The sequence below is a fragment of the Vipera ursinii genome, assembly GCF_947247035.1.
Source record: "Vipera ursinii genome assembly, chromosome: 1".
In the NCBI taxonomy this organism is placed as follows: domain Eukaryota; kingdom Metazoa; phylum Chordata; class Lepidosauria; order Squamata; family Viperidae; genus Vipera; species Vipera ursinii.
Genome location: NC_139512.1, coordinates 336,430,690 through 336,709,518, shown reverse-complemented (window position 1 = coordinate 336,709,518; position 278,829 = coordinate 336,430,690). Strand labels below are relative to the sequence as shown.

Here is a 278,829-nt window from a genome sequence, read left to right as displayed (position 1 = left end):
GAGCGCCAAAGAATTGAGGCCTTTGAACTCTGGTGCTGGAGAAGACTCCTGCGAGTCCCTTGGACTGCAAGGCGATCAAACCGGTCAGTCCTAGAGGAGATCAACCCTGACTGCTCTTTAGAAGGCCAGATCCTGAAGCTAAAACTCAAATAGTTTGGCCACCTATGAGAAGGAAGGACTCACTGGAGAAGAGCCTAATGCTGGGAAAGATTGAGGGCAATAGAAGAAGGGGACGACAGAGAATGAGGTGGCTGGATGGAGTCACTGAAGCAGTAGGCGTGAGCTTAAATAGATGGTAGAGGACAGGAAGGCCTGGAGGAACGTTGTCCATAGGGTCGCGATGAGTTGGACACGACTTCGCAGCTAACAACTAGTTTATTCCCAGAATGGCTATCCAAATGCCAAGAATAACAGCACCTACCACTTATATTCTCCAGAAACTAGTACTGAGCTACATTGCCTCTGGATATATCCATCATGATTAGTAGCCCTTGATAGCCTTATCCTGTATGCCAGACATGTCAAACACAAGGCCCGGGGGCCGGATCCGGCCCGCAAAGTGGTTTCATGCGGCCCACGAAGCCATCCTGGAAACAGTGAGGGAACGGCCCCCACTGCCTTGGCCCTGGCCCAGAGACCCTCCTTCTGCCAGAGACCCTCAGATCTGTCCCACTCCTGCCCAGGCCCCCATAGGCACCCTTGAGGCGAACGATGTAGAGCTGGCCACACCCACCCAGTAGGCCATACACATTTTAGCCATGCCCACCCAGTAGGTCACGCCCACCCAGGCCACACCCACCCGGCCCTCTGAGGGCAACCGCAATGCTTATGCAGCCCTCAATGAAATTGAGTTTGACACCCCTGCTGTATGCAGTTCCGATTCTTTTGAAACCATCAAAACAGATATAAAAATGTACCACTGCATCTTGTGGCAGTGATTTACATGTAGTCAGAATTCTATATTCTAGTTGAGCTTTTGGTGATCATAATGGCTCATGAAACCCTCCAAATCACATATACCCTCCATGTAGTAAGCTATGACTCCCATATTTTTATAATCCAGGTTGGAATTCGAGGCACCATAAACCAAGACATGGTGGGGGGCTAGTTTGGAAAATGAAGCTCAGCTCACCATGGAAGTGTTCCCAGCCCCATTTATCTTGATTCATTAAATTCTTTTCAGTTCTACATCCTCCTTCCTAAAAGATGGTAACTAGAGTTGTAGCAAGAATCTTGTCTGCAACTGTATGATGAAGTCGTATTCAGATTTGTATTTTTATTTCAACCTTTCAAAACTTTCAGTGCGTTACACTTCGCCTACATTTTCACTGATTTATCAGTCATCTACTAACATGTCTTTCCTGTCTGGCCAACATGTTCAATGTAGCCTGTTATCTATAATAAAGCTGGGATCTCTTTCCTGGTGCAATCACTTTATTCAGTACATTTGGATTCATATTTTGGGAGACTGTTAGAATCCAAGTGGATTTCTTCACCAGCAAGAATAATCTGCTGTTGAATGAGGACTTTTGCTTTGAAACTAAATAGCTTTGTGTTAAAAAGCCCGAGACAGGATGTGCTATACATCCATGATGAAGTGGAGCTCAGAGTCAGACACCTTGTGGCTAGATGGGATGCTGTGATGAAGCTTTAGCTAATTCAACACTTCATCTCAAATTTACATATCTTCATGGACAAGGTTAACAACTTTTGATTTTTTAAATTTTATTTTGGTTGACAGCTGTAAATCCAGATGCATAAGAGACCTAGAAAAAAATGCATGTTATTAGAAGGACCAAAAATAGTCAGGCAAACAATATATACATAAAAATATACACAGAAATACGATGTATGCTCATTGACACAGACACACACCCATTTGTTCCAATAAAAATGCACAACGTATTTATTTTTTATTTGTTTGTTCAGTTTCTATGTCCCCCCATTTCAGTCAATGACTCTGTGCAGCTTATAATTCAGAAAATATATTACAATTATACTTTTAAAAAGCATTTTAAAACAAGAAAAAGAAGAAAACCAGTAAAAAAACAACATTAAAAACATCCAATTCAACATATACATATAATGTATTTGGCCAGTTAGCAATATAGCCAGGAAATGGGGCCCTTGGCACATTCAGCATCCCAGGCTTGGAAACCCAGCCAGGTTTTTATGAAAGGCTAACAGTGTTGGGGCTAACACTGGGAGAATGTTCCACAGACATCTCAACAAAGGAAATTCGCTGCAGGGACACCTCACTGCAGGCACCAGATGGTTTTGAGACCATGTGCCCTGCTCTTAATCTGGTGCTGTCCCACCGACCACTGCTGCCCTCTGACAGCCCACTTGCCCACCCACCCGGCTCTCCATCCAGCACCCACAGCAAGTTTCATACAACAATAGAATCTAAGAAGCTGACAAAGAGATCAAGGCAGCCCTCCTCTCCTATTGTTGCTTCTGTCCATTTATCGTTTTTCCCTGAAAGTAAGCCCCCCCCCAGAAAATCAAGCCCCAGCTTGATTTTCGGGGGTGGGCCTAATATGAGCCCCACCAAAAGTAAGGCCTAGTTTGGGGGTGAGGGTGGGGGTAGGGGAGGGCGAACTTGCCCCATGTGCCCTGCACCCACTTACCTTATCGGTAGGACCACCACCACAAGACCTCCCATGCCCAGACACTTGGCAAGCCATGTGGCTCATCACGCCAGTGCTGCCGCTCATGGCAGGAGGTTGCACAGTGCTTCGGGCCATTGTTGCTCACGGCAAGAAGCTGAGTGGTGAAAACGGCCCAAAGCACCAGGCAGCGTCCTGCCACAAGCGACGGCAATGGCCCGAAGAGCCGCTCAGCTGCGCAGCGGAAATGGCCCGAAGCACCATGTGGCATCCACTTGGCTTCTTGCTTTGAGCAGCAGCAACGGCCCAAAGCACTGTGCTACCTCCTGCCGTGAGCGGCGGCACTGGTGTGATGAGCCACACAGCTTGACAAGTGTCAGGGTGTGGGAGGCCTGGCTGCAGCAGTCCTACCAGTAAGGTAAGTGGATGCGGGGCACATGGGGTAGCTTCACACACCCCCATGCCCCTTAGAGCAGCAATGGCGCAATGCGCCACATGGTGTCCAGCCACAAGGGGCAGCAAGCATCTGCTAAAGAAGTCAAGCAGTGGCGTGACAGGTGTTGGGGTGTGGGAGGCCTGGCTGTGGTGGTCCTAAGGTAAGACACCCCCAAAAGTAAGACCCGGTGCCTCTTTTGGAGGCAAAAAAAAAATGTAAGACTGGGTCTAATTTTCAGGGAAACATGGTAGTATGCAGAAGCAGACTGCCCATGCCACCATGCCTGCATGCAGGACCCAATCATTAAAGCCACTGATCAACTTGCCCACTAGGAACTTTTCTAGCCCTCTTCTAAAGCCATTCAAACTAGCAGCACCACCATAGCATATGCCACCTGTTGAAATTACAGGTTGATTATCCACTAGGTGAAGAAATGTTTCCTCCTATTGGCTTCAAATCTTCTACTGGTCAGTTTCATTGGGTGACTTCTAGTTCTAGTATTATGGGAGATGAGGAAACTCTTATCCATGCTTACACTTTTTTTACTTTGCTTAATATTATGAACGTCAGTCTTTCCTTACAAACAACTTTTCTCTAAGCTAAACAGTTTCAACTGCTGCATGTTGACCTTGTAAAGAAGTTGGTCAAGTTCCTGCTCATCTTGCTTGCCTACTTCTACAAGCCCTCCAGCTCCATTACATTCTTGCGATGTGGTAACCAGAAGAATACACAATATTCTAAAGATGACCACCCCATGGACAACTGAAAGGCTTATCAAAGAATTTCTCAAATACTTGAAAGGGGGTCACCACCCACCCCAAAGACTATTATCTCTGTTGTCCCAGAATGCAAGTTACAGGAAAGCACATTATAGTTGACTGCTAAAGAAACATCTGATTAGGCAGAGCAGCTCAATTATGGAATTGGTTATCAAGGGAAGTAATGGTATCTCTTTTCACTATTCACTATACTGGACAATTAAATTCTTACAATGAGTAGTAAGTTGGACTTAGTGGCTCTTCCAATCTTTAGAATTTCTACTAATCTTACTACTAAACAGAGTAGCAAATTGGGATACCAATCAATTAAATAAATTAGACTTAACCGCCTTTTTAACATGGCACTCAGGCTGTCACCTCTGATTTAGTGCAATGGAGTCCTGTATTCCATCATGACCAACCGGGAGATACAGAAGTCACAAATTTTTATATTATATAAAAACTGAGGCTGAGGGGTTTTAATTTTTATTGGGTTTTAGTTTTAAATTTCAGGGACTTCATTTAATTAATTGTCTTAATCTGATTTTAATTTTTGTATGTTTGTTTTAATCTTCCCTGTACACCGCCCTGAGTCCTCCGGGAATAGGGTGGTATATAAATTTAATTAAATAAATAAATAAATAAATAACTTGTCATAAATTATACAATAGAAAAAAGGAAGAAATGTAGAGAGGACAAAAGGGGGGTGGGGGTGGAAAGTATGTGAATTGATTTAATATACATATACGTATATGCAGTGCTTTTTTTGTAAAAGAAAAAGGTGCCGGAACTCACACGTCATATAACCCGCCTTGACTACCCTACAAGGTTCCATTCAAAAAAGGTGCCAGAACTCCGTTCTGAGCGTTCTATGAGAAAAAAAGCCCTGCGTATATGAAATTTTACCTTTAGGTTATAATGGAATAAGAGGAATACTGCCCAGCCACTAAGCAAACTGCTTCTGAATATGAGGGCCTCACTTTTGGCTAAGCCCCCTTTAAACTGATATCTTCATATTTTTGCATAAAAAGTGAATTAACTTCTGCAATAGCTTCACCTTCCCGCCAATCAAGTTGGAAAAATTTCAGCTTCTACAAAAACATTTTCCTGAATCTTGTACCCACCTTAACCATGTAGGGAGGGTGATGTGCTGGCAGGGATGCAAGCTTCATGCTGGAGAATAGTTGAAGAAATAATAACCTCCATAGGCCACAATTCCAAACCACAGCATTGCTCCAAAAAATTGCATCACATTTTTGTTCAACTGCACTAAATGGGGTTTAGGGAAAGAGAAAAATCATTTATTCATCATATCAAATGAAATAACAGAAGCCACATCGCTGCTCTCTAATAAAACTTGTGCCAAAGGAAACAAAAGAGAATGAAGAAGGAGACAGGGTCAGATGAGGAGGAAAGAATAAAAGAAGGTACATGTATTTCATATATATGTGGTAAGATTTATAAATTGGATAAATAAATAAAATAAATATGGGCAAGATTTGGGTTTAAATTGGCAGGAGAAATACAGGTAGTCCTCAACTTTTAACAACAATTGGGAATTTCAGTTGTAAGTTAGTGTGGTCATAAGTTGAGTCATCATGTGACTGGACCTGATTTTATAACCATTTGTATGTCAGTCATAAGGTGAATTGAGCTTCCCCAATGGGTGTTTAAAAGGTCACCTTAAAAAAAGCGAGTTGCTTGTCCAGCCTCAGAATTATAATTGTGTGACCATGGGATATTGCAATGGTTTAAGTACAGGTTATAAAGCACTTTTTTTTTGAGGCTGTCGTAACTTTGAACTGTTAATCAAGCATAAGTTGAGCACTACTTATATACACTAATGGCTCAATTCACATTGTCAGCCTTTCCCAATTAACTGGGTGTGTCTGGACTACAATTTCCGGATTTCCACATCAGGAAGGAATTCCAGGAGTTGCTCTGATCAGTACCCCCTGCAGATTAGGAAAGGGTGCTGCATATAACAAGTGATTTTGAAGGAAATTTTTTACGATAGGTCTGAGAAGGAGAAAAGAGTTTCTAAATTCTCTGTGAATTTGGCATCATTTTGTCAAAAAGTTCCAATCTCTGTGCATCTGCACAATACTCAGCTGCCAGGGTCCACTTCTGGAAATATAGATTTGAGTTGGGGGGGGTTGGAGGGGCGCGAAGACCACCAGGTCAAAAGTGTCAAGATGTGGACTACATCTTTATGATGAATGCTCTTCCCTTTTGTAATATGGTCATGTCCATGCAAAATGGGGGTTTCCATCCCATAGTTGGGTTTGCTGTTGACTATTAGAAAACACTGTTGGTGAATCTTCTTTTCGATGATGGACTGATCTGGCATTGTGAAGGGTGGCATATGGGGCCCAAACTTGTTTAACAGGGGAACAGATAAGGACACTGGCCCCATTGCAATCGATAATAAAATAAGGCTCAGATAATAAAATAAGGCTCTCTGGGTGATATAATCTTTCCTCCCTCACACACAGCCACCATAGTGTGGCAGTGTGACTAAAACATGGGACTAAGACTGAGGAAGCCCTCAGTGGGTGTGGTGCTGTCTTTGGCTGAACTGGTTATTATTGTTGTCTGAAGGCAGCTGGGTTTCCTGCAAGGGTTGATACTGTAAGCCAGGGGTCTTCAAACTTGGCCCTTTTATGACTTGTGGACTTCAACTCCCAGAATTCCTCAGCCAGCTGGCTGAGGAATTCTGGGAGTTGAAGTCCACAAGTCATAAAAGGGCCAAGTTTGAAGACCCCTGCTGTAAGCCTTACGAAGTCCCTTTGTATGGAATATGGTCAGCACGAAGAGGGAGGGCCTCTGAACATGTGCATGCCCCTCTTTTGCTTAACCATCTTCGCACAACCCTCACCCGATGCCCCGTGCTTGACACGCTTGACCTCCAGGGCACCGTCGGGTCGCCCGGGTGAGAAGACGGCGGTGTGCACCTCCATGGATCCGGCGCCATCGGACTGGAAGATCTCACGGAGCAATTTCTCGAGTTGCACGAGAGCTGGCTTTTCTTCGTCGGGCCGCGGCTGCACAATCACACCCACCAGGGCAGCCGGGGAGTCACCGCCTTGATCCCGCACGCCCTGCAACACCTCCCGCATCCGCTCGGGCCGCTCCCGCAGCGACGACGGCCGGCATAGGAAGAAGATCAACTGGCCCGACGGCGTGGACGGCAGGGCGTGGGGCGCCGGCAGCGGAGCAACAGGGCAGCAGGGATCAGCGGAGCCGGGCGGGCTGCCGGCGGAGGCGCCGCCCGTCGGGGGCAGCACGTGGTGCGCGAAGGAGCTGAGTACAGTTTGCCCTCCGTCTGACCCCCACGACTCGCCGGCCAGCAGCACCACCTGCGTGCGCTGCACCACCGTCCCGTCCTCGCACGGGCCGGGTTCGCTCTCGCCAGCCACGCCGCGACCGCCGGTCCGCCGGCCGCCCCCCGAGCTCCCGCCCCGCTGCTCTTTGCGCTCCATGCCGCCCGGATCCAGCCGCTCGGCGCGCCGGCGTCGCTCCCCGCGCGCCTCTCCTGCGTCTTGCGCAGGTGTCACAATCGTCAGCCGGCCCCTTCTGGGCGTAAGGAGCAGCGTGGAGGCCTGGCCTGTGACCCCGCGGCTCTCCTGGGGGTTGGCGGAGCCAGGCTGAGCGAGCTGGCTTTCGTGGCCAGGGCGCCCCCGACGCGAGCGCGCCTCCCTCCCGGGCGCTTTGGAAGGAAAAACGGTCTTCCGCTTCATTCTCCGGTCCCAAGACCCACAAGCCGTGTGGTTGATGCAGCCTCTGGCCACGATCCTTAGGGGGCCAGAAAGGAGTCCTTGGAGAATGTAGAAGAAGCAAGAGGGGCTTCCTTGGGTCTATAGAACTCAGCTCGGACAAGGCATTTTGCGTGCATTTCTGAAGTTCAGCCATTTCCTTTTCCCTGTCCTCCGTAGCCTACTAACCTATTTAGTTGGTTAAAAACCCTGCTATATTCACTGGGATTTGTCCACCTTAAATCCACAATCCTATGGATCGGAGATGTTCAGATTCTACTGACTGTGCGCCATATCGAATACAATCTTAAATGCACGAGCACATTCAGCTCAGTCCCTGTTGTAAGCAAGAGATTATTGAAATAAAAGTCTAGAAGGCCAGCTATCTGTTTGCCAGTTGCCTGCTAATTTATTTAGCAATAAGCTAGCAATATCAGGAGGACACTAGTAAGCAACATTTAGGAGGTGCTCCTCATGCTCTGCCAAATAGTCTTTATCAGCTGGAAACTAGGAAGTCTTTTGAGTCCAAGAGCAGCTGGTAACTGATGAATCTTCTTATAATCTACAAATTTCTAAAAATGTTTTCTGTCTGGCTTCTATCTGTCATTTGGGGCTTAGATTTCTGTGCTTGTGACTCACTCTAGAAGTCTAATAATTGTTTAAACCAAAAAGATGTGACCAGATCAACTATTCCCCCCCCAAAAAAGAAACTTTCAATTTAACGTGCATCTGGAAAGCATGGGGGATATTATTGTGAAGTTTTAAGATTTTAATTCCCTTGTAAAACACTCTAGGCTCCTTGGGGAGGAAAAACAGTAGAGAAATAAATATGTATTATTATTACTAATAAATAAGAAGGGAAGAAGTTTAAAGAACAAAAGAGAAGGATGTTTTACAAGCAGAGAAAAGTATGCACAATACACAACTAAATTTCCTCGGATTTCATTTACTTTTCTCCTATCTTCTGCCTCCAACTTCTTTTTCTTACTTTTTCTCTGCACTTTTTATGTAAATTTCTTATCTACAAAGAGAATAGTATTCCCCTCCAAATGGTGAAAGGGACTGTCTAGGAAGGAAGGGATAATCAGATTGTCTCCCATCATTGTGCATTGGCCGCAGGTATTTGTGGGAAATCTGGACAGGGTTGTTCAAAGACATACTAACCTGGCTAGTATGGACAACCTGATTGGGATCTGATCATGTATTTTTATCTGCAAACATTTCTGCTCAGTTCTTGAAACAAAAGTCGCAGGGCTCTGCTTGGTTTCTTGTTGCCATAAATGTAAATACAGGTAGTCCTTGACTTACAACTGGCCACATAGTGACTGTTTGAAGTTGTAGCTGACCTCCCTGTGGGTACTTATGACCCAGATTCAAACTTCCAATCTTCACATGATGACATTTCAAGCATTTAGCAACCAGCCCGCATTTGTGGCTGTAGCATCCTGCAGTCACATGACCATGTTTTACTGTTTTTGCTGCATTTACTCCATAGCAAACCACTGGTTTGCTTTACTACCATGGCATTTGTTTAATGCCTGCCTCAAAAAAGGCCATAAAATCAGGTCAGCCATGTGGATGACCTGGTTTGCGACCATCACAAGTTATGATTGTGATGGGCAAGCTCCTTTATGGTCATTACTTAAGAACTATTATGTTGTCCTGCTCACACACATGTAACTCTGGTTTAGTGGATTTATTAATATCCCTGCCCCCGCCGCAACTCCCTTCACCAAAACTCAGAACTGTCCCAATTAAGTCCAGCCACAAGCAGACCACCAATGCTAGTCCACAGAGCAATGGCCAATGTGTTCCCAATCAAAATAAAATTAAATCCACAATACAAGAGGGTCCATGTGGCAAGAAAAATCCAGAGTTTATAAGGCACAATCCAAGTCAAGTTACAGTGTCAATCCAAAGCAAGACAAGAATCGCAACAATCAGAAAACAGCTAGGAAATGAATGTGTTGTTCCAAGCATCGCCTCCATCTGTCTGCTGTGCTAAATAGCCAGCTTCCGGTGCAGTCCATCAAGAAGGGCGAGACTTCCTCCTCATAAGTAATCTGGCTGACCTTCTCTGCTCTTGCCTTTTCTCTGCCCTACATGTTCTTGGATCAGGTGCAGCAGGCAGTTTCTCTTCCTCATCACTGACTGACTCCAGCTGCATGCTTTCTCCACCTGAAGCCTCTGGGCTGTCCTGTTGCAGCTGTGTTTGAGCCAAATCTCTCTCAGAGAGCTGCTTGGAGCCATTACAACTCCCCTCCAGATGTGCCTGAAACTGGTTCATCTTCCTCTGAGCTGACATCTGGAGAAATAACTGGGGAAGCATCTGGGGGAGTCATCACAACTATTCATAATGCACAGATATAGTTATTTGGAATCCAGCACTATATCTGCAGAACGAAAAGTATCACTGTAGATTGCTAGTGAGAATTTTTGCATATGTCCCCATATGGGGTGAAAGTTTTCTATAGAAAACAGGTCCATTAAAGAGAAGACAAATATGAATTATCACTTCTTAAAATACTGGTTTTCTGTCTGCAGAGTTTTACACAGTGATGGACAAAGAGCATGTAGAATCCTATTTTCTGTGTTGAGTGTTGCCGTTCACATTTGATTTTTGTGACTGAGTCTTCAAAATTCAAAATGAAATTGAGATTCATTAACATTTTCTTGTTGGTATATCAAGCTGAGGGCTTCAGAGAAAAGTGTTAAAGATGGGTTTTTTTTTACTATTTGAGGCTAAGTATGAAACACCCTGACTGCTCTTTAGAAGGCCAGATCCTGAAGTTGAAACTCAAATAGTTTGGCCGCTTAATGAGAAGGAAGGAGTCACTGGAGAAGAGTCTAATGTTGGGAAAGGTTGAGGGCAAGAGAAGAAGGGGATGACAGAATGAGGTGGCTGGATGGAGTCACTGAAACAGTAGGTATGAGCCTAAATGGACTCCAGAAGATGGTAGAGGGCAGGAAGGCCTGGAGGAACGTTGTCCATGGGGTCCACAGTGGAGCAAAATCAAATGTGGAAGATGGAACCCCGTTGAGTCAACATTCTATGTTGAAATCAATCCAAGAGACAATTGTTTTATTTCATGATGAGACTAAAAATAATGCAAATGAGATAAAAGAACAATTTTCTAACCTAAACTTACAAATTCAGACAATAACTACAAAGAAGGAACTAGTAACCCAGAAAACAGAAAGAAAATTAGAAGCAATGGATCCAAAGATGGAGGACCTAAAGCAGGGGTAGGCAACTTTGGCTCTTTTATGACTCGTGGACTTCAACTCCAAGAATTTCTGAGCCAGCATGGCTCAGCTTGGAAACCTCTCCCTTTCCCCTCAGCATGGCTGGCTCAGGAATTCTGGGAATTGAAGTCCGCAAGTCATAAAAGAGCCAAGGTTGCCTACCCCTGACCTAAAGGAAGGAATTAACAGACAGATACAGACAAATGAAAAATTAGAAGATGCAGTGATAACACCGGAAATGGAAAAGATATCTTACTTGTCAAGATCTCAGAACACATTTGAGGATAAGGAAGAAGAGCTGATCGAATGGATGATAAAGCTGTTAGGAAAAATGCTGAATATTGACAAACAAGAAATGGAAAAAAAACTGAAGGAGAAGGATGGAGGCTGTTTAATGAATATAAATAGTTTGAGCGTTCTTCCAAAAATACTTCAATCAAATTTTCTTCCTCATTCCAAACAATATATACAAAAAAAGGGGAAGAATTACTTGATGATTCAAATGCAGTGACTTGGAAAGTTATTTGGCAAAGGAAGAAAGCTAGAGTAAGACTGAAGAAAATAGAGGTTTTGACCTATTAGATGGGATATTATACTATGAAACAGATGTTTGAATATGGTTAAGAAAATAGATAACTGTTAGAAATAAAAGTATTATAATTAGAAGGATAGGATTATAGTTTGTTATCAATATTATACTTCGTTATGAGATAGGAAATGTGAAAATTCTAAAAGATTTTGAATAAGGGAAGGTTTTGGTTATCCAAATATAATTTATTAAGAGAAAATTATAAGTGTTAGATATATTTTGAACTTTGATTGGAAATTTAAAAAATTTAAAAAGCGGGAAAAACAGGATATTGATTGAACAAACGGATTTTAAGTGCAAATGCAATTGAGGTATGTTCTGGCTAGAAAAGATATTAGAAACTGACTCTATTGATATTATTATAATACCAGAAAAATGTGATGAAGATGTCTATATTTAGTTGTATTAACAGTAACAAGAATTGTATTTTCCCAGTGTGGAAAAATGCATGCTACTAGAAGAAGAGAGGATCAAAGAAGCACTGGATGGTGTAGTATCGGAACTAGACTGAGAATGTTAATATGTACTACTGAATTATCAATGGACCCAGACAACACATTGTTTATTAAGTACTCATGATTGCAAAATTAGAAAATTAATAAAATATGTATTTAAAAAATTCAAAAAGAAACTGCAAGATGACTCTCACTAGATTCATCAGCAAATTTGATGCTGTTTCCTTAAAAGAGAGGAAAAGTAGAATTTAAATCTACTAAAGAATAATAAATAGTAAAGAATAATAATAATTGTATGGATTTCTCTCCCATTCCAGGTGTTATTCTTTATAGCTTTCTTATAGTGGCTGTTATAATTCTTTTTTATTCCTAATGTGTTCATCCTTACATAGAATTATCAAAGATTTTGGACTCTTGCCTTCTCTGCTCACTTGCTTTTACATTTTCCTTTACATTTTCTGGAGATCCATTTAGGCAATATCTAAAAGTTCAACACATTGACAAAGTGGTTCCTCACAGTAGATTTTTGTTGCAAGACTTTGGGATTTGCTATGTTTGCCTGACTTGGCTGCAGCCTATCTCAGCCCTGATAGTAACAGCTAGTTCTAACTGTGATGCTCTGTCCAGAAAGAAATCATCTATGGTCCACTAGCTAGATAATAATTTGTCTTCAATTCCATGCTAAATAATTAATTTTGCTATCAGTGGTCTTTGGGACAGGCTGATCCAGGTTTACAAGCTGAGCTTGGGCATTGTGACATCACCTGGGGGGTTTGCCTAGAGGCCTTTAAAGGATAGTCAAGGGCAGCTGGACACAGACTCCATGAAAGCAGGACATGACCAAGGAGGGGCAGGGCTCGGAGCAGCTTCCTGCACCAACATGCATCCCAGGTCCTGGGGAAAAGATCTTACAGGATTTTCAGATCCTGGTGCAGAAGGTGGGGGGGAGGCCTGAGGTTCTTCTTATTGGGGAAACCCTGGAAGGCAAGGACATTCATAAGATGATGTCCACTTTTGTTAAGGACTTGTTTTCTGCCCCTTGTCACCCAGTCCACCCTGCCGAAGCTTTGAAGGAGCCTTGTGTCACCTGCCCTTTTGGTGGCAAGCAATGCCAGCTTATCTTCTTTCTATGCCGTGCCTCCTGCATGAAGGGCAAGGAGACTGAGCTGAGGAAAGTTTTGCAGCAGGTGAAGAAGTATGTCCAGAAATCCCCCTGTGCCTTAGTAGGAATCATTATGGAACCCAAGAAAGGGGAGGCCGAGGAAGCCCGGGTCCACCTGCTTCGACTGTTGCGCGGCATCTTCCCAAAGGCCTCACCACAGAAACGGGGCAAACAGCCAGCTACCAAACGAGATCAGGACCAGGCAGGGTCATTGGAATTGGAAGAAGTGGAGGTGGAAGCAGAGGTCTACATCCCAGGCTATCCTCGGGGTAACTTGGCCATCATGAAGGCAGCCTGTCGTGCTTCGGAAGCCCTGAGCAGAGGTGGGAGACTACACTAAGAATAGGCTACTTTTTTCCCAGTGGGTGGGTATATTTATTTTTGGTCTTGTGCAGGGGTCCCCCATACCTGGTCCTTAGACCATCACTGGTCTGCGGAATGCCCAGAAACTGGGCAGTGCAAATAAGTGAAGCCCCATCCATGGGAGGCAGGCAGCCTGCAAAACCACGCCTCCTCCGGTACATGGGAAAAACTCTTTTCATGGAACTGGTCCTTGATGCCCAAAAGGTTGGGGGCTGCTGTCCTAGTGCTTCAAGAAATAGGACAGTAAGACCATGATGTCCCTAGAAAAGGCAGAGGAGCTTGTATTTTTGTCTCCTTGATTATCAGCAACCTAACCCATATATATGCTAAGGTAAAGGTAAAGTTTCCCCCGCACATGCGTGCTAGTCGTTTCCGACTCTAGGGGCCGGTGCTCATCTCCGTTTCAAAGCCGAAGAGCCAGCGCTTGTCCAAGGACGTCTCCATGGTCATGTGACTGGCATGACTAGACTCCAAAGGCGCATGGAACGCTGTTACCTTCCCACCGTAGTGGTCCCTATTTTTCTACTTGCATTTTTACGTGCTTTCGAACTGCTAGAAGCTGGGACGAGTAACAGGCGCCCACTCTTTTATGCGGCACTCGGGATTCGACCTGCCAAACTGCTGACCTTCTGATCAACAAGCTCAGCGTCCTAACCCACTGAGCCACTTGTTACTATTTTTAAAGTAGGCATAATTTTCAGTGGTTAGCCACAAAATATGGATGATGTGGTCTGGGATGTTCCTAGGGATCACAGCCATCCCTGGCCATAGCATTGGCAGCAGGTAGGGTTTTTAAACTGTCATCTCAATTGTATGAGGCCTGGCAAGAATTGTTTGCAGTCTTCTTTTAGTTTGGAAATGCTGTTTACAGCTTTGGCAACTCTTTTGGACTAAAAGTAATGGGGATATAAGACATAATGCAGTTTCTTTGGTTTGTCTTAGCAAGATATGTGAATCCAGCATATGTAGCTTGTAAAATATGATTTATGGCTCCATCTTACATGTGAACCAGACTGCTAAGTCTTGTCAAACAAACCCTAGTGTGATATGAACCATATTTGTGTATGTGTGCACGCACACTTAAAAAGTGAACTTCCTGATCCTTATGGCTTTACGGATGAACTTATAAACATCTTGGTGGTGTTTGTTAAAAATCTCCAAAATCAAAAAAAGGTTTGGAAGGAGTTTCAGCATCTGTACTCTATGATTAGCCAAGTCTATAGAAATAGATGCAACATTCCCTTCATTTGCAAAATTTATACATTGCCTAATCTGGATTAACGATTTTTTAAAAAACAAAAATTGCAAAAGGTCCAAACAACATCTGATCTCTGAGGCTATTATCATCTTTATTGGAAACCAAATGAAACCAGCTACAATAGAAGACCTATTCAATGCAGCATGCAGCAAGCATAACTTGTGTGCATAACAGCGTTCCCGGGATTACATTCTAGTCCACTTTTGGCAAACCTATGACAGATGTATCAAAGGTGATACCTCATGTTTTGGGTGACATGTCAGCATTCACCAACACCCAACAACAACTCTTCTTGTTGTTGGGAGGAGAAATGTTTCTCTTGTGTGGGGGGGTGTATTGTGTGTGAATGACACACCAGCAGAGTCAAGTTAGGTATCTTCTGAATTTTTAACATGCTGAGCCCGAAAAGGTTCACCATCAGTGGTCTAGTGTTTTTCCTCCTGCTTTTCCAATGTGCAATAATTGATAGGTGGCTAATTCCATCAAAGCAGATGAGATTTGTTAACGTAAGAGTCACCTTGTAGGGGACAGGAATAAATAAACAAGCGCTCTCACTAATCTGGGAACCACTGTTTCCATCTAAGCCAGCTTCATTCCTAGCATGTCAATTTGTATCTTTTGGCATTCGGCCTACCCCACCTCCCAATTGGGACTTCATTCTCCAATATGCCTTTTCTTTAAATGTTGTAAAGTTAGAACCATCCACTCAATTCAGTTAACCAGAGAATTCCTGTGCAGGTTTTCCGGAGGAGGTCACTAAGGATCCCCTACCCGTTGCAGGTTCTTCCTGGGCTGTCATTGTCATGAGAGGTATTTTGGGGACCTTGTGCATCATCGGCGTGGCATCTGTTGCAGGATGGTACCTCTACCAGCAAGGCATGATCCCACCTGACATGATCCCTGCAGGTCTGCTTGCTTTCATTTGAGGTGAGTGTGCGTAGTTTTAGACCTTATGGTCAAGAAAAACATAAGTGTAGCTTCAAGGGAGGGTATTTATTTGGATTGTCTTTGTTAACCCTTTGGATAGTCCAGACAAGAAGCAGCGTAACAATGAATACTAGTTCTACCTTTATTGTAATGTTACATTAACAGAATCTTGCAAGTCAGATAATATTTCTTCCATCCTTTACTTTTTCTCCCTGGAAAACCAGAGAAGGCTCCTTCTGAAACACTTCCCACATCCTTTCTGCTTCTGTGAGTTCAGATATCTTTTGCATAATAGTTGTCTACTCTGTGGCTCTTTCTTCTGTCTCCCAATGTCATTCCCACATACCTTTACAGTCAACTACTGTACCCTTTTCATGCATTATATATAGTTGTCGAGAATATATTCATCACATTTGTGAGTTTAGTAGGGGGTCCCTTGTGTGCAGAATATTAGCACAAATGGTTGCTTTTTATGTTTCTGAGACTTAAGACCATGTATTTTAAATAAGGATGTAGAAAAGTGATTTGCATTGATGTTCCAGTTTTTGATGGGGGAAGAGGATCTCTGGGGAGAAGGGAACATAGTGAGATTTGTTCCCAAGATTGTTTTGTTTTGTTCATTGTTAATACTGAGTTAGGGGAAAAGGAATTAAGGAAAGTCTATAAAGAGGGGAGATGTTTCTAGCGAGGAAATGTTCCTTGACAGAAACACTAGTTGCAAATCCAGTGACGGTTGCCATGAAACCTTTTGAAACTATGAACCTGGTCTTTCTGGGAGCATATTCCCATCTCCAGTTTAATTCACCATAAACCTGAGTAGTTTTCTCCTTTCTGGTATTCGCCTGCATCTTTGTTTGGATTTGTTTGTCCACATCCAGCCTGTAACCCAGTTTAGACAAGAATCAACAGAACTAAAGCTTCCTTGGAATTAGATAGTAAGGGGCAGTAGAGCTGTGGGTCATCAGCCTCCTGATGTCCCCGTCCCCAAGCATCTAATGATTTCCTCCAGTGCTTTTAGGTTAATGTAACAGTATTAATACAATGTTGGATACCACAGGTAACAAGGTAGAACTCTTGACGATCATTATAGGTTAATATCCTAGATACCAAACAATAGTTTCCCTGCATTATCTCCTGGACACATCTTGAATGGAGGACTGAAGCCACTGCAAAATAATCTCCCCAAGGCCCTTTCCCACTACTTAGTCTAGGTCAGGGGTAGGCAACCTTGGCTCTTTTATGACTCGTGGACTTCAACTCCCAGAATTCCTGAGCCAGTGCTGGCTCAGGAATTCTGGGAGTTGAAGTCCACGAGTCATAAAAGAGCCAAGGTTGCCTACCCCTGGTCTAGGTGTTGGAAAAAATAATAAACAAAAATTATGCTTGCATTTTTATTCATTGTTGAAATGGTGCAATATACCAGCATTTTAACATATTCCATAAATCGCAAAAATGCTTTTTCATGAGGCAACTGGACTGTCTTGCTTTTCTTTGAAGACATTTTGCTTCTCATCCAAGAAGCTTCTTCAGCTCTGACTGGATGGTGGGGAATGGAAAGATTTATATCCCTTGCAGACAGCTAGTTATTTGCATTCTTTTAGCACTCTTATTCCATAAATCTAAAACTAGTATCTATTGTTCAATGCAGTCTATATAAAAAAGTTGTCCTAGTTTTAAACAAGACAGAAAAACATGTACATTGTCAGACTTTCCTCCCTGCAGTCTTTGCTGAAAACAGTTAAATCAAAGAACGAGTATTTAAGAGTTTTTATTAATGTTTATTAGAAACAAAGATTTAGATAGACTTCAACCTACGAATCCCAGCAAGTAGTGTACCCTGCTTTCGGCTGATATTCCTTTATATAGAGAGGATTTGGGCCAGGTGTGTGCGTATTTTTGAGTTGACTAGTCCCTGCAGTTTTCTTGGCAAGGCTTCAGAAATGGTTTGCCATTGTCTCCATTTTGGGGCTAAGAGAGAGTGACTGTCCCAGAGTCACCTTTGTGCCTAAGACGGGACAGGAACTTGCAGTCTCCCACTTTCTAATCAGTTGCTTAACTACCACACAGTGGCGTAGCGTGGGTTGTCAGCACCCGGGGCAAGGCAACCGGAAGCGGAAATAGAGGGGCGGACGGGCGGTGACGTCACGGCACCGCCGAAAAGACGCGCCCCACAGCGGCGTAGACTTTCAAAGAAGAGTTGCGCGCAATGCGGGATGCTTCCGGGTCCCTCTCGAGGGTGGCTGGGCGGGGCTCTGACCTGCAAGAGCTGCTGCATTCAAGCTCGCACATGAGCCCCGCTAAATAAAGCCACGCATGCGCATGAAGCTAGGCCGGCCGGCCGGCGGGTCCGTCTTCGCTCGGCCAAGCCTGCCGGGGCGCCTGCGGGGTGCTTGCGGTTGGCCTGAGCTTGGGCGGAGAGTTGGGCGCTTCTATTTATTTTATTCAGTTTATGTGGCCGCCCATCTCACCTGCCAGACTCATTTCGCTTTGCAAGAAAGAGCAGCTCAAGAGCGGAGCCAAGCCAACTCTGTGCAGCCCTTGGGGCTCCCTGAGCAGCTCAGTGTGAGCGCGCCCCCCCAGATGTTGCGCCCGGTGTGGCCGGCCCCCCCTGCACCCCCCACGCTACGCCACTGCTACCACACCAAATTTAGACAATTTAGAACAGTAGAATTCTCGTCTGTTTCTTTTCACACTTCCCATACAAAGGTCTGGAAGGTTGCCTCTTTTAAAACAAAGTCTACATCAGTTCACTGTTCTGATACCTCATTCCTCACAGTGTGAGAAGTGATTCTAACAAATGACTTTATTAGAGATTTTTTCCCCCAATCTGCTATTGACCTATAAAAAGGTTTCAGGTGAACCATGGTTGGTTAGTTCCTGTTTGAAACTTTGGGATAATATGGACCTATTATAGTGCTGTAACATCATTGCGGTTATTATTGAAAAAATGAAACAAAAACATTTTTACAACATGCCAATTGCAAATATTTTCTAAATTTTTGCAAGAAAACTATTGAAATTTTAATGAATGACCAGCATTTTTGAACTGGGAAATCTTTTGCAGTGTATGATACACACGTTGAAGTCTGACTGAATTAAATATGAAGAACATCAATGTGTTTTTGGCTAATGCTTTTATTATATTTGTGAAAATATAACGCTATTGTCTGTTTTTTTTTTCCTTCAGATCTTGAATTCATCTGGATTTTAGCTGTCCTGCAAAATAAAACAACTGCAAGTCACACTGTGTGTGCAAATATCAGTTGTTTTATTACTCTTTACTGGGAAGGTTATCCTATCAGTCCCCAAAGACACCTAAAAACTACTATTACATATATTAGGATGGTGGACACTTTTAAAATAATTTGGGTGAATTGATCGTGCTTTGAATTTTGCGCACAGTCAACCACACCACTACTTAAAGCAACCTGATTTTTTAAAATTTCCTTCTGATCACCCATCTACTGCTGAGGCAGCCTGGTCAACTTTAGACATTCTGATACTGAAGTGATGTTTTCCCTCTCATCCTGGCTCCTGAATAGCAAAATTAAAAGTTAAAAACCAAGATGATGGGGGCCTCTGGGGGTGGTGGTGAGAATCTTCTCTGATCATTCAGCCACCCTCAAAATAGCAGGCCCCTGCTTTTTGCTGCCATCTCGTGGTCGGCACCTAGGTATTTCTAATTCTTTGTTTAAAAAAAGGTTCAAAATAATTTTGATGAAACAATATTGGAACTATAATACAAGCACTGCCTCAATACACATTTTGTATGGCAATTGATGGGAGCTTTTCCTAGGAAAACAAGAAGGGTGGAACTGGATTTTCAATTTGGGAAATCACCAAGAACTAATTGTACAGGGTGGTGTGAAAGCTATCTGGACAATAGCATACAAATATTTCTCCACTTATGATTACAACCAGAATTTCAGTTGCTAAGTCATGCAGTTGTTAAATGAGTCATCACGTGACAAGAAACATACAACCATTTTTACTGTGGTCGTTAAGCAAATCATCACCGTTATTAAGCAAATCTGGCTTTCCCAAATGACTTTGCTTGTCAGAAGCCGTAGAGGTTGCAAATTTTGATCACATGACTGCAAGACAAGTTGTAAGTCACTTTTTCCAAGTCAGGCAGCATACAAATTTGATGATGATGATAGTAATGAATTCCTAGTTAAACTTATTTTCTCCATATTTAAACTTTTATCACTGGCTTCTTTGGAAGAAATCAGCGAAAATGGCTTTTAATATGAGATTTTGTTTTCATTTTTTCAGTGCATGGGTGATTTGTATTTTGATGTAAGTTAAGACTTTTATGGTTCTTGTGTAAGCTACTCAGGGCACTTCTAGTGAGAAAATGTGGCATATAAAATAAATATATCCATATTTAAATTGTTATTGTTACCTATGCAGATAGATGGGGATGAATGAGAGTGAATGAATGAATAAATGATATATTTAGTTGCCATATCTATAGTTTTCAAGCTGGAGTTAAGAGGTCACTGGTGGTGTCTGAGTTACTAGAAATATGAATACATTCTAAATAGGCTGCCACATAATTAAATGTGTGAAGAATTTGACTCTCTTACTCAAAACTTTGTGAAATTTGACAATACGAAAACATATTTGCTTGTATATGTATTTTTAAAATATATTTTGAATTTTCAGACTGTTTTCTCTCCATCAAGGAAATCATGTATGCAATGCTCTGACAATTACGACTGATTTACCAATTGTTAAAGTCATCATCCTGGAAATCCTGCAGAAATGATATAATATTGTGCATAATGGAAAGTATTAGGAAATTCTGATGTGCAGATTTGCATTGCCTTTTTCCCCAGATAAATTAAGTTGCTGTGGCATGTGTTTGTCATCTGATGTGATCCCAAAATATCAATGATTTTGGCACAGTCCCCAATTTGTGGGGCAAAGTAGGTAAAATGGGAATTTTGAAAGCATGTTGCAAATACTTACACTAAATGGTTCCCACTGTTTTTGACTGTAGCACGGCTTTTGACAACTATGGAATTAAACTACTTGCAAAATACTTGCAAAATATATTTTAAAAGGCAAACAGGAGGCTACTTTTTGCATCTCCTCCCCTTCATCCTCTATGCCTACCCCAACCCAGTTTACTTCATCCTGAGATGGGATCTTTTGCATACACAAAACACTGGTTTACAAACATCCTGTTTTATTTTCTAAAAAAAAATCTGAGTGCTACATGAGTTTTAGAAGCAGTCTGGTAAAAATGTTTTACATTAGAGAAAGACTGCTGTCCTTTGTTAAAAAAATTAAAGTATAAAACAGTTTTTCTCACCTTGGCAACTTTTAAAATGTGTGTACTTCAACTCCCAGAATTCCCCAGTCAGCATAGTTGGTTGGAGAAGGATCACTATTGTTATGTACGGGGATGAATGAACACAAGCAGCGGCTCACTGACACCATCAGGTGGCGCTGTACTGTGACAGGATTGGCTGACTAGCGCTCGGCGGGAAAACCAGATAAAGGGGATTGGCTGCGAGCGTACCTGGCCAGGTATATAAGGGGCACAGGTAACCCCTATTGTTCAGTTCAGTACTTCCACTAATAAAGAGCTGCCATGCTGAACCCTTTGTCTGTCGTATTTGCATGCGGTCGAGAACCCACTACACAATAGTGGCGACGAAGGTGGGATCCTGTTTTTCCTGAGGAGCTGAATTGCAAGCTTTCCTGGGGTTAATTTTTATCATGCTTTCTTGCCCCACAAAGCAGCAATTGCTGAGCCTTTACACAGGCTCTTAGACAAGAAAACTCCTTGGAATTGGACCAAGGTCCACGAGCATAGTTTCTGAAATCTAAAAGGCCTATTGTCCTGTAATTCAACTGTCACACACTTTATAGAAAATAAACCCATCTGCATCGCATGTGATGCATCCCCCTATGGGGTGGGTGCTGTCCTAAGTCACATGGAGGACAACAGGGAGCAGAGACCCATTGCTTATTACTCCCGAACACTGTCAACGGCAGAGAGGAACTATGCCCAAATAGATAAGGAGGCCCTGGCAATAGTGACGGGAGTAAAAAAATTTCATGACTACGTATATGCAGGGAATTCACTATTTTCACGGGTCACTACACGATAACTATTGTACTGTAATGCAGCTACACAGTTACTTTGTATTTTTACAATTAACATTAGGCTAAAAACCAGGGAGCAAAAATAACAGAATAACAGAGTTGGAAAGGGACCTCGAAGGCCTTCTAGACCAACCCCCTGCTCAAGCAGGAGACCCTACCATTTCAGGCAAATGGTTGTCTAATCTCTTCTTATGGGTGGACGGAGCACCCACAACTTCTGAAGGGAACCCTGAATGGTATCCTAAACAAAGGGAGTGCTGTGAAAACATTGCAAGCACTTGGAAGTCAGGGCTTTTTTTGTCATAGAACGCTCAGAACGGAGTTCCGGCACCTTTTTTGGATGGAACCTTGTAGGGTAGGCAAGGCGGGTTGTATGACATGTGTGAGTTCCGGCACCTTTTTCTTTTACAAAAAAAAGCACTGGGAAGAGTCATTGCATTCATTGCGCTATGCAAATAAAACATGGAAGATCGGGAATGACCAAGGCCTGGGCTAGCAGAGACATAAGAGTGGATTAGCCGCTTCTTGAAACGTGGAGGGGAGAAAGCCACATATTCTAAATAAAGCGTGAAAATGGGACTTAAAATTAAGCACCAGTAGGCTCTGCCCCGCCCCCTCCCATAAAGCCTAACACAACCTCACCATGGTGGTGGTGGGGTGGACGGTATAAGCCTGCTACGTTGGCCAACACGACTCTGGCCTGGAAAAATACTGCCTACTCCAGTTCATGCTGGAAATGATCGGCGGAAAAAGGAGGAGCCGCCCTCGTACCCGTTGGCTGGACGCTATAAAGGATGACAGCGGGATGACCACGGTGGATCTGAAGGGAGTATGGAAAGTGCTGATCCAGAGTGACCGAGGGTGGCGCACGTCTGAATAGTTGACCACGACGAGGTTCTGGGGTTGAATTGCTCTGCACAATCTTTTCAAATATTGTATGTTTTAATTAACGTTTGCGATCTGGGGCTTCAACCAATAAAAACAAGCCAAACTGCGTTTGCATCGAAGAATCCACCCAGCGGGCGGAAAACAATATAGTAATTGGATCTATTCCCCATGATTCCTAGGGAAGACTTCTAAGGACGCTGTTCCTTTAAGGCAGGGGTCTTCAAACTTGGCCCTTTTGTGACTTGTGGACTTCAACTCCCAGAATTCCTCAGCCAGCCATGCTGGCTGAGGAATTCTGGGAGTTGAAGTCCACAAGTCACAAAAGGGCCAAGTTTGAAGACCCCTGCTTTAAGGCGAGGCTGTGTTTCAGGCATCCAGACAAAAGCCTTCGAAGAGGGCTTTCCCCCTCCCCCTCTCTCTCTCTCGCCAATTCCCCGGACGAAGCGATAAGCTCCTATTGGCCAAGCAAGGCGGGACATAATAACGGCGACCAAAGATGGCGGCGGGACTGATGCTTAACGCCGCGCTCCTTTCTTGCGCTTACATAACGCGACCTTTCTATTTCTTGCCCGCGCGCGGCGCAACCTACCTGAAAAAAAAAAAACAACCTAATTTGAATGTCGCCCTTTCTAGCCAATGAGGCTGTGCGATGTTCAGCATTGAACCAATCACCGCGCGCGGAAAAAAACACAGGGACCGAAAAAGTGGGCAGTGTTAAAAATATACATATATATCGGAGGTGGGGGGGGGTGATTTGCGCGCGCACAGAGAGCGTGAAGAAGGGAGGGGGGGGCTGAGCGAAAGAGGCTGAGGGGTTTGCCGGCTTCGCCCTCCCGCGAGGAAGCAAGAAGGGGATTTCTCCCGCCATTTTTTCCAGCGCTGCTCCTGGACCGACTTCTCCCTCGTCTCGGTTATGGCGCCGCTGCTGGGCCGCAAGCCTTTCCCGCTGGCTAAGCCGCTGCCGCCGGGGGAGCCGCCGGGGGAGCGCTTCGTCATTACCCACACGCAGGAGGCCTTCCGCTCCAGCGAGTATCCGATCTGGACGGTGGCGAGAACTATGCGCGGAGGGTTGGGGGGGGGAGGGGGAGGGGACTTTTGTTTTCCAGTCAGTGCAGTGGGGGATGGGCGAGAGGCAGCGAAGGAGTGTCGCTCTCTTTTCTTCTCTGCCTTGGCGACTTAACTCGAATCGGAAACCTTAAGGCAGTTGAAGGCCTTCGTTTGCTTTCTTGACTCCCGGTCTCTTTGTTCCCCTTTTTCTCTTTATTTCCCCCTCCCCCTTCTTGGCATCTTTTTCTTCTCGGACGCAAGATGGAGCAGGGCAGGACGACTTCGCTCCCTAGGCTTGAGAGTGCAGCGGGGCCGGCAGAGGAGTTAACTGGGAATGTCAATAATAACTGTCGAATTGGGAAGAAAGAGGGAAGATCTTTTTTTTTTTTTGTCTGAAAAAGTTCTAAGTTATGCTCACTAGCTGCCTAAGTTTGGACTGGATGCTGCTGTCCAGGAGCAGTTAACTTTGGAGGCAAGCTTGAGAGGGTGGATACCGGAGGAAGATTTTCACTTTCGGGTAGAGCTCGGGCTGGCCCCTGCAGGAAACAAATTAGGTAGGCGTGTGGCTCTTCAGCAGGGCAAGACTGTTTTGTTAGATGCCTCTTAATGGTTGCTAAAAGTAGGATGTTACTCTAGACAGGATCTGTCTCTGAATCATTCGAGTAAAGGCTCAAGTCAGCAACGGTTCATCGTTACAGTGCCCCTTTTGACAACTTTCTACTATGTTAACATTAAATTGACCAACTGGGCCAAATAGGACAGAAACCTTTTACCATGTTTATTGCCAACCTGTCTTACTTGTGGGCTTAGCAGAAAATTATCTTTCCATAATTAAAACCTAGAAATTTTAAGTAGTAAGCTTGATTGAAAGACATTTCAAGAATGATTATAGTGCTTGTTAATATTTTGTGATGAGTTATCTGCGTAAATTAACTTACCATCACAGCAGGAATTGATGTCCCTGTCTGGCCCTACACAGCAATTTAACCCGGATGATAAAATAGTCTCCTTGCACCCAATTTCCAAAGGTTTGCACTTCTATATTTTAGAAGTTGTGGATGATAAGGGAAGGTTAGTGTTGCTTTCCTATTCCGTGTTCATTGTGGCATGTGATTAAAGGTTAAATAGAAGTTTGTTTATAACTAAATGAAGTGATATTGTAGTATTTTTTTCTAAGCAATGTTGTTATATATGGTCACTTCATCTGTTAGTATAACTTTGCTGCATTTTGTGATGCCTAGGGAAGACCTGTGTTGTTGATGTTCCATTGTATTTTTCAACCCTGTATTCAAGTACCTACCTGGCTGAAGGAGAATGAAGAAGTAACTGGGCGTTGCTTAGTCCAGTTTACAAAGTTTGCAAAGAGTTTGTTTACAGTGTTTGTTTGCAGAAACCTGACGTACTTACTTGAATAAGTACCTTTCTGACAATTTTTTGCAATGACTGCATGCTTTTAAAATAGGTTTACCCTGAATACTCAAGACTTAATGGTTAGACAGTTTGCATCAAAGCACATCATTTAGCAACTTTTCTGGAGAAAAAAATGATTACCAAGGAAGCATTTTAATGTTTATTTATTTATTTATTTTATTGCATTTATATACCGCCCTTTCCCTGAGGACTCAGGGCGGTTTACAGGGAGTTAAAAATCAAGCATACAAAAGTTAAAAACCAATTTAAAAATATTAAATCAACCCTGTATTATTAAATACCCCAATTAAAATAATTTACTCCTCAGCCTGGGCCCGAGAGCTCAAAGAGCCAGGTCTTCAGGCCCCGGCAGAATGATCGGAGGTCAGGGGCAGTCCTCAGCTCCACCGGCAGCTGGTTCCAGAGGGCAGGCGCTCCCACCGAGAAGGCCCTATCCCTGGGTGTCACCCGCCGGCAATCTCTTACCGGCGGAACCCTGAGCAGACCCTCCCTGTGGGAGCGCACTGGGCGAAGGGCGTTTGATGCCGGCAGCAGGTGTTCCCTCAATATGTGATTGGGGATGATAGTACTTTTGGTATTTACCTCATTTTGTACATGGTAGACTGGTGAAGATATTCATGTTCTTTAAGCAAGTGACATAGTTAAAGAGTTGGGCTGCACTTGAAATATCTCTTTTATTAGGTCTAGTGCAGAGGTCGCCAATCTTGGTTGGCAGACCAGAGGGAAAGAGAGGGGGAAGCATTTTGCATGCACGCACAAACGGGGCTGCGAGCATGCGTGACACAGACGGGTGGTGTTAGCGTCTGCATGACACTTGCTAGAGCCACCCCGTTTTCACTGCACGGAGCCCCGTTTTGTAGTGGCAGCGCTAGCACAAATGGGTGTGCACCTTTGCCAGCCTGTCCTGTGGGTTGGTGGCCAGTAGGCCACAGCCCAGTAGTGGGCTGAAGCCCACAGGTTGGGGACCCCTAGTCTAGTGGATACTAGTTTCTTTCCTCCTAAAATTTATCTCAGGCTGCTTTATTTTAAGGACTGAGACTGCTGGTATTTCTGTGCAAATTAATTTATATTTTATTGTTTAAAAAATCCAAAGAGCTAGTTTTTATGTAGGCCTAAGCAATTACACTTAGTGTCCTCAAAGGATAATGCTTTGTTTTTCTCTTCAGCATTTCCTCTTTGTCTTGTACCCAAGAGAGCCCCTTCCTCTTACAAAACCTTTTCTCCCTCTACCCCATCTGTTAGAACAGCCTTGACTCATTTCTGATCACCAGGCGGTTTTTAAAGTGAATCTACTTATAATATTGTGATAAATATGTTACCCTTAGAGATTCAGTGGTATAGAAAATGGACTTGCATAATTTATCTGATTTTCTGTTTGCAATCTAGTTAATAGATATTGTATGGTATTGGATACAGCACAGATGCTACTCTGAAATATGTTTAAATTCCACCTGCCTGAAAAAGGTAGAAAGTAAGCTTGAGAACAAGAGAAACCTCTTGACACTTTGCTTAAATATGAGTTCACAATTTATCATAATCCAGTTTTGGGTAATGACTTCTGTTATATCTTCAACGCCCTCAATTGTAACTGTCCATAATTTAGTTAGGTGTCAGGATTTACTCCTCATGACTACAAAGGCAAAAGATGACAGTATTTGGTCATTTATTTATTATTTTATTATTTATTAATTCGGTTTATATACCGCCCTACTCCCAAAGGACTCAGTGCGGTTTACAAGGCAAAATTTAAAAACAATACAATTTAAAATTAAGTCTAGCCCAGGTGTCAGCAACCTGAAACAGTGAAAGAGCCACTCAGAACCAGTTCCCTCACAAAAGGAAAAACTGGGAGCCGCAAAAAATGTGTGCGCATGCGCGTACATGTGCGCATGTGCAGAACAGGGTTTGACTGAAGAGTGGAGCCAAGGTGAGATATGCACCTACCCTGCATATTTGAATTGATTGGTTGAACTTTTTTAGTCCCACTTTTTTTTTTGGACTGCACATGGCAGAGGACTGGGAGCCGCAGGAGACAGCTGAAAGAGCCGCATGTGGCTCCGGAGCCGCGGGTTGCAGACCTGTGGTCTAGCTGCAAAAATTAAAATCACAATTTAAAAACATTAAACCCCTCAGTCCAGACCAGATAACTCAAAGAGCCAGGTTTTTAGGTCTCGGCGAAATGAATGATGGTTGGGAGCAGTCCGGAGTTCCGTTGGCAGTTGATTCCATAGGGTAGGCACGCCCACAGAGAACGCCCTCCCCCTGGGGATCGCCCATCGGCAATCCTTGACCGGTGGTACCCTGAGGAGGCCCTCCCTGTGGGAGCGCACAGGACGATGGGAAATTGACGCTGGCAGCAGGTGCTCCCTTAGATAATCCGGGCCCATGCCATTTAGGGCTTTATAGGTCATCACCAGCACCTTGAATCTCACCCGGAGGGCAACTGGAAGCCAATGCAGCTCGCGGAGAAGAGGTGTTACATGGGAGTATCAGGAGACTCCCATCACAACTCGTGTGGCTGCATTCTGCACCAGCTGAAGCCTCCGAGTAGTCCTCAGGGGCAGCCCCATGTAGAGAGCATTGCAGTAGTCTAGCCGGGAGGTCACGAGCGCATGGGTGACTGTGCGTAGGGCATCTCGGTCCAGATAGGGCCGTAACTGGCGCACCAGGCGAACCTGGGCAAAAGCCCAGATTAGAAATCTTATTCCACTGGTTAATTGTTCTAACTGTGAGGAAATTTCTTCTTATTTTTAGGTTAATAAAACTCAGTTATACAACTGCTTCAGGCCAACCAAGCAGTGCTAATATCGTTCCTCGGCATCTGGAGGCTGTAGCACTATCCCATGTAGAATCAGTGTACAATTGGGATTGTCCTTGACTTGAAGTTCTGGTTTGAAGAGCAGGTGGCAGCCATAGGTAGGAGGGCTTTTGCTCATTTGTAGTTTATGCAAAAGTTACATCCTTTTTTGGATTGGAAGACACTGTTCATGGTCAGTCATGTCTTGGTCATTTCCCAAGTGGATTATTGCAACAGATTATTGCAAAGGAGCTGCCTTTGAATGGTATTCAGAAGGATCAGGTGGTCTAGAATGCAGAGGTACTGTATTAGCAGCTGTGGGCGCACCTTGGTTCACCTGTGCTACTTTGCTTCCAGGACTGATTGTTATCTATAAAGCCATTCACTGCACAGGGCTGTGTTATTTGTAAGACTGTCCCTATACCAGCATCAGGAAAATTTAGATGTCTAGTAATGAAAAGTTGATTAAAGATTGATATTTTGCAGATAGGTGAAGAGTTATCTTGCTTAGTGATAGAAATTTTGGGGTTATTTTGGTTATATGTTGAGGACTACCTCAGCGTATATTAGCTTTATTAACTGTCCAGAGCTGCCTGAGGCCTTTGAGCTGTGGGTTGGGCACGCCTGCTTTAAGGGGAACAATAATTTGTCAGGTGAACCATATTGCTAAGCACATTGATTTGTGCTTTAGATTGTAAGCCGCCCTGAGTCTTTGGAGAAGGGCGGGATATAAATGGGATTAAAAAATAATAATCAAATTCATAGAATGGAAAACCTGGGCTATTTGTGCCAACTTCTCTCTCTCTCTCTCTCTCTCTCTCTCTCTCTCTCTCTCTCTCTCTCTCTCTCTCATATTCTCTAGCAAATCACAGTAGAGGTGTTTGCTTATAGAATTGAGTAGGAAATACAGCTAAGGATGGACTAATCTGCTTATTTGATAGGAATACAACTACGTATGCTGTATATTTTGATAATTTGGCTGGTGCTTAGTACATAGTAAAATTTTAATTAAATTTAACCCAAAATAGTTCGTATTAAATACATTTTTCAGTAACTACTGAATTCTGTGACTGTTTATATGTATATTGTTGCTCCAACGCGACAATAAAAACATAGCTTCATAGTATTCCTTATTTCAGTTTTTATTATGTATTAAGATTTTTCATTTCCAAATTTAAGGTAATCATAGTTTTTTGTGATGCCCAAGTTGGAATTACTGTGGCTACTACTGTTTAATTTCAAAGTACAGTTGGAAATATCTACTAAAATATGGTTTCAATTTTATTTGATGGCCAACAACGATTTAAATACCTTTATGATTAAATGACCAAATAATTAAAAGCTAGGAAGAAAATAAGTAATTGAAAGACAGAACATTCTGGTGTGAACTGGATGGGAAGCAACCTGCTAGCTGTGACTGCGTTTTTCCCCCCACTTTTTTATCTGCATATCAGTGTTGAATCCCAGCAACTGCTTGGATTAGTCCCTATTGTTTTCTTGGCAAGATTTGGGAAGTGGTTTGCTATTGCCTGCTTCCTGAGGCTGAAAGAGAGTGATTGGCCCAGGATCACCTAGTTGGCTTTGTACCTAAGGTGGGACTAGAATGCAGTCTCCCAGTTTTTTGCCTGATGATTTAGCCAATATACTCTCAATTATGTGTTATTTAGTGTTCCCAAATCATATTGCCAGTGATGGTGGGTGATTATCATAAGTGTACTTTACCTAGGCAACTTTAAAATTCTGTGTGATGCAGGGAGGAGATGAGGCAAAAATTGCTTTCCTCTGTCATATCATTATGCTAGTACTGGACAAAGTGTAGCTGTTTGCAACTAATAATATGGTTCTATTTTCTGAAAAGTTGATCACTTCTAATTTAAAAAGTTGTTTGACTATGGTATCTGATTTGAGACAGTGTTTTATTAGAATATGAAATGTATTTTAAAATGTATTAGAAAATATCTAGGTAAATACATATTAAAATACACAATTCATGCTACTGAGGCTGTGTTTTCTCATGATGATAAAATCCTGCTTTCATAAACTTGAATATGAATAAGATGAAAAGTAGTACTATATATGCAGCACTTTTTATATTATGAAGCAAAAAATAGTACTAAGGAGAGAACTAGGCATGATGCCAGATCCAAGGACTATAGTTAAAATATTCAGATGTTAAAATATCATTGTCAAACCTTGATTTAGTAATGTGTTCACGGGTGTAGGTGTAAATGACAAAAAATGCTGATTTAATCCAATAGTTTAAAAACTAAGGGCACCTTATTTTCCTGAGCTGTTGCTCCTTCAGAGAGTATGAAGCACGGCTAGAGAAATATAACCAACGAATATGGACCTGCAAAAGTACCGGGAGTAGTCAGCTGACACACAAAGAAGCCTGGGAAGAGGAACAGGAAGTTGCTGAGCTGTAAGTAGCCATACGCTTTTAGAGACAGATTGGAGGGGGGCGGGATATTTGACAAATAGTGTGCTTCCTGTGAAAAATACTTGTCTCAAGAAAAAACATTTCTTCAGCTACATAAGCATTATATCTAAACTAAAGAAAATATTTCTGATTGGGTATTGCCTGACTCTCTGACATTTCCCCCCCCCCCCTCATTACACAGTGTATGTTGCAGTTCTCACTGGCCTTTCTCAAAAAATTCTGATCTACTTAAATAGCACAATTGACAGCAAATGTAGATGTCCTGCATAAAAATACAGAATGTAATCTATTATATGTATATAACTCCAAAAGCTTTCTGACAGTGAATCACGCATTCATGCATTTTTAGTATACTATAGTTGTATATTTGTTTAAGGCATTTTTCCATTAGGAATCAGGGTTTCAGGCAAAAATTATTAGTGTGTTTTGATAACATGTTGAATACAAGTCATATTGCTGGTTTGTAGTAGGAATGTTGTCCCTCTCAATAATTATGTAAAAAAAATCAAACACGGGACGACCTTATTATCTGTAGTTTCACATATTTGCAGTTGTAAAGATGGATCAGAAATTCAATACAGAAGTAATTCAAAGTGGTGACCATATCTTATACCTCCTCCTCCTGTTTATCCTAAAACAGCAACCCTGTGAGGTGATTGCACTGAGAGAAAGTGACTGACCTAAAGTCATCCATCCAGTTGACTTACATGTCTAACTAGAACTTATGATGTTCTGGTTTCTAATCTAGTGCCTTAACCACTAGATCAAACTGGCTCTCACTGATAGTAAACAGAATTTGTTTCACCATTCTGATTTGTCTATCATTTTACCAATGTGCAGAAAGATCCAACCTCCATACTTGCTTAATTAAGTTCAGTAATACACAATTTCCTAAGGGCTATTAACTCAAATTAGAGATATGGCTAAATACTAACTAACCACTTTTAAGTAAAGGGGGATTAAGATAAGGTTATTGATAGAATTATATTGGTAGGCAAGTCATAGTAGCAGTTTCTGTTGTCTCTTGAATGTTGCTATTTTTCTAGTTGAAGTTGATTCTTTAAGTTGCTATTTTATCATAAGTATGCTACATCCATTTTCTTTTTATCTTTTCAGTTTAAAAGAGGAATTTCCAGTCTGGTATGAAAAGCTTGTTCTGGAAATGGTTCACCATAATACAATCTCTTTAGAAAAACTGGTGGACACTTCCTGGCTGGAGATTATGACAAAATTTGCTGTTGATGAAGAGTGTGATTTTGAGGTAAGGATCAGGTATAAATTCATCTCTCAGAAACAGTTGTGGAGATAACAATACCACATCAGAAACGTGATAGTGGCTCTATCTCTAACATAGCTGATTTCCAGAAATGGTTGAAAGTATTAGACATGATGGTCTTGATTTTTTTTTAAAAAAAGAGGGTGTAGTGAGTTCCGAATGGGATAAGTATTAGATGAACCTGTGAGTAATCTTGCCTTAGAACTGTAAGCATCCTTTTGTGGCCTATAGAGTCTCTTAGAATCCTGAGGCAAACATCTTAGCACGTTTTACAGGTGATGCATTTAAGGGTTAAAATGGATGCCTTAAGCTTGCAGAGGTTTAATCCCCTTAAAATTGCCACTTTCTTCCAATTATTACTACTTTTCTCATTTTTCAGGGAGGGTTATGTTTAGGTATTGGTTTTATCATTCTTTCCAGCTTCATAATCATCATGGGATTATTTTATGAGACACATACAGATCTCTTGATGAAAAAGATGTTTCACTTCATTAAACTGTCATTACAGGCAGGCTTCATTGGTGACAATCGATATTGAAGACCCATCAAATTGACATCTGATTTTCATTGGATTAAACTTATCCTAGGAATTCATTTTTTTCCCAATAAAGATGGTTAATACTGACAGTGTGGGGACATACCTAGCACACTCTTTTGTGTATTGCTTACCAGGATTTCTTTGAAATCTATGAATATAACCTAGATGAACCTGTGAACACATTGAAAGTCAAAATACTGAAGGATTAGGAATATTTATTTATTTATTTATTTTAATTCCATTTATATCCCGCCCTTCTCCGAAGACTCAGGGCGGCTTACAAGCTTAGCAGTAGCCTTCATTCTATGTATATGCCTGCTTATTAGGGCTTTCATACACCCCCCAAGCGGCATTATTACAAAGTCAGCTTAATTGCCCCCAACAATCTGGGTCCTCATTTTACCTACCTCGGGAGGATGGAAGGCTGAGTCAACCTTGAGCCTGGTGGGATGCGAACCTGCACCAATTGCAGGCAGCTGGTGTTACTTAAGGAGGCATTAGGCCACTGCTCCACCAAGTTCAAAGGGTTTCTCTTATTACTGTACATAATCAGTTACATCACCTAAGGCACAGGTGTCAAACTCGCCACGTCACATGTCGCGATGTATTGCGACTCTTTTTGCATTGGCAGCAATGGGGTGGGCGTGGCTTTGGTATGATGAAACCGGCCCATGGGCCGGCAGTTTGACACCCCTGTCCTAAGGTCTCTGTAAGCCCGAAAGTGCAGCTATGTCTTAATAGGTTGCCAGGTGCAAAGCTTGGTGTTGCTACCTTCAGACATGACACTTCCACTTCTCAGTAATCGTTTCATAAATTATTACTGAATGTGGGAAATAATTTTCTACCTAGTTCTAATTTGCTTCTTAAGGGACGCGGTGGCTCAGTGGGTTAGGACGCTGAGCTTGTCGATCAGAAGGTCGGCAGTTTGGCGGGTCGAATCCCGAGGGACGCGTAACAGAGTGAGCGCCTGTTACTCGTCCCAGCTTCTGCCAACCTAGCAGTTCGAAAGCACGTAAAAATGCAAGTAGAAAAATAGGGACCACTAAAGTGGGAAGGTAACAGCGTTCCGTGCACCTTTGGCGTCTAGTCATGCTGGCCACATGACCACGGAGTCGTCCTCGGACAAACACTGGCTCTTCGGCTTTGAAACAGAGATGAGCACCGGCCCCTAGAGTCGGAAACGACTAGCACGCATGTGCGGGGGAACCTTTACCTTTACCTAATTTGCTTCTTTCTTTTTCAGGTTGGAAAAGAGAAAGTACTACGTGTCAAGGTGGTAAAAATACATCCATTGGAGAAAGTAGCAGAAGAGGAGAGTACTGAGAAGAAAACAGATGGAGCCTGTGATTCCCCATCCAGTGACAAAGAGAATACCAGCCAGGTTGTACAAGAAAATCAAAAGGAGCCAGCATTGAAAGAAGATGACAACAGAAGAGAGAGTCTGAGTAAGTAAGCCATGGACTGAAATGAAAGAACCAGCTTTAAGTCTTATTTAGGAGTAAACTGCCAAATTGCATGCATGGCCAATTGATGACTGCTAAAAGCAATCTTGATTGTCACAATAGATATGTTCTCTGCCTTGGGTTACTTATAAAATAATAGCAGGACAAAAATCTGATAAATAATTTTAAAGTGTGCTGATCAAGCAGTATTACATACTTGTTACTTACTACTTGGTATTAAGCATGTGCTTTTTATGGTCAACTGTTTATGATAAGCCATACATTTATCTGTTATGCATGAAACAGAAAAAGTGCTTGGTTTGAATTCTGAACATAAAAGACAATGTTTTATCCAGCACTCTTATCTGAACTCAAAATTTGAATTGTTCGTCCTGTAGAAAAGAATTTTAAATTTACAGTATCTCAGAGCTAAGTGTCAGTATCACTTAAGGGCATACACAGAATACACTTTCACAACAGAGTTTAATGATCTAACGCAGAGTTCCCCAAATTTTCTGGCTTTTTAGACTGGTGGGTGGGAGGGGATGGTTCTGTGCAAATGGCTGACAAGCGCGCGCAGCTCCATTTGGGGAGCTGCGTGCTTGCCTACCATTTCAGTGGGCCAGTTGCAAATCACTCACGGTCCACTAGTGGGCCATAGCCCAGAGTTTGGGGACTCCTGATCTAATGTATTAATAATATTTGTATTTACAGCAGCATTATTGAAAGTTTTTTCTAAAACACAGTGGTGTAGGCATACATATAAAACTGTTATACAGAACTAATATTTTTGCTTTTTTTTGTTCATTGGGCAGGTGACCGGGCACGGCGATCTCCTCGGAAGCTTCCTACTTCTCTGAAAAAAGAAGAAAGGAAATGGGTTCCACCAAAATTCTTACCACACAAATATGATGTCAAGTTGCAGAATGAAGATAAGGTGAGTAGATTTGCCTGTTAACCAATACTGTCTTAACGTTTTAAGAAGCAGTTAACCATTATAAACAACTATATTTAAATACAGTTTTGTGTTTGTGTGTACATACACATATATACATATAGCTAGTATATTTATATGCTTATAAACTTTCTAGTTACAATATATGTATCATTTAAGACAAGTGTTAAACTTTCAGCGATTTAACTGTGTCCTCTCTAAACTACTTATTGTTTCTGTACCATCAGTTAAAAACCCTGTCTGAAACATTTGTTTTTTATCTTTCAAGATTATTAACAATGTGCCAGCAGACAACCTGATTCGAACAGAACGGCCACCAAACAAAGAGATTCTGCGTTATTTCATTCGTCATAATGCACTTCGTGCTGGAACAGGCGAGAATGCTCCCTGGGTAGTTGAAGATGAGTTGGTGAAGAAGTATTCCCTTCCCAGCAAGTTCAGTGACTTCTTGCTTGACCCACATAAAGTGAGAAATGAGACAAGATCTGTCTGAGTTGTGTGATGATGAAAAATAGGAGTCATTTTCACATGGGTACTTATTCTTAGGCCTGTATTGAAAATAAGGCAAAAGTGAAATTTGGCTCCTTCTGCCTTTTTTCAGAGGAGCAAGCCCTTGTTTGTCATCAGGCACTGAAATAATGTTTTTGAAATATATATTCATTGTTTTATCCTGGGATGCTTAACCTTGTTGATGAACACATTTAGAATTTAAAGAATATGTTATGCCAGAATTGCTTAAGATGCAGGGTTAGGCACTTGTCCATTGTCTAATGCACGGGTCGGCAATCCGCGGCTCCGGAGCCACATGCGGCTCTTTGAGCCGTCTCCTGCGGCTCCCAGCCGCCTGGTGCGCGCGCACCTCTTCGAACGGGCAGTGGTGCGCGCGCACCTCTCCAAATGGAGAGTGGCACCGCCCGTTTGGAGAGGTGCGCGCGCACCTCCCCGAATGGGTGGAGGTGCGCGCGCACCTCCCCAAACCTTTGGAGAGGTGCGCGCGTACCTCCGCGCGAACGGGCAGAGGTGCCGCTCTTTGAGGAAGGTGCCGCGGCCCGTCTCCGAAGCTGCCGCTTTCGGCAGCTTTGCAGATGGGCCGCGGCAGCTTCCTCAAAGAGCGGCGCGCACCTCTCAGAATGGGCAGGGGCGCCGCTCTTTGAGGAAGCTGCCGCGGCCCGTCTGCAAAGCTGCCTAAAGCGGCAGCTTTGCAGACGGGCCGTCGCCGTCGGGCAACCGGGAACCGGTTCCATCTCACTTTAAAAAAAATGGCAACCGCGTGCGTCCGCGCATGCGCAAAAAACCATTTTGCGCATGCGCGTGCATGGACACGCGCATGCGCGTGCATGGACACGCGCACGCGGCTCCCACTTTTTTTAATTTGTGATGGAACCGGTTCCCAGTGGCTCTTTTCCTTTTTTAGGTTGCCGACCCCTGGTCTAATGACTCCTATATAGATACAGGTAGTCCTCGACTTAACAGTCATAACTTGGGCTGCAATTTGCATTGCTAAGCAATCCAATCATTAAATGAATTTATGACCTTTTTGCTGAGATCGTTAAATGAATCTGGCATCCCCCATTGACTTGTTTGTTGAAAGCCCCCTGGGAAAGTTGCAAACAGTGATCACATGACACTGGAATGCTGCAACTGTTGTACCAGAAGTGGTGAATGCTCCAACACTGGAAGTTTTTAAAAAAAGACTGGACAGCCATTTGTCCGAAATGGTATAGGGTTTCCTGCCTGAGCAGGGAGTTGGGCTAGATGACCTTCAAGGTCCCTTCCAACTTATTTATTTAGTTTTTGTTGTTGTTGTTGTTGTTGTTATTATTATTATTATTATTATTATTATTATTATTATTATTATTATAAAACTTTTATTCATAAGACATGAAACACAGTCAACTGAACACTCAAATTGACTGGCACTAATGTTTGACATGGGTTGCTGCCAGTATCCTAGGTGGTGGTGTTGTTGTTGTTACATGAATGTTGGTTGCCAAACACCTGAATTTTGATTGTATAGTATTGTAACTTTGAACAGTCATTAATTGAATGGTCGTAGGTTGAGGACGCGGTGACTCAGTGGGTTAGGACGCTCAGCTTATCGATCAGATGGTCGGCAGTTTGGCGGGTCGAATCCCAAGTGCCGCGTAACAGAGTGAGCGCCTGTTACTAGTCCCAGCTTCTGCCAACCTAGCAGTTCGAAAGCACGTAAAAATGCAAGTAGAAAAATAGGGACCACTACGGTGGGAAGGTGACAGTGTTCTGTGCGCCTCTGGTGTCTAGTCATGCCGGCCACATGACCACGGAAGACATCCTCGGACAAGCACTGGCTCTTGGGCTTTGAAACGGAGATGAGCACCAGCCCCTAGAGTCGGAAATGACTAGCACGCATGTGCGGGGGAACCTTTACCTTTAAGTTGAGGACTACCTATATATCCAATAGTTGAAACAGGGAAGACAAAGTTAACTTGTTCAAGAAAGCTTAAATTCAACATAGAGATGGAAATCAAAGCTTCAGCTATTTTGCTGAGCTTATATTTTGAAAATTCACATCTCTCTGACATTGATTTTAATCTTCAAACCATTATTGAATATCCCAGTTTCCTGAACCACAAACCAAAGCAGGAAAAGGGAAAAAGTTAAAGTATTCTGAGAATTCAAAATATTGCTGGTACCTGATATATTTTGCAATATGTATATTTCCCACATAATTTTAAAGTAAAAGTTTTAAGACGGGAAGGTAGGGAGCTTGGGTACATTATGTCTGATGAGCTCCATGTTTGAAGTTTTTGTGTTGCCATGTTCTTGCAGGACAGAAATCAAGCTCATAATTCAGAAATCTTAATTTTCCTGTTGGTATAGAGATGCCCTCTAAATGATCTGATTCAACAGCAAACCCTGTCTGAATTTTGCAGCAACCCACAAGCCTTGAGCTACTGCCTGGATGTCTTGCTGTAGAATGGACCGTTCTCCGTAGTATTTAAAATAAGTGGGACGCCCAACTCCTTTGGCAAGATCGAATGATCCTTTCATTCACTCTAGTCACCTTTGGGGCTTTTTCCCCCCAATTGACATCAAACATTGTATAGCAGGGCTTTTCAACCTTTTCACTCATTGTACCACTTTTAGGATATGGCAACATCCGAGTAGCACTAGTCGCCTAGCAAGGTGTCAAAAATTTGATAGGAAAAAAGTAAAAAAGTGATGAAGTGCAGGTAGTCCTCGAGTTACAACAATTCACTTGGTGACTGTTCGAAGTTACAATGGCACTGAAAAAAGTGCCCCCCAAGCCACAGCTGAGCAAGACGCCTGCCCGCCCGACGGCGCTCTTTCTGCTGTCCGAGGTTTTCATTGTGAGCATTCCTGTTGAGGATTGGCAGCGGGGGTGGCGTGGGGGGTGTTTGTTCTTTTATTCCCCCCGTCTGCTGGGTGGTTGCATCAGGTTTTGGTCACTTCACATGACCCTGGGACACTGTGATCGTCATAAATATGAATCAGTTGCCAAGCATCTGAATGTAAATCACAGGACCCTGGAGATGCTACAACATTCCAGCTGATTGGTCCTTCTTCTGGGCTCAGAATCACCAGGATCAGCACCAAGCTCCAGCTGGAGACTGGCACTGATCCTGTCGCTTTCACTGAGCCCTGACAGCCCCAAAGAAGCGCTGATCCTGGAGCTTCCGCTGAGCTCTGACAGCCCTGCACCTCCAGCCATCTCTCGTTCAGGCTTGTGGTGCTGCCACCGGTTCAGCTCATTCCCCTCCCCTACTACTTTTCTAGGATGGTCACGTACCACCTGCCAGGTGCCAATGTAATTTAATTTAATTTTAATTTAATAATATTTCTATACCGCCCTTCTCCCTGAGGACTCAGGGCGGTTCACAGGGCAAGAATAAAATACAAAGTTACAAATATTAAAAGGAAATTAAATAATTGCCCGATTTTAAAACAATTAATATATTGCAATTATAAAACCCCAAAGATAATATTAAGAATACAAGAATAAAAAACCCCACCAATCCCCCATCACGCTAGGCCGGCTTGTACAAACAAAAACGTCTTGAGATCGCGACGAAAGGAGCGAAGATCGGGCGCCATCCGGAGCTCTACTGGTAACTGATTCCATAGTTCTGGAGCGCCCACAGAGAAGGATCTCCCCCTGGGGGCCACCAATCGACATTCTCTGATCGGTGGCACCCTGAGGAGACCCTCTGTGGGAACGCACAGGGCGAAGGGAGATTGATGCCGGCAGCAGGTGTTCCCTGAGGACCACAGGTACTGGTTGAAAGGCCCTGCTCTATAGCTAATAAACATGTTTAGTTTTGTTTGCTTTTTGGGAAGCGCAGTTTGATACCTGGCCTTCTCAATATTTTATCAAAGATGGCAGTATTGCTGGGTTGCCTCAGATTGTAGAAATTTCTTAAAATGTCATTTAACAATTCATAGTTAAATTTTGTAAGAATAGATATTAGGATGTACAAACATTTAACGGACTTTTGATAAAACATTTCAAAGGGCCTTCCATCTGAAACAGTTGGAGCACTACTAGATTTTCTTTGCTATTGAATGTTTATAGAGAAGGTATATACTGTAGTCAGTTAAGAGCTCTCTGTTTATTTTGTATTTTGGCTTACGCACATTTGGGGTAGATTCTCCCTAGTGCAAGCAAAATCCACGTACAGTTTTAAATGCAGGTAATTTACCTTTTGCATTGCTTTGATTCCAGTATTTGACACTCAATCCTTCGACAAAGAGGAAGAGCACTTCATCGCCTGACAGGAAACCTAAGAAGCCCAAATCAGATGGCTCTTCCACAGCACAGGGGCTGAATCCTTCACTTTGGTGCAGTGTGCACTTAAATAAATCAATTGTGGACGGCCCGCTGAAAATCAAGAACTCCAAACCCCACAAACTGTCTACCGAGGAGCTGGAGGAGATGATGAATATTATGGCGCCTGGAAAACTTGGCACTTTCAACAAGAAGAAGCTTGGGAAATCACTGGATCCAAAACAGAAAAATAAAAAAGTGCTGAATGGGCAGAAATCTGGAAAATCTAGATCTCCCAAAAAAGATTCCAAGATGAAAATGAAACAGATGACACTTCTAGACATGACAAAAGGTACTTCTAAAGTGCCAAGAGCACCAAGAAACTCAACTGGAAGCCCCAAGTCTTCCAATAAACCTCCGAAACATCTTCCACCTGCTGCACTTCACCTGATTGCTTATTATAGAGAAAACAAAGACCGCGAGGACAAGAAGAGCGCCCTGTCCTGCATCATTTCAAAAACTGCTCGATTGCTGTCCAGTGAGGATCGTGCTCGTCTTCCTGAGGAGCTGCGAGGCATAGTGCAAAAGCGTTACGAACTACTAGAGCACCGGAAAAACTGGGCTTCCATGACAGAGGATCAACGCAAAGAATACATGAAGAAGAAACGTGAGAAGCTGAAGGAGAAGCTGAAGGAGAAAGCCAAAGAACGTCGGGAAAAGGAAATGATGGAGAGGCTAGAGAAACAGAAGCGATACGAGGACCAGGATATCAAAGACAACAACTTGCCCACTTTTAAGCTGGTGGATACTCCAGAAGGACTCCCTAATACCCTCTTTGGGGATGTGGCTATGGTTGTGGAATTTCTGAGTTGTTACTCAGGGCTGCTGCTTCCAGATGCTCAGTATCCCATCACTGCTGTTTCTCTTATGGAAGCTCTTTGTGCTGAAAAAGGGGGTTTTCTGTACTTGAACAGAATTTTGGTCATTCTTCTCCAGACTTTGCTGCAAGATGAAATTGCAGAAGACTACTTGGAGCTGGGGATGAAACTGTCTGAGATTCCCCTCACTTTGCACTCTGCTTCTGAATTAGTTCGTCTTTGTCTGCGCAAGTCAGATATACAGGAGGAAAGTGAAGCTTCCGAAAATGCAGAAGAGAACAAAGACTTGGCAGCTTTTGAAGACAATGAAGTACAGGATGAATTCCTGGAGAAGCTGGAGGTATCAGAGTTCTTTGAGCTGACCCCCGAGGAGAAACTGCAAATCCTCACAGCTCTTTGCCATCGGATTTTGATGACATATTCAGTACAGGATCACGTGGAAGCAAAGCAGCAGATGTCAGCTGAATTGTGGAAGGAGCGGCTGGCAATGCTGAAAGAGGAGAATGATAAGAAGAGGGCAGAAAAGCAAAAACGGAAAGAGATGGTGGCCAAAAACAGAGAGACTGGCAAAGAGGAAAATGGTTTGGGGAAGGGAGAAAAAAAGAAAGGGGAACCAGAGAAAACAGCCAAATCAGAGCAACGTGTGGATATGGAAGCAGAAGACATGATCAGCACAGTCAAAAGCAGGAGGCTTATGGCAATTCAGGCCAAGAAAGAGAAAGAGCAGCAGGAAATGGAAATGCGAGGTAATTAAAAGAGCAGGTTTTTTTTACTGTGATTAGAGAGTTTAAAGTTTCCATTGGGCTACTGGCATCTATCACTGCCAGTTGTAGGACTCAAATCTCCAACCTGCTGTTGAGAAAGGATGCTTGCTAACAGATAAACATACCTGCTGCTTTTTTGCCTTTGTCCATACCTTTGCTGAATTTGATAGAGGAACAGGAACATCTGAACTATTTATTCAGATATTCATCTTGGTCCATAAAAGCTATCTGGGCCAGGAATAACGTACAGTTAACAATTAGTTTGGCTATCAGTGTTATGCGGGCTGTCAATCCATTTCAATTCAGAAGAGTAGTCTCTCTGAAAATATTGAAAGAATGGAGTAGTCTGATGCTATCTTTTGCCAATTTCTTGAGCAGTTGCTAAACTCAAATCCTGAGCAGATTGGAACTGCTAGCTAGATGGGGGGCTACCTGGAAATCCCTAGCTAGAGTAGCCTGTGAAAACTCAAGGTACTGGCAGGTCTGCATTTTTGCCAGGAGCTTCTATTTAAACACTGGGAATCAGTAGCAATTTGAGGGAGCCTTTGGGGTTTTTTGTCTTCAGTATAAACCTCTGTTTGGTTATCAATGACAGACACTCGCAGATACAGAACTTTTATTATACACATTAGAAAACTACAACATTACATTTCTTTTGGACATAATCACCATTCAAATTGAGGCACTTGTCATAAGGTCTTACAAGGTTTGAAATTCCTTAGTAGTAGTCGCTCAGCGCCAAATCTGGGCGATGGGTGGGGGGTGATCAACATCCCAACGGAACTGCTTCAAAAGTTCTTGGGTGCGTCTAGCGGTGTGCGGGTTAACATTATCATGAACCAACACCACACCAGAAGTCAGCATGCCCCGACGCTTGTTATGGATGGCTCGTCTTGAGTTTTCGTAATGTTTCACAGTAGGCTTCTGAATTGATGGTCGAACCACACTCCATGAACTTCACTAGCAGCACTCCTTTGGCATCTTCACATTTGGCGGGATTTTCTATGGCACCACTTCTGGTGTGCTGGTTCATGATAATATTCACCTGCACACTGCTAGACGCACCCAAGAACTTTTGAAGCAGTTCCATTGGGATGTTTTTGATCCCCCCCCCCCTTTAGACCAGGTTTGGTGCTGAGTGACTCCTACTAAGGAATTTCGAACCTTGTAAGATGTTATGACAAGTGCCTCAATTTGAATGGCGATTATGTCGAAAAGTAATGTAGGTTTCTAATGTCTATAATACAAGTTCTGTATCTGCGAGTGTCTGTCATTGATAACCAAATGGAGGTTTATTTCTGAATTTCCCTTGTATAACAGCTACTCATCTGGGGAAAATTTGCACTTGCAGTTGCATTGGTTGGTATCTTAGTGGATATCTGCCAAATAAATGTGTAAATGAATTCCTAGGAAAAATAGTATGTTTTTAATACCTGAATATGAGAATATTTGCCCTGCTTACAGATAGTCCTTAGCTTACAGTGGCAACTGGAACCAGAATTGGTCACAGGACTGCACCAAATTATGACAACAGTTCTGGCAGTCCCCAGTTACCATTGTTAAGTGAGGACCTCACTTGTCCCCAACTTCTGACTTCCATTGATTCCAGTAAGGAATGTCATAAATGATAATCATGTGACGGCAGGGACACTGCAACAGCGGGAACTTAAGTACCCAGTTTAAAAAAAGAATTAAACCAGTTTAATGCTGTGGGGAATTAATACATTCTTTTCTGCTGCTGTGCTAGTAAAACTTGAAAAAGAAGCAGAGGAGGAAAGAATTCGCAAGCATAAAGCTGCAGCAGAAAAAGCCTTTCAAGATGGTATTGCCAAAGCAAAGCTGGTCATGCGCAGGACACCAATAGGCACAGACCGTAATCACAACAGGTAGGAAAGAAGGAATATCTTTGTGGGTGATGAGGACTGTGGAAAAGTGCCCTATATCAGGACTTAACTGAAGATGCTGGTTTTAAATGAGTCCTTCCTCTTAAGTGTTGGTTACTGGCCTTGTATCACTTTTCTTAACACTAGGCGAGGGCCTGATTTACTCAAATGTAATCATAATTATAGGGCACAAATTGCTGCATCTTAATGCACAGAGCCTGTCTGCTCGGATATCTCCACCATACTGTATCATTCTCTGTAATTGTGTTTCTTTCTTACCTTACTGTTCAGGAAGTCTCAGGGAATCTTATTCCCTCCCAACTATCAAGGCCACATTTTATTACTGCCTAATTACTTCACTTCCCTATTGCCCCATTTCCCTCGTGCTTCTACTTTTTCTCACATTTCCTGCTTATTTTATTCCTGAGTCACTACTGCAAACTCTCTTGTTACGTTTCAGCTATTACTTATTGCTACACATGAATATGGTAGACTTATACCCCACTTTTCCTCGAGAGCACAAAGTAGCACTTGCACCACCATTTTACCCTTCAATAAGGACCCTCTAGCATACCTTGATGTGAGAGCAGAGTTTGTATGGTTGAAGCGAGGCTTTGATTTTTGTCCCGTTGCCTTCTTCCCCCTGAACTAGCTCATCGTCTTAGTCGCTGCACCACATTGGCTTTCTAGGACATTTTAAGTACTCCTGTTTTTCCTCATTAAGAGCTTTACGTAGTTAAACCTTGCTTTCTGCTTTTATCTGAGCAGCCAGGAATGTTTACTGGCATAGCAATTGATCCAGTTTCTGGGGGTTGGATGTAGAAAGCTGAACTGCTTTGCTCCCTCATATCTAATACGATCACTTTATTTTAGGTATTGGCTCTTTTCTGATGAAGTTCCTGGCTTATTCATAGAGAAAGGGTGGGTACATGATGGTATAGATTATAGTTTTACACCTCCAGGTGAGGAGGAGGAAGAGGAGGAGGAGGAGGAGGAAGATTACCAGCAAGGTAAGCTTGATTACTTCTCATCTCTCATAGGTGAAACAAGTGAAATGTGTGAACTGTTGTTGTGAATATCAAATATAAAATCTCTTTATTAGACTGGTGACACTGACTCAGAATTGTCTTTCTTTTGGATTAGTAGATTCCAAATTTGATGGAACAATGTTTATATCATTGGAAAACTAAACCTTTTCCTTCAGCTACATAGACTATACATTGTATTTATGTTACGAATATTAAATATTTATATTTAGCATCAATATGTAATATCAAGTGCTATGTTCTTTAAAGTAATCACTCACTGATCATTTTTCTCTAGATAATGCTTTTCATTAGGATCTTTTTGTTCAGTCAGTTTATATTCACAGTAGGATTTATATGAAAAAGAGTGCTATAATCCAGGGACTTCAGATAAAATAGTGAAATACATCATTTTGCAGTCTGTTATCTCCTGCCCAAAGAAGCAAGCCACATTGCTCTGTAGAAATCACAGTACAGTATCTTGTGAAATGCAGTTATGCTGTGTTTTCCCGAAAATAAGCCCTAGCTTGATTTTTACATGTGCGCCCAATATAAGCCCTACCCCAAAAATAAGCCCTATTTTGTGGGGGGAGAGGCACATGCATAAAAATCAAGCTGGGATGGGGGGGGTGGATCTGCCCCATGCACCTGCACCGGCTTACCTTAGGATTGCTGCAGCCAGGCCACCCACGCCCTGACACCTGATGCGCCACACTGCCTGAGTTCTTCTGTGGCCACTTGCAGCACCAGTGTGATCGGCACAATGTGCTGCACGGCCTCCTGCCACGAATGGCAGCACCGATGTGATCAGCACAATGCACCATGCGGCCTTCTGCAAGTGGCGGCATCAGCATGACGATCCACACAGCTTGCCACGAGTGGCAGCAGCGGGACGACGTGTCACATTGTGCAACTGCAAGTGGCCACAGAAGAACTTGGACAGTGGCACAATAGGTGTTGGGTCATGGGAGGCCTGGCTGCAGCAGTCCTAATGTGAACGGGTAAGACATCCACCCCAAATAAGACGTGGTACCTCTTTTGATGAGATCAGGTCTTATCTTTGGGATAATACCGACTTCCAATTTTGCACTACTGTCTTACATTTTGCTTAGCATTATGCATTTTCTTAAGGAAAATATTAATTTACATATTTTCCACACAAGTACATGGACACACTTCCAGTATTTTTACTTTACATGAATTACCTGTTTAGCCATTGGTATAATGATGTGGGTTTTCTGGATAAAATTGCAGTAATTGGTATTTGATTTACATTTAGTAAACAAATTGAAGAACCATATCGTCTTAATTTTACACACACTATAGATAGCCAAAATATATTTTTTACTGGCCAGAAGTAGTAAAATTTGAAAAAAATGAAGTACGTGATGTAATTTTTAATGTCTTATTCTTATAAAGTCATTTGTTAAGATAATATTAAATGTAGCTTGCTTCCTATAATTCCAATTAAACGTTGAAAAATGCACTAATATAATAAAATTGTGCATGTAAACATTTATGCTTTCCATGGATGGTTACAAAATAGTTTAATGAGGTGTTGTGAGGCTTTGCTTTATTGTATGCTAAAGTAGCACTGGAAACTGCAAATGAAACTGTTCTGTTAATGCTTATAATATTTACAGATGCACAGGAAAACTTGGTGGAAGGCAGTATTTTGAACACCCCACAAGGGATCCTGCATATTCCAGAAGTACCTGTTGAGACATCAGTACCAAAACAGGGACAGAATCTGTGGTAAGATAGACTTTTCCCCATACCTATCAACAAAAAAATTGGGTGGGGAATAATATTTGATGTATTTCTATCCTCGTACCATCTATTTGTGATTGAAATTTAGGTATTTAGACCTTTGGAGAAGTATTCAGAATGTTCTGGATGCTTATATACATGTTTACATTATTCCCTTTGGGGTAAGGATCATTATGCAGAATAGAAAAGAATAAAAATTAATAATCCAAAGGAATTAAGCAACAAAAAGGACCATTCACCGTATTTTCCCCATACTGTTTTGTTCTTCTAAACCATCCTCAATTCCACACACCCATCAATATAGTGTATTTTCTGAATGGCTATTTTTTTTGAGGAAACGGGCAAAAAAAAAGTCACATATTGTGGTCACATAATCACAGAGCACTGCAACTGTTTGTAAAGGCACGGTCACATGGCCTGGGGATCTGTGGCACAACATTTTATAATGGACAGAAATGGTTTACAGGCTGTAAAGCACCCATTCTGGGCCTGTTGCAATTTTGAATGTTAAGTGATCGGTTGTAAATCAAGGGCTACCTGTAGTTTCATTGCCATTAACATTTAATTATTTTAGAAACATATATTTTGAAAACAGTTTATCTTGCATTGAATTTATAACGGAAACTTAACAAAGGTTTAATCTAGAATTAAGGATGTGAGTGAGAACAATTAATCAGTGGAACGGCTTTCCTCCAGAGGTTGTGGGTGCTCCATCACTGGAGGCTTTAAACAAGAAACTGGACAGCCATTTGTCCAGAATGGTTTGGGATCTGCTGCTTCAGCAGGGCGTTAAACTAGAAGATCTCCAATGTCCCTTACAACTCTGTTATTCTATATTCTGATTGGGAAGTGTTGTGTCATAGAACTGAAATATATAAATCTTTAATTAGAATGTTTGGTTTAAACAGCTGTTGATTCAGAATTTTGTCAAAATATAGACCACAAGATCTTTCTTTTGAAGGGTGCCAAGATCTACTTCCTGCTTGCAGAACATTTTGTTGCCTGCTTCTTTTAAGTCCTCATTTTTCCAGAGCGATGTATTTGTTTACCAGTAGAGGGCAGAAAGAGCGGTATAATTTGTCCAGTGAAATAGGTGTCGAAATATTGAGTTATATGATTCTTCTTTTACTTCCAAGTCATTAAAATGCTAAACTACATATCTGAAATAGTCCAGGCAGCCCTCAATTTACGATCACAATTGGGCCTGCAATTTTGATTACTAAATGATCAGTTATAAAGTGACTGAAACCCAGGCAATTCCTGTTGCTATCATTAAGTGAATTTTATGGCTAGCAGTGCAGCACAAAGGGAAATTTTGGTGCACTTTAGCCCCTTTCAGCGGCTTTGTGCATTTATTTGGGGGGTTTTGTTGTGTGAAGCCAGCCTCATATGACCCAGTAGCCTGGCCTGCTTTGTCAATAGTGGGAGCAATAAGTTAGCTGGGGCAAAAGGGCATAGATGGGGGAGAGATAATGGAGTGGGGGAGTTCTAGTACTTCTGTGGTCATAAGAGCGAACAGGCTGCCAAGTGCCAGGATTTTGATCCCATGACCATGGGGTCATGGGTGTAAACATGCACAGGTATAACATTGGGCATGGGTTGTAAATCCCTTCACTTAGCACTGTCATAACTTCAGTCACTGAATGAATAGTCGTAAGTCAAGGACTACCTGTAACCCAACACAGCTAAATTCACTGCAGTATTTTGTAAAACTTCAGTATTATAAAACTTTACATGCATGTAAGCCATCGTATCCTTGAAACCAATAGAGATTTTTTAATATAATATAGGAAATGTCACGTACTGCACAAGTACCTAAATTAATAGATGGTCTGCAATAGTGAGATGGCTTAATAATTTATCTGGCACGATTGAAATATACTTTTTGTTGTATTACTGTCAGAGTATTGAAGAAGTTATCCTCTCTTCCAGGTTTCTCTGTGACAGTCAGAAAGAGTTGGACGAACTGCTAGCCTGCTTGCATTCCCAGGGGATAAGAGAGAGCCAATTGAAAGATCGGTTACAGATTAGGTGAGGCTTCCTCTTCACTTGCTGCAAAACTATATGGCACTCGTATACGGCTACTGAAGATAGAATGGATTTCTGAAATTGATGATTTTTAACTTATCTGTTTTGTGAAATTTTGTGGTTTTGTCACTTTAATGCCAGCAGCCTACATGACAGTTTGAAAAAAGAAATAGTTTACCGGAGGGCTGATTGTTATTGTTTGGGGCTAATTTTTGCCTATGGATAAAAGATTTGAGAAGTTCTGTAATGTTGCTTCAAGTATAGATTAGGTCTTTCCAGAACTTTTTAACAGCCATACCTGTACAAAAGGATTAGCTTTGCTTTCCAAAGGACATTTCGTACTTTTTAGCAAGCTTGTATAAACAATTTAACTGAAGCACTAGTATAAAATAACCTTTTGCAGGGCTGCAAAAACATTAAGAATTCCTAAGCATCAGCATTTGATTTCTGGACCAAGCAGTACTTTGGTTACTCTGTGCTTGCAGTTTGAATCAGCTATAATTTTTCAGCTTATAGAATTGTACAGAGCTTACAACCTACATCTCTTAATAGTTTCCACCGTGGCTCACAAGGGTGGACGTTATCCACTATGTTATCTTCTCCTCTCAGGTATCAAGATATCATACATTCCATTCATTTGGCTCGGAAGCAGAACTTAGGTCTGAAGTCGTGTGATGGCAGCCAGGAATTGCTAAACTTCTTGCGCAGTGATCTTATTGAAGTTGCCACGCGGTTGCAGAAAGGAGGTCTGGGATACATCAGTGAGGGAGAATTTGAAGCCAGGGTGAGTAATAATACTGATATAGACACATGGGGAATATATGAACCGAGTTTCCAGTTCTAAAGTATAGAGAACGCCTTATTAACTCCAGATCTGGAATTCTGAACATTCATTATGTGCCACTTTCCCCCGAAGCTGTTCTGGAAGTGTTTTGTTTTAAATACAGGTAGTTCTTATCTTACAAGCATTCATTTAATGACTGTTCAAGGAAGTAGAAGATTTGAAATAGCACTTGAAATAGAGAATATAGACATGCTCTGTGGAAACTTAACATGTTATTTGCAGTAGCAAAATTGGGTTTAAAATTGATAAAACACTGTAGTGTGTTCTAAAGCGCTGGTTTTTTAGTCAACATATTTTACTGTTAGTTTTGCCTAGAATGCCTGTAGGCATGTTTGCTTCTGTGGTGGTTTTCTCACCTGTCGAATGGAAGCAGAAGTATTCAGATAAGAAATAGAAAATCCTGCCCACGCTACAAATCACTAACAGCAATGTTTTTCTAATTAGGTTTGTTCCTTGGAGAGCCTAAAAGATTTTGGGGAGTGTGTGATTGCTCTGCAGGCCAGTGTCATCAAGAAGTTTTTGCAAGGCTTCATGGCTCCCAAACAGAAGAGGAGAAAACCTCAAGGGGAGGATGCTGTTGCCAAGGCTGAAGAAGTGGATGAAGAGAAGAGAGTAGCAGAAGAAGCCAAGGTCTTGATTAATGTAGATATAAGCTAAACATCTCTGGACTGAAAAGGCGACAAAAGCTGAGCTGATTGCAAGAAGTTGTTGCTGCATATGTGGGCTGTTTGAGCCTGACGAGTTCAAGTTATTGGTGTACTTCATGGCATGGTCTTCCTTTCTACAGTGAGGTTTAAGAGAGGCTGCATCTTCTCCCCTCCCACTTAAAAAAAGTCAAATGGAGCTGCTGTCCTTTGAGTCTGCTACAAAAAAACTCAAAGCCTAGAATTTATGAACGGTTGTCATTCTTGTCTAAGATCAGTGTTTCCAAGTAGACATGAGTATCATCTAACATCACGAGATGTTAATTCTTTGTGGTCATTTTCATTATATTTTTTAATAGAGAGACTTTCTTAAGAAATGGTCACCATTTTCAACATATGAAAAGTACAATCTTTATGTTTCAAATTTACAAACTTTTGGTTTGCCTTTCAAAATGACTCCTGTTTATTTTTATTCTTCTAGAAGTCTCCATTGAGAACACCTGCTTCTCTTTGGCTGTTTTTTGCTACTGTGTAGTTGTCTGGCTTGTATGTTGTCATCTGTTTCTCCTCTTCCCTACTTGGCCAGTGTTGTGACTGATGTTTATATGACCAAATGCATTGTCTTACTGCCAAGAGAATGGAGGCTATACTATAGATTAGAAAGAATCAATGCAGCCAGGCCCGAGGGACAAAATGTTACCAACTTAACTGCTCTTTTCATTGTAGTTCCTCGGCTGCAAATGTTTTTTTCCTTTAATGTCTGATGCATATGGTAGATTACAGGACATTATAAATTGCTTCATTATGGGCTGGTGAATTTAGACTGCACTACTATGTGGTCCCTTACCTTTGAATGTGGTTGCCTTTGGGCTATTCATCCAAGTCCTGTTTTCCTTGTCCCCCTCTCATCTAAGGTACTGAAATCTTAAGATTTTTGACATTGATATCCTAGGGCGGGGGTGTCAAACTCCCGGCCCATGGGCCGGATGCGTCATCCGGAAGCCATGCCCGCCCCATTGCCGGGTGCATTGCGCAATGTCACGTGACATTGCAAGTTTGACATGTCTGTCCTAGGGGGTTACCACTGACTCTTACTTTGGGGGGAAGATATGCTGAGTGTTTGATTCTTTTTCCAGTATGGGGAAGCAAAAGCCGCCAAGAGCTTCAAGTTTATTTTGGCCCGGTCTGATAGCAGCAAATCTGTAGGAGTAGGTCTTTGGAAAGCTAATGTGTCCGAGAAGCTAGCATTCTGAGCATTCCGGGAGGAAAAAAAGACTTAACTAGTGAGCTCTCACAATTTTCCACAATCCTGGCTACTTCTCAATCTAGGTCTGTCCCAATGAGCAATGAGGAGAGAATTCTAGACTGGTGTGAAATTTTGTTTTCTTAGCCGTCCGGTTTACTCGGCATTTCCTTGAATTCAGTGGGAGGGGAATGTGCAACTCTGCAGAAATAGATGGTTTTATTTGGCTCCTGAACTGCTATTAACAGCAGAGCTCAGCCATTTCTTCTGTCATTCAGTTGCCTTTACTAGGAGAATATTAACTCAGGCATGCTAAGATTTGCCCATGTTACCTTTTCTATTTAATGCAGTAACAGGTTTATATCTATAGAGAAGGCTGCATATCCTCTAACTAGCATTAACAGCAAGTTTATTTGAATTTGCTTGTTTTTATGATCTTTGCTTGTGTTAAAACTGTAAATCTATTAGCACCTGAGTATAGTTATTCAGAAGGTTCTTGTGTTTGAGCATCTTCGTGGTCCCCACTGGTGCTGCTTGTCCACCGTTTTACCTCTGCTATTGTACTGCTGTTACGTATGTTGTCAGAGGTCTCGACTAGGGGGCAGCCTAGCAAATCCTTTGGATTTATATCCTAACCCTTGCCTCCCCAGCTGTCCCTAGAGTTAACAGCTAAAGTTCTACTATTTGTTTCTCTTTGATGAGCAAGAATTTAGTTCAGATTTCAAAGTCAAGAATGCAGCTAGTTTCAGGCTGGCCATGCGAAGTTGAATGAGAGTTATGAACCTCTGAGGCTGTGGGGAAGAAGAATTTTCAGTAGTGCCTAAAAGATAGCTGCTGTGAATCCTAGGGAATGAGCACAAAGTGCCTTCCAGTTGCTGGGAATTTTGGCCTAAGGTCCTTGTTCTGCCCCTAGGTTGCTTCAGCTGTGGAGAAATGGAAAGTGGCAATCCGTGAGGCACAAACTTTCTCACGTGTGCACGTGCTGCTTGGTATGTTGGATGCCTGCATCAAGTGGGACATGTCTGCAGAAAATGCCAGATGCAAAGTATGTCGCAAGAAAGGTGGGTATTCCAGGCTTTGAATCAACTGCTAGATTTCCAGTGCTGTCAAAACCTTGAAAGGAGACATCCTGTGAATACATAAAGCAGTTGCCCTTCCATTCCCCCAGAGAAAGATATGGGTCCCCACTGTTTTATTTTTTTGGATTTTCATTATGTTTTTTGTCCCATGCTTACTCTCAAGGAGCCTAGTGTACAGTATACTTTGGGATAGGAACCCCTTTTGATTGCTAGATCCAACATTGTATCTGGAATTTAGAAAACATGTTCTGTGTGATTGTGCAATACAAAGTGCCCCCTCTAGTGAGTAATCTGGTGAGTTTCTACCTGCCATCACCTGGCTCCCCAGCATACATTTTAATTATCTCAGCTTTTTTCTTTTCTTAGTAGATGGGCAGATTTCCAAAGAACTGAACTACAGCCACCTGCCAAGGTCAATCCTGTCAAAGGCTGTTCTCCAACATGCCTGGTTGTTTATGTCCCTTCTTTGTTCTTTGGATTACCAAATTGTTTTTTGCCCTGTTCCCCCAGGTGAGGATGACAAACTCATCCTGTGTGATGAATGCAACAAAGCTTTCCACCTGTTTTGCCTGAGACCAGCCCTCTATGACATCCCAGAAAGAGAATGGCAGTGCCCTGCTTGCCAGCCCTCAGTGGCCAGGCGGAGCTCTAGGGTCAGGTAAGACTTCTTTGGTTGGCAGATGCCTTTAACAGAAAGGTAGTTTATCTGAACATATTTGCCCATATCCTCTTACTCTACATTAGGTTCACTGAACTGGGTGCAGTAGGATTTGTAGTGCCATTCCTAGCTATTTTGGACATGACATTATAGCTTTTGTTTTTAAAATAATGCCTATCATTTAAGTGCATTTGTTGTTTTGGCTGCTGCTTGTCCAGACTGTCTTCACTAGATATAACATGGAATGCAAACATGAAGCCTGGTGGGGTACAATCCTATAGAATGGCTATGTGGGGAAAGCAGGATTTTGAATATCAAATCTTTCCTCTAGAAACTATGCTGAAGATTCAGTTGAAGAGGAGAGTGAAACTGAGGAAGATGAATCTGAGGAAGATGATGATGATGGGGAGGAAGAAGAGGAAGAAGGCTATGAGGTTGCTGGATTAAAATGTACGTTATACTGAAATCAAAGGGCAACAAGTCTTCCCTGAGGGACTGAGCAGTTCCTTTCCTATTAGTTTAATACAAAGGATCTTTTCTGTTTCCCAGTTCTAAACTGCAGGCAGTGAATGTCTTACTAACAGTCCTGAGCTAGGAAGGCGCTGCTGACTGTTTCTGGATCAATTTCCTGATTTGTGATAGTTCTGCATTGCTTGAAAAGTAACCAAAAATAGGTATTGCTTCCAGGGAGGAGAATGAGAAGTGAACAGTGGGCACTTTGTCTTTTAAGGCAGTATGTAATTGCAATAAATCTATTGCAACAAATTATTGAAACTCTTTTTAGGGATTAAATTGTAGAACTTCTTCACTTTTAGATGGCGGCACCTAAAACAAGAATATCTTTAAAAGCAAGGTTCAAATTTCTAGGTTCATGTGATCAGCATTTTGTTACTACCAAATTTTGAAAACTATGGATTGTTGCAGAGTGTCCTTATTTATTCTGTGGATCCAGAAACATTCCAGATTTTGGTAGACAGACAGACAGAGCGTGCGGTAATTTTCAGGTCAGTGGTACACAAAACAGAATCCTGTGATAACATGCAGGTTTATAAAAAGTTCAGAAACGCCACCTCTGTAAAGTTCATACCACTATATTATGGCATTGCAGTAATTATCAAGGCAGATCAGGTCTTTGTAACATTCCTTGTTGGGATGGAACTCTGAAAGTCAAAAAGAATATGTTTCATATCAAAATTTAGCTTTTACTACGTATGCCTGAACTATGCCTCGTGCAAAAAATAAAACACTACCGCATCCAAGTGCTTGTGAAAAAAGCTTTTGCACTGGAGAAAATGTTCCCTTTGAGAAGAAATAAAGTTCTTTGTTATTTTTATAGTTGAAAGGTTTTGCTGATGATATACATCCATCTAGTTCCCCAGTAAACTGTCATCACTTGGATTCTGATGATCCAGTTGAACTGACCAGTTGCAAATGTGGTCAGCTTTTTGAGAATCTTTCACTGACATTTCAAATGTCAGTTCTCCACCCCTGGGTACTCATCTTGATGTGGTTTGAAAACCATTTAAGTCTTAATACTCTAGTACTAATCACTTGTACTCTGGGGTTCAATCCTTACTGTTTCCTGTAACAGTTTCATAGGTAGATCATAATTATTTCCTTGTTGGGAAATAAATTCCAGGGGAGAGAGAGACCCAAAGAAACAGACTCTGTTGATGTCTGAGGGATAGGGTGAATCCAGCTTTCGGAGTGGTCCCTACTCTGGTGGCACCTGGTTCCCATTCAGAGCTGTCAGCATGTGAGCTTCTGTTTATAATTGCTGTCTAGATTTTTGTGGAGCCTTTTCCAATCTTGAAAGAATGCTCATCCATTATAAGTATTTATGTCTGCTTTTGAAGTTTGTTCAGGCTCCTTCCTGCCGGCCTGGCCAGGCCCAGGTGAGTGCCGCTGTCACTAAAAATAAAGCCTGCGCCACAGCCACAGCTTTATGAAGCATTTAATTTGGAAAGGTCATGATGGAGAAATCTTTCATTTTGGCAGAGTCCTGTTTAATCCTTGGTACAGCGTTGATCCAAAGTATTCTCATGGAGAATGTTGGACTGCCAGATATTTAGCACATTTGCTCTCTCAACATAAGGGGAAGGAACCCTTAAACAGATGGTGTCCCTAACAGAAATAACTGCTGTATTGGACAGTGATGAATGAAATTTGTACCCTATTAAGTGTCTTTTCTGTTGTGGGTTGAAAACTTGCTATGAAGGTTGATTCTCCTTCATTACTGGGGGGGGGGAACGGCATCCACCGCTTGACATAAAATAGTCAGCAAGAGTATTTGCTGCAGTGAAGTTCTATTGTTCGAACTGTCTCCTTGTCAGCTGGCAGGAGAAATTCAATACTCAATGCATGCTGCTGAGGGGGCTTAGCAGCTGCCTTAACCCACTGTGTGGGCCAATTATGAATGCTTGGAATGATACTTAGCCCAGCCAATCACTCTTTTCTGGTGAACATCTGATCAGCAGAGAAATGGAAGCAAAGAGTCTCTGGGGCATCGTGCAAACCTGTTCTTGACTTCTTGCATTGAGATCTGATAATGAGAGCCAGCTGAATGAGAGAGCTGCTTTTGCATCATCAACAGCGTAGCCTTTTGAGTCGAGTCAGGATGAGCAGGAATGGAGGATTGGGAGGGAAGCAGAAGGATAGCCCTTTGACAGAACAGTTGAATGCTTTAGACAGTGTACTAATTTTAATTGAATTGTGTGTAAAAATAAATATTGATATAGAGCTCTCAAGTTCGTTTTTGGATCAAGAATGAAGAAACTTAAATTGATTACATGTGATTCTATCTTGGGAGAATGAGAGAGAAAAACGACCTACCGGTGCTCAAATAGCTTTTATAATGGTTGTTTTTTTTACTGGTCATTTGTTTCCTATTAATAAGGATCAGTTATTAGGAATATCTGGAAATAGAATGAGTGCCTTAGGAGTAGCTTGGAATCTTTCCTGGACACAATGACTGGTTGCATCCTATTACCTTTCTGCCACTCCTCCAGTATTAAATCATTGCACCCTCTCTCTGATTTACAGTGAGACCCAGGAAAGCAGCCAAGGGGAAGCAAGGTGGCATTGCAGCAGATCCTCCAAAGCGGGGCAGGCATCAAGGCAAGAAGCGAACCCTCCATGCTACTCGAGGGTCCCGACAGCAGACTGCACCTGTCACTGAAACTGACATTGATGAGCTGGTAAGAGCTACGGATCTCCATATAACCGTTTTAGTAGTTAAAAGTGGAACAGGGGACTCTGTATCCATTCTGCCTGCCTGCCTTTACCAAAGAAGCTCTTCCCTGTGTGCAGAGTTAAGCATCTACCTGATATGTATGTGTGTGTGTTTTTTTTGTCTTTCTCTCTCAAGATTACCTGCTTTCTTCCCCCCCCCCCCTTTTTCACTTGATTAGTGCTTAAAGGTTTTTAAATAGCTGTGAGTCTCTATTAAGTGATGAGGCACGGAAGCTCATTGGTATGCTGGAAATGCAAAACACCACCATCACTTCCAAAGCGGCTCTTAAGGACATTTGTTGCCTGTGCAGCCTGCCTGCCAAAAAAGTAATTCAGCTATCTTACATTTCACTTGACATTTAAAAGAAGAAAGCTTTGGGCCTTCATTTGAGAATTATTCTCTTCCTTACCCCTGTCTCCTGAAGTCTTGGATGACTGAAACTGCAGCCAGAGAACTTAGCCCCAGAAAAATGGAGGAGTTTGCAGCTTCCACTTAGGAGACGCTATGCCGTACAGAGTGGTTTGTGGTATCTAGAACGGGTCATGTTTGCGTCCTTTTTTATTTGAAATCTAAAAAAGCACATTTATCAGTTCTTGCCATGGTACAGTTTAGCATAATCCCCTGTCTCTTACTTTCTCTCTCTTGTGCATATTTCCCTTGCATTGATGCCAAGGAGGTAATTTTTGTCCCATCAGTTGTATCATTTGAGAGAGGCCTTCTGTGTCTGGAGAGCAAGGAGCTTGCCAGGGCCCTTTTGTCCTTCCTATACTGGTATCTGGTGTCAGGAACGTTGCTATCCCGATTCTTCAGGTTGCTTCCCTGTCGCGCTGCATGCTGTGCGCTGCAAGTGAGCTGTGGCTCCCACCCAGCGGTGCTTGTTGGCTGGTGCCCTGCCTTGATGACCTAAAAGCCTTTTGAAGAAGCTTGCTGCCCCAAAGAGTCACTGGGCTGCCTCAAAGGTATCCTGCTGCTTTTCTGACTAGGGCTCAAAACTGAAACTCAAGCTAGGATGGAGGCATTCTTTGGCTGCCCCATCAAAGCTGCAGCAGCTGCCTGGTTTGTTTCATGCTTATTGCTGGTAGGATAGCAAGTCTTGAAAGTCTTTGTGGAATGGTTTCTCCTCTGTTTGCCCCCTCCCCTTGCTTTTTAATAGAAAGCATTGCCAAGCTTCCTAGAGGAGATCAACCCTGACTGCTCTTTAGAAGGCCAGATCCTGAAGCTAAAACTCAAATACTTTGGCCACCTAATGAGAAGGAAAGACTCACTGGAGAAGCGCCTAATGCTGGGAAAGATTGAGGGCAATAGAAGAAGGGGACGACAGAGAATGAGGTGGCTGGATGGAGTCACTGAAGCAGGAGGCGTGAGCTTAAATGGACTCCAGGAGATGGTAGAGGACAGGAAGGCCTGGAGGAACGTTGTCCATAGGGTCGCGATGGGTCGGACACAACTTCGCAGCTAACAACAACAACATTGCCAAGCTTCCCATAGACAGACTGCTCTCCCCAGCTAGGAGCTCCTGGGCACATTGCCAGTAATATGTACTGGTCACCAGACACATTTTGTTTCACTGGGGTTCTGCCGAACATCGTGAAGAGGTTGATTCTTGTATGGTTTGGATCTGTGCTGTTCTGTTCTTCCTTTCTGACTGTCTTTGTAATACAGGTGCTTCAGACAAAGAAGATGTCTCGCAGGCAGGCCCTGGAGCTGCAAAAATGCGAGGAAATCCTAAATAAACTTGTCAAGTACCGGTTTAGCTGGCCTTTCAGGTGAGGTATCAGGAACCAATGGCAGATCTCCACCCCTGCCCACGTATGCACAAACGTGACTAAATAGAATCAGAAAGCCCCCAGCTTGTGGTCTATGTCTTCTGCATATTTTATGCTGGTGGACAGTTGAAAGCAACATGGATCATTCTTAACAACCCCCCTCCAACTCGAGAAAGTGAACCCTGTGTTTTCACACTTGGCAACTTTAAAATGCGTACACTTTAATTCCTAAAATACCCCAACCAGCATCCACGTATCTTTAAATGGCCAATGTAAAACGCTCTGCTCTGAATCATAGCATCCTGACTTGATACTTGCTCTAGAATAATCAGTCGTGTGGGTAACACAGGCAGACAGGAAGGACCTTTTTGCATCCGTGCAACTTGAGTGGGAATAATGGATTAAAGGAAGTGCTTTGTCACATAACTAACACCACCAAGGAAAAGTTCTTCATATGCCAAATATAGGTAACTCCTTTTTCGGAGATGGGGTATACTCTCTTTTAATCACACTAGGTAGACAGTATGGCTTACCTCCCATTCTTTCTTTTTTTATTGAAAAGTTTTACAATACATTTTATCTTTAACAATCCCTCCCCCCTCCCTCCGCCCACCCCTTCCTAGTCCTCCCTAACCCTCCCCCCCTCCCCCCTCCCCGACTTCCCAGAGCTAAATACAAGGTATAAAAGCAAAAAACAATCATAAACAACCATATGCTAACAACAATAAGCTATTGTCTATCGCACTCTAGCTCATATGAAATGACTACAAGCAATACTAATATTACGTTTAAAAAAAAGAAAAAAACTTATTCAAATGCTAAGTGAAACTTTTTAGTCCCATATTTGTTCTGGATATAATCAATCCACTTTTTCCACTCCATAATGTAACGTTGCGAATGATCTTTCAAATAAGCCGAAATCTTTGCCAAATATAGGTAACTCCTTTTTCGGAGATGGGGTATACTCTCTTTTAATCACACTAGGTAGACAGTATGGCTTACCTCCCATTCTTTTAACTCTTGAGTTTGGGATTATATTTTGGCTTGATGGTAATAGCTTTTTCTTAGTACATAGGGTGTTAAACCTTGTCAGTGCGATACGATGGGGATATGCATAGTATGCCACTGTCAGAAGCAAGCAAGGAACTAAAAACAGAAGCCTAGCACTTGGTTACAGTAAATGATGCCCTAATTAACATTTAGCATTATTTTGTCAGGGAGCCAGTAACCACAGAAGAGGCAGAAGATTATTTTGAAGTGATCAGCAGCCCCATGGACTTCCAGACAATGCAGAGCAAGTGCTCATGTGGCAGCTACCGTTCTGTGCAGGATTTTCTCTCCGACATGAAGCAGGTCTTTGCCAATGCCGAGCAATACAACCAGAATGGCAGCCATGTCCTTACCTGCCTGGAGAAGACGGAACAATGTTTGATAGACATGTTGCACAAACATCTGCCTGGCCACACGTACGTGCGCCGGAAACGCAAGCGATCCTTGGTCCAGCCTGGTCAGGAACTCGGGGAAGCTGATGGGGACAGCGATCCTGAGGCATTGGAGTACACGAGGGGGCGCAAGAGGAAGAAATGAAGGGTCCGGGATGGGACACGGTTGGAGCAGGTCTCAGCAGGATCCACTGCCCTGATGGGAGTTCAGAGGTGGAAGCTGCTCAGCTTCACACTTTCCTCCCCCACCCCATTCCTCTCACCAGCTTTTCCGTGGGCTTGTTCTAATTGCTGTCAGCAACTAATCAACCGGCTGTCAACAGAAAAGATGGATTTCTGATTCCTCAACTGTGCACATAGTTTGTGCAAATTAAGGAGACACAACGGACACCGGGATGAGTGGATGGAGCCATTTTCAGCTGGGAGATGGTGCAGGTTTTCTCTAAACCAGAGCTGCCATCTTCCTCCTCTCAGTTTGTCCTAATGGCAAGTGAGAGAAATGAGCGGCCACGTGTGAATTTATAATCTACTACCCCACAAGCCCTCTCCACCGACCCTTGAGGAAGCCACCTTTTAAAATGGGCAAGCACTTACCTTTCTTAGGCAGTCACCTTTCACCAGCATCTTTATGCAGGCCAGCTTTTGGGGTGCTTATCATTCTCCAGCCTCCTGACGTGGGCAGCAGGGAGAGTTGTTTCCTCCTCCCAGCACTTCCTGGCGCCAGGCGCGCGAGAACAGTGTCGTGAAACCCAGAGTTTTTGGGGAAATGGGACACTGGTTCTAACTTTATAGATCTTTTTTTGTAGTTAAGGAAAGAATCTCCTGTCCAGCAGTGATCTTGTATAAAAACACCGTGTAAGATAAAGTCGCCTTGACTTTGATGTGCATTGTACAGTTTATACGAGGATGTGTTCGCTTTATATTCCTCCCCCTCTATAAGCCACTTGGTTTTTTGTTTTTGTTTTTTTCTTAAAGTAGTTGGAGCTGACCCAGGAAATCTTGTCAGGGTTGTACCCTTTTGTAGACTTGCTCTTGTCTCCTTTTATAGTCATGTCGCCTCTGACCTGTCTCCATCTTTGCCTTCCATTGCTGGGTTCCAGATCAGGCCGAAAGAGAGTCTGACCTTGCACACTAATGGCCCAGCCCAGAGACAGGGATCTGTTAAAGGGGGTCCCTTGGAAGCCTGGGCTACCTTGTGAAGATTTCATTCAGTTGAGGATTTCTGTTCATCTTTCTGTCATTTCAAGAAACATATATATATATATATATATATTTAGCTTTGTATTGGAAGCTGTGGGGCTGAGAAGATGGAGTTTTCATTCTTTGAAATGAATCCTCTCTCTCCAGCTTCTCTTTGCTGGAGCAGGAAGTATGTGATACCTAATAATCATAGCCTGGCATTATATCCTTATCTCTTGGATTAACGCTTCTGAATTATTCCTGCCACAAGAGCGTCATCAGGTCTTCAAGGTCCCTTTTTGCTACCAAACATCCATCAGTGCGATCTGCCCCTCCTATTCCCTCTCCCATGTTTTATTTTCCCAACTTCTACACAATGGGGCTTTTTTGGACTATTTTTTTTTTAAAAAAAAAGTTGTTTGGGGGAGGGGGATCTGCTAAGGGCTGTACTTGTAATAAATTGGAAATACAAAAACTGAATTTGTTTTTCTGCCTGCTTGAGGATTCAGATCCTTCTGGTATACTTGCTAGCCCGAAGATTTAAACGCCGAGGGTCTGGTTCTAGAACTTTTTTTTTACTTATTTTCCATTTCTGGATAGGAGAATTCTAAACCTGGCAAAGCTGAAGCTTCCAGTATTTAGGTAAATGCATTTTAGTTATTGGGACACCTAACTTGAAATTGACAGCAGCTACCTTGGGATGTCACTGCTAGCGTGTATGTTAAGTGAGGGAGGTTCTCCTAAACCAGGGGTGGGGGACCTTGGCTCTTTTGGACTTGTGGACTTCCTTGCTGGCTCAGGAATTCTGGGAGTTGAAGTCCACAAGTCATAAAAGAGCCAAGGTTCCCCACCCCTGTCCTAAATGTATAGCGGGCCATAGTAGCTCTTTAGAGCTTGCTGCACTAGAAGAATAACTTTTAGCTTAGCTGCCATTATGTGTATGTACAAGAGCACTCCATGCAGCAAAACCCTAATTCTAAGAAGAGCTGAGATACGGTATCTCCTGTCTCAGATGAACCACCAGCAATAAAGCAATAGATACATTGATCCCACAAGCACCAGCTTCAAACACATCATTAAGCATGTAGTGTATGTAGGCCAAGGATAAAGCAGACTGTTGGTCCTGTGGGAGAATTGACAGCATTTTGACTCTTAATGGTACAAAATTAGAAAACCTGCGTAAGGAGAAGTATTCTTAGATATTTCTTTTGACCAGGATTTTGCTGAGCATTCTGGCTCTTTTAGCCTCCACTTAGCTGCACCTAACCTTTGGACCACCTTAATCAGGATTAGAAACATTTAATAACTGCTTTAAGTCTTGGGTTGCCTTTGTTTTGGCAACTGAATTTAGAGGTCCAGCAGGGGGCAGCACAACCAAGGGTTTTTGCCACTTGATGCCTTATGTAAATATTTCCCCAATTTATATTAGCATTCTCCTTTTATTCTACTGTGTTGGTATCTTGGATATCTTTATTGTGTGATTTCTTTCCCTGACCCAGATGCAGGACCATCTATATATACTTATTTAGAAATAAGCTGCCTTCTGATCGTTACATTTTTGACACACACCCCCAGGGCAAGAGGTGTAATGTGGTAATATAACATTTATTGTCATTTACCTATATGCACAATAGCATACTTTAAAATGAAATTACAATGCCCAGCTCTTGAAAGAAGAAATGAAGGAAATGTGACTCAATATGCTCAGGGCAGTTCTACAAGATGCCAAATTATTTGCAAGCAGCCACTTGGATTGCTCCTGGAAATGTAGTGTTTTTCTCATTAAAAGAGTTTTAATTTTCTGATTCTGTCTCAGGAGACTAACTGACAGCTATCAGAATGAATTCATCTACCTTCTGATTTTGACTTGATCCAGAAGGTAAATACAGGATATTTTAATGTGCCACAAGTGGAAAGCAATGTAAGAGTTTGGATGAAGAGTTGTATAAATTCAAAGATATAGAAATGCAGACAAAGCATACAGTAAATGTAAGGAGTGCCTGTGAGTGTTTGCATGCTCTGAAACTGCTTTTTGCTTCCTTTGGCAGGTTTTGACCTTTGTCCTTGAGTTGAATGGCCTTGATCTCTACAGCCAGGCTTTCTGTCTATTCACTGCCCTAGAATAGGTGGCTAAGAACCCCTCTCATGCCACAATGCAGTTCCTTTGCTGGAGCCTATTTGGTCTTCCTCCATGCTTGTTTCTACATCCCGAGCAACAGAATTACAGTCTCGAACGCTGGGTTAAATTATTACCTGTTCCTCTGCAAAGGCAGGCCTAGACAGGCATGATAGAAATAAATAGAAAGGCTATGTGTTCATTTATCAGCTCAGTTTTGCAAAGCATTACTAAAATTGCTAGATTAAAAGAAAAAAAAGTGGGGACACAGCAAACCCTATAAAAGGCTGAGCTATAGCAAAACACTTGGTTTGAGGCTAGACAGCATGTGTAGAAGCATAAAAGATTTCTGGATGAAGTGGCCATTTAATTTAGTGTAAACATGCAAATTATACACATGGCTTTAAAAATCCAGATTTTTATATGTGAGTTTTGGGCTGGCAGCAATTGGACAGAAAGAAACCTTCAAGTTGGGGTCAACACCGTAGCTGAAAGAAAATACCCCACGTGTGGCTTGAGTATAAAAGTCAAATTCCAGGCTTAAAGTCATTACAACAGGAATTAAAAATAAAGCTTTGATATAAGATCCTAATACATCTATGGAAATGCTGTGAATATTGAATATAATTCCAGTCCTCTTACCTAAAATGGATATTGTGGAGCTGAAAAATATTTTTTAAAAAAATCAAAATCGTATGTTAAGGGAAATATTGTGGGAATTGGGGCTTTTAAGGGATATTTTAGAGGTACATAAACTTATGGAAATAGCAATTATTTTCTAACTCGAGTATATTAAAAGAGTGGTTCATTAATCAAATGCAGGGTGACAAACTCAATAAAAGGTGGTGGCCATCAAAATCTGATGATGGTCCTTGTCCGAAATAATTTTAAAAGGAACTCAGCAATTTGGGGGACAGGAGGGGAAGCTATAGGTGACTGCTAATCATATCTATATGTAATCTCATGAATTATGGGAATCATCCCTTAAATCACTACCGGAGGACTGGTATCTTTCTGTCAGTGCTTTTGAGAGTTTCTTGTAGGTCTCCGTGTGTTGCTGGGTTGCATTAAAAACTAGACTACATAGGTCCTTAGCAGATCCAGTAGTAGTTACCTTGTGTTATTAGCAGGGGCTCTCCAAGAATTTAAATTGAGGACTATTAAGCCTGAAGCTAGGAGATTTTACATGCAAAAGCAGATGCTTTCAACAAAGTCTTTTTCATATAAAGTAACATTTCCCTAAAACTTTGCCTTGGAAAATGGAGACCATCACAGGGCTCTGTCTGGCTGTATGGTTTAGAGTTGCTTGGGACTTTGCCCTTTTCCTGATGAGATGGAGCAGCTGAGGTTTTCAAATATTCACCCAATTTTCTTAGCTCTCTTTGGGAACTAATATTTTGAAAGACGCAAAAAAAGCAAGAAACAGTCCCAGAAATACAAGTGCATTAGGCTCTAATCTCAGATGCTTTCTGAGGCTTGCTGTGCTAGGGGTGAGGAGGGTACACACTTCTGACTTCTGTAGCACAAATATACTGCAAACACTGGCAACAGATAACAGTTGAGGCCACCCCAGCCAGCACCATCAACACCCATTGCTTATGTGGTCTGCCAAGTGAAATTTAGGGGTGTTTGGGTTCTGCCTTTTTCAGTGGGGCTTGTCTTGTCCTGAAAGAATTATAATAGGAATGATATTTATGTGCCAGGGATGCCAATATAAAGACCTGGATCTTAGCATATCATTCACTTGCTATAAAGTAGAAACTTTGAAATCAAGTCTAGGTAAAGTTAACATTCATGGAACTGTATTATCACTCAAAAGTGCTTTGTTGATTGGAGAGTAATATATATGCCTAAAGTGGGCACTGAGACCACAACAGTTCCACAACATCTTGGTTATGCTTATGCAACATATTTAACCTGGTTATTGAATTAACTATTTTTCTGGGTTTGCAAAATATGCTATAATATACAGGAGTTGAAAATTGTGACCAGGTGATTTTTCTGGGGTAGAAGGAAATGGATAACTAGATTATTATTAATTGGATAAAGTGAGACCTCCCTATAGTTCATCTGTTATTAAATCATTCAGTTGCTTCCAACCTTTTCTGATGCAATGGACATAATTTTGCAAGGATTGTCCACCAGCTACTGCTTCTTGTAGGCACACAGATATCCTACTTAAATCTTTTTTCCTTATGACACCTGAGTATTCAAGCTTGCTACATTACCAGAGGTGAGTCACTTCCTCCCAGGTTCATTTCTGTAAACCAGCATTTTTCAACCTTGGCAGCTTGAAGAGAATTCTGGGAATTGAAGTCCACCCATCTTCAAGTTGCCAAGGTTGGTAAATACTGCTGTAAACTCTGAAATGTGGATTAATATACCATGGCTGATCTAGAATGCTGAACAAGGTTGGTATGGTGTAGCATTTGGATAGGGAACTGCAACTGGACTGTTGACTGAAGTGGGATATCAAGGGAACATCCCAGAAACAAAAATACCTATTTAGGCCTGCCTGCCTCCAACTCTAGATAGCTCACAATAAAAATAACAATACGGATCAAAACAAGATGGGTTTTGGTCACTATACAGAAAAGATATCCAATAAGGAGCTCCAATTTAAGCCAAGGCCGAGAAGAACAAACAGGCCTTCAAGGCCTTGTGGAATGCCAACGAAGTGCCAGCCACATTAATTTCAAAGGAAGCTCATTCCAGAAGGCAGGGAAGACCCGCTCCCTGAATCCTGATAGATGCTTTATTAAATATCACTGCTTAACTGACGGAACCTGGAGCACACCAACTCTTCCGGCATATACCAGCTGGTCAAGAAGCATGGGAGATAAATGGTGCTACAAGTAACAGGCCTTATGCCATATAGGGCTTTATAGGTGATAACTCTCAACTTGGATTGTGTATGAAAGTGTGCTGGCAACCAGCATAGTTTATGAAGCAGAGGTGTCACATAAGCATTTCAAAGCATGCCCATCACTGAGTATGGCACCGTGAGGTAACTAGGGCTTGAATGACCATCTGAAAAGCCTCATGATCCTGGAAGGGGTACAAATGTGCACCCAATGAAGCTGTACTTTTTGAAGAAGAGCGGTGAATCCAAGAGGGCTATTCCATCCTAGAGTATAGACAGAAAATCCCTGAGGTTAGGAGGCCCTAATATCTACAATCCTTTAGTAAGATTGAGTCTGCTCCTTCCCACCCAGGCCTGCACAGCCTCCAGGCATAGGGACAGAAGGTAAACAGCCTTACTTGAGCAATCACGAGTGGATGAACTCAGTCAATAACATAATATAGATGTTAAACCAGAAGATCAAGCCCTGTGGCACCTCACATAAGAATGGACTAGGGCAGGGGTGTCAAACTCGCCGCATCATGACTTTTTTCCCCTTGCTGGAGCTGGGGTGGGTGTGGCTTCCGTAGGTGACACCCCTGGACTAGGGGATGACCTCTCTTCCCTTCCATCAGCAATGAAGGGGAAAGGGAAAGGAGAGGAGGGGAGGGGTGGGGTGGGGTGGCAGGCCTCCCAATCCTCAACCCCCACTGTATTCCAAAAGTATGCTGGGGGCCAATGATATTGAAGGCCACTGTGGAGCAAAAGGATGGATATACCACCACAGGTCATCAATAATTGCAACCAAAGCTGTCTGAGTCTCGAGTCCTGGATTGAGACTCAACTGGGTCTGGGTAATTCGTGTTTTCCAGGGTTTCTCTGCAATGGCAGGCTAGCAAGGATAGCAATTGTCTAAAATTGTTGGGTCCAAGACAAGCCTTTTGAGGAGAGGGCACCCCACTGCCTCCTTCATGACTGAAGTCCATATACACCCTCTCAATGAGGGTGATACGTCAGCATGGATCCAATTACAGGTCACCTCCCTGACTGCTTTAACAACCTAGGAGAGAGACAGATCCAATAAACAAGTGGCTAAACTTAACAATGCAGAGAATCCTGTCCACTTCTTCAGGAGTCACCAATTCAAACTCGTTCTAGATCACACCACAAGACTTGAGATCCAAGAATCTCATAGTGATGTTATACAAACGAACAAAAGTCCTTTTTATACTGAAATATAAGATTAATACCGGAGGAAAAGGAGGAAACTCATAGCTTTTCCAAAACAGAAAACCACTGCAGGATCAAGCGGGCACAATTACGTGGCTGCCACTTCAGATGAGGAAAAGTTACTCCATTGTTCAAGCCAGGATGATTATATGAGCACTCCGTGAGTGGACACTCAAAGGTGGCCAAATTCCACCTTCCGAATCTGCAGAAAGGCCATTTTTGCAGCCAAAGTTCCTGGTGTGTTTACGTTATGCTTGGTGATTTGTTCCTGGATACAAAGAAGGAGGGAGAAAAAACTGTCACAAAGGCAGTCCTTGCTTGCATTGATTTATTACTTCTCCCAATCATTGGTTTTGGCACTTCTGCTTCTTTTTTTTCTTCTTCTTCAAAGGCTTTGTTCTGAGGTCATCCTCTAAATCAGTCAAGATTTATAGAGGCAGCATTAGGACATACTCAGAGGTTTCTGCACGTAATGGTGACATTACCTAGAAAAATTAAGGCACTGACCACAGTGATTATAACCTTCCTGGTTATAACTACTTCGCCTTAGAGACTGTGTCAACTTGCCAAAAAGCAAAGGAGAAGAGCTTTCCAAATGTGCCCTGTTTGGGGGCTCATTTCTTCTGCGTCTCTCTCTCTCTCTCTGCTCTGGTTTCAAACAGAAGGCTGCACTTAGGGCAGTTGTGACTAGGGCCCGACCTGTCACACAAAATCAGAATTCAGATGGTACAGTTCTGTTACTCATTAACAATTATCCAAGATGACAGCATTATACATGTCTCGCTTTCCAAACATTGTAACTTCCCATGCTCTGCCTTTCCAGAGAATCTGCTTAACTAGAAATACCCTCTACAGTAATTCCTCTTCCTTCTCATGGGCAATTGCCTACCCAAGCCCCCTATTTTAGATAAGGATCTTCTCAGGGATGACTCACACCCTGGACGGTATCTCTTTACTCTCCTACCATCCGGTAGGAGATATAGGAATATAGCCAGCCGTACCAACAGGCTGAAAAATAGCTTTTATCCGTGGGCTGTTAGGCTTTTAAATGGGACATAATCTTATGCAGAATTGACTTGGGAGGCCGGTGTGTGGTGTAGTTGGTTCACATGGTGTGGTGGGATGGAGGGTTTGTTGTCACTGTGTGTTGGGGGGAGAGAGCACGGGGGAGGCTCAGCTAATCTCAATGTACACATGTTGTACTTTGACAATAAAGGTTTATTATTATTATTGTTGTTCTGTGTGGTGTGTTGACCAAATGGAGTGGGTTAAAGCTCATGACCTTCCAATGGTCTCTCTGTGTGTGTGTGTGCGCGCACATGCGCGCATGCGCATTTCTTCTCCCTGCATTTTCTCCATAATTTTCCAGGTCCTTTAGGTAGCAGCAGCCAGCATCTGTTCTCACAAAATGTCTGGCTTCATGCAACTCCCTTAATCTGCACAGTCAAGAGACCAGCAGCTGCATTTGCAAAGCCTGCTAAGCTGGGCTCATGACAACCTTACTTTCACTGGTTGTGGCTTAAGCACATTGTGCAAACCCACATGTTTATACTTCAGTGAATTATGTGAACCCAGTGAATGAGCTTGCTTCCTGAATTAACTGTTTTGACGCTTTGTGTGAACCCATCTGTTTGTTCTCCTCCAGTCTGTTTGCTAAGTCATGTGTCTTGCCACAGGTATGCACATTTCAATGCTTGTGAATTGGCCACAGTGATGTCCTTTTGCAAAATGCAGCACTTTGCTCCTAACAGAACTCAGAGTAGAAAAGTTGTGTCATTTTCTTTCACCAAATGCAGGTTTGTCATGCAGTAGGTTACCCCATTTGAACATTTTGACTCTCAATCTGAACCTGTTTCCCTTGCAAACGGCTAATTCTTCCCCAATTCCAGATTTGGAGCTTCCTTTTTTTTTAATTGAAAAGTTTTACAATACATTTTTAACAAAGCAAAACCCCTCCCCACTCCCTCCCCTCTCCCCAACCCTCCCCAACACCTCCCTCCCTTCCCCCTCCCCCCTCCCCGACTTCCCAGAGCTCAATACAGGGTATAAAAATACAAACAATCATAGTCTACCTTATGCAAACAACAATAAACTATTAAATCTATCACACTTTAACTCTTATAAAGTAACTACAAGCAATATAAATATCACATCAATACTTATTCAAATGCTAGGTGAAACATTTTAGTCCCATATTTATTCTGGATATAATCAATCCATCTTCTCCACTCCACAATATATATCTGTTGCGACTGGTCTTTCAAATATGCTGAAATCTTTGCCATTTCCGCCAGGTTGGAAACTTTTAAATTTAATTTATATACCGCCCTTCTCCCTGGGGACTCAGGGCGGTTCACAGGGCATATAAATAAAAATACAATACTATACAAAAGTTAAAACAAAGATTAAATCAGTGCCCAATTAAAAAACAATAATGCAATCTAAAATGACAATTTAAAACCCAGCTCCCCCATCAGGCCAGACCGGCCAATTCAAACAAATGGGTCTTCAGACCACGACGGAAAGTTCGGAGGTCCGATGCCATCCGGAGCTCCACCGGCAGTTGGTTCCACAAAGCCGGGGCACCCACAGAGAAGGCTCTCCCCCTGGGGGCCGCCTGTCGGCATTCCCTGACCGGAGGCACCCTGAGGAGGCCCTCTCTGTGGGAACGCACAGGGCGGAGGGGAGTTGAAGCCGGCAGCAGGTGGTCCCCGAGGTACCCCGGACCCATGCCATGTAGGGACTTAAAGATCATAACCAAGACCTTGAACCTCACCCGGAAGACAACTGGTTTCTCACCCAAATCTTTTCCCAGGTATCCATTGTAATGACTTCTTGAAAATTGGTGGTGCAGTGGGCTAATGCCTCCTTAAGTAACACCAGCTGCCTGCAATTAGTGCAGGTTCGCATCCCACCAGGCTCAAGGTTGACTCAGCCTTCCATCCTTCCGAGGTAGGTAAAATGAGGACCCAGATTGTTGGGGGCAATTAAGCTGACTTTGTAATAATGCCGCTTGGGGGGTGTATGAAAGCCCTAATAAGCAGGCATATACATAGAATGAAGGCTACTGCTAAGCTTGTAAGCCGCCCTGAGTCTTCGGAGAAGGGCGGGATATAAATGGGATTAAAAAAATAAAAAAAATTCTGAGCCCACTTTATCATACAATCTTTAACAAGTTCTGTCTCTGAGTCAATTTCTATCAATGCAAGATATATCCTTTTAATATGTGCTTGGCCTTGATCTCTAATTTGCTTTACCAGATTTTCATCAGTCATTGAAAAACCAATTTTCTGGTCTTCTTTCCACCTGGCCTATAATTGCTCGTACTGAAACCAAGTTTGTACAATCTTTTCTTCTCTTAAAATATTATACGGCTTTAAATGCCATACATTCCTTTCCAAACTTAAAATTTCCTTGTATGTAGTCACATCATGTTTAAACCCAACACTTATATTTTCTATTGCGTGTTTCGGTATTGCCCAGATAGGTATCTTATAATTTAACTTATGTCTATACTTTTTCCAAACTCACAACAGAGCATGTCTTAAAATATGTACCTTGAACACATTATCCACCTTCTTGTCATACAATAAATATGCATGCTTCCTTTTCTCATGATAATATATGTCTCCCTCTGAGTTGTTTCAAGTCCTGGTTTTGGCCCTTAGATCACCAGGGGACTAAATTGCTTTATCCCTTATCCTCTGATGCAGTGTTTCTCAACCTTAGCAACGTTTAAGATGGGTGGACTTCAATTCCCAGGATTGCTCGGGAATTCTGGGTGTTAAAAGTCCACCCATTTTAAAGCTGCTGAGATTGAGAAACACTGCTCTGGTATGTTTATCAGTAGCGTGTGGAAGAACCAATGACAGCTTCCTCTCTTTGGCCAGACTGCTAGCTGCTACTTGGAATGAAGAGCAAGGGTTGGGGGTGAGCAGCTCAAGCTTGTCCCTCTGATACGGCCCCAGGGATGGCAGGCAGATTTTCTTAGGGTCATTTTCACATGAAAACACTTAGGACAAAGGTGGGCTGGAGGTCAAGCAGGGCCTTCTCTGGAAAGAGGCAGGATAGCTGCTGCCTCACTGTGTAACTGCACCTTTCCTCCAACTTCTAGTACCAGTTCCAGGAACCTTTATATACTGCACATTTTGGGGGGAGGGGGAGGGACTCAGGGAGGGGCCTTTGTGCTTGGGTCCTTTTGATTGTGTTTGATGGCTTTCCTGGGCTCCGTGAAATCACCTTTGGCTTGAAGGGTGGCACAGAACATAGTTCATAGAAAGATGGTTTTGATGTCATCCCATTTTCTGACTGAGCTCTGTGTTTACTTTGTTTTATTCACCAGGAAAGGCCTGTACTGCATTTAGACCGATTCAGGTTTTGATCAACTGGGAAACAGTTCTGGAATAGTATCAAGATGGGAGCCAGTCTTACCTCCAGGGGAATGATGTTCCATAGAGAAGGGGCCACCACGGACCATTTTTCTTGGTCCCATTAGATGTACTTCCTAATAGCCAGGACCCACAACATGTCCTGCTTTCTCATTTTGGTGGGCCAGATAGATGTAACGGGAGAGGTGGTCTTTCAGATAACTGGCCCCAAGCCAGGGAGTCTTTTTTCACAATCAGCTATAATTCTAAGATCCTTGTTTAATCTGCAGCAATAGAGCCAGATATTTCTTTTTGTTTTTGTAAATATTTTATTGAATTTTTTTTAACATAACATAAATCATTATAAAACAGAATGTTGCCTGGGTAACATTTATAAGACAGTCCTTAACAATTAATTTATATAATCTATATTCCATATGTTAATTTCATTTAATTTCTGAAACTATATATTTAACTGTTGTTAAGCAAAAAAAAACATTAATCTAATGTTTTGCAAAGAAAGATACATTGGAGAGCCAGATATTTCTTATCCTTTACCAGGGATGTCTACAGGGCATGATCCAAAAAGTTAAAATGATGGCTACAACTGTGCAATTGAAGTTCAGCCCATTTTTCATGTTCGTTGCAACCCATTTTTTTTTTAAAAAAACCAAGCTTTGTTAGTACCAGCGTTTTGATTGCATCGTCAGGGCTGGGCTTTTTTTGACCATACCAAGCCAACAGCTGTGTCCTATTCCTTTGCATTTGATGTTGTTTCCTTTCCTTAGATGTATGAGATCCAAACCACTAAGGAGTTAATTATAACCACCAGCAGTGCCAAACGCACCAACAGAAACCTACACAAGTGCTGAATTTGGCATCAGTTTAAAGTGCAGCCTAAAAAAAAAGCTGACCTTTAACAGCAAATAAATAAATAAATAAAAATTGGTTCCTTTTAATGCTGACCGTTAGAAGCTTCAAACTGTACTCAGGATGACCTCTCAGTGCATATGGAATGGGCAGAGCTGCCTGTCTGGTGCCTCTGGGTGGAAACCTTTATTAAATCAAGGAAAGTTGTCCTGGGCAAAAGACTTTTGGGCATAATGTTTCTGCTGCAGAGAATGGATTTTCCTTGATACAAAAGGAAGCCCAACTTAATGCAGAGGGTGATATAAGAACTGCTGAACAAAATGCAAGCCAGAGCTCCCAAAGAGTAATACAGTAGCCATCAAGATATGGATGGTGCTGAATTTATAAGTTTTTAAGCTTTCAAGAATGCTTCTCCCCTGGAATTTCCCTGTCACCATGATGTGGACAGCAGAGGGAGAAGGTCAGAATGGGTACAAACCCAACAGCATGTCTTTGGTCCACCATCTTCCACATCACCTCCATCTCTCAGCTCCAGAAGGCTGCCTCTAACTGCCTCCCAGGTGTGTTCGCAGGTTTTGGTTAAAAAAAAGAGGTCAGTATGGCACCACAACAGTGTGATCAATGATCCACCCAGCGCAGCATGTAAAAATTGGGTGAAATTGGCCACCATCTTTACTTTGGGGGGTTTGCCCTATGTTATCTTCTCATAACAAACTCAAGCAATTCAATAAAAATGCAATAGCTGCTAAAACACACTAAATTCTTAGTGTTGACCTTGATTCTTTTTTCGTTTGTTTGTTTTGTTTTGTTGGGTGTTTATGGACTATTGTGGTATATAAGTTCAAACTGTTTATAAACTGTTGATTAGAGTAGAATTCAGTGTGCTGTGTGAACCTGGAACATGGGTAATTCACTGCCCAGGTTTCACAACTTGTCCAAACTTAGCCACTGAGTTGTTGTCACCTTTTCTTTGCCACACTTTCGAAGTGAGGCCCTCCCTGAGTAGGAGAGCAACACTGGTGGGCTGGATTAGTTGTAAAGGAAGAAAGGTTTCTGCCACAGCAGGCTTGAGCATGTCAGTTCCCCAGGGGGAAAGCAAGAGACAGATGTTACTGCAAACCCACCCTCTCCTTTTCTGAAAACACCATAAAAACATTAAAAAAGCAGATGGAAGTAGCTGGTAAGACTGGTGGCTAGAGCAAGGTGTGCAAAAGTACAAGCTGGACTTAGATCCTGAAGTGAAAAGGGTGGTGTGGGCATAGAGGATTAACCAGAAGATGTTAGATTCAGCATCCACTGGAATTTAGGCTCAATGTTAAAGTTTAGAAGAGAGTATTTGAGAATCCAGGCTCCCATCTCTCAGGGGTAGGCAACCTTGGCTCTTTTATGATTGGTGGATTTCAACTCCCAGAATTCCTGAACCAGCTGGCTGAGGAATTCTGGGAGTTGAAGTCCACCAGTATAAAAGAGCCAAGGTTGCCTATCCCCAGTGTTTCTCAATCTCACTTTTTAAGATATGTGAACTTCAACTCCCAGAATTCCCCAGCCAGTCTACACATCTTGACTAAGAAACATTGCACTACTAGGCCACTGATGGTGAAACTTTTAGAGACCAAGTGCCCAAACTGCAAACCAAAACCCACATGTATCGTTGGGTGCCGGGTGGGCATGGCCCTTTGGGTGGGTGTGGCCAATTGGGTGAGCATGGCCCATTGGGTGGGCATGGCTGCAGTGGTAACGGCAGACTGGATGGGACTAAAAAGTTCAATCAATCAATTCCAACTTTGCGAGATCTTTTTTTTCCCTGCTAGAAGTTGAAATTGATTGATTGGACCTCTTTTTTTTTGCACATGGCGCTGGAGTCCTAAAGCGAAAAGGTTTTATAAAACCCAACTGAAGGCCTAGGACTGGGGCAATGGCGCGCGTGCCCACAGAAAGGGCTCTGCGTGCCACCTGTGTCACGCGTGCCATAGGTTCGCCACCACGGCAGTAGGCAGTATTGATCTCTCATCTTTTCTGGAGTTCTGTAAGTTGCAGGCCCTGGAGAGTTTGGAAACTGCAATAGCAATAGGGATGAAAAAGCATGGCATTTGGAGGTTGTGCAGAGGCATTTCCCTGTCAAAGAACTACAGTGTGATAGGCTGCTTCTGGTGGCTGTGGTGAAGGAAGGGGGCTCTCTAACTATAATCAAAGTAATGCTAGCCTCATCCTAGTGGAGATGTTTTGCAGCATCTAACTTTTGATCACTTAGAGGAGTCTCTTGAAAGCTCATATCTGAGCTCGCGTGGACTCCTCTAGAGAGCTGGGAAAAGCAACAATTGTGCTTCATTTTCACCCACTTGAGGTCTAGATCAGCATTTCTCAACCTCGGCAACTTTAGGATGTGTGGGCTTCTACTCCCAGAATTTCCCAGACATATTGACAAAGTTTAGAAACACTGAAAGGGACAAAAGGCAGGGAAGCCCATCCACAACCTTATTGGCCCTCAAAGCAAGGGCAAAACCAGAGGGCTGGAGGCATCGCATAGCCTTTGCATGAGGCAACCCTCACAGCTGTTTTCAGAACTCCCCCTCTCCCCCCGCCGCCATCCTCTGGTCCCATAAATGCACAAATACACTGACTGCCTCTTTTGCAACCTGCTGCTCCCCTGGTGCATGAAAACCTCTCCTCCCACCCACACACCTATTGGCAGTGTTGCCAAGGAAAGTAGAGGACAAAAGACCCCAGGCCAGGCTCGCTTGGTTGGGAACATCTTTGCACCTCGCAATATCTGCATTGTTATAGCCCCAAGCGAATAAGCAAAGGGGCAAAAATATCATCCTAAAGTAGGGTGGCAAAAAATCCAGACTACCACTTTTTGGCAGAGTGCAGATATCAGCCCAGATCTGGGAGGCAGCCCTCAGGGAGCTAAGCCTGCATCACGCACAAAAGTGGGTTTTTGTCACAGTCATCTTCATCGTCATCAATAGAGTACTGGTTTGCTTATCCTCATGTTGCAACTGATCTCCCAGTACTGGGTGGGCAATCAGAGGGGCAGAAGTATAATTTTTTTTAGGGAAAGGGGGAATATTAAATTAGCTTGCCCAGCTTCTCACTTAAGCCTGCCAAGAAAGCCCGGGAAAACTGGGACTGAGTTCACTCATTGTGCCAGACCATGGTTTGTTTAGCCATGATTTACTGAATAATCCCATGTCTTGGGTTCATACAACACACATCCATTAAACACCCTGAGTCAATACAATGTGTAAGACTCACGCAACAGACTAAGCCATGATCTGCAAAACACAATGGCTGGTTTTATGACATCATGTGTTTGGTAACTCAGGCCTGCATTTATCTGTTGGAAGCAGGTGGAATCTTTTTTTGACCCTCACAGGAAGGATTCCCTCAATCTTTATATAGTGAAGGATCTGGATGTATCTCCAGTTCACCATAATGTTTGAAAATCCTGGGTAGTCAAGTAGGCTTTGAGAACTCAGACCTATCGCACAGCCTTCTCTGCTATACAGAGAAAGCGTAAGTATTGAAATCACTCCGATGGGAAACTCGGCATTGGCAGTGACTGGAACGGCATGCAATTCCAATTAAATAAATAAACCCCAGCCCAGAGTCTCTAGGGACGGCCTTGCCCATGTTTGCATCCTCGCTATTGCAATGTACACATTTCTTAGGCAAGGCCAAGGAAGAGAGAATGAATATGCCATGCTCTATAACACCTTGCCCTCACACACATAGAACATAGAATAATAGAGTTGGAAGGGATCTTGGAGGTCTTCTAGTCCAACCCCTAGCTCAAACAGGAGACCCTACATGATTTTAAAGTATTTAATTAAATTATTTGAAATTAATTTTAAAATTTTAATTTTTATTGTTATTAGGAATTGTGGGCTGTATTAATTTAATTCTATTTTATTCTTTTTTGTATGGTTTTAATTGCCCTGTGAACCGCCCTGAGTCCTTCGGGAATGGGAATAGGGCAGTATATAAATTCAACAAATAAATAAAATAGATAAATAAATTTCAGACAAATGGTTGTCCAGTCTCTTTTTGAAAGCCTCCAGTGATGGAGCACCCACAACTTCTGAAGACAAGCCATTCATTCCACTGGTTTATTGTTCTCACCGTTAGGATTTTTTCCCTTTGTTCTAGGTTGGTTCTCTCCTCGGTTAGTTTCCATCCATTGTTTCTTGTCTTGCCTTTTGGTACTCTGGAAAATAGGTTGACCCCTTCTTTGCAGGAGCCCTTGCTATCATGTCTCTCCTAGTCCTTCTTTTTTACTAGACTAAGCATACCCAATTCCTGTATCTGTTCTTCGTAAACATCCTGCACTAATCTGCAGCCTACTTTATTGCCACTGCCAGTGAGGCACGCTATCTTACAGATGCATAGGTGGGAATCTTTTTCTGGTACTTTCCAGAAAGGCCCCATCCCAGGAGAAGCCTCTTAATCTTTCCTATCACTAGAGGACTTTTGATCTTGAAAAGGTAGCCAAGATCAGACCTCTTTAGTGTCCGGATGGGGAGCGACTAGACATCCAAAAGCTGTAGGTGACACTGGAGTTTTTAAAAAATCAGGTGATTATAGTACCAAACCTCTATACGGTTATTAAGAAAATAACAGAATGTGTCCAGGTGGTCATTAGTAGGTGATCTTGACTCAAAGGATATTGAACTAATCAAAATGACAGCCCTTTGCCTTCAACTTCATCTTTGCTGGGTGATGAGGAGGCACCTTCAGCAGTCCATCTGACTGGCAAAGTGGCCACTGGAACAGCTGGCCAAAGGCAGGTTCTGCTGGCAACCGAAGTTCTTCCCAATTGGACTGCTAATCAACACACACACAATTTAATGTATTTTGCGAGCTTCCTCACTCTCAGACTCATCTGCAGGCTTGTGGCCTAGCAAAAAGGGTTGGTGGGAAGCTAAATGGGATAAAGGACACCACACAAGGTGCCCAATTCAAAAGTATCCAAATATTGACTATTTTACTTACCTCAGATCAGAAACTAAATCTAGAATTAGGGCTGGAAACAAAGATGATGCTAGACATTGATGTGTTGCTTTATTGCATTCCAGTCTTTTTTTTTAAAGAAAAGAATGATAAAATAATATCAGGTGGAAAGGACCTTGGAGGTCTTCTAGTCCAACCCTCTGCTCAGGTAGGAAACCCTATACCATTTCAGACAAAAGGTTGTCCAGTCTCTTTTTGAAAGCTCCCAGTGATGGAGCACCCACAACTTCTGAAGGCAAGGCATTCATTCCGCTGGTTTATTGTTCTCCCCATTAGGATTTTTCTCCTTAGTTCTAGATTGGTTCTCTCCTTGGTGTAGGGAACTGGCAGATGGCAACAGAAGTGTCTGAAGTTACACTGGAACTCATTAGTGCCCTGTTGCTCACCCCTGCTTCTATAAAGCGTGATATAAATAATGCTTTCAGTTATGGATTACAGTGGACAAACTGCACAAACCCTCAGTCCACTCACTGGCAGGTTTTGTGCAAACAGCTAAACCAGGGCTTTTTTTGTCATAGAACGCTCAGAACGGAGTTCCGGCACCTTTTTTGGATGGAATCTTGTAGGATAGGCAAGGCGGGTTGTATGACATGTGTGAGTTCCGGCACCTTTTTTCTTTTATAAAAAAAGCACTGGGCTAAACCATAAAGGCCTTAAGTAAAGTGAACACGTTGTGCCTCTAGAACAGGGGTTCCCAACCAGGGGTGCGAGATGATATTCCAGGGGGTGCAAAAACTTGGCTTTTCAACATTATAGTGTATATTCATAATTTGTTGCCATTATTTTGAACTTTTGCAAGGGGTGCGAGAATATATCAGAAGCGTTCTAGGGGTGTGGGGTACAGAAAAGGTTGGGAACCACTGATCTAGAATCTTTACTCGCTCTATTTTGCGTGAACATAGCCATACCAGCATTGTTTGTGCTGGAGGCTCTGGAATAATGTATTTCCTTTGGAAATTTTTAGACTTTTAAACATCTGCATATATGGACTGGAATCTGCCTTTCTGTGCTCCTGAATAGGTGCAATAAATAAATTCTTCAGTGTCTTCTCTCTCCTCCAATTGAACACTGAGATCTGCTCCAGATGACCATATGAAGGGTGGGACTCTTGGGTTATATAAATAAACATATTTTGACAAAAATATGAAATATTTGACATTATTTGAGGTCCATTGCCCATCCCTCCGTCCCCCACAGGGGAAAAATGCCACTGCAGTCTCTTCCCCACAAAATGGGGGGTGGGGGTGGGAGGGAGCATCAAAAGCCCTGCAGAGTTGGTGACTGAGGGATCCATGTCACCAGATGCCAAATGTTGCTTGCCTCCCACTGAACCTCAGGCCATTGGGGCTTTGGGTGTCAGTGCGTGAGGCACCAGTTCAAATCACCTGGAAGGGGGTGGGGGAGCCTGGAAAGGATTATTCATTCCAGGAAGGCTGGCTCCTGGCAGGCCCAGAGGGGGAGGCAGGCGTGCCAAAATCAGCAGCTGCCCGCCAGAGGCCTGCTTCCAGTCTGCCTCGTGTCCCGCATGGCTGGCAAACAGTGCCCCCCCTTCAGCAACTGGCTGCATCTTGGCAAGTGGCCAACTGCTCTCCAGGGAAGGGTGTGTGTCCATATCTGTGCTATTTACTGGTCCTGCTTTGGGGTGGGGGGGTCAGTTTGGCGAAAGTGGTCCAGGCAGCTGTGGCCTCGGGGTGGGATGTTCTTTCCTGGCAATCAGAGAGGGAAAGACGCCTCTCTCTGGACAGGGACTCTGTCAACTCAGAGTAGAAGGGAGCCAGGAACCTCTCAAGGCCAACACTCTGCTCAAGGCAGGGATCCAAATGGAAGCATTTTGACCAACGTGTATCTACCTTCTGCTTAAATAAATCCAGTGAAGGGGAGTCTACTGCTGTTCCACAAACGGATTATTTAAAAATAAAAGTCAGTCAAAAATGACCTTCCTTCAACAGGCAATTATTATTTTGTGACCTACCCCCTAAAACAAAAGATAGATCTTCCTTTTCAATGACCTTCAGGTGTTGGAAAAGTACAGGTGGTCCTCGGCTTACAACCACAATCAAGCCCAAAATTTCTGTTGCTAAGCGAGACATTTGTTAAGCGAATTTTGCCCGAATTTGCAACCTTTCTTGCCTGTGGTTGTTAAGTGAATCACTGCAGTTGTTAGGTTACTAATGCGGTCGTTAATCTGGCTTCCCTATTGACTTTGCTTGTCAGAATGCTGCAAAAGGTGATTCCCAAGACCCTGGGACACGGCAACCGTCATAAATATGAATCAGCTGCCAAGTGTATGGATTTTGTTCATGTGAGCATGCTGCAAAAGTTGTCAGTGTGAAAAACAGTCATAAATCGTCTTTTTTTTCCAGTGCCCTTGTAACTTTGGATGGTCACTAAGTGAACTGTTGTAAGTCGAGGACTACTTGTACTAGCTTATCCTCAATTCCCCAGGCTAAGCACACCCAGCTTCTTCCATCAGAGGCTTCATTCTTGGAGCTAGATTAGAGGATGAACGGGAGAGTAAGGGGCTAGAATAGTGCCTTCCTCCCCCAGGACGGCTGTGAGATTTAATCTCATCTGTCTTTTGGATGGCACTTGCTGCTGGAGTGCCTGAAGGACCGACCTCAGACAACCCAGGTTGGCTCAGGCGAGTTCCCTGCTTCTCTTTCCTACAAGGGTCCCTCAGCCAACTCTGGAAAACTTGTCAACAGGCTCCAAGAGCAGCCACGTCATTCTAAGCATCCCTCTCAGCAAAGGAGATTCACAAGCACGACCCCATCACTCCCAGAGATGGCCCAAAGCCACTCCGAGCGGTAGCTTTGCCGTGGTAGCTGCAACACCGCACTCGTGAGATACTCTGCTGCCCGCCCAACCCCAACCCCACAGCCTCCGGTTACCTTTGGGTTCTTGCCCGTCCCCAAGGGGAAGAACTTAGTGATAGCACCCAGAGCTCTGCACGTGGAAAGCATTTTCAGGTAGAGCTGGGAGAGATTACGGCTGTTTGGATGGATGCTTTTCACTGCCTTCCTAATCCATAAATAATAATTCCCAGCCTTCAAGACCCTGGAAAAAGTCAGGGCATCTGTACCCAGGTCTCCAGCAGGGAAAAGAGACGCTTGATTGGTTAAACCCTTAGCCCAGAATGAGGAATGTCACCACACAAGAGGCTCGCAAGCCCCAAGCAGCTGCCTGCCTGGATTTCAACTGCAGAATGAGCTGAAGGTCAGCATATTGGCAGTGAGTGGGGGTGTGGAGAGGGGGCTGGTTGTGCGATGCCTTGTATAGCCTTGGCACGGCCAGCTCTGCTTTGTCACTCTCCAGCTGGACTAAAAATATGTCGAGAGCCTCCTGCCTCTTTGCTGCATCTGCTTGAAACCACTTTTCCCCACGAGGGCAGGGCAGGGCACTTTCAGAAGACCAAAAGACCAGTTGCCTTTTAGCCCTAGTAGTCTTGTGGCCCAACTCATGCTGGTGGATATCAGCAAAGGGGGGGAGGGGGCTCGCCCCTTCCTTCCTTTTCTCCCCCTCCCGCCTGCCTAGACTTTCAGATGAGAACGGCTGTGCCTGAATGTTTCTCCCTTCCCTGGCTCCCCTTCTTTTGCAACAGCTGTTTCCAAAGCCTCTTGAATTTCTGCAAACGGCACCAACCTGGATTGAAATAACACAGCCAGAGTTTATTGGGTCTCTCTTTCCTCTTCCATTACTTTCAGCTAATGAATTTACTTTAAAAAAAACTAAAATAAATTACAGAATTAAATAACTTTGGACAAATCCTCTTCCAACCCATCTCCCAAAATAAAACGTTAAAGTAGTTGCTGGACTTTGGCAAACAGAGACAGCTAAACCATAACACTAGGGGGGAAAAACATTACTTGAGAAAGAGGCAGAGAGGAGTGAGCAAATCTTTTTGCTCTTCCCAAGCAAGTACGGTAAAGGTGCCCTCAAAATCTGCTGATGCCTCTCTCCAGCCACAATTGCCATCTTTCTTGCTCTTCCAGCCCCCACCAACCCACACGTTAGCTCCATGCTATCTGCTGAAACCTGCTAGGCATTGGGCAGATCCATGACACTACGGTGTTCCCTGATGCTTCTGCTCTCCAGAGGTGCCTCTCTGGGGCCGGTCCAACTTCAGACATGTGTTGGGTTGTCCAGATAAGGGTCTGTTTTGGTCATGTGCAGCATAACAGCAGGAGCTTTGTAATGGCAGTGCGCTCCAGTGCAGGTCACCCCACTACATGGTTTCCCCCTAGTCCTCATTCCCAGTTTCCTGTTGCACAGGCTCTGCCAGGTCTGCAGAGTCTTGGAGCTCCACACCCAAACGCTGCTGGTGATGCCTACCACCAAGGACATGAAAATCTTCAGCATGAAGATAGCCATCGTGGGCACCGAGGCATCCAAGGAACAGTCCACACTTCGGTGGCCTGGAAAAGGCAAGCAGCTGTGCTCCAAGGCCTGGAGGTTCCAGTAATCCATATTGAGACGTTCATAGAAATAACAGACAATGACACATGTGGCTGGGACAGTATAGAGGATGGAAAAAACCCCGATCTTCACCATGAGTTTCTCTAGTTTTTCGGTATTAGTACCACCGGTCTTCATGATTTTGCGAATGTGGAAGAGAGCCACAAAGCCGGTCAGGATGAAGGAGGTGCCAATGACCAAGTAGCAGGAGAGTGGGATGAGGATGAACCCTGTCAGGGCATTGACGTCCATGCTCCCTACGTAGCAGAGCCCAGTCAGCTCATCCCCCGCCACCTTCCGCATGGTGAGGATAACAATGGTCTTCATAGCGGGGATTCCCCAGGCTGCCATGTGGAAGTAGCTGCTATGGGCCTCAATGGCCTCGTGCCCCCACTTCTTGCCAGCAGCCAGGAACCAGGTCAAAGTCAAGATGACCCACCAGAGGGAGCTGGCCATGCCAAAATAGTACAGGATGAGGAACACAATAGTGCAGCCAGTACTTTCCAGCCCCTCTTGGATGATATACAGCTCCCCATTCTCCCGGTCACAGGCAATGTTCTCCGCACCAGCCACCGAGCGGATGATGAAGGCCACTGAATAGACATTGTAGCACATAGAGAGGAAGATGATGGGCCGCTCAGGGTATTGGAAGCGGTGGGGCTCCAGGAGGAAGGTAAGGACGGTGAAGGCAGTGGAGACGAAGCAGAGCGTGGCCCAGACGGCCATCCAGATGAAAGCAAAGTCTTTGTCTCGCCGTGACCAGAAGACATCAACTCCAGGGGAGCAGCGGGGTGCACATGACAGGCTCTTGGCGACGTACTGGAACTTGTCGGAGTTCTCACACGAAGCACTGCTGCCTGGTCGGCTCTCACTGGGGCCATCCCCAGGAGGTCGGGCAGGGCGTGGTGCCACAGGTAGCATGCCCTGACCCCGGTGAGGCTCAGCCGTGGTGGCGTTTTCGGGTGCCTCCATGCACAGGGAGTGCGGGTCATTCTTGGTAGGCAAGCGAGAGCAGTCCAGGGCGTCAGGCCAACCGAAGTGGAAGTGCTCCATGATGGGTGCGCAGCGCTGACGTGCCTGTTCGCACATTGGCCGGCAGGCAGGGATGCTGCTGGATACCTGGTCGGTGCACATGGGCGCATACAGCGAGCAGAGGAAGAAGCGCAGGTGGCCGTGGCAGCCATAGGCCACCAACGGGGCAAACTCTTCCAACTTGAGCGCGGCCTCGCGCTGGTGCTCGTGGCCCAACAGGTTGGGCATGCGGGTCAGGTTGTAGCCGATGCCCTGGCACATGGGGATCTCGATGGCCTGGCACCGCCCGCCCCGGCCACGCTCCGCCTCGTACACACCGCTGCCGCCCAGCAGTTCCAGCGTCGAGCCGGCCACCACCAGCTGGCAGAGCAGCGCCGCGATCGCCCGCCACAGCAGCAGCAGCAGCGGCCCGGCGCGGAGGACAGGCGCGGCCATGCTCACTGCGCTCCTCGGCCCGGATCGCTGCCGCTAGCTGCGCCTCCTGCGCCGCATGGCGCGCGAGCGGTAGCCGAAGCGGCGGCGGCAGCTCCCCACGCGTCTTTGCCGAGGCCGGCGCTTAGCTCGCGGGCGCCGCTGTTGCAGCCCCCTTACACCCCCGAGAGGCGGACCCGGCGCCGGCGGGACACACCCCGCACAGGGCGGGGCAGAGCGGGGGGGGGGAAGGGCGCGGAGCCGGCCGGTTGGGCGAGGGAAGTTTGAGCGCGCCGCCCTCGCAGCTCTGCGCTTTCCAGCCCAGGCGCCGCGCTCCGCTGCGCTTTGCTGGATGGACTCCGCCGATGCTCCGAGGGGCCCTCCTGGCGCCGAGTGGTAATCGCCCAACTGCTGCCGGGGAGCCACAGAGAGGCGCGGAAGGGCGCGATAGATGCCCGTAGCCCGGCAGCCTCGCCTTGTCCCCGCATCCGTTCCCAGCTGGATTGAGGCGGCGGCGGGACTCGCTCTGAGGAGGAGACCGCCGGAACTCCAAGCGAGGGGCGAAGAGACGGGTTGTTCTTTCGGGAGCCGGGGAGGCGGCCTCTCGGCGATCTACCGGAGGTTTGCGCTCGGCAGGACTTTTACCTGCCGAGACTGGACGGGCGGAGGCTCCGGAGAGGCGGGGCAGCGCTGGTTTTCTCGGCGCAAAGGCGGCCCCGTCGGAAGCCTTTGGCCGCCTGGCCTTGGGAAGCTCAAGTTGCCAGGTGATGTTTCCCAGTCCGCCTTCGTGAAAATCCTCTCCCTACCTCGCCTTTTCCTTTTATCGCGCTGGTCAAGGCTGCAATAGCCCCGCTGAGTTTGGTTTGCCCTCCTGCTGCGGTACTAATAGTTGGCAGAAAATGAGGTAGTCTAAACCCGCGTTTCTCAACTTCAGCAGCTTTTAAAGATGTATGGACTTCGACGACGTTCAGATTTCCCCAGTCAGCGTGGCTGGTTGGGGGAATTTTGGGAGTTGAAGTCCATGCGTCTTAAAATTGGCAGAAGTAAACTACTGGAGAAATGGAAAACTTAGCGAGTAAAGGGAAAGGAGCCTTGGTGGAGCAGTGGGCTAATGCCTCCTTAAGTAACACCAGCTGCAGCTGCCTGCCATTAGTGCAGGTTCGAGTCCCACCAGGCTCAAGGTTGACTCAGCCTTCCATTCTTCTGAGGTAGGTAAAATGAGGACCCAGCCCTACTAAGCAGGCGTATACATAGAATGAAGGCTATTGCTAAGCACATTGATTTGTGCTTCTTAGATTGTAAGCCGCCCTGAGTCTTCGGAGAAGGGTGGGATATAAATGAGATTTTTTTTAAAAAAAAATCTCCCTGAAAAAGTTCTACATGGAGAGCCAGGTTCTTGTAGTGGTTAAGACATTGGGCTAAAACCAGGAGTGCACTTAGGCATAAAGCCAACTGGGTGATCTTGGTCCTGCCATTCCCTCTGCTCCCTAGGAAACAGGCAGTGGCAAACTGCTTCTGAAATCTTGCCAAGAAAATTGAAGGCCCCTAGTCCCAGCAATCTCCAGGAGTCAACTCTGATTCAAAGGCACCAAACAAACAAACCACCATAATATGCTCCCTAGGAAGTTGTTCCTACCCTTATAAAATCTCTAATGACAGATGTCCCCTACCAAAGAAATTATAATACCCTTCCATTTAATATAATTCACACTCAGGAACCTTCAATTTCTCATCCCACATTATGCCACTACACATTGGTGTCACTCTTATTTTCCGCAAGTCACATTCAGTCAGTCTGAATTAAACTAATGGTGGCTGCAGCCTGCAACAGATCTGTTAAAAAAACTGGAGCAGAATGGCAGCCCAAAGCCACTTTAAAGCTTGTTCTATTAATGGGAAGGAGTCTGTGCCCATCTACTAGAGTCAAACTTGAGCAGTTGGTCCTGCCCAGATGTCTCAGAAGAAGCCCAGTGGGAATGAAGGACTGGGACATGGTTATCGAGGGCAGAAAGCAAGAAAGATCTGGTCTGTGGGGCCTTCTCCCATCCCAATGAAGGAAAGCAATTGGCCTTAGGTGAATTAATGGGAGGAAACACAATATCATGCAGATAAGGTAAATTATGTAATTTGCACCAGCCAAATGGTGTACAATATGTCATTTACATCACTGGTACAATGATTTAACGTGGGGTATCACTTGCCCCCTCCCCTTCCCAGAACATGCCTATAGAGGAAAGTCATTCTAAAAAGGTAAAGGTTCCCCCGCACACGCGTGCTAGTCGTTTCCAACTCTAGGGGCCGGTGCTCATCTCCGTTTCAAAGCCAAAGAGCCAGCGCTTGTCCGAGGACGTCTCCGTGGTCATGTGGCCGGCATGACTAGATGCCAAAGGCGCACAGAACACTGTTACCTTCCCACCGTAGTGGTCCCTATTCTTCTACTTGCATTTTTACGTGCTTTTGAACTGCTAGGTTGGCAGAAGCTGGGACAAATAACAGGCGCTCACTCTGTTACGCGGCACTCGGGATTCGACCCGCCAAACTGCCGACCTTCTGATCGACAAGCTCAGCGTCCTCACCCACTGAGCCACCGCCTCCCTTAAAGTCATTCTAATTTGATCTTAATCTGAGCACCAATGTTTAAGCTGTTTCTGAATTAATCCATTGCCTTGACTTGTGTGATCCAACCATAAATTAATAAATTTAATTAATCAACTGGCCTGAATTTATAGAATATGTTAAGCACAAATAAAATAAAATAAAACTAGCTGAGCTGTACTGTTATAGCTGCTTTTTGTTACCATGGTGAGTAACTCTGGCAGCCTTATAAATGACTCTTGCATGAGCCTTTTTGGTTTTTGTTTTTGGTATGGATGGAAAAGCGTCCTTCCACACAGCGCTTTCTATCCCAAGACTTTGCTTCTGCATATTAACATTAACATATTCTTCCAATGACGGCAGGATTCTCCTGGGAACTTTTGAAGCTCAAGATGCAGTCAAAGGGGTACCTTTCCCCCCCCTTCATCCAGACCTTTCTAAAAAAGAGACAGAAAAAAGAAACCTGTCAATTTTCTGGATGCAAAAGGTTGATCTGAGACCTGCAGCTCAAAATCTGAAGCAGAGCTACCTTCCGTCTTTAAATGAGAGGGACATGGTGGGCATGTTTAATGCATTAGGGAATCTTTAGAAACAGCTTTGAAAATGAAATGTTCTCTCTTAAGTGCCCAGAATGATTATGGATGCAGCACGTGTAGACAAGGAATGGGGATGTGCAGATCTGCTCAGGAAAAAAAAAGATAATAAACAGAATATTTAATACCAGCCTGCCACTAGCCGGTCTCCTCCTCTTTAATGCAAATATTCTTACTAAAAAGGGGGACTTCTCCCATCTCTAGGCGGTTGCCTTGATCAATTGCCCGCCAACTGTTCTCAGCAACTTGTCTTTCAATGGTAGAGGGGGGAGGGGGCGACACATTGGAAAAATCTGGGCAGTGTTATTTGACAGGATCCCTGATGTCAGACGCTGCTTTCCACAACTGCAAAGGCTCCACCTGCTTTATGGCTTTCTGTTCTTTCATCAAAGACCCCTGTGGCTGATCTACAGCCCATGCAGATGAAAATATATTAATTTCAGGGATCTGTATTGCAGTTCCCTCCTTTCAGACTTTTCTGGCAAGAGATGTTGCAAGAATGTTAAGGCTGAATTCTTGCATCACATTAAATCCTGAACCTAGGTTTAGTACCTTGTTTGTCTCCTCGTAATGGGTGTGTTTAAAAAGATACACAAACAAATAAAGTCTCTTATGCCTTAACATAATGGCCTGATTTTCACAACATGCTGAATCACAGATACTCAACTCTGTTTTAGCCTAGTCTACTATACTGTTCAAATCAAAAACAGATTAAAGCATAATCTACCTATGGAACTCATTGCCTCTTGACATAGAAATATTAAGCGCACAGATCAACATAATAATACAAGTCTGCCTCACTCGTAAGTTACTGGTAATGTTTCTTCTGAGGTCATAATTGTCAGCGAGTGCTTCAGGTTAGCTTTAAAAGAATAGTTCAGTGCCCAAATGTGAGAGACTATCTAAGCAATTCCAGCCACATTCTGGCATTATGCCTTATCTGCATCTTTTCCTGGAGGGATACTTGTCAGTCCAATCTGACTGTCAGGCTGCATTTACAAGCAGAGAGCAGAGAGCAAATGCAAAGAAAGAAAAGGGTGTTTAGCATAATCAGGATGGTAACTGTTCCTTTCCTGACCTTCTTTTAAGTACCCAGTGTTTTTTTGTAAAAGAAAAAGGTGCCGGAACTCACATATGTCATACAACCCGCCTTGCCTACCCTACAAGGTTCCATCCAAAAAAGGTGCCGGAACTCCGTTCTGAGCGTTCTATGAGAAAAAAAGCCCTGACTGTAGCTATGATCACAGGCTTTCCAACAAGAAACATGAAACCCAAAAGGGCAGGGAAAAAGAACCACACAGCCATAGCTTGACCAGAGCTGACCTTTCCTCCACTCACAATTTAGATTTGATAATTCAATAAATGTATGGTCTATTTAGTTCAAGCTGGTTCCTTCAGATGATTTTCTTTTTCAAAAATTCCATGGAGAAATTAATGACAGCCTCTGTAGCACAACAATTTTATAGCGCCATTCTTAGAATTAAATAATTATACTTAAAATCCAAAAGTAAGCAAGCTCCATTGTGTCATGTCTTGAGCCCCTTTTTGCTGGTTAACCATTTCAGAAATCTCTGGAACAAGGTATCTCTAGCTGGCCAGCATAAAGGACTTGATAATTATATCAACTCAGCCTGATACACTCCAGAAGTGCTGGGATGCCAACTCCCAAAATTTGCAGCCAGGTTGGTTAGGGTGCAGACAACCTGACACATCTTGAGAGCACCATGTTAGGGAACATTGGTTCTCTAATGGGCAGCAAATAAAATAAGACCATTGTTTACCATTCTGGGCTGTTGCTCTAATGTGTATACCAGCCAGTCACTGTGTGTGATGGGTGGCTAGATAAATGTGGTTTAATAATTAATGCATTGTGGGTGGGTCACGGATATAGTCAGAGAATTCCCTGTTCCATAATGTTAGAACTTGGAGAACTTGCCCAAATAAAACCGAATGGTCATTTGCTCATAAGTCTGAAAGAAAACCACCTAACAACCACAGCTGTATATGCAGATTTGTGTTTCCACTTGCAACCCTAAATTGCCCCCATTACTGCTCTGAAATGCTTCTCATATTCATCAGTCAGGATAACAAATTGGTACTTTCATGAAAGCTGTTTGGCCTCAGCATAACTTTACAAATGTACCCTTTCCTTGTCCTAAAGAAAAGCTATACAAACTAGGGCATCCAAAGCACGTTTAAAGGTTTCCTTACAAGCAGCTGCCATCTGGAACTTAAAGAATAGTTTCCCCCATTGAAACTGGCTGTTGTGAAAATAGCTGAATCTTATCAGCTGCCCTTTAAAGCTTTAGAGCAGAGGGAGAATTCTGGGAGTTGAGTCCACACATCTTAAAAGTTGACAAGTTTTAAAAAAATATGGTGCAAGCTATAGTTTAGTAATTAAAACAGTACATTTCAGTAAACAGGTCACATTCTGGCTTAGTGAAACCTGTGAACTCAGCTACTATTTTGTTGCTGAAGTGGGGCAGCCTTCAGACTGCATTCTGTAGGTTTAGGAGCTGGAAGCTGAATAACAAGTTTACTGGTTTCCCATTTCTGCCACAGTAAAGTTGACTTAGAAAGCATGTGATGGAAACAAGTGCGCTTTTTGAAATAAACAATTTGAGCTGAAAGGAAGAGAAGAGCCAGTCAATAGACATGATTGAAGATGGAATCAATCATCAAACAGATGTAGGTGAATTCTTGCAAATGAACCTGAGCACTGAATTAAAGTATTTTTGGAGCTTGCAGAATCCTTTGAACCAGACAGTAACTTGTCAGGCTAGATTCACACGTCCCTAATCCACAACAAAACAAAGTTAACAGTCATCAAATTTAGCATGATGTGTAATTCATCTCTCAGATCTTTACTTGATACAATTAAGCATACTAGCAATCTTTTGCTCAGATGGAAAGTTACCACTCTATCAGTGCTCGGGATTGGCCAATGGCATTTTGCCACCTGAGGGTATGTATGTATGTATGTATGTATGTATGTATGTATGTATGTATGTATAAGGGACATGGTGGCTCAGTGGGTTAGGACGCTGAGCTTGTTGATCAGAAGGTCGGCAGTTTGGCGGGTCGAATCCCGAGTGCTGCGTAGCAGAGTGAGCGCCTGTTATTCGTCCCCGCTTCTGCTAACCTAGCAGTTCGAAAGCACGTAAAACTGCAAGTAGAAAAATAGGGACCACTACGGTGGGAAGGTAACAGCGTTCCGTGTGCCTTTGGCGTCTAGTCATGCCGGCCACATGACCACGGAGACATCCTCGGACAAGCGCTGGCTCTTCGGCTTTGAAACGGAGATGAGCACTGGCCCCTAGGGTTGGAAACGACTAGCACGCATGTGTGGGGGAACCTTTACCTTTGTATGTATGTATGTATGTATGTATGTATGTATGTATGTATGAAATTTATTTGCCCATCTCATTTCAAAAGTCTAGGTACTAAAATAGGCTGGGCTGGCAGAAAATCATGTCTTGCAAGAATGGGCTTTGCTTACTACCACTACACTCAGTGCATAGAAGTCACAGGGTATACAGCTCTGTCCTCCAATATCTTGTAGTTTGCTCTCCTTTCAAATGATCCTTGCTCATTTCTTGCTGAATCCAATCAAGCCATGCAAGGTTATTGTCACCCCTATGCCACTTATGTTTACACCATATACGCTCTATGAGCAAAGAAACTTGATTAATACCGGTTTGTGTATGTGGTGAGATTTATTGTGTTGTGCCTATTGGACTAGTTTATGATGCATTGTATTTTTGTGATCCCAAAAAATGGGTTAATTCAGGGATGAAGTTAAACATTTGGGTCAACACATTTGTGGAAACAAAATTGGGCCATTGGCATGTTGGAAGAAGGTAGCTACCAAGCTATGGGATGCAGCACCCATGCTTGTTTTAAAAAAGCCCTGAGACAGGCTTCTCAGTCTGAATTAGTTTATAGTCATTTAATTTAAAATGAACTCAAACCCACTGACTCTGGTTAAGTGTGCTAAGGTAAAGGCAAAGTTTCCCCCGCACATGTGTGCTAGTCGTTTCCAACTCTAGGGGCTGGTGCTCATCTCCATTTCAAAACCGAAGCGCTTGTCCAAGAATATCTCCGTGGTCATGGTGGCCGGCATGACTAGACACCAAAGGCGGACAGAACTCTGTTACCTTCCCACCGTAGTGGTCCCTATTTTTCTACTTGCATTTTTATGTGCTTTCGAACTGCTAGGTTGGCAGAAGCTGGGACGAGTAACAGGCGCTCACTCTGTTACGTGGCACTCGGGATTCGACCCGCCAAACTGCCAACCTTCTGATCGACAAGCTCAGCGTCCTAACCCACTGAGCCACCGCGTCCCATATTAAGTGTGCTAGTTTAGCTAATATTAACCTGGTTAAATTTGGAGTTTTTGTTCTTTTATTTTGTGGTTTAGCATGTCACATGAATTCTGGATCTTTGATTATTGTATAGTTGTGTATTGTGCAAATATGGAGAATGATTAATTCATTAAGGTTAAAGTATTTTGTAATAATAATTTATTTAATTTATATGCCATTCAGTCCCCAGAGACTTTGGGTGGTTGTTGTCTGAACACTATCAAAATATCATTTTCTTATTACTTTTAACTCTGTCTTGAGTACTCCCTGGATAGAAAGATGACTATTGATCAAGTAATAATAATAAAAACACTAGCTGTCCAGCTCAGGATGGATGGGCAGGAGAAGAAAGAGGGGCTCAGTAGAAATGGCTTTGGGGGGGGGAAACAAAGGCTCTGTTACCATTTCCCAGGATTAAACTGGCTTGAGACGGGCACTTCGCATTGTTATGTAGTTGTTCCGTTTATAAATATTGATGCAAATGAACTGGCACATCAGCACCTCTAAAGTAGAGCGGGGAGATGGGGGAAAAAAAACAATTGTTCTCAAGGATACGGAGATATTTTCTGGTGGATTTTTCATCTTCTTTTTCAAGCTTGAATAAATATTTCCATCAAAACATTCCAGGTACTTCATATTTTAAAAGAAAGAAAACATCATATAAAAGGAATCTAATAGAAGCAACTCAGAAGAAAAGGCACGAATTCCATGGTCACGTCACTAGGCTCTATTTCTGCATTTCCTGACAGGAAATGTTTTTTCTTCCCCCCCCCCCCCGCCCCCTGTTTGTTTAGCACAGTATTGTGTAATAATTCAAGTGCTGGAATCGAATTTGGGTGAACCAAATTAAAGTTTGTTTATTTATTTATTAAGTTTACAGGTGGCCTGTCTCATATATATTATTCTGGGCAGATTACAGTTAGACAGAATAGAAACAATAAGAAGCAACCAAAATTAAAACCAACAAAAATATTAAAACTGCAGCTGAGAAAACTCACAAACACTCAAATAAGCCTCCATGCGATCAGGGGCCAAAGCTCAATAGCACAGTCTGGTTTTCAGTGCCTTGTGAAAGGCCAGCAGGGTTGGGGCCAATCTAATTTCTGGGGGAATTAAGCTCACCACAGGGCAGAAAAAGTTGTCCTCCTGGGTCCCAACAGATGACACCCCCACAATGACAGGACCCAGAGCATATCTGTCTTGCCAGTTCTAGTAGGTTGATGCTGCTGGGTAAGGTGGCCTTGTAAGTAACTCAGTCCCAAGTCATGAATGGTTTTAAAGATAAGCCACCAGCACCTTGAATTGCACCCAGAGACATACTTATAGCCAACGTAGCTCATGGAGGTGTGACATGTGCTGAATGACCAGCACCCATAACACCCAGTGCCATCACATTTTGCTGTAGCTAAAGCCTCAGAGTACTCTTCAAGGGAGACCCATGTAGAGTTTATTGCAGGAAGTGACAAAAACATAAATGACTGTGTGCTGGGTTTTAAAGTGGAATCACTGGGTGTCCCTGAGACAGTTCTTCTTGATCAACCCAACTACTCTACAATATAGTTGTTACTATGGGAATAAAGTAATGGTAGACACCCCCACCCCACCCCCATACATTGCCTTGAGCTCTTAGAGAAAATGGTAGGAAATATATGTAACAAACCCAATATTTTTTACAAGCTGAAAATCTTCACATAATTTTGTAAACCTAAGTTGGCCGGATAAATATATTGCCTTAATATAGATTTTGGATTTATTCCCTCTCTTGCAGCCAGCCGAGATGAAGTTGCTTTTATATGTGTCTGTAGAATGTCTATCCAAAACATCTTGATAATCTGACAAATAAAGCAAGCCCAGCTCCAACCCGCCCAGTGTCCAAACACATTGCCGCCATCTCTTGTCAAAATGAATCTTGAGTCAATGGGATGGAGAGATTACTTGTCATGAGATCTTGAGATCCACTGCCAGTTATAGTAGCCAGGGCTAGGCTGGATGGATTCTGGACATGGGGCTCTCTTGTTTCCAATTCAAACTGGAAGGGACACCTTCCAGCTGTATTATGCAGTCCCCCCAAAACACTCACTGCTGAAAACTGGCCATGTGATTCGGCAGTGAAATTTGACAGTGCAGTTTGCTATCAAAATTAGGAAGTCATTCTCCCTCTTCCCCCAGTCCTTTACCTATGTCAGTTTGGATTTATTCTATTTGGGAGTGAAGGGAGTGGCTGGCCTTCGGTGTTCTCCCTACTTTTTGGTCTCTCTGTCCAGCTGACTTGATGCAACCGGTCCAGATTTTCTTGCACGGCTCCTGGTGTACCACCTATGGCCAAAGGACAGTCCACAGCTGGAAAACGGTTCTGCGGGGTTAAGAAAAGGATGCAGCCCATTCTTTGGAGTTCATCTTTAGTTTACGCCTTTGCCTTTTCTTGTTGCAGCTCCATTTTGTAACGAACCAAACCTATATATCGTTATCTTACTATTATAATATGACAATAAAAAACACATTCATTGTAGAGAAAGTCTGAAAACAAACCAATTTGTCTAATTGAACTGTTGTAGCTCCTTCAACAACCAACCAGGGAGACATGAAAGGAACCTCTCTGAAGACTTAATTACTTTGGCAAACAAGCGTCCCCCTGGGCCAGGGGTAGGCAACCTCGGCTCTTTTATGACTCGTGGACTTCAACTCCCAGAATTCCTGAGCCAGCATAGCATAGCTTGGAAACCTCTCCCTTTCCCCTCAGCATGGCTGGCTCAGGAATTCTGGGAGTTGAAGTCCACGAGTCATAAAAGAGCCAAGGTTGCCTATCCCTGCCCTGGGCAAAGGTGTTTTCACAGGCAAATCCTTTCAATCCAGAAGCACCTTCGGTCGTCTCTGTAGGTACTTCCGACATGAATGCAGACAGAAACAACCATCTAACACAGCCACCCCACTGGGGATGCTCCCTCTTTTCAGAGAAAGCCAGAAAGGAAAGAGTTAGCAGCAAAGAAGGGCCAAAGACTTGCACGGAGGGAGAACTGGATGGGACACAGATCTAAAAAAAAATACATGTCTTTTAATTTAATTTTACTTAAATATGTAAAACTGTTGCTGTTGGCTGGCAACATCAAGTCTTTGCCAAGAGTAATATGTGGCTTTCAGAGTCAAGGGCTGCATTTAAACACACCCCCAGGGTATCGGGCAGGAAACCCAGGGCCTGGGGCTTCATTCACAGGCAACCCCTTTGGTTTGATCTCCTTCACAAATAATATACAGTAGAAGAAGGAAGCCGGGATAGAAAGTTTGTCTTACTTATAGGCCCAGCTCCAGGTATTGTTTCTGCTATCTGTAGCCGCCTAAACCTGCCAGTGGTGTTGGAAGAAGCCATCAAGAGCTCTGTTTCTGCCTACTTTTTTCAGTGAGAGGGAACTGAGACTAGGGTAATTATCAGAAGGATTGATGGAAAGCTGCACGAAGGGGCACAAATTGGCTAGAAGGACAGCAAGAGGGGTAAGGGGAAAGTTGGCTTCTTGATCCAAATTGGGAGGACACTGTTGTCCAGGACAAAAGATCCTGAAAGATGCTTGTCTATCACTACCAATCCCTTCTCCCTGGCATTTCAGGTGTTTCTGTTTATGTAGCCTTCAAAGAAACTTTTCTGCTTCAACTTTACTGTTAGCTGCTGTGAACCTCTCAGGCTGTTAATATTTTTACTTTGTGGTAGAACCTACTAGCAGTGTTCCAATATCTCAGGGGCTGCCACAAAGAAGAGGGAGTCAAGCTATTCTCCAAAGCACCTGAAAGTAGGACAAGAAGCAACGGATGGAAACTAGTCAAGGAGAGAAGCAACCTAGAACTAAGGAGAAACTTCCTGACAGTTAGAACAATTAACCAGTGGAACAACCTGCCTCCAGAGGTGGTGAATGCTCCAACACTGGAGGTTTTTAAGAAGAGACTGGACAGCCATTTGCCTGAAATGGTATAGGGTTTCCTGCCTGAGCAGGGGGTTGGACTAGATGACCTCCAAGGTCCCTTCCAACTTCTTCTTCTTCTTCTTCTTCTTCTTCTTCTTCTTCTTCTTCTTCTTCTTCTTCTTCTTCTTCTTCTTCTTCTTCTTCTTCTTATTATTATTATTATTATTATTATTATTATTATTATTATTATTATTATTATTATTCTTATTCTTATTCTTATTATTATTATTACAGACACTGGCCCAAGGAGGGCTTATCTATTTAGCACCCTATTACCAAAAGCAATCAGTCAGGTCCTGGCATTAAACACAGATCCTTGTGCATTTATTTATTTATTTTATTGCATTTATATACCGCCCTTTCCCTGAGGACTTTAGGTTTTATGCATACTGTAACTTTGAAAGTCAAGCAAGTAAGAGATATATACTTCCTGCAATTTGAAAGTGTTTTCTTTTCCTTTGGATTCATTCGTTCTTGGCTGAAATTGTTCGAGGGTCTTGGTTCAGAGACTTTTAAGGCACGATCTCCTTTGTTCGGTCCAGGTGACCAGCCATCAGGATTGTCTAATTCATCCTTATGCCACATTAGCACCTTCCGTAACATGTGGGAGAAGTAGAAAAAGTTTCCTCAGAGTTAATACCATCGCCCTAAAAGAGCATTCCCCAACCCGGCTGCTCTCTAGACATATAGATTTCAATATCCAGAATTCTTGCACATCAGCAATCTTTGCCTGAAAGCTTTTTCTGGAAACAAAAACATGTTTTCTTGGTGAAAGGCTGAATTGCCTTTCTTTATAGTCCTCAAAGGAGATCCAGTATCAATAGCCAGAAGAAAGAGGCATACAACTCCAGTGGAAAGCCTGCCCAGAACTTGTTCGGGACAGAAGGAGCAAACACAGGAAAAGTTGTATCTTGGGAAGCGGGGAGACTGTGGTTCCTGGCATCCTTGCAGCTATTGGTTTCCTCCATTTCTCAAGCTTGGAAACGTGGGATGAGAAGAAGGAGGGAGGAAGAAGCTTGGGGCTTTTCACGCAGAGCAGTCCTAAGGTGTTTGACTCTGGTGCCTAAGTCAAAGCTAGTCTAGTGAAAAGAAGAACTGGGGCTGACATGACAGTAGTGTTCCAACATTTGAGGGGCTGCCAAGAAGAAGAGGGGGGTCAACATATTCTCCAAAGCACCTGAAGGCAGGACAAGGAGCAATGGAGGAAACTAACGGAGGAGAAGACCAACCTAGAACTAAGGAGAAATTTCCTGACAGTGAGAACAATAAGCCAGTGTAATGTCTTGAGGGTGCTCCATCACTGGAGGCTTGTAAAAAGAGACTAGAGCAGACATGTCAAACACAAGGCCCGGGGGCCGCATCTGGCCCGCGAAGTGGTTTCATGCGGCCCGCGAAGCCATCCTGGAAACAGTGAGGGAATGGCCCCCGCTGCCTTGGCCCTGGCCCAGAGACCCTCCTTTGGCCAGAGACCCTCAGATCTGTCCCACTCCTGCCCAGGCCCCCACAGGCACCCTTGATGCGAACGATGTAGAGCTGGCCACGCCCACCCAGTAGGCCATACGCACTCTAGCCACACCCACCCAGTAGGCCAGGCCATACCCACCCGGCCCCCTGAGGGCAACCGCAATGCTGATGCGGCCCTCAATGAAGTTGAGTTTGACACTCCTGGACTAGAGAGTCACTTGTCTGAAATGGTATAGGGTCTCCTGCTTGAGCAGGACGTTGGACTAGAACAGGGCTTTTCAACCTTTTCACCCATTGTACCACTTTTAGGATATGGCAACATCCGAGTACCACCAGTCTAGCAAGGTGTCAAAAACTTGATGACCAAAAAAAAAGGAAAAAAGTGATGAAGTACAGGTAGTCCTCGACTTACAACACTTCACTTAGTGACTGTTCAATGGCACTGGAAAAAGTTAGTCACTGAACGTAATGAAGTTACAATGGCACTGAAAAAAGTGCCCCCCAAGCCACAGCCCAGCAAGACGCCTGCCTGCCCGCCCGGCGGCGCTCTTCCTCCTGTCCAAGTTTTTCATTGTTGTGAGCATTTCTGTTGAGGATTGGCAACGGGGGTGGGGTGGGGGCAGTGTTTGGTTTTTATTCCCCCCCCCTTCTGCTGGGTGGTTGCAGCAGGTTTTGGTCCCTTCACATGACCCTGGGACACTGTGACTATCATAAATATGAATCAGTTGCCAAGCATCTGAATGTAAATCACAAGACCCTGGAGATGCTGCAACATTCCAGTTGATCATTGCTTCTTCTGGGCTCAGCAGAAGCTCCAGGATCAGCGCCAAGCTCCAGCTGGAGCCTGGCACTGATCCTGGCACTTCCAATGAGCCCTGATAGCCCCGAAGAAGCATTGATCCTGGTGCTTTCACTGAGTCCTGACAGCCCTGCAGCTCCAGTCGTCTCTCGCTCAGGCTTGTGTGGTGCTGCCACCGGTACATCTCATTCCCCTCCCCTGCTACTTTTCTAGGATGGCAGGCGTACCACCTGCCAGGTGCCAATGTACCACAGGTTGAAAAGCCCTGGACTACAAGACTGCCAAGGTCCTTTCTAACCCTGTTATTCTACATTCTAAATACTCTTTCCTCCAATGGGACCCTACAGATGGTCTAAAAGCTTTGTCCAGACTGAATTTCCCAGGGCTCTGCTCGGTAAATTTTCCTGGTATTGCTGGGAAAGGAAGCACCAATTGGTTTCTTGTCCTTGGAGTGTCTTTAGGGTTGTGTGGTTTCCACTAATAGGCCTTTATGTTGATTCCCCCTTGTACTAAATACTTTCCTACTTGGTGCATAGTACAGTGGACCAATGCAGTAAAAAGTAAAAAAGACACCAAAATGGCAAAGACAAAAAAAAAGAGTTGTAACCTTGTCACTTGGGCTAGAAGGAAAATTGAAAAGAAGTCTTGTCAATTTTGCATACAGCTAGTCCTCGGTTAAAAACTGCCCTGTTTAGTGACCATTCAAACTTACAATACCACTGAAAAACCACTTTTACCATTGGTTCTCAAACTAATGACAGTCACAGAATCACTATTCGCAATGTTCACACTTGGCTTTCAACAAGCAAAATCCATGGAGAAGCCAGCAGTAGTCGCAATCATGTAACATTGCTTTTAACAACTTGCGGTGAGTTGCTTAATGACTATAGTAAAAGGTAAAGGTAAAGGTTCCCCCGCACATGCGTGCTAGTCGTTTCCGACTCTAGGGGCCGGTGCTCATCTCCGTTTCAAAGCCGAAGAGCCAGCGCTTGTCCGAGGACGTCTCCGTGGTCATGTGGCCGGCATGACTAGACGCCAAAGGCGCACGGAACGCTGTTACCTTCCCACCATAGTGGTCCCTATTTTTCTACTTGCATTTTTTACGTGCTTTCGAACTGCTAGGTTGGCAGAAGCTGGGACGAGTAACAGGCGCTCACTCTGTTACGTGGCACTCGGGATTCGACCCGCCAAACTGCCGACCTTCTGATCGACAAGCTCAGCGTCCTAACCCACTGAGCCACCGCGTCCCTTTTAATGACTATAGTGGAACTCATATTGTAAATCCAACACAGTCATGTGATGTTTCACTCAACAATCATGACAGAGTTGCAGATCCCAATTGCAATTAAAAAGTGAAGACAAAAGGCACTCACCTTTCACCTTTCACCTTCAGTGAACTTGTAAAACAGTCTTTACTGAGATCTAGAACAATGAGAGGATATGAGAGGATGTTCCCACTACAGTGTATATAGCCAACCAGTCAGCACAACTTGAGTTTTCATAAGTGGGAAAACGCTAGTTATAACATGGAGGAGGAGATGACAGCCTTTCCACGATAGCGCAGTAGTTAGAATGCAATATTGCAGGCTATCTAGGCCACAGCCAGGAGTTTGATCCTGGTTGACTCAGCTCAGCCTTCCACCCTCCCGAGGTTGGTAAAATGAGGACCCAGATCATTGGGGGCAATACGCTGACGCTGTAAACCGCTTAGAGAGGGCTGTAAAGCACTATAGAGCGGTATATAAGTCTAAGTGCTATTGCTGTTGCTTCAGCAGGCTGGGAATGATCCTGTGCCTTCAAGAAATTGTTCACGCCCCACAGTTCAACTGAGTCAATTGTGCATTTATTTATTGTATGGCACATTTACAAGACACAAGAGATAAAAATATGAAAGATAAAATCTATTATAAATTTACATATGGATTATAGATATAATTTTTATAACTTTTTGAGGCAATTTCATTATACAAATCAACCCTCAGACGCACTGAGACAAACCCTACATTGGAGTGAAAAAAAAAAGAGCAAAGGATGATATTCCCGCCTTCTTCCACCACAACAGCCGTATCGGGTTCTCATGGAGATATCCTGGCTTTTTCAGCAGGCAGGAACTCTGTAACCTGCTTCTCACTGATTGCTTTCTATGGGTTGTAAGTGGTCATGCTGTTTTCCCAACATTAGGGTTATTTGTTCCGATTTGCTTTTTTAAAAATATTATTATTATTTAAACATATTGGCTGCCCAACTCCAGTAGACTTTTTTCCCTTTGTTGTTGAATTTAATTACTTTTATTTTGTAAGACATGCAGAGGTGCCATTTCGCTTGAGGCAACCTAGCAGTCAGTTAAATAAATAGACAAGACAAAACCATCCTCCATCACCGGAGTGAGGCTCTGAGGCAGCCGTGTACATTGGTCTGCCTCTCATTTAGCTGAAGGAATGGGAAGCTGAGCTGGTTAGCAAAAGAATGCCAGTCTCAAGCAGAGTGATTGTTTTAGGAGAAAGGTGGACCATCTGAAAAGCTGGAGCAGAAGGAAAATGCATTCTGCTACCATTTTGGGGTCCAGATAGGAAATAGAGGGCTATAAGAGCTATTAAATTACACAAGAGTAGTCCTTTTGTTCACCAACAATCCTGTTTCCCCCCTCCCCCCCGAAGGCAAAAATATTGTTTCTGCCTGCTGAAGGTGCAAAGAAGGGTAGTTATGTTCAAACACAAAGGAGGACGATTGAAAGATGATATGAAATGTGAACTCCTGAAGTTCAGCTGCTATGGGTGACCTTCCCAAGCTGTTGTGTTCTCTGGTGCCCTGTAAGGCTTGAAAATATGTCAGACTCTCAAACAGCAGAAAATTGTTTTGCAGGGGTTTTTTTTGTCCCCTGCCCTTCCTTGCCATGTCATTAGCCAACCCAGGATTAAATATATTGCCAGGCCAATGGGGAGAAATCAAAAGATCGGACGTTTCGGTAACCCCCTGACCTTCCAATACGGAGGCTGGGAACAAAAAACAAAGGTTTAAACTAACAAAGTTCAGCCTTTAATTCCTTGGTTAGAAGTGTTCTATAGATATACTCCAAGTGGAATTTTTCACCTTTCATTTTTCAGTCCGCTTCTCACTTCTGATTTTCTAACATTTCCCCCCTGCTCAGTGGCAATTTTCTTATTAGCAATTTAAAGATCTTATAGAATAGCATTACCTAACCATTGATGAGACCATCAGTGTACAAGTGAGGAAATGGCATTTTTCATTCAAGTCCACTCAAGGCTTTTATTCAGATCTCTGTTGCAAGTTAGGGAATAGAAAGATTTTTTAGTTAGTTGGCATGGTGAAAGTTTGAAAAAATATCAATAGCATTAATGTCATGGGTCATAGTTTTTGATACTAAAACTATTTTATCTGATCATATGACATCATTTTTCTAACATTTTTCTAAGTTTTTGCAGGTTAAAAATCAACTCTCTAAATTTCACCTTGGTATAACGTCCCTTCAGTTTTGCTCTAACAGTTTTTGCTCATCTTTTCTGTGTCAGAAAAAAACTGACCATATTCTTTTTCTGTTTTCCATTTTTAGTACCTTGTTCAAATATGAAAGTATGTTATCCAATCTGCAGTTATCTCCTTTTGCTTACCGAGCAAACAACGCCAATTGATAAGGTGCATCTGGAAAAGAGAGCTTGGAACAAAAAGCTTTCAAGATTGCTGTCAACCTTTTGAGGTTGGCCGAAACAGTCACAGAATATAGTAGTGAGGTAGACTAATAGAATCTTGAAAGCCTGCCTAAGTTTCTCACTGTCCCATATTATAATCAAAGTGGAGTTATTTTGGGTTTGTTTATCATGTTTCCTTCTGTCTCCAAACTAAAATCTCTGTCCACTTTTAACAGCTCGCTTCTTCTTTTCTGGTTCTCTCATACCTTTCCCAAGATCAGTTTTAAATTATTTTACAATTTCTACACTAAGGTGATGTTCTCAAGAAGTATGTTAGGAGTGAAGAAAATGTGTGCCACTGGCTATTTACCAGTCACTTAGCATCTTAAAATATTCCCATCCACCAATTCTGACAATAAGTTTGGTTCCTCAACCAAAATGAGATTCAGGACAATGTATCATGATACGACAAGTATCCCAACGACTGAGTAATAATAAGGATTGCTAGTGGAGATATGAACAAAAAGCACCCGCTTTCCAGCTGTCCTGCCATGTCTGACAACTTTTATGGCTATTGACCTAACATTAAATGAGTAAGCTAAGGCTTTGCTGAAACCACTCCCTCTTAAATAAATTCCATCATAGTGAGCTTTTGAGAGAAGTTCTCACATGGAAGACTATACTGAACCATCATGGAGAGAGATAGCAGGGAAGAGTGTCCTGCTTAAGCCATCTCCAGTCTAAGACTCTATAGTGATCTTTATGCTAGCCAAACCCCAAAATTGAAGGTATGGAGCCCACCTTGCCATATTTGCCAGCTCCTGTTCCAGCCTGTGCTCCATGCATCAGCTCACCATTCAGACAGAGCTCCACAGCCAAGGATAAAGAGCTCATTCAAACTGATCCTTAGGAGATAAATTTATCTTCTTCTGGAATTTTACAGATATAGATGGAGCAAAAGGCCTAAGGCAGGGCTAGGCAACCTTGGCTCTTTTGTGACTCATGGACTTCAACTCCCAGAATTCCTGAGTCAGCTATGCTGACTCAGGAATTCTGGGAGTTGAAGTCCATGAGTCATAAAAGAGCCGAGGTTGCCTACCCCTGGCCTAAGGCATCAAGTTTCAAAGGGATACTAGAGAAAACAGGGCACATGGAGCCAACAAGCCTTTAGAAGGAAGGTAGATGAGAAAGGAGGGAGAAGGTGAGCAAATATCCCAATCCCTAAAGGTTTAGAGTCATGTTATTATCATTATGGTCAACTACATATCCTTTTCTGAACTGAGGTCTGCAAACATGCTGGACTTCAATTTCCATAAATCACAGCATCATAGTTTGTTAGGATGAACAATGGAGAAGGGTAGCTGAATACATGAAGAATAGTATCATTTCTGACAGTTGACTGGATAATATAATACATCCTATCTCTACATAGAATTGGTACAAGGGTTCAGAATTCCGGGTTAAAATCTGTTTCCTAATGTATTAAGTTTATTTAACTGTAGGGAAGAGTTTTGTTTGTTAAAACCAAGGGGGAGGGAAGGGGAGGAGAACATTATCAGGGAACATTAAAGAAAAAAGAAAAACTCAACACTCCTTTTATGTAATTGCAGCCTTTACCTATCCTGTGCAGCTGCATATTGTAAAATAAAACTTTGATCAACTTAATTCCAAATTCAATGCAGAGCTTTGATTTACTGGATCATGGACTTCTTTTTGTAGCCACAGGAAAAACAAGATGTGATTTTTTTCCCCACTATGATAATCCAGAAGCCCTGCTCCTAGATTTTAGCACTTGTCTATATAGTATTGCTGAGATGGAGCATGTAAGTGACTCTTCAGATCTAACTATTAGGAAAGAAAGCTTCACAATCTATGATTAGTTAGGGAGAGATGGCAGTGGCTGGGTTTCTATAATATGCTTAACCAGATTCAGGTAAGACCTAGCAGATGCATTTGCCCAATGTGCTAAACTCAGATGAAATTCCTCCCTATTTCCAAACAGGGAAATTTTTCCTGGTTTTGAGAGGAGAACTGGAATTTTGAAGGGATGAAATGCTATCATTAACTATTGTAAACCATAAAATACAAACACAAAATTTAAAAATATATTCCCCACCCCTGGAATCTGCAAAGAGAGGCAGGAGACTGGATACAACTCAAAAGTAGCTATTGCTTATTGCTGGTTGCTCACCCTGCCTGTGAGTTTTCGAAACACCATCAGGAACCTCACTGGAACCTGTGAGAAGGTGAGTTGCCAATCATTCTCTTATTCCAGGTGCATAGCACTGGGTTGTTCAAGGCCAACTTTGGAGTTCAAGGCTCAGATTTTCTGTGTTCTTCCTCTGTTGAGATCCTTTCAACTTTCATATCACTTTAGTGATATCTGAAGATTCTGGAAGGATAAAGCAAGCAGACTAAAGAAGGAAGGGGGAAGGCTTAATTCCACCCCTAACCAGAAAATTGGCTCTGAGTGACACCCCAGCCACACCTTAGCTCAGGGGTCTTCAAACTTGGCCCTTTTATGACTTGTGGACTTCAACTCCCAGAATTCCTCAGCCAGGTACACTGACTGAGTAATTCTGGGAGTTGAAGTCCACAAGTCATAAAAGGGCCAAGTTTGGAGACCCCTGCCTTAGCTTCAGGAGCTTAAGGTAAGGCCAACACAGCTCCACCTGCTGTGAATAATAGAGACTTAGCAGAGTTGGGTGGCTATAGAAATCAAATACGAATAAATAAGAGCTGCCATTATTAGGGGCCAGTTCAAGCTTTGTGCTCTTTCTGCACTGTGCAGGTATTGAGAAGGAAATCTAATCCCAGGAGGATAGAATTTGAAACTTGGCAATGTTTTTCTTCTCAGAAACCAGGCAGGCAGCACAGCTAAAGGACATGAAGAAAGAGCTCTCCAACCCTTCAGATCAAGGCTGGAGCAAAACAAGAGAAAGCTGTGGGGTGATATGATGGGGTGTTTTGAAAAGAAGTTGGAGGAGGAAATAAGAGGTACAAGATTCCTATTTCCATTTGAGCCCTAGTTCTCTGAGTGACCTGGAAAGCCCTTTTTAGCCCATACTTTCTCTCTCTTGAACTTCTATCTCAACATTGAGATGTGACCATTCTTTAATTGGGGTCTATCAAGTTATCTCCTGGAATTGCTTCCTCGTTTTTCTTGGAACCCTTCAAAGCAACCATCTCTGGAATTTCGTCAAGGCAGTACAAAGGGTCCAAATTTGGGCCATCACCATCCCTTTCATGGTTCTTTAAACAGGCCCAGAAACTGGTGCCCTTGTCGCATCTTTTTCAGTGTGAAATTCCAGGCTGGAAAAAGGAAACCCACCCTTTTGGATTCACAATCCCAGCCTCCTTATTTGCCACCTCTAGAGATTACAGCAGGGATAGGAACTATGGCCCTTTTATGACTTGTGGACTTCAACTCCCAGAATTCCTGCGAGGGCGCAGGAATTCTGGGAGTTGAAGTCCACAAGTCATAAAAGGGCCATAGTTTCTCACCTTTGGATTACAGGATGGTCGTTTTCTCTCCCCTCTCTTACACAAAAGCACCATTTGTCCTTAAACCTGACCCTTGGCTGATATCACAGGATCTCTCCCCTTGGAATGTCCTCCGCCTTGCACCTTGCTGATTCACACCCACTCTGAGGGTTGTGTTGTAAGGTTCTTCTGTGTTTCCTTGTGGCTTTGAGCATTCCAGCAGCTGTGAGAACTAAATTGGGCAGGAAGATGAATGTGTGCCATTTCTGTGCAAAGCTCTCTCCCTCCCCTCCCCCCCCCGCGCCCAACACCCGCCATATGCTGGAAAACTTTGTGGAAGGAGTGAACCAAACCAAGAGCACACAATCCTGAGGTCACCTGAATTTCACTGTGGGGAACTCTATGTGGGTTGGACAGGAGACCCACTTCTTTGCCTTTTGCAGCATGGCTTAGGCTCCTCCCTTGTTTCTCTCTCCAGCTTTCTGGAAAGTGTGGTATTATGTCCCCCCCCCCCCCCCGCTGCTCACGCTTCACCTGAAAGGTCGATTGTGCTATGTGGCCAGGAGGGGGGAAAAAACAACGCTGGATTTCATATTGCCATACATTTTCCAAGGCAAGTTCAACTGAAAAGATTCCTCTATGAAGGAAGGTGTTCCTCCCTGCTGCTTATAGAGCAATTCACTCAACGATAACAGGCATATGTTAATTTCATTCCCCTCCCATTAGCGGAGACCAAAAAATAGACAGTGGTTGCAACCATGCAAAATCCTGCCGTTTTCACAGGCATGCACATTTTACACCCAGGCCATCTTAACTCTTTGCATCTCCCTGAAGATGTCCCTGCCTGCTATGCTGATATGGAGACACCCTCACTCTTCTTATAAAGCGTTCTCCAGACTGATACCAGTTTTATCTGGAGTTCTCCTACCACAACTTACCCTTGCCTGGTTTAATCCTTAAAATTCTCCATTAAAAATCTTATTTTACGGAATGACAATTGGAATGTTTCTTGGTGTGGTGTAGTGAAGATGTGGCACATTTTATGCAGTACAGGTAGTCTTTGCTTGGTAACTGCCTCATTTAGCAATAATTAGTAGTTATAACAGTGATGAAAAAGTCACTTTGCAGGTCTGTAAGGCAAAGGAAAGCTGAAGTACAGGTAGCCCTCCACGTATGATGACAGTTGGGCCCAGAATCCCAATCTTTGGGAAAAAAAACAGTCATTAAATGAGACACTTAACTGCTTCATTCAGTGACCACATTTCTGGCTCTCCCAGTTGTCAACTGTGCAAGGAGTAGAGTGTTGGGCTTCCTGTGTGTATTGCTGCTGGGAGATGGCCTGGGCCCTCTTTCAGCCCCATTGGGGAAAACAATTGTGAGATGCTGGCCTTCGCTAGCATTTTTGCCAGATTTGAGGTCTGTTCCTCCAGCACACAGAAGGATTTCCCCTCCCTGCATGGAGGGGAGGGGAAATCTCTTGTCACACAAATCCAACATTCCCCTCCCCCAGTTAACAATCTTCCTGCTGGCATCTCTATTGACTTTCTGAGTAAGCTGGCAGAGAAGTTTGGAAATGGCAATCACATGACTATAGGGGACTTGGTAACTGATTGTAAATGTGAGCATGTTGCCAAGCCCTCAAAACTGCAGTCCTGTGACTGGGGGCCAGTGCCATCTTTTACGTTTACAGGTTGTAAAGCACCCAGTGTTATGACTGTGAATGATTGCTAAATTATTGGTTGTAAGTCAAGGACAATCTGTAAGATGTAAACACAGTTGTGGTTTCACTTGTCAACTGCTTTGCTTAATGCCTAAGTTGCCAGTTTCAATTATAGTTGCTAAACAAGGACTACCTCTATGTTGAATAGTTGAGGCGTAGAGTATCATAGTATTATTCTCCACTGTTGAGTTGGTGCTCTTCAGTCTTCTGTGAATCAGAAAACTGCCAGCTTGAAACTTTCTGTTCCCATGGCTCAATACAATTTTATTTCCATTGCTTCTGATAAAATTCACTGGAGTCACCTAACTTCCCATTAAGACAGTGTTTCTTCACCTCAGCAACTTTAAGATGTGTGGACTGGGGAATTCTTGGAATTGAAATCATATCTTAAAGTTGCTGAGGTTGAGAAAAAGCATTGCATTAAGGTAATAGATGACAGGCTAAAAGATTTTACCTATCTTGAGGCTGCCTTTAGACAATATTCTCCAAAGCACCTGAAAGCAGGACAAGAAGCAACGGATGGAAACTAGTCAAGGAGAGAAGCAACCTAGAACTAAGGAGAAACTTCCTGACAGTTAGAACAATTAACCAGTGGAACAACCTGCCTCCAGAAGTGGTGAATGCTCCAACACTGGAAGTTTTTAAGAAGAGACTGGACAGCCATTTGTCTGAAATGGTATAGGGTTTCCTGCCTTAGCAGGGGGTTAGACTAGATGACCTCCAAGGTCCCTTCCAACTTATTATTATTATTATTATTATTATTATTATTATTATTATTATTATTATTATTATTATTATTATTAAACTTATTTAAACACAGATGCACCTAAGGATACGTCAAGTCTGTCTTCTTCATTGGCTGGAGACAAATTGAATGGAAAGACATGGGAACATGACAGAGAAAGATAGTCTCATGGCATGTTGATGTCATGGTTAGGTGCAAGTATAGAACTGTCCATGGGGCAGAAAATTGCCTTTTAGTCCAACCAACTTTATTAGGAAACTCAATAAGATTTCTTGGCATGAGGAAAAACAACATGATTCTTGGGTTGTTGGCCTGGTCCTGAGTTCTAAGGTCAAAGTGAAGAGCTAGGAGTAAAAACTAACATGGTCAGAAATATACTCTGGGAATTCAAAGACTGGTGAGTAAAACTAAGCCATGTTTGGAAGATCCAAAGACCACAAGCAGAAAAATCATGAACATAATTCAAGAAGTTTAATCAAGTCACATGATGCTGGCTTAGTAGAGAAAAGGGAATGTGAGAAATACAGGTCAGAATCAACATCTCTTATTGTGGTTATCTCAAGAGCGGTAGAAGAAATAACATGTTTCTGCCTCTGTGTTAAGCAGGATTTATATGCTCCTCTCCATTGCCTTTCCTTGGGACGCTTCAGTTGGGCCCCTCTCCTATAGTATTAGGATAAACCTAAGGACAATCAACTGTTTGGTTCCACTCCTAGCCAAACCTGATAAGCATTAGAGTCAAATATCTGAAAGATTGCCTATCTTTTGCTTTAGACAACTGCTGAAGGCATTCTGTATTCAATCTTCTGCTTTGATTTACTTTGTCAACTTAGAGTACTTTTGTACCTTTACAATTTTCAAGGTAGGTGCTCTTCATTTGTACTGCATCCTGACTTGAGATGCCTTCAGACCCTCATAGGCCAAAAGCTAGCCGACTGCACTGTATTCACTTTATCCCTAAAAAAAGGACTGCAGGATTCCCTCTTACTTATGTATGAGTTCTATTTGCCTCTTGTAGGGCAACTGTTTGCTAAATTTCCATGGGATGCTATACAGCAGATACTTGTAATCTCCCAAGGCCAGATTCTAGAGCCGAATGTTTGCATTTTTTTAATCTCAGGATGAGAGAGGTAGGTAGGAATGTGTGTCTGTGAGACTGAAAAAAGAAAGTAAAGGCAACTGAGTCTGGAGTGGAATTCAGCACAGATTCTTCTTTCTTTGCGTACCCTCACATTGCCAATCCCCCAGCTGTCCAGAGGCTGGCCCTGGCAGCAAACTCTCTTCTCACACAAGTGCCTCCTTGTTCAGTTTTCCTAGCAGCAGGCTGCAGAGAATTTCATGGAATCAGATCCATTTCCTGAAAGAGTTTTATTACATTCCCAACAAAAGTAAATAAATAAAAAGAGAAACACAGGACATTTTGGAGCCTCCTCTGCATAGAAAGCTAAGACCTTGCGACTGAACCTTCTTATAAAATAGCCTGGTTGGGATAATGGATGGGAAGACTGGAGGATTTCAGCATGGACAAGTCGACCAGTTATAGTCAAGAAGCCTCTTAGCCCAGCTGAACCCCTGACAGTTCCACTTTCAGTAGCATACGCACAAACTTTGTCTGCCCAGCCTGTCCACCATAGATTCACACTGGTTGTGAAATTGTTTCTTTTTTATTCAGTACTCTTCCAATAGGCTTAGCCACTCTAGTTACTGCTCATGGACAATTTAATTTTATTCATTCGTTTTGCATGTTTTTAAAATAATTTACTGTACTGGTGTTTTATATTGTGATATGCATTTTATATGCTGTATTTGTGAATTTTATGCACTAATGCTGTATTCTGTTACACCATATGAGATAAATAAAAAAAATACTCCTCCTTGGCCATATTTTGGCCACTGAATTAAGTTAAGCCAGGTTCTAGGTTCACAAAATACACTAGACAGTTAACTAACAAAAACCCCTGAGACACAGAAAAGGCCAAGCCAGAAAAAAAATTAAGCAAAATTGAAACTAAACAAGTTTATCATAGAGTGCACAAATTTTGCAGTTATTATATATTTAACCAGGTTAAATCTTTTACTTTCATTAAGAACAGGGAATTTGATTCCCTAGAGCTGCATTCAACCCCCGGACCCAATCTTTATGGCAGAGTGTTCTCCCCCATCTTCCAAGTCTATAACCGCCAAAATTAATGACAGTTTCTTGACACTTTGAGTGTTAAACAGGGTGTAGTTCAAATACATTTAACAGAGTCCAAAATTCAGAGTGGGGAAGGGGAAAAATCCTCCTACATGTGACATACATCTGCCCACTATGTATCACAGCTATCTTTGTGCCCTTGGCTATTCCCAAATGTTATGCAGTATGTAATGATCAAAACGTGATCCACTGGAGAAGGAAATGGCAAACCACTCCAGTATCTCTGCCATGAAAACCCTATGGACAGTACCAAAAGGCAAAACGATATGACGCTGGAAGATGAGCCCCTCAGGTCGGAAGGTGTCCAATATGCTACTGGGGAAGAGCAGAGGGCTAGTACTAGTAGCGCCAGAAAGAATGAAGCGACTGGGCCAAAGCCGAAAGGACGCTCAGCTGTGGATATGTCTGGTGGTGAAAGGAAAGTCCGATGCTGTAAAGATTCTTTCTCCATAGGAACCTGGAATGTAAGATCCATGAATCAAGGAAAGCTGGACGTGGTCAAACAAGAGATGACAAGACTAAACATCGACATCTTAGGTATCTGCGAACTAAAATGGACAGGAATGGGTGAATTTAATTCAGATGACCATCAGGTATACTACTGCAGGCAAGAATCCCTCAGAAGAAATGGAGTAGCCTTCATAGTCAATAAAAAAGTAGGAAAAGCAATACTGGGATACAACCCTCAAAATGACAGAATGATCTCAGTTCGAATCCAAGGCAAACCATTCAATATCACAGTAGTCCAAGTCTATGCCCCAACCACCAGTGCTGAAGAGGATGAAATTGACCGGTTCTATGAAGTCCTACAGCACCTTATAGAACTAACACCCAAAAATGATGTCCTTATCATCATGGGAGATTGGAATCCTAAAGTAGGAAGCCAAAAGATAACTGGAATAACAGGCAAGTTTGGCCTTGGAGTACAAAATGAAGCAGGGCACAGGCTGATAGAATTTTGTCAAGAGAATACGATGGTCATTATTGTGTAGTGGGTCCGACGCAAGAGAGACGCCAGCCGGTGTGTGAGTTCAGCTCTTTATTGGAAGGGGAAGTGAACTGAGGAATGAGGGCTACCTGGCCTCCTTATATACCTGGCCAGGTAAGCTAACAGCCAATGGGGTTGGCCCTAGGTTTCCCGCCGAAACTGTCCAGGCCAACGCCCCCTGAGGACTGTTGCTATGCAGATGCCTGCATACATAACACCCCTCCCCCCTTAGAGAAGACCCACATAACAACAACAACATGCAACTACTATAACTATGAGTATATATATATAAAAAAAAACAGTGGTGTCCTTGTGTGAGGATCACTTGCACACATAGTCCGACAGGTAGGCTGGTGTCCTGTGTGGACGGGTGGATCGTCTGGGTGTGCTTGGCCCCTGGGCTTGGACCGTGGGTTCCTGAGGCCTTTGTGCAGGGCTGCAAGGAGCCGGCATCAGGAAGTCCTCCTCCTCTGGTCCCTGCCCTGTGACATCCTCAGCTGGGTTGACCCCTCCTGGAGTGTGGTCCTCCTGTTGATCGTGTGCGTTGAGTTCAGGGACGTGTGTGACGCGCTCAGGGGCTTTAGAAGGCCAGATCCTGAAGCTAAAACTCAAATACTTTGGCCACCTAATGAGAAGGAAGGACTCACTGGAGAAGAGCCTAATGCTGGGAAAGATTGAGGGCAATAGAAGAAGGGGACGACAGAGAATGAGGTGGCTGGATGGAGTCACTGAAGCAGTAGGCGTGAGCTTAAATGGACTCCAGAAGATGGTAGAGGACAGGAAGGCCTGGAGGAACGTTGTCCATAGGGTCGCGATGGGTCGGACACGACTTCGCAACTAACAACAACAACAACAATGATCAAAATATTGCTTTCTTATTAAATATACAGTATGTTAGTATCTTCAATGGAGAATACGTTTTTTTTCTATTCTACTACATTGTCAACTATAGAAGGCTTTCTGTTCTCATTGTTGAAGCTCTCCTATGTCCTTATTAAATCTCTTCTTTCACTTGCCCGAGAAAGCTTGTTCACTTGCTCATTTCATTATATCCCTTTGGATTTTAAAACCAAGTGACATGCCCTTTCATTTTAAGATCTCAGGATCACATTTTTTTTAAACCAGCCCTCTTTCTATAAAGATTTTTAAAGCACTCCTCCAAGACTATTAACGAAAGGAAAGAGATGAAATATTCCACAGACAGTTAATCTCCTTGTCAATCTGTAAAGGAACTAGGTGGTATTCATAAAGATATTGCTATAATGCAGCTAGCCCTTATGGGCCTTGCAAATATCAAAGAAGAAAGCTTTGTTAAACCATAACTGACTTGCAAATAAATTGTGACATACTCTGCTAAAATCTCAGCTGTCATCCAACCCAGAATTAAACAGGGTAATTTTTTAAAATTAATTTTCAGGACAAATGCATACTTATCAGTTTGTCTACTACTGAGCAATCCATCTGATTTCAATTCTCTGTATTCCAAATCCTATCTGAATAGTCCCTGGTTCAGATTGTTACATTATTTTGAGAGTGGACACAGTTAAGAATCTAGGATGGCTATTTTCCTATTTATCTTCTTTGAAAGTGAGCAAATACCGTATTGTGAAAGTTCTGAGCTAATTTCTCTTTATTAACTCATTCCATTTTCAGCACTGACCAATTATGTCACACTCAGGATAAGCTTACAGAAACTCATGCACTTTTGAAAGCAAGCTCTTCTTGTTTTAAGGACCAAAGTTTAGAAATCATTGATTCAATGCTGGCTAAGAACAAGGCACAATTCTCTGGCAAATTGTCTGCACTGTAGGAAGAAGACCCAAAATGAGGAAGCAATAATCCCAACAACCTAAGTAAGAATGTACAAGCTAACTCTGGTCTCTTCCAAAACCACATACAGGAAATGCACATTAGGATGCAGATTTTGCCCGAGCTTCCTTCTGCTCAGACATAAGTCAGGATGATGGAAAGGAGAATGGTCACAGACCATACTACAAATGTTCAGCATTTGGTGTGATCTTCTGAGTGGAATTGTGTTGCAATGTAGTCTGGAGTCCCAGAAAGGAGAGGCTTCTTCCCAGAAGGCAAAAAGGCAGGGGAGCTTGAAAGTTTGGTAGGCTGGAAGAGTGTTAAGATGGCTCCTCTCTAACAGTTCACAGAATATATGTATAGTTCTGTAGACATATGCTTTAGTCTGGTGTGTTTCGGTCTATAAGCAAACAGCAATAAAAGAATTATTCAGACTACTGTTAGCCCCAAAACCAACTCCACGTGTCATTTTTGGGGTTGACAGAAACTCCTACCTGCTTTTAAGATATCAACCTCTATAGATAGACATCCCCTTGAAAGGTTTTGATACACTCTGAGCTTGCTTGTTTTCTTGCAGACGTTTCATTACCCGAACTAGATAACATCATCAATGCAAGTAAGGAGTGTGGTTTTCTCTCAGTTTATATTCTAGTCGATTGCCCTGCCAGTGTTGGTGGGGATGGCTTTAGAGGTCCTTTGGTTGGGCTGTCTACTGTTGTCTTGCTTGGCATTTCCTCAGTTGGGTTATTGTTTATTTGATTACTGGTCTGATGTTAATCTTGGAGTTAATCTATCCTCATCTTGGGAAGGAGGTGTTTTAGTTTTTTTGTTCCTTTTTTGGCTTGTTGATATTTTTTTACACAGTATGTAGATATTGCTTGTGTCTAAGTGTCTATTACACAAGGGACACGGTGGCTCAGTGGGTTAGGACGCTGAGCTTGTTGATCAGAAGATCGGCAGCTTGGCGGGTCGAATCCCAAGTGCCGCATAACAGAGTGAGCGCCTGTTACTCGTCCCAGCTTCTGTCAACCTAGCAGTTCGAAAGCATGTAAAAATGCTGTTAGGCATATGGTGATAGCCTACAATGTTGGGTTGAAAATATATTAACCATGGTGTTGTGACTTTAAGATGTTAATTGGCCAATGGGTGTGTAAGTGTTCTCATGGCCATAAGAGGGAGCTAGGAACATACCTTCTCTCTCTCTCTGAATTCACTGCTCTCTCTACTGTTACTGTTTTTGCTCTGTTTTGCTGTACTATTGGTTTACTGCTATGATAAACCTGTACAACTGTGTATTGACCTCTGGACCGGTAAGAAGACTTTGTATTTTGGAATACTCCTTGGACTGTTGCTATTGTGTATGACTTGGACTGTTTATTTTTGACCGTGCATTTTTGTTTTTACACCACCTAAAAGTAAAATACTTTTTGTTTTCACAACTCAGTGTATTCTTGTGATTACTGTGTGACTCTTACTGCTCTCAGTACCCTTCCTTGTCTGTGCAACTCCTTGGTAGCACAAGGAGACCTCTGCACAACAATTCCTTAACAAATACAAGTAGAAAAATAGGGACCACTACGGTGGGAAGGTAACAGCGTTCCATGCGCCTTTGGAGTCTAGTCATGCCGGCCATGACCACGGAGACGTCCTCGGACAAGTGCTGGCTCTTCGGCTTTGAAACGGAGATGAGCACCGGCCCCTAGAGTCGGAAACGACTAGCATGCATGTGCGGGGGAACCTTTACCTTTACCTTAAGTGTCTACTGGTGCCTAATTTGTCAGAGTGCCAGGGTTCTAGAAATTTCCTAGCATCTTTGGACTTGGTTTGGTCTAAGATGGTCACAGTTTCTCAGTTGATACTATGGTTAAGCCCGTCTCTGTGTTGTGAAATTGAAGAGTTTTCATCATGTCTTCTGATTTCTAGTCTGTGTTCATGGGTGCATTTTGCCAGTCTTCTGCTTTTTTTCCCTACAAAATGCCAGCTGCAGTCATTACACTATATGTTGTAAATGACACCTGTTGTTTTTTTCTCCTGGGGCTGCTGGGTCTTTTGGTTTACTTAGGATGTTTCAGAGAGCTTTAGTAGGGTCATGTGCTACGCTGATTCCATGTGGCTTTAGTCTATTGCTGGTTTTTGAGAGGTTGTGATGTATGGCATCGTTGTGTGGCTTGTATTGGTTGTGCTATATTGGGTTGAACGGTCAGGCACTTTTTGATAAGGTTGTGTGGATATCCATTTTATTGGGAGATGTTGTATAGATGCTCTGCTTCCTTTTTCTGCTGTTCGAGATTACTGCAGTGAGCTAATTCTGCCTTGGTTCTAAGTGGGGATTTGATTTTAACTGCATATTCCTACTATGCCATTTACTAATAGGACGCAGAACAGAAATGAGTAATATGGTTTTTCTCTTTAATGAGTTCATTTTAGTTGTTTAAATCATGCTTGTTTGGGGCATGATTTTACTGTTTGGGGCATTGCAGTTACATTTTTGTATGTTTAAGAAATTGCACATTACCTCAAGAATTGTATTTTTGAAATATGAAAAATTATTAAGTGAAATAAAGATCTTTAGGTATATTGGGGGCATTGGCCCTTTCAAAGTGTGGTCTGTGGAGAGTGGCAGGCTTCACTGGCATCGGGGTCCTTGAGTTTCCCATCCCTGTCAAGCATGAACCATCATCTTGGAGAGACTTAAGCTATGAGAGCAACTTTTGCTTCCTCACAAACCAGAGACAAATGGAAAGTCTCAGTTTATACAAGGTAAGAAGCAAATTTCAGAGAGATCATTTTCTGTTTTATTTAAAGTCCTAAAAATTCAGAGAATTTCCCCTCTTCAGCCATCGCCATGACCACCCCCAAATTAATTCACCAATGTGGGTCACAAATGAATTCACAGTGATTTTTTTTTTGATACGCTAAATCAAAATATAATTGCCTGTTTAGTTGGTAATCCTGCTCTCTACCTTGCAAGGAAAAAAACTATGTTCTTAAAGAAAACGTGACAATTCTGGGGGTTCAGCTAGTGGCATCAGAAAAAGAAATTGAAAAAAAGAAAGCCTCATTAAAAAATAGATTTTGTGACAGGGAAAGGGAAGACATGTGTACAACACCTCCAATTATATTCTGTGCAAAATATGCATGAGTTCCACCCCTCAGTCCAAGTTAAGTAGTATTTGGATGTACTGTGTTTGATCTTTAGTTGACAAGAGAAACTCGCCCTGTCCCTCCCCAATGTGAAACATAATTGCAACTGAGCAAGAAGGTGGGTGTAATTGCTTGTAGACAATATGACTTAGGTTTGCAAGAATCTGGCTTTCTGCCATGTTCATCTCCCCTTTGCCAAAGTTTGAGCAAAGCAGCAGAGCAAAGCTATGAAGACAACAAGCTGCTGGAGAAGAAGTGAAATGCTGGGAATGAAGGGAGCTAGTACAGCCACAGGAGATTTATTATGGGCCATGCTTTCCTGGACCACAGAGTTCTGCCAAAGTAAATTTCTTAGTCTTTTAAGGTGCCACAAGCCTCTTGATTTCACTGCAAAACACTAATCCAGCTACCCCTCTGGAAAATGTCCATGAGATGGAGAGCAGCCTGACCGTCTTCACTGTGGTTTGTTTACTCTCCTTTAGGTTCAAAGTTCCAAGCTCTGGTGGGCTGCCAGAACAGGCCGTCACACACAGAGAAGGTAATAACAATGTAGCTTTTGCTTTGTAAAGGACTGGGTCTGCGCATGTCTCTTTATCTTATGGGAAAGACAAAGATGGGCTTCATTTATTTATTTACTATTTCATCTGGGGGAGAGGGGCTGCCTGTTGCCGTAGTGATTGTGTGGGCGGCTTACAGATAAAAATGAGAGAAATCAAAATGTATCAAGAGGACCAAGGCAAAGGCTAACTGGAGATGACCAAGCAAAGTGGTTTGTAGACCAGGGTCTGAAAGAACAACCAGGTCTTAAGCAGTTTATGAAAGGTTAGGAGTCTTCAAACTTGGCCCTTTTATGACTTATGGACTTCAACTCCCAGAATTCCTCAGCCAGCGTGCCTGGCTGAGGAATTCTGGGAATTGAAGTCCACAAGTCATAAAAGGGCCAAGTTTGAAGACCCCTGGGTTAGAAGAACAGGATGGTATGAATCTATCCGGAGATATCATTCCACAAGGTGAAAACAATTGTAGAGAAGTCATGCCTCCTAGGTCTTGTAAGATGACAGTGTTCAGGAGGCAGGGCCTGGAGCCTGCTCACTCTTAGCTGACCTGACTGGACAGGTGGAACCAAATGGAGATGGGTGGTCCACCAAGTGAAATGAACCTTTATTGTCAAAGTACAACATGTGTACATTGAGATTAGCTGAGCCTCCCTTTGTGCTCCCACCCCCCAACACACAGTGACAACAAACCCTCCATCTTACTACACCATGTGAACCAACTACACCACACACCGGCCTCCCAAGTCAATTCTGCATAAAATTCACAAAAGTTATTTCTCATTCAAAAGCCTAACAGCCCATGGATAAAAGCTGTTTTTCAGCCTGTTGGTGCGGCTGGCTATACTCCTATATCTCCCACCCGATGGTAGGAGTGTTGCAGAATTAAGAGACTCAGACCTCGGAATCAAAAGAAGTTTGTTTTATTTTGCGCGCAAAAGGTTCAGATTAGAAAGCAAAGGCAATGTCTGAACAACTTTCCAGGAAACAAGCAGGTACATTTATAGTCTTCAAAAGTCACAGAACACGGAAATGTAAATTATTAATTCTGATTGGTTACATAAATTACAGGCCCCCTTCTAGCTCATTTCTAGCCCCCCTTTGCATTGCTAAATTGTTTTGCAAACTTGTCTCTTTCCTAGCATCTAGGTTTCCTGTACCATGTATGTGGTTAGCTACAAGTGAGACATATGTGGTTAGCTGAAACTGAACTGTGTGCTAGCTTATTAGATGTGACCCACAGGTGAACTTGTGGTTTGACATTTTCCATTTCCTTGTTCTTCTTCTAACTAATACACACATTATTCTCTATGCCTCATTGTTGTGTCCTACCTCACATTTATGACATACAGCATCCATATGTATTATTTATATTTTTCCTTATGGCCTGCCTCATTCCCCCCTGTTGAGACTCAATTTCCATTTGGACAAGGAGTCTCACCTTCCATGATATTCCTTTATTTCAGCAAGCAATTCCAGTTTCCCCAGCAAGCAAAGATCAAAACCATAGTATATTAGGATAGGTGAACAGTATAGCAGACCAACACTTGAACTGACACTTATCAAGATAGAGATAAATAGCGACAAGCAAAGAGAGAAAGAAGTATTCCATGAGTTAGACTTCATCCTCCTCAGGCACTCTCTCTAAGCCCCACGGTCCAAACCGCACATATCCTGATCCCTTCTTTCCCTTGGAATCCCAGGTGTGTATCCATTCTCCAAAAATCCCTCGAGCATAATCAGTTCCTTTTCAATCCTTATCTCTTTCATTGATCTCACAGCCAATTGCCTCATTAAGGGAATTACACACGGGATGAAGGCTAACCCCGCTACTCCACGGAGCAATAGGAACAGCACTTGCTTGACCCATGCGGTTCCTGGTAACCATGAGAACCATTGGTCAGTGCCCTGGAGTCTCTGGCTAATCTTGGACGCTCTGTCTTGCAGATCCTTTGCCACTTCTCTGACCATTCCTGATTTATTCATGTAAAAGCAGCATTCTTCTCCTAAAAAGAGACACAAGCCACCTTTTTCAGCTGTCAGGAGGTCTAGGGCCCGCCTGTTCTGCAAGACTACTGCTGCCAAGGAATCTATTTGGTCTTGTACTTCGACCAAGGTCCCAGCAATCTGAGTTAGACTTTGTTGAAATTCCTCAGAAAGCTGTTTAAACTCGGTTGTAGAATGGGCTAAGCCTCCCACACCTGTTCCAACTGCAGTGCCTATTCCTCAGATAGGTAACAAGGGTATCACTAGAGGTACTCTTTTTTGCACATGTCCTATGAGAGGAACAGGGAGGGCTTGTTCCCCATTAACAACACCCATCTTTGGGAAGAGGTGTACCAGAGTACAAGTTCCAGTCTAAGTAGTAGGCAAACATACATACACATTTTCTCCACACAAGAAAAAGACTCCATCCAAAGTTCTCCATCCAAACACACTGCCATACTCATGGAAAAGGCATGAAATCTATGATTATACTCATTGCTCCAAACCTGGTTTTAGTCTAGGAATAACACGCTTAGGTTTAGGAGCTGGGGTTGGCCTGGGGTGCACTCCCCACTGGGAAATAAGACCAGGAGTGGGTTTGCTCCGGTCCCTCTTTGCCGAGTATCTCCAGTGGACCCAAAGCCTGGGCTTTACTTGTCCCTTCAGGTTCTTCAACAGCCCCTGAGGCTTCCTCTAGGGTGAAAGGAACTGTCTGACCATTCTCACAACATTTGGGACTACCATCCATGGCTTTCTTACCCAATAGGCCACTTGTAAATAGTATCCATAGCCATAGGAGATTCATGGTTGACAACCTGAAATAGGTCAATGTCTTTTTCTGTTATTTCTATTCCACACTCACAGTCACAACAAGGGGAATAATTACAATTACAAGGTTACCACGCCCGGAGGATGGAGGGGATTAGGTGGAATTTGGGAAAGGACAATATCAGTATTGGATGAATCACAAAGCCTAGTCTTATTTGCTAAATTTAGTATCCACAATCCCAAGACTCCCAACAGACTCCAAAGAACCCACTCCCAGGGTGTTTCAAACATAAGTGTCCACAGAAGATACACACTTTCCTTGGTCACACTTAGTGATTTTAGGTGCAACACTTGTTACTTTGGGTGTGGGGTGATTCCAGAAGAAAAGGTTTCCAATGCAGCAGGTTACAATCAAAATAATTAAGATCACTAATGCCAGACACATTACACCTATGACTATATATTGTCGGACTACCATTTCTCGAGATAGGTCCAACCTACACCACACAAACCATCCCTAACACATTAACAATTGTTTTTCTCCTTCTTGTTTTCAGCCGTACGTAGAGGGTCAGCTTCCGGAGTGACACCAGTAGGGCCTCTTCTGCCCCGTATGTTGCCTGCCCATTGCCGGTAGGGCAGTTATAGGGGGGCGCTTCTTCAAGTGTAGCACTAGAGGACGGGTCTCGTCCTGCTCTGCCTCCCAACAGTCATCAGCTGCGGGCTTAACTCCAGTGAATCCAAGACTTGGATTCTAACACTTTTACTTCTAGGGGAGAACACATGACCACAATATACGGGCCTTTCCATCTAGGTTTCAAGTTTTCCCCTTTCCAGTGTTTTACCCATGCTTTGTCTCCCACTTGGATATTATGACTGGGAGTACTCAGAAATGGTGGGCTTAGGGACACACAATAGTGTTGGATTTCTTGTATTTGCTTATTTAACTCTCCCACCATTTGACTCACCCATGAAGTCCCTATTTGACTTAAGTTCCCTACATGATTTTTCAAATTAGTACTCATGAGGGGGAGGTCTTCCAAACATCATTTCATAAGGATATAGCCTAATTCCCTTTTGAAGGGTGCATCTCACAGACCAAAGTGCTAGTGGCAATGCATCCACCCATTTAAGGCAAGTTTCAAGGCACACCTTAGTCACCTTTTCCTCTATTCTGCCTTGAGTAAGATTCTAGCCACTTCTCATGCATGCTTTGTCTTGGTAAGGAAACATTCAGGCCACCCAGTATAATTACACACCATAACTAGCATTGCTTTATATAGTCCACATTTTGGCATTTCTGTAAAATCAACAACTAAAGAATCCATGGGGTGATATCCCTTAGGCTGGCTTCCTGGCGGAAGAGTAGGTCCTTGTTTTAGATTAACCTGGGCACAGGTATTACATCTCTTGGTTGCATGGGCACACAGCAAGTGAAGGCGATTAATGTACACAATACGACGGAGGGCTTCAGTTAGTGCACTCTTCCCCATGTAAGTAGTTAGCTGAGCTTCTTTTACTACTGGCCAGGTTAAATTCTCAGGGACAAAAATCCTTCCATCTGGGAGCATGTACCACTCTCCCTGTTTGTGTCCTTGCAAGTCTACACATTCCTCAGCTTTGGAATATTTAGGGCTCAGTCCTCTTGGCATTTCTAATGCTATACAAGCTGTCATGTCCGGGTAGGGTTGGCTATCTCGAGTTGCTGATAACCTTGCTTCTTTGTCAGCTGCTGTATTTCCTCGGGCTACATCATCTTGTCCCTTTTGATGTCCTTTACAGTGCATGACGCTACTCTTTTAGGTCCCCGCACAGCTTTGATGAGTCTTTCAATCAAAAGAGGATGTTTAATTTCTCTTCCTGCTCCTGTCAAGAGTCCTCTCTCTCTATAGAGTGCAGCATGTACATGTAATGTGAGGAATGCATATTCAGAATCTGTCCAAAGTCAATTTATTAGCTTCCTCTATCAGGAGAGCTGTGGCTGCCAGAATTTTTAGACATTGTGGCCACCCTTTTGAAACTGCATCAAGTTGTGTTGACAAATAAGCTATGGGCTGTTGCCAACTTCCCTTTTCTTGAGTCAGGACTCCAATAGCCACATTACTCTTTGAGTCCACATACAAATTAAAAGGTTTCTCCAGATTGGGAAGTCCTGTGACAGGAGCTTGAGATAAAGCTGATTTTTAAAAACAAAAGGCTCCTTTTCTCCCCCCTTTGTGGACTCATAGAGTAGTTTGGCTAGCAGGGCAAAATTCAGTATGCAATGGGGCGAGGGTAGCTTCTCTGTCGAAGGCGAACAGGCACTACTAGAGGCTTCACTTGGATGACTAATGGTACATGGTGGGCTGCAAAGCCTGGCATGTTATCTTCTGCCCATAACTGAGGCACTCCAAAGTCCTGCCAGTTATCAGATATTGGAGTCTCGTGGGCCACCATGATTCGCCACATTTCATCTGGAGGGTGTTTCATTACAAGTGCCATTCTGTCTTCTTCAAATGACAATGTCTCTCCCATTTTTCATAGCAGGTCTCACCCCAGCAAAGGAATGGGACACTCAGGCATATATAAGAATTGATGTTCAATGTCCCATCCATTTAGGGAACATATCAGGGGCTTCAAAAAAGAATGACGATGAACGGAGCCATCAACTCCTTGTACATTTATGACATCAGTAGAAAAGGGAGCCAATAACTTAGTAACTGCAGATCTAGATGCCCCTGTATCTACTAGAAAGGTCACATTATTGTCCCCTATCTTCATTCGGACCAAGGGTTCAGGGGGGGGGGGCTTGACTTAACTCTGGTCCCCTTCAGTTTTCAGTCCATTGTTCAGCTGCTGCCAACCCTATGGCCTCAACTTTTTCTTGAAATTGGCCTCAGCCTCTATTTTCTCTTTTTTCCTTTTCTTTTCCCCACTTCTGGGTAAAGAACCTCTTCCTGTAGCCATTCCTTTGTCTGTATTCACAAACAAATTGCTTAGTAAAGAGCAACAAAGGAATCCTCACCAAACTCTGGTTGAGTTTGTTTGCACATAAATCTTCACTCAAAACAATATACAGTAACTCATTTATAATCCCAAACTTTTTCTCAACTTCTTCGTTTTAAACAAGGGTTGAATTACAATTCCTTCAATTCTCTTAGGTATTGTTTTCTATCAGTGTGTCCCACACACAGGCATAAAAACATTAAAAAAATAAAAATAAAATGACAACAAAACGCAACTCCAGCAAAATAAATAAAATAAACAAGATTAATAAGATATTGTGAGTTACTGAAATAGTTTTGTATCAAACTGTAATATCAACTCTTCGCTCTTAATATAAATTTAGTCAAATTCCAATTTAATCAGATTCCATTCAGATGGAAACAAATTTCCATTAAGTAGGTTAAAACATTAAATTTCACATCCATCCCAGCTTCCTCAAACCAGAATTCTAAACCGAAAAAAATAGTTTAAAAGATTAGACCCCCCTTTTCCTTTCTGTCTCTCTCGCTCTTAAAGCAACACAACCAGCAAAGGTGAGAAGACAGAAAAAGAAGAATTACAGAAAAATCTCACCACTAACAAAATAGTTTTCTCTTCTTCACATGTATTTCCATGAATTCTCTCACACATCTTCCATGAGACTTTTCATACAAATGCTTATATTGCTTTTTCATTTCACTTTTTAATAAACAAACAAAAGAAATTCTGCAGTTTACTGCTTCTTTCACAGTCTGTGGTGGGGGACAAACTCTCTCTCACACACACAGAGGATTATCATATCCATACATTCATTTCCATTCAAACTGCTTGCATAAACAATTTCACATACAGATATTTCATTTCATACTTTCTTCTGACAAATCAATAACTAATATAATTACAAGGAGCTGTTCAGAAGCCAATGAGCTCCCTTGTTTGTTGGTTGTTTTTTTAATAAGGCCTTTTTATTAATTATTATTATTAGACACAACACAGACACTTAATTATTATTATTAGACACAACACAAACACACAAACACTGCCTCCACACTCCTCTAACAAAAATGGACTATATACTGCCTGGGATCCATCAGGCACATAAATTTCTTTTATTAACCTATATGTTTAGTGCTTGACATAGCCAATTTTTAAAACTTCCATATTTTGAGCAAAATGCACTAGTGCTTTTAATAGGATTTCTTGGTGAGTTCCTTGGGCTCCTATCCCTTGAACTTGATTAGTGTTATTATCAACATCTGCGGGTTGAACTGGACTCACCACTGGCTGCTGGACTGGAACCACTGGTGGTGGGACTTGAGGCACAGGGTGATACACAGGGACATGGGGGAGGGGCGCATCTTCTCCATAGGGATCAGTTTTTGAAACAGGTATGGTTTCAATCTGACCCTTTTTTTTCCCTTGACATCTAGGATTTCTATTCATTCGTGCCACACAGACCCGCAGGAATTCTACTCAGCATTTGTGGAGCCATTCAGGATTCTCCTTTACTACTATTTGCCACTATTGATATTGATCTGGGTGACCATAATCTCCACTAAATCCTTTCTTGAAATTCTTCAGCATACATTGAAGAGGTGTCCGAGGGACACTTCCTCTACCACCCATTTTCTAAGACACTGCCACTGACCTGTGGTGCCGGACGTTCCAACGGTCACCAACAGGAACTGCAATGGCTTAACCACCCACACAACACTATCTCTAGGGTCACATTAGGACGCGCTGATCCTGGACCCAGGGGGGTGATCAGGCCCCCTCTTCCACTCTTAGTGGGTCTATAGTCCCTAGGTTTTACAACGAATGGGACTATTTCATCCACTTTTTTTTTTAAACGAGTGGGACTACCCTTTTTTCAATATACTTGCCTGCAGGCGTCTTCTCCCTCAGACGTCAAGTTCTGGTTGTGGATGACTTATTTTGATTCCGTGCGGGTTCTTGGATCGGTCGGGTGTCCACCAGGCGCCCCCACAGAGTCCTCCACCTCCTTTCGGAGAAATCGTCCGTGCCGGCTAAAGGAAGACAGGACGACCCCGGCTGGGCCCCAGGTGGTCCGTGCCGTCCTCAGCGAAATATCGCTCCAAGTCCCATCTCTGGGTGCCAGAAAATGTTGCAGAATTAAGAGACTCAGACCTCGGAATCAAAAGAAGTTTGTTTTATTTTGCGCGCAAAAGGTTCAGATTAGAAAGCAAAGGCAATGTCTGAACAACTTTCCAGGAAACAAGCAGGTACATTTATAGTCTTCAAAAGTCACAGAACACGGAAATGTAAATTATTAATTCTGATTGGTTACATAAATTACAGGCCCCCTTCTAGCTCATTTCTAGCCCCCCTTTGCATTGCTAAATTGTTTTGCAAACTTGTCTCTTTCCTAGCATCTAGGTTTCCTGTACCATGTATGTGGTTAGCTACAAGTGAGACATATGTGGTTAGCTGAAACTGAACTGTGTGCTAGCTTATTAGATGTGACCCACAGGTGAACTTGTGGTTTGACATTTTCCATTTCCTTGTTCTTCTTCTAACTAATACACACATTATTCTCTATGCCTCATTGTTGTGTCCTACCTCACATTTATGACATACAGCATCCATATGTATTATTTATATTTTTCCTTATGGCCTGCCTCAGGAGAGTCCAGGGTGTGAGTCATCCCTGAGAATTTTCCTCACTCTTCCAAGGCAACGAGCCCTGGCGATGTCATCCAGTGGTGTAGCCAGCTTTATGCCATGCAGGGCTTCATAAGTGATAATTGGCATCTTAAAATGCACCCAGAAGTCAACTGACAACCAGTGCAGCTAATAAGGGCATGTGCACATATCACAACACACCCATCACTGTCCACCTCTCTGCTATGTTCTTGACCAACTGTAGATTCTTAATGATCTTCAAAGGAAGCCTATGTAGACTGCATTACAAGGTATGAGTGCCTGAAGAGTTGCCCAACTCAGGAATGGACGGAACTGGCACACAAGCTGAACCTGCACAAAAGCTCTCTTGGCCGCAGTTGCCACCTGCTCTTTGAGCAGGTGCTGTGAGTCCAAGAAAGCCCACAGGTTGCACATCGGTGTTGGATGGAGAATAGCAACTCCATTAAAGACTAAAGATACCTCTACATAACAGAAAGATGACTCAGGGGGAATCATACAAACAAATAAAAAATCCTTGAATCCATTAAAGAGAAAAGTCATAAAAATATGGCCTTTCAGTCAAGAAACATCATACAGTACAGATGATAAGCAAGTAAAAGTATAGGCACAGAGCAGATAAGGTCAGGCAAATAAGAAAATGACCCACACCACAAGATGTAGAAGATGATAAATTATTCCACCATCTTTCTAATTTCTATAAAGTGTCTCTTAAAGTTCCATTTTGGAAAGAGACTAAAAGGTTGTTGTTGTTTTTTGCTATATACACACTTTTACAAAGATTGTCTATCATAAGTATGAAAGGAGAAAAAAAACACACTAAAGGTCTCTGTAACCTACGATATTCTGGAAGTTGAAGTCTTAAGGGCACCAAGGTTGAGAAAGACTAACCTAGGACAACCAATGTCAACTACGTTCTCAAGAGCCTCAATTCAACATAGAGGGCATACCATCAGAGGCACAACCTTCGTAGCATCTCAGACCCAGTGGTGTTAAAATAGAGCCAAACTTACATATAGGACAGCTCAGAGCAAAACCAAAACCAAGTGCCAAGCTGTGCAACTGATCAATTGCCAAGAAAGTGAATCATAAAACACCCCACTGTTTCCTGAGAAAGGGTTGTTTTTGCAAACCCTTGCAAAAGTATTGAACTAAACTAGCTTGAAAATGTTTTAGGCTTGCTTATCTGACTAGCTTGTTTGTAAACGATGAGTGGAATCATCTACACTTGCTTGTCTGCAGGCTGTATCATCAGTAACAGTTAGATGCCACTACTAACACAGAGACACAAGTCTGATCTGTGGATCATTCTTTAATTTTTGAACAGAGATTACATGGCAGAAGGGAACATGATATTGGCTTTTTGTTCTTTTTCAGGTACTCTCTGTGGGAGGATTGCTGTATTTACATTCCTCTCCAAGAGGATGCAATCACAGAGCTACCATGATTGCAGAGGTTTTTTTCTGGGGAATCTTTGGGAACTTACCATGCTGGAGTTATGCATATTCCATATCTTCAGAAGACTGGCTTTGAGATGTGACTTTGGAAATTAAAACCTGGTCTTTAGGCCGTTTCTTCCTTAACCTTTTTTGAGAGTATGTGACTAGCACTCTGAAATCTTAAGAGGTCAGGGCAGAAGCTAAGTAGGGGTTCTTATGGTGATGATTAGTCGCAAAAATGGTAGTGGGATTTCTGATTGCAGAAATATGAAGCTAAGACTCTTTTTTCCTTGTTGAACTTCAACTCATGACCGGTCAGCTTACAAACTCGGTCAGATGGGAATTACTGCAGCAGTATTTGATGGACAAATACTGTATTTGTCCACATATATCCTATGAGTGAGACTATTTGACTGGCCAACTTTTGTAGAAATAAAAACAGAAAGACAAGATCAGAATGTAGGATAAGCCTGGAAGAACAGCCTGGGGTTTTATGGCTTCTCAGGTGTCTCCTTTAAGAAAACGTTTCTGAAAATACTAGTCAAATAAGCTGATCAAGGAGTCAGAGGGACACTAATTCACATATATATGGGTGCCCCATTTCCTACTGGACTTGAGCCTATGAATGCTTATCTCAGACTTTTCCAACCTCAGTGATTCTCCAAGGATTTTGAGAAACGTCTTGTGAGACATATTGGCTCAGTTTATGCCAAGTGGAGAGCTGAATTGTGGATTCCCTGTAGGCAACTAATGCGTTCTATCATTTTTCCCCCATCATCTGAGATTCATAATTTCTTTCTCTCAATAAGGTTAACAAGAAAGAATTTCAGGACATTTGTTTCCTCCTAAATACTGCTGAGGCAGGGGGGAAAAGGGCTCTGACAAAGACAGAAAGACCCGGGTGAGTAATTCCTGCAAAGAATAAGAACTTCTTGAAGATGTGTTTGATCAGCAGAAGTAGCAAGGGAGAAAAGCTGTGCCAAAGAAAGTCAAGACAGCGACAGTAACACAACCACACACCACTGTTTTGCGGGTCAAGAGAAGAGAAGCGATCCCCTTGGGTGCAAAAACAGGGGAAGGCTCCGAAACATGAGACCAGAATAAGGTGGCCATACTATTAAAGCTACTTCAAGACTCTTGTCTGAATTCCTTGCTCAAAGAACACCTCCTTTGAAACCAATTTGAAACCAAAGTGGCTTCCTTGCTAGACTGGACAAAAGGAGCAACAATAGATGGAGTTTGCAGCCAGCCAGCCACAAACTGACACATTGGCCCTCTGTTCCAGCTCACTGAGGAATAAAAGAATGTCTGTATAAATCACACCAACCATCAGGTTTCTCACTTCCTGTCCACAGGACTTCCCGGCTCCCAGAATTATGAAGGGACTTTTATATATTTTTGGAGAATTGGGAGAAGGGGGAAAAAAAGGAGTTCTTTTTTTTAAAAAAAAAGCTTAAAAAAGAGTTTCTTTCAGCTAATAATGAACTGAACAGTATATTAAGAAGAAAAACATTCAGCATTAACCTAGAAGAGACAGAAACCCTTTTCATAATGCCTGGCCACAGAACAACTGCCAGTTAAATCAGCATTCATTCCTCAAGCTTTGCCAACACAAACTCAAAGGCCGGCACAGAAGACCATTTGAACCAGCCTCACATCTTCCTTTCTTCCTCACATGCCCCCTCCAGAAAAGAAAAAAACCCAGGAAGGCTAAAAGGTGCCAACCGGCATCTTCATAGAAGTACTTCAGTGGGAACCCCGGCAGAAAGCAGAATTCCAGAGAAAGTTGCCCTCTTCCTTCTTCTTCATTTGCCTTAATTTTGGGTTGCCTATAACACCAAAAGGGACGCGGTGGCTCAGTGGGTTAGGACGCTGAGCTTGTCGATCAGAAGGTCGGCAGTTTGGCGAGTCGAATCCCGAGTGCCGCGTAGCAGAGTGAGCGCCTGTTACTCGTCCCAGCTTCTGCCAACCTAGCAGTTCGGAAGCACGTGAAAAATGCAAGTAGAAAAATAGGGACCACTCCGGTGGGAAGGTAACAGCGTTCTGTGTGCCTTTGGCGTCTAGTCATGCCGGCCACATGACCACGGAGATATCCTCGAACAAGCGCTGGCTCTTCGGCTTTGAAACAAAGATGAGCACCGGCCCCTAGAGTCGGAAACGACTAGCACACCTGTGCGGGGGGAACCTTTACCTTTATAACACCAAAGCAGCAGCCTTGCAGAGAAAATGTACCCAAGTCTTTTTGTTCGGAAGCAGCAAAGGCGGAAAGGTTGAAACAGCTGGAAGAGTTGGCTTTTGCTAGAAGCTAAAGGCCACCTCTTTGGTTTCAATTCAGGAGTTATGTTGCTATAGAGAATCGTGCTTTTGTAAGAATTTAGCCATTGGGCAGGATCCGAACAGAACCATCTTTATTGATCCCTATTACCAACTCAATGAAAAGCGAAGATAGAAAGTTACAATCACAACAGAGGTGCCCTTTGTTACCCAAGGTGATCATATAGCCAAGATAATTAAAATACACTTTGTAAAAAATGAGCCCTTCCCCCTTGAAATCTTTGCCAGCTGGTGGCTAGCCTATGTTGACCACCAGGAAGTAAATCTAACTGAAAACATCACATAGAATATGTTTTCCTTCCGTTCAATCATATTTGATTCTTAAGAGACTGCCTGCAGTTTTCTTGTCAAAGTTTCTTTAGAAAGTTTGCCACGGCCTCCTTCCTAGAGCTGAGAGTAAGTGATTGGTCCAAAGTCACCCAGCTGGCTTTGTGCTTAAGGCAGGACTAGAACTCACAATCTCCCAGTTTTTAGCCTGATACCTTAACCAATTGGCTTTTATGCAGAATATTTGTTGTTGTTAGTTGCAAAGTCGTGTCCGACCCATCGTGACCCCATGGACAACATTCCTCCAGGCCTTCCTGTCCTCTACCATCTTCTGGAGTCCATTTAGGCTCACGCCTACTGCTTCTGTGACTCCATCCAGCCACCTCATTCTCTGTTGTCCCTTTCTTCTCTTGCCCTCAATCTTTCCCAGCTTTAGGCTCTTCTCCAGTGAGTCCTTCCTTCTCATTAGGAGGCCAAAGTATTTGAGTTTCAACTTCAGGATCTGGCCTTCTAAAGAGCAGTCAGGGTTGATCTCCTCTAGGACTGACTGGCTTGAATGCCTTGCAGTCCAAGGGACTCGCAGGAGTCTTCTCCAGCACCATAGTTCAAAGGCCTCAATTCTTTGGCGCTCAGCCTTTCTTATGGTCCAACTTTCACAGTCATGCATTGCAACTGGGAAGACCATAGCCTTGACTATACGCACTTTTGTTGGCAGGGTGATGTCTCTGCTTTTTAGTATGCTGTCTAGATTTGCCATGGCTTTCTTCCCCAGGAGCAAGCATCTTTTAATTTCTTGGCTACATTGTTTTAAAAATTGAGACATTTTCCCTCTCCTCCAATGTAGCATCTGTATCTATGAGCACTTAAGGAAGGTGGACTATACATACCATTTGGATAGTATGACTCTTAATAGCATCTTGACAGGTGAAAGACACCTTAGAAAGCAACTCAGTGCAAATTCCATTCCAGCACAACCATCTTGAGGACCTCCAGTGCAAGGGAGCATACCATTTCCTGAGGAAACGTGTTCCATTGCTTAACAGCTGTCAGGAAATTCCCCCTGATACTTACCTTGAATCTATTTCCCTGTAGTTCACCTAGCCCTGCTCTTTGGGACAATAGAACATAAATCCATTCCTTCTTCTATGTGAACCCAGACTTGAGGACTGCTATCCTATTTCCTCTCAATCATCTCTTCTGAAGATTAAGCATATCACTTTCTTTAGTAATTTCATTAATAAATTATTTAATTTCTAGAGCCTTCACCACTTTACTGTAGTAGCTCTCCTCTAGATCACAGATGCATAAGGCTGAAAGGGACCTTGGGGGCCTTCTAATCCAATCCCCTCCCTGCTCAAGGCAGTAGAACTTATATCAAGGCTAGGCAATGTTGGCTCTTTTATGACTCATGGACTTCAACTCCCAGAATTCCTGAGCCAGCTGGCTCAGGAATTCTGGGAGTTGAAGTCCACGAGTCATAAAAGAGCCAAGGTTGACTACCTCTGCATTATATGATCCCAGTCAAATGGCCGTCCAGTCTATTTTTGAAAACCTCCAGTGATGAAACACCCACAACTCTGGGTGGCAAGCCATTTCATTAACTGTCCTGTCAGAAAAAAAACAATTCCTTACTTCCAGGTTTGTTCTCTCTTTAACAAGAGAGACCTGCTTTCTGGTGCTTTGGCGAATAAGTCAATCCTCTCTTCTCTGGGACAATCCCACAAGTACTGGAAAGACAGATACCCCCTCCAATCTTTCTCTGATAGGCCAGACATACTTAACTACGTCAACCAATTGTCGTATGAGTCAGATGTCAACGCTGCAAACATTGGTCGTTTTTGCTTTGACAATATAAGAGGCAGCCTTTCCCTTTAAACTGTTTTGCTTTTGAATTAAATGAAGCTGGGGGGGAGGAGAATGCTACCCCGGTTGTTTTCTTAATAAGATAAGGCATGGCGCAAAATAGAATGGAAGTGAAGCTTTGCGTGTTAAACTAATTGGAGAATGTGATTTACGACGTTTAAATTAAGGGAGGGAATTGTGTTTGACAGATGTGTTCAGGGGAGGAAACTCAGATTTTGGCATCCATCCATGAGTGCCGATGCTTCATTCTCCTTATTATAGACTTTTTAGAATAAACAATGCCTGAATGTTCTTTGAAGTGTCTCGTCGGAACCATGACATCGGTGTCCAGATCTTTTATCATCTTTGTTGCTCTTCTCTGCATTCTAAACTCACTCATTTGAGGGTGAGGAGTTGTTCTCCGAGCTTGGTTTCCAAACGTTTCGTTACCAGGCTATAACATCTTCAGCAGAGTTTAGGGGATGTCAGTGTCAGTGTTCTTCTGTTATAAGGGTTTCGTGTAGTTAGTAGGTCTTCTGATGTGTCAGGTATGGGTGTGTCAAGTGAGGGTCACTCCCTATTTCTCAATGTCATTTCTGAACAACAGTGCCCAGAACTGCTGACAATATTTCAAGTGGAGACTAAAAAAAAAACCCAGAATGGGGCCATTATTTTCTATGATCAGGATTTTATGTCTGTTAAGTGTGACAAAATATATAGGATTTTAGATACAAAGTCAAAAGACGTCAAGATTACACAAAGAAGGCAGCAGCATGTATACACGCATGCCTATTCATATACACACAGTTCGTTCCATAAAGAAAAGTAGAGAGAAAATAAAGGGAGATCACCCCTTCTTAGCTGGCCAAGTAGATGAAAGGGAGGCTGAAATTTCCAAAAGCTGCTTTCTGGAAGAATCTCAGAATTTTCACAGCACAATCTATTTTTTATAAAGTATAGAGGTCATGCTATCTCTGCTGAATCTCATGAGCGTTCCCTTTGTTCTGGTCTTGTACTTTTTCTTACTTTGTTGTGTTAGTTCCTTTTGAAGGAAATAAAGACTTGTTTATTAGTACCAGCCTTGAATTGTGATAGACGTTTCCTTTCTTGTCCCTTCTTTCCCCTTCCCCCCCCCCACCTTTCCTCCTCACCCAGTAATAGGATACACATCAAATATAGTTGGATTCAGGGAAAATAGCACACATATTGAGGGGGGGAAAACACTTGCTTCTAAAATCTGCACCACACTGCTAGCAGATGTTTACCTTGTGGTCAACCACTCAGATCTCTTTTACATGTTCCCCATTCTATGTTTTCACCTGTTTTTATTCCCAGATGCAGAACTTTACCTTGCTGTGAAATTTCATCCTTTTCATTGCAGCTCACTGCTCTCAATATTTTCCTCCAAGCTGAAGTTGAGACATTAATGAATGCTTTGAGTAGTCCTACTGCCAATTGTGAGTCCCTTTAACAATAATATCTTTTAATCTATATTTACCTTCTTGTTAAGAATAGGAGATATTCTGTCAAAGCTCTGTTGAGATATATTATGTCTGCAGCATTCCCTTGATCTCCCAAAAGCTAATAACCCTATCAAAGGAGCTAAGTTAAATCTGGCACGATTTGTTTGCAACAAGCCCGCACTAACTCCTGTAACAGGATGCTTTCCCAAGGGCTCACAATTCTGTTGCCTTTATATTCTGTTTAAGGACTTTGCCCAGTATAGAGATCAAGGCAACAGCTCTGTAGTTTCTTGGATAATACTTCCCCCCACCACCACCTTTTGTAGATGAAATATTTGCTTTCTAGTGGCAGCACACTCTCAATCTTCTAGGATTATTTTGTGGGGAAAATAGAAGAAAGGTGCATTGGATATGTTCACCACCTTGTGAAAATAAAGGCAGGATAGAAAATAAATGGCTCAGTGGGTTAGGACGCTGAGCTTGTCGATCAGAAGGTCGGCAGTTTGGCGGGTCGAATCCCGAGTGCTGCGTAACAGAGTGAGCGCCTGTTACTTGTCCCAGCTTCTGCCAACCTAGCAGTTCGAAAGCACATAAAAATGCAAGTAGAAAAATAGGGACCACTCCGGTGGGAAGGTAACAGCGTTCCGTGCGCCTTTGGCGTCCAGTCATGCCGGCCACATGACCACGGAGACGTCCTTGGACAAGCGCTGGCTCTTCGGCTTTGAAACGGAGATGAGCACCGGCCCCTAGAGTTGGAAACGACTAGCACACATGTGCGGGGGAACCTTTACCTTTAGAAAATAAATCAGTAAATATTGCCTGTTCTTCAGCTCAGTTTAATGAAGCTGTTCTATGATTGTCCCTATTAGTTTCTTCAAGATGTATTTTCTGATGGCCAATTCCACAGCTAATTGAACTGAGTAAAGTAGTTCCTTTGATCTCTCCTTCTAAAAAAAGTTTTCCCTGTCCAGTTGTGTGTGACTCTAGGCTAGGGGGTGGTGCTCATCTCCATTTCTGAGGGAGTTGAGGGAGCCAGTGTTATCTGCGGTCATGTGGCCAGCATGACTATATGCCAAGGTGCACAGAATGGTGTTACCTTCCCACTTTAGTGGTACCTACAGTATTTATCTACTCGCATATGCATATTTTTGAACTGCTAGGTTGGCAGGAGCTGGGGAAAATAACGTGAGCTCAGTGTCACAGAGTGCTGGTTCTTGAACCCAAGCTGTCAGCTTTCCAGTTGACAAGCTGTGTCTTTAACCGCTGAGCCATCACACCCCTTTAATCTATCTCAATTTCCCAAACTGAGCCTCATTCAAAAAACTTCATATACATGATGTATTCTTCCAACAACCCTATAAATTCAAGCAGAGAAAAATGTGGTATTTGTTCTGTAGAAGTTACAAATGTAATTTTAATGAAGTGGGAGAAAGCCAAGCAACTTCCATGCAGGAATAAAATAGAATTGAAGCACATGTTGATTGGGGTGAGGACTAAAGTGTGATTTAAAAACTTCAAAGTAAGAGATATTCTTTGAGCTGGATAGATTGAAGTTTTAAATATCTTCAAAGTAAGAGATATTCTTTGAGCTGGATAGATTGAAGTTTTAAATATCGTTGCATGTTTGCTGAGTTTATATTTTTTATTGTTTTTAATTACTATGAACCATTCACAGCCTTGTACATCAGGTGGGCAGCTATCTAATAAATAAAATACAATAGAAGAGAAGAAAGTGTCTCAGAAGCTCTGTGGAAACATAAAAATAGCACAGGAAAATTAATGGACATAATTATACAGATATTTTTAGGGAGGTGATAGAGCTCAAGGCAGGAAAAAATGTATATAGGTTCTCAAAGTTTTGGTTACTTGGAGAAAGGACAACTACTCATTACACTTCCAGGAATTTTCTAGATATGTTCAATAGATAGTAAGCTGAGAAACTGCATGATTAGGATGACACAATACTACACTGTATCATTTTACAGTATTTTAGCATGATAAATTTCAAGGTTTTAGTCCTTAGACTTTCTGAACTAAATATATAAAATTGAAAGAAATTCTAGTCCCAAGAATAGCATTTCCATCATGCATGGAAATTCATCCTTCTATCAATCCCCTCTAAAGTACAGAGAGGATTTCAGTCCCATTATCAGTTTACTAATTTTGACACAGTCCAGTGTTCTGTATTTTGTAAATTGAAAGTAGTTCTTCAAAATAACCCATTAATCAAATTAAGTCAAGCATGTTTAAATGATATATTTACAGATACAATTCACACAATATATTCAGTATTTTGTAGAATTTTAACCAGTATGTGTGAAAGTGAATACATCTGAGAATATATATTAAAGCAAAGATAAAAATTATAATTATAAAAGCCAATTAGGAAGGGATTTGCTGCCACCTGCTGCCACCAATTTTCACACTGCTTTTACTACAATATGCCCATAATTCTGCTTAAGGCAAAGTCTATGTAATTAATGCCCATCCACTGTTCTTTTTAAACACATTTTAAAATGATTGCATTTTGCCAGTGCAACCTAAAGAAATACTAGTACTGTAGCAACAGCATTAATAGCAATAGCACTTAGACTTATATACAATTTCACAGTGCTTTACAGCACTCTCTGAGTGGTTTACAGAGTCAGCAAATTGCCCCCAACAATCTGGGTCCTCATTTTACCCAGCTCGGAAGGATGGAAGGCTGAGTCAACCTCGAGCCGGTGAACTGCCGAACTCCCAGCAGTTGGCAGCCAACAGAATTAGCCGGCATTACTGCATTCTAACCACTGTGCCACCACGTATAATGTAAGAGTTCATGTCAGTCACCAAGCTGAACAGGCATGTCAAACTGCTGGCCCATGGGCCGGATGCATCACACCGAAACCGCCCCCACCCCATGGCCGGCGATGGGGAAAAAGTTCCGATACATCACCCAACGTCACATGACGTCACGAGTTTGACATGCCTGATCTAGAACAATCTGTGGTGTTATACTATTAAATTTTATTTATTATATTTCTAACATTTCCCATTCTAGGCAGCTTCACAAAAACAACCAGTAATAAACAGTATCCCTCTATCCAACCCATAAACAGCAATTTCAAGCCCTAGGCAAGAATTGTTTTCATAAGGCAAAAATGAGAACCTTTGTATTTCTATGATTTGCATCAAAAGGAACTTGGATAATAAATAAGACGCCAAACATGCTGAAACTTTCTTTCAAGCCATTTTTATTTTTCTAACTCATGAATATCACCCTTTAAGAGCATTCTCAAACAATCATAACACATAATGGTTTCAAACTTACATCCTCCTAAGGTACCTAATCCTATAGGGCAGGAAATTACAGGGAAAACAAATTTCTCTCCAAGTTATCAATGTTTCACTGGAGACAGGGTTCCTCTTACAATGAGTCTTCTTTTCCACATAATGTCACTAATAAGAGTATTCCTTATGCAAACTTGGTGCTTATTTGCATATAAAACTATACAATTCACGCCATCTTGAATATTTCAAATGAAGTATAGCTCTTCCATATATTAAAAAAAAAGCATCATAGGTAAAGTGAAATGGTTTTCCTTCTGTTTTAAGTTCGGCTTTCTTCTGCACAGCCAGATTCTGAAATTAGCAGTATATAATGACTTAATCTTTATGAATTTCTTTTGTCAAACTATAAACAATATGTTATAATGATGTAACAGAAATTTTGTAAATTAGTAAGTTACCAAGACCCTGTGTCTTTAAATCAGTGCATTGAAGTTCTAATTAAACTTTTAATTTTGAAGGAAAGGCAAGGAACTGGATGAGGGGAGACAATGAAACAATGAATAGTATAGTTAATACTTTACGAGGTTAGGTTAGGAAATGAGCATGCAAGTTACACGGAAAACTATTCCTAATTCTGCTCTCTTACTGATCACTATATCTGCATTTATAAACAAATGCCTTTGTCATTTCCTACTGTCATGCTAGTACTAGACAGATAAAATTAGTCTTGAAGGAAATCACTCCCTCCCAAATACATGATGGTGGTAAATCAAGCCCAAAAAGTCGATGATGATGATGATAACAACAATACAATTGGAAGGGACCCTTGGAGGTCATCTAGTCCAACTCCCTGCTCAGGCAGGAAACCCTACAGTCTCTTCTTAAAAACCTCCAGTGATGGAGCACCCACGATTTCTGAAGGCAAGCTGTTCCACTGGTTAATTGTCCACACTGTTAGGAAGTTTCTCCTTAATTCCAGGTTGCTTCTCTCTTTGGTCAGTTTCCAACCATGGTTTCTCGTCCTGCCCTCTGGTGCTTTGGGGAATAGTTGGACGCCCTCTACTTTGTGGCAGCCCCTCAGATACTGGAATACGGCTATCATGTCTCCCCTATTTCTTCTTTTTTTTTAGATTAGCCAAACCCAAGTTCTGCAGCCATTCTTCATATGTTTTAGTCTCCAGGCTTTGATCATCTTAGTTGCTCTTCTCTGAACTTTTTCCAAGGTCTCAACATCTTTTTTGTAGTACGGTGACCAAAATTGGTTGCAGTGTTCCAGGTGTGGTTTCACTAAGGTTTTATAAAGCGGTACTAATACTTTGTGTGTTCTTGTTTCTATCCCTCTGTTTGTACAACCCAGGATTGTATTAGCTTTTTTGGCTGCTGCTGCACACTGCTGGCTCATAGTCAAGTGATCGTCCACTAGGACTCCAAGGTCCCTCTCACAGTTGCTATTTTTGAGGCACATCTCACCTTATCTGTACTTAGACTTAAACGTTGCTTTGCTATCAAACCCCTAACACACCCACCTGTCATTCTATTTAAATGGCCAAAATGTTAATCACCCCTGCATAAGAATCAAACTGTTTTCATTTTTTATAGTTTCTTCAACTATCTGGGATAATTGGCAGCTGTCCATTCTTACTAGATAGTAATATTAGTCATGGCTATTTCCATAGTTTACTATAACTAAATCCCACTATAGACTAAGCATGTAGACTAGGTTAGGCCTATTGGTCAGTCACTGACCTTAGTTTGAAAATGTTGATTATTGTTTTTTAACTCTTTGTGACGGTTAAGCCACGGGTCGGCAACCTGCAGCTCTGGAGCCGCATGTGGCTTTCAGCCTTCTCCTGCGGCTCCCAGCCATCCTCCGCCATTAGCAGACAGAGAGACAGGCACTTGCGCTTCTCTCTCTCTCCAAGGGCAGGAGAGCCAGCCCAATAACAAATGTGTTTGAGCTTGTCAGAGAACAGCATGAAGCCAGCTTGCCAGGTGAGCAGAAGATTGGAAAGAGAAGGGGGGGGAGACAGACAGACAGACAGAGAGGGGGGAGAGAGAACTCATGCACAGCAGCCTCTATTTCTTTTTAATTAAACTCTTCAATCAAGCTCCCCCGTGCGAGCGCCCGAGAGTTTTGCGGCTCCCAGTGTTTTCTTTTCTCTGGGAAACGGGTCCAAGTGGCTCTTTGAGTGTTTAAGGTTGCTGACCCCTGGACTAGACAGTCACTTGTCTGAAATGATATAGGTTCTCCTGCTCGAGTGATTGTTTCAGCACTGGAATTGTTTCAGCACTGGAATGCCATCAGTTTGTTTTTAAAAAGCAGACATTTTGAAACAGAGTCTAAACATGCAACTGTCTACTCTGGAACTAGAGAACTGTGTGAGTGTGGCTAATCACATCAAGAACTGGGGTTTGCACTTAGTTTGTCTGAAATGATATAGGTTCTCCTGCTCGAGTGGGCGGCTGGACTAGAAGACCTCCAAGGTCCCTGTTCTGTACCAGCCTGCTACCGGCCCTGCAGAAAAGGCAGGGACAACCCCTTTACAAACGGCAAGAGGCTGGAATTACGCCTGCCAAATTTATAGCTACAAAAACAAACAAGACACGAACCAAGAAACAGGAGCTTTAAGAAACACGAACTATCCAAGCGGTTGCCTTCAGCAAACCAGCCCTCCCCACACATTCCCCTTATATAGAGTTCAGGGCGTGGCTTCTCTCTGCCTCCTTCCGAGAAGCCCCATTGCCTTCCTCTGTTTACTCCTAATTGACTGCCTCCTGCGTCGGGCGTCCTTGAACAGGGCCAGCTGTGGGTCATCTTCATCCACGCTGTCAGGCTCACACAGCTGGGTCTCCGTGGTGACCAAGTGGGAGGGGCCTGGCTGAGGGCTCTCATCAGCAAGATCTTCAACCCCCTCAGCAAGGTCTTCAACACCCCCCTCCTCCTCCTCTGAGTCGTCCGACCCAACTGCCGAACCCACAGGCTGACCCTGAATCACAACAGTCCCTTCCAGCTTCTATTCTATTCTGTTCTATTCATTGACTAACTGCAGAATAAATGAATGGCATGCTCTTGTCAAGGAGCAAGGCACTGAATGATCTATGCAATTGTCACGCATAAACAGATGTGTATATGCCTAAGAGAGAGTAAATCTTCAAGATGCAATCCAGAACCACATAAAGACCAATACCTCCAACTCTCCAAGCAATCCTATTACCTTCCAAGTTTGCTTTTGATGAATGAAAATTCAGTGAGGCAAACATCTTACTGCACATCTCCTTCTCTTTCACCCTGTAATCTCTGTAAGAGCTGCAAGTTAAAGCAAATTGTTTCAGCACTGGAATGCCATCAGTTTGTTTTTAAAAAGCAGACATTTTGAAACAGAGTCTAAACATGCAACTGTCTACTCTGGAACTAGAGAACTGTGTGAGTGTGGCTAATCACATCAAGAACTGGGGTTTGCACTTAGTTTAATGAACCTTAAAATCAGACTGATTTTAGTGCAATACTCATCAGAAGCCACAACTGAGGTCTCCAGCTGAATATAATGAACATCGTTTAATGAAATTTAATAGCTCTATTCTCATTTATACTGTATTATCTTTATTTATAACACTTAAAATTAATTTAATAATTTAACAGCTGAATATGTTGTGCATCATTTAAACTGTATTAATACATTTCCAAAGGCCAATAAAATGACCACTTGGTAAATGACCCTTTAAGCATGAAATTCCAGAAGACTTCCAGTGTTTGTAAAAGCAGAAGGAAAATATTTGCTAAACAAAGAAGCCAGTTGTGCTAAAAGCCAACCAAAACCTTGCCTGTTCTCTTGTGAGTAGGTTTGCAAAAGCCTTTAAGCTGAAAGAACCAATGAAATTCTCCCTTCTAGCCTTCTGTTGAAAGGCTATAAAGATAGTTAGTATTAAAGTGTCCTGTCTAGCATAAGGGGAAAATGCATTTTAGTCTGTCCAAATAAAGGCATTTTTCAGCTGTGTTATCCAGAAAAAACCAAGAACAGAGTGGGAAATCATCTAAAGAAACAAGCAAGGAGCTTCAGAGGGAAACTTTCCCATATCCTAAGAGGAGTGTTTCCAAACTCTGGATAAGTGAAACAGATTTTTTATTGGCATTTGATCAGTGTTTCAGTGGGCTTCACTATCTCAAAGAGATTTAACCTACAAGTAGTCCTCACTTAACAACTGGTCACTTAATGACCATTTGAAATTATGATCGACCTCTCTTATGGATGGACCTGCTTATGACCTGGTGGCCACACATCTCTCTTCAGTCATTGAATCACATTTTAGGTGCTCAGCAACTGGCTCACATTTACGGTCATTTGCAGGGCCTGTCTTATGACTATAATTTTCAGCTTTTGTTTTTGTTTTCCAGCAAAAATGTCCATTGCTAATAAGGTGTTTGCTTCACAACCACCACAAAAAGGTCATAAAATCAGGCATGGTTACATAGTGATTTTTTTTTAACTATTGCCACAACTTACAACTACAACTCCGAGCTCACTTATGATTGAAAGTTGAGGGTCACTTATACTTTGTAGTAAACTAGTGCTATTTCTGCCTGTTTGCTATGCTCCCTTATTCAGTCCAATATACCTTTAGTCATTAGAAGAATAGAGGATTGAATAGCTACAAGGAATACGTTTGAACCATTACCATGAATCTAAGTGGTAAGTGAGTTTCCAATTCAGCTAATTTGTTACAGAAATATAGCAGTCAAGTAAGTGCTCTGTCACCTGGCCAGCTTTTTCAATTCATTGTTAATATCTTGGTTGAAGGGCTGTTCTTTCTGCGCTCTTACCAGAAACTCTCTGGCTCTCTCATACTCTGCCAAATAAAAGCATGCCTGGAAATTAAGAATGCAGAATGTATGTAAATTGCAATTGCAGTTTGATCACTTCTCTTGAAGAGTAAAACAAGGTAAAGGATTTTTTTTGTCAGGTTCATACAGCAAGCTGGAATTCTTTACAATTCTGCCTTATTGATCGTAATTCGCGTCCCACCAGGCTCAAGGTTGACTCAGCCTTCCATCCTTCCGAGGTAGGTAAAATGAGGACCCAGATTGTTGGGGGCAAAAAGCTGACTTTGTAAAAATGCCGCTTGGGGCCCCCCAAAAGCCCTAATTAGCAGGCATATACATAGAATGAAGGCTATTGCTAAGCACATTGATTTGTGCTTTAGATTGTAAGCCGCCCTGAGTCTTCGGAGAAGGGCGGGATATAAATGGGATTTTTTTAAAAAAATCTAGAAGTCTTGCACATAATGATAGGTTCATACAATGGACACATCAGTTTTGAGGGCACGCTGCAGACACATAAAGAATGAGGGCTATACAGTGTGGGGAGGGGGAACTTATCAAAAAATAGTACATAGCGAGACAATCTGTCAAGTCAAATTGGTGAGATTATTTCCTCCCACCCCTAGAAAACTTTCTGCAAACCATTGTTTATGTCAAATTGGATATATTTACAAGCAAATCAGAGATCTGCAGCCACTAAGCATCCATGGTCTCCATATTAGTACCCATGTTTAAAAGATGGGTTTAATATTGTGTAAATCTAGTTACTGTGGTTTGTAAATCATGGGTCACGGTTTAACTGGTTGTGCATTCCCAGAAATTTTATTTAAGTAAGAATTGTTTTAACAAACTATGGATTAGATATGTAATTTAAATCATTGCTTAACTACTTTTGTTTGGCTTTCTGTCAACAGATGTTAACTAGATTAGAAACAGGAAAGCAAAAATATTAACATAATTTCCAAAGTGAGATTTCTGTATAAGGAAAGTAAAGCAGAAATAATTAGACATCGTATACTAGAATGTAATCTGTAAAGAGTAAAGCAGATTCTCCACAAAATTGTTTTACTGTTAAAATCATTTACTTTAAATCTCTTCATATATTGATGACATTCACTGACACTGTCTAAGTATCTCATGGTGAATAAACTTGGGAAACACCCACATCCTAAAATGAGGATTGTTGTGCCGATTTCAGAGGTCTTTAGTCAATTTACAATATGAAATTTACAATATGAAACACCAAGTAATTATGTCAGATGATGTTGGAAGAAGCTGAAACATTTTAATACACTCTTAGTTCTTGGTTTCCAATACCCAAACCTGTCCTAACAATTTCTTAGCAGGAAGGAAAGCTAGTCTGACATTAAAAAAAAAAACTCTCAGAATTCTGCTAGATCAGACATGTCAAACACAAGGCCCAGGGGCCAGATCCGGCCCGCGAAGTGGTTTCATGCGGCCCGCAAAGCCATCCTGGAAACAGTGAGGGAACGGCCCCCACTGCCTTGGCCCTGGCCCAGAGACCCTCCTTCTGCCAGAGACCCTCAGATCTGTCCCACTCCTGCCCAGGCCCCCATAGGCACCCTTGATGCGAACGATGTAGAGCTGCCACACCTACCCAGTAGGCCATACGCACTCTAGCCACGCCCACCCAGTAGGCCACGCCCACCCTGGCCATACCCACCCGGCCCCCTGAGGGCAACCGCAATGCTGATGCGGCCCTCAATGAAATTGAGTTTGACACCCCTGTGCTAGATATACAAAATGAGGGGGGGGAGAAAAACAACCTCCTTACCTGGCCACATCTGAAGAGGGCTTTAGCATTCTTTTTATCTAGCTCTAAGGCTTTTTCGCCATAGACTAGGGCTCGATCTGGACGTTCCAACTTCAAGCAAACAAAAGATAAGTTCAGGAGAACCAGAAGCCTGGCAGCATCAGCTTTGTCTTTTACAGTCTCTTTGGCACATATACGATTGAGTACTGAAAAAACCTGGTGAATAGAAATAAAACAATAAGCTTACATCAGCAAAAAGATCTGTGATAAGAGAATTGCTCGAAATGCTCCCGTTCGACAAATGTACTGACTGCCATGTGTGTTGGGTAGTATGGATGCTGACTTGGGAGAGAATTCAAATAAATGTTTATGTATTATTTATTAAAGGTTTTATCCTACCTTCTATTAAGGACCCCACTTTTTTTTTCCTCATGACTGGTTGGGCTGAGAAAGAATGAATGGTCCCATCACCCACTGGGCTTCTACAGTAGCACTAGAGCCTGGGTTTCTTCAACCATCTTAACTCTATACCACACAGGCTTTTAAACGACAATTTTATTGTTTCTTCCGTGTAGCTGTCCCCAAATCTTATTAATTTTGGGGAAAAGACTTTAGAAAATTCACAAGTGCTCAAACAAAAATCATTCTTTTCAGATTCTGCTCAAGGTTACCAACATTTAATAAATGATGATTCCAATCAACTGTGACTTTTTTTTTACTTAGCTTTGTATTTCTAAAAGACTATGATAGAACCATACCAACTGCAAGATAGCATGTATAAAATCTGATGTTTATTACAACTTCCAGAAAGCAGCATTTTTCTAGAGCTTACATTTATAGAATCATAGGGCTAGAAGCAACCTTGGAGGTCTTCTAGCCCGCCCATCTCCCACCCACCCACCCCAGCTCAAAGCAGACCTTATTGTATCCTAGACAAATCCCTGTCCAATCTTTTCTTGAAGACCTTCAGCAATGGAGCACACATAACTCTGGGAGGCAAGCTGTTCCATTATTTTAATTGTTCTTATTGTCAGGAAACTTCTTAGTTCCAGACTGGATCTCTCTTTAACAAGCTTCCACCCACTGATTCAAGTCCCACCCAAGGGTGCTTTGGATAATAAGTCGGCCCCCTCCTCCTTGTGATTGCCCCTCAGCTACTGGAGGACAGCTATCATGTTACTGCTAATCCTTTTTTTTTTGTCAGGTTAGACATAACTAGTTCCCTTAACTGTTTCGTTTAGCCTCTAGACTCCTTATCATCTTTGTTGCTATTCTCTGCACTCTTTCTACAATCTCAGTATCTTTTTTCTATCAAGGCAACCAGAACACAGTATTCCAAATGTGGCCTCATTTATGCTGGGTAGAGCGGTACTATCGCTTCTTGTGATTTTGATGCTATCCCTCTGTTGATGCAGCCTAGGACTGCATAGGCTTAAAAATTTTCACATTTTGGTGTAAATAGGAAGAGAAGATTTTTGTGTAGGATGTACTACATACTTCTATTTTAAATTTCTAGGTGTAATTTGTGATTCATTCCTGTATTCCACGAATGTTACTTACCCGCTTGTACCTCTCCTTGGCATCCAGGAAACGTGTCTGACGGAAGAGATAATTGCCAAATTCACGTTCTGTTTCTGCTATCTTTATAATTTTCTCCAGTGGAAATGTATCCTGATGCTCCTATGCAGAGAAGCAACAATCTAGTTAGAGAAACTAGTCCCAAAAGTTATAAGTTTAAGCTAGAGTTGTTATACTGGAAACCTACACAAGTTAATTCTCTAAAGCCCTAAATGGCTTAAGACTGCCTCTCCTACTACAAGTCTACCCAATTTTTAGGGACCATTTTAATTATTTCCCGTTATCAGGAGCTCAGTGATATTGTGAACATACTGGTAGGAGAGGATCTTGTCCAGAATATGGAATGCTCTCTACCAAGCAAGGTATATTTGGCCCACTCTTCCGGCATTTAGAAAAATGCAAAAATGTATCCTTTTTTGTTAAGGTATCATTGCTAAATAATTTGACTTGCATTAATTTGCCTTTTCGTTTGACATTTATAAGTCAGAATGTAAATTTAATCATGACTTATATGAAGATATATCAGCTGAAGTAGAAAATGTATAAGTAGGTGTATGCGATTTTGTCTTCTACAAACAGGATATAAAAAGGCAGCCTAATTACTAATAGTCATCTTAGACTTAATGGGGAAACACTGGAATCACATGGAAATTTGGTTTCATTTTTGTAATCCTGCAGAAATTAGGAAGACTTGTCCTTATTGAAGTCCAAAAAACCATGCCATACTTTCTTCCGGGATTTCAGAGTTACACCACTAGATACAGGTAGACTCACTTAATGAACCTAATTGGGACTGGCAACTCTGTTGCTAAGCGAAATATCACTAAGTGGAAAATCATGTGACTGCAACTCTTTCCAGCTGGAAAGAGACAAAACTACTCACTTTCACATCTTTGACTTTTGTTTGCTTCCTAACCAGTCCTCCATCTTTTGGAATGCTCAGGTCCCTGCTTATTGTCTTGCACACATTGAAAGCAACGTGATCATGCCACAGCCCAGGGCCGAGAGCCACATGCATGCTTCGTAGCTTAAACTATGCTCTTTAAATCTCTTCCTCTCCAATCTGTCCACTCTACAAGGCGAATGGGGAGAAAAAAGCAAGTTTTGTAGGCATACAGCTTACTCTCTTGAAATCTCTTCTCCAATCGATCCGCCCTGAAGGGGTGGAGGGAAAGGCAAAGGAGAGATGACCTACAGAAATTGCTTGCTTCCTATCCTTGCTAAGCATGCAAAGACATCGTGTGATTGCATTGTTTAATGACAACCATCTTGGCAGTCTCCGCTGCCATCATTAAGCAAGGACCACGTGGGTTCTGAGGACCTCATATGTCCGTGACATAGGAACAGGCACTGAAACTGCATTCCAGACAAACAGGCCAGAGTGTGGGTGGGTGCTACAGAGTATGAGATCCTCATACCATCTGGGAGCTCCTTGGGAGGAAAAAAACCCCAGAGGAACTTGCAACTTCCTGCTGGCTTCCTCCTTGATTTTCCTTACTTGAAACCAGCAGGAAAGGTTGCAAATAGTGATAATGTGACTTTAAATCGCTGCAACCATTCTAGCAGCAAGTTGGATGCCAAGTGCCTGGATTGCCAACGTGCAACACCATGATGGCTGCAACTTCAAAGTCTGATCGTAACTCCCCCTTGTTCAGCGCTGTTGTAGTTTGAATGGTCACTGAATGAGTATTTGTAACCCAAGGAGTAACTGTAAATGCCCATTTAGGGAAGTTCCATAAACTGAAAAGTTTGATCACTCAATAACAGCAGCAAAACTAACAAGCATCAAGGATTATCTGTGATTTATTATTTATTTCCCATTAGTCTATTCCCCTCCAGCTATATTCAAGAGAGCTAAATGGGAAAAACCCCCACAAGATTTGACACTATGTATTAATGACCGATTGGTGTTTTTGTATCCTGGCTAGAAATAGGGGATAATTTTGTTTGGTTCATTTTTCTTAGTGTTATCAAAATCAACATTTTTCTTCATAAACAATATGGAAAGAACTTAAGATCAAACATGAAAGCAATAAGTATGCATGAAAAGAAAATTGCCAAGATCTACCCATTCTTAGATTGAATGTGAGACCAACAAGGTAGTTGATTTTTACAAGTCAGAAGCAGGGAAAGCTGCCTTGTCTTTAATTATTTTGGCCCTTCAACGGCTATCTCCAATTCTCATGCTTTCCCTTTTCCTACAGTGATGGCAGAGAGCAATCTCCAACTTCAATAGCAACTCAGTGGCAACATTTTAATTTTATTTAATTTATATGCTGCCCATCTCATGGTTTGAGGTGACGCTGAGCGGCTTATTTGTAAAAAATAGTTTCACAAGGACCATTGCTATATAAATTATATGTCAAAACCTCTAACTCAGGGGTGTCAAACTCAATTTCATTGAGGGCCGCATCAAAATTGCGGTTGCCCTCAGGGGGCCAGGTGGGTGTGGCCTGGGTGGGCGTGGCCTACTGGATGGGCGTGGCTAGAGTGCGTATGGCCTACTGGGTGGGCGTGGCCAGCTCTACATCGTTGGCATCAAGGGTGCCTATGGGGGCCTGGGCAGGAGTGGGACAGATCTGGGGGTCTCTGGCAGAAGGAGGGTCTCTGGGCCAGGGCCAAGGCAGCGGGGGCTGCTCCCTCACTGTTTCCAGGATGGCTTCATGGGCCGCAGGAAACCACTTCGCGGGCCGCATCTGCCCCCCGGGCCTTGTGTTTGACATGTCTGCTCTAACTTATTTCAGAAGATGTAACTGAATGGTACTAATACAGGCTATTAGATATAAATTTAACTACTCACAGGAGACAGGCCAAAGAACATGTCTGATTCTCCCGAGTCCAAAAAGTCCAAAAGCTCAACTTCAAACAAGACTGTGGAATTGGGGGGAATCAAAGGAGGGCAACCCAAAGTTCCAAAAGCATAATTTGGCTGGAAAAGAAATCTTGCCAACTCTCCTTTTCTCATTGTGAGTAATCCCGCTTCCATACCCCTTAGAGTAATGTCTAAGAAAACAAAACAGAAAATGAGTGACAGAAAATAATTCAAGAAGTGACAATGGAGAATATGCCGAGGATAAAGTGTTACAATGCACAAGATCAGATATCTACGTAAGCATTTACTGATTAGATTAAACTCAAATTATATTTATATCCACTAACTCATTTATCTTTCCCTCACCTTCACCAAGTTTCATGAGTCTGGGGTTTTTCTTGAACCAATTTGTGTCAAAGGGTCTGTCCGCGTGTTCCAAATATCCTGAAAATTTCACTGAAAATATCAGAATCAGAGGAGACAAAATAAGTTTCAATGAAAAGCATTGAACATATTTAATTTCATCCGCATAAATTTGCTTAGGAATAGTTTTGCTATGTTTTCTTTGAAGTTGATGCTTGGAATTGTATTAAATTCCTTAATCACGGAACACATTATCCATTTCGCTTTTCCCTTTTGGAATACAGAATATGGTGTTATGCAAAATGCAGAAGTGGAAGAAGAAATATTAAAAGAAAGACAAATAACTTAAGAAAAAAGGGGGAAATACTTTTTATACTAACACTCATTATACTTCTCCAAAACTTTCTATTCTTGCAAACAACCTTGCTTCTACCATATCCACACACGCTGTTTTGTTCTTTAAACTTGACACCTTTCTTTTTGTTAATCTCATCAACTCTATCCAACCACAACTTTCTTGATCTTGCCTTTTTTGTGTGATTTCAACCTCTTTGATTCTCTTTATATGACCAATCCACTTCAAAAGTACCTGCCACTCTATTTTGTATTTCATTCATTCATTCAGTGCCCATTTATTCTTAACCTGACATCTGCAGCTTTTTCTACACACATTTCATAAGTATTCAGTTCCCATTACACTCATCTTTTGTTCCTCCACATGCACTTATTTCCATATATGCATATAAGCAGAAACATGTATATACTGTCACTTTTACTTTATTTCACACAGATTCCTCCTAATGGACTATTCACTAATCAGCACCAACTATCCTATAAGCATTTGTATTTTTAAAAAATTCTTCATCCATTTTTCTTCCTTTATTAAACATTGTACCAAGGTACAAAAATGCATATTATAGTTTTTGGTCATATATTTGTTATAGTTTTGGGGTCAGACAATATGAATTGGAACACTCATTCAGTTTTATCAAATATAATTACTGTATTATCATATACAATAACCAACTGCAACTACATTTACATCAATTCAATAAACTTTTCTTCAACATTCCTCAATGTCAGTGGGTTTTTTTTGGGGGGGGTGAACACATGTCCACACACAGGCGCCCCATTGCTCACGTGAGTGGGGCCATGACTACTCGCATGAGTGAGGCTGCGAACACCAGCGATGCTCGCGTGAGCAGAGTCACAAATGCTTGCGATGCCCACACAAGTGGGGCTGTGACTGCCCACGACACTCATGCAAGTGGGACCCTGATTGTCCGCGTGAGTGGGGCTGTGAACACCCACAACGCTGCTTGTGCGAGTGGGGCTGTGCGCACACACATACACACACGCACGGGCCAGCCATTCACATAGCTTAGTGCCCAATAGGCCGTGGCCCACAGGTTGGGGACGCATGTTTTAGATTCCGTCTTTATATTTTATACTTATTTGTATAGCTTTTATGCTATATATTGACCAGAAATCTTCAGTAGTAAAAAACAAATCTCAAATTCTTAATGTGAGCTTTGGTTTTATGTAATTTAATACCTACAGATAATCTAATATCGCTGTACAAATATAGGTACTCCTTGACTTACAACAGTTCATTTAGTGACCATTCAAAATTACAACGGCACTGCAAAAAGTGACTTATGACCATTTTTCATACTCACATGAATAAAATTCGGGCGCTTGGTAACTGGCATGCATTTATGACAATTGTAATGTCCCAGGATCATGTGCTCACCATTTGTAACCTTTCCAGCTGGCTTCTGACCAGCAATGAGGGAAGCCAGATTTGCTTAATGACTGCATGATTCACTTAACAGCTGCAACAATTTGCTTAACAACGGTGGCAAAAAGTTGATAAAATAGGGCAAAACTCACTTAACAATTACCTCACTTAGCAGTGGAAATTTGGCCTCAATTGTGCTCATAAATCAAACACTTCCTCTACAAGATTGCTTTAGGAATCCATTTTTTTCCTAAGATATGGGTAAACAGTCTTGTCAGAAAATTTTAGAATTTAAATATTACCTGTGTTATTTAAATATTGTCTTTGGTATTTATTTTTCTATCCAAGCTCAATACTTGTTTTATGAAACTTGGAGCTACTTTACAAGAGACATGCTCCTTAGAGCCAGACCGGGTGCATTCTGCAAATGTCCCAAAGTCTTACATTTTTTTATTTTTTGCAATGGGACATCCTTTTAAATTGTTTTCTGTGATTCTAACAGTTCTCTATTTGCCACTGAATAAAATTAAATCCAATTAAAAAAGGGAATTTTACATTTCCCCCCATTTTTTGAAATAAAGTTTGATTTTAGTTATCTCAAGTTAGTCTATTTCCCAAATGGAGGACGGAAAGGGGGCTGATGCTCTAGTTACCTCAATACAGATAGTACTCAACTTATGACCACAACTGAACCCAAAATTTCTGCAAAACATTTGTTAAATAAGTTTTGCCCCATTTTATTATCTTTCTTGCCACAATTGTTAAGTGAATTTCTGCAGTTTATTTATTTATTATTTATTTATTAATTTAATTTATATACCGCCCTTCTCCCGGAGGACTCAGGGCGGTGAACAGGGCAATACATAAAAACTAGACACAAAAATTAAAAATTATTAAAACGTGATTAAACAATGCCCATAATAAATGAATACAGATTAAAAATTGAAGTCCATTTATAAAAATCCCACCCCGTCCCATCAGGTCAGGCCAGCTTGTTTAAAGAGATGGGTTTTAAGATCGCGCCGGAAGGAGCGGAGATCGGGCGCCATCCGGAGCTCGACCGGAAGATGGTTCCATAAATCCGGTGCACCCACAGAGAACGCCCTCCCCCTGGGGGCCACCAGTCGGCATTCTTTGACCGGTGGCACCCTGAGGAGGCCCTCTCTGTGGGAGCGTACTGGGCGGAGGGAAGTTGACGCCGGCTGCAGGTGCTCCCTGAGGTATTCCGGACCCATGCCATGAAGGGCTTTGTAGGTCATTACTAACACCTTGAACCTCACCCGGAAGACAACTGGTAGCCAATGCAGCTCGCGGAGCAAAGGTGTGACATGGGAGTATCGGGAAACTCCCAATACAACTCTCGCGGCTGCATTCTGTACCAGTTGGAGCCTCCGAGTGGTCTTCAAGGGTAGCCCCATGTAGAGTTGTTAAAAATACGGTTAAATGAATGTGGCTTTTCCATTGACTTTGCTTGTCAGAAGGTCACAATGGGTGATCACATATCCCTGGAACCTTGCAACCATCATAAATATGAGTTAGTTGCCAAGCACTGGAATTTCGATCACGTGAACATGGGAATACTACAAAAGTTGTGTGAAAAATGGTCATGTCACTGTTTTCAGTGCTATTGTAACTTCGAACAGTCTCTAAATAAACTATAAGTTGAGGACTACTTGTTTAAAAGGGACAGGAGGTGGTTCAATATGATTTCTATTTTTTTCCTTTTTATTTGTCAAAAAACAATTATGGGAGTCTCATCTCTCTCTCTTGTACACACACACACAAGAGTGGAATTAGGGGAAGGATGCCACGAGAAAGGTGATAGTAGCAATAACTTCCAAACTATTACATCAAGGACATGACTGAGTCAGGTATCTTGCTTAAGTTTCTAGGATAGATTCGAGGCACATATGCTTTAGCTTACCTGTACTGTTACACAAATGCTGTGTGAGTATTCTGGCGTTTTTTTACCTATGAATCTAAAGCACAGTGCAGCCTTAAGAACCTCTTAATTAATGATCATTTGCCTAATTTTTCAGAACATATGGTACAAATATTAATTTAAAAACATGATTCATTTGCTAATTAAAAATCTGTTCGTTTAATTATCCTTCACTAGCACTTAATTTAAATAAGGAAAATAGACATAATACAATATCAATATTCAATAGACCCTAAAGCCACAAACAAATCAATGCAACTACATTACCTAATACTGATGAATCATGAGGGACTGTCTCACCAGAGCCATCTCGGATTATTTCTTTCAAGACTCCTCTGTCACCAGTAATATCCTGCATACGTTGACCCAACCACTGGTAAGACTTGGAACAATGAACATAAGAATATGCTAAGCGTAATATTATTATTATTATTATTATTATTATTATTATTATTATTATTATTATTATTATTTATTAAATTTTTATACCGCCCTTCTCCCGAAGGACTCAGGGCGGTGAACAGGGCATATCTTAAAACTACAAAAATACAAAAATTAAAAAAGAATTAAATTATTGCCCACAATAAAAACAATAAAAATATATATAAATATTAAAACCCTAAGTGATTCCCCATCAGGCCAGGCCAGCTTGTTCAAATAAATGGGTCTTTAACCCGCGACGGAAGGAGCGGAGATCCGGTGCCATGCGGAGCTCAACCGGCAGCTGGTTCCACAAAGCCGGAGCGCCCACAGAGAAGGCCCTCCCCCTGGGGGCCACCAGCCGGCATTCTCTGACTGGAGGCACCCTGAGGAGGCCCTCTCTGTGGGAACGCACGGGGCGAAGGGGAGTTGACGCCGGCAGCAGGTGGTCCCCGAGGTATTAGGGACCCATGCCATGTAAGGACTTATATTGTATATTTTGCATTTGGCTTAAATAGTAAATTACAATAAAACCACATTTAAAATTATCAAGATGTATAACCAAAAGGTTGACTAAAACAGTTCACATATACTCTTTGATATAAAGCACATTCACTTGACTTTGGGCGAAGGAGGGAGAAACGCTGGCCAACTCATATGCTAGCTTTAATGTCATTAGTTCTTGCTTAGGAGGCAGAGAGTCCATTAACCACGGTTTGTAAATATTGGTTATGAAATGTGGGAACTCTAGGCAACTCTAGGTTTTTGAGCAAACTACATTTTAATATGTGAAAACCCATGCGTTCTGAAGAAACCAACATTATGTGTCCATAGATACGTGATGCGAGATAAAATAATTTAAGAGGAAAGAAGGGCCAGCAAAGAAGGTCCTAGGATTCAATCCCAGGAGTACCTCCAAAATGATGCGACTTTTGAGATAAATCTACCAGATTTGGGCCACACAAAAAAAAACAAAACACCACCCTCTTCAAGGCCAGCTTGTATATCGGTATGGCACCCTGACACGAAGCAACACCGAGAGCTATCGGGATCCATTTTCCAAAAACACTTGGGCTCCATCCCCGTCAAAGCAGAACCAGTCCGCATAAGCCAGCGTTTCCCAACCTTAGGAACTTGAAGATGCGTGGACTTCAACTCCCAGAATTCCCCAGCCAGCTATGCTGGCTGGGGAATTCTGGGAGTTGAAGTCCACGCATCTTCAAGTTCCTAAGGTTGGGAAACGCTGGCATAAGCCACTGTCGAGGGCCACCCCTTCCTTCGCGGCTTCATCGGAAGGCGGGAATTGAGAGGGGGGGGCCCGGCAGCCGTGAAGAAAGGGGCCGGAGGACACCGAGAAACGTTTTCCTTCGGCTCACCCCGACATTTCCCACCCCGGTGCCTCCTCCTCGCAGATCGATTCCACTGCCCTGCCAGTATCGCTCGCCGCTTCGCCTCCTCTCCATGGCTTGCCGAAGCAGCAGTCGAAGCGACGGTCCCCCTAATGTCTGCCCCTTTCCCGCCAGAAGAAATAGGAAGGCGTCCCTCCAAATCGTTGCCCTCCACCAATCGGATGCGAGTAATAGTCGAGATGTCAGGCCACCCACCGGCGCAGTCTTACAAGCGCTGCTGCGTAGCCGCTTGCTTTTACTTTGAGGGCTTAAATTGGAAGGCCCTGGGAGTATCCTGCAAGCTGGGACTTTGCAGCGCTTAACTGTCGAACCTGGCTTCTTCTTATGTAAACATCCTGTTTAAATCACCTATTCCAATCAGATTGACGTCTGGGGAGTTTAATGTGTTGAAATATGAACAGAAAACTGCAACGTGAAACTTATGTGAACAATGGAAGAGCTGAGAGCTATATTATCATGTAAACTCCAGGGAAGAGGAGGAGAAAAACATAATGGGCCGTATTCGGTCATAATACTCGTTTAATCTTTTTGATATCGGATATGTAGTTTAATGATTGTGCATGCAAAACACTCTTAAGCAGGTCAGTTACACATCTTAAGGTGCAACATGCGAAACACAAACTTAGTTGTTTGCGGCTTAGCGTGTTTAGTTTACAACCGTATTAAGTGGGTTGGGAATGCAGCCAGTGTCACTTCTGTCTCTTGACATTTTACACGTTTGCTGTTTACTTCCACATTAGCACGTGGCATATATTCTGTCTTTCTTGTCTTTGCTTTCTTGTGCTTTTGAAAATAACCTTGAAGAGGCTTTTCAAACTCCAAAGGTTGTGTTTTGTATTCTCAGCTTCAGTGAGGCTAATAATACGTAGTTTCAAATGGATTTCGAGCCTTTCTCTTTCATAATATGGCTTCTTTCTCTTTTTTCTGCTTTATAGCACAAAATAAAGTGGGCCAGGTGAGTTAAGAGAACTTTTTTGCATGGGAAACAGCACTTTGTAACTCTGTTATGAATTGTGTGCTCTAGGAACTGATATGAGAGAAAGCATGAATTGATATTTAGATTGTTGTGGAGAGTCACTGTGGCATATAGTGTGGGAAGTCAGCTCCCCAGAGAAGGAAATATTAAAAGGGCAGAAAGATGTTGGATCCATCTTTCTGTCTGGCTTTCCTCTGCAATAAACTACAACCTTCTTCCCAAAGCAGTCAGTGGCGTAGCGTGGGTTGTCGGCACCCGGGGCAAGGCAAGTAATTTGCGCCCCCTAACCGCACGCCTGGCACCCCCCCTCCACAGTGGGCGCCGACCCGGCGGCTCGGATCAGATTCGCAAAGCCAGCACTGCAGTGAGAGAGAGTGAGCCAGGCAGGGGCAGAGAGCTGCGAGCGCGCTCCCCCCAGATGTTGTGCCCGGTGCGGCCGGCCCCCCCTGCACCCCCCACGCTACGCCACTGAAAGCAGTTGCCATGTTTATTCCCCGCTTGGATGAACCATGATGAACCATGATTCTTCCAACAATAGTTAAGGCCCCAGGCTAGAAACCAGGAGACTATGATTAGTAGTCCTACCTAAAACACAAAGCAGAAACCAACCCTGTCCCCAAGTCTCTCTGTCCCAAGCAGAAACCAAGTCTGTGGGAAAGCAGATGTGATAATCTTGTCAGGAAACTGGGATTAGGAAGAAAGATCTCTAGAGTCAACATCATCCACAGCCCCAGGGAAGCAGGAGACATAATAGGACATACCCACAACCGTCAAGATTCCTAGAGGGGCACACCTAGGCTCAGGACAGAATACGTGACAAAGGAAATACAAAGCTTGAAACAGGAAATAACTCCAAACAATAGAGTCCAGGGGGTATAAAAACCCGCTACCCACATGTGGTCAGCCCTTTTTTTTTCCTGTTGGATCCATCTTTCTGTCTGGCTTTCCTCTGCAATAAACTACAACCTTCTTCCCAAAGCAGTTGCCATGTTTATTCCCCGCTTGGATGAACCATGATGAACCATGATTCTTCCAACAATAGTTAAGGCCCCATGCTAGAAACCAGGAGACTATGATTAGTAGTCCTACCTAAAGCACAAAGTCAGCAACGAGACCTTGGACCTGCTACATACTCTCAGCCCTAAGAATGGCAAACCACTTTTGAAACCTTGCCAAGAAAATTGTAGAGACTGGTCAAGCAGTCACCAGGAGTCTAAAACTGACTCAAAGACACACACACAAAAGTTGTTGTGGGTATGTCTGAAATCGGGAATTTTGGTGATAGTTGCATGTCATTGTAATAAATGTAATGGAACATCCAGAGATGAATTTTGGGAAAATTCTGTAATTTCCAAATAAATATGCATAAGGGGAAAATTAGTTGGTATAAAGTAGGTTTAGCTTTTGTTACCTAATACTTTTAACTTATTTTGCTTAGTCTTGCACCTATTCTGCACTTTCTTACCTTGAAAGGGAGTAGCATGATGGAAGAGCATTATGCTCATAATATAAAAAAAAGGAGAGGAGGGCTTTAAAACAACTTGCAATAAAATTCTATAACTTCTAATTTTGCATTGCAAAATATGAAAGTATAGCTCTACAGTAAAAAGATTGTAAAGTCACTTTATTCAGTATAAAAGATTAAAAAACAGTATTGGCTTTTAAATCACTAAAAGCAAATAGAAACCACCAATAGCAAAGAGAAGAAGCAAGACATAATAAGCAGGTGCCACAACGGAAAGAAATCCTCCAAGTAAACAAATTTAATGCATTAATATGTACAGATAGAAATTAATGAATCCCTCAACCTTTTAGGCTATACTTGCATTGTGATAGCGCTAAGTTATTTGAGCTGGCTTGCCACTTTTTTACAATCTTGATGAAATATGTACTGACTGCATTCATTATACTCTTGCGTGAAGGTCTAGAATATAAAATATTAATTTGGGCATTTTAATTTAAATAACATTAAATAGAACTAGCCTTTCAGATTTGTAAAACTTGCTAAAATGGGTAACAATAGAGGAAAAAAGAAGACTGAAAAACAGAAAGAAGGAAAAAAATGGCCTTTGAAATAGATTGCCTGGCAGGGTTCCCAGAAGCAGCCTAGAGGCAAAGTCAGATGTTTGTTCCAAGCAATAAGAGTCTGAGCATCATTTCCCAGAATGCCAGTTGAACTCCTCCATAAGCACAAACAATGCATCACAAGGAAGTTATTCTGCAAAAACCCACTGAAAACAATGGAAACATAGTGTTCCTTTCAACTGAGCTGTAATTTTGGACTAAACTATCCCCTAGTTCAGGGGTAGGCAACCTCGGTTCTTTTATGACTCATGGACTTCAACTCCCAGAATTCCTGAGTCAGCTATGCTGACTCAGGAATTCTGGGAGTTGAAGTCCATGAGTCATAAAAGAGCCAAGGTTGCCTACCCCTGCGCTAGTTAGTAGTTAACTAGCAGGGAAGTATAGATGTCATTGAGATTCCACACTTCAGCATGGAGTTCGCTCTGTTGCTTTATACGTAGTCTTGATTTGGACCCTTAAAGCCAAAATGCCCTTATATAGTCAGGTGCGCTAAAAACAAAACAGAGTCCTGAGGCAGAATTCTGCCTAGAATTCTTTAAATTGAATGAGTTCTATTCAGAGGAACAGTTTAGTTTGCATTTATTGCTCCCACTAAGACAGTCTGGAGCTTTCCCAGTAACTTGACACATTATTATATCGTATTATAACTTGGTGGGCTCATCAGTATTGGTGCAGTCATCCTCAGTCTGCAGCATTTTGGGAGTAGGTAGTATAATGGGTAAGTTGTTATGGATACCCCGCTCATGCCAACACATGTCCAAAATGGGGTACAGCTTGCCTTGGAATTCTGCTTGGAAAGTATAGATTGGTATCAGCTCATCTGGGCTGTCAGCATTGTAGAAGGTTAGTTCTCCCTTCTCATAGTGCAGGTAGACTCCAATTCGTTGGGGTCGGGCGGAAATCGGCAAAACCAGTCTGCTGGTATTGAAGGCCTCATATACTTTGCCCTCTTTTAAGCCAATGAGCCAGACCCCATTTTCTGGGCTCTTACTCAGTTTGCCTTTGCGGTTGACTGTGCCCTTGGTGATGCCCAGGCGCCAGTGACTCTTGGAGCCCACAATAATCTCCCAGTAGTGCTTTCCCCAAGAGAAGCCTTTATTAGCCAGGATACAATTGCTGTAGTCAAAGCGGTCAGGATTGCTGTCTCGCCGTTGGAATAGTCCATATTTCACCATAGTATTCTCCTTGGACAGCTCGAGCATAGGATGAGCACTCGCAGGGTCCAGCTTCAGCGTTTCTGGTGCTATGAGAAGGGATAAAAATCAAAATTCTTTGAGGAACCCTGGGTAATATTCAGAAAAATCAGCTGAGGTGATCAAGCCTCCTCCTTTATATGAATAGACTAGAATAGAATTCTATTCAATAGAATAGAATTCTATGAATGGGCCTCAGTTTTTCATAATAGTCAAAATGGGATTGCAGAACTCAGGAAATCTCTGAAAAGAAATAATAATAATAATAATAATAATAATAATAATAATAATAATAATAATAATAATAATAATAAGAAGAAGAAGAAGAAGAAGAAGAAGAAGAAGAAGAAGAAGAAGAAGAAGAAGAAGAAGAAGAAGAAGAAGAAGAAGAAGAAGAAGAAGAAGAAGAAGTTGGAAGGGACCTTGGACATCATGATAAAGACACATATTCACAAATGTTTTAAGTGCTGTATGTGGAAGTGCTCATGAAACAGCCTCCCCTCTTCCTCTCCTCCAGCAGCAGCCATACCTGGGAGGATTTTACGGAGCAGACGCTTCCACACCATCATCTTTACATCCTCTTGGTGGAAGTCAGGCTTAAAAGAAACTGCACTGTATATGCCTTCGGCTGGGTGCTGATAGAGAAGTTCAGACCTGGATATGTATTAATTTCCATTAATATTTTCCCAAACTCAAAACACTTCATAAATCTGCTTTTAAAATACTATTCAATTCTTATCTTATCCTATTAATTGATGGGACTGAAAATTCTGAGGAAGTACTCAGAATATAAAAGCAGTTACTTTATCCTTCTGCTGGACGGTATATATCTACGAGAACGTTGGTTCAGTGGCAGAGCATATAATTTTCAAGATTCAAAGCACACATCTCAAGAATCTCATTTAGAAGATCTGGAAAACAGACCTCTCCATTCTTGAAGCCTAAAAATCACACTTTGATTGGAAGCCACATGCTCTGGGATGAAGGAGTTCAGGGCTGGAAATGAATACTATTAAGACTTCTTCAATTTCAACTTTGCAGGAGCTTGCAATCCATTGCATATTTGTCATTAAATTTTGGTGAACATGGCAGAGTTTACTTTTGAGTAAATATGCTTCAGCACATTGGAATTGCTGAGACAGTATTCTTTGCGGACAATGTGGAATATTGTACACATATTTTGCTTTGAAAAAAAGCGTGGATTCTGTTACCACGTTTCTTAATAAGAATTTCAAAAAAGCTAACAAACGTATCTGATCAACTCTTCCTTGACACTTTCTGTGAAGGCATTTTCTGAAATGCCTTCCAAGATCCATAGAAAAGAGACTAGAATTACAGTGTTTTGTTTCTCTTTCATACACTCTTATCTTACATACCTGGAGGGAAGAGATCCATATTTCTGTGAAGAGATGTAGACAGATTTAGTGCACTTGTGTTATTTAAATGTATACTGAAGACTGTATAGAGGGGAGGAAGATGGGAGAAAATTAATGGGACTATTGAGTTTTCTGAGCAATTGGAATCCATATTTACTCCGGTAAACTTTGGAATTCTTGCATACTTACTGTATACATTCCTTAACTGCAATAGAACTACAAGCCCTTATTTGCATGTACTCTTCAAAATCTAGGCTGTAAACAAGTACCTTAAGCTTTCATGACTATATGGAATTAGGCCTACTCTTAGGTCAAAAGTGGAAAACCTCCCTTTTTAATATCAATTATAACTGATTGCTCTAACCATAATTGCACAAAGCAAACTGTAGAGTTTTCTGCTATTTTAAAGATGGAAATATATAAAAACTTAAATAGGGTTCATATTAAAGTATAAAAAAGTAAACCCTCCAAATTCTTCCACCAAGCCTGAGGAAAATGAGAAATCCTATCCTTAATCTGTGTGACCTGTGTGATGTAAGCCTGCCTACTCTGCATCATTGCTCTGCTACTAGGGCTCCTGGCCCTTCATAGTATGGAGAGCAGGTAGTCCTCGACTTACAACCGCAGCTGACCCCAAATTTCTATTGCTAAGTGAGACACTTGTTAAGTGTGTTTTGTCCCTTTTTATCACATTTCTTGCCACAGTTGTTAAGTGAATCACTGCAACTGTTAAATTACTAAAGTGGTTTTTAAGTAAATGCGGCTTCCCATTGACTTTGCTTGCCAGAAGGTCACAAAAGGTGATCCCATGATCCTGTGACACTGCAACCATCATAAATATGGGTCAGTTGCCAAGCATCTGAACTTTGATTGCGTGATCATGCAATGGTCATAAGTATGAAAAATGGTCATAAGTCATTTTTACAGTGCTGTTGTAACTTTGAATGGTGACTAAATTTTTATTATTATTTTTTTATTATTTTAATTCCATTTATATCCCGCCCTTCTCCGAAGACTCAGGGCGGCTTACAAGCTTAGCAGTAGCCTTCATTCTATGTATATGCCTGCTTATTAGGGCTTTCACACACACACCCCAAGCGGCATTATTACAAAGTCAGCTTAATTGCCCCCAACAATCTGGGTCCTCATTTTACCTACCTCGGAAGGATGGAAGGCTGAGTCAACCTTGAGCCTGGTGGGACGCGAACCTGCACTAATTGCAGGCAGCTGGTGTTACTTAAGGAGGCATTAGCCCACTGCTCCACCAAGGCTCTAAATGAACTGTTGTAAGTCAAGGACTACCTATACTGTAGTTCAATCATCCGAAGATTTATTCTCCTAATAGGCAAGCTTCTTCCATATGCCTAGGCCAGGGGTCGGCAACCTCGGCTCTTTTATGACTCGTGGACTTCAACTCCCAGAATTCCTGAGCCAGCTATGCTGGCTCAGGAATTCTGGGAGTTGAAGTCCACGAGTCATAAAAGAGCCGAGGTTGCCGACCCCTGGCCTAGGCCTTTAAGCGTCAACAAACTGCAAAGCAAATTTGGACTCTTTAATAGATGCAATTTGCTAAATGTCTCTTAAGTTCTCCAGATTCCAGTATGCCTCTTTCGGTCTGCTTGTTACTTCTGAGTAGGGGTCTTTAACAATTTTGATTTTCTGCTGCTGGCAGCACATCTTAGCATGTCCCTGATTATTTATAGCAAGCAGATAGACAAACGTACACGTATGAAATCCAGCTGGTGTTCATTGTTGAATTTCTCCAGAGAGTCTTCCAGCTCCTTTAGCTTCTGAAGGGTGTCTGCTCTCTGCCTCACCTGAACCTCAATAGAGGCAATGATACGAGTTGTTTTCCTTTCTACCTGCTCCAGGAATTTAGCTTTCTCTTCATCAATATACCTATGCAGATCCTGGAACTGCTTTCTGACTACCCACTTGAAGACATCAGATTCATTCTGTGTGGGACAAAATATAACAATTATCACCAGAGTAATACAATCCTGAGTTTGAGTTGGGCCCATGTGGGGTAGGAGTGGGCATAATACTAAAATGTGAGAAATCTGATGACCATCTCAATGTAAACTCTAATGCTGTCAGCCACTCCTGCCTGCAATCTTAGTTCAGGAGTCCATTGCTTTGCAGCTATCAGTAACTGGCAGAAATATGACAAAATCTTTATTTCAGTTGTCCATGTCTCACCAGCATGAGATACACTGATCTTGAAATAAATTCAATCTGCTTGCACACTAACAAATTTGATATAGTATTATTTCCCTCTTTACATACCTGTTACTCTCCAGTATTCCTCCTCCCCTCAACAATTTTTAATTGGATTATGGGACTAGACTGGATTTGTAATACCTTACAAGAATAATTTTTGCTTTTCCCATGCAGCCTAAACTGCTTAGCTTCTGTTGCACAGTTTGCATTAAGAAGGGACACAAGGACCAGTGAGCTAATTTTTTGGCCAGAAAAGTTTAGATGTGAACAGAACCTAGTGTCTTCCTATTTCTGAATACTCTGTTACTGAGTTCAAATGCTGCAGTGTACCTGGTTAATTTTTGACCTAGCATATTTTGAGAGCTTAACTATTATTTTTAACACATTTATGGTGAATTATGTAAACAGTAATTTATCACACAAACTGTTATTAAATTAGCCACAGCCTGGCATAATGTGTCTTCAGTCTATGAATCTGGAGTTGCCTGCCAAATTAATGATGATAGAAAAGAATGAGAGAGATAGATTGCATGTACATTGAAGTAGTCCTCAACTTCTAACTATAATGGAGCCTGCCCATGACAGTCGTAAAGTGGGTCACCCATGTGGTTGAACCAATTTTATGAACTTTTTTGCAGTGATCATTAAGCAAATGCCGCAATTGTAAAATGAATGTTGCAGTCATAAAGTGAGTGCAATGGTCGTAAATTGAACCCATCCTTTGCTATGGGTTGTGTTTGCCAAAAAAATGGAAGTAAAGGCCAGGTTTCAGACAAAACTTTGTAAAATGTCATCTGACTGCAAGACGCTGCAAATGGCCATAAATGCGGGCTGCTTGCTGAGCACCTGGTCATGTGACTGGGGGTGGGCAGCTGTTGCAACTTGGAACTGGGTTGTTCCAACTTTGGAAGGGGTCCATTAAGGACTACCTGTATTAGAAGCATTCTCTTTCATCAGTGAAAGGCAACACTGACTATAAGATGCATCTGACTATAAGCAAAAAAAGAGACAGAAACCATTATTAAGTAATCAGTTTCATAGCAATGGGTACAAGAAACATGCAAAAAGATTTGAGTATTGTTTCTAAATATAGAGTTTCTAAATATTGGCTTTGTTGTGTTGTGCGTTCTGGAGAGCAGGAAGGAAGCCGAGATGATGAGTACAGCATGGTAGATCTTTATTAGGTGGAAGTGACTGTACTGGGGAATAGGGGTTACCTGCCCTCCTTTTATACCTGATCAGGTGAGCAGCCGGCCAATTGGTTTGAACCTCTGTTTCCCGCTGAAACTGGGTTCCCGCCAAAACAGATACAGTTCAACGCCCCCTGGTGGTGACTGCTATGTAAGTGTGTATGTGTTCTCTTCACCTGGATACATAACAGGCTTCTTTACTTTAATACAGATTACTTATCAGAATTTCTTGAAATTATGTGTGTTATGTATTGGGCTCAGTTGTAACACCATGTGGTAAACTGGAGCAGCTAACGGCTCTCCAGCAACCCAGACTCCAGGTCTCCAGTGCTGCTATTGGCTGTCCCTAGGCGGCAATGGGTTGCTTTAAACCTATTGGCTGCCACCTAGCGGCCAGGCTATAAATTGCTGCAAGCTGCAGCCCAATTCTCAGTTCAGAACTCACTACACAACAATGTGAGGGCACTTAATCATTTCCAAATATTGCCTGTTGGGTAAAGTGTTATATGTAGCAACTCAGCTTTTTGATTGTACAAAATTACTGCTGGGATCCTTTCCATTATGTGATATAATTCAGATGGCCATTTCCAGGGAGTTTTTGTGACAAGTAAAGCAACTCCCTGATTGAGCATTCTGTGTCTGTAGTGTTTGGTGGTGCACATTTAGAATTTTTCAGCTATGACCTAATGTCCTCAAGACGAAGATTAGAAATGGAAAAACATCTAACTATTGCCAGTAATCCAACAAAATCAATATTGACAATAAATGTCAGGTGCTTTGAAAAGAACTCCAAGAGTGGCTTTATTATGAGCTAATTTCCTGGGAGGTATTTTCTGTTAAGTCTATGACTTTCTAGAATTCTGTTGGAAAAGATGCTGGTCAACTTACTAAACTAGATTATTCCTTTTTTCACCTGAAAGCTTTGGCTTTTCCTATTACTTAATTGGTTTGAAATTATTATAGTATTTTAAGCATATCCTCTTGACTTGGACTGCCTCAGAAAAACTAATAATTACATTTAGTTCTTCCATGTGATTCAATATTGAGATCTGAGATTTAGCTGAGTGTAGGAACTAAAGAAAAAAGACAATATGTATTGAATCATACTGAACATTATTCCACAAAGATTTAGGGATTCCCCCCTCCCCGGAAGTGTTAGGAATCAGAGGATAATTTTCAGAATTTACTAAAGTGCTGGATGTACATACAGAGTCATTTCTCCTTGATCTGTTTGCGGATTCAGGGTGTTTTGTGTCAAAAATCTAAAATGAACAGTTAAGCAACAGTGGAGTGGGGGGTGGGGTTTTTTGCTATCTTTGAATCAATCTTGATTCCTGGTGATTACCTAGACCAGGGGTAGGCAACCTTGGCTCTTTTAGGACTCGTGGACTTCAACTCCCAGAATTCCTGAGCCAGCCATGCTCAGCCACAAGTCATGAAAGAGCCAAGGTTGCCTACCCCTGACTTAGACAAATCCCTACAATTTTATTGGTAAAATTTCAGAAGAGGTTTGCCATTGCCTATTTCCTAAGCTAAGAAAGCATGACTAGCTAAGGTCACACAGGGGGCTTTGCACTTAAGACAAGACTAGAACTCACTGTCTCCCAGTTTCTAGCCTGATGTCTTACCCACTATAACAAATTGGCTACTGTCTAAGTTAGGGTTCCCCACCCTCTGTGTTGTGGCCTGGTACCAGGTTGTGGTCCATTGGGAACCAGGCCTCGCAAGTGGTGGGCGAACGCATGAGCAAATGAAACTGTATTTGTGCAAGTGGCATGCAAATGCTCAAAACCATACCCACACACACACACACATACCCACACACCCCGCTGGCACCACCAATCCACAAAGCTGGAAAGGTTGGGGACTGCTGGTCTAAGAAATGGAGCAACAGAAAAATGTCAGGTAATTTCACATTTGAAACTTTAGCCAGATTCACCCCTCTTAACTGAAGTAAACATGACAACTGCCAAAGGCACCTTACTCAGCCCCAAACACTCAAGAATATACAGCAGATAATCACTAGAAAACTAAAATTAATTGTCTGAACATCCATACCTTCCCTTCAATGTGCTTATTTATTGTAAAAATAGTACTATGAACCAGTTTGGCATGATGATTAAGGATCAGACTAGAAACTGGGAGACCATGAGTTCTAATCCTGCTTGGGCACAAAACCAGCTGGATGACTTTGTATCATTCGCTTTCTCTTAGCCCTAGGAAGAAAGGAATGGCAATCCACTATTGAAAATCCTTGCCAAGATAACTTCAGGGACTTGGCCAGACAGTTGTCCAGACCGAGCTAGGAATCAGTCATGAATGAACAATAACAACAACAACAACAAAACATATTATACCGACAGTCATATATACAAGTTGGATGAAAAGAAAGGCAGACAAGAAAGTCACTGGCATAATGTCATCTGCCTGTGTAAGCTCACCGTAATTCGAGTTTTGTTATTCATCAATTTGCTGACATGTTCATCAAGGCTTCTCTTCTGCTGTTGCACATCTCTTATCAACATGGAGAGTTCCTCCTGAAAAAAGCAGATTTGCATTAGCTAAATTTGTGGGGAAAGGAAGTAAGAGAAACAAAACTATTTATCCATTTTAAAATGTATTTTTCATTGATGACCACCAAATGCTTCTTAGAGCTCACAAGGAGGGCCAAAACAAATGTGACTGCTCATGAGCCGTGGTGGCACAGTGGTCAGAATGCAGTACAGCAGGCTACTTCTGCTGACTGCCGGCTGTCTGCAGTTCGACAGTTCGATTCTCACCAGCTCAAGGTTGACTCAGCCTTCCATCCTTCCGAGTTCCATAAAATGAGGACCCAGATTGTAGGGGGGGAATTGTTGTGATTCAGGGTCAGCCTATGGGTTCGGCAGTTGGGTCGGACGATTCAGAGGAGGAGGAGGGGGGTGTTGGAGTGGTTGCTGAGGGTGTTGGAGAGCTTGCTGATGAGAGCCCTCAGCCAGGCCCCTCCCACCTGGTTACGACGCAGACCAAGCTGTGTGAGCCTGACAGCGTGGATGAAGATGACCCACAGCTGGCCCTGTTCAAGGACGCCCGATGCAGGAGGCAGTCAATCAGGAGTAAACAGAGGAAGGCAATGGGGCACCTCGGAAGGAGGCAGAGAGAAGCCACACCCTGAACTGTTTAAAAGGGAAATGCGTGGGAGGGCTGGTTTGCTGAAGGCAACCGCTTGAATAGCTCCTGTTTCATGGTTCGTGTTTGCTCTCTTTGCTCTGTTTGCTCTGTTTTATGTTAATAAATTTGGCAGGCTTAGTTCCAGCCTCTTGCCTTCTTGTAAAGGGGTTGTCCCTGCCTTTTCTGCAGGGCCGGTAGCAGGCTGGTACAGAACAGTAATATGCTGATTCTGTAAACCGCTTTGAGAGGGCTCTAAAGGACTGTGAAATTAGAAAACATTCAGATATGAAAAAGAGAAATTGCAGAGATCACATGAAGTAACCTTCCACTAAGATTTTGAGTCATCTATATTAATGATACTATAAAATCCCCAGAGACTCAGTCAGACAAGGGTCATTAGATCCTTCAAACTGGATATGCAGGACTTGAGGTATATTTAATGTTCAAATATGCAAAACTAATCTTTCTACCATGAAACTACAGTGCCTTATTATAGAATATGAATTCTGCAAGGGAGTGTTTAATCTGACTCAGTGGCTCTTTTTTTTTTAGCTTACATTTAAAAGAAAGGAAGTAGATGAAAGATGATCGTAGCACAAACTTTGAAACATCTGGAGATTATGACAGTTTTGGAGCAGAGTTTAATTTGTGATTCAGTTCTGACTTTGAACTTATTTTTAGTGGTAGGATCTAGGCTTGAAACAATCTGAGTAATAATTTTATTATTTCATTTGCATCCTGATTTTGTGCTTAGACAAGCAATTTTTCAGAGTTGTTAATTAAAATATAAAATTAAATGTAAAAGCAGTCTATATACTACTAGAGCTCTCATGTTTATTGTTGTAACCTTCAATTGGGTGAAACAGTATATGATAGGACAACAATTTTTGAATCAATATATTTCAAATGGGGTAATTTAAAGAATGTGGCCAAAATCCAGGACTCCCATGGAATTGAAATTTTTAGTGCTATTACCCTGCTGTACTGTTATAATCAGCCACAGTCATAGGATCGTAATTTCAACTGCTCTCTGTCAGTTTCATGCAAGGAAAAAAACAAAAAACAAGGAAGTCGGAAGTTGTTCCTGCTCCCATTACTTTTCTGCTTGCCCATGGTCATTAGGTTTATTTATTTATTTATTTATTTATTTATTTATTTATTTATTTATTTATTTATTTGATTTATATACCGCCCTTCTCCCGAAGGTTTCTCTGTTTAGGTAGGGAAATATCCCTAAAATGATGAGCCAATTGGTCACAGGTTGTGACCTTAATGATTAAAAGTTTGGTAAAAGAAATGCATCTTTGTGGATATTTTAAATTCTGAGAATATGGCCAAATACTACGCTATGGAAAAGTGATTTATCGCCTTATAGCCTGGGAGCCTGGAATTAGAGTTCCAGAAGGATGGTCTTCTGACTCCAGAAGCGTCTTTAGATGGCCTTCTTCTGCAGCTTTTAACTGTTGAACTCAAGAAAAGGTGGTCCCTCAAATAGACTGTAAGCCATTTTGAACTTCAAGCCTGGGTCAACACAAAGTGCCACAGGTTATGCTCCAGCAAAAAAGTCAAATTGTGGCTTCATGTGATTGGTCTGATTTATACAACATGTGAGACAGTGTCTGAATTCTTAAAATATGCTGAACTGTAAGCACAGTTCAGCTCCTATGCAAACTCGTGTCTTCCTTCATAGCTGGCTCAGCATGGAAGGGAAGGTGAGACCATCTGAGATCAAGGTCAGGATCTGCAACTATCACATTATTAAAACGTGTATTTCACTAGTGGGATCAGCTTTGGCTATGCTACCATTCAAATATTCCCTTTTCTGGGCATGATTTTGTGCCTCACATTTTATCTCTTATCTCACTCAGTATCAGGCACTCCTAGGCACAGGGAGTGCTGCACCTAGTTTTTATATTTCTGCGAATCACCCTCATTGTAACAATGTTATTCATTGTTTTCTATTGCTGCCCTTGAGAACAGGGTACTATCACGCATGATCCTTAAAAGGTAAAGGTAAAGGTTCCCCCGCACATGCATGCTAGTCGTTTCCAACTCTAAGGGCCGGTGCTCATCTCCGTTTCAAAGCCAAAGAGCCAGCGCTTGTCCGAGGACGTCTCCGTGGTCATGTGGCCGGCATGACTAGACGCCAAAGGCGCACGGAACGCTGTTACCTTCCCACCGGAGTGGTCCCTATTTTTCTACTTGCATTTTTACGTGCTTTCGAACTGCTAGGTTGGCAGAAGCTGGGACGAGTAACAGGCGCTCACTCTGCTACGCGGCACTCGGGATTCGACCCGCCAAACTGCCGACCTTCTGATCGACAAGCTCAACGTCCTAACCCACTGAGCCACCGCGTCCCTATGTATGATCCTTAGACTTACATAATTCCCACCCTTTGAAAACATTACTCACACAGAGAGGGACTTGGGATATACGGCGTAGGGAGAGAGCTACAAAAATTCTGTTAAGGGATGTATAGATTTCTGCTTTATAATAGCTACACAATTTTTTACTAGAATTCAAGTACTCAAGAACTTTCCCTTAAGTGAAAAGTTGTTGTTTGAATCACACCAAGATTCACCTAATCCACCAATCAACAGACACAAGATGGCCCACCAAGGATGGCCAATTGTCTCTATTCTGCCTATGGTCTAAGCCCTCACTTCATCCGTGCAGTCATATACATACATACACATTCCAAGCACCTGCCTTCATCCTGCTGTAGACAGTGGAGATGGGCATGACTTTATGCTGCTGATGGGTACCAATGGTGCCGCAGAGACCACAAATCACTTCCTGGTCTTGCTCGCAGAAAAGGCTGAGGGGATTGTGGTGATCAGAGCAAGAGTTTTGATTATCATCTGAGTTGCCGATGGTATGAATTGCCTCAATGATGCGAGCCAAGTTGACATTGGGTGGTGATCTGCTATAGTCCACAGCCTTTCGGCATACTGGGCAAAGGAACTGTTTCTCCAGATCACCTGAGAGAGATACTACACAGGACTTGCAGTAAGAGTGTCCACATTGTAGCATCAAAGGCTCTTTGAAGAGCTCTAAGCAAATAGGGCATATCAATTGGTCCTCAAGTTGATCAATGCTCAATTTCCGTGCCATTTGGCTGATTTACTTCTTCTTTTCTTGGCTGAATCCTGGAAGATCAGTGCCCAAAGGGAATAGACGTCAAATGTGGATTTAGCTGGGGAAAAGATAAGAATAGCCCTTCTTTCTTCCTTCTTATATCCTGCAATAGGCAATAAAAGGAAGGATAAAGAGATTAATACAATCTTAGGGTACAGGAAGAAAAAAGTATCCTAAAACATACACTCAGGAAAGTAATAACAAACTTAGATTAAGGAACTTTGGGAACTTCTGGATGTCAAAGGTTTTGGGAGGAAGAAAGCTGAAAGTGTAATATTCAGTTAACTGCTATTCTATAACTATCAAGAGGAACAAAACAACTTCTGCCTCCTTGCTACTTTGTTTTGGAAATATTTTAAAAAAATATTTTGGGATCTCATCAGCTACTGCTAGTTGCCAAAAAGTAATGCCTAAGTACTGTATTCTGAGAAATTCTGCTATAGAGCTGATAAAATAATGGCATATGCTTTGCTAATATTGTTGACAAATGTATGATTAATTTAGGTCATTTACATGCCAGCACAAAATATAAATGATCTGGGAGTATAAATGTCCAGAAAGGAATCTCAGAGAGGAATGAGCCATAACAGATATATCAGGTACTAGAAGGAGGTAATGTTTTCAATTTTGTACATTTTGTTGATGACCAAATTCAGTTTCGTGAATCGTGTCCTTTGCCCCAAGCTGCAGACTTCTATGGAAACTGTGCTCTCTGTAGGTTCCCCCCCCATATAAATGTATTTATGAAACCTTGGTTCACAAGAAGTACGGTCAGTGGTCTGAATCTATTACCAGTAGGATGTTTTTGCTGAAATTCCATTGGAATCCTTCTAGGAGCAGCATCACCTTCACCCGCAGACCACATCTTTCTTAGTTTGTATATTTTCTAAACCCATTAGAGTGAGAAGTCAAAGAAAAGATCCCTACCTTTTACAGCTCAGCTGCTCTTCTTTCAGATGCTTCTCCTGTAATCAGAGTATTTCTATCTAGACAAACCTCTGTGCAATGATATATTAAGACTTCCTGATGGATAATTCTTTTACTATGGTAGATTTCAGACTTCTCCATCAAAAGTGACAAGGAAAGGCTCTCTGTCTAATTTCAAAAAAGAGAACTTCTGGAGTTGATGGCCCTCTGTTCAGGGGAGGATCTCCAGAAAGCAAACTGCAATGGCAACCACCTTTTCAGTCATGTGCTAATCCTTGGCACTTGTAGAGGCAACTCCCCAGCTACATCGCTGACTGACCAATGTATACTTGGAAAACTGGAGACAAACAAACCCCACAGTCTTTCCTTGAATGTTCACCTTGTAGAACAGATTTCCTTGTCCTCTTCACCTTGCTCAATTATTATTAGTTTGCTAGCTTTCTTTGTTAATTATTAAATCATTTTAATAAGGGTTTTAAAATGCTAAATTGATATTGTATCATTATGGTAATCTGTGACAGTAATAAAGATTTGATTGATTTGGTGTAAATTCATCTTCATATTCAGTGCTAATCTAATATCTGGAATTTTTTAATTCACTTATATACTGTTGGTAAATCTCTTTTCCATTTTTTTTAGCTGTTCTTCTATTTTGTGTTTCTGCTCCTTTTTTGACTGCGTTTTCAAGTATCTATTAAAATGAAATTAAATACAGTATGTAAAAAGTCACTATAACACAATAGAACCCCTATACCTACTTTATGTGCAATAATTTTTATAAACTTTATGCAGAATTGACTTGCGAGGCCGGTGTGTGGTGCAATTAGTTCACATGGTGTAATAAGATGGAGGTTTGTTGTCACTGTGAGTTGTGGGGTGGGAGCACGAAGGGAGGCTCAGCTAATCTCAATGTATACATGGTTGGTACTTTGACAATAAAGGTTCATTCATTATACTGAACCAATATCAAAAAGGAGCAGGGCTTCAATTATGGCCACCACCTTCAGTTTTTCTTACTCTTCCCTCCACAGATGCTCCTTCAGGTTGGTTTTACTTATTATTTTGGCTGTTATTGTTGTGATTCAGGGTCAGCCTGTGGGTTTGGCAGTTGGGTCGGATGACTCAGAGGAGGAGGAGGGGGGTGTTGAAGATCTTGCTGAGGGGGTTGAAGATCTTGCTGATGAGAGCCCTCAGCCAGGCCCCTCCCACTTGGTCACCACGGAGACCCAGCTGTGTGAGCCTGACAGCGTGGATAAAGATGACCCACAGCTGGCCCTGTTCAAGGACGCAGGAGGCAGTCAATTAGGAGTAAACAGAGGAAGGCAATGGGGCTTCTCGGAAGGAGGCAGAGAGAAGCCATGCCCTGAACTCTATATAAGGGGAATGTGTGGGGAGGGCTGGTTTGCTGAAGGCAACCGCTTGGATTGTTCCTGTTTCTTTAAGCTCCTGTTTCTTGGTTTGTCTTGTTCTGTTTGTTTTTGTAGTAATAAATTTGGCAGGCGTAATTCCAGCCTCTTGCCTTATTGTAAAAGGGGTTGTCCCTGCCTTTTCTGCAGGGCCGGTAGCAGGCTGGTACAGAACAGTTATTGATATCTGGTTGTATGTGCTAATCCAGCAGACATAAATTTTATTTATATGCCATTCAGTCAAAATCAACTGCTGATTTGCTGGCATTGTGTGCCTGTCACAATGATTTAGTTATGTTGCAGCTTTAGTCATTCTCTGCATTTTAAACTTTATATTGAATCTCCTCTGCCTAATGTTATTCCCGCACTATAACAGGGTCCACTTGTCAGCAAAGCTGTCTCCATTTGGGTAGATCTAGGGCATCTTAAGGGGCAACGCCCACATATTTCATGTCCTTTATATTGAATATATGAGGAAAAAGAATAGATCAAAGTGGTGGCATAATATGACCAATCTAACTATCTGGGACAAGGGAATCTTCAGGTATTCTTTTCCAATTCCACAAAGTCGCTGAGTCTATAAGGCCTCTTCAGGTAAAAAGATGCTACCAGCAGCAGTGGTTCATGCTGCTTGATGTTTAAAATGTCTTCCTTGGCCTATTTTTATTCTGCTCTGTTCTGCTTTTTTTTAAAAAAAATCAAATACCAGCCATGGGGAACAGAAGGGCTATTTGTTACAACATGTTTACCTTGGTTGCTGAATCAGCCTATTTACTGGTTTGAACTGTAAACCAATACATTAAACCACAACAAACACCTAAATAAATAAATAAATAAATAAACCAAGGTGGTCACTAATCAAGCTTAATATGTTGTGAAAATAAGGCACTAGGTATTTAACTGGCTGAGTGTGGTTGAGTGTGTTGTCTGAACAGCCACTGCATGTCAAAAAATCAGAACACAACGTTAAATAGATCATAGCTCCCCCTCCCTGCAGTGCAGTCAAGTTATATCTCTACAGCTATTGAAGGTGACATAATTTGTATTTAAACCTGGCCTATTTGTGTGCAACTTTATATGTAAGCGGGAGGGACTGGTCAGTCTTATTATCCTGGCTCTGGAGTAAGACAGAGTAGTAATGTTGCCTAAACATATTCTTCCATTATAAGTTGTCAATTCAGTCAAGGTATTGCAGCCCAACACTCTGAAATTTTGATAACAGAGAATACTTGTAGTTAACGATTGAAATGAGAAGTCCTTGGTGCTCTCTGAGTTTGGTTGTTTTCTTGCAAAAGTTTCATTCCCCAAACTAGGTAACATCAGTGATGTTTATGGCTGCATTCCCACTGAGGGGAACCAGATCTAAGTTGCAAACATCTGATGGCCACTAGATGGGAATCAAGGCATACAGAAGAGAGAACATGCTAGGTCTGCAGCCAGTTTTGGTCACCATATCACAAAAAAGATGTTGAGAGGCTTCCGGTTTGTGCATGTGGTGCTTCCGGACGTTCAGGGACAGTCTGTCTCCTGCCGTCCATTTCTTTCTTGTTTGGAGGACTCTGAAAAGGGTCAAAAATCGACCTGGAGGGGCGATTACTGAGAGGAGGACTTCCCTGCAATCACGGAAGGGTGGCAGCCCTCCGCTGGAATCCGGGATCATCTCCTTTGGCCTGAAGAAGAGACTGGCCATAAAGATGGCCGATCACTAAGCCGCTGCCTGCTGAAAGCCAAAAATACTACCTAGCACTACAAAGCAATCTGGAGGACCTGGGTGAGCTTTTACCTTTCCTATTCCCTTAATCATTTTCCTGTGGGACCTTCCTGAAAATCTCCTTCCCCATTTTTTGAGAAAATAGCGAATATCTACTTTGGGAACAAAGCTTAAAGCCTCAAAGTTACAAAAGAAATCCAATTAATGCAGCAAAGAATCTAAGCAATTTCAGCTGTATTTGCTAAAAAGCTTCTATTTGTTGCTGGGGACTCACTATCCTATTCTTTCTTTAAACTGTGAATTAAAGAAAAAAATTGGACTAATTCCACAAAAGTTCTATATTAATTTGGAACAAGAAAAAAACCCTCTTACATTGCATGTTATATGTTATTGATGACATCTTGTGGTGAACCCTGGTACAGCAAGTAAATTTCCTTTTTCTGTTGTGAAAGCTCTCTGAATAATAGAGCTGTCCTTGAAGATAAGTGTGGGAACACCTGGCACTGATTACAACTCTTCAGGAGGTGGAAAATCTTTGACTATTATTAAAATAGCCTCCATGGAAGATTTAACTTTAAACAACAATGAAATGGATGAATACATCCCGCCACTTGATTATAAACTGATACTGGACATGATTTTGGCAATGACAGAGCAAATTAAAGCCAAGCTGCAAGAAAAATTTGACAAGTTAAAGCCACCAAATCAAAGTCTGACCTTAAATGAGGAAAAGATAACCCAAAACCAAATAAAGAAGTGGAAACTAACACTAAAACAGGAGATTTCAAAGAACAACAAAAGCAACCTACAGAAAACCTTAAAGTCCAAACTTTAATAGCAACTACAAAACTTACAAGCCAAAAAGCAACAGCACCTGAAGAAAGCAACACCAAGAGTGAAGACACTAAAGGCCTTCAAATACACTATATTGAGAATTCAATTAATCAAATGACAACCATAATACCAGCTACTACTTTCTACCTAACCCAGATAGAATTGAAAGAACAAAAAGATTTGACTGATTTAATGACAGTTATATTATATCAACCATCAAAAACTGAACTACCAAAGCAAAAATACAATAGTTACAAAGGGGACATGTTCCTTGCAAAACTGACGTTTGGATACGCTCCCTGGATTCAAATAAGGGGTATAGGAAGAAAGGAAGATACATTTGAGAATTTAAAGATACCAAGAGCGAAGCATGATTGGCACAAAAGGAAGGCAAGAGTTAGACTTAAAAGACTGAACTTGTTTATCTTTTGAGATTCCTAAAGATAGACTATAAAAATATCTTTCTATGGATTAAGGGGAATCTCTAAAAATATATCACTGATTTTACATTTAGCTTTTACATTTGTAAAGGAAATATAACTCCAAACTATATTATAGAATTTGGAATGACATATTAAAAGATAATACTTTAATAATTGATGTACAGTTAAGATGCCTTATAGAATATTCAGTGGCTATTTTTGAACTATAGTATAGAATCTAGAATTTGATATATAAAAGATAGCATTTTAATAATTGTTGAACGGTTAAGGCAAAAATTTATTTTTAATAACTGGTGATTTGCTAAGATGAAAATTAGACTTTAATGGTAAAACATAAGAATGTTTTGTAATGAACAATATAAGTTTTGTAGACAAAAGAACTATGCTTTATTGAAATAGGGAATTGTGGGTCACCCAAAATTAAGCTTTTTTCTATATATTATAAGCTATGCTAATAATAAAAATAAAATATCCTATTGCAATTAGATAAAATTTAAAAACAGGATATTGATATGTATTAGTGAAAATATATTTTGAATTTTCTTGATTGACCTGGTTATAACTAGAAATATGCTAACTTGCTTATTTTGACTATGTAATTACTAAGGGAATTAGAGAGGGTATCTCTGTTGATGTAACCTGAACTATTTACAAATGGTTATTTCTGATTTTAATTACCCAACCACCATATTGTTTCACAAATACGTGTATATGTAAATATTAAAAATCAATAAAACTTGTATATATAAAAAAGATGTTGAGAGTTTGGAAAAAATTCAGAAAAGAGCAACTAAGATGATCAAAAGCCTGGAGACTAAAACATACGAAGAATGGCTGCGGGACCTGGGTTTGGCTAGTCTAAAGAAAAGAAGAAATAGGGGAGACATGATAACAGTATTCCAGTATTTAAGGGGCTGCCACAAAGAAGAGAGGGTCACGTTATTCACCAAAGCACCAGAGGGAAGGACGAGAAACAATGGTTGGAAACTGATCAAAGTGAGAAGCAACCTGGAATTAAGGAAAAACTTCCTGACAATGAGGACAATTAACTAGTGGAATAGCTTGCCTCCACAAATCGTGGGAGCTCCATCACTGGAGATTTTTAAGAGACTAGACCAGGGGTAGGCAACCTTGGCTCTTTTATGACTCGTGGACTTCAACTCCCAGAATTCCTGAGCCAGCCTGGCTGGCTTAGGAATTCTGGGAGTTGAAGTCCACGAGTCATAAAAGAGCCAAAGGTTGCCTATCCCTGGACTAGACAGTCACTTGTCTGAGATGGTATAGGTTCTCTTGCTTGAGCAGGGAGCTGAAGACCTCCAAGGTCCCTTCCAGCTCTATTCTATTCTCTTTAGTGCCATCTATGGACTTGATTCTTATAACCAGTTCTGATAGCCTTAGATCGGGGTCTCAAACTTGGTAACTTTAAGACTTGTGGACTTCAACTCCCAGAATTCCTCAGTTCCAGCAGGCAGAAGTGAGAGAACTCGGGACGCTTCTTCAAACTGATTGTTTTTCACTCAGTTTAAGCCTACCCTTATTTTTTACGGATGTAGAGTGATGGCTGCAGTAAAACTGAGCATTCCCCATTCATTTCTGTGCGTGGCATTTTGCTTTAGTTCAGAAACAAAAAGGTACTCTCGAAGCTCCTCGAGTCGAACGCTTGAAGCTGTGGAACTAATATTGCTCTATGAAAGCCTCCCTGCTTTGCGCACGCGCAGTTCATTTCTTTTCTGAACGCGTGCGCACTGAGGCTCCCAGAGTCCGGGTCCAAACATGATGCGGCAGCGTCGGCAGGGAAGCGGCGCGGCGCTTGGTCTTTATGGGGTCGCTGCTTCAATCCTGGCAAGGCTGGAACGTCGGGAAGGTTCCCTTAAGACTCTAGTCTATGGAAGTCACTTCCCGGCAAGTAGACGGTCTTTGTACAACTTAAAAGAGTTTTTTTTTAAAAAAAATGGGGAGTGGGGCTGGGTAACAGATCCTCCACGTGTGAGGATAGACTATCTTTTTAGTGCTAGCTATGGGACGATAGTTACCTTCCTGTGTGCTCGTGGTTTTTTTTTTAGGAAGCGAACTTTTTGAAGGAGTTTAATGAATATTTTGGGTGCAATTTAAAACAAATTTTCTGATGCTCAAAATGTGGAGAAAAGCAAAGTTTTACATTTAGGCAGGAAAAATCAAAGATATAAGTACAGATTAGGTAAGACCTGGCTCAAAAACAGTAACTCTGAGAGTGGATGATCACCTAGCAGAAGCCAAAAAAGCTAATACAATCCTGGGTTGCATAAACAGAGGCGTAGAACCAAGATCTCGTGAAGTATTAGTACCGCTTTATAAAACCCTTGTGCAGGATTAGGCATCATGCTGGCTTGGGAATTCTGGGAGTTGAAGTCCACGAGTCATAAAAGAGCCAAGGTTGCCTACCCCTGCCCTAGTGAGACCACACCTGGAATACTGGAACCAATTTTGATCACTGTACTACAAAAAAGATGTTGAGACCTTGGAAAAAGTTCAGAGAAGAGCAACTAAGATGATCAAAGGCCTGGAGACTAAAATATATGAAGAATGGCTGCAGGACTTGGGTTTGGCTAATTAAAAAAAGAAGAAATAGGGGTGACAGGAGAGCAGTATTCCAGTATTTGAGAGGCTGCCACAAAGTAGAGGGATCAAATTATTCTCCAAAGCACCAGAGGGAAAGACAAGAAACAGTGGTTGGAAACTGACTAATGAGAGAAGCAACCTGGAATTAAGGAGAAAGTTTCTAACAGCCAGGACAATTAACCAGTGCAACAGCTTGCCCTCAGAAATCGTAGATGCTCCATCACTGGAGTTTTTAAGAAGAGACTGGACATTCGCTTGTCTGAGATGGTATAAGTTCTCCTGCTTGAGTGGGCGGCTGGACTAGAAGACCTCCAAGGTCCCTTCCAGCTTCTATTCTATTCTGTTCTGCTCGTTGATTAATTGCAGAATAAATGAATCGCATGCTCTTGTCAAGGAGCACAGCTGGCTCAGGAATTCTGGGAGTTGAAGTCCACGAGTCATAAAAGAGCCAAGGTTGCCTACCCCTGCACTAGGTCTCTACATAATGTGTCCAAAATATAATTTGAGCCTGGTTATTGTACTGAGTTTATTTGTTCAATTGTGCTTTGTTTTTTTTCCTGACTATCCATGGTATTCTGCAGAATTTTGTCCAGCACCAAAATTCAAAAGTGTCAATACTGTTTCTATCCTACTTCTTCAAAGTCCAACTTTCACTTGCATAGAGTGTTTCAGGGAATGCCAATGCTTGTGCTATTCTGATCTTTCTACATTTTGACAAATCACAGCAGTTCATTTCTTGACTGCTTGTTCCTTTACTATTGGTTGATCCTAAAAAGCACAACAATATACCACTTCAGTATCTTCAATGCCAACTCTAGGACTGGTTGCTGTACCTATTGACATGAATTTTCTCTTCTTTATATTTAATTGTCCTCATCTTCTTTATGTTAATCTTTGAGGGATATGGGCGGTTCAGAAATGTGAAACATTAAATAAATAAATAAATAATGTTAATCCAGGTGTTTTTTTTTCCACTTTCACTGACTTTCCTTACAAGAGATTGCAGACCATATGCATTGTCAGGTATCAGAGTAGTATCATTAGCATAATGCAAGTCATTGATATTTTTTCTTCCAATTTTAAAACCACACTTTCCCCCCCTCAAAATGTGCTTAGCATATAGAATGAGTAAATGAGGAGAGAGTAATACAACCTTGTCTCACTCCTTTGCTGACCTGGAACCACTCTTTTCTCCTACGTTCCATCTGGACTATGGCTTTCTGTCTTGTGTCAAAGAGGCAATGTTTTGGGATTCTCATTTTGCTAAGAACCTTCCGTAGTTTTACAGTTTATTTTGTTAGCATGTGAAACTAAAGATACTGTGTGATAGTTTCCACAAACTGTTAAGTCTCCTTTTTTGGTTTTGGTAGGTAAAACTGGCCTCTTCAAATATGTCGTCCGCTGTATGGTCTTCCAATTTGTTGGCATTGTTCGCTTAGTATTGTTATCAATTCTTCTGATTCCATCAACAATGTTCCTTCCTTTTGCAGAATACCCGGCTGCTCTATGCACTTATTTCAGAAACACTTCGTTATTCTTCTGTACTGGATTCCATCATAGATGCTGCTGGTTTGTTCTGTGCTGAAAAAAAGCTGCAGCCACATCTGGCCAAGGTGAACTGGTATGACTATTACTTATGAGAAAGGTTGAAGCCATTTTTATTGCAAGCTAGATTCCATGGGGTTGCTTTCATTTGGTAACTGCAGGCACCATTCTGCATGGAAATACACAATCAGTGGCTTGTAAGTGACTTCAACCCTTGGGTTGCTCACATGGACAGATTTGGGGGAATCTGCAACAGCAGACCCTTTTTCTGGTCCTTGATAAGGCCTTTGGAAATGGAGAGTGGAACAGTGAGAGAAGGGAAAGTCCAACAATATGAATGGGGTGGAATGTAGAAAAAGCATACAATGTCAGCTATTTGGTTTTTTCCCCTCTTTCACTGTTTTCTCTTGCCTCCAGAAGTTGCCCATCCATTTTTAAGAAGAAATTGGATAGCCATTTGTCCGGAATGGTATAGGGCAGGGGTATCAAACTCAATTTCATTGAAGGCCACATCAGCATTGCGGTTGCCCTCAGGGGGCTGGGTGGGTGTGGCCTGGGTGGGCGTGGCCCACTGGGTGGGCGTGGCTGAAGTGTGTATGGCGTACTGGGTGGGCCATCGTTTGCATCAAGGGTGCCTACATGTTTGCATAAAGGGTGCCTATGGGGGCCTGGGCAGGAGTGGGACAGATCTGAGGGTCTCTGGCAGGAGGAGGGTCTCTGGGCCAGGGCCAAGGCAGTGGGGGCCGTTCCCTCACTGTTTCCAGGATGGCTTCGCGGGCCGCATGAAACCACTTCACGGGCTGAATCTGGCCCCTGGGCCTTGTGTTTTACATGTCTGGTATAGGGTTTCTTGTTTAGAGCAAAGAGTTGGACAAGAAGAACCTCAAGATCTCTTCCAACTCTATTATTCTGTATTCTATTCAGTATTCTTTCTTTCTCCACCCAAGCCATTTCTCACGGATTTGTGGGAGACAAGGGATTACTCTTACCCAAATTCATTAGTCTGTTTCTTAAATATGCTGTTCATATTACTAGGAGATCATTGCAATGGCTAGAATAATCAGTGTGGTAATAGTGGTAAAAGTGTTGGATTAGGATTGAGGATACTCAACTTCCCTAAGCTATAAAAAGTCATTGGGCCCATCCTTTCTCAGCTCAGCTTGTAATTTGAGAATACAGATAATTCAGTAATTATATTAACAAGCCCATATAATGTGTCTTGAACATGTGGAGAAAAAGTATCATTTAATTATGACAAGTAAATAAATCCATGACTCAAAACAATATTAGGTGTGCCTTTCAGTGCCTTCTTTCATTCTGTCTTACTGAAGACATGTTCTTACTTCCTTGCTGATGCTATCCAGGTGTGGCCTGTGCATCTTCCAGGTCTTTAAAAAGCTTTCCTGGAATCAATACGGCAGGTATCTCCTCAATCCAATCCAGTTGGATGTAGAGCCAGATGACCCACTCTTGGGCTCAGATCCAAGCTGTTTTCTCCTGCTCCGTTCCTTTCTTAGGTGCTGGTATATGACTTACTCATTGGCAAGGGGCTTCGTGGTGGAGGACGTGGGAAGGCCCTAGTATTGAAGCATCACGCACGTCTCCAGGCTGAGCTTGCCCGGTTGAAAGTCCAGAAAAAAGTGAGCCGCAATGAAGATCTTCTGCCACCAGCAGGAAACTCTGACAAAGGTAGATGCTCAGAATTTTTGGAAGAGGTCAGAAGTAGAATTTAAATAGACTGCAGTGTTATATCAGCTGCACCTGGAAAAAAATAGGGAAAAAAAACTTTACAGCTTTTGGAAAGCCTGTCTAAAGTTTTTGCCCAAATGTGGCAGCAACAGTGCAGGCTTTAATACGGTGCGTCTGAAACTAGGGACAGCTAGTCAGCCAGCCAAAGTTGGATTTGTGTATTGTGTTAAGTCATAAATGAGATTTATTTGGTTTGAGATTTATTTGGTTTGGCTTGTGTGAACCAGCCATTATGGTTCATAAAATACGTCTGCTGACCGAACCCAGAAAACTGGAAGCTACTCAGGCCGTGGTGAAACAAACTTAAGTATAATGTGTGAACGAGGGCAATGCCTGTGAATAGTTTTCTTCCAATCTGGCTACAATCTGTATTCTGGCTATGTGAGATGATGTTCTTGCCAGATCAAAATGGATATAAAAGACAAAGCAGTTACATGTTACGGAAAACCCAGGAACTTGATTTCAGAAGATCCCTGTCTCTTTGTTTTCCAGCACTTCAGGTGCCGCGCTATGTCCGAGTGAACGTATTGAAGACATGTGTGGATGATGTCGTTGATTACTTCAAACGCCAGGGTTACTCTTACCAGGGCCAAGCAGGCCGGTTAGTTTAGTCTTCTCCAACCTCTGCTCCGTATCTCAGGAACAGGCAGGCTCTCTGTCTCCAGACTGTAGTGTTGCAGACTTGGGGGAATCAGCAGTTGCTCACCACCGTTCCTCCTCTCACGTGCAGCCACAAGGAAGAGACTGAAAGCCTGCATTTTCATATCTGCAGCATATCCTAAAAAACTGGTTATAATGGATGAGACACAACCAGGAAATGCGAGGACTTTTAAGCTAGCGGGATTTTGAGAAACAACCCAGAAGTAGGCAGTAGAACATCACTGTCAGACCATTGCCAAGGAGGTGACATAGGCATGCCTGTGAGGCAAACCTGGCTTGAAGGAGACTTAGGTTTGCTTAAAACTAGCCTGTGCTCACTGGCTACAGTTAAGCTGAGTTTACCCCAGTAAAGGGTAACATAAGATGCTGCAGTTGGCACCCTTACTCGATTTTAGGCCAGATTGAAAGAGGAAAAAGGATGTGGAGTCTGGGGGAAGTTAGTTTTCATCCACATAATACAAAAGTAGACCAAATACATTTGTGCTTGCCACTCTGCACCAATTTTTTATTATTATTATTATTATTATTATTATTATTATTATTATTATTATTATTATTATTATTATTATTATTATTATTATTATTTGGATTTATATACCGCCCCTCTCCCAAGGGACTCTCTTCCCTCCCATAACCCCTTTCTTGAAGCAACTTTTGCTGGCTCTTCATCTCTGATCCTGCTTTTCTGCTGCAGAGCAAGAGGCTTTTGACAAGAGATGAAGTATCTCTCCACATTACTTACCTGATAGATACTTTCTTCATTGATGGACAGGCTTATTTGTGTCATGCTGCTTGCATTCAGAGAGCTCTGCTTTCTAACTCCGGTAGGGAAGAGTTTCTTAGCTTAGTGAAGAAGCAACAGCTTTCCATCTTTATTACTATCATTTTCAGTATGGAGGAAGTGATCTTATCCGGGAAGAAATTCCTGCTGGACCTCCATCTTCCTGACCTGCTGATCTTCCCTCCTCAGGCAGACCTTCATGAGAACCAGCTCTATCAGGCTGGACACATCATTCTCCAGGACAAAGTGAGTAGCTGGGATGGTCCCTCCACCTGGATCAGTGGGAAGGGCTGGTGGAGCTGTTTAGCTGCCAGCTGATCTGCCTTGGTGAAGTTGCCCAACACAGTCAGACTCTTAGATGGCCTCCCTCTTCCTTCCAAGTGAGCTTCTGGCTGGTTTCAGGCTTTTAGACTTTTATGCTATTGTATTGGAAGTGTTTCCTATTTCATCTTGCGATATCTTACCACTTTTCATTTTGTGATAAATTCTCCAGATGAAATATAGAAATGTCTGCTTAGCTTTAATAAGCTGTTACTCGCCAAAAAAAAAAAGAGAGAGACATCATTCATCATTGGCATCCTTCAGTCTCGAGAGACTATGGTATCGTGCTCTGGAAAGAGGTCCTAAAGCAGCATCTGGTGTGGCTAAAAAGGCCAATTTGAGAGTGGCAGTCCCTTCCACACTGAGGGCAGATACAATCTGTCCCCTGTCCAGCCCCCAGATTTCGCTGGTTTGGGGACTGCCTCTTTGCCTCAGCCTGCCGCGCAAGTGTCTCTTCGAATTGGAGAAGGCCATGCTGCGTCTTTAGCCTCCAACCTGAGCGATCAGAGGTCAAGGTTTCCCAGCTGTTAATGTCCATTCCCAAGGCCTTTGGATCCCTCTAGCAGATATCCTTATATCACAACTCTGGTCTGTCTCTGGGGCGCTTTCCTTTCAGTGGGCATTAAATGTTTCTTGACAATGTTTGAGAAGCTGCTCTTGAGGCTGGGGGACATGGAAAGAGGGTGATGGGCCTGCCATATATGGATAAGTGCATTTATCTCGTGTGTGTGTGTGTGTGTGTGTGTTTGTGTGTATTTTAACCCTAGGCCAGCTGCCTCCCTGCCTTTCTCCTGAATCCTACTGTAGGGTCCCATGTGATCGATGCCTGTGCTGCTCCTGGCAATAAAACCAGCCAGCTGGCTGCCATCATGAAGAACAAAGGGTAAGGGGAAGGAAAGGCAGTACCATGTATATATGAAGATGTTTTAGGCAACATTCTAGGGTACAGAATCCTCTGTGGCAGTTTACAACACAACAATAATTTCTACAAAGATCCGGGTGATAATGATAATGTAGCATTTTTATTAGGCTTCCAGAAAGACCTGGAATAGATTTTGGGAGCACCTGTTCTCTAGGTTTGCATGGTATTAGCATTCCCCCCCCTTTCCCCATTTCCTCCCCCCTCATCTAGTCAATTTTGCAGATCTGATTGGTGAATTGAAGGTTGCTCAGTTCTTAATCCCTACCTCTGGTGCTGCTGAGCATTATGTATCTGCCTTTCCAGCTTCCTTTTGCTCCAGACAATCTCCTTTGTTTCCTCCTTCTGGAAGCAGAGGTGAAGAATTTATGCAGCCTCAAATCAACCCCCCCCCCCAACAATATATTCCTTCTGTAGATCTCCTTGCTATAGTCCAGGGGTGTCAAACTCAATTTCATTGAGGGCCGCATCAGCATTGCGGTTGCCCTCAAGGAGGCCGGGTGGGTATGGCCAGGGTGGGCGTGGCCTACTGGGTGGGCGTGGCTAGAGTGCATATGGCCTACTGGGTGGGTGTGGCCAGCTCTACATCGTTCGCATCAAGGGTGCCTATGGGGGCCCGGGCTGGAGTGGGACAGATCTGAGGGTCTCTGGCAGGAGGAGGGTCTCTGGGCCAAGGGCAAGGCAGTGGGCACCGTTCCCTCACTGTTTCCAGGATGGCTTTGCGGGCCGCATGAACCCACTTCGCGGGCCGGATCTGGCCCCCAGGCCTTGTGTTTGACATGTCTGCTATAGTCACCTAAATTTCATCCCAGTTGCAGGTTGATTTTTTCTAAAAAAAACAACCAAACACTTGTGTGGTTGAGTGGTATGAGAAAGGATAATACAATCCCAAAACTCTTTTCTACATTTCTTAGCTGCTTAGTATCTGCTTTCTTCTTCCAGCAGCTCTCAGTTCTGCAACCTTTCTCCTTCCATACTCTCTTTTGGAATAATGGGAATTTTCCAAGGCAAAGTTTAATTTACTCCAAATGTATAATTTAGATTTTTACATTTAAGATAAAGCAATTTCTACTACTGGAAAAATAGTAGTTCTCTATATTCTCTAAATAATATTCAACTATTTCCAATGTGCTAAAAGTTTAAATTATTATCTAAAACAGACATGTCAAACACAAGGCCCGGGGCCCGGATCCGGCCTGCAAAGTGGTTTCATGTGGCCCGTGAAGCCATCCTGGAAACAGTGAGGGAACGGCCCCCACTGCCTTGGCCCTGGCCCAGAGACCCTCCTTCTGCCAGAGACCCCCAGATCTGTCCCACTCCTGCCCAGGCCCCCATAGGCACCCTTGATGCGAACGATGTAGAGCTGGCCATGCCCACCCAGTAGGCCATACGCACTCTAGCCACGCCCACCCAGTAGGCCACACCCACCCAAGACCATGCCCACCCGGCCCCTTGAGGGCAACCGCAATGCTGATGTGGCCCTCAATGAAATTGAATTTGACACCCCTGATCTAAAATATGCCAGTGATCTTTATAGAAACCACGGGATACAGTCATAAATATTACAGTAGTTTTTTCAATTTACTCCCAAATTTGCAATTTTCATTTGCAATTTATATTTTGGGATTTAGGCGAGAAACCCCTGAGACAATTCTGCTTGGCTAAATATGAGTTATTTCACAATTTGCAGCTGTTTGTTTAGTATATTTAGTTTAGTTTAGACTTTGATCACAGCTTAATTCATGTAAATAATCATATTTATAGAAAACAGCCTTCCCTCAAGAAATTCTTAAGCAGAAAAAAATATCTATCTCACCTGCCTCTTAAATTACTTGATGAAACTCTTATTTTGTAACATCCATACATTTATGCTTGTCATTCTGCATCAGTTTATCCAAAAGCGCAAATTAAAAGAGTGATCATCTGAGGAAATCTCCACTGGATTTTGCTGGAGGTTTTATAAATACACTAAATAACATATTACTTGTTTATAAATGATACATTAAGAACATTAAGTCAGGTCTGTGTTTGCTAAGAAAGTTTCTGTTTAAATTTAACATTTTCATCATTTTTTTTTACCATGGCCTCAACATTTTTGGAGAGTTTACTTTTGTAATCTAGAGGGGCTTGTGTCTATAGTTGGATTCATACAAATCATTCTAAAATGATTTTTTAAAATTGGCTTAGTATGTTGCATGAATCTGGTCATTGCAGATTGTGGATTAATAGTGTGTGTGAACCCAAGGTATCTTCACCGGTGAAAGAACCCGTAATATTTGTGACCCTAAGAACACTACTTGAAGAGTTTTGAAGGTTGTGAATGTCTATGGAGACTCTCAGTCTTCCAGGTCATAGTTGTCCCAAAGATGCTTTTTCATGAGGCAACTGGACTTTCTTGTTTTTCTTTGAAGATGTTCCTCCATAACAGACAAAGAAGAAAACAATAAACGAAGCAATGTAGTCATTCCATGCATTGCAGGAATATCGGAAAAGCTCAGGAGGATCTTCAGCCAACACAACATACATGCACACTTCAAACTCAAGAATACACTAAGTCAGAAGCTTGTCCACCCCAAGGATAAAACACCCAGACACAAATTGAGCGACGTGGTATATGCAGTACAATGCAGTGAGCCATGTGCAGATCTGTACAGTGGGGAAGCAAAACAACCACTTTATAAACACATGGCACAATATAGGAGAACAAACTCATCAGGGCAAGATTCAGCAGTCCATCTGCATTTAAAAGACAAAGGCCACTCTTTCGAAGACAGCAAAGTCCACATTTTGGACACGGGACTACTGGTTTGAAAGAGGGGTCAAAGAGGCCATCTGTGTCAAAACTGAACAGCCCTCTCTCAACAGAGGGGGAAGGATACGGTATCATCCTTCTCCAGTCTACAACACAGTCCTTTCAATAGTTCCAAGAAGGCTCCACAGCAGGGGTCTTCAAACTTGGCCCTTTTATGACTTGTGGACTTCAACTCCCAGAATTCTTCAGCCAGTGTGCCTGACTGAGGAATTCTGGGAGTTGAAGTCCACAAGTCATAAAAGGGCCAAGTTTGAAGACCCCTGCTCCGCACCCATTTGCACTACTCAGGTGACCCTGATGACACAGATAAACCTCCAAGTGGCCTCAAGGACTCTCTTAAAAATACAAATTACCAGCTGCCTGCAAGGAGTATAAATCCTTCCATTCCCCACCATCCTGTCAGAGCTGAAGAAGCTTCTTGGATGAGAAGTGAAACATCTCCAAAGAAAAAACAAAGTCCAGTTGCCTTGTGAAAAAGCATCTTTGGGACAAGGTTGTGAGTGGTTTTTAAGCACCCATTTCTCCCCTTCAAAGCCTGCAAACCACAAAACGGTTGGGAGGCTTCTTGCTAACTGCCCCAAAGAGACACAATGGGAAACTGGTTTTGCCCACTCCCCCTCATCCTGTCTATGGGATGACAAAATAATTAAAGTGTATCCTTATAAGCCACAAGAATATGGTTACCTTGGATATTTTTGTTGGTTGAACCCAGTCTCTATTTTTGTTGGTTTAATGACAGAACTAACTATTGGCTGCAAAATTACCATTATCTTTTGTAATGTAACTCCTGGACACCCTTCACACAGAGGGATGAACTTTGAAGAAATAAGCTTCCAGTCTTTGTAGGTTTCTGGATGAGGCAGCTCTCATTTGATTCTTCCAACTAGAAAGCAAAAAGAAGTCAGGTTAGAGAAAATAGATCCTGTCTTCTCAAGTCTGTCCTTCGGAATGCCCTGCAGATGACTAAGCTTTGGGTCACTTATCTTGGAAAGGAAAAACTGCTTGTGGTGAAATTACTGTTTTCACATTTCTCTCCTGTGGAGGTATCTGATCTTATGCCCATGTGTCCATGGCCACTCAAAACTTCCTTCCGTCTCTTGAAATGCAGACAGATCTTTGCCTTTGATCTTGATGCCAAGCGGCTGGCCACCATGAGCACTATGTTGGTACGGGCAGGGGTCACCTGCCATCAGCTGGCACACCAAGACTTCTTAGCAACAGATCCCACTGACTCCAAGTACAGCAAAGTGAGATACATTCTCCTGGATCCTTCATGCAGCGGTTCAGGTGAGTAAAGGTGGAGGTGGATTTCCAGCTTGGACTTATATTAAATACAAGCTTATTAGGAAAACGGATGAGAGATCATCAAGGTATTTTCTCTGCCGCCTGCAATTGCAACAGTCAAGAATATTCTAAAAGCCCCAAGGCCATACATTGTGCCTTTTTATCCAAGATAGGAAGTTGACAGCCAATTAGAGCAATTGGAAATGGTTTTTGGGAGGAGGGCCATTTATGATTTGACTTTCAGATATAATGATGATTTTTTTTCCAGCTTAAGTGTAATAGAATGGAGTTGATCTGGGTTTGTATACATAGATTTACAAGCAAATTTTAAAAAGATAACTATATGGTTCCAGAGCCAAATTTCCTACTTCTCCAGGTAAATAAAGACGGGTATCTTTAAGTAGATATCAAGACTGAGAGCCCAATATATACCAGTGTGATGCCTCCCTGGATGGCCAAGTTTTGACAGCTACTGAGGCGTATGATGTCTGTTTCTGTGGCAGGTATGGTCAACCGCCTGGCAGAGGAGGAAAGCACCTCCCTGCCTACGCGACTGCAGTCGCTTGCTGGGTTCCAGCGAAAAATGCTGGCACATGCATTGCAGTTCCCTGCCCTTCAACGGCTGGTTTATTCCACATGCTCGGTGCACAAAGAGGAGAATGAAGATGTGGTGAAAGATGTGTTGGAGCAGGAGGGAGAAGCCTTCAGGTACAAGAAGGTGGTTAAACCAGGGTCTGCCTTCCTGGAGCTGGTAGAGCTTGGGCTGAAAAGTGGCTTGGGTCTTCCTTGCTACTATTTTAAGGATTGCTGGTGGAAACGACTGTATAAAGCTAGAAGTCTCTTGGAAATCAGTATAGATCAGGGGTAGGCAACCTTGGCTCTTTTATAACTCGTGGACTTCAACTCCCAGAATTCCTGAGCCAGCCATGCTGGCTCAGGAATTCTGGGAGTTACAAGTCCACGAGTCATAAAAGAGCCAAGGTTGCCTCCCCCTGGTACAGATCATCCTCTTGATACTTGATGCCCTCCTAGTGTGTAGACCTACAGCTCTCTCATGTTTCCAAACGTGATCAAACTAACTGGATTTCTCCAGTGCTTTCATCTTGTTGGCCATTCATGACAAATACATTTGAAATCAACAATCCTTCTATCTTCTATTTTAGGGGCTGGGATAGCTGGGGACAGGGACGAAACTTTCCAGTTTCATAGCCATTAGGAATTAAAGCTTCCTAAGTTAAACGCAACTCTTGGTGATTTCAGGGATATTCCGTGTAGGTACCATGGCGGCAGCATAGCAGTGGTTTGCTATTGCCATCTTCTAGGATGTTAGATTTCCCAGTCTAGAGGGCTACCTGATTCAAGAATAACAAGGTCTGGACCCCGGATCAGCCAAGGTGTTAGATGCTGCCATGCAGCTCATTAGACAATTTTGAAAGGTGGAAGTTTGCTTCCCTGGTACGACTGCAAGGTAGTAGGCAGCAGTGTTAAAAGGACAGGGAAGCATTGAGTTCTTTAAAGTACTTCTCTGCTTTTCTTCCTTGGAGATTGGTAGAAGTCCTGCCATCCTGGACCCCTCGTGGCTTACCTGTTTTTCCTGAAGCTAAGTGCTTTCTCCGAGCATCGCCAGAAGAAACACTGACTAATGGATTCTTTGTAGCAGTGTTGGAAAGGAAGCACACAGAAGCACATGCTGCAAGGTAAAAGAATGCTCTCTTTGTACCCTGTAAAGGTAGTCCTTGATTTACAGCTATTTGTTTTGTGACTCTTCAAAGTTAGTGATGGCATGGGGAAAAAGTGACTTATGACCAGTTTTCATTGAACAATTATTGCAGCATTCCCATGGTCATGTGATCAAAATTTGGGTGTTTGGCAGCCGGCATGTATTTATGATAGTCCTAGGGTCATTTGATCGCCATTTGAAAACTTCCCAGCTGGCTTCCGACAAGCAGTCAATGGAGGAAGCTAGATTCGCTTAGCAAACGCATGATTCACTTGACAGTTGTAGTGATTCGTTTTACAACTGTGGCAAAAGTTGCAAAATCAGGCACAACTCGCTTAACTTTCTTAGCGACAGAAATTTTAGGCTCAGTTGTGGTTGTAAGTTAAGAACTACCTATATGCTCTACAGCAGGGGTGTCAAATTCGCAACGTCACATGACATGTTGCGACATATCGTGAGTTTTTTTCCATTGCCGGCAATGGGGTGGGTGCGATTTCGGCATGACGCATCCAGCCCGCGGGCCGGCAGTTTGACACCCCTGCTCTACAGCATAAATACTCTTATATATGTTCTCTATGCTCTATATTTCTGTTATTAAAAAAAAAGTATGATTCCCATCTTTCAGAAAGTCTTAAAGGATTCTGGAGGTCAAACCTATGTAGTTTGTGACTCTCTGCCCTCAACCCTGGCAACAGGATCCTACTTTTCACAATTGAGATAAGCTTCAATTTATCTTACAAACCTGCATTATCGGGCCCAATAAGCCATGTGCCAGTCTTGAATTAGACAATAGGCACAGTCTAAATAGAAACTGAGGTTTTTTTCAGGTGCAGAGGTGGTTCTGTCAAAGCACATCTTGTTAGGAAGAAACAGTAATTTCTTTTCCACATAATACAAGACTCAAATGTTACAGGCAGGAAACAGATTTTATTTCTACAAATAGGCAGCCAACATCCATCTGCCTGTCTTCTCAGTCAGTCATGGGAGAACCCTTGGTGCAATTTAACATCATCTCTGCACTAGATAAAAGTTCCATTTGCATGGCCACAGACTCCCCTTATGTTAATCTACTCTATGCATAACTTGTATCTTCAGAGTTTTATTATTTTGCATATTTTGAATTAGTCTTAATATGTTTCAAATACTTATGTCTTGATTGCATTTTTTATATAGGAAATAGCTTTTTGTTCTTTGTGGTTTTGCTTATAGTTCTGCAGTGCTGCTTTCAGAGGCTGGCAGTAAATTAGAAACAAATCCCAATCCAGCAACCAGGAAACGAAAAAAGAAGAAACAGATGGCTTTTTCAAATAAGTGAAATTCTTTAGAAGCTTACTGGTCTTTATCAATGGATTTTGCAAGAGAAAGACCTTGGATGGAAATAAAAGTGAACTTTTCAGTCAGTCAGTGTGGACATACTGAAATGGGAACTTGCAGAATACTGGTTTTTGGCAAAAACATTGTAAACCGTGGACATGTAACCACAGGATACTGCAATACTCATAAATGTAGGGCAGCTGGTGAGTGCCCAAGGTTGAGGCAGCCATCAGAACTTGAAACCAGGCTGTAATTACGTGTGTGTGTGTGTGTGTGTGTGTGTGTGTAAGACCACCTGTATGGAGGTCTTGAGAGAAATTGAGCTGGAAAGTTGATGCCTATCCTGTGGAAGAGGCCTCTTTTCAATATTTGTAGGAAACAGGTACGAAAGGAAAGTGAAAACCACTGGAACAGAGACTAGCATCTTTTATTGATCTGTCAAGCCACTCCAGGAGGCTATTTGGCCAAAAAGCAGAGTAAAAAACATTCTGGCTCAAGCAGTTTTATTTTAAATCAACATAAGCAAGGAAAAGAAATTGCACAGTCACACTAAAACCCTTGACAGGAATGATCCGAGTCTCCAATGCAACTTTTAAAAAAAGTCAGCCCATTCTTTTTATTTTTACGTACTTCATTTCATTCACACACAGCAATATCTTGGTAACAAAAAGGTGCTCTACCTTTCTAGGGTGGGTGGGGACAGTTGCTTCCCAGTTGGAGAAATGACTGGTTCATTGCAGATTTGGGGCACCAAGAAAACACCTCCCCATATTGCTGGCAGAGGACTAACCACCCACCCCTGCCTTAGGTGGAGAGATGAAATATTAGCTGCTATTATGAAGAATACTAGTTATTTGGTCAATATTAACTAATATATTAAATGTTGGATGGGATTCCTGAAGATGACCCTTTCCCCCAACAAAGTTAGTCTCTGTCCCAAGCAATCACTGGAGTGGCCGTTCTTTTACAAGCCACACATCTGCCTTCCCTCCAAATGACAAACGCTGACCCAGAATTCACTTTCCCAGCACCACTTAAACGTGCAAGAGCTCTCAAGCATTATGGAACAGACTGAGCCACACTCACATTATTCAACAAACACATGAAACACTGACCTGTGAAGCCCGAGGGGTGGCGGCAGCAAGAAAGCAGATGTCCCCCCCCACACACACATACAACTTCCCTATAAGCCCTGTTGTCTTGTAACAGCACAGGCAATTTGCTAATGAACAACTTTGTACTTTCACACCTCTATGAACCAAGCTTGAAGGAATTTAAAGGCAATTTAGCTTAAATATAAAAATAAAGTTTCACTTTGTTAAAAAATGTTTAAATATTTTTTTTTTTAAATTTAGAATTAGGCAGGCTCACGCACACATTCACACCACTGGCAGCTGGCCTGACTTCCAAGAACAAAATTGGCTGAGAAGAACCGTTTTTTGTTGCCGAGCTGCTTGTCTACCCGCAATGGCTGACTGCTGTGACTCAAGCTCTTTTTAAGTTGGAAAAAAAACACCAGATTTCAGCCAGAGCCCCATGGGGCTTATGATTTTACTCTTCCGCCTTAGAAACATTTTTCCTCCTTACTCCAAGACCCAGCACAGAACAAGAACTTCCCACAAAGTCCTGGAGCCACCAAACATCAGGGAGGCAACCTTCCCGTCTTCCTCTGAAGGCTTTTGAGTCCAGACCCAAGTTGGCACTTCCAGCCTTCCAAGTTGAAGTCTTCACACTTCATTCAGCACATGTAGCCATGCAGTGACTGTCCACACCCAATTAGGCAGGGTTCGTCTCCGTTGGAGACAGGTCCCCTGAAAAATGTTTACAACAAGTCCGGCATTACCAACATGCCGCCACACATACAATTCAATTCTTCCTCCAAACTCAATTCACAGAGCAATAAAAAAGAACACAAACATACTGTGAGCAAAACACAGACATTTGAAGGCAAGGAGAGGGAAGGGCAGGGGGAAAGGAAAGGCTGCATAGATGGAAAGCTGTAGGGGTGAATGGCACTGTTCCTCACCAAACGCTCATGGAAGAAGCATACCAGTGGGGGAGATCCCCCTGGACCTCTGATGCCAAGACATTTCTCCATTTCATGTCGCCATCCAACCACTTCTCTGCTGTTAGGCTCTGTAGCCACAGCTAACCATGATTAACATCCCAACTTGGCTAAAACACATGAAGCCAAAAGGTTTTGGCAAGAAAGGGTGACTATCCCAATGGGACATAGGGGTCTTACTGTGGACTATGTTTTGATGAGAATTTGGATCAAGGAAGCCCTGGAGATTCTCTGGAAAAGGCTTCCAAAGAGGGAAGAGAGTGAGGATGAGAACTAACAATTGGTTTCAATCAGAAATATTTAAATGGCTAAAAGCCAAATACTTTCCCCGACACCCTACTCCCTTCACTAAGCAGCCAAAAGGGAATGAAGTTAAGGGCAGAGAAAGAAGGGAAGATTAATGGGAGAGGTCCACATGGAGAAGGGAAAATAGAGGATATGTACATTTTTTTCATCCAGACTCAGCTGTAGACTGTTCAAGTAAAAAGGGCTTAGTTTCTCCTATCCCGTTTGAAGGGGTAAAAATCACTCCAGAATAGCTTCCTGTGGTTGTTACAGAAAAGAGACTCCCAGGATAGTCCAGCTGAAGATGCGCACCAGAATAAGTCTTCCTTGGGTAGTATTAGGAGGATCTGACAGCAGATCAACTGGGAGTTGAAGTCCAGGTAGGAAGCTGCTCCTGGTTACTTTTTACGAGTATGCTGCCTCCGGGCCTGCAGCCGTTGGCGGGTTCCTGTCTTGGATCCTGCTCCAATTGAGAAGGTGGGTATTGCTGGCCCTGCAGGGACAGAAAAGCAAAAGGTTTTCACAAGAGGTTGTTTGGGCATAGAAAGTATGTCAAATAACCGGTGGGATTGCGTAGCATGCTACTCTTAAGTGATTTTCAGTCTCTGGATTCTTTCGAAGAATGTGCCATCAGCGTCTGATAAAGGTAAAGGTTCCCCCGCACACGCATGCTAGTCGTTTCCGACTCTAGGGGCCGGTTCTCATCTCCGTTTCAAAGCCGAAGAGCCAGCGCTTGTCCAAGGATGTCTCCGTGGTCATGTGGCCGGCATGACTAGACGCCAAAGGCGCACGGAACGCTGTTACCTTCCCACCGGAGTGGTCCCTATTTTTCTACTTGCATTTTTATGTGCTTTTGAACTGCTAGGTTGGCAGAAGCTGGGACGAGTAACAGGCGCTCACTCTACTACGCGGCACTCGGGATTCGACCCGCCAATTGCCGACCTTCTGATCAACAAGCTCAGCGTCCTAACCCACTGAGCCACCGCGTCCCTTATCAGCATCTGATACTTAATGCCAATAATTTTAGATTTAGAACTATAATGTCAACCCTTCCTTATTTTAACAATGTATTTTGTTTTAAATCCCCCTCATCCCCTTGCCCACAAAACAAGCCAAAAAAACTGTTCTGAGGTGATTTAACTTTGTCTGATCCTTGCATTCTAAATGTTGCAAAAAGATTGCCCGCCTTGTATAAACGGAATGGCCCCCTGCCCACCAAGTTCCAAAATCCTTACCAAAAGCAGCAGGTGTCACTCCTCCAAAGGTGGGGGTGATAGGTGTCGCAAAGGAAAGGTTGCAGCTCCCTACTGTGCCACCACCTGGAGTAGGTGTACTTTGCCCAAATGTAGGCGTGGGAGTTCCTAACCACAAAATAGTAGCAAAATGAAGTGTCTATTAGAGAATGTGTTCACATTATGGAGAAACAAGATCACCAATCCCTGCCTGACACTGTCAGGGATACATGAAGGACAGGAACTACTTTCTCTGAAGGTTTTATACAAAAGACAATTGTTTTACCCCAATACAAGAGCACCAAAGGAGTCTACCAGCCCTTTCCTCTCCTGCATTCTACTTTTCAAGGAGAGCATAGGGAAACAAATAGGGCTGGAGGAAATGAGACTTGCATTTAGGAGACAGAATGGAAACAGAATTTGATCTGTGTGCATCTGCCTGAACAGAAATACGAATTCACCTCCTCTCGATGGCCTCAAATATAAAGCTAGGACTTCTAGACCACGCCCTAGGAATCAAAACAGCCTACAGCAGACATGTCAAACACAAGGCCCGGGGGCCAGATCTGGCCCGCAAAGTGGTTTCATGTGGCCCCCGAAGCCATCCTGGAAACAGTGAGGGAACAGTCCCTGCTGCCTTGGCCCTGGCCCAGAGACCCTCCTTCTGCCAGAGACCCCCAGATCTGTCCCACTCCTGCCCAGGCCCCCCATAGGCACCCTTGATGCCAATGATGTAGAGCTGGCCATGCCCACCCAGTAGGCCATACGCACTCCAGCTGCGCCCACCCAGTAGGCCACACCCACCCTGGCCATACCCACCCGGCCCCCTGAGGGCAACCACAATGCTGATGTGGCCCTCAATGAAATGGAGTTTGATACCCCTGGCCTACAGGAATAGCGAAACTAGAAAACAGCAATCCCTGCTAAAGAATAAGTAGGAATATTGAAGAACCAAGAGGCCAAGCAAAGGGGACTCACCTCCGAATGCTGGCTTGCTCTCAGGTGTACTTGGGACGTTGAAAGCAAAGGCAGAGTTTTGGTTCTGGGTACCCAGAGGGTTTTGTGCCAAGGAAGTTCCAAAGGGTGTCACTCCGTCTGCAGCTCCGCTCTGCCCGCTGCCAAAGCCAAATCCAACCGTGGGCACGCCTGTGCCTGTAGCACTGGCACCAATGCCAAAAGCACTGCCTGCTACCCCTTGGGGATTCGATGCCCCAAAGGTGAAAGGAGCTGGGGCTGAACCTCCAAACACAGAGCTTCCTGGGCCGCTGCTTGTAGTCTGAGTGCTGGATGTGGTGGCTGTCCCAAAAGAAAAGATGGACGATGCAACTCCAAATGCCGGCTGGGAAGTATTTTTGGCTCCAAAAGATGCCAAAGGGCCAGGCCCTCCAAAAGGGGTCTGTGTAGAGCTACCAAATGCTGGCTGGGCTGCAGGTTGGGCTACTGAGCCAGTGAAGCTGAAAGGAGTCCCAAAGTTCAGTGGCCCTGCAGCCAGTGGCTTGAGAGCTGCCTGCTGGCCCTCAGGCACACCTGCATCAAAAGCCAGCTGGCTTGTAGCTGCAGGGTACGGAGGGGGTGGTTTTGAGGCGGCTCCAAAGGTACTGCTGAATGCAGAGGCATAAGACCCGAAGGTCAGTGGACCCTGTGTGGTGGCTGATGGTGCTGAAGAAGCCTGTGTGGAACTGCTGCCGCCGCCACTGAAAATGCTGAAGCCAGCATTGGCTGTGGTGGTGGCAGCAGCAGCAGCAGTAACAGTGGGAGCAGAGTTAGTGGTGCTGGGGGGTGCCAAGAGATTGACAGTGGCGCCTGTAGAAGTAGCTTGCTTGCCAAACTGGAAAAGAGGCATGGCAGCTGCGCTGGCACTGGGTGCAGCCCCAAATAGCAAGGGCTGAGATGCCAATGTGGAGACAACAGCGGCAGGAGTGCTATTGCTGCTGCTGTTGCTGGGGGCAGCGGCAGAGGATGGAATGCCCGGCCCGAAACTGAACACAGGTTTGCTCATGGAGACAAATGTCACACTTGCTGATCCAGGGGGTGACACTGAGGTGGCAATAGTCGCTTCTGAGAGAACGGGGAGCCCTAGACTGCTTGAGGCATTAATGGCAGGAAGGCCAGATGCTGCTGCTGCTGGCTGAGAGGCCTGACTGAATGTGAAGGGAGAAGATGATGTGGTTGTGGGCAGGACAGCAGTTGCTGGTGTGGACAGTGACCCAAAGATGGGCTTGAATGTGCTGCTGGGAGCAACAGGAAGTGCCAAAGAAGGCGCAGATTGCGCAGTGGCAGAAACCACCATGGTGCTACTTGCGGAGAAGCCAAAGTTCTCACTTTTTGCTGGGCTGCCAAACACTGGTTTGAAAATAGGCACCGTGCTGGGTGCAGAAGAAGATGGCGCTGTTGCAGCTGAGGAGGGCTTGTCGACTGGAGGACTGGTGAGGATCCCAAAGAGGATGCTGGGCTTTGGAGCAGACGAGGGCTTGGACGGAGTGTGGCCCAGCTCAGAAGAAGCTGTCACCAAAGTGCCCGGGTTACTGGTGGGCAGGGAAGGGCCTGAAGAAGGAGAAGCAGTGGACAGGGGAACAGGTACGTTGAGTGTCGGAGGCTTAGGTGCCTCAGGGGATGTCACCGGCACAGAGGAGCTCAAATCCAGCGAGGCAGAGAAGGCTGGTATCTGAGGACTCCCTTTAGTCCCTGGAACTGTCTTGGCTGGAATGGAGGGAAGAGAAAATGGAGAAAAGCACATTACTGTAATTAGGAGACATTGTTCCGCAGTAAACCATTAAGAAATGTTATTTATTTACATCAGACAATCTGGAATGCATAAATGTTATCTTCCCCCCTCCTCTTCTGTATTTATTGCAGAATAGAATTTGTTTCACTTTTTTATAGACAGAGAAAAGGAGTGATATTTCCACACTTCCATCTTTCTTAAACCAATCCAACCTGTCATTACAACCAAGGGAAACGTTCAAGAATTAAATTTTTAGTTTGGGACAAATTCAAATCTAGACGCATCAAAAAGGCAAAAATATTCTGGATTTATTGTCCAGCGTGGATTGAGTGTGGAGAACATTTCTCTAGGTTGCATGATAAATATTTCGCAATCTTATCTTATCCTCTCTTATCTGTTATAGGCCATTTTGTTTGTTAATCTCTAGAAAATGGTCTGTAACAGTCAGCTATTTGGCATTTAGGAGCTAGCTTAGCAGGATTACAAATATCTAATTAGAAATTCTTCAGATAATAAGCAGAAAGAAATAGATTATAATTCTACAAAACTGAACATTAAAAACATGTTTAAGGATTTTCCAAATTGCTCTAAATGTCCCCTGAAAAAGAATATACTCATCATTTAAAAAGAAAACCAATCAATGGACTGAATAGGTCCCTGGAGGAGGGAATTTCTCAAAAGTAAAAAGCTCTGCTTCAAAGCTGGCAATCTGCCAGGCCTAAGGAGTTCAACAGTATCCCCACCATTTGAGTGGAGAACTGAGTTCAAGGGAAAGATTACATTTTGGTCTCCAGAAGATCTTTGCTGGGCGAGAAGATCTCCAGTCCTTTTCTCTTAATAACTGGAAAAATATTTTTGAACAAAGAGAACATTTTTCTATATGAAGAGGTAAAGAACAACCCTTTTTCTGTATGGAAAAGGCTTAAGTTGCTTCTGCCTTTCCCCTTTGGCTCAAGAGGAGAAAGGAACAGCCTTGTCAGTTAAGTCTGTTAGCTGAATAGTTTCTGCATTATAAATACAAAGAATTCATGAATTTGTGGGACCATGTGATTTTTTTTTAAGGTAAGGTTTAAGGCTATGAAATTCAGCCTATCTCTGGATCTTTGGAAAGAAAGAGAGAAGCAAGGTTCTGTACTTTGAAACTTGTTCAGAACATCATTTTTAATGGAACCATCCATAATATTTTAATGAACATAAAATCAAAACTCTAACCCTATCCCTTTCTAGTCATCAGATTAGACCTAGATTTCTTACAGGAATCATAGCGCTGATCCCCTTGTATCCATTCATCAACATCCAATTCTATAGGAAGCTGCTAAATACTTAAGAACAGCTTCAGAACCACCAGTTTCAGAGTGTAGGCCAGGGGTAGGCAACCTCGGCTCTTTTATGACTCATGGACTTCAACTCCCAGAATTCCTGAGTCAGCTATGCTCATAAAAGAGCCGAGGTTGCCTACCCCTGGTATAGGCCTTTATCGCACTCAAGGGTTCTTTAAAGACAGGCAATGAGTACCCCTTTCCCTCTGAAATTGCTCACCTGCTTGTGCTGAAGAGTTCTTTCCTTCTTGCATGTTCTTCAGGCTCTCCAGAAGAGGATTGGTTGCGGCAGTAGAGATGGGCAATGACACAGGTGTTGGTTTGGTGGACATCAATGAAAAGTTCAAAGTTTGAGATGAAGAGGTAGTCTCCACGGGTGGACTTGGGGCGGAATCTGTTGGGGAAACCATTAGAGCTTTCTGGAAATTTCAATGTCACAAGAGTCCACCATCTAGCATCTGCTGACATTAAAGCCAACTAATGAATCTATGACTAGCAAGAACCAATAGAACAAGCAAAGAAGACATTTTAAGGACTTGCATAGAAAGAGAGTCACCATCATTACCCACTTTTAGTTCGTAAAAGTAAAGACTTCCTGGTCAGTCATGTCCAACTCTAGGGCACGGAGCTCATCTGTTTCTTGGCTGAGGGAGCCAATATTGTCCAAAGACAATTTCTACGGTCATATGGCCAGCACGGCTATATGCCAAAGGTGCAAGGAACGCTGTTACCTTCCTACCAAAGTGGTACCTATTAACCTACTTATATTTGTATGCTTTCGAACTGCTGGGTGGGCAGGAGCTAGGACAAATAATGGGAGTTCAGCTCTATTGTGTAGAGCTTGGGTCTTGAACCTGGACTGTCAGCTCTCCACTGACAAGCTTAGTCTCTTTAACCACTGAAGTATCGCGCCCCCTATCTAGTTTGTATAAATCTCTTATTTGGGTGGCAGACTCTTAAAGTGCAGCCTGGAGCAGACAACGAGAACACCTACCAATGTTTTCTTCTAAGATTTTGTTGAACCACTGTAGTGTTGCTTTCTTCTCTGCATCTAAGTCTTCTGGGGTGACTGTATAGCCCAGCTGAGGTGGTGGAGGCTGCCAAGAAAATATCTTAAGCATTTGTTCTGAAGGAGCAAGACAGCACTTTCATAAATAGCACCAAACAAAAGACAGAGGTATTCTTCCCTTAGCTCTGGGAATGTATAAATAAACCGAAAGATTACATTACTTTAATGCTTCCCACTTTTTTCTCAAGCATCAAGGCATATGGTGTGTTTGACTAAAGTCAAAAGCGTAGCAGCACCCATCCTACTCAATTTAACTATCTTGTTTTCTTGGCTGGATATCTTATCACCTGCCATATGATGTCTCAAATATGTGCCAACATTTCTTATTCCTGGAAGAAAGGAGGAGGGAAAGAAAGAAGTCACTGAAGAGTTATACCAAGGCAAAATTATCTCCATGATGAGCTGAAAGTAGCTGAATCTTCCGCTTCCGCTTGCCATTGCTTCCTGATGAAGATGGTGAACTCACATAGTTGCATTTATTCTTCAAGGGTGAGTCTGAAACTGAGACCAAGTTGACAAATTATGCATGTGGCTACCCAATCAGAAGCAGCTCAGGCTTCTCTGCAATAGTAATTATCCATGTCTGAATGCAACATCTTTGAAGGCTTAAAAACAGACAAGCATAATATGAACACAGAGGCTACAAAAAAGTAAATAGAAAGAAATTAGGCTGATGTACTGTAAGAATATTTATATTTCAGTATTAGCAATGAAAATGTCAACATTTCCTCCAGAGATATCAATATATTCTTAAGTGCTCTTAACAGAATCTCCCAACTGATTAGAGAGCATTCAACAGAGGGGGGAAAAGATAAGAGAGTTAAGTCCTCTTAGCAATCTTCACAGGTAAGAATTGGGACTCAGAATATAGGTCTGAAATGTGAAAACACCACATTGCCATTATTGCACTGAGGTGATTTATTATTATTATTATTATATTATGAGAAGATGCAAACTCATCCCAATCCATCTGTGTAAGTCACTCTAGAGTAGCTTGTTGTGAAACAGACATTCTCCTGCCTTACCGACAATGTAATTTTTATTTACTTCTTTTTTTGCTTTAGGATCCTCCCTTCACACCCCAGACTCAAAGTTGCACCTCAGTTTTGCTCTCCAATCCTTCTTGGCCCATCCCATCCCCACCCCTTAAACTTACTCTTCTCTTCCTGCGTGTCTTTGTCTGCTGTCACAGGCATTTGCGAGTTGGATTTCTGAGGCTCTTCTTCACTGTAGCAACAGGAGAAACCAAGTGAAAGAGAATGGTTAAGCAATTCCTCTTCTGAACTTCTGGCTCGAAGATTTGTAGAAGGGTGATCAGAGGTAGGAGGAAGATTTGCTTCTCTCATCCCTACCATTTTTCCTCCCATATACTATTGTCATTCATTTTATGGACAGTAGCTGGTCGCATGCCCTTTGGATGTTGGTTTGAGGATTCTCAGGGTAATGCAAGCAGACATCTTATGAAAGCAGTCACCCGATTATGTTCCTCTGAAGACCCCCACCCCACCCCACAAACAAAAAATTCCAAGCAACAGATTGCAAGACAACAACTGAAAACATTGCACATCCTCAATCACTACTAGCCATTTCAATTTATCTAATGGTCAGGTAAGCTTTAGAATTGCATTCTGGTAAAATGTCATGGAAAATGCTTTCTATTTAATAGCCGGTTCCTTTTTCAATAAATACATTCCCTTCCCCCCCAAAAAATAAAAAAAATAAAAATAAAAGCTCAGACAGGATCTTGCCTAATTAAAACCACAGACAAAAACCTTCTTTCTTGCATAACCTTCACCAAGGGGAAGAGCCTTGGTGGAGCAGTGGGCTAATGCCTCCTTAAGTAACACCAGCTGCCTGCAATTAGTGCAGGTTCGCATCCCACCAGGCTCAAGGTTGACTCAGCCTTCCATCCTTCCGAGGTAGGTAAAATGAGGACCCAGATTGTTGGGGGCAATTAAGCTGACTTTGTAATAATGCCGCTTGGGGTGTGTGTGAAAGCCCTAACAAGCAGGCATATACATAGAATGAAGGCTACTGCTAAGCTTGTAAGCCGCCCTGAGTCTTCGGAGAAGGGCGGGATATAAATGTAATAAAAATAAATAAAATAAAAATAAGACAGATCTTCACACGATGTTTAAATGCAGGAAAGATGTCTTGGTTCAGCCTTGCCAATTAAACAAGAGAAGGGAGGAATCATATGCTGCAGATATATCTACAGAGAGCCAACTGCTGATGTAGTGGCTAAAGCATCAGGCTAGAAACTGACAGACTGTGAGTTCGAGCCCTGCTTTAGGCAAAAAGTGAACTGGATATCTTGGGCCAGTCACTCACTCTTAGCCCTAGCAAGCAGGCAATGTCAAACCACTGCCAAGAAAACTGTATGGATTTGTGCAGGCAGTTGCCAGAAATCAACACTGGCTTGATGGCACACACAAAAAAAGCATGTTTATGGAAAACGACAGGATCAGAAAAAGGCCTTAAAAGAATTGTATCATACTTGATCCTTCCAGTTTCTGATAACCCTAAGTCTAAGGAATATCAAAAGGGTAAAGAAAAAGCTGCACTTACGTGATGTTGGAGCTGGGATATCTTGCTTTCTTGTTAGGCCTTTCAGGTGTTTGAGACCGAGAGGATGCCGGGCTGGAAAGAGGAGAGGAACCTGGTCCCGTTCTCTTCCATAGCTAAAGGAGAGAAAACAAAGCAAGAAGTACTATTAGAAACAAGAAGAATCTCTTTAATATCTTATTTAGGTTTTCAGCAGAACGTTTACATATAAATTTAACGTAGTCCCTTTTGAAATCTACTTACACAGGAGTTGAATGGCAAGAAGAATTTTCCGCGATTAAATGCTGCCGTCTAAAACTTACAGAGTTATAATAAACTTGCTTAAGAACCCTCGTGCCCACTTTTATTCTTGAAGCACTATCCAATTACTGGTCCCCGTGACACTGTTGCTCTACTAGGTTCCCCAACTCAACTGTATCTCCTTGTTTCAGTCTCTTGGTAGTCTCTGCCTGGATAGTTTGTTTTGAGGAGAAAGTTAGACTTACTCTCCTGACGAGTCTGCCTGAGTATAGCCATTGCAACTGGCTACCTTCAGGTCCTGTGAAACTGTCAGCCATTGCTAGGATTTGCTGGCTGTTTGATCCCAATAGGCTCTTCTAATTCTGTCTGTTGTCTACAAGTTCCCTGATAATTTTCTGCAATGGCTGGCGGGTAAAAAGCCAAGGGACTTTGAACAATTCATGAGAGGCTGCATGTACCCCACTTTTATTATTTGGACGGATATGTGATGAAGATATCATCCAGGTATGGATTTCCATATGTGCCCTGCAGATTCAACTATCAACTGGGACTGTCAAAGTCGCTAAGATCTTAGTAAACAACTTGGATAACCATTATCAGACTGGATGAAAGGATTTAATGTAGCAGTATAATGCGCAGCATACAAATCAGTAGCAAGGTTTGTCCACCACTGATAAATCCACCAACTAAGAAGCAACTCCAGACCCTCTTCTGATAACTTCTATTCATACTCATCAGATCCCGTGAAAAGCTTGGGTTGAATTCATAGATCATTTTTTGATAACTTATGTAAACTGGCAAACTAAACTTCACTGATCTGCAGTCATATTTTCACGTTTTAAGAGTAAAATCCCTTTATTGCCATATGTGTTCTTCTAATGTGAGAACACAGTAAAACTAATATTTGTATGCAGATTAATCAAGTTTTGTTCAAGAGAACAGCCAGTTATCATTACATCTTTGTTCTGGGAACACAGCTGGGAAATACCTACAGTGCCTCATGCATTAAAGGAGTTAATCATCTAACAATGCACCTGTGAGAGACCTCTGGTGGAGCTGTATGAGCTGGCAATAGCATTGCGGAGAGAGCTTGGTATACCACCCACAGACAGACTGTTCACAGAACTGAGGGAAGAAGTGCGCGATCTCTTGGAGGAGCAATCTTCTAGGCAGTGGGAAGAAGCAAGTCCCCGCTTCAGAGAGCCAGGCCTAGAAAAAGAGACAGAGATAATAGGCATACTGCAAGGCAATCAGATGGATTTTGCAGAAGCACAACTTCCAAAGTCCAATGAAGAAACTTATCTTGTTTCTTACGGTTTTATGAGCACAGAGACTATACAATACATTTCCAGCAGAGCCAAACTGCAATTATTTCCCAGGAAAAAAGCCCTTGGAATTATGTTCCAGCTTTCAGAGGCCATTTATCAATAATAATAATAATAATAATAATAATAATAATAATAATAATAACAACAACAACAACAACAACAACAACAACAACAACAACAACCTTCTCTTCTGTAACTTCAAAGCTACAGAATGCATTCTCCCAGGTGCTGTACTCAGTCCTACCTTTGAAAGATTTGTGAAACTACATCTCTTTAGTCAGGCATTTAAAAACTTATTTATATAATTTACCTTTCATATGTCTAGAGCCCCTCCTTCCCCATCTCCTTCCAAGGAGGATTTGGGGTGATGTACAACATAATATAACCCGTAAATAAAACATAGAAAAATTAATAGTAAAATTAAAAATTAAACCTAAGATAGCCTTTTAAAGGAGGAAGAGGCTCTCAAGGGACTAGCCAGTCCCACGGTTGTGTGATCCTGTGTGCCCTCCATGCAAGTTCGCAGAGTTTTGATCCCTTTGCAGAAGGCCAAGAGACTGGGGGGGGGGCTTTCCTCATCTCTGGGAGCAGGATGTTCCATAAAGCAGGGAAAGTAGCAGAGAATGATCTCTTCCTAGACCCTACCAGTCGAAATTCTTTGACTGACAGGGTCTGTAGCATATCTTCCCTGCCTGGTTGAATCAGATGGACTGATGAGATTGGCAGAAGCTGGTTCTGTAGGTACCTTGGTCCTATGCCATGCAGGCTTTATAGATGATAACCAAGACCTTGAACTGGACCAGAAGCAAAATGGTACCCAGTGTAGTTTGCGGAGCAAGGGTTATTATATGTTCCCTTCTTCAGGCATCCAGTATGGCTCGTGCACCTACATTCTCTACCACTGAACCTTCCACCTACTTTTCAGAGGTAGCCCCATATAGAGCGCGTTGCAATAGTCCAATCAGGAGATGACCAGAGATATAGACTCCCTTTCCAGGAAAAGGCATAACTGGAGCACAACACAGAGTTGGGCAAAGACCCTTCTAGCCATGGCCATCACCAGAATTTCGAGCAGAGGACCACATTATGCATCAGGTTTGTCTGAGATAATACAATCCCATCCAAGACTAAAGATGATAAATTCCTGGGTACCCTAATCCTAACCCTCTCTATCCTACCAGGGTTCAGTTGAAGTCTGTTGTTTCCCCATCCAGATCCTGCAGCCTTCAGGCATTGTGAAAGAAGGTCCACTGCAACGCTCACTTCACCCAGGACGGATATATATATGAGTCTATTGGTGATACCTTACCCCATGGAGATAGATGATGTCACCCAGCAGTTTCATGTAGATGTTGAAAAGGAATGGAGAGAACGCTGAACCCTGTAGCGCTCCATAAAGGAAGGGCCATGAGTTGAACTTCTCACTCCCTATCAACACCAACTGGGACTGGCCTCAAAGGAAGGAAGTAAACCAGACAAAATTGTGCTGTCCAACCCCAACTCCTCAAGTTGCCCAAAAGGACACCATGCTTGATGGTATCCAAAGCAGCTGAGAGGTCAAGGAGAATAAAGATGGAAGCACCACCTCCATTTTGCTCCTGCCAGAAATCATCCATAAGTGCGACAAAGGCCTGTAAGCTAACTGAAAAGATCCAGATAATCCATTTCCTCCAGGATCCTCTGGAATTGCAATGTCACCATTTTCTCTACCACCTTTCCTAAAAATTCCCATTTTACCTACTTCACTAATTCATTTAACTGGATTACACACATACTATAATCTGGATCCTTCAACTGACAGAAGTAACAACTGAGGAGAAAGCGGTTTAAACATGTCCCTCAATCAACGGTCTCTTCTCCAGAATATACATGGGATCAGTTGTTAGCATTATAAAAGGAAAACATTTCTCATTCTCAGCAAAGCTCCTGGCACTTACTTGGGCACAAGAGATGCAGGTGCTCCATTGGCCACCAAAGGCTCAAATGCAGAATGACCACTTCCAGTACTATCATGGCGCCTGCAGAAAATAAAAAAGATTAAAAGGATGATTTCTGGTGGGAACAAGAACATATCCTGTCTTTCAGCAATCCCAAAAATCTCTGGTCCAACTTGTTCACTATAATGAACATACTCAATTCCATCAATAGGGAGGATGATCAAAGGAAAAAACATGTTGGCAATTTTTAAAAGTTGAATCAGAAACAGATTTCAATTTGGAAAAGTTATTTAATATGTTAAATATTTAAACTGTTTTCAAACTTAAAATGCCATGAGTAATAAAGTTCCAGTACTCATTATGGCATCTGCTATACCCCTTCACTGCAGGGGGAAAAATTCTCCAGGTATAGCATTCTTATTTAAAATGTGTACAAAGTCTATGAAACAATTTATTGGCTTTATATAAATGTCCTAAAATATTAGAAGAGCAAGAAATACAGCTACAATTTCTGAAAATAAGTTATCTGTAGTCAAAATAACTGGTTGGTTTCCTAACAAAGATGAAAAATCCCAAAAAACACAGGCCCAAATGATTGGTCCAGATACATTTGTTACAGAGAACATTTGATATTAGATGGCTCAAAACCATACTAAGGTGCACATTCCTGCCTGCGACAGATTTTTTCAATCATTAGCATGGTAGTATTTGGAGTCAAGTAAAGCATGAGGCAATCTGATAGTAACTTACAGAAGGTACTGGAGAAAATATTGCTGAAAGCATTCTGATTCTTGTAAGTCTTGTTGCTTGGCAGAACAAGTCCTGATCGCAATTTGTTTACACACAAAACTATATGTTTTGCAAATCTATTACTTGTTTGTTGGAGTGCAGAGCTTGCTAAATCTCTCATGCAGAACCTTTACAAGAAATATGGAAGAATATCTGTCTTGATCTGAGGATTAAAATACTAAAACCTTTCCCTATGTAAACAGTATTGCTATGATCCATCTCAGAAAGTATTTTGTTCAGATTAATGTTGAGCTCCATTCAACTTGAACCAAAGCATTTTAACTACTGTGCTAGTTTTCTGCAGCAACCAGAAGGAGACCATTAGCTATTACCTCTTCTTGTTCTCCTGACCACTTGGAAAGTTCTGCTCCTCCTCTTCTTCCTCCACAGCTCTCTTCCGGCTCTCTTTGAGAGCATTCAAGACAGTTTCTTTTGCGCATGGATCCAGGATAGTATTAGATGCTGAAGAGAAAGCCACAGGAGAAACCAACTGCTCCAACCTGTCAGATGAAATGGCAGTAGTTACAAAAATGTGAATTTCCTCTCATTGTCCATAGGATACCCCAGGAACTAAGTTATACCCATTCCTCATGCCCACAGGACCTATCCAATGAGATTCTGGTTGAAAACTGGCTGAATATAGGTAATCTGTTCACATCAGTTCAGGATTTACTTGTGACCTCACAAAACACTTCTAAGGCAATATGACAAGTGGTTAAGAAGTCATTTTAAGGCCAAGAATTGTGGAGGGTGATGACAGTAAGAATAGCTCAGTCAGTTCAACCAATAAAATAACCAAGATGTGTCCTAAGTAACTGGACTACAAGGAAACAGCTTAAGAGACTGCTAGGCTTTCCACAATATTTACATATATCACTATAAATCAGGAAGAGGAATGAGAAATGAGATCACTCTAAGAGAAGACTTTTCTGCGGTCAAGCCTGCAATCTAAAAACTGCCCAAAAGCAATTAGTGAAGCAAACTCACAGTGGAGAACGGCCAAAGTTGCTTTCTGGCCGAGCAATCTTCACTGTTACAGGGCTGTGGGCCATGCTAGAATGGTGAATAGATAGCCTATTTTTTCGCCGATACTCATCCCAGCAAATTGAAGGCAGGGTTCCCAATGCAGCATATTGGGCTTGCTGGATAGGATAGCGCCGCCGAGGAGTCAGCATAAAACGAGTTGAAGGACTCAGGTGATCCCTAGAAAGAATGGAGAATAAAGCATGTAATCAAAGAAAATGGAGAAATGATATAAGCAGCAAGCCTGTTCCTGTAAAAAATGCCAGCAGAAAATGCATCTCAGACCAAATATACAGCACCTTTTATATCCATTATATTCATTACTTAGTTTGTCAGCAAAGGATAGGTACAGAAAACCAAAATGCTTTAAGTCCTGTTTCCTCATTCAGCAACAGAGAGATATCACTTCCCATCAGTTCATACTGTAAAGTTATTTTAGAAGTGCAAATAGAAAATCTATCACACTATTCTCAGAACATCAACCTGAAGATCAATAAATCTAGATAGTGAGAGCACTGTGTACTCAAGGTGGTTTGTAGCAAACTTCAGTTACGGAATTCATTCACTTATTTTTGAGTTAAATTTTTATCTAATTACCCAATTTAAGTGAAAACTGAATCACTGGAGAATATTGATTTACAATAAGGACAGAACATCTGTCATGCACACATAATAGCTGTTTACCTCAGTTAATATATTCAGCCTGGCTTACAACCTTGAGAAAAACCTTGATTCTTAGTCAATAGCACGATCCACTTAGACTTCCAGCTCTCTCCCTACTACCATCCCATCTGGTTTGAATACAATATGAGAAAGGTGGCAAATGTGCCATAGACACATGCAGCAGCAAGGGAATTTGAGCTTCTGCACCAGGAAACCCAAAGCACAGATGGAAGAGTAAACTGAGAAGAGCTCTGATAAGGCAATGGTAATGGATGAGGGAAAAGGACAAAAGAGCATCTTGGAGAAGGCAGTGAAATCAAGCTAAGTTTAATATCAGAATGAACTGAGAGATTAAACAATAAAACATAGTATGATGAAGATGCTGTAATTAAATTATTCCTTTTCCCCAGGCAATGTAGAGCATCTCACCTTTCCAAATCTGTTTTTTATTTCCCTAAAACCAAGGTCAAGCAAAACAGCAAACATCTCTGACCGACAGAATGAAACATGTATAGAAGAGGAAGAAAAAGAGCCTCAGTAAAGGGGAAAGGATGGGATGAGAACAGGGTATCTGAGGGACGGGATGAAATTGTAACAATTACACAAAAAAAACCTATTAATTACAGGAAGCCCATAAAATAGGAGAAGATACAAAGCAGAAAGAACAAAAAGAATGCCATTATGAACAGCAAAAAGTTAGTCCAACTTCTATAGGAGAAATGACTTGTTCTGAACACTTAGAGAGCTCCACCAAATACCAAGCTCAACCGACTGGTCCAAAATATGCTTTGTTCCATATGCCTCTGCATGTGTGTGTATTGATATTTTCATATAAATACACCCACTCAAATTAGAGCATACATGCTGCAAATATGCGCATGCAGTTTGAATGTATACAGCTACATTTTCCCATACTGTACACAAGCAGAGGAGGAGAAGAGAAGCAGGTTCTAGCCTTATTTTCTCCCGTGATTCCCTAACCAAGTTTGAAGGAAGAGAAAGCATGTCATTGGAATATTGCTGGGTACCCAAGGAAGGAGAAACATCCATCAGGTCAAGTGCATGCGCCTCTTGCCTTTCACAACTGGAAAACCCCCAAGAACCCGGGCAAGATTGTTCCAAGTTCCACCTCCATTCTGGCCGCACAGGCATAATAGGAAGGTGTATAGATTTGCAATGCAATCCCAGCAGGGCTCGTCTTAAGAAAAAAGCGGAAAGGGCGAGAGGGGCTCCAGTACAATTCCCTTACCCGCAAACCTGCCCCCGCCTCCTTTCAGGCACGAGCAGTCCGGGCGAGGAGTAGTTCATGGAGGGGCCGCCGTTGGCCAGGACCGTATCGCTACTCTTGGAAGCAAAGGAGATGCGGTGGGTCAGCAAGAGGCTCCCCCTCCGGTCCTTGCTGCCGCCTAATCCCGAGGATGCTATCCAGGATCCCGCAGCCGCCGCTGCCACGATCAGAGAGAGCGTAGCGCCAGAGAGGCCCAACACGAGCACCAGCAAAGAGAGCGACGCTGCTGCCAGTCCCGCCACCGCCAGCACTGCCACGGGAAAGGCCCAGGCTCCCTCCAGAAAGCCGGAACCGGCAGCCACCCTTCTCCTGGTCCGCTGCTGTTGCCGTCCCCGCCGCCGCGACGGAGGCCACCAGCCCCAGCCGGGCGTCGAGCCGGCCCGAGACATCGAGGCCGCGGCGGCTGTCTTCCCTCCTTCCTCTCACGGTTCCCCCTTCCCTTGCCCAGCATGCACCGCGCGCCAAAGAGAGCGAGCGAGCGAGCGAGCGAGAGGCGGCAGCCGGGCAGGCGAGCTGGGGTGGGCGTGGCCTTGAGGTTGAAGGAGTTATTAGCGCGAAGCGAGAGAAAGGAGGCGTGACTCGTGGAGGCGGGCTGTCTCGTGGCGGGCGGCGTAGAGAGCGAGAGAGACCTGAGGGAGCGCTGCGCGTTTGCTGACTCGTGTCTGAACTAGCTAACTGACCAAAAGGCCCGCTCGTTGCGGCTTTTCTTTCCGCCCGTTTCCTTCTGAAGGGAAGGAACAGCTCATGTCACCCTAGATGGGAAATCAAAGCCACTGCACCAGCAAAATCCCTCCTCTCTCTCTCTCTCTCTCTCTCTCTCTCTCACTTATTTCCGATGGGGAATACTGGAGCAATAATTTTGTATTATACCTGCTGATGGCGCTTTATGTTACCGTAGTAGTATAAAGAGCAACTTACTGCCCAGGGCAGAGTCTCCAGCACTTCTAATGTCTATCGGTAAAATTAATGTTTTCGAGAAGTTATTGGTGTGAAAAGCACTTCTACAACAATTCAAGAATTCTCAAAAGATAATAGTGTGTAAAGCAGGGGTCTTCAAACTTGGCCCTTTTATGACTTGTGGACTTCAACTTCCAGAATTCCTCAGCCAGCTTTGCTGGCTGAGGAATTCTGGGACTTGAAGTCCACAAGTCATAAAAGGGCCAAGTTTGAAGACCCCTGGTGTAAAGGTTCGGTATGCAAAATGTTCAAAGCTGGTTTAAGAAAAGGTCAAGGCACACGACATTGCTATTGATGAAGACCAGATAACTGAGAAAGCCAAGAATAATGTATCAATCATACTAAACTGAAAAGTGCTCAGAAAATTGGGAATCTCAGAATATTTCATTGTCCTAATGAAAAACATATATAGGCTAGGAAGCCACAGTATGGGCAGAACATGGGGAAACTGACTTCACATTGGCAAAGGAGAAAAGAATGTATATTCTCCTCTTGCTTATTAAATTTATATTCAAAATATATACTAAGGGAAGCCGGGTTGGAAGATGAGCCTGGTTGGAAGAAGAGAATTGGAAAAAAGAAACACCAATGCTTTGCTGATGACACTACGCTGATGATAGCTGAAAATATAAAAGATCTGTAAGCCAAAGTAATGAGTCATGGAGCAAAGTGAAAACATGATGGGACTAAGAGCCTTGGTGGAGCAGTGGGCTAATGCCTCCTTAAGTAACACCAGCTGCCTGCAATTAGTGCAGGTTCGCATCCCACCAGGCTCAAGGTTGACTCAGCCTTCCATCCTTCCGAGGTAGGTAAAATGAGGACCCAGATTGTTGGGGGCAATTAAGCTGACTTTGTAATAATGCCGCTTGGGGGGTGTATGAAAGCCCTAATAAGCAGGCATATACATAGAATGAAGGCTACTGCTAAGCTTGTAAGCCGCCCTGAGTCATCGGAGAAGGGCGGGATATAAATGGAATTAAAATAAAATAAATAAATAAAATATAAACGCTGAACTAATGGCCGCAAGTAGGACAATCTGTCTTAGACGATATTGAAGTGGTGGATAGCTTCTGCATTTTAGGATCAACCATCAATGGCAAAGGAACAAGTAGGTAAGGTACACTTCAGACTAGTCCTTGGGAGAGCATCCATGAAATCCTTGGATGCCGTAATGTGTCTGTCTATACCTGTAAAAATCAGAATTGTGCAAGCCATGGTTCACTCCGACATTGTTAAGGAAACCAAGGTTTGAAGAAGCAGGATAGGAAGGTCTTCCTCTCGAAGGAAATGTTGTTTTGTACTGGGAATTTCAGGGTTTTTTTTAAATTGAAAAAGCAGAGTTAAGTTGAAGGAATTGCCTCCAATTTTTTTTTGGATTGGCTTTCTTAAGGGCTGAGAATTGGGACCATAGAAAATTATATCCCTGCTTTTAAATAGAAACAACCATTTTTATTTGTATTAAAATGGCATAAAAAGGCTTAGATGAAATTCTCCAGCATAACTGAGTTATGGGAAATAAATGGACATCTGGCTGACCTGACTGTCTTAGCACTGAGTATATACTTGACAACCAGTAAGAGGAGGTTCAGGAAGGGTAGCAGGAAACAAAATGTGAGGATAAGCGGTACCCTCCTGGATCCAGCCCCTGCTTGGTTACCCTTTTCTGAACCTTCTTTAACTCCTCTATGCCCTTTTTTAATAACTGGCAACCTGAATTGCACACAGTATTTTAGATGCAATCTTACATGCCACTGGGGCCTGGTGCTTTATTTAGTTAAATTTATTTGCTGCTTATCTCATGGGGCTACTCTGGGTGGCTTTGTTGAAGATCAATAAAACCTTGTCACCCCTGTATGGCTCATTTTATCTAATCCCCTTCTTGAGAATCTGGTGAGCCCCCGTTTTTCTCCTGTGAAGATAGAAAATAAAGTATTCACTGTTTCTCTACAATGTTTTTTAATCTTAGCACAAGAGCAAGGTCCAGTTTCTCATCTGAACCACACACAACTAGAATCAATATTTTAATGCTACACAGGTTATTTCTATTGTGGTAGTCAGGCAATGCTTTTGCACTAATGCTTGGGTACTAGCTTTCCATCATAATATAACATAGGAGAACAAAATCAGCTGCTACAAATTTACATAATTCTGATATTAATTTCACAATATTATGTTTTTAGGTATGGGAACTGCAATCTAATGAGAAACTGTCACTTTCTCAGATGAATGCAACTTTTTCTAGCCTAGAGGTTGCCCTTGGTTTTGAGTAATGTATTGAAGGTCACCCTGAAAATCAGTGGGTCAGAACTAAAATATTTGATAATATATATACATTTAATACCACTTAAATGTATGTGAAGTATATTTAGTCATTTCTCCCACCCTATTATATTAAAAATTGCAGCTGAATAATAAAATAAAAATCTATGGCTAAGATTTTATAGGGCAAGGTGTGACCCCTCAACTTGTGCCTTTCTGATCTATATAATATCTTGTTCAGCCAATTTAAATTTGGATGCTGCTTTTTGCAGGATTCATAGCTAGTAAAAAAAAGTATACTAAAGGCAGTACTACAATTCTTAAAAACTTCCAAAAATCAACACCCAACACGAGTGGGTTGAAATATTTATTTAAAAATTGAACACACACATGTAACATATTATACAAAGAAAAATGTATTTAATACAATAATTAAAAGTTTTGTTGGAAAGAAAAGAGCTGGCTGCCTGGGTCAGTTGTTGGAGACTGGGCCCTAGGTAGCATTTTTTTTTGTCATTTAAGGAAAAGTGTTCTAATGGAAGTTTATTTATTATCACCTGCTCAGTTTAGGGAAAGTTAAAAAAAAACAAGCACTGAGGAAGTCAATTTTCTAGCACAACAAAACTGTTCTTATCCAAGCCTCACATTAAATGTTTCTTAATTTTCTTCCTTTTTATCTTCCACATGCATGGCCAGTCAGCCTGAAAACCTGAGGTAGTTGGGGAGGGCACCAGACGTTGAAGGGACATCCCTGGAAAGGCTGAGCAAGGGCATTTCAGCGCCATAGGAAATGCCTCATGTGCTGTGGCAGCAGGATAGTACCTGACGTTTTGGAGTGAGGCAGACAGGCAGCTGATTGGCTTCATTCAAGCTGGCGGTGGGAGAAGTGCTATTTGGTATTTGGGTTGCCAGCCATATGGCAAGGCGACCTGGGGCATAGCAGGCACCGGTATTTGATAGGCTGGTTGGCCTATGCAGTGCTTTTAGGAAAAAAAAAAACTTGAGGGGAAAAGAGAAGATAGGTGGAAAGACCCTTGGAGAAAGAAGAAGCCCTAGGTCTTTTGCCACCTCCCCAAATGGCAGTGTGCAATAGATAAGCTTATCTGAGTTGGAGACAGAGTTAAGAGACTGGCAAGGAGTTAGATATGCCAAAGGCCATGGCAGCTCATTCAGGAACCAGATTTATGAGCTTCTCTAGTTGAAGGCAAAGCCAAAACGGCCTCTAGTCTCCATAAAATAGCTGATACTAGGCTCAGTAGCCTTCTCATGGCTTCTTCTTATAATGTAGAACTTCCAAAAAAAACCCACCAAAAACCCCAGGTCCCTTGGCAGCACCTGCTAAACATAAGCACCACTTCGGAGACATTTTAGGCAACACAAGTTAGCCAGATTATTCTACTTTGATCACATCCTGAAGGCCCCCCAACCCTATGTCTGACGTACATCAGCCAGCTTGCAGAAATCAGGTGTAGGGCAGCCCTACCCAAAACACCAGAAAGATACATGGCTTCATGCTGATTGCCCCATCGGAGATATGGAGCAGACTTGGTTAGATTGTTCCCTCACCAGTCTTGCTTCACTTAGGAGACAGTATAGGTTTTGCTGCTCATGTTTTTCTGTTGTCTGGCTGATAATAGTACTAGTCCACACAAGTATGATGGAAGTAAATAAAACGTTCTGTATCTGACAACCACTAAGACAGCTTTTACTAATCTAATGCCAGACTACAGATGTTCTTCACTCACAACTTCCTTTGGTATAAGATTTTGCCTGATGCTGGTGGAAGAGCGTAGTCCTCAGGCCCTTCCCTATACAGCAAAAGCAAGACCGAAAGGAAATATCCAATATATGGGCAACAGCATCTTTATTCTTCTTTCTTCTGCTTTTTCTTTCCTTAGAGTCTCACAGTGATCATGAGGTGCCTGAGGCAGCTGTCATGGAAGGCAGAGGTATAGAAGGCAGGGGGAAACCACATCATCTATAAAAGAATCCGGGTCAACTTCCAGGTGGCACAGCTGCCTACTGCTACTGGTCATTTGTTCGATGGCTGAAGGAAAGCTAACAAGCTGTGCTGAGGTCAACTGGCTCTAGGCAGCTTCTGCTTTGCTCATGGAGTACAGGTGATCAAAAGGCCAACTGGCTGGTATGTGGACTAACAGCTGGTACCCCTAACAACTGTCAAATATAAAGTCAGTTCCTTGGGCACCTTCAGCCTCCCCTTCCCCACTAGCAATTCCTACTTCTAGATTCTCAGTTGTTTATTGCTGCTCAAAGCACAGTGAACTACTCTGAGGCAGTGGACAGGGTTCCCCTTTGTTGGAGCAAGGCAGGATGGGGCAGCAGAATAAGAACAGAAAAGATCGCAGTTCCTGAGATGTGGCAGACCAGGTTACATAAACCCCTCTTCTGTAGAGGCTAAAGTGGCCCTCAGAGAGATGGGTACCTTTATCGGTATGGGTAGACTCAGACTTTTAACCATCACCCTGCCACCATCCTGGGTCTGAGAAAAGGCAAGCAAAGAGAATGAGCAGCAAGATCAGCACTGTCCCTGGTCTGATACAGAGCCAACGTTAACAAATCAGAGGCTGTGCAAAATAAGGAAGTGACCTGGGAAGAGGAAATCCAACTCTGCAGAAATGCTGTAACACACAGATGAATGCAGGATTTGTGTTTTATGGCTATGGCAGGGCAATGCTATGGATGCTGTTGTGGCTAGGAAACTATTTTTCTCCCCCACAGCTTTGCTGCTCTCTTCTTAGTCAACAGAGGACCCTGCAGGGCCAGCCCCAAGTATGAATGCGTTGTTGATGAGCACAGGCTTTGTGGTATATTCAAATGAGTTCATCATTCATATGCAGAAGTAATCACACCAACTGAAGGATCTTCTCTGGCTGCTTTCTCAGAGATCCTAATCTGCACCTGAAGAACAAGAGGAACAATTATTATTTCAGTTCTATCAGAAAGGGGGCAAGTCTTCACATAGGTTTCAACTCTTTGTGAGCTAAGGCAACTGAAATATTTATGGAAGGATTACAAACCTGAAAGATCCAATTATAAGGGTGTGACTTGTATAGCTTCCCATGGAAGTCCTTATCCAGGACTGTAGTCCTGAAATCATTGTCTTTGTTTATGTGGGTAAAAAAATCCTAGCACTGAGTCACAATCTACTTCAGTTATCCCCAGCCGTAGTGTACATAAATAAAAGGTCTCATTTTATTTTGTTTATAGGCAAAGTTTAAAGATGCAGCCCCCATTCCCATTAACTGACTCCTTGTTAGTCTTGGACTTACAGATATATCAAATTGGAATGAATTACTTCTGGATCACTGTGTCATCTCAAAGTGTTCTAGTTCAAAGAGTTAAGGGGCAGATGGCAATGATGTTCCTTCTCTTAATTTCCAAAATACCAGAGAAGGTAAGAATTGCAAGAACAGCTAAAGCATTGCAACTGAACAATAAAACTTGTGGCTGAAGCAATAAATGAACTCTAGTTTCTGGAGCCCAAAATTCAATACATGAGCTTGAAAAACACCTATTTGGAGAGACATTTAATAGGCCTTACTTACCATTCTCATCCCAACCCTCAGCTACGCCTCCCAGCTCATAGTGCTTCTTACGGAGCTCACCCAGGTGCTGGCGTTCCTTTTGCAGTTGGCTCTCCAGTTCCAAGACTCGGACCTAGCAGGAAAGATACTACTTTTCATAGCACCAGGCCCTTTTCTGACCCCTTCCTATACTATCATCTTGTCTCTTCACCAACTGGCCAAGCATTCTTCCTTCTCTATTACTTGCCCACTTTACCTGAGAGTCCATTTCTTGGCGTTTGATCTGTGTTAGTGTCATGTCAGAGAAGTCCATGCTATCTGTAGGGGAATATCTCACTATTATTCTCATTAAAAGATGCCGCTCCCCAGCCCTACCCTCAGTTGGCTGAGAGTTCTTGCCACATAGCTGGCAACAATAATTGTGCCAATGGACCATAGGCCACTGGATGAATATGAAAGTCAACTATATTCAGAGAGAGCCAAAGGCCTTTTAACACTCACCCTTATAAAATTACTTCTCAAGAAAGGAAAGGGAATTTTGTCATCCACCTGTGCACTGAAGGAAAAATTACCTTTCTCCTGTATTTGTGATTTTCCTGACTTAGTGGAAGCCACTACTCTGGCTGTTGCCTGATTGACTCCTCGAGAGGCAATCTGAAGCTTGCCGAGATTTACACTGTCTTTGTCTGCTTTTACCTGTGAGATCAAATGGGAGATTCAGATAACTCTTTCCAGGTGGGAAATAACAATTTATATGATACAAATGGGATAAAAAAAATAGTCATTCCATAATATGCGCCTTCGCAGAAACTTAGAAATCTATTTTTTAAAAAAGACAAATCTCCTGCAGACAAACAGGACAGACAGGGAGGTACTGAAAACAACATTCAATAATTAATCATAAGCATATGGGGCGATACTATGGCAATGCCATTATCTAAAACAAAATGACCAAAATGTGCTTCTGTCCATTCCAATTTGTCTTATTTTCCGTCTGTCTGTTTGTCTCTTTCTCTCTCTCTCTCCATCTATCTCAAATTCCCTATTTCCAAGATACCGAAATTGTGTTTTCAGAAAACTTTATTATAGTTTTTGTTCAACAATCTTCTTCAGTTTTGGCAACATCCAGAACATGTGGATTTTTACTCCCAGAATGTCTCAGTCATTATAACCATTAATGGAAGTAGAGTAGTCCATAAAAAATGGTAACAGCAGGGAATCCTTCCAATGATTGGCATGGAGTTATGAGATCATAAGCGAAGAAAGCATTGGAACCAAACTTTTTATATTTTGAGGGAGCACAGATCCATTCACCTCTGCAATTTGTTTCTGACAATACGTAAAAAGGAATGGAATAGCTCCCAGACTAAAAGTCCTTCTTTAATGTTCAAGAAACAATTCCTTCACCTAGTAAAAATTCATTACTTTGAATAGTCATTAATTACATCCTCTAGCACCGAATTTCTCTGTGAAAAAGCCTACCTTTGAAGCAGCAACAAGCTGAGCTGTGCTTGCTGCAATTTCATGCGAACAAACCATGAGTTCTTCAAACTTCCCGTTCCCTTGAACTACAAGGTCAGCAGCATCTCTATGGAGGCAAATACAAATGAACCAGTGAATCCTTTTCTTCCACTCTTCTAGCCATGAGTCAAAGCAACACTGCACAGACCTTTGTCCCTAACGTGAATGGCAACCTGACAATGCCACAATCGGCTGGGGCCACGCTGCAGAAACTTACACCATCACAGTTGCTCCCCAGCCTACAGCCTTGGAAGCAGAAATCAGGCCCTCTGTCCAACGGGAATTTCTGGCATAGAATTCTTTGGGGGATGCTGCTCCCTGCAGAAGAAAAGGAATCACATCTAAGTGTTATAAGTAAAATATATAGAGGCAACCAGTTTAGTGGCCTAGGAGCTGGGCTAGAAACCAGGAGACTGTCCTCCCTTAGACAAGTACTTTGGGCCTCTCTCGACTTCACCCATCTCACAGGGATGATGTTGTGGGGAAAACAGAAGTATTTGGTATGTATGCCACCTTGAGTTGACCAAATAGAAGTGGGATAAAAATCTAATATAAATTAAAATATTAATACTTAAGTCTTATTACACGATTCAATAAATGAATGAACAGCAGGAGGCTTCATTAGCTCTGTCATTCAGTGAGATTAGTATGTTTGCCTGCTTTACCTTTAATCGGCACTACCATGATTGCTGGTATATTTTTTCATAAAAATAAGTTGTGGTGACAGTAGAGCAGGTGTTACAAGACTAGTACAAACTCACCCTTCCACTCTCCACAATCTCTTGTTGGAGGTCCTTGGAAGCCAACACCAAAACTTGGATGGCCTGCATTAAGTCTGTGCAGGACCCCAAAATTCTGCAAGATACAAAACCAATGGTAGCAGGAGAAGACAGACTTCAGTTCAAATGGAGCAATCCTACTGTAGGATTCCCAAAAGCATTTTTCATGTTTTTGGCAGAGCTTAATCTCTAGTAATGCAATTAAATACTTCAACTAGGGTGACAGCAGGAGGCTTGTCTTTCCCTTCTACAATTGTGTATCCTAAAAAATGCAATTGATAAAACTGTATGTGTGAGTAGGAAATGAGCTAGTGTTTAAAAAAAAATAATCTCTGCTTTAACCTATTGGAATTCTGCATTAGTCCTTCTCTCCCATTTTGAGATTCAAAAATGCTAGGAATTTGGAGGAGATAAATACAGATGCTGCTTGTCTGACTTTTCCTTGGTATCCCAATGCGAATGAGAGGGAGGTTGCAAGGGCATATGTGGGCCTGCAATCCATTAGACAAGCACAGGAATAAGAGATGCTAAATGGACAAAGCAATTCAGCCCAGTTTTCAAATACTGTAGATGCCACGTGGGGAAAAATGCACGGCAGATCCCTCAGGTTCAAACTTCTTTATAAGCAGCAGGAGGAACCTAATATCTGAAGACATTAGTGCCAGCCTTTAATACCAACCTCTCGTTGACCTCAAACTTGACTCCTCTGTCCCCTGCTCGTGATTTATTCAGCATTTCCTGTTTCAACAAGGGGAAGGGATGGGCCAGAGTTCAGATTAGCACATCCAATATCTCAAACAGCAATGGGAAACCATTTCCACTTAAATCTTAACCCCAGAACCCATTCTTTCAGGACATGGAACTGCAAATAAACTCTAATTTCTCAATCTGAAAACTCTTTCTAAAGTAAGAGCCTTGGTGGAGCAGTGGGCTAATGCCTCCTTAAGTAACACCAGCTGCCTGCAATTAGTGCAGGTTCGCATCCCACCAGGCTCAAGGTTGACTCAGCCTTCCATCCTTCCCAGGTAGGTAAAATGAGGACCCAGATTTTTGGGGGCAATTAAGCTGACTTTGTAATAATGCCGCTTGGGCTGTGTGTGAAAGCCCTAATAAGCAGGCATATACATAGAATGAAGGCTACTGCTAAGTTTGTAAAGCCGCCCTGAGTCTTCGGAGAAGGGCGGGATATAAATGGAATTAAAATTAAAAAAAATAATTTCACATGAGGGGGTGGGGCAGAGCGAGAATCTAACATTTTTGCATCTCACCTCGATCCTGGCAACTGCTGTCTCAACAGCTGCTGCCGTTGCTGCCATCTCTTCATCAACCAGATCCCCCAGTTTCTCTTCCTCAACATCCAGGCCTTTGGGCCGCAGTTCCTGCAGATTGAAAGACAATACACACCTTTTCTCTTGTTCCTCCTGTCTTCACATGAATCTTCTACTGTAGCAAAAGAGGAGCTCAAAACTCCCCAAAGATTGATTTCTCTTCAGTGGATAATACAGTAGGCTCACTGATCTGGATAGCTGCCCCTGGATCAGACAAAGAATCCTGCTTCTTATCCTTACTTATGCCATGGGGTATCCCACCTGTCCAATTGCAGTGATCTGGTTGAGACAATTCCTGACAGCAGTGCAGTCAGCACTTTCCAGAGTTGCTTTATCTTTCAGCATTCCCAGGTAGTGCAAGGTTTCATTCCCACATTGCTTGCTGGTCTCTAACAACACTGGAAGCATGCAAAGAAAGGATTAATTTCACATGCATGACCTAAAAGATTCTTACATCTCTTCTCCCCCAGATATACATAGATATGGATGGGTGTGTATATCATAATCATAATTCAGTCCAACCCCCTGCTCAGGCAGGAAACCCTATACCATTTCAGACAAATGGCTGTCCAGTCTCTTCTTAAAAACTTCCAGTGTTGGAGCATTCACAGCTTCTGGAGGCAGGTTGTTCCAATGGTTAATTGTTCTAACTGTCAGGAAGTTTCTCCTAGGTTGCTTCTCTCCTTGATTAGTTTCCATCCGTTGCTTCTTGTAAACATGCAATCAGCAAGTGTGTGTATCTATGTATCTATGATGACTCTGGCTAGCATACAGTGAATCATTTCTGATATACAATTAAAAACACAACATCTGTAAGAACAACCACTCAAAAACAATAGAACGCCCAGGACCCACCACTCAAGGCCTAAGAAAGAAGCCAGGTTTTCAGAATTCTTTTGAACATAGCCAGGGTGGGGGCCAGATGTAACTCAAAAGTGATGTTCCAGAGGGCAGGTAATGTGACACAGAAGGCATGTTTTCCAGGTTTCATCAGGCAACACTGCTTAATGGAAAGAACCTGAAGCATGCCAATTCTACCCAGTTTTACAGGTCTGGAAGCAACAGATAGTCCCTTTAGTAATCAGGCCCTCTACCATGTATACTCACAATCAGCGGATTCCATGGGGGCCCTGTGCGATGTGGCACTAGCCTGCAGAATGGCATCACCAATCAGGTGAGCAAAAAGAGGCACACATGATAACAAACTGCTCACATCTAGAAGCAAAAAGACAGCACCCAAATTAAGGGAATGTTAACAAAATCCTGAACCTTTTGAACCAAAATGGACAAGGGTGAAACACATGAAGTCTGCTTAGGCTCACCAAGGTTTTTGTTTAACGCCACATGAAAGACAGAGTGATGTATGCTTTTTCCCATCTTTCATTTTCAAAATGTTACAGGCAAGAGAGTCCAGCAATTCAGGAATGCTTTAGTAGTATATGTTGTCAGGGCTTTCTATCTGCATGCTTGATATGTACACTGTTGTATTTATGAATGTCTCACCTGACTGGTCAGAAAGGTATTGGCTACATGCTTCCTGTAGCCGCTCCACACATTCAGAAGCTGCATGAGTCCTTGATAAAAGGTAATCTATGCAACAACAAAAGTATGCATTACATAAGCTCTTCTAAGAAGTACAACTTGAAGGACAATTTGATGTGATATATATATTGCTCAAAAAAAATAAAGGGAACACTTAAACATCACAATGTACTGTATTTAATAGTAGGATGTCTTATCTTGTGTTCCCTTTATTTTTTTGAGCAGTATATATACACAACTATATCCATTTTAAAATTAGACATTTTGGTAGGGAAGGAAACAGCAACTGGCTTTAGAAGTCATTTTAACCCTGCCTGCTAACCTGCAGAGCTTGTGCTACTGATATGAGTGGGGTCTTCGAGTTGATTGAGAGCATCCTGTACCATCTGTTCAGCCTCTTTCACAGCACACTGAAGGAGTACAAACTGTTTGTCCAGGAGCTCCTGCTGAAGAGCCTGTGTGTTGCCTTCCTAAGAGCAAAGGAAGAGACACAGTGATGCAAAGTGTCAGTGAACCAGGTATATCTTCTGTTGGGATGGCTTGCAAATTAAGTGGATTGTGGTTGGTGAGGCTCATAGAAGATATAAAATAATATTAGAATGTTGAAGAGAACTTTGGAATAAATAAATCTATGTCCTTGCCCATCTTCTCTGCTGGGTCTGGAAAGAAGTTAAAATCCCAACTGAGAAGAGGCTGAGAACATTTCAGATCTTCCATGGTTTGAAGGAAAGTTGGTTCTGGACTCTCTCAGTAACATACTATCCATGTAGTCACAGCCAACTTACTGTTTCCCCCAAGCGGTTCTGCAGCTCCTGGATTGTCTTACTGCTGTATTCTTTTTCTTTTTCAAGGGTAGCCTTTAACTGCTCTACTTCAGCTTCCAAAGCTGCCATCTGCTGATCACTCTGAGCCACGGTCTCAGTGAGAACATCTTTCTCTTGCTTCAGGGCAGCCAGTTGAGTGGTGTGCTCTGCTTCAAACTAGATAGGCAAGGGAGGAGAGTGGAGGAGAAGTGGAATCTTCTTTTCCCTTTGAGCATACCATTTCCAAAGAATACAAAATGTTTATGTGCATACAAAATGGCAGCCAGAACCCCAGGGATGCCATTGGCTATTTGTGTTTGGTCCTCTCTCTCTGAGTCATCTAACTCAGGGCTTTTCAACCGGCGGTATGCATACCACTAGTGGTATGCGGGTGGTACCCGTATGACGGGTTGAACAGCACTGAAAAAAAAAGTGTAAAAGTGGATGAGGTGAAGTGGCAGCAGCGCTGCACAGGCTTGTGGGAAAGTCAGCTGGAACTGCACGTTGCCTGGGCCCTACTGAGAGCCCAGGATCAAAGCGCACAGCTCCAGCTGATTAGCGGCGGCCTTGGGGGTGGCAGGCAGCCTCACGCAGTCTTCAGGCAGAGATTCAGCTGGAGCTGCGTGAAGCATTGCCTGCCTGGATTCTGCGGAGACCCCAGGATCAGCAGGATCATCGCGCGCAGCTCCAGCTGACTGGGAGTGGCAAGCAGCCTCACACAGTCTTCAGGCAGAGATTCAGCTGGAGCTGTGCAAGGCATTGCCTGGGTTCTGCTGAGGGGGAGAGAAGAAATGATATTAAAGGGGCTGAGAGAAAAGAGGATATTAAAGGGGCAGAGAAGAGGATATAAAAGGGTGAGAGAGGAGATGATATAAAAGGGGGAGAGAAGAGATGGTATTAAAGGGGATGAGAGAAGAAGGATATTAAAGGGGGGGTGAGGTCTACCTGTACTTTATCACTTTTTTCTGGAGGGGGGTTGGTCATCAAGTTTTTGACACCTTGCTAGCTGGTACCTGAATATTGCCATATTCTAAAAGTGGTACAGTCGGTGAAAAGGTTGAAAAGCCCTGATCTAATTTTCTATTTCATTCCACATGCTTCTGGTTTTTGTTTCTGCTCATTTCTACTTTTTGAATGTTTGCTGGGGTCCTGCTCTTTTACGGTTATACTTATCACAGAACGGTAAGGAAAGACCCACCTGTGCAGTGGAATCAACAGTGCTCTGGAGACACTGAAGCTCCTGTTTGTTGGCAATTAGCTCTCTCTTCAGTGTTTCCAAGATCTCTGCCTGTTCCTGTGTCTACAGAGAAAATAATAGGAGCATGAAAAAATGATTGTGTGTTCTTCCCAAACAGCTCCCTCTACCATTTTCTATATTCCTACCATTATCATCCTGAATTCCATTTCTCTTCCAATAAAAATGATGATCCTTCTACTTCTCTTGACATCTCTTTACCTTTCGCTGGGCTTGCTCACTCAGCCGCTGAAAGGAGTCCTCAAGCTCTTTCTTGTCTCGCTCTGTGTCACTTTGGATCTGTCTTGCCATAGTCACCTGCTTGGTGACTTCAGCATTCTAAAGGGCAGCACAGGAAGGCAAGGAAAGAAAGAAAGAAAGAAAGGGAGGTTTTAGCCACTGGTCATCATTGTCCTAATAAGTGGAGTCCTCCTACCTTGTGGGACAGTCCAAAGGGAGTGTCCAGTTTGGTCTAGTACAGGGGTCAGCAACCTGAAACAGTGAAAGAGCCACTCGGAACCGGTTCCCTCACAAAAGGAAAAGCTGGGAGCCGCAAAAAATGTGTGCGCATGTGCGTACATGTGCGCATGCGCAGAACAGGGTTTGACTGAAGAGTGTAGCCAAGGCGAGATATGCACCTACCCTGCATATTTGAATTGATTGGTTGAACTTTTTTAGTCCCACTTTTTTTTTTGGACTGCACATGGCAGAGGACTGGGAGCCGCAGGAGACAGCTAAAAGAGCCACATGCGGCTCCGGAGCTGCAGGTTGCAGACCTGTGGTTTAGTAGTTAAGTCATCAGGTTAAAAACTGGGAGTCCATTGGCTATAGGCCTGCCTTAGGCATCAAAGCCAGCTGGATAACTTTGGTCCCATCATTCTCTCCCAATCCAAGCCATCTTACAGGGTTGTTGTTATGAAGAAAATAGGAAGAGGAAGGAATGTTATGTATGTTCATAAAACTAATATTTGTAAAACTAATAAAGACAGAAGACAAATAAACAAATAAAATTTCCCTTGCCTCTTCACCTTGTAAAAGGTTTTTTTGGGGGGGAATTCTAGCAACTTTTCTGTTTGGAGCCCATGTGCTATGCTGAAGGTTCCTGGAGAAGCCTCGTATTCAACAGAACTTTTTCTTGAGTCCTTTTAGTTTCTGATTAATACTTGGAAGATTTTGTAGATCTCTTTCAAATTTTACTTAGCCTAGTTCAAAAATATATTCCTCCCTCTTTCCATCTTTGCCTGACTGTTATTTTTTTAGACTTTCTTTGACAGATTTAATTAAAACTATAATTGGTGGTCTAAGTGAATGAAAAATATATAACTACAGAGGATGGCAAAGAGGCGTATAGCCGACCCAGACTGTCAAATCTCTTGTGACAGTATGTCAACGGTTAATAAGGGTTTAACCTTAACTCATTTCACAGGCTTTTTGCTTTGCAATCAGTGAATAATCCTATTTCAACTCTTAGCATTGAACAATGGAGGGAAGTGATGCAGCATTACCTTGCGCAGGAGGTCCGCGTGATTCTGCACCAGCTCACTGTACTTTTCCTTTAGCTTTACATAGCGCTGCTCTGTGGTTTGTGCTTTCCCTGTAACAGAAACAGACAGGACCTGGCCTGTGACTGAGAGGAAGAGAGGGATAATCACTCCATAAAATAAGCTGAGCCAGCCGCCTCCCTCCAGTGCAGCTCTCACTTCAGCACAGAACGAGGGAGGACTGGCCCCTTTTCCCTCCTCACAAGGCAGCCCCTCTGCCAAAGGAATACGCACGAGGTATCTGAACGATCCTTCTCTCTCACATGCTCCAATTCTAAGCTGGAAAGTCAATTATAAATTCGAAGCCCTGCTTTAGAACAGTTTGAGTGGCACATCTGGAGAGCCCAAAGAAGACTCACTGGGGACTGATTAAACTCTTCTCTGGCACGGTTATTACGGCATTTTAATACAAATACAACTCCTGCTTCTATAAACTCAGGCCAGATAGCCAGAGTGAATCGGTTTATTACAGTATTTTAAGGAGGCTGACAAGATTATTAGCTGCCTAATCTAGTACATTCCGAAATGTTCCCTAAAAATTAGAGCCAAAATATTTATCAGTGGCTCAGTGGGTTAGGATGCTGAGCTTGTCGATCAGAAGGTCGGCAGTTTGGTGGGTCGAATCCCGAGTGCCGCGTAACAGAGTGAGCACCTGTTACTCGTCCCAGCTTTTGCCAACCTAGCAGTTCGAAAGCACGTAAAAATGCAAGTAGAAAAATAGGGACCACTACAGTGGGAAGGTAACAGCATTCCGTGCACCTTTGGCGTCTAGTCATGCCGGCCACATGACCACGGAGACGTCCTTGGACAAGCGCTGACTCTTCGGCTTTGAAATGGAGATGAGCACCGGCCCCTAGAGTTGGAAACGACTAGCACGCATGTGCGGGGAAACCTTTACCTTTACCTTATTTATCAGTTTGTTACCATGGTCTATGAGGCTTCTATAGGAAATTAATTTTAATTGTTTCTAGTCTAATGACTGTTCAGGTGAATGGGCCACATATCTACAGTTTGTGAATGATGTCTAAACTGCAGTCTTTCTATCTCTGATGAAAAAAGTCCAGCTGTTGCATTGTTTTCACTGCTTACTCTCAATCTCTGTCAGGCTTCGCTGGGCTTTTTCTGTATCCTCGTGCCTCTTTTTCCATTCATCCAGTTCCGTGCGCAAGAAGTCACTCTCATCCAGTGCCTGCTGCTTTAGGTGCTTCTGCTCTTCCAGCTCAGCTTCCAGCTCACTGATACGACCCTTCAGCTGCATTACCAGGCGGTGACTCTGCAGGTACCGTATTTAAAGAGAGGGTGAAACAGAAAGATCACTGGGAAACCCTCATGGTATTAAAGCAATTACCCAACTTTTCCGTGTATAAGACGCTAGTTTTTCCTACAAACACCCTGTTCAAAAATCAGGTGCGTCTTATACAAGTGCAGCATCTTATACACAAAAAAATAATGGTAACCTCTGCAGCCCAGGGCATGCCTATATGGGTTCTTTACATGCCGCTGCCATGCCGCCTGGTGCAGGAGGATATTGCTGGCCCGAGATGCTGCCTGGTGCTGGAGGACCACACTGCCCCAAGGATGCCACCGTTCCCACTGAAGCTGCCTTCTATGACCCGTTTTTCACCGGCGCAGCTCGGGCTGAAGCTGCAAGAGACCCCGGGAAGTCACCTCGGTACAGTGATTGACAGCCGAGGGGGTAGGCGGGACTAAGCCCGCAGAGCACCATCTGATTGAAGGAAGTTGCCTCCCTTGTCTGATGGTACCGAGAAGTACCAGTAATTGGGGGGGCGGATCTTATACAAGGGTGCATCTTATGGACGGAAAAATACGGTATACTGTTCTGGTTATGTACAGCTAAGCACACACTGCAACACATAAATCAAGACTGCATGTCAACCTGAAGCTTGATCCTCGACTTTGGAACTCTGCCACCGTTAGGTTTAAAAAAAGTGCCACTCCTTTGTTGGAGAGAGGCAGACAACATATAGACAAACAGAAAAAGGTAAATTCCATCAATATTTCTGGTTACTGCTTTTGAAAAATGGTCTGTGAAGGAAGTCTCAACTTCCTAGCAGCCTACATGCAGGCTATCAATGCTGCTTTATGAGATATTTACTGATAACAGATGCAAAAACCCCATATTTTTAACCAGCATACCTGTGGATCAATTCATCCTGGTCTCATGTAATTCAGAGCAGAGAAAGTGAAATGGAAATACCAAAGCAAATGTGAGTTTCTATATTTGGGCTTAGAAAAAACATCCTTGTAGTAATAGGCTTTAAATTTACCTCAGCTTTGAAGTTCTTGAGCTCATCCTTAAGTGTATCGATTTCTCTCTGCAGATGTTCAATTAACCTGTCCCTGGAAGGAGGGAGAAACACTTGTACAATTTGGATATTAATTTTTTTTAAAAAATTGGATGGGAGGAAAGCAAAGTCAGACCTCATGACCATATACAGATGAAGAAAGGAGCTGAATTAATATATTTTAAGAAAAGGTTCTTGGTGCTTCAAAGTAAACACATTCAGTCCTCTGTCACAAGCAATGAAGTTTATAGATACTTGGCTGTCATGCTATTATTTCTGCTATATGCCATTTATGTGGGGGATTTAGGGCATGGCCAGTGCCAGAAATATTATGCAGAAGCAAAAATATCCACATTCTGAAGCAAGAAAATATAAACCCAAAAATGAAACAAATTTCTATGTTACTGGCTTGTATTGTTGCTCACATACCTGGCACCCAGCTGTGTGGCAACAGCCCTGCCTGGGCTGCTCGACACCCTCTCAGGGTTGGCGGTGGAGTTCCCCAGGCTTATAGTGCTGGGTAACTTCAACCTGCCTTCCCTGGGAGGGTTGTCAGAGTTAGCTTGGGAGTTCATGGCTTCCATGACGGCCATGGACCTGACCCAGGTAATTCAGGGCCCGACTCGTGGGGGGTCACACTCTCGACCTGGTGTTTTTATCTGGGCAGTGGTTGGATGATCTGGGAGGGGGTTTGCCAGCCATTTTTCCCCTGTCATGTTCCGATCATTATCTCCTGTGGCTGGTCTTCCGCTATGCCACCCCCCGTCGCTGGGCTGCGGAACCGACCAGGTGGTTCCGCCCCAGGCGCCTAATGGACCCAGAACGGTTCCAGATGGCGCTTGGGTCTATACCCATCGCCCTCATTCACAGCCCGGCCAATGCCTTGGTGGATGCCTGGGAAAGAGCGGCCACCGAGGCACTCGACCGTGTTGTACCCTTGCGACCCCTGACCTGGCGCAGATCCCGTTGGGCTCCATGGTTTTCTGTGGAGCTCCTGGAGATGAAGCGTCGGAGACGGTGTCTGGAGAGCGGTTGGAGGTCCAGCCGATCCGAATCTGACCGATTGCAGTTAAGAACCTTCATAAGGTCTTATCTTGCGGCGATGAGGACAGCGAAGGCTAATTATTTCGCTGCCCTCATCGCGTCTGCAGATAATCGCCCGGCCGCCCTGTTTAGAGTGACTCGCTCCCTTCTTAACCAGGAGGTGAGGGAGGATCCCTTGCAGGGTCGGGCCAAGGAGTTTATCATCATCTGACGGACAAAATCGCTCAGATACGGAGTCTGACGTGGAGGAATCGGACGGTCTTGAGCATGTTATCTGGACTGAGTTCGATCCTGTTTCCCCTGATGATGTGGACAGGATTATGGGGAGGCTGAGCTCCACCACCTGTTTATTGGACCCGTGCCCCTCCTGGCTGGTTTTTGCGGCCCGGGAGGAGACACGAGGCTGGTTCCAGGCAGTAATAACTGCTTCCTTGAAGGAGGGTATCTTCCCCTCCGCCTTGAAGGATGCGGTGGTAAGACCCCTCCTCAAGAAGCCTGCCCTGGACCCGGCTGTTTTAAACAACTATCGTCCCGTCTCCAACCTTCATTTTCTGGCGAAGGTTGTTGAGAGTGTGGTGGCGCATCAGCTTCCCCTGTTCCTGGAGGAAACTGATTATCTGGACCCGTTTCAGGCCCGGACACAGCACGGAGACGGCATTGGTCACGCTGGTGAATGATCTCTGGAGGGCCCGGGACAGAGGCTGTTCCTCTGTCCTGGTCCTATTAGATCTCTCAGCGGCTTTCAATACCATCGACCATGGTATCCTACTGTGGCGTCTCAGGGGGTTGGGAGTGGGAGGCACCGTTTTACGGTGGTTCTCCTCCTATCTCCTGGGCCGCTCGCAGTTGGTGTTGACGGGAGGGCAGAGATCCGCCCCGAGGCCTCTCGTTTGTGGAGTCCCTCAGGGGTCGGTTCTCTCTCTCCTCCTGTTCAACATCTATATGAAGCCGCTGGGCGAGATCATTTGTGGTTTTGGGGTGGGGTATCATCAGTATGCTGATGATACCCAACTTTTTTTCTCCACCCCGAACCAACCCAGTGATGCCCTCACCGTGATGTCCCGCTGCCTGGAGGCGGTCCAGGTTTGGATGGGGAGAAACAGGCTTCGTCTCAATCCTGCCAAGACTGAGTGGCTGTGCATACCGGCATTTCGGGTTAACCAAACTATTCCATCATTAACGATGGGGGGTGAGGTGTTATCCCCCGTTGATAGGGCTTGCAACCTGGGTGTCCTCCTGGATTCGCGGCTCAGTTTTGAAGACCATATAGGAGCCGTGACCAGGGGGGCTTTTGCCCAAGTTCGCCTGGTGTGCCAGTTGCAACCCTACCTGGACCGAGATGCCCTACGCACAGTCACTCATGCACTTGTGACCTCCCGTTTAGACTACTGCAACGCTCTCTACATGGGGCTGCCCTTGAGGACCACTCGGAGGCTTCAGCTGGTGCAAAATGCAGCTGCGCGAGTTGTGATGGGGGTTTCCCGTTACTCCCATGTAACACCTCTGCTCCATGAGCTGCATTGGCTTCCGGTTGCCCTCCGGGTGAGATTCAAGGTGCTGGTGATCACCTATAAAGCCCTAAATGGCTTGGGTCCAGGATATCTGAGGGAACACCTGCTGCCGGCATCAAGTTCCCTTCGTCCTGTGCGCTCCCACAGGGAGGGCCTTCTCAGGGTGCCGCCGGTAAAAGAAGATTGCCAGCGGATAACACCCAGGGGGAGGGCCTTCTCAGTGGGTGCGCCTGCCCTTTGGAACCAGCTGCCCGTGGAGCTTAGGATTGACCCCGATCTTCAATCATTTCGCTGGGACCTGAAGACCTGGCTCTTCGAGCTTTCCGGCCCAGGCTGAGTTTTAATTGGGGTTTTAACTGGGGTTTTATATGCTTTATATTTTTTCAGGGATTTAGTTTAATCTTTTTAATTGTTCTTAATTTTTGTATTGACGTTTTTATGCCCTGTAAACCGCCCTGAGTCCTACGGGAAAGCGTGGTATATAAATTAAATTAAATTAAATTAAATTAAATTAAATTAAATTAAATTAAATTAAATTAAATTAAATTAAATTAATTACTGTATATTCCACTTTCACATGCTGCAGAGAGGAACAAGGTACTTATTTGCATAATTATATTTAGAGGTTACTCTACCCCCATCCCAAAAGGAGGATCTGCATTTGTCACTGTCCCATACATAAAGCACAGATTATGAAGATGCTTCCTGGTAAGTTATTTTTTTTCCATTTTCATGGTACACTGTATATGAAAAAAAATCTCTTCAGCAATAACGGAAGTAAAGTTTCCTTCAATACTAATACTAATACTAATACTAATAATGTTGCTAAGACTTACCATCAATATGATGGCACATAATCAATACAATATATACTATATATGCATTTTAACAGAATAACAGAGTTGTAAGGGACCCTGGAGGTCTTCTTGTCCAACCCCCTGCTCAGGCAGGAAACCCTATATCATTTCAAGACAAATGACTGTCCAATAATCACTCACTCACTTGTCATCCTTGGTCATCCCATTCTGGCTGAAGTTAAAGGGATCATTGCTGAAAGAACTTCCAAAGATGTCATCAAATTTATTGTCAAAGGGATTCTGGAAGTGAAGATGGAAGCAGTTAGCTTCATGAAAAGATAAACTTGCCTTGCACACCATCCCAACTCAAGGAAAGAGGGATTTGACTTAAATCTCAGGGAATTTTCAATAGAGGACTAATCAGAAAGAGACGATAGGAAGAATTATTGATACTGAAGCATATGTAGGAGCTGAATTTATAGATAGTGAACAGCAGGCATTATTTCTAAATCAGCTACACAGAAAATAATTTCCCCATTATTTTGTCACCAGAAAAACAATTCAAATCCACTTGATTTCTCCACTCTGCTTCCCCCCATCTTTTTCAGAGTAATCAGATCTTTCTATTTCATAGAAAATAGCTCTCCAGAAGCAGAAATTCCTAGAAAAAAATATCTTAGCACTGATTTTCCAACTCTTGAAAATCTCTGTCAACAAGACAGGCAAAGGCTAAATAGTGACAAAGTTTGCTAAACTGAAATACTATTTCACATCATTATAACCAGAACAAATGCCTTTTTCTTGGGATGGGTCTAGATTCTCCATTCTTCAAAGGAACTTCCTTCCACTCACCTGCTGTGAGGAGGTTTCCATCTCAACAAGATCCATGATGGGTTCACTGTCTGGGGATGAGGCTTCCAATGGGATGACCACGACAGGGCTGATGTGTTCAGAGAGTGCTGAAGCCCGCAGAAAGTTGGGGGGATTCTAGTGCATGGAACGAAGAATGATACAGAACTGTTGCACTGAAGAGGCTTATTGCATATACTAAGTCAATACTGTAGTGCCCAAGGTTATTGCACATTGCTCATTTTGGCATTCCAAAACTACGTCAAGTGGGGAGCAGAGGTGTAACAACCTCTATCCCCACCGATAACCAAAAATAATCTTTTCAAAAGCCTCAAAAAAAACAACAACAACAACCCTCAAACAAGCACAGAATTGCACCTACAGGAGAATGAGTGAATAAAGAAAAGACTGGACTCGGAGAGAAGATTTTGTGGTAAACAAAGTTTTACTTGGATGCAAAATTTTACTCTGGTGAGTTCAGCTGAGTAGTGTGGCTGTTGGCACTGTTGGAAAGAGAGGAGCCCTCCCCTTTGTTATGCTGAAGAGAGAAAGAGGAGACAAATCACAGCAACTCAGCATTTATTATCCCTTATTTTCTCTACATAAACTGTATTCTTTTTAATTTTTCAATGTTAACTGCATAGTTCTTTTTACCATCAACTCTGCATACTTTCAGAGATATAATTGCAAATGAATTAGGTGCAATTCTGTTTGCAAAGGTGTTTTTTTCCAGCCACAAGTGCTGCATATTTATAAGGATCTATAAGGATTATAATTTCTGAACTGTATTTTATATGGATTGAATATGAATTTTTATATATATTGAATGATCCTGAAAAAAATGGAATGATCATTTATTCAAGACTTTGTTTACACTACAAGGCTCTGCTTAAATTATAAACTAACCCTCTGGCTATTACAAAACAAGGCTATTTACACTAATCACAAAGCAAGACTGCAAATTTATGAGATTATAAACTTATTTACGAGGATTGTAAAACGCTGCCCTAAACTGCAATAAGATACTGCAGATTCTATTTATCTGAAATTATCACTCTACTTTCTTCTGTGGATTACAAAATATAAAGACTACAACATTTTTAGAAGAAAGACCCTCTTCAGTATTATTACAAATTACTATTTTTCTATAATCTTTTACACTAACTATAAGCTAATATTTCCTTTTTTTTCTCTCGGCTGAGATGCTATTTTTTCTTTTCAGCTGAGATTTTACTTTTCATCTTTTATTCATCTGTCATTTTTTAATACATCTGTGGATTGCAAACTATATCTACAGTGCAACCTTGCTTGCATTTAAGAAATAATGGTTGGAAACTGACCAAAGGAGAAGCAACCTGGAATTAAGGAGAAACGGTGAGGAGAATTAACCAGTGGAACAGCTTGCCTCCAGAAATCGTGGGCGCTCCATCACTGGAGGTTTTTAAGAAGAGACTAGACAGTCACTTGTCTGAAATGGTATAGGTTCTCTGGCTTGAGCAGGGGCTGGACTAGAAGACCTCCAAGGTCTCTTCCAGATCTATTCTATTCTATTCTATTCTATTCTATTCTATTCTATTCTATTCTATTCTATTCTATTCTATTCTATTCTATTCTATTCTATTCTATTCTATTCTACTCTACTCTACTCTACTCTACTCTAAAAAAGGTAAAGGTAAAGGTTCCCCCGCACATGCGTGCTAGTCGTTTCCGACTCTAGGGGCTGGTGCTCATCTATTCTATTCTATTCTATTCTATTCTATTCTATTCTATTCTATTCTATTCTATTCTATTCTATTCTATTCTATTCTATTCTATTCTATTCTATTCTATTCTATTCTACTCTACTCTACTCTAAAAAAGGTAAAGGTAAAGGTTCCCCCGCACATGCGTGCTAGTCGTTTCCGACTCTAGGGGCCGGTGCTCATCTCCGTTTCAAAGCCGAAGAGCCAGCACTTGTCCAAGGACGTCTCCGTGGTCATGTGGCCAGCATGACTAGACGCCAGAGGCGCACGGAACGCTGTTACCTTCCCACCGGGGCGGTCCCTATTTTTCTACTTGCGTTTTTACGTGCTTTCGAACTGCTAGGTCTACTCTACTCCTATTCTAATTCTAATTCAACATTAGCCACAGCAGGGACCAAAAGAAAAACTAAGAACTCCTCGAACTTGAAATTTCCTGACAGTAAGAACAATTAACCAATGAATGGCTTGCCTTCAGCAGTTGTGGGAGTTCTATCACTGGAGGTTTTCAAGAAGAAATCAGACAGACATTTGTCTAGAATAGTATAGGATCTCCTGCTTGAGCAGGGGATTGGATTTGAAAACCTCCAAGGTCCCTTTTATTCTGTTATTCATACATCCAAATGTCATACAGTTCCCTTAAGTCATAGCTGAAGCAGCCTCAGCATAAATACCATGAACGAAAATGAGAATAGCAAGTCTATGGATGACATTCACAAAAAGCCATGAACCTCACCTCAGGCAGCTGTGGGATCTGAATCAGCCTTTTGAAATATTGCAGGTTGCTGGAGCGATAGAAGAGATCCTTCAGCCTACAAAATTTAAGGAGAGATATATTACAGTTTAGCAAATTCTCTGGCCAGTTGGTCAGATTCAGAGGGAAGCAAAATGAAATGGCAATCCAGAATCAGGCTGGTTATTTAAAGTCAGAGAAGAGACATTTAATAGCAGCAATGTAGAAATGATAATGCAGAGCACTTGCAATACCGGTACAGGCATATTGACCCATCCTACCACTCACTGTAATTTTTAGATTAAAAAGACAACCCATCTTATTCAGCAAATAAGAGCACTGGGGTCCAATGTTGTCCTACTGATAGAATTTTGTATTTATTTAAACTGAATCCAAATTTGTGGGGATTTTGGTACTAGATTCAAGATTGTTTAGAAAGCTGCCAGTGGAAAAATTAATTAAATCTGTAATATACAAAACAGTGTGAGACTCTGTGAATTAGGTTTTTTTTGAGATTTTTGTGTTGTATTTGCATTTATGGGTGTTGTTCTTATTTCAGCTTCTAATTGTTTATTTATTTTGCATATTTTGCTTTTTGCTTTTCTAAAGTAATTATTGTTAGCATCTCCAGAAACACTTGTTTGAGATGTACAACCATATAAATTGAATATGTACATGCATACATAAACGAATAGAATCATAGAATCATAGGGTTGAAAGGGACCTTGGAGGTCTTCTAGTCCAACCCCCTGCCCAAGATGTATTGCATTCTGGACAAATGGCTGTCCAAACTTTTCTTGAAGACATCCAGTGTTGAAGCACCCAAACTGCAGGAAGCAAGCTGTTCCATTAATGATTGTTCTTTCATGTGGTGCAAACATAAATAGCATATGGTATAAACAGATATTGCCGTCCCTCTTTCATAATATTACAGCTAAACTCACCTAATGAGATTCAGGTCACTTAAAAGGAACAATAGGTTGAGTATTGCAAGCAACAACAATACATGACCATTTATTTACATATTCTGTTTATAGTTTTTTTTTACAAATCCATCAATAGTGTTTCTCTTAGGTTCTTATTTGAATAAAACATGAACCCAAGACCTTGTTCAGTTGAGGCAGCTCTGGCAAGCTCAGCATAGGAATGAAAAATTTTAAATAAGAGCAAGAGCCACTATTTCTTGGTCCCTCCAGGAAATTCCTGAGTTGCCTTGCTAATCATTTTCTATTTCAGAAAATGAAAGATCAGCTATATTTGTCCTTCATGCTAACACACTAGTTGAGGAAGTGGAACTAACAGAAATATTGTAGGAAAATTACCATATAATGATGGAATTTTTGATTTTAATTAGAACTAAAGGCAAGCGTAGGAAAATGGGCAACTTGGACCTTTAAAATAGTAGACTTTAATAATCTAAGCAATCACAAATAGGATTAGAGAAATTAAATACGAAATAGAGTTCAAGGTGTATGAGAGGTTCTAAATATACTGAAAGCATAATCAAAAATAATCCTGTTAAGGGAAAATTAAAGAAAGAAGCAGCCGGCTTCCGGTTTGCACGCACGATGCCAGCAGACACACAGGAAGAAGCTTCTCCCCACCGTCCGATCTATTTTCCTGGAGGACCCTGAAAAGGGTCGAAAGTCGCCCTGGAGGGGCGACCACCGTGAGGAGGCCCTCCTTGTGATCACGGAAGGGCGGCAACCCTCCATTTGATCCAGAGCAGCTCCTCTGCCCCAAAGAAGAAGAGATCGGCCATTAAGATGGCTGATCACTAAGCCGTTCCCTGCCAAAAGCACCAACAAGTACAACGAAGCAATCTGGAGGATCTGGGTGAGACCGTACCTTTCTTATTCCCCTAACTACTTTCCTGTGGGACCTTTTTGAAAATCTTCTCCCCCTCTTTTGAAAGATCGGCGACTGCTTACTTCAAGAACAAAAATTTTAAAGCCTTAAAAGAAACCAAATGACTAAGCTAAAAAATAAGCAACCTTATTTGTACCTTTGAAATTCCTGGGCTATTAAAAAGCTTTCATTTCTGCGGGGACCTACTACCCTATTTTCTGCTTAAGCTGTGAAAGAAGAGGAAAGAAAAATATTGATTAATTGGATAAAAGCTTCATATCAGTCTGGAAAAAGATTTTAAATCTTATTTTATATGCTATTGATGACATCTTGTGGCAAAACCTGGTATACTAAGTAAACCTTTTCTTTATTGTGAGAGCTGGCTGAAACACAGATTTGTCCTTGACACTATCTTTAAAGATAAGAATTGGAAACACCTGGCACCAAAAACAATCTCTAGGAATAGTGGAGGTGGACACTCACTGACTCTTATTAAAATAGCCTCCACGAAAGACCTACCTGTAAACATCAAAGAAATTCAAGGTACTAGTAATGGTGTTTAAAGCCCTACATGGCAGGGGTCCGGAGTACCTTAGGGAACACCTGCTGCCGGCATCAACTTCCCTTCGCCCTGTGCATTCCCAGAGAGGGCCTCCTCAGGGTGCCACCGATCAGAGAATGTCGATTGGTGGCCCCCAGGGGGAGGTCCTTCTCTGTGGGCGCTCCGGAGCTATGGAATCAGCTTCCGGTTGAGCTCCAGATGGCGCCCGATCTTCGCTCCTTTCGCCGCGATCTCAAAACATACTTGTTCGAACAAGCCGGCCTGGCCTGATGGGGGATTGGTGGGGTATTTTATTGGGGTTTTAATATGTATTGATTGTTTTTTAGTGGGCATGTATTTAATCATTTTTTAACTTTTGTAATTCTGTATTTTTATTCTTGCCCTGTTCACCGCCCTGAGTCCTTCGGGAGAAGGGCGGTATAGAAATATTATTAAATTAAATTAAATGGAGGATTATATTCCACCATTTAACTATAAACTGATACTTGAAACAATTCTGGCATTGACTGAGCAAACGAAAGCCAGACTGCAAGATAAATCTGACAGCTTAAATCCACCAAATGAAACTTTGACTTCAAATGATGAATTGACAATCCAAAAACAAACAGAAGAGGAAATTAACATCAAAATAGGAGATCCTAAAGAACAACAAATGCAATCTATTGAGAACCTTGATGCCCAAATCTTGATTTTAACTATAAAACCTACAATTCAAAAAACAATAGAAACTGAAGAAAGCAACACTAAGACGGAAGAAACCAAAGGCTTTCAAATATGGTACGTTGAGAACCGAGCCAACCAAATAATAACTATAACATCGGTCATCCCCTCTTATCTAAGCCAGATGAAAAAGCTAAATAGAATAAGCTCACAATTTCTTATTTTTATTAAATCCTATAAAAATAGGGGGGAAAGCCAGTTGTGCAGAGTGGTTATCAAAACGCCACGCTAGCAACCAGGGAATAAGTTTTAGTTCTGATTTAGGCACAAAACCATCTAAATGAGTGACCTTGGGCAAGTGACTCATTTAGTTCTAGGAAGAAGGAAATAGCAACCACTTCAAAAAAATCTTGCAAGAAACCTGCAGACTAGTCTACGCTATTGTCAGGAGTCAAAATTGATTTGGTACTACCTCCCCTCATCATCACTGTATAAAATACCCAGGGTGCATAGGAAAATTAAACACCTCCCTATTGCTTGAAAATACTAATCCCACTACAACGAATAATGTTGCCAAGGTTTGTGGAGCAGTGCTTAAAATCTGCCAGATGATGCCTGTGCCATAAACTGGTCTTAATGAGTAGTTTCTTTAAAAGTGCTTTGTAATGTGATAGATTTAGTTTGCTATGTATTAACTTTTATGGTCACCTACATCCATCTAACATTCCTACCTCTCCTTTTAGATTTTTTTAGACTCTTCTTTATGCTCTTTTTTAGACTTTTATATACATTTCATATTTTATGGCTTTTTTTCTTTTAAATTAGCCTTTGATATATCTTCTATGCTTTTTAATCCTGTGCACTCCACCCTCTTTTGTTGGTGTGTGTTTGTATGTGTGTATACATTTTAATATCTTTTTAATAATATCATTTTTTAAATTAATGTTTGTATCCCACTCTCCTTATGCTGGTCTATGACCATAATAAAGATATAACTTCAAGGGACACATTTGTTAACAGAAGTTAAAAAGTCCTAACTCTTGATTTGATAGCTGTAAGGAGTTGAATGAGGAGAAAACAGAAATATACCGGTAGTCAAAATGAGAAATAGTGTTGATCAGAGGACTTGCTCATTTGGGAACTAGTATGCAGCCTATTTTGACAGGGCTGGTTCCTTCTGAAGATAGGTTTAAAGGAGATTCCTTAATCAGATAGTGCTATGAAAGAGCACATTCGCACCATCAAAATTTATACAACCCATTCCCTCACAAGGTAATTTGAAACTTGAAGCATAGTCAACATCATCCTAACATCCAATTAGGCTGAACATTACCAGAGTTTGTGGTACTTGTAAGTTTAATGATCACAGAGAACATAATCCAATGAGTGCTCTCTCTTTTTCCTTCTAGCTGACCAATAGAAGAAAGTAAACAATATTTTTTCATTGGTGTCCTCTCCATGAATTACCACTGTTTATGAAAAATAAAAATATCCTTGCCATATCACACAAAAAGAAATAACCCTTCCTTTCTATGACCTCTATTTTTTTGTACATATTATTTATTTATCTGGGACATTTGTATGCAACATATCTCACAACTCTATTTATATACATTTTTATGGTCTGCCAAAATGAATCAATAAATCTTAAATTGCTGTGGAGGGAAAGTCAATGTCCTTGTGATTTACAAAGGTGGCAGGACAGCATGCACCAATTTTTCATCCAGGTACTTGGCTGTGACCAAGGCAGCACATTACTTGCCAGTTGGGGGAGGGAGGGGACAGGACGTGAATGATGCATATATGAAAAGAGATCAGAACAGCTTTAAGAATAGGATGCTGAACGTCTATGGCAGGGGTCTTCAAACTCGGCCCTTTTATGACTCATGGACTTCAACTCCCACAATTCCTCAGCCAGCATGCCTGGCTGAGAAATTCTGGGAGTTGAAGTCCATGAGTCATAAAAGGGCCGAGTTTGAAGACCCATGGTCTATGGGGAAGAGCAGCTTTATTGCACCTGCTGTACAACGACTGAGTTGGACTCAGGAGCTGAGAGTAGGGGGGAAATTCCCTCCAATGATAATATTACCAACAAGAGTGCATAACTGCAACAGGAGATCCCTGGAAACTTTGTGATTCAAAAAAGAAAGTGAACCCAGTACCACTTTCAGCTCAATAACAAATATAGATAATATCATGAGAATAAATCAGATTTTGTACTGAACCCAAATGGTTATAGTGTCAGAAAGTAGAAATATTTTTAGAAAATTCAAATCCGGGTAGTCTTTGACTTACAATTCATTTAGTGACCATTCAAAGTTACAACAGCACTAAAAAAGTGACATGACTGTTTTTCACACTTACAACCGCTGCTGCATCGCCATGATCATGTGATCAACTGACTCATATTTAAAACAGTTGCAGTGTTCTGTGGTCATATGATCACTTTTTGCAACCTTCTGGCAAACAAAGTCAATGGGGAAGCCAGATTCACTTAACAACCGGGTTACTATCTTAACTGTAATGATTCACTTAACAGCTCTGGCAACAAAGGTCATAAAATGGGGCAAAATTCATTTAACCACTATATCACTTAGCAACAGAAATTTGGGGCTCAATGGATGGCTAGAGAATTCTTTATTCTTTATCCAATTTATCCAATTGTTTGGATTTCTAGAGTAGAGTAGTGTAGAGTAGAGCAGAGCAGAGCAAGAGCAGGAATTATTTTGAAATGGAATAGTGCTGTGTTTTAGTTCTGGTTCTGCGTTTAGAGATAAGATAACCTTTATTGTCATTTTTTTACTGTGGGCACAACAGCACACATCAAAAATGAAATTTAGTTGCCTGCTCTCAAAGTGAAACACATACACGACACACACCTAAACATACTATATACAACATATGTATAGACCCACACCCCTACATATACATAACAAATAAATATTAAATACGGTCCATCTTGAATGTATAACGGAAAGAGGAAGCTTGAGATTTCACAAGATTAATGCTGTATGGGATGAAACTATGGCTGAATCTGGATGTTCTGCTGGATGTTCTACATTTCACATAATACTGTATTTCCCCAAAAGTCACTCATTCTAACACTTTGCCTCCTGCAAAGTTGAGGACTGTGCATTTTCCAACAATCAGACAGAACATATGACATCTGAATATAAACAGCCCACTGAATATAAGTGCATAGTGACCACTTTCCTAGCCATTATATAGGCATATTCCCTCCTCATCTCAACAAACAACTCCCTCCCCCCCCCGCGTGCGCGCGCACACACACACACACACACACACACACACACACACTCACTTTTTAAACTGCTCCAGGAAACGGTCTCTGTGGCCTTGGAGTGTATCAGCTGGGAGACCTAGAGAAAAGATATGAAGAGAAAGAATGAACAGGAGAATATTTGGATGGCTCAGCTAGCCATATCTGTGTAGACATGCAAACAAGAGAATCAGAGAGGCCAAGCGGCACTGCCTAGCAGCTGTGACTCACACAGAGAGAGACATGTCCAAGGCACTGAACACTGAAGGGGAACTACACCAGTAGCATGGATAAATTACAAAGATATATATAAGGCCTATCTTTTCAGGTTGCAAAATGCCCCAATAGAACTTTACATCCTTTGCCTTTAAAACCCTTTCTCTTAAGCTCAGACTGAGGGACTGTCTCAGTTTACTCTGTGATATACTGTATATGGTAAAAAATATCACTGTCTACTCTTATACCTCATGTTCCAAGACACTCCTATAATGATTGAACTAATGATTCACGTCACATTTAATTTAATCTTACTTTATCACCTTTCCTCTACCCTCACTGATTTTTTAAAAAAAGTAAACAAACAAATCCAATGTGGAAACAATAATACTGGCCTATCTCAAATGAGACTGTATTTCTAAAATATATCTGTGAAACAATTTCAAGATTAAAACAAAAGCAAAATATGATGAATTAATATATTATTCCCAGGACATTTTTTACTGTATAGTAATAAAACCTTGTAGGAGATCGGATGGAGAATGTCCTTGTCATCCTAATTACTGTAGCTAAAAAGAATGAAAGTGGTGATGGAATTCAGGCCAAAATGGAATAGATAGATTTGTACTTACAGGAGTGTAACTTGAACAGCAATTTTACTGTGTAGTCATAGAGGTGGCTGCAGTCTAGAATAACCTGAATCAGAGGGGCCAAGCGGCACTGCCCGGCAGCTGTGACCGACACAGAGCGAGACATGTCCAAGGAACTGAACACTGAAGGGGAACCACACCAGCAGCATGGATTATTTCAATTATCTTGACAGGATGGATAAATTCATGTTCTAATCACAGGAAAAAAAACCCTCCAGAAATGCCATAAATAACAATACTGTACAAAAGAGGGTCACAGAATCTACAGAGTGGAAATAACAAAAGTTAACAAAGTTAAATTTGAGGAAAATTGCTCCAAAAAGAGAGAGTAAAAGTGAAATACAAAGTCAAAAACAGGAAAAAAAAATGACTTAGGGTGGTGGTGGGAGGGGGAAAGAGCTAGCGATCTTACGGCTGCTTTACATCTCTGCAAATGTTAAAGACACGTGTTTTAGCTGTCAAAAGTTCTCCAAAACAAAGTACAATTTTACACTTGGGGTGCAAAAACAGGGTAATGGAGGACACAGACCATGGGCCACCCAATCTGCAATGGAACAACTGACTGTATACGACAAGGAAAGCAAGAGAAGAGAACACAAATACAATAAAATCCTGAAAATTATGCAGCACAAGGAGGATCCAAGCAATGAGCAGAGAAGCATTAAAAATGTCAACCAAGAGAAAGGATTTACTGACTCTAAAACTGAAGAACTGATTTAATTCCTAAATGATTAAAGATAAGAACTATACATTATTAAAAACACCTTTCATATTAGAACCAAAGTCCTACCGAACCAACTGTCCATAGTAGCAGAAAGCAAAAGTCTGTGTTTCATGAGATTCAGAGTGCTAAATAATTTGCAGCGACAGTTGTTGCTCAAGAGAAAGGGTGAAAGATTGAGGAAAGGGACAGATACTGGCCACACATCAGCAGTAGGCAACTTCTATGTCATGAACCAAGATATGCAAGGTATCCATCTTAGTAGCAGGAGGAGATGGAGAAGCAGGGGGAAGGGCCCTTTTCCCAACCTGAAGTCTACTTGATAGTCTTAAGACAGCTGGAAAGGGCATATTTACTCCTCTTAGTCTGGAGTAGATAAAATTATGAAACACTGATGTTGCAGTTTTTCCTTCAGTTTAATGAACTTAAAATATTCTTTTTTTGATGTTAGGCTTATCTGCAGAGCAAGCATAGAAGAATCACAAAAATCAGCAGCTGAAAAAAGGTTTGGATTATGTGGGAAAAAATCCAGAAGATGCCTGTAAAATCCAACTGCCTAGCCCCAAGAGTATGTGATTATTATTATTATTTGTTTAGGTTACATTTAACAATGAGCACAAATATAATATTTTTTCACATTAGTTAGGGTGATAAATTCACAGCCCTCACAATGCCCCTAAATTTCTCAGGATCCCTTACAACTGATCATCTTGTTGTGGATGCTGGGAATTGGAGTTCATATGTAACATTACCAGTTCCGTAACCTAGGTTTTCTCTCTCGTCAACTAAAATGCCTATTTGTCTCACACTGGAACAATTTAGAAAAGTTTAGGATAACTTCTTATGAACCATGATCCCCATTGAAGAGATAGAAAATGCATGAATGTAGGAACTTACAAAGAGTGAACAAACAGCTTCTGGAAAATATCTTGCTATAATATTTAAAATTGTTGTCCTTTGTAAAATGTTACCTGTCTGAAATAGGTTGAGTTCACATTCCAAATAGTCAAACATTTCCACAGTGAGCTGGAAACTAAAATGGAAAGAAGAGAATGAATAGAGACTCCCACAAAGTAAAATGAAGGTTCGACTTGGCAGAATCACTTTTTGTTGTCTAAGAGAGTAAACTAACAATATTCTGCACAGCAATCCAACAATATCTTTAAACCCACAACTGCCCCGGTAGCACTTACAAGTTATTCACATCATTCTCGCCCGTCTCATCAAGCTGTCTGTCTGACATCTGGAGGTTTGCAGGGAATCTGGGATTCTATAAAAAAAAAAGGAAACGAAGATTAAGAATAGTTATTAGGACTCTGGATCAAGGCAGGTGATGGATAATATGCTCCTGCCAGATACTGTTCTCAGGTTCAGCTGAGTTTCAGTGCCCAAAAAGCAAAGAGGATAACTGAGTTGAAAGAAAGACTGCTTAGCAACTTAATCACTTTGGACAGTATAAGGCTTTGAATATAAAAGAAGCATATGTATCTCCTTCCCTCACTCTACTCTTAAAACTGAAGTGAGTGCATCTTTGAATCTCATTTTGGAATGCAGAGAAGGAGACAAAAAAGGATATTTCTTAATGATAGAGAATCATAAAAAGCAACTCCAAAAGACACAAGAGAACGCTAGCAACAAAGACATGCCTACAATGCAGGCTTTAAGAAAACAGAATCTCAAAAGAATTAAATAATCCAGGCAGCTGGAAATGTTGGTGCTTTGCCAGAGATTCAAAAGCAGTAATTCATTACTGTTCTTCCATTCACAGGCATCCTCCAACCATACGAGGAATTACCTTCTCTCACACATACATATGAGCTACATTTTGCTTGCCTATGAAACTGCTTATAAAATCAGAGGCCTGCTCTCATGAAGATGCTCATTTAATCCAAGCTTCCTATTCTAACTAGCCACATTCCATTCTATAAATACATGCTGCTACTTCCACTCCCAAATGTGACACAGCCTTGAGTCAAATGGGATGACCTGGAGTTAAGCATAATATAAACTACAATGCAAGTTAAGAAGTGGAGGAAAGCCTATAGAATAACATTAAGAGAGCTATATACGAATGATAAAGAGACAGATAAAGTGGGGGGGGGAAACGAAGGTCTACCCACATCGCTAAGCATACCTCATTTATAGGTGTTTTATTTATAAGTGAATGCACATACATATGCATGTATCACAGTCCTCTTTATCCTCCTGTAATCAGCAATTCTGACTCTAAATTCAGATACCTGGGGACACAACTCTTACAGATCACAGAATCTGAAGTGTCTGATCCATATCTTCCTCTAAGATATATGGGGAAAAATATATTTGGTTGTGTTAATCATGAGAATAGGTAACAGCATGGTGAGAAATTTGGGGGAAAGTTTCTCTGTCTCCCAAGGAAGAAATCCTTCTCAAGCAGGCAGAGATATTGATTAGACAATTCTGATATTAAAATGCTATCAAGATCAGCCTGTATCAGATGCTGAAGTATACTGTAAAGATAGCAATCAGATTAAAAAATTAACAAGAAGAAATGTAGCAGAGTTCCAACTATTCATCCTCTCTAGCACATTATTTATGGGATCAATAAATTAGTACTGTACTACAAATCTTCAGAGCAGTTAAAAGAGTATCAATTAGCTTATTCTTCAGTAAAAGCAACCATAACTACAAATTACACAAACATAGTCCATAGTCCAGAATATTCTGTTGTCTTCAAAATGAATGATACGCATAAAGGCTACAATATACTTTTAAAAACTCTGGAATCTTATTTATAAATTAAAGTCTGTGTTTTTCATCAAGGACATTGCTCCTAACCTTGTTTGGACACCAAGTTTGGGCTACTGTTCATCCCACGGTCTTTACAGCTATGCAAAGTGCTTTGCAGAGAAAAAGAAAATTGCGAGATATCCCGTTCTCCAACAGAAGCGCAGAAGCAATAAAGAAAAACTTACTTTTGTGTGGAATTCCATCTTGGTTCTCAGCAATTTGAGGTAGATGCTACACAATTGTCCATAACCCTCACTCAAATGACCCTAAGGGAAAAAAAATAACAAGTCTAGATCAATCTCTTAATACAGCGGTCCCCAACCCCTGGACTGCGGCCCCACTACTGGGCTGTGAGCCATTCAGAACCAGACTGCCCGAAGTGGTGGGCAAGCGCATGCCACTTGTACAAGCAGTGGGCAAGCGCATGCCACTTGCGCAAATGGAGCAGTGTACGCCTGCAGGCCGCTCGTGCAGAACATCGCCTCTTCCGCTCCCGCCAGTCCACACAGCCAGAAAGGTTGGAGAACTTTTGTCTTAACAGCTTTATTTACACAATGGTTTAAACTGGGGAGAACGTAGTGGTACCTCACAGCCCTTTGTGTACAAGTGTATCATAACCACCTTGAGCATTATTTCAGTTAGCTCAAAGACACATTAAATGTATATTTTACTTTTTCTCCTCTTAACCCCACTGGTATGGCACCACTGACAGTATCTGTCACTGATCTCCACAAATGTTGTGCTAGTTAGGTCATATCCACATCTACCAAAACACTCTGTAAATAGGGATTTATCAGCCATGTAGAAATAGTTTTTTAAGAACCTTACAAACTGCCAGCATTTTGGACAAAACTCAGAAGCAGGGGTCTACTGCTGCTATCAATGGGTCAATTTCCTTGGCATTTAAACCTTCCCCCCTTTCAGAGGAAAAAGATACACATATTCTCCACTTAGCTACCTTTCACCCATCAAATTCTTGTGCATATAACTGTTAAAACTACAACAGTATATTTTAAAATAAAGCTATAATTTTTTTATTCTCCATATAGTATCCTATTTAGTTATAAAAATAAAAACCTGGGAAATAGTGCTGTAACTAATATCCGGAAGACAATTAGAGAAAAGTCTACATGCTAACTTGGCAAACACAGATCTCTACATACCTGCTAAGAGCAGGGATACAGAAGAGAGCTTGTGAGTGCCAGTTTATGCTTCTTTCCATGTAGAACTTTGATTTCATTTTTACAGTTAATAATAAACTAATTCATTTCTTTCTAAATATGAAAAAAACATTTCCATTATTTTTATTCAATCCTAAGTTTTCAACGTCCCTTAAAGGAAAAAAGCAGCAACATACACTCTTATATGGAGTCCCTTTCTTCACCTGAGATAGTCTTTCTGTAGATCCACTAAACACTCAAGAAACTGACCAGCAAGAAAAAGATAAGCAGGCTGGTAAAGCTGGTAAAGCGCCTTTTACTCGTCCCAGCTTCTGCCAACCTAGCAGTCTGAAAGCATGTAAAAATGCAAGTAGAAAAATAGGGACCACTACGGTGGGAAGGTAACAGTGTTCCGTGCACCTTTGGCGTCTAGTCATGCCAGCCACATGACCACGGAGACATCCTCAGACAAGCGCTGGCTCTTTGGCTTCGAAACGGAGATGAGCACCGGCCCCTAGATTTGGAAACGACTAGCACGCATGTGCGGGGGAAAGCTAGGAAACTATTAGCAGCTAGTATATACACTGCTTCCCAGTGAGTATTAGTTCAACAAATAAGATAACAAAAGAAACACAAAAAGAAGTGCCACATCTTCCATCCTCTTGGCAAACTTTGCCAAATTTATCTAAATTCAGCTCACTGATCTATGGATCTTCTCTAGCCTAAATTTTCAGAAAATATATTACATTACCCAAATGGCCTAAAACAACTCTGTGCCTTCCTGATTTCAAAAGGAACAAGAACTTGAAAGGTATATTTTATTATTAAGAGAAGCAGTTCTTTGTAGACCCAAATAATACTTACCCACATGCGGCTCATGTCACTGAGCTCACTCTTGTATCTCACAGAATCCTTCAAGACCTTCAGAAAGAAGGGAAATGGGCTATTTGAGAAGCTATTGAATGCCCACAGTACAACAGAACCACCAGAAAAAAAATGAATGTAAGAGATTAAGGTTGGCAAATAGGTTAATCAACTGTGTAATATTGTCAACTGAAAGAAAAGGGAGGACATGTAGAGAGAAGAATGGTTGGCTTTGCTTAAGTAACTATTATATATCTATCATATACGCAAATCTGAGCTTTTGTTAAGGATTGGCTGTAAACTGTCAAGTGGTTTTAAAGTGGTTTTAGATCTTGCAATAATGTGTATATTTAAATATTTCACTGGCACGTAGGAAATACATCCAGAGTGCCAGCTTTGTAGTTCTCTAGCCTGTGTGCTTGCCTACGCAAATGAAATTGTACAGATGTCTCCTGGTGTCATCAGGAATAGTTTTGTTCAATATGTTAAATAAGGTTCTTTTTGTTGGATTTGCAATTTAGACTTATAACCTGGAGGACAACATTAGTTAGTGTTAATCATGGTCAAACATTATGTCTCTATTGTACTAATATTTCCAACTATCATAAAGTGAAGTCTCCAGATTTGAAAAATAAGGTTTGTGTGGAGTAAAGCAAACTGTTAGAACAATATGTCTCATTACATTAAGAAATTATGAGAGAAGATTAAATCTGAACCTATTCTATAACCAACAAGTTCAAAAATTAATCACTTGTTATTTGATCTAAAGATGCCCATACTATCTTTTAATGCTAAAAACATTTCTATTACACATTTTAGATTTTACCAGGTTCACTTAGGAGTTTAATGGTGACATTATATTGAGATATGCTATTTATTTCATCTTACCAAAAAAAAAAGCAAAAGTTTTAGAGGAAAAGAAAAGAGGTTCTGGCCTTACATTTGGGTGTCCATCACGGAGAAGCTTGTGGAAGACATGGCAAAACTTCCAGCACAGAACAGCATTGCTGGAAAGGGGTAGGCGGTTTACAACAGACCAGAAGGTGTGGGCTCCTTTTTCATGGTGTGTTCCCAGGATGCATGGTGGGAGACAAGCTAAGGAAAATGAGAAAAAGGCAGCACAAGGGATATAGAATAACGAAAAGAAAGAGTGGCAATGAGCAGGATTGAAGTGGGGCCTTGAAAATCAAGTTCTACCAGATCTATCTTAATATTACTTAACTGAATTCACGGATATATCCCTTTCTTTCATTCTCCAGCAACATGATAAGAATTACAGAACTCCAGATGGGAAACTAGCCTGAAAATAAACGGGGAAAAGCTCTGACCTACTGTAAGTCATCCATACCAAGCTGGAGTTTCTTTCATTAGGAGTTGTCAATTATCCTTCCAGATGTGAGAAAATATCCCAGATATTCCAGGAACTGATGGCTTCTCAGGGCAGACTAGATTTGCAATATTCAAGCTAAGAATCTTGGAGAAAATTTTCCACCCCTAAAAAACAAATTTGTGAAGCAGCAATTAAGCCCATGTGCAACTATGGGATGAATGGAACTATGTAAAACAATTGCACATAGTGAACCAAATATCGTCAACCTCTTCTACCAACAGCTGACAGCATGTTTACTCCATTATGGCCCTACAAAGCTTGCTTACTGGGACCTTGAAAACCGGAGCAAAGGCATGCCAGATGTTTCAAATGGTACTTGTCTTAAAACTCAAATCTTGCTCATGTGGGGGGGGGCACACTGTCACAGCATGTACTGTTTTTTACAAAGAAAAAGTTAGAAGCAAGCTCCTATTCATACTACAATGCAGGTATTTCATTCCAGTCCATCACAGACACGTCATGATGGAATATGACTCCAAGCAGATATACCCCACCTTTCCAGCTTCACCATTCTTTTTCCAGAGCTCTAATTTTAAAAGGATATTTCTGGCATGTTTCTCTTTGACAGCAACTTCCTGAGCATTAATGGCCTTGTTGATGCTGACAGTCTTTAAAAGAGGGAGAGAGAAGGAAGAGGAGACAAATGTTATTGGAAAAAATGTGATCCTATCAAGACAGAAGCCCATCTCCACAGCAAGCACTCAATCTGCAAATTCCTGGACACATTTTTGGGAAGCAACTGTGGGTTGCCATATTTAGCAACTGCCAAGAAATGTTTGCTTAAAACAATGCAAAAACTCCAGTCAAAATAAAAAAGAATTCCTATGCTGGAAGAAGGCAAAATCAGTCCATCTTGTTTGGTACAAGAGCACAGAGGCAGATAGTAATTATTGCTCTAACTCTTTCAAGTTTGTTAATTTGTAGCCCCTTATTTTCCACTTGTTATAAACATAAAGTTAGTTTTGTTTGGTTCATAAATTGATGAATGAGTATCAATACCAACATTTTGGGGATGCAGCATGACAACCAACTGACACCAACTTCACTTTTATGGCATGTTTAAGAGGGAGAACCAGATAGTAAGTTGCCCTGGTCTATTTAGCTACCATAATATGTAGGAAGACCTGCTCACCTACTCGTAGTCCAATGATGTGCTGAAAACTGCCAATAGAAGGCAAGGAATTGGGTGAAAAGAGAACTATATTGAGATAGGATAGAAAGACTCTCAATTTTGCTTATATGTAAGCCAGCAGGTTTTGGCTTAAACACAACTGAAAGCAGTTCCAAAGAACTGCCTTTATAAAATACTACAACTTCATTTTAATAGATTTTTTTTTATTCATTAGTAGCCATCTCCATTAAGAAACCTCCTGCAGGAGACCTGGGGACAGTCTCATAATCACTTTAAAGTGGCTTACCATTTTACAAAAATGGAATGGAGGGACATTTTTCACTAGTGTATATAGCTCCTAGAAAAAACAAGTAATTTCAACAATTAGAAAACAACTCCATTTGTGAGGTTTCTTGATGGAGATAAACAACACAGGAGTAATTATATGTTTTGCCATCTTTGTATCCAGGTAAAGTGAACTAAGGCTGTCACCCCAAATGACTCAGCATTGTCCATTACCTCACTCCACATTTGGATATCATAAAAGGAAGTATATAGCTTGCTTTCATCTTTGGTAAAAAAAAAGCAGCATTTTTTAAAAAAACATCCTATTGTCACATTGGATATCTACTGTTTCAGTTCACAGAACAGTAGGATGTAGTCTAGGGTCAAATGGACTCCCAAGCCTCAATATCTCCTGCTGCTAAATTGAATCAAAACATACTGTTCATCCATTTATGCCATAGCTGGTGAACAGAAGAACTAAGACAACAAGCAGCAACTGAAATTTCCTTTTATAGATCCTAAGCAGTTGTTAGCCAAGATTTTTTTTTTTAAATGGCATGGTTCCCTGCCATTTAAGGAAAACATAATATAAATCCTAAAACAGATTTCCATAGAGAAAATGGCATCTTAAGGAGACAAAAGGGCAGATAACATTGACCGTATCCATGTGCATAACACGGTTTACATCATCATTTTATTGCTACAACACTTAACTGCTTTTAAAATGTCTTTATTTATTATGTCCTGTGCTATAAGCCAGGGCTTTTCAATCAATGGTATGTGTACCACTAGTGGTACGTTGGCACCTGGCAGGTGGTACGCGTACGACGGGTTGAACAGCACTGTAAAAAAATGTAAAAAAAATGTGTAAAAGTGGATGAGGTGAAGTGGCAGCAGCGCCGCACAGGCTTGTGGGAAAGTCAGCTGGAACTGCACGTTGCCTGGGTCCTACTGAGAGCCCAGGATCGGCATGCGCAGCTTCAGCTGATTGGGGGTGGCAGGCGGCCTCACACAGGCAGAGATTCAGCTGGAGCTGCGCAAGGCATTGCCTGGGTCCTGCTGAGGGTGAGAGGATATTAAAGGAGGTGAGAGAAGAGAGGAATATTAAAGTGGGGTGAGGACCATCTGTAATTTATCACTTTTTTCCATTTTTTTTTTTGGTCATCAAGTTTTTGACACCTTGCTAGGCCAAAGTTTTTCAACCAGGGGTATGGGCAGGGCTTTTTTTCTCATAGAACGCTCAGAACGGAGTTCCGGCACCTTTTTTGGATGGAACCTTGTAGGGTAGGCAAGGTGGGTTGTATGACATGTGTGAGTTCCGGCACCTTTTTCTTTTACAAAAAAAGCACTGGGTATGGGTACCACCTCTGGTACATTGGCACCTGGCACATGGTACACAACCATCCTAGAAAAGTAGAAGCGGGGGAGGGGAATGAGCTGAACTGGTGTCAAGCCTGAGCGAGAGACGGCTGGAGCTGCAGGGCTGTCAGGGCTCAGCGGAAGCGCCAGGAACAGCGCCAGGCTCCAGCTGGAGCTCAGTGCTGATCCCAGTGCTTCTGCTGAGCCCAGAAGTGCCGATCAGCTGGAATGTTGCAGCATCCCCAGGGTCTTGTGATTTACATTCAGATGCTTTGCAACTGATTCGTATTTATGACAGTCACAGTGTCCCAGGGTCATGTGAAGTGACAAAACCTCTCTGCAACCACCCAGCAGACAGGGGGGAATAAAAACCAAACACCCCCCACCCCACCCCTGCTGCCAATCCTCAACAGAAATGCTCACAACAATGAAAACCTCGGACAAGAGGAAGAGCGCCGTCGGGCGGGCAGGCAGGTGTCTTGCTCGGCTGTGGCTTGGGGGCACTTTTTTCAGTGCCATTGTAACTTCGAATAGTCACAAAGCAAACTGTTGCAAGTCGAGGACTACCTGTACTTCATCACTTTTTTCCTTTCCTTTTTTTTCCCATCAAGTTTTTGACAACTTGCCAGGCGACTGGTGGTACTTGGATGTTTCCATATCCTAAAAGTGGTACAATGGGTGAAAAGGTTGAAAAGTCCTGCTATAAGCTATATGGAGAATCCATCCTGAATGACCCAAAACAAAAGGCCTCAGGAAATGACGAAAGTAGAGTATCAGGACCATCATGTCCTATTCTTGTGCTGGGAGATGCAGTCTTTTGTTTTGGGATACTCAAAAATGATTTTAATATGGGACCGACAACAAAGGTGGTTATAAACTGAGGAGGAAGTGGAAAGATTAATAATTGATTAATTTACAACCAAGTAAGTAGAATGAAGGGTAGTTTCCCCACCCTTTTTTATAAACTTCTAGGATTCTGTCATAGGGGAAAAAATAGTCATGACTCAGAAATCCAAAGTGAACATTATAAAAATCTTTCTTATTTTAACACATAACCACAAGAAGGAAAACTGAAAAACTAAAACATTTAATGAAAGCACTTCTAATGCTGGGCCACTGTGCTTCTGCAGGGAATCTGAAACATTCCCTTGGGCATTTGCAATATTTGAGAACCGGATCCTGCCTCTTAGGAAGCTAAGAATGTTTTTCTTCCTGGCTCTGCCAAGTGGAGTCTAGATTTAAACTCTTTGGAAAGTCATCAAGTTCTCTTTTTAAAACCACAGAGATCCTTGATCCTTTGCCTTGTTATGAGGTATTTAAACCTCCCCTGACATTTTACAAAGGAACATTATCAATTGGAGGGGGAGGGAAGGAAGGAAGGAAAAAGGAAGTTGCACTGGCGGACCAAGTGGACAGCCAATACTGCAAAAATGCAACTCCGAAAAAGCTTTCCTTTGGAGGAATTCTAATCACAGCTGCAGAGTTGTGAATGAGATTTCTCTGACTCAACTGGGGGAGAGACTAGGGGGTGCAAGGCCCACTTTTGAAGCCTCATTTCCTTCCTGTTTGTACCAGCTGAAGAGCTCAGCCTTCTCTTTTCTATATTTGTATACAGAACTGGACATTCTCAGGGTTGAAAGCTTCCATAACTCACAAAGGAGGGAAACAGTCAATCCAAAAAGGCAATTATCAGCTGCAACATGCAATATGTTGCCTGCTTGGTGACACACATGTGCCCTTCCCTTCACCAGCTATAATAGCAATAGAAAACCAAGCACTAAATATTGCTACTTCTCTTCAATTATCTCCCCTAAACAGAGTAAAGCCATATAAGAGATCCTAGTATAAGACAAATATGGAAATCTCTGCTGTCAAAATGCCAGCACTTTGCCTCTTTCTCTTAACAGAAATGTCTTGAAGCTTTGCTATTATTAATTATAAGATCTGCAAAAAATTGTTGGATTGAAATCTTTTTGAGTTTCTAGGCATACCATGTGCATACTTTGACATGCAACTCTGGACCCAAATAAAAGCTCGCTCCTGAATCTTAGAGGGGAGCCAAGTATATTTCATGGAAATCCAACCCCCCCTTTTTTACTGCTCTGAACCCCCTGAAAATTTCAGTGGCAAAGCAGTAATAAAATGAGGTGCAATTTCCTGCTGACTTTCAGATACTAATAACATTTAGAAGGATAAACCCAACCATCTGCATCACCAAACCATTGCCTAGCCACCTACCCAATTGGCTGCCAAATGAAAAGAAAATGTGCCTCAGCCATCCAAAAGTTGCCTACCCCAGTCCTACTGTATGGCTTACTTGCCAATTCATGCTCCTGAACTCTTAAGCTGAAAATTAGACACAGTTGGGCTAAGGAGGGACACATTTACCACTGGCTCTACACAAACATTAAACTCATAACTGATTGGCCACAGCTAAAATTTAGAAGCACACAACTTTGGGTCTGCTAATTACATCTTCTGAGGATGTCTGTAGACTCAGAAATAGGAAGGGGGAACCTGCAGTTCAGGGATAATAAACAGTGAACACTGCTTCCTTTTATAGAATACAGTGTATCTAAATTATTAAGAAATGAGGCTGTGGAACCTCAGTTGTAGAGGACTACTCTTCAGTTCTAGCTTGGTTATACTTCCAAGTTTCATTTCAGTACCACTCAGGTCCTTTCTGCCATCTTTCCAACTGTCCAAGCAAATTAACAGAAGGTACACTTAAATTATAAAATGGTCTTAATCAAAGAACAAATGACAATTCCAATCCTGCAAAAGGAAGATTTTTTTTCTCCCCAATGCCAAATTTGAGTGACTCACAAGCTGTAGACAGCTTGGTTAATAACTGGGCTGTTAAGAGCAATACAGTGCAAATGCATGGTAAACTGGATGCTTCTTTATTCTTCCAACTTTCTAATGTGATGTAGGAAACCTTTTGGAGGCAGTATGAACATTATTGAGAGTGTTTGAGAGCTATAATGAGAGGTAGACATTCACACGTACTAATAAAGTAAGGCGTTTCTTGTATTTTTCCACTGGAGATTTTGATAGCTTTTTTTAAACAAAACAAAACAAAACTCTATTTTACCCATTCTGATGCTTTTATATGTATGATATTTTATGTTTTCTGCCTCAAATTGATGGGAAATGATTACTGATTTTATGTTAGGAGAACTGTCCGTAGGCTGAAAAACGAGAGGGTATTGGTATTCCTGAAGCCTTAGATTACATGTCCCTGTACTCTCAAATAATAATGCTTGCCCACACAACAATTCATCTAGAGCTGAGACATATAGACCATACAGTATTTGTCCAACTGTTCAGCCTGAATATTTCTGGCCCAGTTTACAATATAACTGACAGAAGGAAAAAAAACAAAATACTAGCATGGATGCAGATTTTATGATATTAATATCTGGAAAAGTGTTTATTATGTTCCAGATCTGATTATAAAAGCCAGTATAAGCAAATTCTTTGGTAATCATTTTTTATAAAAAATATTTCCAGGACAGACATTATATCTCAATGAAATAATCTAAAAGGGACATTTAAAAAAAACTATATATCAAAGCAGACATGAAAACCTAAACATTATATTAATACCCTTTAAACTAAACTTGAGTAATGGAATGAATATTCATCATGTGCCAGAGAGTAAGGTTGATAAGTATTGAGCTCTTTGTGTACACAATCCACCCCCACCACCAGGCACCTCCAGTCTTTGCCATATGCAAGAGGCCCCACATCCTCAGGATCTCCTCTTTCATTCAGGCTTAGCTCACATCACAGAGGGATAGTTTACCATAGATAAACAGCCACCAAACTTTGCATTCTTATGCACCAATGATGTTACCAAGCCTGGTAATGAAATGTCTGCAGGAAGAAAAGCAAACTTAGAAAACGCAATGAAACCAAACAAGGATGGTGTTGATGATATACAGCTTTAACTTCCAAATCATCTCAAAGATGCAGCAATTCCCTAAAATATAATTTTGTAAACATCAATCTTTCCCCTTCTTCCCTTTAGAAATGCTCCCGATCCTGCCCAAGCGCAACAGAAAGAGAAAAGTTAGTAACACCTAATTTAAGTAGAAATAGTCCAGTTAATCCAATGCAATTTATTCAGACACAAAGTAGCTCTTATATGATTGATATAAGAGGCTGAAAGAATTGGAAATATTTAGCTCTGAAAAGAGAAGATTGAATGCTTGCTTATCTGCACAGCCCAATTGCCCCTTTGACAGGATGGGCCAGTAATTATTTTTGAAGAACAGAAATGGACACTGCTATGTACTTATTCTTCCTGTTACAAATGTGTTTTTCCACTACAGTTTTAAAGTGTCCCCACTCTCACCCCACCTTGCCTCAAGCACTCCTGTCTGTTTGGACTGATGCATTTTACTTCACTTTGGACTAAACCCAACAGTTCATTGCCTACTTTATAGAAACAGGAATACATCCTCAACTGAGTCAATGGCATTTGTTATTAAGCATCTTCCAGAGCTACTTTTACCAGGAATGCTATAACAACACAATAGTTATGACACTTATCTTACAAACAGCAGTTTGCTTGTTCAAAACCTAGCATAAAAGTTTTAATTATTATTTTTCTTTCTCTAAGTTAATTTCAGCTGGGATTATTTTTCTAAATAAACTCAGTAACACATTGCTTCCTTATTTTCTCAGTGAAACAATTTGTTGAAGAAAATAAACTGAAGGAAACTTTTGACATATATGACTGAAGTTTTGTTTCCTATACTAGAACTTCATTCCTTTGTGTACATGCTGTAGAACAGGGCTTTTCAACCTTTTCACCGATTGTATCACTTTTAGAATATGGCAATACTCAAGTACCACCAGTTGCCTAGCAAGGTGTCAAAAACCTGATAACAAAAGCAAAAAAAAAAAAAACCAACGGAAAAAAGTGATAAAGTACAGGTAACTGCATTACACACCAATTTCTCCTGCGCCATAATTATCGACTACAATGGCCCATAGAAAAGGTGTAGAACTACCTACTGTTGGTAGGCAATAATGTACAGGAGGTCACTAAGAAGTCAATACAGTCTCCATCTCATGCCCAGGCCTAAATTCTGATTGAACGAAATCTGGATACTTCATTTCCTCTTGGCTCCTTGCCCCAATCCTGTCAACAAAATTCTTCAAAAGGGTTGAAGACTAGGATTATTTGACAAGTATGGCCAGATGTAGGAAGGATGTCAGGATGAAGCCCTCTATCTGATGGACAGTACTACCTTATATTTACAAGGCTGGGTTGATGATATGGATTCACTTTCTATTTATAAATTGGTCCTTTATTGATGTAATGGAAGGACTAATCAATATTACTCCATGTGATTAAGGTCCAATGCTGTGTTTAAAACTGAGCTGTTTTTTATATGTATTATACTATTTTTGCTCTTTTACTTTTCTACTACTATATATTAAAGCAAAAGAAATCTAGCCTTATACCTGTTTTTTCCCCTTTTTCCAACTGTTTACATCCTGCTTCATCCAGACTATGGTAAATTTAAGGGAAAAAATGCAGTTAAAGAAAGCACCTCCCATATTTATTTCAACCTTTGAGATTCAGGGCTCCTAATCTGAAGATTTAGTATTAACTTCTCAATAATGGTATTAAATGCTACTGAGCATAGAACGAACGATTAAAATTATCATAGAATGAAGGATTAAAATTGTCAGCACTAGCATGTTATGAGCACTTACATCCAATTCCTGGATCAATGGGCCCTTCTCATAGTCACTCATGCTCTGGTCATCTCCTGTTTGGACTATTGTAATATACACTACACAGTGCTGCCCTTGAAGAGCATTTGGAAGCTTCAGTGGGCTCAAAAATGGAGCAAGCTGCACAGTTTTGCCTAAATTTGAGCATGTGTTACTTCTGCTGCAGGAGTTGCATTGATTGCCTATTTGCTTCCACGTATAATTCAAGGTCTAGTTATCACCTTTAAAGCCCTACATAGCTTGGGGTCAGGTTATCTGAAGGATCGCCTCTTCCCAGTTACATCTACCTGGCCCACAAGAATGGGAAGACAGGGCATATTGTCCTATCTATTAAGGGAGTACATCTGAAAGGATCAAGAAAAAGGGCCTTTTCTGTATTGGCTCCCTCCATGTGGAACATCATTCCCCAGGGCACAGGGCTCTTTCAGCCGTCTCCTGCGGCTCCCAGTCCTCTGCCATGTGCAGTCCAAAAAAAGAAAAAGTGGGACTAAAAAAGTTCAACCAATCAATTCAAATATGCAGGGTAGGTGCATATCTCGCCTTGCCTCCACTCTTCAGTTAAACCCTGTTCTGCGCATGTGCGCATGTACACACATGCGCACACATTTTTTGCGGCTCCCAGTTTTTCCTTTTGTGAGGGAACCGGTTCCGAGTGGCTCTTTCACTGTTTCAGGTTGCTGACCCCTGCCCCAGGGGATATGATTTCTCCTCTGCCTCCCCCCCTTGCTACTTTTCTGAAAAGCTCTGAAGACATGATTCTATCAGTAGGCTTGGGGCCCCTGCATTGATACAGAGCAGACCAAGTTGCTTGTACTATTTTGTTTGTCATACCTGCAGGGCAGAGGGGGTTGGGTTTTGTTTTGCTTTTTGAGGTTTTAAATTGTCGTTGGTTATGCTGCCTGAAGTCCCATGAGTTGGGTGGCCATATAAATATAAATAAAATACCTTGTCTAAATCTGATTACATTCTAGCTATGATCATTTAAAGGTTATTATTTCCAGTTGCCCATTAAACTCCCTCTGATTAAGGCTGTGATGCTAAGGAGATTTCATTGACAAGCCAGCCATCTATTTTTGTTCCTTAGTTTTTAAGGTATTGATGCTAACTAGGAAATCCTGAATAGGTAAATGAGGTATTATCTCCATTTCAAATAATATCCAGTTATTAAATCAAAAACATACATTCTCCTCATTATGTCCATATACATATTAAATCAATACCTAGGAAAGAAAAAGTACTAGTAATATATTTCTGGCAAATACATTTTCATTGCAAAAGATCTCACACACTGCAACATCCTATTAGTCAAGTGACTTTCTGTTGCTAAGGTAAGTTCATGTGTTACATTATGATGTCAGCTTATAGGATCCACCTGCTTTTTTTTATCAGAATCCCCAAATCCAAAAACCTGCAGCTTGCACCTAGACTTTATAAAGTTAAAAATTTATATTGAGTATCAGGACTAGATGGAGTTTGTCTTTCCAATAAAGATCATTGCTTTAAGAGAATTACATTGATATTGCTACTATTATACAGATAGTCAGAAGGAAACATTACTGAACTATAGCAGAATATCCAGAAAGTATCAGATATTCAGGTCTATCTTCATTATATAAGTATTTTTGCCTTTTGAAAATATCAGAATGTGCAAGAACAATATGAAGCACAGTGCTTTTCCATTAGCTCCACTTCCTCTTAATGCATCAGGTTTTTTGCCCAAGATAATCCATTGAAGCTACCATGCCAGCAACTCACTTTCATTCAGCTTTAACCAAGACACTCTCTGCCTGGTCAACACCATGGTGTACTATCCATCCTTAAAATATTAATTAGGAGTAAAGTTTTAATAACCACAATAGTATGATGTCACTAACAACCAATCAGTAATCTTTACAATTCATGTATACTGTGATGGACCACATGCTGGCCCTCAGTGTTATAAAACCTGCCTTCTTTTTGTTGCTTGAGCAGTTCTGATTCCTCCCGTTTATGTGCTATGATTGCAAGAGAGAAAATTATTCCTGTGCCCCACCCCCACTCTTTTTGCCACAAACCCAAGAAGTCTCTGAGAGCCTTTAAAACAGCAGCTCCAATCTTTGCAGAAAGCTGCAGCAGGACTCTCCTCCCATTTCTTCTTAGGGAGGGTAGGGAGATCTCAATACCTGTACTTGCATGTTGTGTCCCAAAATCAGCACTGGCCTGACATGGTTCTAGCTTGGGGATATAGAGAAGAAAATATTCCCTCTCTTTTCCACAGCAGGCATTCTTCCATTGCAGAAACAAATTGCAAACTTCTTACAAACTTCATGCCTTTCCATGTCTGTCTGTCTGTCTGTCTGTCCGTCCGTCCGTCCGTCCGTCCATCCATCCATCCATCCATCCATCCATCTATCTGATAAATGCTCTTCCCACTCTAGCCAAAGTCCATTGGCAAAACGAGTGAGAAAGGATGATAGTGGATGCACCAGGAATGATTATGGGTAAGGTATTCAACCAGGAGGATCCTTCTTGTATAGAGAAAAAAAAGCCAGTCTGGCGTTTAGCGAGAGAAAAATGCTACAGGGAAGGAGAGGAATTAAAAACGGTGAGTGATCTCAGCCCTGGCTGAAGCACCTCCCTCGAACTCTCTCCGGAAAATGGAAGGGAAGCGACGAGCTCGCAAGTCCCTTCTCCAGTGCCAACAAACAGAAAGGAGAGCGCTTCAGCGGGTTTCCTGCATTTGGTCCCGAGCCCCAAAGGAACAGCTGCGGAGGGTTCCCGACTTTCTAGGAAAAGGAGGCTCAGCTAGGAATCCTGTAGCCAGCTGAGCTGACCTGCCTCCTTTTCAGAGCTCCTGCCTATGCCCCGCTAGGGAGAGCATCCCGAGATCAGCCACCTGCACAGGCGGGGCGAGTTCAAACGCCATATGCCCCCGCTCCGTGGCCACTAGTCCTCTAGGACCGTTACAGAATGCCCTTCTCCTGGGCCATGCCCCTAGCCTTACCATCTTGCCCACCTCCATGGTGGGAGGGCTGCTGTCGCCCGGGTCCCGCCGTTCCGCGCCTCCCCGGCTGGCGGGGCGGGTCTCTCTCGCAATCTTCCTACCGCAGCGCTGGGATAGGCATCTTCGGCCCCTCCGCCAAGCTCTTTCCTCAGGACCAGGACTTCCAGAGAGGCAGTGGGAAGGTGGCGTGCGTGCGGGCGACCGGGAAGAGACCCTCCACGGCAGCTGGATTGCGACGCCTCGCCAGGCGCAGCGCCGGAGCGAGCGCGGACGCGTCTGCCTGTGTGCTCTGAATGACAAAAGGCGCCGGCGCTCCCGCCCAGCCCGAGCCTCCTCCCTCCTCCCTCGAAGGGTAGGGAGGGCTCCTCCGAGCAGATGCTCAGGCGGCACAAAGGCACCGTGCAGAAGCCAGAGCCGGGCGAGGCCCGTCACAAAACCAGCGGAAGGAGGGAGGAGGAGATTTTTATTTTTTATTTGCTGCGCCCGCGGGAGAGGGAGGATTTTCCTGCCTGGAGGGATCGCCAGAGCGGCTCACTGTTTAACGCTGCCGCCTCAGCGACATTAACCACTTGGCACGCAAACGGATGGCCGCTGGCTGGCGGGAAACGGGGGAGGGGGGGGCTTGCGCCGCTCATGGGCGCTGAGGCTTCCTCAGAGAGGTCCTGCGCGCGTGACTCTGTCGGGTTTCGGAGCGTCCGAAGGGTAATCCCTTCTTTCCCCCGTCCCGTTAAATGCTCTGTCGCAGCAAATACGCTTCTTTCACAACCATGTAAATTAGCCGAACGGTCTCGGTTGTCGTCAGGAAAGGCGCTGAAATGTTTGACCGTCAAGTAGTCATTCCCGCCTCTTTCCAACACGCCCCTTCGCGCCCATCAAATTCCATGGCCTCTGAAGCTTGAAGGGAGGGAGCCTCGGGCAAAGCTCCATCAGGCCTAGATGCTTTAATGATCGTTTTGGATCGGCATCCTTACTCCCAATATAGCACTGTCCTCACTTCACCAGCGAAAGCCTTCACTTTCGTGATGAAAACAGAATGTTGTTCATGTCATCTGAATAAAACAACTGCAACCGCTAACCCTAAGTACCAACATCGATTTCATGCACAGCTGCAAATCTGAAAAAGGCTCATTGGATTTTACTTGTAAATCTCATTGTAAACTGAGTTTGACTAAGCACAGAAATGTATGAAAGATTCTTCAAAGTTACTAGATGAAAACTGAAATAAGGATAGGTAGCCAGAATTTTGTAGCAGCACAGAGCAGAATTGTGAAAAAAAGCACTTGTGATTAAAGAGGCAGGTTTCTTGTCTTCACACTGAGAAAACTCCCAGGGGCTAATTCCTCTTATTCCACTGAACTTTACATAACGATTTGGACCTACACTCCTGCTAAATACTAAATGCAATTTTTTGTACTGCAGTGACAGATTCAATGCCCTAAAGTTCCTCTGCTCCCATCTGCATAGATTTCCTACTTGATTGCAAAAGCAGTCTTGCAAAAATTGCATATGGCTGCTTATTTCTACTTCCTCTCCCTCATCAAATGCTAAGTCATTCTCTTCCCCCACCCCCCACCCCCCCCAAAAAAATCTAGAAGTGACAGGAAAGAATTAAAGCTCTCAGTCTGGCCAAAATAATATGATTTTTGTATATGTCAAGTAAATTCAGTACAATTTCGTATGTTGGATCTTTTAATATTTTTGTCTAAAAGTTTGGGGTGCTATTTTTAATACATGAGAATTGCTACTGGGAGATTTGAAATAAGTATTTTATATAATATTTTACCTCTAACAAAAACAAATTGGATCTAGGAACTAGCCCTCCTCTCCTCCCCCCTGAATTTGGGAAGCCTGCTTCCTCTATTTATTCTCACAATCTAGTAAATAAAATTCTGCCAATGAGACAAATTACACAATCTATTTTTAATCTTTCTTTAAAAACATATTTCCATTATTACCATCCTGCAGCATATAATTCTATAGAATTTCCACCTTGCAAATAAGAAATTACTTGAATTTACGTGAATGTACAAAAGGATGATTAAATCTTGAGTGACTTGTAATATGTAGAATATGTTAATTCATACCCACACACACACACACACACACACACAGAGGGGGGAATGTAAGATCTTCTGTTTTTTGGTATCTTCTAGAGAGCACATATTTATTACAGATGCTTTTACAATACATGGCTTCATTTATTCTGACTATAAGCATTTCACTTTTTAGTCAGTCTTTAAAGCCTAAATTAATAAATCTTCTATCCACAAAGTCAATACCTGAAAATTATTTCAAGCAGAAATAGTCAGCAAGTCATAACTAGAACAAGTTAATAAAAAAGCTAAAAGGGGGGGAAATGCCTTACACAAAAGAAAAGCCTTTGAAAATTTAGATTGTTTTGTATGTACACTGTATGAATCTGTAAGTCACAACCAAAAATACGTGTATCAAAGGGAAGATAGAAGTATATACATTTGTGCTTATTATTCAGAAGAGAGAGTTGTTGAAACACACTATGATTCCATAAGCTTAAAGCAGCTAAAAAGCTTCAACAGCTCTGAAGCCAGCTGGATCTAGAGAAAGAGTAATACAGAGTATATATTCATAAAAGACTATATCTGCCAACCCCAACTTGATTATTTAACTAAAGTATTAGGGTATTCAACAACATCCCCCACCTCAAATTTTCTTTATTGAAAAAGCATAGCTGGAAGCTGCAATGTGCAGCAAACAGGAACAAATTGTCCAAATAACACTGAACAAGAGCAGAAAGCTTCCACAGTGCCCACGCCAAGCGGAGTTGAATGGGGGTTTGGGTGGATATGCAATTTCCTTCACAATTAAATCTCAATTGGCCAACAGCCAACTCCTCCAGAAATAGAAGCAAAAAAATCTCATCTCAGTACAGGCTGATCCAAAACATTATATAGGAGGCTTATTTTATGAAGAAACATCTCAATGTTTAATTAATTATCCATCAAATGTATATGGCCTATCTCATGAAAAGGTTATTCTGGGCAGCAAACAGTAAGATTATAAAACCTAAAACAATTATTAAAAATAATAAAAATCACAAAAGCTAAGATTTTACCAGCAGATATTAAAAACAATGGTGCTATTTCAGCAGCAGCACAAACTCAAATTTTGCACAAACTACCAAAAGGACAAAAAGCCTAGTTACCTTAGCTTTCCAATACAAAAAAATTCTTGAGTTACTGTATATTCTGGTGGAACTTTGCATTCATGGTTAAACAAATGTGTCAGAGGCATATTTCACATCTCTAAGCAGCAGCACCACATCTTGAAATAAGACAGCACCAGAGTGTTAGGAATCAAGCTTGTGAATAGGCTGTGTAACTGTCAGATTCTAAGCCACTGGCACACTTATTTGAATGAAAAATGATTGGCAGATAAACAGGACTGTTGCCTGTAAACGACATATAAACTGCTTCAAACTGCTGAGAAAGAGCAATACACACAGAGAGAGAGAGAGAGAGAGAGAGTTTTTAGAAACTTGGAACTTACTTTTGAAATTATAAGCCATTAATGCAGACATGTCAAACACAAGGCCCGGGAACCAGATCCAGCCCGCGAAGTGGTTTCATGCGGCCCGCGAAACCATCCTGGAAACAGTGAGGGAACGGCCCCCACTGCCTTGGCCCTGGCCCAGAGACCCTCCTTCTGCCAGAGACCCTCAGATCTGTCCCACTCTTGCCCAGGCCCCCATAGGCACCCTTGATGCGAACGATGTAGAGCTGGCCATGCCTACCCAGCAGGCCATATGCACTCTAGCCACGCCCACCCAGTAGGCCACGCCCACCCTGGCCATACCCACCCGGCCCTCTGAGGGCAACCGCAATGCTGATGCGACCCTCAATGAAATTGAGTTTGACACCCCTGCATTAATGCATTGATCTCTTCTCTGAAATATTCACTATATCATATAGATTTAGTCTTGTTAGCAACTGACCCAATAAGAACATGCAAACAGTCCCAAATCATTCATTTATCACTGTAGAGTTGCTAATCTGCAAAAATTACAGGAAAACCTCTTCTCAAACAATAATACTTGTTTCTCGCTACTCTTAAGGGGAAACAAAAAAGGAAAAACTTTCAAATCACTTCCAATTCCGGTATGTTATCCTTTGTCAGTTATGAGATAAGGAAATAAGAGTCAAGTCTTTTTCTTTCCCTCAAGGAAGAGGACTAAGTAGCCAGATTCTTTCCAATCTAAGGAATGGTAAAGGTTATAGAATGGATGAAGCAAAGGAAGAGAAAATTGTTTCCTTGCAACCTTTCTCTTAAATGTTAAAAAAAAAAAGCTGCACCATCTTTTTGCCTGCGGTTATATGAATCTTCTTTCTCTTACTACCTCACAAATTTGCCTACACTTACTGTAGCCTTGATAGAACTGGCTGTGTATAATTAGACAGATAGATAATTTCAGATCAAATGTAAGGGACATGTCCTCCTCTGCAATTTCATCCATGGCTGAATTTACAAAGAAAAGCAGCAGCTGCAGATCAACGGTGTTGGAAAAAGTTACCAGTCTTCTCTCTGTCCTCCTTTCAGTTCTAAACAACAGTTGTTAGTCTGTACAGAGAAGTACCCACCTGTAGCTGAAAACTTTGCAGTACTGTTCTTAAGATAAACATTTTTCACAATACCATACACCAAGGGGAAAAACCAAGATAGATAGCACATCCTTATCAAGTCTTCACAGCAACTGATTTAAAAGAGTAGGATCAGTTTGGGTTAATGGAACCCTATTTTAAGAGAGAACAGAAAAGTATTCAAACTCTGAGTAGAATATATCACACTCAGGCACAAACTAGTTTATTCACATTGCTTATGACCTATACAGGTCATATTGGCACAATGAATGAATGTAGCTAATGGATTTGGCCACTGTCAACGTGGAAACAGAGGAGCAAATGAAAAGCAGGCATGAAATTTCTTTTTAGTTGAGACTTTCCTGCAATCAAAACTGAGAAGGAAGAACCATCTCATATGAATGAAGAACTAAGAATATGCCAAGAAATTGTAGTGAAAGGTCTAAACACAGAGAGCCACAAATACCATTATTTATTTCTCTACAGCTAAGAATAAAATTATTGGCAAAACCTCCTTCGTCGGAAGGCCCAAAGACCAACGTCTGCATCCAAAGTATACTGTATTTAGAATGCAAAAGCAATATAAAATCCAGAAAAAAATGCTTCAAATTCACAATTCTGGTGGCTCACCTTATACAACAGAAAATAGGAAAAACTATTAAACAATTCCTAAAAATGACTTATTTTGCTTTTAAAAAAATATCCTTTCATTTTAAATGGGCAGTCTGATCCAGGAGTAATTTTTCCTTGCAAATGTGTAATGCATTTGGGTAACTTTCCTTAAAATCAGGTTTACAAAACACTCCACTATATTTCAGGAAGAACTAGAAAGGCAAATGAGAGAGATAACCATTACAGGTAGTCCTCAACTCATTATTAATCGATGTGAATGCACACAAACACACAGAAGTAACAAAATGTTAAAAGCAGAAGACTTCTACCATCCTTTTCATTAAGTATCAATTTGCATTCCTCTCAACAAAAACAAGTAGTGAGGCTGCTGATAACAGAAAAAAACACCATTTCTTCTAATAGCCAGGAATCAAAATTTACTGAAACCGCATTAGGGTATTGAGGAAAGCAAGTGACATGAAGTATGGCTCATAAAGAAAACTTTGTTCTATTAGTGCCTGCTGTTCACTTGACAGCAGGCAAATAGTGAATTACAATTTTACTCCCCCTCCTTTTAGCCTTGGATTTAGCAACTCCTTCCCTTTCACTAAGAGCCTCCCTTTTTCAAAGTCCCATGCTAACTATAAAAAGTTCCCCTAAATTTAAAATGATATTCTTCCACAAAGCTTAGTTTGTCAAAATTTGCTTCTATTACTACATTCTGAATGAATCTAAGATTGCCTTCCTGTTTTATTTATTTCCTAACATTTATTTGGAGAAAAAATATCTTCCTTCTATGACAACAACTTGAAACGAGAAGGGTACTCTTATGCTTACCAGCAAGGAAAAGAAGAAACAGTAATCTTATAAGACCAATTAATTCACTCTTGAGAAAATGATCCACATAGGCACTTTCCAAGTGGACTGCCAAATTCTAAAGAAGTAGCCACTCAAATACACTTATGTTTAAAACCAGGCTACATTCTGCATTAAGAACATGTAATCACAGGATGTTGCCAAAGGCTAGAACAACTTGTAGCAAAGCACACTTGAAAATTTGATTTTGTCTGCAACTGAAAATGAATCAACGTGATTCACAACTCCAAAACTAACATATAGATTGGACTGTAGTTTTTCTGTTTGCTTTTGTATTTTTTAAAAAGATTTGTGATAGTTTTTCACCTTGCAGAACAGGACAAGAAGCAGTGAATGGAAACTAATCAAGGGGAGAATCAACCTAGAATTAAGGAGAAGTTTCCTGACAGAACAATTAATCAGTGCAACAACTTGCCTGCAGAAGTTGTGGGTGCTCCAACACTGGAGATTTTTAAGAAGAGACTGAACAACAATTTGTCTGAAATGGTACAGGGTTTCCTGCTTGAACAGGGAGTTGAACTAGAAGACCTCCAATGTCCCTTCCAACTCTGTTATTCTGTTAAAATGCATATATAGTATATATTGTATTGATTATGTGCCAGCATATTGATGGTAACTCTTAGCAACCACATATTTTCTCTAGGATGACCTATTCCCAACCTGACCTTTCAGATCCTCAAACAGTGCATCCATCATCACTGTAATAGACTCCATCTATCTTGCTGCTGATCATCTTTTCTCTTCCACCTTAGCCATAGCAATAGGACTTAGACTTATCTACAACTTCATATTGATTTACAGCACTCTCTAAGAGGTTTACAGAGTCAGCATATTATCCCCAAACAATCTGGATTCTCACTTTACCAACCTTGGAAGGATGGAAGGCTGAGTCAACCTTGAGCCGGTGAGACTCGAACTCCTGGCAATGAGCTGAATTAGCTTGCAATGGTGCTTTCTAATCACTGCACCACCATGGCTCCTAACATTATAGACTTCTCAAGAGAACTAGGCATAATGGTCATTTATGCTTTGAGAGAATTCTGAATTGATTTTTTCTACAAAGCATTTATTTTTCTTGGTTGTCCATAACATTCTTGGGAGTTATTTTCAACACAGTTAAAAAAATGCCAATTCTCTTTCTATGTTCTTGCCTTTTTCTGTTCTTTTACTTTCACTGCCATAGAGTGTCATAGAGAAAACCATTGCCTGCATGAACAATTCTGATCTTTATAACCAAAGATATGTCATAATATCTTTGCATACTGATTATCTTTTTCCAAGACTTTCATTGCTAATTACCAAGTGCCAGTTTATGGCTTTTTTTGACCACTACTTCCTTTTTTGTTAATAGTGAATCCTAAAAGACAGAGGTTATCTCCCTTTTGATGTATAATCTGGATTGGATAATCCTAAACATTATTTTTGCTGTCATAGGAAATTAAAGATATTTTATGAAAGACTGGACAATCTCTTTTCTTCGGTATTGGTATGTATGTCAGCACTTTTGAGGCAGACCAGACTAGGAAACCACTTATCAATGTTGATAGTACTTTTATTATATAAGGTTACAGTAGCAGATTCTTGCAAGTCTGAATAAGCTTCCTTCTTCCTTCCCTCTATTTTCAGGAAAACTAGGAAGGGTCAAGTCTGAGATGCTTTTCTAAATTATATTTCTGTGATGGATTCACATGTGTTTTATCTGACCATTGTCTTAGTTGTAGCTCTTTTCTCTTATTCCTTAAGGCAGACATATCAAACACAAGGCCTGGGGGCCAGATCCGGCTCGCGAAGTGGTTTCATGTGGCCTGCGAAGCCATCCTGGAAACAGTGAGGGAATGGCCCCCACTGCCTTGGCCCTGAGACCCTCCTTCTGCCAGAGACCCTCAGATCTGTCCCACTCCTGCCCAGGCACCCGTGATGCGAATGATGTAGAGCTGGCCACGCCTACCCAGTAGGCCATACGCACTCTAGCCACGCCCACCCAGTAGGCCACGCCCACCCTGGCCATACCCACCCGGCCCCCTGAGGGCAACTGCAATGCTGATGCGGCCCTCAATGAAATTGAGTTTGACACCCCTGCCTTAAGGCAATTCCTACTGCCCATTTCAATGTAGACTGACCTCTTCCAATCTCAGATTTGTTGGCATTGTTTGATTAGAATGTTTATTGATTCTTCAATGGCTTACTATATTTCTACAGACACTGTACAAATTCCTGTAGCCTTCCAACTTGGTAATGAATGGAGTGCTGGTCTAGCTTTACCTTCTAGTACTAGACAGTCTATCTAGTTAATTTCTTCAACATTCTAAATAGTATCTTCTAAGGTGTCATCTGTTCATAATTTTAGTGTACTCCTATCTTTAACTGATACCTGAATCAGTTGTTCTTTGTCCACTTGCATCCTTTAACATGCTAATTTGAGGCTGGAACTTCCATTTGATTTCAAAGATCTTTTGGAATACTTTCCTTAGTTTTTCTGGATCTCCAGATAATCTTCCATGTCTTTACAGATATCATCATAAAACTGCTTATTTTCTTGTCAATCAGCTCTCTGAAATTGTTATTTTCTGAAATCTCTCTCTTTCTTGGCTTCGGCTTTTCTTTGCTTCTTGGGAATTCTCAATTTATTCTGACATCCAATTTCCTTTCATTTATACTTTGGTTTCTGGCAATGTCTCTTCACATTCTTAACAACTTTTCAATTTCATACCACAGTCACTCTGCTTTTCTGTCATTGAAGTTTAAGACTTCAAAATGATTATTACTCTTCTGGAAAATGGAAGATGTATGTTCAACATATTTGGAAACTGATTGGCTTTCCTCCACTTTAGCTTGATTTGGAACTAGCATGTAAGCAGTTTGTATTTTGTTCCATAAAGGTAAAGGTTCCCCTGCACATGCTTTAGGGGCCAGTGCTCATCTCCATTTCAAAGCCGAAGAGCCAGCACTTGTCCGAGGAGGTCTCCGTGGTCGTGTGGCCGGCATGACTAGATGCCAAAGGCACATGGAATGCTGTTACCTTTCTACCGTAGTGGTCCCTATTTTTCTACTTGCATTTTTACGTGCTTTCAAACTGCTAGGTTGGCAGAAGCTGGGACGAGTAACAGGCGCTCACTCTGTTACGCGGTGCTCGGGATTTGACCCACCAAACTGCCAACCTTCTGATCGACAAGCTCAGCGTTCTAACCCACTGAGCCACCGCGTCCCTTTTGTTCCATAAAGGTAAAGGTAAAGGTTCCCCCGCACATGCGTGCTAGTCATTTCTGACTCTAGGGGCCGGTGCTCATCTCTGTTTCAAAGCCGCTTGTCCGAGGACATCTCCGTGGTCATGTGGCCGGCATGACTAGATGCCAAAGGTGCACGGAACACTGTTACCTTCCCACCGTAGTGGTCCCTATTTTTCTACTTGCATTTTTACGTGCTTTCATACTGCTAGGTTGGCAGAAGCTGGGACGAGTAACAGGCGCTCACTCTGTTACACGGCACTCGGGATTCGACCTGCCAAACTGCCGACCTTCTGATCGACAAGCTCAGCGTCCTAACCCACTGAGCCACCGCGCCCCTTTTTTTGTTCCATAGTAAGCCCGTAGTCATTTCTTTGCTGTTATGACTGCTCTCCACTTCCTTGTGCCAATAATGTGCCAGTTTGATTTCTGTGTACCGAATCTGGTAATGTCCATGCATATAGGCATCATTTTAATTGTTGGAAGATTGTTTTAGGGTTGAAGAAATGCTTGGATTGGCAAAAATCCTACTTCTTTTCAGGTTCCTAAGCTCTGCAATCTAAGTATATTTTTGTTCTTAATAAACATCATTTTAAAGGGTTATTTGCAAAGTATAATTGATAATACTTGATTGCTGATGGTATTGTACCCAAGTAGACCCTACTATATCATTCCTGACTCCGAAAGCAATATTGTTCCTTCATTTCTTTTGTACCTTGAGTAGTAATCAGTCTGATATTCTGATTGAAAGTCCTTTTCTTTTCTTTGATGCCTAAGATGTCAATGTGTAGTCAATTCACTTAGTCTTTCACTGTGTTGAGCTTTTCCGTGTACATGGTTCTAAGTTTCCACTATGTTTCCTTTAGATTTTCTTTTCCTGCATAGGAACATCAGCAATTCTAATCTAACCATGCTGTAGTCTAGCCATGGCATAAACACCATTCTTACTCCAAAAGATCCTCAATGTCATGCCCACTTCACTCTGTGATGATGAAACTGACAGCTGAGCAGCTTCAGGCAGAAGAGCCTGTGCACCCCCCACCCCCCAACCAGGAGACACTGTTGCTGCTGGTCTCAAAAGATGAGGAGTCTGAGCTGCCACCCCCTCCTAGTGCAAGGGCTCTCTGTGAGGACAGGAGAGCAGAGCAAAGGTTCCTTGCAAGAAAGAACCTCATCCTTCCAAATGAGCAACACCAGGGTTGCTTCTAGATAAGAAGAGAAGCGAGCTCAAGCCCTTCCATTGGCAACAACTCTTTGTTAACCTGGATTCCATGTGGCTTCCTGTCTCGACTTGAAATCTTGTGACTGTGATTCTGGATATAGATCGGCTGATAACCCTGCTAGAACCTTTGGACTTTGCCTGACCACTCTTGTGCCTGCTGTTTTGGATTTGGACTCTCAGGACATGCTTACTGGACTTTAGAGGACTTGATTTCTTGTGCACAGTTGTGCGTGCATGTTTGTATGCAACTTTCCTTTGCCACTTGTTTATTTCTTTGAAAACTCCCTAATAAACTGTACAAAATTCTCTGCATGTTTGTGAATATGTGGAATACGTGGCTTGAAATAGGACATTCAGCTCTTACTCATGAGGACATTACGGACTTGACAGACCCATCATGCAGCACTACCTCATCAATTTATCTTGTCTACATATTACGGCACATAATGTACTACAAAATGAATATCAAAATGCTTATTTTTCAATGCATTATGCATGCTTTTCAAAGATTAATGTAAATATCATGTTGGCTTTATAAGTGAACAAATGGCTGGTAAACTTTTAAATAAGATCATAAGAAAGTTTTTGTTGTTTACTCCATTATTTTCTCATACTGGTCACTAACTGTGGGGTGCTTGTAAACAGAAGAGAGATGTATCACTCTTCTGTAACTGTTCACTCGCACCTGATTTTTGGAAGCATGCTGTGCCCAACATGGAGGTAGAGTTTAGTTTTCAAGACTATATCCCTTAATAGATCTTTTCCCATTAATTAATCAGATTAAAACTACGAGTTAATTATTGCTTTGATAGGTTATCAATTTTACAACTTAAAACAGCTACGGTACCTGCAACCTTTCAGTGCATGTTATCTAAGCAAACATCAGGTACACAACTGGTATGTGTGATAAGTTGTGCTTTTATTTATTCAATTTGTTTGCTTCGTTTCATCCAGTATTTCAAGTAAGATACATAACAGTTCTACCATTACAATTGTCCTTTAAGGGAGACTAGGCTAAGAAATATTCTCAGGCCTAATATAGTCCATTGAGATTTCATGATTGGATTTTCCCAATCTTAGTCCATAATTTCAATCACTGCAGGTAAATTGATTCTCTTCCTAAGGCAATGCTTTGCAACTAGGGGGCCCTTCTACTGTGTGTGCAGATTGCATAATCAGGGTAGGTTTTTTGTCTATTCCAGTGGCTTGTTTTCTTTCCTTTTCTTTCTCTAGTCTAGAATGTCTTTTCACTATTACAATGCCGTTTAAAAAACATTTATCCTGTCTCACCATGTAAACCAGACGTGTCAAACACAAGGCCCGGGGGCCAGATCTGGCCCGCGAAGTGGTGTCATGTGGCCCGCGAAGCCATCCTGAAAACAGTGAGGGAACGGCCCCCACTGCCTTGGCCCTGGCCCAGAGACCCCCCTTCTGCCAGAGACCCTCAGATCTGTCCCACTCCTGCCCAGGCCCCCATAGGCACCCTTGATGCCAACGATGTAGAGCTGGCCACGCCCACCCAGCAGGCCACGCCCACCCGGCCCCTTGAGGGCAACTGCAATGCTAATACGGCCCTCAGTGAAATTGAGTTTGACACCCCTGATGTAAACAATACTTATTTATATATATGTATTGTTTATATGATAATACCATATACTGTATTATCCTTACGGGACCCTTATCATATATCATATAAAAACATGAATGAATACCATTAGTTTATTTTTAATGTTACACTTATTTAGCATTAGCTACTTCCTGCATTTTTTAGAGAACATACCTCAGACATGAGTCCTAAAAAATGGAATTTACAGGGGGAAGACATTTTGAAATAATTAGAAATCTCATGAAGACTTGTTTCTCTATACAGCAAGTAGAGCATACATGAGCAACCAAAATTGTTTTTAAACAGTAGTGAAGGGTTTATTTTCTTTACCATATCCCTGTCTGAATTCTTCTTTTTCTTATTTTTTCATAAAATCAAACTCCTGCCAAAAATATTCCAGATGATTAATGTGCTTCTCAAACAAAACTATCAGAAAAGACTATAACAAATAAACATGAATTATATTTACTTTCCTTCAAAAGCATTAGGATTAACTTGTCAGGGAACAGATGCCAACAGCATGTGAATTCCACTGCTTAAATCAAACAAAAACATTAAAAATGTTATTAAGTTATAGCTGTATATTTGAGGGGGGAAAAACAAGCTTTAAGAAAAAAGTTATAGCAGAGATGCCTACAGCACCCAAGTATTGCTTCTTGAGAGGCTCAGGATTGCCACTGGCTTTTAGCTTATGTTTTATGACAAAGAAAGGATCCCAGATGAAAGCCTTTTAATGCTACTTGTCAAAATGCATTGTGCTTGAAGGAAAACTAAAATCTAGACAAGGATTGATCTATCATGGTGGCACACCTGCAAATTCAAATGAGATGAAAAAGATGCTAAAACATCTGGATTCTATAAAGAACAAACAGAATTTGACCAGATACTATTGGCATCAGATGAAAAATTGATTTAAGAAACTGTATAAGAAGATGCTAAGTTTAAAGATGGAAAAGGAACATGTTAAAGAAACGATAATATGGGCAAAAAAAATTTGGGCATAACATAGAGCTAGAAAACTGGCAAAGACTTTGGGAAAGAAATTCTAAAATAACAAAGGTGGTGGCTTACAAAAAATAGTATATAAAATGTTTTACTGATGGCACTTACCACCTGTGAGGTTAGCAAAAATGTTTAAAGATATGTCTAGCAATTGTTGGAAATGTAGACAAAAACCAGGCATATATTATCATCTTTGGTGAACTTGCCCTAAGGCTAAAAGATCTTGGTCAAGTATACATATATGGTTAGAGAAAATGACAAAAAAAAAACTCATAGATTTTAAGCCAGAATTATTTCTGTTAGGTATAATTGCAGGAAATTATGAGAAAGAATGTATATATTTAATGTTACATGTATTAACGGCAGCAAGAATTGTATTTGCTCAACATTGGAAAGATGAAGAATTACCAGAGGAGGAAGAGATAATCAGGAAAATTTTGGACTGTGCAGAAATGGACAGACTTACATTGAAAATGAAGGAGAAAGAAGATTCAGAATACTTTAGAACAGAGGTCCCCGACCTTTTGGGCACCAGGGACCAGTTCCATGGAGAGAGGTTTTCCATGGACTGGAGGGTGTGTGGTTTTGTGTGCTGCCTGCCTCTTGCAGATGGGGCTTTGCTAGTTTGTGTGGCCCGGTTGCTGGCATGCCACGGCCCACTACCTGTCCACGAATCAGGGGTTGGGGACCCCTGCTTTAGAACATGGGATACATTTTACCAATGGCTAGAAAAATGAAGTATAAAGAAAGGAGTTTAACATGTATTAGTAAGCTAAATATTGGAACCCAGACAACATGTTGCTGATAAAATATTAAGGATTTGTGATTATAAAAATAATAATAAAATATGGTTATAAAAATGCATTGTGCTAGTTACCATATTTTCTTTAATGGCCTTTCTCTGAAAGAAAAAAATGACAGATGACAAAGTAGGATACTTGCTCAATAAAGGATGCAATGAGAAGCAAATCTGAGGGGTCTAGCACTGTTGATGTTACCTAATTAGGATAATGAAATGTTTGCAAGAAAACAAGCAAGCTCAGAGAGCACCAAGGACCCCTCATTTTAAACCTGAGCTACAAATATTCTCCTTCATTGGTAGAAGCAAATCTGTCAATTCAGTTACCAACCCAGAAAATCCTAGAGATTAGGAGGATCTGACCCTTAATAAATCAGCAGCATTCAGTTACCAATTTTTATTTGTGAAAAGCAGAACCATGGACATTAATGTTTCATTAATAATAAATGATTCAGGAAGGAAAAATATATTTGGAATCTACTAGACAACTCCAAATAGCTATTATGCAGAATTTACAAGGGCTAACTGGAAATCCATATACTGTAATGATTATTCTGGAAAAAAAGAGTAATGGAAAAAAAGAGGGAATAAACCTTAAATCAAATTATGAAAGAACCAGCTTTCAATAATTTCGGTAAAGTTTTCTGAAGCATTTGCTATGCTATATTGGGACTTCAGAAATAAGAGAAAATGTCAGCAAGAGTCTCCAGAGGATGTTTACCACCAGACACTCAAATTAATGTGACCAGGACTGAACACTCACTTGCCTTGAATAAGGCAGGTTTAGTTATGTACTATCAGAAAAAAATGGAATCATCTTAAATTTTGACATTTAGCATCAAATACAGAAGTATGAAGACCGATTTCAGAGCACTATAATCTCCAGCCAATGCAGCCTGGTTTCAGTGCATAACAAAGAAATGTATATATCATGTTATTCCTCCCTACTTGTCTCTGAAAGTTATTTGTACTTATATATTTTCTTTGCTCATCCTAGACTTCAGAAACATGAGGGTTTTTGAATGTTGTCCAAAAATTGCATTCTGGAAACAATATATCCCTGAACTTTGAAAAATAAATGATCAACAGCATGCTTAAAAGTTATTTACTTATTTCTTGCATTTTGCTTAAAAGTTATGTATTTATTTATTTCTTGCATTTATATAGCCACCAATCTCATAATAAAGTGACTGTAGGCAGTTCCAATTTTGCAATCCAAAATTCTGTAGAGAAGCATATAGAAATTCATGAAATTCCAGGCTTGTTCTTATTTTTTTTTTCTACAATACCTGCTCTTCCATTAATGATAGCAATGTAGTTTTCTTTCATGACTATACTGTACTGTACTATGCTGCTATACTGTACATACTTTGTGGTCAAATTTCTCCAGACTTTAGGGGATTAGTATTGACATGCTAAGCAGGCTTCTGGCAGATGTTTCACTCCATTTCCCTGTGAGACTTCCTTAGAAAGGACAGGTGTGTTGTAGCATTTGTAGTCTGCATCACATATGAACTTAGAGGAGTTGGGTTGGTGAATGGAGATTTCCTATGAGGTGTTGATCAATTGATTCTTGGAAATGCTATTGTCTCAATTTTGATTGGTCTTCATCTGCACTGGGGTTTGGGGCAAGGCACCTGACAAGATGGTAGATGCTATTCAGCCCAATGGCTTTGTGAACAGCACATTTGTTTGAGTGACTGTGATGCTTAACAGTTGAAGTTCATTAATCATGCTAAGCCATGATTTGTTTACACATAGCTTGTTGAATATAAAGACACTTAACACTAAACCATAATTGTAATGATTGTTAGACTTGTATCAGAGAGACCCAGGTTCAAGACGTCATTTGACCACAAAGCTCATTATGTGATTCTGTACCAGTTATACTCTTGTAGCCCAACCAATATCTGAAGAATATTATTGTGGAGAGACCCTAAGTTCACCCTCCTTGAGTTCTCAGGAAAAAAGGTATAAATCTACATGTATATAATAAAGCTAAAGCTCAACTAATCATATTATGGCTTCTAGCATAAAATGGAAAGCTAACTTTTGAATTACAGAGTACTCCTATCACTAGACCTCTAAGAACATTAAATGAAATGCTCTAACAAGATGAATTTATACAATTATTTCCTTTAGTTTGGACTTCAGTATAAAACTGCCCTTAGCCATGGTTTGATTCTTTTTTGTGTACTCCGTGTGCTGAAAATTTGACCTCTTATAAATCAGCTTGGCACTGTGCCTATAATATTTCTGCACTATGACCATCAAGCTCAGTGAGAAATGAACTCTTTCACATCAAAGATAATACTTCATATTTAATGCATGTACTACATAAATCCCATCATATGATACAGTATTAGCTTCTCCAAAACCATTTTATTGGGTTGTTTTCAAGTGTATAAAAGTCAGAGTAACCCCATGCACTTTCTAGAAAACATAAAACTACAATATCTGTACTGGGGGGGAAAGCATTAAACCCTAAGAGGTTTTTTCCCCCTCCCACCCCTCGTTTGTTAAAAGCTGCCTTATTTCTGCATAATAAATATTTAATGTAGTATCTTCTGAACACAAATTGATGGCTGTCAATATTGGCCACAATAATGGAGCTATTTTTATCAGAAGCTATAACTTCAGTTTTCAGAATCTGCATGCCTTTGCCATACAAGAAGTAGTTCATCTTCACATGCAATGGATTTGCCACACATGTGGTGAAGCCCACAAAAAATGAAAATACTACTATGAGAATGATCCCATTCATCCTTAATGAAAACTGCATTTTAACTGTCCTTTAGCAAGTCTGTGTCATCTGTATATCTATTCCCCATTAAGATCACTGCCATACTTCATAATTAATTTTCAGGTGGTATTCAAATTAATCAAAATCTAATCAATTGATCAAATATTTTTAAAGGCATTTCTCTTTTGGTATATTTCCTAGTTGGCCAATTAATATTTGCTTACTTAAGTAGAGATACCGTCTTGGATGTAGTACCTTTGTGATTTATTTATAGATTTTTTTTATTTTTAACTCTGTATCCAATGTACTACATATCCTATCTTTCTATTCTAATGAATAAAGGCAATTAACAACATATTGAAAGAGTAAAATATAAATAAAAGTACAAAAATTAATCTATAATTAAAAGCCTGGAGTCAAAGATGCAACACCCATGAAGCACAGTCCATAATCCAGGAGCAACATAAGAAAAGCCAAGAATATGGTCCTTCGTACCAAAAACAAGGTTGTCTAATGATTGCGATATCTTCTAAGTAACCTGTCCTGCAAAATTAAAGCCAGGAAAGTTCACAATGGGAAAGGCAATCTCTTGGCTGGTCAGTGTTGTGATTCAGGGTCAGCCTGTGGGTTCGGCAGTTGGGTCGGACGAATCAGAGGAGGAGGGGGGTGTTGAAGACCTTGCTGAGGGGGTTGAAGATCTTGCTGATGATAGCCCTCAGGCAGGCCCCTCCCACTTGGTAACCATGGAGATCCAGCTGTGTGAGCCTGACAGTGTGGATGAAGATGACCCACAGCTGGCCCTGTTCAAGGACGCCCGACGCAGGAGGCAGTCAAGTAGGAGTAAACAGAGGAAGGCTGTGGGGCTTCTCGGAAGGAGGAAGAGAGAGGCCACGCCCTGAACTCTTTATAAAGGGAATGTTTGGGGAGGGCTGGTTTGCTGAAAGCAACCGCTCAGATAGTGTTTCAAAGCTCCTGTATCTTGGTACGTGTCTTGTTTGTTTTTTGTAGTAATAAATTTGGCAGACGTCATTCCAGCCTCTTGCCGTTTATAAAGGGGTTGCCTTTTCTGCAGGGCCGGTAGCAGGCTGGTACAGAACAGTCAGTTTGTAGGTAGCTTAGATTTTAGGCTTGGCTATCATCTGGAAATTTCAGTTGATATAAAACTCAGCAGCAGAATTTGCAGAAATAAGGAAATCCCATGCAGTACTTGGCACAGAACTAGGTGCCATTTTTTTTCTGAGCAAAAAATAAAGGTAAAGGTAGAGTTTCCCCCGCACATGCGTGCTAGTCGTTTCCAACTCTAGGGGCCAGTGCTCATCTCCGTTTCAAAGCCGAAGAGCCAGCACTTGTCCGAGGACGTCTCCGTGGTCATGTGGCCGGCATGACTAGACGCCAAAGGCGCACGGAACGCTGTTACCTTCCCACCGTAGTGGTCCCTATTTTTCTACTTGCATTTTTACGTGTTTTCAAACTGCTAGGTTGGTAGAAGCTGGGACGAGTAACAGGCGCTCACTCTGTTACGCGGCACTCGGGATTCGACCCGCCAAACTGCCAACCTTCTGATCGACAAGCTCAGCGTCCTAACCCACTGAGCCACCGCGTCCCTTATGAGCAAAAAACAAGTCCTGCTTATTACAATTAATGCCCAGTATGTCTTAAGATTAAGTCTACTTGAGATAGCATTTTTTTCTATACATACTGTATTTGAGATGATCAGCAATTGTTGCAGCTAACATATCTGGCGGTGACTCTGGATCAAGCTTTAACTTTTGCCATACCAAATCTCTGAAATGGACTCCCTGCAGAGTCAAGGAATCTTATATTGTTACTGGTAACTGTTGGTTCTTACTTGCTTTGTGGTTTTGTTACTTTAACTGTTATTGTCTTGATTTAAAAGTTTTTGTTTGTTGTTTGATAGTTGGTGGTATATCAACTTAAAGAAATATTAACATCTTAAATAATGCTTGGTAAGCAACTGGTAGCTAAGGAAGGTAGATTTGTTTGTTTCTTTATGCTATTTCAGTACTGTCTGAACCAAATGGAATATAAGCTTCAGGTAAAATTGGTACCTTGCACTGTTAGCAGCATAGCTGTTGCACCTGTCACTTATTGACACTTCTGGGCACTAAGGCAGTATGTGGTATATGTTGCAATAGTCAATGCATAACATAGCCAGGATATGGATAACTGCCATCAAGTTCAACAAGCCTAGGAAGGGACATAGCTGGTGCAAATATATTCCTTACTATGAACCTAACCTGAGGATCTGTGACAGCTGAGGATGAAGAACTCTTAGGTTATGGAACTGCTCTTTCTGGAGGCAAGTATCCCCATCCCACCCACCTCAGTTTCCAAGTCCATTTTTTTTCATTTAAGAACAATATCTCTACCTTGTCCAAATTTAATAGTACTTTGTTCCTCTCATCTGGGTCATTATTAGACAAAATCCTAATGTATTGATTGCTTCCTGGAATAGTTGAGTTGAATTTCACCAACTTTCAGAATTCTACAAAACACTGAAACAGTTAGCAATTTCACATTAATACTGTATACCATACCGAAAGCTACCAGAATAAACTAGTAAGACTATCTTCCCATTCACCCATACAATAAAACATACTTAAACTGCCCTTTTCAGTTAGCAATCAGATAATCAATATCATTTAGTTATGTCTGAAGCTGCAAGGTCACTGTCTTCTCATTGGTCTTTCCAGTAAATGGAGTATTTGAAGCTGACCTACAGTCTCATTAATCTTTTGGGGAAATGTAAGCCATCTGCAAGGAGAACAGACTGTCTCCTTCATCAAAGGGCAAGTCTCATTTTGGCCAAGTTAAGCAGCTAGTCAGAGCAAGTGTTGAGTAGGCAGGTAGCAGTCCAAATTTTTCTATACACCTTGTTGAGTTTCTTGAGATTTACAAGCCCCAAATAATCCAAATAACAGCATAAATGGTTGCCAAGTTATATTCCTATGACTTCCCCCTACATTAGAATCCAAGCCCAATTTATTCAGAAATAAATTTATTAAATTACTGTCCATGATGAACCATAAATTGTTTCAGTCCTCCACTCTTAGTAAATCTTAATAAAATAAGTGATTCATAATATGAAAAAGCAATGCCACCTTGTTCTGCGCAGAAGCAATAAAGCCAGTGAAGCAGTATGTTCTGCATTGCTTTCTCTATTTAAACAGACTGTGTACTCAATGTGCTGCATCCTGAGATAATTTACTTGTACTATAGCTAATATTCTATCTTCCTCATTACAGTTAGCTCTTTAGTAAATGGGACTGGTGAAAATCTGCAAGAGGGCAGTGAATGCTTAGAAACAATAAAATCAATCAAGATTTCACAATATATAGAGGTTGAAGTGAAAAGTCTTCAAATGCAGGAAATCATTCAGATTCATCAGGTTTCTGGGCCTAAACATATTACATAATTCTACCATATTGTATTACAAGGTTCTCTTTTATAGTGCTGGGATGCTTTCATCAATAACATAAACCGAACCCAATTTCAATAGGATCACAAATTTGCTTATCCCTGCATTTCTAACAATGTTTCATAAATCTCTACATTCCCCATAACAAAGATGAGGGGATGTGAATAGATAGTACAGTCAAGACATAATGTAGCCAGGAGGAGGAAGGAATGTTAGGTATGTTGGCACCTTGTGTTTATAAAAATAATAAAGATGATAAAGGTAGTCCATTTAGCGACCATTCAAAGTTACAACAGCACTGGAAAAGTGACATGACTTTTTTTTTTACACTTATGACCTTTGCAGCATCCCCATGATCGGTTGCAGCATCGCGAGGTCACATGATCACCTTTGCAACCTTCTGACAAGCAAAATCAATGGGGAATCCAGATTCACTTAACAACCAGGTTACTAACACAACAGTTGTAGTGATTCACTTAGCAACTGTGGCAAGAAAAGTTGTAAAATGGGGCAAGATTCACAACAAATGTTTCACTTAGCAACATGAATTTTGGGCTCAATTGTGTTCATAAGTTGAGAACTACCTGTAAATGGAATTCGGTACACCTATATCACCCAATGCAGAAACTCACACTTCTACTTTTCTTAAATTTGCTCTTCATCTTATATTTTAGAGTTCCTTCAGAAGTATTTGTGTATGTGTGTGTGTGTATGTGTGTATATATTGGTGTGTGTGTGTGTGTGTGTATTAGAAGCAAAATATTTTTCTTCTCTCATATATAACATTTTATTTCTAAAGAAGCCCTATAATATAAGCTAGAGAAAATTATATAATGATAACTGTAATCTGTTCACAAACCTAGTGACCAGGCCACATACATGTATTTAATAATGACAGTCCTCAGCAACATTTACCTTCCTAGACTGCACCAAGAGAGTTGGCTCACCTCTGTGCAATGATACCACAAGATATAAACAGAATACATGTCAGAGAAAACATATCAAATACCTCACATATTTTTATTTAGGATTAATAATCATTGCTTGTTTCTAGCAGTTAGATGTGCTGCCAACAGAACAGCTAACTTCATATACCACAATAGGCCGTAATGTAGGCTCCCATAACAAGATTTAATCTCTGTCCTGCATGTTGGAATCAAAATTTCCAGAATTCCAGGATTCCTAAATTGAGAAAGGCTGTTACAGAAATTGTTTAGCCACCACAATGGTCGATAACTGGATGCCTTCACTAATCTTGGATTACCATTACATTTTATCAGCACAAAGGCCATGGTGAAAGTGCCAGATGATAAGCACTGTATTCTAATAACTCTAAAGAGCACTTGGTTTGGGATTCTTGATCCTGCAACTTTACAATTAAGTATTCTAACAGAAAATGAGAATGTTTAAGACATGAGCAACAGCTTTCCTGATATAGGTATAAATGAGATTCTTGCCAGCACTGTAAATGAATAGTTGAGAGAAAGCAAGTGCTAGAAAACAAAAAAGTGTGCAACTAACCATTGTACACCTACAGAACAGCTTTTATTTGTCATTTATTTATTTATAAAATTTATTTAGTTATAGGTTTTGTATTCATTTCTAGGAAGGCAACATGCCTCTATGTTTTTTCTATGGTCTGTCACTAATTATTTTCTTTGCTCAAAGCCTGCAGAGCCAAAAAGTTATGTAATACAAAAAAGTAAGCCATATAAATATGGTACAACACTTCTGAATGAGGTACCTCCACTTAGCATGAATGCCATCAGGAGTTGGCATATTATCCTATATACCAGGAGAAGAGAAACCATAAGATGGTTTTGTTTCATAATTATTTTTTTACACGCAGAGTTTCTTATAAGAGAGAAGGAAAATAACATCAGTGACACGAAATGTTGTTCTGTGAAACAAGAGTAACCTCTATTCCCACTCTGTCTTTCCAAATCATCTTCTGATCTTCCAAAACCCATTACCAGCCACCTGGAAAATTTGACAAAGACACTCTCAACCTAAAAAAGACTTAGAGCAAAGGTCTCATGATAAACAATCTGTTTTTTTTATTTTTATCATTACCACTTGTTGCTAGTCAGAATTAGGTCATCCACATACAGACTTGTATTCATTTGTGCTCCAGTCTACAAAACTCTCTTGTGTGGTTTGGCCTTGGCCTAACTTGCCCACTAAAATGTTCTCTGAATTCAGAAAGCATACATTTTACCATTTTGGCAACTAACTTTCGTAAGTAACAATATTGGTTATAGCACATGAAAGTTTATTAGTGTTCATTACATTGCCTATCTTGGTGGCAATGTTCACTACATATCACAACAGTATCTAGTATTGGTTTTCAAGAAATCATAGGCCTGTTTTTGAGTTTCTGAAGTAACAGATGAAGAGTTACAATTCTGTTTCAGAACTGAACAAGTATCACATTGCTAATCAATATTTTTTTTGCCACATCTATTAATGCCAACAAATAAACGAAATTTTGTTGATGCTGTACTGTTAACTTTCTTAGGTAGGTTAAAACATTTTTTTATGGTCTTCTTAGCTACATCCATTTCTCCAGCCCCGATCTTTAATTTCATGCAATGAATCCACTGCACCATGGAATTAATTACAAGCTTCCTCCACCCAGCCTTTTGAAAGTGTGGTAGGGCTATTTGTTTCTTATAAGGAAAAATCAAGCTTTCCCCACCCCCCACCCCGAAAAGCTTCCTCCACGCCATATTTCTAGCCACGTTCCCTCTTTAGTTAGGAGGAGACGGGGTCTTTGACGGCTAACAACTAGGCTTCAAAATGACATTGGCAAAACGCCGCTGCTCTTCCTCCCGTAGACAGGCAAGGAAAGACTGAAAGAGAAGCTGTTAATATTGAAACATTTCCATCCAAGCACAAACTTTTTCTTTATTCCGGTCTATGACAAATTAAGTCCACCTCCACATAAAAATCTGTGTAAGTTTCCTGCCTGAGCAGGGGGTTGGACTAGATGACCTCCAAGGTCCCTTCCAACATTAGATTATATATTATTATTATTATTATTATTATTATTATTATTATTATTATTATTATTATTATTATTATTATTATTATTATTATTAGTTTGTTACGCGCCAATTAAACCCGAAAGTGTGCAAAAGTAGCTGAAAAGTTGGTAAGTTCCAACCACACCCTGACCCTTTGGACCGCCTTGTGCCACCTACACACACCCACACCCCGCTCCGCTTTCCCCGGCAACTTTCCCTTCTCTTCCACGCCGCAACTGTTCTCCCGCAGCCGGGTACCTGCCCTCTCTCGAAGGCGTCGCGCTCGGCAACATCCGCCAGGCCCCCTCCAGCAGCAGCCCGCGCGGCCGTACCACCTCCGCTGCTCACGGCTGTTGCCGAGACCGGCCCGGAGAGCCGACGGCGGCCCCGCAAACTCTTGGCGAGCGGATTAGATCCCTGCCTGATGGAACTACTCGAGCGCTCCATCTCGGCGCGTAAGAAGGCCCACTCCGCGCTCTGACAGGACTGCCAATGCCGCTCCTCCGGTTGGCTCTCATAGGCTGCCATTCATTTGGCCACGCTGCTAATTGGGCTTCAGATCCAAAGGGGCGAACTTTCTGCACACGCCCCCTTTTTCCCTGCCTGTTTTCCCGCTCCCGTATTCCCCCCCCCTCCTTCCTCTCCCCTTGCCCCTACGCCTCCTCTCGAAAGGAGGAATGCTGTCGCGAGAAAGGCAGTGGTAGAGGAGCGTTCGCTTTGATGGGATTGGCTATTTCTGCGGAATCTGCCTGGTTTTTGCA

At 42.1% G+C, this 278,829-nt stretch overlaps 7 protein-coding genes across 9 annotated transcripts; 2 read left to right on the top strand and 5 right to left on the bottom strand.

The window, feature by feature from the left end:
- The first annotated feature begins 23,345 nt into the window (after positions 1 to 23,345).
- On the top strand, positions 23,346 to 60,172 carry BAZ1B (bromodomain adjacent to zinc finger domain 1B). 2 transcript variants are annotated; one of them, XM_083376439.1, is made up of 19 exons: positions 23,346 to 23,595; positions 30,147 to 30,263; positions 31,398 to 31,542; positions 33,339 to 33,540; positions 34,353 to 34,474; positions 34,761 to 34,958; positions 39,216 to 40,881; positions 42,647 to 42,785; positions 43,656 to 43,792; positions 45,451 to 45,562; positions 47,510 to 47,608; positions 48,215 to 48,389; positions 48,894 to 49,079; positions 51,250 to 51,397; positions 51,926 to 52,073; positions 52,405 to 52,523; positions 55,116 to 55,270; positions 56,968 to 57,071; positions 58,289 to 60,172. In XM_083376439.1, exons 1-19 carry the CDS (start codon positions 23,480 to 23,482, stop codon positions 58,656 to 58,658), a joined length of 4,458 nt encoding a protein of 1,485 aa, XP_083232565.1. In that variant the 5' UTR covers positions 23,346 to 23,479; the 3' UTR covers positions 58,659 to 60,172. The 2 variants fall into 2 exon arrangements, with proteins under 2 accessions (XP_083232565.1, XP_083232564.1); XM_083376438.1 differs by having other exon boundaries at positions 48,894 to 49,091.
- A 19,386-nt stretch (positions 60,173 to 79,558) lies between these two features.
- FZD9 (frizzled class receptor 9) lies at positions 79,559 to 82,141 on the bottom strand. Its single transcript, XM_083357807.1, has one exon. The coding sequence runs from the start codon at positions 82,047 to 82,049 to the stop codon at positions 80,250 to 80,252; it is 1,800 nt and encodes a 599-aa protein (XP_083213933.1). The 5' UTR covers positions 82,050 to 82,141; the 3' UTR covers positions 79,559 to 80,249.
- Positions 82,142 to 82,170: 29 nt separating this feature from the next.
- On the bottom strand, positions 82,171 to 149,980 carry FKBP6 (FKBP prolyl isomerase family member 6 (inactive); the record flags this gene model as incomplete). The annotated part of the gene is made up of 10 exons (XM_083379446.1): positions 82,171 to 82,762; positions 97,164 to 97,212; positions 136,287 to 136,378; positions 137,826 to 137,935; positions 139,683 to 139,877; positions 141,222 to 141,341; positions 144,040 to 144,242; positions 144,418 to 144,507; positions 148,365 to 148,479; positions 149,894 to 149,980. The coding sequence occupies 10 exons, from the start codon at positions 149,978 to 149,980 to the stop codon at positions 82,171 to 82,173; spliced, it is 1,653 nt and encodes a 550-aa protein (XP_083235572.1).
- Positions 149,981 to 153,566: 3,586 nt separating this feature from the next.
- Positions 153,567 to 165,230, bottom strand: TRIM50 (tripartite motif containing 50; the record flags this gene model as incomplete). The annotated part of the gene is made up of 6 exons (XM_083350400.1): positions 153,567 to 154,230; positions 154,710 to 154,834; positions 155,557 to 155,579; positions 157,281 to 157,511; positions 161,408 to 161,503; positions 164,826 to 165,230. 6 exons carry the CDS (start codon positions 165,228 to 165,230, stop codon positions 153,629 to 153,631), a joined length of 1,482 nt encoding a protein of 493 aa, XP_083206526.1. The 3' UTR covers positions 153,567 to 153,628.
- A 7,116-nt stretch (positions 165,231 to 172,346) lies between these two features.
- Positions 172,347 to 186,520, top strand: NSUN5 (NOP2/Sun RNA methyltransferase 5). Of its 2 annotated transcripts, none has more exons than XM_083378634.1 (10): positions 172,347 to 172,477; positions 174,664 to 174,786; positions 176,236 to 176,407; positions 176,960 to 177,068; positions 178,019 to 178,154; positions 178,997 to 179,112; positions 183,069 to 183,247; positions 183,748 to 183,952; positions 184,789 to 184,941; positions 186,174 to 186,520. In XM_083378634.1, the coding sequence occupies exons 1-10, from the start codon at positions 172,349 to 172,351 to the stop codon at positions 186,277 to 186,279; spliced, it is 1,428 nt and encodes a 475-aa protein (XP_083234760.1). In that variant the 5' UTR covers positions 172,347 to 172,348; the 3' UTR covers positions 186,280 to 186,520. The 2 variants fall into 2 exon arrangements, with proteins under 2 accessions (XP_083234760.1, XP_083234761.1); XM_083378635.1 differs by lacking the exon at positions 186,174 to 186,520 and adding an exon at positions 185,590 to 186,154.
- Positions 186,521 to 186,689: 169 nt separating this feature from the next.
- Positions 186,690 to 205,234, bottom strand: LOC310649825 (nuclear envelope pore membrane protein POM 121C-like). The gene is made up of 13 exons (XM_083378624.1): positions 204,768 to 205,234; positions 202,820 to 203,035; positions 202,165 to 202,332; positions 201,044 to 201,124; positions 198,813 to 198,987; positions 197,542 to 197,654; positions 196,130 to 196,200; positions 195,350 to 195,474; positions 194,899 to 195,001; positions 194,125 to 194,298; positions 190,839 to 192,560; positions 189,864 to 189,989; positions 186,690 to 189,121 (listed from the first exon to the last, which is right to left on the bottom strand). Exons 1-13 carry the CDS (start codon positions 205,193 to 205,195, stop codon positions 189,027 to 189,029), a joined length of 3,597 nt encoding a protein of 1,198 aa, XP_083234750.1. The 5' UTR covers positions 205,196 to 205,234; the 3' UTR covers positions 186,690 to 189,026.
- A 3,142-nt stretch (positions 205,235 to 208,376) lies between these two features.
- Positions 208,377 to 278,515, bottom strand: HIP1 (huntingtin interacting protein 1; the record flags this gene model as incomplete). The annotated part of the gene is made up of 31 exons (XM_083352296.1): positions 208,377 to 210,941; positions 211,589 to 211,700; positions 211,824 to 211,885; positions 212,140 to 212,263; positions 213,050 to 213,155; positions 213,306 to 213,406; positions 213,850 to 213,943; positions 214,547 to 214,605; positions 215,136 to 215,246; positions 215,457 to 215,593; positions 216,303 to 216,410; positions 216,699 to 216,785; positions 217,060 to 217,207; positions 217,523 to 217,717; positions 218,739 to 218,840; positions 218,997 to 219,113; positions 220,280 to 220,368; positions 221,405 to 221,588; positions 222,604 to 222,676; positions 226,179 to 226,273; positions 226,826 to 226,960; positions 229,298 to 229,373; positions 235,687 to 235,744; positions 236,493 to 236,633; positions 238,203 to 238,264; positions 238,425 to 238,501; positions 240,186 to 240,266; positions 242,025 to 242,081; positions 242,965 to 243,107; positions 243,959 to 244,022; positions 278,327 to 278,515. 31 exons carry the CDS (start codon positions 278,513 to 278,515, stop codon positions 210,931 to 210,933), a joined length of 3,198 nt encoding a protein of 1,065 aa, XP_083208422.1. The 3' UTR covers positions 208,377 to 210,930.
- Positions 278,516 to 278,829: the final 314 nt, after the last annotated feature.

Coding starts and splice junctions, on each gene's coding strand:
- BAZ1B (XM_083376438.1), top strand. CDS start 23,480: ATGGCGCCGCTGCTGGGCCGCAAGCCTTTCCCGCTGGCTAAGCCGCTG. Junction 49,092..51,249: donor AAGCCAAGGTCTTGATTAAT/GTAGATATAAGC, acceptor TTCTGCCCCTAG/GTTGCTTCAGCTGTGGAGAA. Junction 52,524..55,115: donor TGAGGTTGCTGGATTAAAAT/GTACGTTATACT, acceptor TCTGATTTACAG/TGAGACCCAGGAAAGCAGCC.
- FZD9 (XM_083357807.1), bottom strand. CDS start 82,049: ATGGCCGCGCCTGTCCTCCGCGCCGGGCCGCTGCTGCTGCTGCTGTGG.
- NSUN5 (XM_083378634.1), top strand. CDS start 172,349: ATGATGCGGCAGCGTCGGCAGGGAAGCGGCGCGGCGCTTGGTCTTTAT. Junction 183,248..183,747: donor TCCTTCATGCAGCGGTTCAG/GTGAGTAAAGGT, acceptor TTTCTGTGGCAG/GTATGGTCAACCGCCTGGCA. Junction 184,942..186,173: donor ACAGAAGCACATGCTGCAAG/GTAAAAGAATGC, acceptor TTTTGCTTATAG/TTCTGCAGTGCTGCTTTCAG.
- LOC310649825 (XM_083378624.1), bottom strand. CDS start 205,195: ATGTCTCGGGCCGGCTCGACGCCCGGCTGGGGCTGGTGGCCTCCGTCG. Junction 197,655..198,812: donor CCACCAGAGGTCTCTCACAG/GTGCATTGTTAG, acceptor TCTCTCCTTTAG/CTATGGAAGAGAACGGGACC. Junction 189,122..189,863: donor AGTGACACCTGCTGCTTTTG/GTAAGGATTTTG, acceptor CTGTCCCTGCAG/GGCCAGCAATACCCACCTTC.